Below are 288,358 nucleotides of genomic sequence, written 5' to 3'. Positions count from 1 at the left end.
ACCCCCCCCACCTGCACACTTGCACACTTACTGTATAGACTCAGGTAAGCTTGCCAGCTGAGCACTACAGAAGAGAAATCACAGTAAGTGAGATCTTTGTAAAAGCTTCATAAAGTGCTTAATCAAGTGGAGATATTTGGGCCTTTCATTTCAATGTGCCTTATAAAGAAACAAAATGAGCAGTTTTGTCATAGAGAAAATTCACCACAGCTCCAAGCACAAAATGGAATCTAAAGCAGAAACAATCATGTAGGACTTAAATTGGAAGTCAGTAGAGTAGTCAGCTGATGTGAATTAAAAAAATTTAAATCAGAACTTGATTCTAAGTGCACAGCCTCTCTACTTCCATTTTTATCCTTGATGAGCCTGAAACAGACCTTTCAGTTGACTATGACAACTATTACAGCTCCTCTGTTAGAGGCTACAGTGTAAGCTATTTAGAACATCGGGTATGGGAGTGTTGAGGGAGAAACAATTCTATTGTTTGGAGGTTGAAGTGCTACTTGTTTATAACTTGGTAGAAACTAGTTATTCCTGGTTGCACATGGTATATTATGGAAAACCATGAATCTGCAGATAAGAGAAGCACATAGAGTGGAACTTCATTCATATATTGATTTATCTCTTAACACACAGGAGTGACCAAGCACCCAGAACTGTATGCTTGGTATTCAAACGCACTACCTCTTACAGTCCTATCATGTAATATACAGTATTTATTGAGCACTGTATTGCTCTGCACTGCTGATATCCCATTTCACTGCGCTTAGAGTGTTTTGTACCTGTGTTAACACTCCATTTATTGTATTTCTTCTTTGCTAAATGTGCAATGTAATTTCCTATTACAAAATTACTTACTGGAGATTACTTGGCTTTGTTATTTACCACATTTCTAGGATTTACCTATGATTGTCATCATTTTAAAGAAGCTTTCTTCAGTCGAGCAAAAATAATCTTGATAATAGTAACTTCTCAAATGCCTGCACATGCACATATGTTCACCCATGACAGCTACAGAATATGATTGTCTGGCATCTCTCACTTATGAACTCTTTGTCAGTGAAAAAAGCAGGATTGACAAGAAGAGCCAAGGAACAGGAATTTGCACTCAGTTTGAGACCTGTGTTTTTTTTTACTGTTACACATCTGAACAGAGAGAACTATGATTCATGAATTTTCAAAGCCAAATAATGGCATGAAAATAAACATCCATTCAAGTTTTCTTGGATTTTTGTGGAGAGAATAGGTTGTTTCCAGCTGAGTTTCAGTCATCACCTCTCAGGCATATTCCCAGCCCTGAGCAACTAAAAAAACAATTCTAATAGTGGAGTCCACTCTGCCAAAAACCTAACGTCTTGCTTCTGGAGAATTCAACATTACTGGGTACCCTGTGGGGTACATGCTCATCTTACAATCCTGGAAGCTCTCTAACATCATGATAATTTATAAAATCAAAGCATAATATCCACAATACTAAAGCATAAAGTATTATGTAGACAATGAGTAATGATAATTCTTTAACAGGCTAAATGAGAGCTGGAAAGTTATTTGGAATTTGTGCAGTTTTCAAAATAAACTGCTTTCCAAAAGAAAACATTAATTTTTACTTCACTCCAAGATTGCAGTGAAAATGGTGATGAAGTTAAACACTTCTCAGTTCTTTTCATCATCTAGGCTTAAATGTTGACCTGATACTATATACTGTAAAGATGCTTTTTTTTACTTACACTTATTGTTTAAAAGTGGAGTTTAGTCTTATGTGTACAAATGTTGCATAATCCTGTAAGCTGCAATTAAAGCCACTAAAGTATTAAAAGCCAGTAAAAGAATAAAGTGCATTCATATGCATGTAGCATTTCTCATCCTGAAAGATCCCAAAATGCTTTACCCACCTCTGAAGTATAGTACTCCCCTGGGCAAATAATGACAGCCATTATGTGCCAGAAGCCCTACTGTACAGTATATCAGATGGAGAAGTGTGTAATTGCTTAATCAATTGAGTTATCTTCCAATTTTAGGTAGGCCAAAGTATGCAAGGCCAGTGTGAAATTTAACCACACCCCTGCTTATACTTATATATATGACTTGCTTAATGACCAAATAGTTAGGACTTCTGTTTAACATTGGATCCAAAGCACTTACAATCACCATAGTGGATACCATCCCAGTACTGATTAGGCCCAGGATTGTTTAGCCCCTGATTAAATCATGTTAGAGGAATTAACATGTCTGTGTAGAGTGGTGAGTTTAAGACACACTATTTCTGACAGGAAAAAAAAGAACATCTGATTCCTTATGACATATTTTTGTAGACTAGAGGCATTTAAACAGCTATAAATTTAAGTAAAGGACTTATATCTTAAACCTTTTCTGATAAAAATGTGTTTATGGTAATATCAGTAATGGAATGAGTAGGAGATATACTCACTATTCAGTGTGTTTGAGAGAAAAAAAATCCATTCTGTGAATTCAATGTCTGAAAGCAATTTCTTCCTCACACACACTTCAGACTCAGAGCCTTTTTTTGCTGTCCCAGCCCAGACCAGCAGATGCTACGTGTTCCAGTAACAGCTGTAGTGTATGATAAAGCCATCACTAGAAATGGAAAGTACTGTATGTCATATGTGGTCTCTTGCTTTTATTCTGCCAGACACAGATCCGTTAAATGATCAGGAACTGCAGCTGTATATAATGAGATGAATAGGACAAGAGTCTGAATGTGATTGGAGTTACGACTTTGTCTAAGCAAGTAGAGAGCTGCAAATCTCTAAGGAGCTGTGAATTTGTAAAACACGTGCCGATAACCACAATCAACATTTTAAGCAGTTTGTGCCACCTGCTGCTTCACACGTGATACATACAAGTTTTCTTATTTTTCTTGTTTCAACTTATCTGACATTCTCATTGACAATTCTAGCACAGTGGTGACATTCAGGTTGAAAGGACTACTGCCTAACTGCCTAACAGGTAAAGAGGTACAAAGAATAAAAACCACAACAGTAAAAATAAATAATTAACAGGGTGTATTATCCTAAGCAGCTCAGAGAAAATAGGGTCTGAGATACGCATAAGCAACAGTTGCTGCAGTGTAACTTACATTGGGATCTCTGTTTTACTGTACCTCTCATATGAAGGAAGACTCTAAAGGAGGTTCAGTTCCTTGCTCAAGGTAACATAGTGAGTCTGTAAAGAACAGATTAGGATTTAACCCTCTGTGCCTTCTATACCCTGGTGATTTACTCTGTGTTTGTGGTTGGCTGGTGCCAGCTGGCAGGAGTGCAGGGTCACTGAGAGAGGTATGTGTGAGTGTGTGCTTGCACTGCAAATTGCTGCCAGCTATACCTGTGCCCCCGTCAAATGTGGAAGTCTTGAAGGCTGTCTCTGGGCTGTGGTGTTGGCTGGGAGAGAAAGTGCCTAGGTGGTAATATCCTTTCCATGGTGCGGTAATCCCCGTGCTGCAGTGGAGAGTGATCTGGGAAAGCTGCCACACTGAGCCGGATTAGATAGAGCTAACAGGATTGGCTTGAACATTATACTAATTGCAGTTACAAACTAGGGCAGCTGCATATTTCACGTACCACTGCTTTCCATGAAGTACATCTCTCTCCTTTTGTCCCTGGTTTGTGAGACAGGTTACTATAAAGAAATAACGCAAAAAAAAGACTCATATCTTATTCTGCCTAAAAAGAATCCTGCTGGCACATATTGCACCTAACACTAGGTTATTGCTACAATGGATAATATAATGACCAACAGCAAATTATGTACAGAATAGTCTAGGGTCAGTTGTCTTCCTATCCCCAGGTATCCCTGTTTTAAATTCCCCAAATGCAGCTCTCGTATAGGACATACTGTACATATTTTTCCATGCATTTTCCAGATTCAAAACTAAAAAAATTATTTTGTACTTAAAGACAGAGGTGTTTTTAACCGAAAAATGGTCATTATCTCTGGGAAGACAGTAATTGCAAGAACAAATAAGACCAAAAAAACATGAAAAAGTTACTTAAAAAAATAAGGTCTGCTGTATCATGCTTAACATTTTGAGACTGTTAATGTTTTTTCTCTATTTATTATTCTGCTGATAAAAGATTTTGAGCTTATTTTGAACAGAACAGAGACCTAATATACTGTAAGCATTCAAAAAGCTAAAAAGGACTGACAAAGTATAAAGCAAGAGAATACGTCAGGTTCAACAATGAAACATGATCCAGAGGACACAAATGGAATTTAGGAGGAAACATATCTGGGACTGAAATTTGGTGTCATGTCTTTAAATAAAGCATCATGAGGTAATTTGAAGTTTTAATACTAAGACACATTGTTAAAACCAACTCCCAAAGCAGCCTAAAGAAATGACTGAATGAAATTGTCAGACCAATAAGCAACTAGCAGCAAGTCAAGTAAGATAGGGCGAATAGTCTCCTCTTATTTATAACATTTTTTGTATTCTTATGTTGTTATGCCAATTTATGAGCAAGACGAAAGTGCACAGCATAACCTGACACACGTTGCTATTGGTCTATTCTCAAAATAATAGAAACAGGCAGGCACAGCACCTGTTTTTGCTTCTCTAATTTGCTTACCATGAATGGCTGAGATAAAGCAGGTGTGGAGATGCTGGGGGAACCTGCTCCTCAGCAACGAGTTGTGTTAGAGGCTTAATGAGCCTTTGCCTTGGTGACGCAAGACACCCCACTACCCACCACAGTCAGCAACAATAACCATTGATTTCCTTATCCACATTCCACTTTTGCAACAAATGGTTGCCAGCCAGTGGATTTTAATTCAATTAATTACTGCTCATGTAAAGGGAAAACTGAGAGAGAGATAGAGACCGAGTAGGAGCTGAAGGCTGTTGGTTGGAGATTGGGAGAGGACAGAATGTGAGACTTCGGTTGCATAAAACATCTTAAGTATTCTAAAGCTTATGTATGCACAACTTTTCTATTAACCGCTGTATTGATTTCATTGCATGCAACTGCTCAGTTCAATACCATTAAAGTCAAAGAATACTTGTGAGAACTAAGGGAATTTAAATCTGGGCATTTTTATGTAACTGGAAGCTGATGTTTAAACCAGAGTGTAGTAGTTCTGAGGTTGAGAAATTTGGAGGAAGTGTAAAGAATATAAAGAAGCCAATAGATCAGATTGACCAAGTAGTTAGATTGGATAGTTCAGGAGATAGTATATACTTATTAATAGAACTGAAAGACTGTGAGGAATTGTTGTGCGGAGCGTCTCAAATCTACAATTTTGGATACCCCAATGTTCCTGGCTTTTCATCCAGCAAGCATCGTACAAAGTACTTTAAAATTAAAATTCCATGAAAAGCACACTGATGGTCTGACCATATTTCTAAAACAATGAGGGCATTGTGGTGTTTGCAATGAAATGTAAAGGAATATGAATTTTACCTGTGCTAGCCATGACAGTAGAGGGATGGTCTAAGCCACATCACTCAGAGGTAGCTAATTAAGGTCACAGCTGTTTTTTTCATGGTCAAAAGGATAGGGGAGAAAGCTCTCCTTAGAAAAACCAACATGTGAAGCCTACACACATACAATATGAATCTCTCTGGTTGTGCTTGTGCTGTCTGGCAACTGGGATATCCTTGGTCTCACTCAGCTCATTTGTTCGAGACCATTAGGTTAATAATGAGCGCTGACCTGGGGAAGACAGAGGATAATGGACCATGACGAAGCAATTACCTCTCTTTGCAACAACAACCCTTCATCTCTGTCATGCTAATCACCTGTGCTTGCCTAATTGGAACTGTCTACCAGTACGAACAGTAGCAAAGGACTTGTGCACTTGAATAGCTCTTCACATGGGACCTATATTTTGTATGACCAAGATCTCCCCTGAAATTTTATTATGGGTTGGAATCCAGGCTGGGCCACTCATCAGCCAGATGTATACTATGAGGATACTGGATTGAGACTGGATAATGAGCACTTGATAGAGACACTTCTAAATACATCACTTGAAGGAGAACTGTAGTTAAAATTGACAAATGTGGAGCTGGACCCTAGTCAAAGTTCTGTATTCAATTAATTTTGTTCTCTTACACCCAAATGTCACAATCTGCGATAGAGAAAACACTCAAAGATGTTCTGTCCAGTCAGACCAGGTTAAATAGGATAGCTTGGACAAGAGTATTTCCTCTTAAGCTTAAAATAATTCAGGTTTAAGCAACTAAAATATTTTCTCTCAACATTGTAGAGGGTGTTTGGAAAGAGGATTTTTGTATTTTTAAATAAATTCGTTAATTTAAATAAATAAATTGCAATATTCAAAATTGCAGTTGAGAACAGAGCAAACTAGAATATACAAACAACTGAGGAAACCGTGACACATGTGATGTTTTATACTGTATATGTCTGAATATTTTAGATACGTATAACACATCTGAGGTTATAAGTTACAGCACTGAATAGTCCTGAATAATTATTCTATCAGAAATTGGGTTTGAAAGCTGGAAATGTAATAAGAAACCTAAAGTAAACAGCCAAATACAAGAATAACAATACCCATCTCAAATTTGACTCAACTGGAACAGGTCTGTGGCAGCACTGCACTTCAAGCCTGCCTAGGATTTAATATGAACTTACGGGCACAGTTTGAGCCTTTGCTTCCATCACCTAGCTAGATTGGATTGGATGTGATCAGTTTGATTTCAAACTTGATCTGCAGCTGCATGCGCTCTCCTGCTGTGTCCATCATCCTGCTGGAAAAAATGACAGGCATTCTATTGATTTCTTCTTCTCAAATTCACTTAAAAGTGGGTCAAAACTTTACTTTATGGAAAGTCTTTTTATATTTATAGATGGTATAACATTAGACTCTTGAGGTCTTAAAATGTAGACTCATTCTGACAACAAATAGATTACTATAAAAACAGCATGTCTCTGATTGATTGAACAATGTGAATCTTCTGCAAGGGTTACAGTGTACAGCATTTAAGGTGATAATTTCTAGCATGCCTTTTTCCAGGGCTAATATGCTCCATTATCTGGGAAGTAAAAAGAAAAAAACTGATTCTTTACCTCCTCTATGATTGCCTCTTGCGAAGAGAAAACTACTCAGTGATGACAAATGTCCAGAAAGCATGGCACTTTAGAAGGTGACCTTTGGTGCCAGCCTTTAATGGATAAGAGCCCAATATAGAGCTGCCAGGTATTAAGCAGTTTTAATCTCAGTTAATCTCTTCAGAATTTGGGCCAAACTACTCCTTTCCATAAGTTTAGACTTAGCAATTTATTAAACTTGAACATTGTTTTTTATCCACCCTTTTGAAAAATGTCAATTGATTCATTTTACAAGATTTTTACATCCTCAGACAGTGTGCATGTACTAAAGATTCAATGCAGCTTTGTTTAAATATATAACATCTCCAGTACTTGAACCCTTATTCGAGCCAGTGCGTTTATACTGCAACATACAGATTGACTTCTTTTTTTTTCCAACTGGAAAAACTAGGTTCCATTGTTTAAGGATTTTGTACAGTAGGAAGCCAGTCCACACTTCAGTAAGCATGCACAACTATAATAATCTTTTAATTAAGCTGTGTTATTGTGTCTGAAGGACCATGTCAGGGTTAGTGAGGTAGAAACACATAAAAAAGTATATAATAGCCATGTAAGGGGGAAAAATCCCATTGTTATATTCAGTGAAGGCAATGGAAATGGTGAAATAAATAAAAGAAACAGGAGAATGGCACAGAGAGGCTATTGATCCTGTGCTGGCTCAGGGCATTCTCGTTGCATTTGCTCCATGGGCAGCTACTTGCCAAGTGGGTGGACTGCAGTCACTATGGGAGATTTACAGCTCTCCACACTCTCCAGGAGTGTGGCTATTCCCTCACGCTCTGCAATCTGATTAGATGTTGTTAGCCATTATATATATAAATCATAAACCCAGGGTTAGCGATATGCTTTATGCTTTGTTATTAAGTTTAGCACCCATGGAAAGCAGCCCTGGGGGCTGAGAGCGAGAGGCACTCATATTCTAGACGAGGCAGGGGTGTGAGGTAGAGGTACTGTCTGAATTGGATATGACAGCTCCAAAGATACAGCAAGAAATCTCACAGATTTTTCAAAAGGGTCAAAAATGGAGTCTCTCTGCCAGCCTGTGGCAAGACAGGTGCATTGTATGGGGGAGGTTTCAGCCCAAAGGCCAACGTTAAAGGCAGATTATACTCCTGAGCTGTGGTATTTGATTTGGAGTCTGATTTCACAATGGAGACCTTTTGAAGTGTTCCACATTGTAGATACTACAATTTGCTCTTCTTTGGCACCTGCTGTGCTGCTCTGCAGTACTGGAATTTCATTCCATCACATACAGTATATGTTGTATTGTATTTGTGTACAGTATTTCTACATTGTTTACAGTTCTATATAAACACCAGTCCTGCAAAATACCTGTTGAATGCTCTAACTTTCTTGCATATAAATGATTTAAAATCATTATTATAATGCATTGTATTTTACTGTACCTTATCTTATCTTACCGTTGAAAACAGAAATATCAGTTAGAATCACACATAACACTTACAACAGATTAGAGGCATTAAATACCATGGAAGAACAAGTGAGACATGGATGCTATGTCTTATCTTCTCTCAAGTTCACTTTGTGCAGTTTATAAGATACATGAAAACCTTCTACAGACTGCCAGATTAGGCTTTCTGAATTTCTTGATTGGTTTGGGATTGGCAACACTTCAAACTGTTGTTTTACAGTTTAGTTGATTTTTCTGCAGGTTGCCAAATACTGTACATGAGTGTTCTGCAAATTAGGAAATACAATGACCAATGTTATGAATCGTTCTCCAAAGGTTCTGGTATGGTTAATGCATCTAGTTTGTGATACTTCATTTAATTGTTAGTGAACCTCACCTCTCTGCCTCCTTCATCATGTTTGTTTGAACTCACTTACTCCTACGTTCCCCACACTCCCCTACTGCCATTGATGAACAAAAAAGTATACCTTTTTGTATCCATTATTAATTGTTTAAAATACAAACACATATACAGTACTGTATGTAGGTATGCATACATACTGTATACTGTACATAAGCTTACATAAATACAGCTTGCTTAGTTTTTTTAAATTATAATTTTAACTTTATGTCACATGGCATAGAGTACATAGGAACATAAAGAACACATGGGTTCTTTCACCCATGGGTTTCACACATGGGTTATTTTTCAAGTTGACATGGGTTTCCACCAGGTGCTCAGGTTTCCTCTAACAGTCCAAATTCATACTAGGTTAATTGGATTCTGAGAAAATTGGCACTGGTGTGAATGTATACTTGTTCGAGTGTGCCCAATGATGGACTGGAATCCCATTCAAGGTGTATTGTGCCTTGCACCTATTTCTTGCTACCATCTGCCCTACTCTAAAGAACAGTGTCAGGGATCAAGAGTTCTGTTGATTCTGCTAATTGAATTCTAAATTCTGCTTGCTTTAATATCTCATCCAAAGAACAGCACCTTCTGTAATGCAGTGTTCCCAGTCAAAAGCATAGACATTGGTTTTGAAGTCCTTGTCCAGCCGTTCAATACAATATTATATTTAGGAAGAGTGTCAGCTACTAATTCAACAAAACCACAGAGCAGAAAATACATTTTTTGGAGGTTTCCCATCCCAGTACAGATGCTTATTAATCCTTATATTAATGTCATGTTGAAAAGTGGCTATAAAGGATAGTGAATGTTATATCACATTATACAGTCTTTATAACGGCGTAATGTAAATTACACATCACCAAATTCAACTGAATCATTAGTTAAAAACAAAAACAAACCAATTTCTTAAATACTAATTTTCACATGCAGATATAACAAAACTTCTGGTCTGTAGCTCTGTAGATAAACTTCTATTTTATAATTTTTATAGGATTCTTTACTTTTGAAATTTTGAAATCTTTGTGTGAAATCCATTGTTTATTATTCACAAATAATGTTTTTTTTTCTTTTTGCTATTTCTGTTGAGACTAGAAATTAACTCAGGATGAACAGATTTTTGTTTTTAGGTGAATCCACTGCATTTCCATATTTCCATGAAGATTCAAATACTATGGAACAAACCTATTAATAATAGTTGGGATCACTGACACTGTCATCATAAGAATGGACCTATTCTGCTGTTATTAATATGCTATCTATGGGTAGAATTTAAGCCAAATGAAAACATTTTCTACTTTGATAGGAAACTGGGAAACAACCTCTTTTGCTGCAGATGCTCCTGTTCAGAAGTGATAAGAGAGCATCTGGAAATTAGTGCCTAGCTTAAGTCCTTGTCAAAACAATCCACATATTCAAGATTTAGAGAACATGTTAAAAATGGACTTTTGAGCCTAATACTGTAGTCTTGCATAGCACCCATATTTCTCTTTTCTGCTGGAAGATGTAAACTGAATTCACGCTGTTTTAAAACTTGGCAGCTCTTATTATAATGGCTTAAACAATAATTGGAAACATGCTGTCTTTGTCTGCTTCATTTTCTACAAATAATCTCATACAAACATACTGAATGTTTTTTTTTACCTACTATATTCATGACTGGTACAGACTAGATAAAGCCAATAACCAGATATAACTGTATTTTTTTAAAAAAAATACAAGTCTATACTTAACCAATGAATCAAAATTGTTTGATCATTTTGTTTCCCTTTTTTGGGAGATCAAAGTTTTGAGAGTGGTGGGAAACACTTTAAGTCTGTTTTGTTTGGGGGAGAAGCAGCTTACACAGACCAGATTTTATAGCCTTGTTTTGGATAATGAATTTGATATAACAGTGATATTAATTTCTTTCTCTTATAGCACTATACGTTTCTAAACGTTTACTCCTGGTGATGGTTGCGGTGGTAACAGAATGAGCAGAGCTGACCTGAATACCCTGTCCCCAGCAATAGCTCCTGGGTGAATCCCAGGTAGTCACAGGCCAGTTGAGAGATTTAATCCTCCAGCATGCCCTGGGTCTGCCTCAGGGTCTCTTCCCAGTGGGCTGTGCCCAGTACACCTCCAGCGGGAAGTGCCAAAGGCGGCATCCTCACCAGATGCCCGAACCATTTCATCTTGATCCAGAGGATCAATGTCTCTTCTCCAAGGTCAATTTTGGATTGCCAAGCAGCCTTACAAACAAACCTAATTTCCACCACTTGTACCCACAATTTCATTTTTTTGGGTCACTAGCCAAGGTCACCTATCCTATGGTCATGTTTAACGTCAAAGGATACCAATTTAATTTAATGTCTCACTCAAAAGAAAGAATCTGCTGCAATGCAGTATCTCCTGACAGTACACTGGAGAACCGACCAGTATGGAATTTCTACTCCTCAAGTAAAAGAGATTGTGCTATCTATTTATTCAACACCACCACCTCATGCACTAAAGTAGAATGATTTTTCTGTGCTGTCTTTGATCAAGATACAAATCAGATTTGGAATTTGAACAGATCAGGTTTCATAGTGGTAGATGCTGGCCTCAAATCTCTGTTTTTTCAATTTTTGTGGCTGTCACTTCTTCCATGAAGCAAGTGTAATGTAATTCCATCTTGATGCTGGAATGAATAATTGACTAAATCATGATGAGATATGTGAGATTCTTTTGCATGCAAGTGTTTTCAAGTTGACATTCATTGATGGATGAGACTGATGGAATCTTCACCCCCCTTTTAAAGGATAGCATTTAAGAGCACGATCTGGAAAGATTATAAGAACAGATTTTTTATGCCACAACATTTTCTATTCACTCTCTTTTGAAAGTGTGGCACAGTACCTGCACCACAGTATTATATACTGTAACCTCCCTTAAATTAATCCAGAAGAAAATGCAAGCTCAAATTATAGTTACTTCCAATAGTACTTGCTATAAATTGAGGAATGTTCATTTCTATAAAGAAACACATTACCAATAAAGTTGACCTGATTTTAATATGTCTGAAAGACTTTTGTCTGTAACATGATGGTAGTAGCCCGCAGAAACATTCACAAACTATTCATGTAAAAATAAATAAAAAAAAACAATTATGCCATACCATTTAAAGTGAAGTACTCCAGAGAACTGGCTGCTTTTCTTTTTCTTTTGTATTAGAAGCGCTCTTAAAGGAAGCGATAAAACAATCTATAGCATATGAATCATAAATAAAAAAAATCTTCCATTCATTATTTTTCTATTCTATTGCTGCAAAGTTCATTTTTTCCAGTGATCTTTTAGTAGATGGTCTTTATCGATTACAAAATGCATTTGGCTGCTTTCCTCTTTCCTCAGTATTTTAGCTGCCTCTTCTGCAGTATTTAATGTAGCACTGTTTTCATGTTTTTTTTTTCTTTGTTCAATGTTGTATGAACCTACAGTCCTGTATAAATCATTATCAACATTCTCCCCTAGGGCTTGTAGGAGAACACAAATGTAGGTTTTTAAGATTTTAAAAATATATAGGAATAAGAGAGAAGATAGGTCAATGATTTGTTTCAGGACGGAAGTTTGGCAGTGTGCTTTTAATAAAAATTTAATGATTGCCGAAGGTTAAGTTAACCATAGCAGTATTTCACAAAATGAGTGATTTTTGATTTATTCTTTTAAGCAAAGCCCCTACTCTTTGTCCAGCTCCCAATTCCCATCAATATTTCAGTTCTGCACTCTGACCAAACAGCAATGACTTTAGGTAAAAAAGTGGCTTCCCAGATGCCACTATAGTAGAATGCTGAATCCAATGATTTAATGCACTATGTCCTAATGTAGTTCACTTGGGAGTTACTCTGTTGTGAACTTTTGTTCTAAATTGCCCTTACTCCCCCTTCTGTGACCTGTAACTTTAAGTCTTATTGCTACTCCTTAAAAATTTGTCTTTACTTGGTTTATTTCCTTATTTATTTTAACCAATTCTTTGGTTAATATATTGACTATTGGTTAAAATGCAATAAAATAAATAATCAATGATATCAGTGAGTGTCACGTAATGGAAGCCCGTAGGCTAATATTACTGTCACCAGTGAACTGTTTGAAACCTGTACCTGGACGATAGATTTAATACCTGGGTAAGAACTTTAAACAATTCGATGCTCAAAAAGAAAAATTTATACTGTGAAGAAATGTTAATATTCAAAATGTGAGGACTGTGATGACAATGCTTTCATCACTTTTATCCCCCAGACACTGGGTGACATTATCTGGATGTTTCCCGGCTGACAGCAATGTCAGCCTACAGGCTTGCTTGAAGGGATACATATAGTTTGGTCTGGCATGTTTGTTTCCTGGTGCTGAGATGGTTGTTTCTGGATTTATTATTTTAAATATAACACCACATGATCGGCTTGTCTTTCTGGATCTTTGTAAAAATGAGCTTAAATAACAGTTTTCTAGGCTAATCTACCTTAACACATTGCAGAAGCTGTTAACAGCCCCTCACTGTTGATCACTTTTCTCACATTTCAGGTCAGGTTCATTATAATGACTTGATGTGTAGATTTCTGACTAAGCACCAGGTGAGTTGGTCATTTTAAATTATGTAGATTTACACCAGATCTAACTTAAAGTTTTAAAAAAGTAAAACACTTTCTACTCAGTAGTGAATCTTTCTTTGATTTCTTCATGATTTTAATATTTTTTTACCAGGTTTCAGTTATGATCCTCTGGCCCATTAGACAGGGATTAAAGTAGTTTAAATACCAGATCTTGCCCTGCCCTTCACATGCTGAAATTGGCTTAATTTCTCTTAAGATTTGACTAGACGCAAGTCCAGAGAGCCGTTTTAAAAAATTATGTGCTGTGAGTCAACCTTTATGGATTTGACTAAAAATTTGATGCAGTGCATTAATGCAAATTAGCTTCTCGGGTTCAATCCTGAATGGTGCTCCCCTGGCCTTCTTTAACTGTAGTTGCCCTGACTACAATTTACCACATTCACTTTATTTTTTTATTCCAGAGAGCAAAAAGTCACCTTAAAAAATACATTCCTAACTGAAGCTGAACTGTCATTCTGCATGGAAACATACTGTACTAATCTCTCAATCCGATCTCCTCACTTACAATTTATTGTTTGTTCTTCGTCAGGTGAAAGCTTTCAAGCACTGCTATTGGGTAAGATGAGAAGCCTATCAATCAATAAATAAAATTATATAATAATGTATATATTATATATTAACCTAGTATTTTATACAGTTTATAAAGTATATAATATATATAAAGTAAAATAATTTAATATTACCTAAACCTTATCAGCCTCACACACATACACAATCATAAAGGGCCTTAAACATAATAATTAAAAAACTGTATTATATTGTGTATTGTAGTGTATCCTATTATAGATTTACCTCTCTGTGTAAGGAGTTTCAGTTTCTGCTGCCTATTTTCATAATATGTTGGAAATAATTGTGGTGAGCAAAACTACTGTAAAAACAGTATGTGAGAAGGTTATGCATGAGAGCATGTATCTGTTCACCCTCTGATGCTCTCCCACATGTACTGATGTTTCCTAATGTGGAGTTTGTGATGTTAATAAGAAGTGGATGGCCTGGCACTGTTAGCAAGCAGTGTTGGTATTACATTTGCATGGATGCTGGTGCAAACTATTGTATGGTACCTTTGTGTGTTTTTCACTTTCTGGGGTGTCCTCTCATATAGTATTTGCACACTCGTTCCCTGTGATGTATTATTTACTGTGAGATTTTGGAGCAGTAGAGGTAGAATGGCATATTTATTTTACTAGTGGAGTTGGCAGTTCTAGGGATTAGTTTCTCTTGTTCTGCTACTGGGCTCCCATCAAGACAAAAAGACAAGTTTGTAAGACCTGACATCTTCAATATGGGTGTGGCATAAAAAAGAAGAGGCTCTAGGCCTATTTCCTGTACCGATAGAAATGCCACGCTAATATATAAAAAAGCAGACCTGGTTGTAACTGTCACAGAAAATAACATCTGCAGGTGGAGTTCAGTCTTTCCCCTGAATGTCTCATTGTTCCTGACAGGTGTCTGAGTTTGTGTCTGTACTTATGAGATCTGACAGTCCAGCTATGTGCAATGGTGTAGAGACAGCAAACAGCAGGATGCCCCAGAATGCGACAGACAGTCAGGAGATTAACGCTTGCTGTGGAGACAAAACGTCCTAAGAGAGAAAGCAAGCAACTGGTCAGGTTTACTGTGAAGATAGGGCATTTAAGGGAAGAGTTAAAATTTCTGTCTCTCTCTATATCCTCCCAGTTGGACTGACATGTCACTTAGGTTCCCCACGATCACACCTTTCAGCAGAGATGTGCATTAGCTAGATGTCCATCTCCGGCAGCCCCCCAAATTGCTGCCTACTTAGCTGCGTGAGATTGTCAGACAGGCCTACTGTCAATGTTGCAGCTTCCATGCGTATTCTGGCAACATGCACCATCGGAGAGTTATTAAGATTGGTTTCAGTGAGCTGCTCAGCTTGGGCTTCCATCTGTGTTTTTATTTTCCCTGAGAGGGTGGCAGTCTGTGGGGATAATAAAGAAAAATATTCTAAATTCTATACTTTTTTCTCTTTATTTTTAGTCCAGCAATGATGAATGTTGTAGTAAAGGATGACAGTCGTTTGTCTTTATTTTTTAATTCATACCTTGGGAAAGATCTAGTGAGTGGTAATAGGATCCATCCTATATTTAATGAAGTGCATTGTTTTTTTTAATACCGTCTTCAACCATATCACACAGATGTGCAAAGGCCGGACATTGGTATCGCCCAGTTATATCCATTGTTGAAATGTCAAGAATTTAAAGAGTAAGCAATGGATTTGCTAAAAATAACACACTTCTTCATGCATTGCCACAGATGTTTAAAGGCCACATAGGGACTACTTTGGAAATAAGATACAGTAACCTTATTCTTTAGAATTGTCTGTTTCAAAATACCTCCATAAAGACACACTGCCTATGTACTTTATAGATCAACCTCCTCATCCAAACATGTGGTTTATTTCAAATGTACTGACACAGAATAACACTGACTGACCCATGCTCAGCTGGGAGCCAGGCATATTCACATTAAAAATTCCTTGTGGAAACATTTGGAACAGCATGGTCTGTCAGGGCTTTTTTAGTGCTTGTAGGGAAAACACAAAAGTTGAGTAAAATTCTTTTCCTCTCTGATACCTTTAAACATCCAATGGGAAACAATTGTGATAGGTCAAAAATCTGCCCTTTGCACACTAATCCAACAATATGCACCGATTTCCTTTACGGTAAACATCACTGTAAAAGGTCATTGTGCATACATATATTTCCTGCAAAGTTTCTATATTTTATTTCTGTCTAAGTTTGCAATCATGACACTTTCAAATTGGTCTGTACATGCTCCTCTCCAAGCTGACACAGGTTGAAATACCGGTAGTATGAAAAGAAAATAGATTTTTACAGAAATTTCAAGTGCATACATTTTCGTCAATTTTACTGTGTTAAAAATTAGTTTAGTTGCAAGAGAATATTTCGTAAGGTTGCACATTTACTGTACTGTTTTTAATTTCAAAGTAAATGTATACATCTGTACAGTATGTTCCATCAGATAGATGTTGAGTTTCAAGTCACCACCCACATAGTCATACTGTATACTGTATCAAATCAGCCATGCTCCTTCCTTTACAAATTGGGGATAAAGTGTGAAGTTCAATATGCACCATACAAGACAAACCCTACCTACTGTACAGTACTGTGTATCAGGTCATCCTTCTAATATTTAGGCAAGTAGAAAACTGGAATGCTAGTGAGATCCCAATAGAAACTTTAATTTGCAAAACTGTGTTTGAGAAGAGTGTCAGTCAGGTGTTCTTACATCAACAATATCTTTTAAGTCTAAAACCAGCATATGAAGGTGTCAGCATCTTCTTATCAAGCACAGTTGTGGCAATATGATGTTATGGGGATGCTTCTCATCAGCAAGGACCGGGAAATTTATGATGACTGGAAAAAATGGCAGTTACTAAACACAGTCAAATCCTAAAGGAAAATGTACTTGTGTAACCTGAAAATTAATTACATTTCATCACATTTGGCACAAGACCAAACCCATACAGAAGTGGTCTGACAAGAAGGGAGGGAATGTTGCTGATATTCCAAGTCATTCCAATGCCCTTGACATGACATGTCAAACTCCTGACCTGAAATCAACAGAGAATTTATGGCAAGGCTTGGTGATTGCAGTGCATCAAATATGCCCAACAAATGTGTTAGAACTGGGGCAATGTTGTTGGGAAGAATGGACAGTATTACAAAATTCCACTGTGTAAAGCTGGTAGAGACATATCCAAACATACTGACAGCAGTAATTTTTGACAAAGGCTGAATATACTTTTCTACCCTCATGCAATACTCTTGCTACTAACTCACTCTTAGATCACCAAAAGTGAGTTAGAAGCAAGAGTACTCACTAGGCACAGGTGTATTCATACTAACTCTTTCCATGGTGCCTAGCTTTCTCTTTACTAATGCTCTTTCTACTAATATTCAGTTCTTAATTCTTCACCAATACTCTTCACTTTTCTCTTGATCTCAAACTTCTCCATACATATTCTCTTGTCTCTATCTCTCCTACTTGATGACAAACATACCATTGCAAGCCCTGATGTCCTTGACACAGCCTTTGCCATCTAGACTTCTACCCTCTTGTCTGTGGGATGAAGATAAGTTGCCACCTTGCCAAGCTATGCCCCAGTCTTCCAGCTGCAAACACCTCCTGCCAGCCCTTGTCCACTAAACCAACCCTGTTCCTCGGCAGCTCACTTCTTCCCCACTGGGCCTGGCAAACAAGCTCTCATGCCAAACCTGTGAACCAGTCAATCCTTTGCTGTATGATCCTGAAGCCTTTTAACAGCCCCATCTGGCTCTAGCAAAATCCTCTATCTACAAAACCTCTACTCTTTGCTATCCAGCTATGGCCTAGATGCAGACTGAATCCCTCAGAGGAGTAATTAAGTATATGGATTAATATACTTGCATATTAAAAGGAGTAATTAAGTAATTTTACATGGAGCCTAACCTGATTCTGATCCTTTATGCCATATTTAAATATGATTTACAATTACATAAATATTTATGGATAATATGAAATTCCTAATTTCATGGTCTCACTACATACAGGCACATACATAATGATTTAGTGATAACAGCCAGCAGCCATATCACTCTGCAACTCACAAGTGGCAACCCACTAAAGCTAAGCAGGTGTGAGCCTGGTCATTACCTGCATGGGAGACCTCCTGGGAAAAACTAAGGTTGCTGCTAGAAGAGGTGTTAGTGGGGCCAGCAGGGGGCTCTCACCCTGCGGTCCACGTGGATCCTAATGCCCCAGTATAGTGACGGGGACACTATACTGTAAACAGGCGCCGTCCTTCGGATGAGACGTAAAACCAAGGTCCTGACTCTCTGTGGTCATTAAAAATCTCAGGCGTTTCTTGAAAGGAGTAAGGGTGTAACCCCGGTGTCCTGGCCAAATTTCCCATTGGCCCTTACCAATCATGGCCTTCTAATAATCCCCATCTATGAATTGGCTTCTTTACTCTGCTCTCCTTCCCACTGATAGCTGATGTGTAGGGAGTGTTCTGGCGCACTATGCATTATCCAGGTAGTGCATATTGGTAGTGGTGGATGGGAGTCCTCATTACCTGTAAAGTGCTTTGAGTGGAGTGTCCAGAGAAGCACTATATACGTGTAAGCAATAATTATTATTATAATGACACATTTATTAAACTTAGATTTTTTTTCTGACCTTAAAAAGCTAATGACTTTCAATACCCATGATTCAATACCAAGGAACATGTAATGATTAATTCCAAGCCAAAAAGTAAAAAGATGGGCATAATATTTTTCTGTTGAGCCCTTTTCAGGTCCGAGTCACAAATCTCACAGTTCAGGTCTCTGTGAGATCGGCATACTCTCTAGCATGGTTAACCCTCTTCAAATATTCAGTTTGCTTCCGTATTCTGTCACCCTTGAGTCGCAAATGCTGGGCTCCTTCCCAAATACTCTTCTTCCATCTGGTTTGGTAAGTAGCTTTTATTTCCCAGGAGATTATATTAATGTTGCATTCCTTCATGTTTGAATTTGCCATATATTTGAAACTGTTCTTCTTTTCTTCCTTTGGTTTCCTCTTGTGGGAGAAGAGAACCAGGAGTCTGACATCTGAATGACATGACCAACCAAACAGAGCTTATGGTGGATCATCATTGCTTTAAAGCTTGTGGTACCTGTGTGGGAAAGACTAATGATATGATGATACTGGTCTGTCCATCCACTTGGTGTAACGAACAGTTCTTTCCGGATCCTATGCGGACGACACAATCCGAAGAAGTGGGGAAACACTAGGAAAAAGTCATGCAGGAAAACGGGGATGAAAACGGGGGGGCGTGTCCAAAGTGCGCTGGTGCACGGGGGAGGTGTGGCTGAGGCAAACAATCCAAAAATAATCCCTAGAGGGAATCCAAAAACACAAGAATAAGTCCATAGCCATGTGATCCATCCAAAGAAGGAATTAAAACATGAACCGGGTCGGAACCGGCGGACAGGGAACGTGAACAGAGGTTAAAACCTTAACGGGACCAGGCGCTTCCAGGTCCCGGACTCGCACGGTGCGGAAACCAGATGCAGAGCCAGAATGAACGTCAGCGCCTGGCTTTTAAGGTGAGCTGGGAACAGGGGTCAGGTGCACAGAATTAAGTCTGAAGTGAAAGGGCTGGAGCACCCTTAAGGAGGAGGGACTACAATCGTGACACTTGGTATGTAAATTCTTATTTGGGTATGTGACTCCAGGCCTTTTAACTGTTTCCTTTTTGTTGTTCATGTTTCAGCCATACACAGTAAAGTATGTACAGTATGCATACTACACCATCATTTTGGTTTCTGTTTTGATGTCACAGTCCTTAAATATACTATTCCAGGAGGTCAAAGGCTGCACTTGACGTCTACAAAGGTTTAAAATGTCTTTGTTAATATTCGCTTTCTGTGAAAGACAGATTTGGGAAAGGGCTCGGTATTCTTCAGGCATTTATTAGGTATTGATGGTTATTTGGAGCTCGATGACTGAAAATTTTGGTCTTATGAATGTTATGTGTAAGTACAAGCTCTCCTCTATTAATGAGCTTTTTGTGTACTGAAACTTGAGCATTAATTATGTGACTAATTTTTATATATAGCTTATTTAACTTTTCGTTAAGTACACTATTTGTATAACAATTTATATAACCTTTCTTGCAAATGTGGGAATGTAGAATTTCTTACACATTTGCCATCCTGTTTTGAGCTGCATGATCCTCTTATCCCATGTTGTATTATATTTCTTTATTCCTGTTACAAGACACAACATTATACACAGTAAACAAAACAGTATGTATTGTTTGCCTGATAATAACAGCAACTGACTGACACATGGTATTGATGGATGTTGCGAAATTATGAAAACAGTTGACTATGTAAAAAATACCAACAAAAAAGGAGTTTATCGCAGTATAACTGAAACTAGAATTGCTTTTTATTATGTATAATATTTGCTTCCATGGTTGAAATCCTGAGCATTTTTTTATCCTAGTGAAAGGCTCAAATCAATTTCACTTTACAATTTGTAACACCAAGAGAACCGCAGATCTATGAAAGCAATGTGCACCATCACATGTAGAACTTAACCCCTATTTCACAAAACCTGGTTAGGGCATGGTGTCCTGTTACACATTGCAATCTTGTTTATTTTAAGACAAATAAACACCAAGGGTGTGAGACTCCATGCTCTTTCTCTGTACAGCGAGGGAGGAAAAAGGAGAAAAAAACATTCTATCATGACTCATTATTCAAGTACTGACCTTTGTTATGCTTGCATATTTCATTGCTGCTTAATTTTCCATCATGAATAACCCAAGTGGAAATCAGAGAAGAAACATATTAAGGATTTTTAATGAGTTACAATGGACCTATGTTGTATTTCATGGCCTTAATGTTCAACCCTGCACTGTAGTGACTCCAGTGTAACCCACTGTCAAGTCCATTAAGGCTTGTTATAGCCTGAGCAAAGGGAACCAACATATGGCCCTCTGTTATTGTTTTCATTGGAAGCACTAGTCCTGGATTCGTATTTCCTCAGGCAAAGCTAGACTTGATAGAATGAGGAACACAGTGTACTGTAGGTGGGATTGCATAATGTTCAGCTTGTGCTAGGCAGTGTTTAGTAGAATGCTTTCCAGTTTAGAAATAAAACCCTGTGAAAACAAAGATGCTAGGTATAGGAATGAAATAAATTTTGGCAGTATGCCATAAATGGGGTATAATCTGCTTGTTTCCTGTTGTATTCCAACCTAATACAATCTCTATTGAGGTTTTTGTTTCTGATTTGGATAAAATAGACAATATCTAACATTGTCATGAGGTTTCTATCACATGGCAGCTTGAAACATTCAAAGTTGTGCAGGTTACAAGTTTGTTAACTATAATGGAAGGGAAAAAAATATTAATATAGCAGTGCTGGGGACCCTGGCTCCTGTTCCAGACTTGGGTTGATATCTGCATGGAGACTGTATGTTCTTCCCATGTTCTTGTGGGTTTCCTCCTATGGTCCAAAGACAGACTGGAAGGTTAATTGGCTTTTGGGAAAGCTGGCCCTGGTGTGAGTGTGTACATGTTTGTGTCTGTGAGCTCCCTGGATGGACTTGTTGTCCCATCCAGGGAGTACAAGGGTGTACTTGCCTTGTGCCTGTTGCTTGCCAAGATAGGCTCTGGCTCCCCCTGCAGCCCTGTATTGGATAAAACCATTAGAAAATGACTAAGATGGATGGATGTCTGTTTATACAGTTGAACTGCAAATACTATACAGGTTAATACTGTATATATGAAACACCTAAGAGCTAGCATTTAATAACACCTGAAATGTCTCAGTGTTGTGCAAATGAAGACTTACTTTCATTGTTTGCCTTGTTATACACAACAAAGGGGAGGTAAGAAAAATACATTATTTTTAGAATATGGTCAGACCATAGGGACTAGAGTGAAAGAAGAAGATGTGTACAAAAAAGGAAACATCAAGTCTGAACAGATGAGAGGGTTAAGTCAACACTAAGATAAGATCATGTATTTTTCAGAGTCCTGAATTAAAAAAAAACGTCCAATACAGTATGTATGTGTGTGCGCATTGGTAACGAAGTACTTCTATTTTTATTTATAGCATTTGTTCTGCAAGGGGGATATCTGTCACTTGGCAATCCCATTATGATGCAAGATAAATTTGCAACTGTAGAAAGGCGAGCAATTTAATAAATCAGAGCTGGGCAGGACTGCTGAACAACCAAAACCCTAAAGTAGAGGCAGAAGGTAAGTGAGGTATCTTTTCTGTCTTTATGTTATCATTGTTAAAGAGCAAGAGGTGGTTTTCCAAGAAATATAGTGTTGAAGCTCCCTTAGTTGCCAGGGTGGATTGTGTAACATGCACCTATTGTTTTTGTTAACTCTGTTTTTCCAACACAGGTTTATGTCTGTTTCAGTGTTTTAAGTATAGATTTGTGTATGTGGTATACCTGTTTGTGATATTTAGCCTCATTCAGAAAAACAGTTAAAAGAATAACTACAAAAAGTAATTTATTATTATTTCCCATATACAGCACTGTACTTAGATCACCATTACAGACCAAAGAGTTCATTTCACTTGATCTATAGTTGGGATCAAATGGCATAGCAGATTACATGCCACATACCACATACTGACAAGAAAGACCTTGAGAAAAAAAAACATTTTAACAATAGAATATGGGCAGAGAGGGACTTCAATCTTTTACTGTGAAAATATTATATTAGCTGTATTATTTTTTCCCAGAGTTATTTTATAAAATATTGCTAGTCACCATCACTATATGCATTACTATATACAATGCCAGTTGCCACTATAAAACAAATAATGTAAATGCCTAACATATAACACACTGATGAAAAAAACCTCAAATATTACTACTTTCGCTGAATTGGTTTTGTTAGCCTAAATGGAGCTCAGTGACAAATAGTCACTTTTCAGTCCTTTTACTGACTTAATTATCAATAATCCTGGACTGCAGTATCTAATGTTAATTTAGGTAAGCAAGTCTAGCACTATTGCTAATGAGATCTGCAAAATTACCCCTTTAAGGTAGAACAAGATGGATTTATGGGGCTAATGAGCACTATACAACAAAACTTTCAGCTAACGACCTTAGTTCCTTATTATCACGAAATTTGTGTGCTACTTATTTGCCTTTTTGTGTTTCAGACCACCTAACCCTCCTCCATATATTTATATGACAGCCATGTGGTTTTTGTGTTATGAGAAAAGTAGCAGTAGCAGTAGAGTCCTGAACAAATTGAATGTACAGTACAGTACACTATAACATTTTCATAGTTTTCAGTCATTGAATACCAAGCACCAAAGTACAAAAAAGCAAATAAATAGCATAGTTTTTTAATATACATAAGGTATTGAAATGGTTTATATTTAAAACCTTATATTACAGTGCTCAGAAGCTCCTTAATAATGTTGCTAACATTAATTAATAAAAAGAGTGTAGGATAATCCAGTAAATGTTCCATTGATATGTGCTTGCAAACTCTACAGTTTTTGTATTTGTATAAGAAGCTCCTGTGATGTAGAGGATGACAAATTACTAAAAGAAAAATACAGACCAATCAATGAAAGCTGAAGGTGATCACCTTATTAAGGATCTGTGGGTGTGTATGTGAATATGCAAATCAAAGATTTCTGTATCCATTTTACCAATTAAAGGGATATACAATAAACACACACTCACAATAAAAATCAATAGTGGAGAGGTAACTTTAACAGGAAAATACATATTAAAGAGCCCATGAACATGCGGTATGCAGTAGAAATTGATCTTGAACTACATTGTAACTTCTTATCTGCACATTTGATACTGAATGGCTCTAGCTTTGATTATTGTTCTAGGCAACTTATTATAGCCTGACCTCTTTTTAAGTATTAAGTAATCAATTGGTGCAGAATCAATGCAGGAGTCACATTTTAAAGTGTCAGGGAAGACTGCTCTATCGATTCTTATTTTCTGGTGGATTCTGTGAGCCAAGAAGGAATTTGTCACAAACAATTAAGGGATCTAAACTAAAAATGCATTCCTGTCCTGTGCGATCCCAGTTTCAGGTACCTATACATCCATCCATTTTTTATCTGCTTCATCCACTTCAGAGTTGCGAGGAAGCCTATCCCTGCAAACAACAGGTGCAAGGTAGGGTACGCCAGAGACAAGGGTGCAAGGGACGCCAGTCAGAGCAGACACAAAAACAGACATAAACACAGTCACACCTAGGGCCAATTTTCCCAGAAGCAAATTAACCTACAGTACCATTTAGCCAATTAACCCTCCAGACCCCAGGCAATATCTGTTTGAAGTTTGTATGTTCTTCCCATGTTAATGTGGGATTTTGCTGGATGCTGTAAGACATACCATGATCATAGATCTGGGTGATCTAAGACGTACCAGGAGGTTAAATGGCTTGATTTCCCAAACTTTATTTCTATGGGAAAATGTGTTCAGTTTCCAAGTAATTGTGATCAAAATTGCAGAGGATACTGCAGTCCTTTGGGAAGAGATTCCCATCCCCGAATTAGACCAACAATCTCTCCATAATGGTAGCAGTTATCACTTATATCACCCTTTACTCTTCATGTATGATTGATCTGTTGCCTTAAATAGAAATAAACACACATGCTACATCTAATAGTCATGTTCAAATGGTTAACACTTTCCTGCTAAGGGATTAGCCTCAGATTCTGCGTGAGTCATGATTGCTCTTCATGGAGATCAGATATGGGAGAACTGGTCCAAACACATTCCCCACTTCACATAATCAGCGAGGGAGAAGTAAAAGTATTCTCAGAAAAAGAGAACAGGGTTCCATTTAGGCTTCTGTGTCCCGAGTACGAGCTAAACCCATGCTGGTGATTCAATATTTCCTACTAACATGTGAATAACAAATCATTCCCAATAAACCTTATAACATTGGAATATGTCACAAAATTGTGAATGTGTTTTTACACTGTATGTACTGTATATATTTTAAAAATCCAAATGTAGGGGATACAGGGAATTTCAACCTAAACAGAGGTGTCATGATTTTAATCCCTCCCCCTTAAGGGCGCTCCGGCTCTTTCCCATTTTAGTTGATTTTCTGCACCTGCTCCCTGTTGTAGCCCACCTTTAAAAGCCAGATGCTCACTCTTGCTCTGCATTGGAACACGGACGCCTGGAGGCCCGTCTACCACTGAGTCGCCCTACATCCGCAGCTCGAGGGCATAGGTCTCCTATCGGCGTCCTGAACCAGCCGAGTCCGGGACCTGGAGCACCTGGTCCCATTAATCATTTTTATTTCCCGTCCTTGCACCGGATCCCGTTCCGGCTTTTAACTGTGTTTTGTTTCATCTCCTCCTGCATTTCCTGGTTTTTGGACTTTAGGACTTCGCCCCGGTTTTTCCCCTGGATTCCCTTTGGACTGTTTGCCTGGACCACGCCCCACCGAGCACCTTAGTCACGCCCACCTGTTCGTCTACCAGCCCTGTTCCTCATCTCCTCCCCATGTCTGTTCACTCCCTTCTGGATTGTGCTGTTTGCATAGGGTCCTGAAAGACGCTTCGTAACAAGAGGTGGTACATTTTACAATTCAGAAGACATAAAAATGGTCAATTTGCCTCAAAATCTCAAGTGATCTCAAATTAAGAAAATAGATGAGGAAAGGGTATTTGATGTGTTTTGCTTGTTTGTATGGTCAGTTTCTGTTTGATCCCAGGATCTGAGGTTCTTAAAGAAGCCAAGTGAAATATTGTCAGTCCTACTTTCAACCCTGAAGACCATAAATTTCCACTTTTGTCCTTAATTACTTGTTTCATTGTTGAGCTTAAAGCAGTTATTTGGATTGACTTGTCACTGCCTGTCAGGATATTGAAAAATACCCCGTCTCATCAGTAAGCACTATGCTGCTGTAGCTCCCTGTCTTCTCACACTCAACGTTAAACATTCTGCACTGCCTACCTGACTCAAAGCTCTAACCACTAGACTTCAGTAAATGCCCTTTTCCCACTTGCTGGCACTACCCTGCTTCCCCAGCTCTACTATTAGGGCCCTACTACCTCATTCCTTTCTTCTGAATTACACCCTCCTGCAGTTTCTGCCAGTCAGCTCCAGCCCCTACATTTTTTTTCCTCAGGATGATTTATGGAGGGTGACAGAGTGCTGAGCCTTAAGTGATGGCCAGACTGGTTTGTACAGCACTAGCCACTCTCTAATGTAATTTTCATTGACCTGAAATCTGACCACAGACTTTTGCTGGGCTCAGTGTATCAAAGACATTGTACAGAATAATAGAGAAATACTGACCATGGACCCCTTTTGTACAAGGTTTCAAAAACATTATCCTACCCTTTTCTACACAAATATTTTAATTATCTCTACTACACCATAACCTAGCAGGTGGCTGTTAAAGATTTGATTTTTTATGGATAGGCAATAATTTGAAGGTTGATTGGATCAATACAGTAGGTCTCTTGGGTTTTGGGAAGACCCACTGACATTCAAATCTCTGGATCATTTGGAGCTAGAAACCTGGCTTTTGGTTTCTCCTCTTTGACATTTCTGAATTTAATCGATTAAATGACCTTTGACTTTTATTTTACCTTGACCCTGTCTCTATTCATTAAACTGTATGAAGTTGGTATGTTTAAATGACATTTAGGTACATTTATTTTACTGTTTAATAAGCATGTTACTTTTATCAATAATTATTATAAAAAAAACAACAAATTGTATTTTACACATGTATAAAAGCACAGAAATAGGTCTTTAAAGACATGCATCATCGTGTTAATACAGTATTTTGTCCTGTTTCAATGATGGCTGGCATTTCATTTGCATTTTCTTGCCAACTTAATGCCTGGCAGTGACCTGTTCATCTGTTAAAGTAAAGGTCAGTCCTTCTACCATCTGCCATTGTGTGGGTGTTCAGGTAATTATTTTAGACATTTAACTATAATTCATCGTGTGCTATTGTAAAATAATCCTAAATCTTAGCTCAGTTGTGTTCAAGTTTGTATTGTCTGGTCTTCTGATCTGAACTATCGTAATTTTAATGTATTGCCAGTATTGCTTTTGGAAAAAAAACATTTGAGTCATACAGCATACAGTACATCAGTACATTTTAAAACACTGACAAATAGGTTACTGGATTCCAAGATTTTTTGCCCTGTGTAATCCACCCTAGCTATAACTAGACACTCATTTAAATGGTCTGTTACAAAACCTCAAGTAGGTGAACCAACACACACAAAAAGTGAGACAAAAACATCCAAAACTGAAAAACACAAACCAAAAGCCTAATCCACTCTTTGAGCTTCCAACTGTTATGGTTCCACCATCTTGCCACCAGAGGGCACCCCAACCTCTAGTGCCTGCTCCAACTGCGCAGCACAGGCAGACAAGCAGACATCAGTAGCCAATCTCTGCTTGCCTAATGTCCCTAGCTCACCATGCCTCCCTTCCTCAAGCCTGCTTAAACCCTACTCATTGCTCAGTGCTCAGTATTGTTTACATGACATAAAGTGCTAGTTCTTGCCTCTTGTGAATTTTGGATTTCCTCAGTTTGGTGTTCTCAGACCATGGTCTTTTGTTTTTTTACCTGGTCTCTTTACATGGTTTTGGACTTTGGCCTGTTTCTTGACTTTGACTTTTGGATTGTGTTCCTGGTCATTGGTTCTAGATGTATCCTTCTGGTTCTGGATTTTCGCTTGCCTCTACACTCTGGCTTTGAATTTCTCTCATTCACTGTTTTGGATTTTTGTGACCTTGGAACCCGCATAGGTTCCATTCCCTGACTACTGAGCCTTGCACCAAACTTACACCACCTAGACATCTTCAGGTCCTCTTCTATTATTAGCCTGGCAGCTGAACTGCTTGTTCACTCCAACACAGCTTATTTCTTTGAAGCTCTAAATGCTTATACAGTTCTTATTCACTTGGTAGGTCACACACTTTTTTGCTCTCTGCCTCCAGTGCTATTGCATATTAGTATTCGGAAAACAGCAAAAATATTGACACATAAAGCCTCTGCTTCCTGGTTTTTAAACAGTTACTTTAGCAATTGTCTTGCACCAGCCGGTCAGGTGACTGAAGGCAGCACCTCATTCCCCAAAGCATTCTGGGAAATGTGGGCCAGACACACATCTTTGTCTTGTCTGAACCTTCTTCTCTCTCTTATTGGAAATTTGTACAAATGTGAAAACCAAACAATTTTTTAAACTTCATATCCACATACTTATTACTGGCCTTATTGTTAAAAGCCATCTAAGAGTCCAAGCAGCACAGCACCTCTCATAATCATTACAGAAAATAAAAAGAAACGATCAAAACTGAGACTAACTGTATTGGTCTAGATTTCCCTTCAATGTTCACATTTTCTCAGCAACAGTGAACATTCTTGCTTGACTTGTCACCATCTGTACCTGAAGGCCAGTCACAAGCTTAACTGCCAGCTTATGAAACACAAAGACAGTGAGAGCTGATATATGATTAAAGGGGCATGTACAGGAAGAGAATGTGTCAAGAATCCGAAACAAAAAATGCATACACACTAGCTGAGAAAGGACATGATTAAGGTATTTCTTTATGACTGATGCAGCTGTAAATCAGACATGCCAAACTTAGATGGGAGAAGGGTCTCCAAAATACAATTGTACCTGAGATGGTATCAATATTTGGCTACCTGAAAAAGCATATACCTTATACTGAATCCTGAAAAAATCCATTGGTGGCTGTGCTTTAATAGGTGGTTAAGGATCAAATTTTAAAGAACTTGAAATAGTGAATACTGCATATTTCATTGCACAAATAGATAGATACTTTATTGATCCAGTGAGGGAAATTGCAGTGCAACAGCAGCTTAACACAGACAACACAGCAACAGTGTAACGAATGATACAATAATAATAATACAGTACAATCAGTACAGTGAGAAGTGCACTAAGAAGAGTTACTCACAGTCCAGATAACACAAAGAACAAACCAGAACAGAACAGTACACAAAAAAGTTATTTTGCACAATATAAATATAAATATCAATGTATTGCACAGGTCCATGGCATATATTGCACAAAAATGGTTGTAAATGGGAAAAAGAAAAAGAACAGATGTATCAGTTTACTGTTCAGTCCAGAAACAGGTCACTGTCAATGTTGCCTCCGCCCAGACGCAAGGTAAATGAGTTGTACAGTCTTATGGCAGAAGGCAAGAATGACCTCCTTTAGTGCTCCCTGTCGCACTGTGGATGGATCAGTCTATTGCTGAACATGCTCTTCATTTCTACAAGCATGTCATAGAAGGTATGGGAGGCATTGTCCATGATGGCCTCTAGTTTGGACAAAATTCTTCTCTCAGCCACTACCTCCAGGGGCCCAGGCCAGACCCAATGACAGAGCTTACTCTTCTGATGAGCTTGTTCAGCCTGTTAGAATCATTTCTAAATTTCTAAATATTTAGATCAATTGAGGAAACTAAGATTTTAACATAGAATGAGATCCCAAAGAACCTGCAGTTATTAAAGACCCTGGGTGGATATTGTTATTGATCGTTTTAGTTTATTTGTTTACGATAACCTTTAAGATGTTTTTCTTACTGCTGAGATTTCAAGAAAAATCATGTAGGCTGTTTATCACAGCATTAAACGTCACTCTCTGATGCTGAGCTCTCGAAGTTTACACTGAGAGGGCTTATTTCTATTTAAAAATCCCTGAAGAGGAGGAGAAATATTTACTCCTGAAACCCCACAACCACCTCTCCCTATAGCAATTTATGAAGCCTCCAGGCTTGGTTTTTGAAAAGACTCCTCACTATAAATGCAGCTATGCTGTAATGTTAATACACAGCAGTGCAGTTGCCATAAATTTGTTGTGAAACCATGTCATGTTGTATATGAATCAAGAGGCTGAGGCTACAAAGCAGCATGTCGGCAATAGCGAGGCTTATACAGTAAATGTCATTGCCAGTTTCAACCAGAAATGCCTTGACTCAGTCGCTTTGTGAGAAGAAAGAGGGTTAGATTAGGAGACGTACTGTATGGAGTGAAGCCAAGACTAAGTAATTGCTGCAGGTGGGTGTCTTGTGGTCTGGTGTGCTAGCAACTCACTTGAGGTGTGACCTCTCATTCACATGACTTATTTTAGAATAAGAATGAATAAGCTTTGACATGTAAAATGACCTTGTGGCCCTCCTGTATTTCTTGTCTGCAAATTTATGAGAAAAACGTGACTAGTTTTGGCCATAGTTTAAAATACTGTCATTACCTTTGTTCCACAATATTGTGAGACATCAAAGTTCAGTATGAGGATAGCATGAAGAAAGAAAGTATTGCTACTTACACTGCTGCCTTCCCTTATTTGAACTGTTAATAGACTTGAATTTTAGATTATTTTTATATAATATACCATCAGGTGACTAAAGGGATCGAAACTAGAATCCAATTGCTTGGCCATTATAATTGTTTCAGGTTTTACAAGTTATAATGTATTTAACCAACTGCATTGACCAACCAGCAAAGCTATTCTAGAAAGACATGGTAATGCTATGTCAATCATTGCAAATAATAATTATTTGCATTTATATAGTGCATTGTACTGTATTCTTAAGGATCCCGGGATACTTTACATAAGGAGGAGACACAGACAGAAATCCCGCTTTAGAGTTAATTAGGTGGAGATGTGAGAAATTGCTTTACCGATTGAATTAAATAGTAGATTTAAGGAGGATTCCAAAGTGGAATTTAACAAGGAAACTAGAGTTAATACCCCAGGTTTTATAAAGAGTACAGCGGGGATCTTCTTACAACCACATTTCATGAGGAACTCTGTTGTTCGGTTTGTTGAAGTAAGGCATCTCCCACAGCACAGTATCCCTGGTCATCATGCTGGGGTATTTCTTTTGGAAACACTAGTCCAGAATGAAGAACACCACCTACTGTACCTGGAGCCTAGAGGGATGATCCTGTAGCCATTAGAACCTGGAGTGGCTCTAACTGCTGTGCAATAGAAGATCAATCTAAACTTATGCTGCTGCATTGTGACTCAGTTATATATTTCAGCTCCCATTAATCAATAGTGTATTCACAGAAAAGAAAATCAAAGAACTAAAAGCTTTTTGAAGTACACTTATATTATTTTAAAAAATAACATTTTTTTTTCAAAATTATGATGTTCTAGGAAAACATACATTTTCACAGAGGTGACAGTATTGTGATGGTTAATGGTGCAATTTCGCAGGGCTGGGTCCCTGGGTTTAATTCCTGGGGTGCTATCTAAGTGGACTTTGTACTGTACAGTATGTTCTCCCTGTGTTTGCATGGGTTTCTACCAAGAGCTCTGGTTTCCTCTCACAATTTAAAGACATAGTAGGTTAAATGGCTTCTGGCAAAATTGGCCCTGGTGTTTGCATTTGTGCCCTGTTTGCATTTTTTTCAGTGTGTGCCCTGTGATGGACTGGTGTCTCGTCCAAGGTGTATCCTTTGTTGTTCCTGTTGTTTGACAGGTACTGTAAGGTTCCTGCTTCCCCGTGACCCTATACCAGGTAAGCAACGTAGAAAATGGATGGATTGATAGAAATTTCCACAGCACATTTAAAAATTTCATGCTTAATTCTAAGTACTGCTTAAATGGAAAGATAGTAGAACCCATGTCATGGTCACAGTATTTTGGCATTTTATTTAAGCAACTGAGGTGACAAAACCCCTTCAGAGCTCTGGCTGAGTGTTTCTAAGCTCAGAACAGAGCAGACTCCTTTTGAGAATGTGAGATATGAAAAGAATTACTTAATGGAAGTATTTTATTATTTGACATCATGTTGGTATGCTTAGATTTTAGAGCTGATGGAGTTTTCCCCTGTTTATATCACCTTTGACAATTGATCAAGTTAATGTTCCCCAAAAAGGAAGAACCAAGAATAAGTTTTTTTGTAAACTACTGTGAAATCAACTACTTTCATTTCCAAATGCTATCAAATATATACATACTGTTACCACTCTGTGCAGATAATTTAATTATACATACATTAGATAATATCTCTCAATCCCTCCTTATCCTCTAACTATTTCAGTTAATTTTGGTGCATTGTCAGGTGATAAAATTAATTGGGCCAGGTCTGCATTACTGCTATTCATTTCTGCAGAGTACAAAACTGATCTATCTTCTACTAACTTGTGCTGCTGGTCTGATGTTGTGATTTACTCTTCTTTTCATGCCTGAATTGTAAACATTTTTAATAACTATTTTAAACAGGTACAGATGCAGCCATTCAAAATGGGTTGGGTATTTCGCGGTATACCCCGGTGGGTGTCGCATCAAAACGCAGTTTCACGCAGTATCACGCGGTGTATCACGTCATTTGACGTCATACCGGAAAGTATCCGTAATCACCTTGTAAAACCGCCAGGAGGAGCCAATAAAGCTTAACCTCTCATGTACAGCATTTGAGCTTTTAAATTTAAACTTTGTATTACAGCATGTTAATCATCAGTCATTAAGAAGTTGGTATATTTTATGAAAGCATTATTGCTCAGTTGGGCAAAAGTGTACAACCTACCTTTATCATAAATATTTTAATTATGCAGAAATATTTTATGCATCAAAGCCTTTACCGAAGATATTACTCATATTATTAATAATGAATGACCTTGGACAAGCTGTAAACTCAAAGTATTATGCTGGTCCACATTATTTGTAACCGTCATTTTAAATTAAAATACTTTAATTTTTCCTCGACAAAAAGTAACAACACAGCATTTCGTTGATCTAACTAACAAGGACGGACATTAGCTAGCCAATATGATAAAGGAATAAATTTATTTTTTTGTTTATTTCTTTAGCACATTTATTCGAACATTTTCATCGATTGTACAAGCACTGAAAAACTGTCCAATCCCTAGTTCGTCGGGCATTTTCTTTTAGTATATAACAGACATAAAAACTCCCTTGCTTTTAACAGAGCGTTTCATAATTTCTAACAATTAAAATTATTTAAACTGCGACACTTATCATTCAACTAGAGCTCAAAATATCACAAAGATCCTCAAGAGCACAACAAAGACTGTTTTAAAAGATACTTGTACCAGATACATGAGAATCCAAGCCTTTTTATCTACGTCTTTAAAATTTATCACACAGTAACAAGTCAAATTTCAGGGGCGTCCGTATACCAGAGATTATGGTACTACTTCAGAAGGGTGTCAGCCAGTCAGATTCCAGGAACGGAATTATCTGTTTTATAATCGAGAATATGTAAGCACGCATCTAAATAAATTAATCATGATATTAATTTAAGGATCTAAATTTCTAAATCTATGTATCTATATAGCTGGTAGTATAACTGTATTTCACTTTCTTTGTAAACACGTTTTGTTAACACCCGAATCGCAGGTGGATTCTGTTTTTTGGTCTGTTACGGTCTGTAGCTCAATCCTGCTTAATTAAAAATTTGACATGAGAAGAGTATTATTGGACAATGTTGTGAGGCTCTGGCGGAATTTATCTGTAAACTGAAGAGTTATAGAGGAGACAGGTTGTGTATCGCTTCTTTTGACACTTGTAAAAAAAAACATTCCAATGTTAATGCGACACAGAAGATAATGTGGTGTATTGGTCGTTAGTGAAAAGATTCAATCATTTAATCTCTTTACTGTGCACATTTTAATCCGTTTAGTATTGAATATTTATATGGAATTTTACCACTAAAGGGAAATTTTAGTAGCTAAGCATAAAACGCAGAGGAGCATAACGAAGGTCATAAAGGTCATAAACGATATTAATTTAGGAACATAAACTGTATGTTGCTGTTATTGGTATTTTAAAGAAAAAATACACACCAATACTCAATTTCTCCTAAAGTATATTGACATTTTTTATATTTCAAAATAACACATGTACGTATTGTACTTTATGTACAGTACACAGCGGTACCGCAGGTTGAACTGTAGGGTGCAAATCCACCCGAACCCAAAAGCCCAACATATTAATGTGCATTCGCCTGACGCTGCGCAGTTTTCATCACTCTCTGCGGGAGTGCTGGCTGTGACAAATTAAACCGGTTTCACAGGTATTTTCAACCCCCAGCCACTGTTGTTTCATCGGTTGTTATCCTGTAAAGCGCTTTGAGGAGCCACCTTTAAAGGCGCTATATAAAATAAAGTTTATTATTATTATTATTAATATTGATCATATTTTTCCTCCCAGAACTTGTAAATTGTTGTTGTTATCCTGTAAAGCGCTTTGAGAAGCATACTGTCCAGCTTGTCAGGTGCATTCTCTTGTAAAATAATAAGTAGAGCTTTGGGCTTATTAGTGCTCCACTTACAGCAACCCAATGTAAATACATTTTGTCTCCAAATCCACCATCACTTGTATGAATCATAGCCCTGCCAAATGATGCAAACTCCGCTGCAATGGTTGTGTGCATCAGTATGGCATCTCCATGTTCAAGTAAACACTGCTCTGTTTTTTTTAAAAAAAAGCCACCTTTAAAGGCGCTATATAAAATAAAGTTTATTATTATTAATAATATTGATGATATTCTTCCTCCCAGGACTTGTAAAATTGTTGTTGTTATTGTTGTTATCCTGCATACTGTCCAGCATATTGTATTTCATTGCACTTTGACAGATCATCTTATAATCACTTGTTGGTAGAATATCCCCCAAGAGGATATTCCCCCCAAGAGGATATAGAGGATATCCCCCAAGAGGTATCCAGGTAACAGCGAAACGGGCGTACAGTCTGGGGAGATCGCCCGTTTTCCATGTAAATAGTTCCCTGGTTCCGCACCCCTTGGTGTCTCTGTCTCTCTCTCTGTCTCTCTCGGGCCCGCGCTCTTGGCGGGCTTGTCTTGTGTTTCTCTCTCGTCTGTGTGCGGGAGTGCTGCTGGCGGGTGGTGACTTAGAAGAAATAAAGCGCAGTTTTTAACTCCACAGGTTTGAGTCTTTGTGTTCGTCCTCAACGAACCCAAATTCATTACAGTGAACGGCCGATGATGTTGGACTCAGAGAAGCGCCGGTTCCCCCAGCAGCCGAGTGACCCCCTAAAGCGCCTTTTGGGGGCGTGCAGCAGCCGCCAGGGGCCGGGACAACCCCTCAGCACCGCCAGTGGCCACAGCCCTTATCAGGGCTACCCCACGGTGACCTACTCAGCGGAAGGGGGCCCTTTCCCGCGTCGCCTCAGGCCATGTGGCAGGAAAGAGACGCCAGACCAGCGGGGTCCAGCCCGCCACCCCTGCTCCAGCCTGCGCTGGTGAGACCGAGCCGTTATAATGGGGAGATCCCATGGCAGATGTTTGAGGCCCAGTTCCAGATGGCGGCCTGGGCAAACAGCTGGTCTCAGGTGGAGATAGTGGGCTACCTCACCGCCATCCTGGAGGGGAAGCCCTGCCAGGCGTTGCTGGATGTACCCGGGGACCAGCGGTACAACTACGCAGCGTTGCCGTCAGCCTTCCGGAGGCGTTTTGGCAGGAGAGGGGAGGCGCCGGGACTGCTGCAGGCAAGGTTGGCCCAACGCTGCTGCCTAGCGGGAGAGCCACTGGGTCCAGTCGCCGCAGACGTGGCTTACTTAGCCCGCCAGGGTTACCCTACTCTCCCGGAGGAGGCCCACCGGGAGATAGCGCTCCAGGCGTTTCTCTGGGCCCTGGTGCCAACTGAGGTGCAGCGCCACGTGATGCTGGCCGCGCCGGTCCTCTTGGAGCAGGCCCTGGCTCTGGCTGAGCAGGCTGATGCTGTATTCGAGGAGACCGGTGGGCACCAACGGAGGGGTGCACGGGGAATCAGATGGGGAGGAGGAGACGGCCAGTGCGGCGATGCTGGGGGAGTGACGATGGCTGGTCATCTGCCACCGCTGTGGGGAGAGGGGGTACATCGCCCGGGAGTGCCAGGCGCTGGATCCCCGGGGACTCTGGAGGCCGTTGGGAAACAGGAGCGGGGCGGCCTAAAGGGGGGAAGGCCGCCCTTGAGCGACGCTACCCCCGCTCCGGAAAGCCAGAAAGAGTGCTTCACCCCGCCTGCTGTGGGAAGGGTTGGCAACAACCGGGGCTTATTTCTTCCCTGCCTCCGCGAGGAATGTATCCTGGGGTGAGTTTGTTCACAATGTACAGAGTGTTACACCAACGCATTAGCATGTTAAAGCGATTCCATTGAGGAGCCGGGCGCGATAATTGTTTTGTTCCTTGATATCTGATCTGCAAGGCCATTTGGCTGCAGCGAATGTGAATTCTGTCTGGCATTACCAGATTGTGAAAAAATAAAAGTATTTTAATCAAGATTCCCTTATAAAATTAACGTGAAACAAAACAAAAACTAAAAATAAGATACAATCTACAGACATTCACAACATAAACATATCTTAAAACATTTACATATATTGTTAAATTATTACTTTAAATATATACTTTAGGTTACTAAAACAGCCAGTTAATAAAATCGTTGCAATTTTGTTCTTGTTTGGAGGTGGGGATATTCTGACAACAATTGATTAAAAGACAATCTGTCAAAGTGCAATGAAATACAATAATTACGCTGGGTGAATATTCCGAGGTCAAATTCTTCCGCGACAGGGGTACCTTTAAAGCGCAGACGACGGCACCGAAAAATTTTGGCGCGCCCTCTCTTTAAAGCCCTGGCCAAATACGAAGACAGTACGTACAGTTATAATTCAAACTGAATTAAAAACTACTCCTATTTGGCATTTTAGTTACGCCCCCCCATCTCTGGGTGCCTGAGTTGTCGCCAGCTTTAACCAATCCGTGTCCGAGTCGCAGCAGGTAGAGACACGTTCGAAAAAAAGTTCATCTCAGCTACAATACATTATTTTTTATATTTTTGTGGTAAGAGGGAGAAAACATCAGTATTTACTGCTAGTAATTAGTGTACGATCTATAGTTGAAATCTGAGCCTAAATAAAAAGAAAAAGCATTTTCAGAGAGCAATTACGCTGTGTTTATGTAGAATAAGTGATTAGGTTTATGAGCAATCTAATTACTTATTCGTTTAAAACGTTATATAAAATAAAGTTTATTATTAATTTGCTGGACAGAGTGGTGAACATTATTATGCAGAAGACAAAGATAACGATTTACGTTAAAAGACATTTAATTAAACACGGGTTTGTGATTTAAATGGGAATGGGGGTGACGGGAACTCTTAATCTAAATAAAAATAAAATAAATAAAACAGGTTTCGATAGTTAATAACCACTTTTTATGCACGAAACACGGGTGATTTTTCTTCCTCCTGATCAGTGTAGAAATCTGTGTACGCTGTAAGGTTTTTACTTCTTAATTAAACTTTTAAAATACACGTTTCGAATAGAAAGAAATCCTCTTCCTGGTATGTAGAGCAGATCAGCACGTCTTTTTTCCCCAATCAGAGGGGTGTCAGATGGTGTCAGCCAATCACCATTCTGAAGCCCTACCGTAATCTCTGGTATAGGGAGACCCCAGAATTCTGTCCCATAGTTTAGATAGATAGATGATAGATACTTTTATTGATCCCGGGAGGGAAATAAAGTAAATCATTTTCATTTTAGGAAATTATTAAATGCTCGGTTAAAAGCAAAGGAGATTGTCTTTTATAGTGGACATAAAAACAAGAGTTTGCTGCGGGGTTATTGGAAACCCAAATTTAACAAAAAATCGCTGGCATTATATCCTAGAAGACACAGACCGGCGCCAGACCAGGAGAATGCCCGCAGCGTAAAAGAAAATGCCTGATGAACTCGGGATTGGACAGTTTCCAAGTACTTGTACAATCAATGGAAATGTTGAAATAAATGTGCAAAAGACATAAACAAAATAATAATTTATTTCTTTATTATATTGGCTAGCTCATGTCCTCTCTTTGCTAGTTAGTGGCTGTGTTTCTGCGTTGGGTAGCAACGGGTGACTATGTTCTCAGGCGGAAGATGTAAACAGCTTAATTTTCGTGTTAAATATTTTTTTTTTAAATTAAAATTCATTCTATACAGCAATCGCATATTTGGGTACCGTTTCATAAAACTTTCATGCTTAAAATGTTTAGGGAGAAATGGAAGACTGGTGTGTATTTTTTCTTTAAACTACCAAGACCAGCCATACACAGTACAGTTTACATACAGTAATGTTTATGTTCCTAAATTAATATCGTTTATGACCTTCAGATGCGTTATGCTCCTCTTCTTTTTATGCTCAGCTACTAAAATTTCCCTTTAGTGGTAACATTTCATATAAATATTCAATACTAAGCGGATTAAAATGTGCACAGTAAAGAGATTAAATGATTAAATCTTTTCACTACTGACCAATGCACCACGAGTGCCCCCCGTCTGTCATTTTGGCCAGCCAATCACTTACTGCGGTGCCCGCGGTGGCTTGTGGGTAGTTGCCCGTACCGTGGGTTTGTACCGTGCATTTTGAATGGCTGCATCTGTAGATACTGAATTGATCAGATGGACTAATTTCCTTTTTTCTTTTAAATATGATGCCTTGATAATAAAAATGAAAAATGTGCTTACTAGTTTTCATTTTTTTAGGTCTTTAATTCCCATTTTTCCCCTCTTGTCATTGGGATGAATTGCATTCTGGTGTTTCTAAATTCATATGAAAAGTTAAGAAGCAGCTTATTAAATTTGAATGGGCTGCAGTAAGTCTGGCTTTGCCAAATTTTCAATTTTATTTCTGGTTTTGTTAGTATCCACTGTATACACTCCTATCATTTGACATCCTGTTGAAGAAAGTCTGATCGTATCATATAGGCTTCAGGATCTGAATTATATATGGCTACCTGATATGTATTGCAGAATATATTGTGGCCCTATACCTACAATATTCATTCAAACTTTCATTCAGTAGAAAATCTCTGAAGACATGGCATGCACATTCTCTTAGTTGTCATCATCATACATTCTTTACATGCATTTTTTCTTTCTCTTTTTCACATTGAAGTGACAATGAAATTCATATTCTTATGGAATATGTGTTTAATGAGGATGGCCTTTGCGCAATCCATGACTTTCAATTGCTATTGCAGCTTCCATTTTCTTCTTTCACTTTTTGTAGGCATCTTATGAATACTATGTAATGATCCACTTTAAAGTATCTAATAAAGATGAATATTACGAAGAGTACTGTAGTTTTCTAGTTCTCTCTGTTCTTTGGATGATATGGGCACATTTTTACACATGCGTTGGGGGTGTCCAGAGGTTATGCTCTGGAAATATTCAGTAAATCTTCTTGTTTGTCAATTATTTTAAATAATGGTGGGTGAAGACAGAAGATACCTGTACCGTTCACATTGACCAAAATGGATCTGGCTGCATGGTGTGGCTGCCTGGTTTGACTGCAATTAAAATATTTTGGATGAAGCTTAGGGAGCCTCTTCATTCCCTCTTCTAGCATTACTGGATATCATTTATATGAAATGTATAATGACTGAAATCTATGATCCAGTGGACTAGCAGTGTAGGCTTGGAATGCTTCTACCGATGCAGTCAAAACCTCATATCAAGGGGATTCCATCATATCTGTTTGATTGTTTTGTGGGAGTCTTTAAGTAGACCTAACAACTTTTTACTTATTCATTTCTTCAAATCATGGCAATCAGTCTACATTTCTACTACTGATTACTCATCTCAGACAACTATCCCTTCTAACCCACTAAGCTTTGAAAAATCAATAAGTGAATGACTAGCCAATAGTTTCTAAGAGCCCCCTTCGAAATGTTAACTGAGCTGACTTTAGCCATTCCAACCATTCTTTTGATTGGCGCAGAATTCCTTGAGGAATCCTAATTGTCATGTTTAATTCCTTAAACACTGTATCTCTAACATTCCAAGCCCAACTTTAAGCCTGCTCAACAAATTCTCAATTAAAGATTCTACTTCAGTGCTATAGAGTTCCCATTTCTTGATCAATCTTTATTCTTGTGAGCAGCAAGTCATGAACTTTTCTCTCTCTTTACAATTCAGAAATTGTACCAAAGCTTCCTTTGGACTTTGATGTGTTCAGTCTGATTTCCATACCCTCATTCATATTCTCTCTATAGTTTTCATAATTTCACAGTTTTGCACTGGTGTTGTAGAATCTCTCTTGATTTTTTTTGGGGGGGGTGCAGGCAGCCTTAGTCTTGTGGATAGGTTGCCATTTTGCTCAGCCAGGTGAGTTACCCCGGTAAAGCTAACAGTATGAATCATGCTTCTTCTCCTTAATTAGAGTTCAGCTTAACTACAGAAATGGAGCTTTAAACAAATATTTATGAGAAGGTCAAACTCTAAGCTTGTACGCTTCCATATACCACATACTGCATATAAATTTCATTGTTCTTACTTACTCATGTTTCATTTTCATATACTTCCCTCTGCTTCATCTTTGACCTTGCTGCAGACCCCAGGATCATTCTTCATTACAGGGAGGGAAGGGGGTGTCTGAAAGCCCTGTAATTATGGATAGGATGTACTGTAGTTCAGATGGTGAGTTAGCTGAAGAAAGCTCAGTGTATAAGTCATGCCTGTTCTTCGCCTTAATTTATGTTTGATAAAACTACTGAAGTGTAAATATGTAAACAGAAGTCCATCTGACTAGGATAGTCACCAGGTTAGGAATAAAGCAAAATCTAGTCTTTAATAATCAGGAACTGCAAATACAGTAGTTAGGTTTTTAAAATGATTTCTGTTTCTATTTCTGTTTAAAATTATTTCCAAAGTAGTTGGATGTCAAAATTGACTTTCCTGGAAGTCACATATTTGAACTTTGTTCAGTTGCAGTTCATAGATAAGACATTCTTTTAATATGTTTTTTGTTCAGATTTGAAATAAAGCTCATAGAAGTGACATGAACTGATGGGAATGTGTTTCAAGGACTATGTTTTCTTCTTCTAAAAATTGAAGCATCCTACTAATCAATTTAAAACTTACGCACAGACTTGCACAAAGTATACTGATTGATCTAGAATAAGAATGATAATGATTCTGTCTTACAGCATGTGATTTTTCTTTGCATCCATTTTTATGCTGTAATAAAGCATAATCTATTATACAGTATATGACCGATATGCTCTCACTGTATATTATCATAACTGGAGAGAAAGTGTCAACGAGCCATCAATATCAGATGTACCGATACATTTTTTTGATTAGCAAAATCAGCTTAATCTGTTACTTTAGGAGGTAGTGCTAATATATTTTAGAAATTTGCTTGCTAGGGATGATTGTGTCGTTGAAACTGAAAACTCAAATTTCCTGAATAAACCACTAATTAATAACAATATATTTGTTTAGTCTAGATCAGATCACTATGATATACCACTTGCTGGTACCTATAGATGCTGTATACCATAAAAACATGACAGTGTGGTCAGACTTACTGTATAACACAGCTCAAAAACTTTGCTCATTGGGTTCAGGTTAGTAGTGTTTCCATAGGGAGGCTCCACACATTGGGCAACAAGAATTTTTACAGTTATGTATGAGATTCCTTATCTCATTTAATTTATTTTAAAAACTTGTATTTGCCAATCTTCAATATACTGTAACTGTACATGGAATTTTTACATTTATTTTCTCATGTAATTCTATTTTGTTATTTGTTCTTTTAACTGTAAAGTGCTATGCGATGTCCTGACTTAAAAAGCATACATTAAATTACTTTGAATGCTTCTAAATCTACTAAATGGTTGAAATCTTCTGAAAAAGTTTAGTGAAGAATTATTCAGGAAAATACAATTAAAAATATACTCCTTCCTTCTTGGAAGGAGATAAACTAGACAAGTAGGTAGCTGCTTCAGCATGTGTAGGCTGCAAAGGAACAAGTTAGGTTTTACTTCATGCTAAAAGGAAAAGAAAAGACACACAATGCTTTGGCTGTGGGGCATGTGGAGGCTCCACACCTGAAGAAAGCTCCACAGCCTAAATGTGTCTCTTTTCTTTTCCTTTCAGTATGGAGTAAACCCTAACCTCTTCCTAATAATAAAGGACACTCTAATGTTTTCATCCTATATTTTCACACAGCTATCTCCTTTCTTTCTCAGATACTATGTTGGTTCTGTCTCTACGCACTGTGAATGATATTGAAGGTTTTATGACAATATAAAATTATATTGTCATATAAGAATATATATTATATATATAAGTATTTTGTAACACCCCATAACTCTAGGAAGTTGCAACAATAAACTCAGGTTGCCTGAATGCTGTAGTGTCAACTGTCACAGCCTATCAGCCTCTTTGCATGATCAAGAAGGGAGAATGAATCCTTTTCTCTTCATTTACAATCATTTCTATATCTGATTAAAGACGTAGGTGTTAGATAAGTCTAAAGGTAAGATTTACAATTACGTGAGATTTCCATATTGAAATATTCAGGAAGTAGGTACAGTAGATCCTCATCTGAGGGATGGAAGGAAAACACATTACTTCTGGCATGATTAACATGGCGAGAAAAACGCTCCCTTTATCACACTCTTAGGGATGTGCATGTATTAGTATTTTTATTTTTATACCAAACCAATTGACTTGTAGCTTTCAGCTACCTAGAGTTTCTTATACAATTTTGTACAGTATGTGGATTTCATATATATATATTTATTTTGTGCTGTGTCAACAGTTTTCTGTAAGAAAATAAGGATAAGGATGCAGTATGGATTTTGACAAACCACACTTAAAATCTATTTTATTTTCTTAATTTGTTACTTGATAAAAATATTTGGTGTCCTTTGGATGATTGTAGGACCTCAGGCCTGGTTTTGTGATAGTTACTTGTACATTAAATAAAAGCATATCGTGGACACTATACCAGTCCATCGCAGGGCACACACAGACACAAACACACACACACACACCAGGAACAATTTGACCAGAAGCCAATTAACTTAACAGTACAGTATGTCTTTAGACTGGGGGACAAAACTGAAACACCTTTTCAGAAACCCATTTGAACACTAGAAGAACCTACAAACCCCATGAAGGTACTGTAACACCCCAGGAATTGAACTCAGATCTCCAGTGGTGAGTGGCAGCAATGCTAACCATTGTTCCATCGTGCTGCCATCCATGCATGTAGTATTAATATTACTTATCTAAACAAACAGAAGGAATGACCATCACACCTGTCAAATTGCTTGAATGATTTCGGTCAGGAGTGCAAAGCTTTAGTCCTGGAGAGTGGAATGCCAATGTTAGAGATGCTGTCCTATGGTATTATGAATGGGACTGATTCATTGATCTCTGAGCCACACATTATCCCATCTCATCCTACAGATGTTCTACAGGGCTCAAGTCTAGTGTGGAGGGCATTCATGGCATAACACACACTACACACTATACTTGATAACTGTCACAATCTAATTTTTGGAATAAAACTGTTATTAGATAAGCATTCTGAATAACATGCATTGTACTTCTTGAATGGTTTCAAATCATGATGAACATGAGGCCACAGGAACAGCTGCCTACAGTCAGATTGACATCAATCACTTTAAATTAAATTCTTTAGTGAATACGCTCCTAGCATACTTGGACCTCCACATCGATTTTTGTTTAGCTGCAATGTCTTGCCAGGTAAATAACTGTTATCTGTAAACAGCCCAGACAGTTCTCTGACTTAGTCCAGCATACTGTGTAATGGTATGAAGACATCTTCATATGTAGTGCATATTGGTTCCTTTCTGTGCTCTTCTTTGTTGAATTGCACCAGGGTTCACATTCAATGGATTAATTTACTTAATCATCTGGGTCCAATCAACTCTCTTACTAATGAGGATGATTTAGTGCTTACACAACAGAATCATATGAGCATATTACAGACAGTCACGAATGACCAATTAATAAAAATGAAACATTAATCAATTTCCAAAATCCATATACCTAATTTTTGTATAATCCTTCTTTCATAAATGAAAGAATAAGTTTGATAAGTGATAAGTTTATTTTGGAGTTCAGTACATATGATATATTTTGACAATAGATCATTAGAAACCAGTAGATACATAAAATGTTTATGTATGTTTTTCACAATATCGAAACTAATAATTATTTTTTAAATAAAAGAAATAGCTTTGAATAACACTGCAACATTGCAACATTTATCAGGCCCATATTTTCTTAAACATACCATTGTCTGCTTTTGCATCTCTTTAATGTGAAAAAAACTGAAGAGAAGAAATTGAAGACAGTAGGTCGGCATTATGCCCAGATACAGTGTGAAAACTGATACACGCAGAAAAGAAAATATAACTTTATTTATTTTAAATTTATTACTATTCTTGACAGATGTTTTTTGATGGAAAAGGGTACAGACAGAATCTGAATCAAAATGCTGAATCACATGAAATAATGTTACTAACATAATACCATATTTTATATTACAATTATTGTAATATATTACATTGTAATGGGTACTTTTCAGCATATGGACTACATTTCAGAATGGCATTAGTACTGCTTTCAAACAGCAGGATGGAAACAGGTTGTTAGCATGATTAGTGAAGGTTTGTTTCTTCAATGACATGAATCATTTCCTCCTTTGTTGTGAGCTCAGGCAGATTTCAGAAACAGCGGTTTATCGTGTCTCAGCAAATGGAGTTGCTGACCTTTCTGTCTCAAGGTTGCTCACCTGTGCTAAGGAAGGATTTGTTTGTGTGGAGATGTAGGGCCCGCATGGCATTTGTATTTATCCCACCAGCTTTAAGAATCTAAGGCAGATATTTGGAAAAAAAACTACTGGCTGTGTCTTCAAAGGCTTCTGCCTTTCTCAAGGTCTCTCCCTGTCTCTCTTGTTAAAAACACAGAGATGCTAAAAGGTTTGATCTCTAATATCAACTCCTCTGCTTACATCAATTGTCTTAGTCTTAGTCTTATTCTTAGTATCTTGAAGCTGGTAGCAGGACATACAGTTGCTCAATGAGAAAATCCTCTCAAGTCAAAGAATTCCTCTAGTACTCCTTGGTGATCCTTATCAGCACAGGTTATATTCAAAATGATGAGAGGAGACCTCACAAGTAAACATATGTGGTATGGTTGTGGATCACTAGGACCTTAACTTTTTATGCTGTGGTAAATAAGACATCAGTGGTTTTTAAAACGTTTTTAGTAGTACAGTGACTCTTACTGTAAAGCCCCCTGGTTCTTATAATTGCACAGTGGTGGATAACAGGCGGTCTAACTAAAGTTTGTTTTACCTGCTTTGGGCCATGCTCCTTACTCCGACTGAGATTCTGTGACCATCCATGCTCAAATGATCCCATTCTTGTTGAATGACCTCTAATTGGTCAGAATTCCCTTTACCTGCTGTGCAGCACTGAACCCCGAGATTGTGCTGGACACATGTGAACTCACAGTGATATTATACTATTGTTTTTCCAGATGGTGTCAAGTTTCCTGTATAGTTCAGTGTAGATCATAGTGTGCCAAATTGTAAGTGGTTAAAAAATGGGCATGATAGATGAGTACATGAACAGGTCCTTGTTGAGCTCCTCAATTCAACAATGAAGTAAGTGTGAAACGATGTATAGTGGGCAACTTATAACAGGGGCCTCCTGTATAATTTTGATATAAAGATTTCCTAAATGATGTACATCCACAGCAGAGAACCATATACTGTATGCCTTTCATTGACACATATACTTCTGGAATTTTCCATGCTCTGAGTTCTACTGTGCCTACAGAACGTTCAGAGAAAACAGTACAACCTTTGCATAACTGCCTAGTCTCTCTCAAGAGTCAATGCCATACAGCCATAAGTGAGGACACTGGCCTGATCAAGCCAACCGAACATAGCCCTAGTTAGTTTGAGTTGATTTCAAGGTGCTGCTTGGATAAATTTGTTTACAGTTGGCTAATGACTTGGCCCAAACTATGTATTTTTGTGCGAAAGAACAGGTTAATATGGACGATTTCAGGCTTCCTCAAGCAGACAGTGTAAAACTTGTAATGTCAGCATCTGAAATTTAAATAATAGACATGGAAAGCAACTATTTTCTTACTCAACTTCTCAGAGTGTCTACTGTATATTCTTAGAAGGAATGCCTGTGGTGATCTATATTGATTTTTAAGCAAATTACAGTAAGGAAAACTGAAGTGAGAGATCCATTAAAAGTGTGGCACCAACAGTCCCACTACACAGAAGATCAGAATGAGAAATAAGAAATTACTTTACCCAGTGAATTCAGGGGAAATAGAGGGAGGCCAGATTGTTTAAATTTAATGAGGTCAGAGTACAATTTAGTTTGGATTTTAGACAGGAAGGATGGCACTTTGTACAGCAGAGAACACGTGTCAAAATACTGAGGTGTTGGTTTGGCAAACCATAAGCCCTTTGGTTGAGACTTTGCTGATTTGGGCCAAGCACCTTACTTTGACTAAGATTCTGTAACAATCAGTGCTGAGATAATCAGATTTTTGTTGAATGACCTCTAATTGGTCAGAATTTATTTTAGCCTGCTGTACAGCACTGAACCCTGAGATTTGCTGGATGCATGTGAGTTCACAGTGGTCCCCCAACACCAGTTACTGTACTGTACAATTTACTTAGAGAAGGTAAATCTAAATCTGGACAACTATAGCTCATATAGTTTAATACATCATTTAAAAAGAATACAAGGAGAAAGAAAACACTGTGAAAATGATGACAAAATAACAGGATCCAGTAGAAGAAAAGGACTATACTGAATTGCAAACCCAGGTAACAAAAACAATATTAGAAAGGGCAAGAACGAGATAGAAAATAAAAGTGCAACTGAAACTGAAATTATGTATTTTCAGTATAACAGCTGTAGGAAAGAATAAGGTAAAATGTGTTGAGGTGATAATAGATGATGAATGAGAAATGACTCATGTATTAAATTAATTTTTCACTCAGGTGTTTACTAAACAAGAAACAAACAATGTGCCCCATGCTGAGGAAAGACAATGTTCTGAATAATAATGGCATAGAACAGGCAGTGGTGTTATATATACTGTACCATAAATACTTAAGGTCTCCAGGGTCAGATGGTACAGTACTCTACTAAATACATTTAAATAAGCAAGGAGTGTTATTCATAGACTATAAACAAAACTTTTCCAGCAATGTCTCAAGGTAAGGATAATTCCCATTCACTGGAAAATTACTAAAGTAGTGCATCCATAAAAAAATCCAAAGTTATTACAAACCAGTAAATCTTACATCTATTACATGTAAAGTTACAGAAACAATGATTAGCACTAAGCTAGAGGATCGTCTGTATGACATCAGGATTCTAGCAGATAGTCAACAACAATTGATGAAATTGCCTAACTATCTGGTGAGAATTCTTTGATGCAACAGCTATAATGGATACACTGCATATGATATGGTACTGTACATTTAAATTGTTAGGCGTTTTTGGTTCATCATGAAATAATAATTCTTACATTATAACGATTAAACGTCAATGTATTTATTCGGATAAAGGACTGCTTAAAGGATAAAAAGGAATACAGATAAGGAATTAATGCTCTGTTTGAGGTGATGTCATTAGTGGAGTACCATAGGTATCTATATTAGGACCTCTGCTGTCCATTATTTATGTTCCTAGTTACAGTAGCTCGTGAATTTCCTAGGCGATATCAATACATGAGGGATTACCAAACTGTAGAAATTCAGAAAAGATTTAAATAGAATTCAAGACTTGACAAACACCTTGCAAATGACAGTTAATGTAGCCAAGTGCAGAATGATACATGAAGACAAAAACAAACTATAAATTTAAGTTAGGAAACACTGAGCTAGCTTCAAGAAGTTACTTTTGAATAGATTTAGGTTTTTATTTTGACACATCATTTACATTTTCTAGGCAATGTGCAGAAGCAATAAGAAATGCAAATAGAATGTTAGGATATCTTCCATAGTGTTTATTTTCCTGTAAATGAAAGAGGAAGAGAAGGTGACAGAGGTGAGAGGTGGGGTTGAGAATGGAAGGGGGCAGGGGGAATGTTGTGTGTGCAAATATCAGTGTCGTGAGGGATTCTTTAATTAAGATTAAAAGGATGTGAAAATACGGGAAATATGATCAATGGGGCCCCTTCAGGTTGCTTCCCCGACAGTACGGCTGATTAGATCGCTGGTGATAAATTTGAGGCCTAGAAAAAAAACGGGATTTCTGTGAGTCATAAATTGCTCTCTGTCAGGGAAATGTAAATCAATTTGACGGCAGCAGATTGATGGAGCTTTTTCTGCCTGAGCGCGCCTTGATTTGATCCTGGTAATACCCCCCCCCCACCCTTCTGTGACAGGTACAGGAAAAAGGGAGAGAGAGATAGACAGAGGGAGAGAGGTTGAGCAGAGATGAAAGAATATGGAGTGATAGGAAATGGGGAAAGAGAGGGATAGGGTGTTAAAGAAGAATTAAGGAGAATAAAAAAAGGAGGGCCCAGAAAAAGAAACATGTGATTCTGAAGTCTCTTATAAGCCTAAGAGAGAAAAAGAAAGACAAGCAATGTAAATGTGTTTTAAATTTAGAATCACTGAATTATAGTTTTGCAAAAAATAATTGCATTTTTCTACAATGTGGTACACTTTCCTATATGTTAGCAACACAAAATTACTTAAATAAATTCAACTGTAGAAAAACTTTCCATCTCCCATGGTTCTTAAAGGAATGGTGCATGTATTGAATTTGTTTTTCCATGCTGAGACAGTGGCTGGGTATTATTTTATTTCTATAATTTAATGTTAGCTAAAGCTTATGCAACTGTACGCCTTATTACAATGCTTTAATGGCCCCTAAAAATAAATAGAAGCACAAGAAAGAAGGGAAACAAGCGAGTGAGAAATGGCAATTCCGCAGCTGCCTGACAGATCTGCTTTCTCTATCAATAAATTCTCACGTCTCTCCGCATCACAAAGTCATTCCTGTATGCTTGTAAATTACAGATGGGGAGTCGACCAGCAGACATCCTATTGCAGTTCCATAGTCTGCTATCAACTGTAAGCTATTGTTCTGAATTAAGAGGCTGATCTCAATTTGAGCCTGTCTACAGGTGCTAGAACTGTGATGTGTCTTAAACACATTCTAAATTCCTGGGCTGACAAAAGGTCCTGAAATTAATTATAAAGTCGGGTGAAGAATTGCTGAGTATAGAGGAAGATAGAGAACATTTATTTTTAAAGACACAGAATAGTGGGTGCAGGGAATGCTACCAAGTCAAAATGTAGCTTAAAATGAATCATTTTCAAAAACAACAACAGTCAAAGAACTAACTCAAAACTTGTTTGATCCACAGATCTTCCATCATTTGTTTTCATATTTAGGTATTTGTACGTGTGTCTCTGTCTAGACCTCGTTGTGACATGTGTTGTAGAGTTGGCTTCTATTATGAAACATTACTCACTCCACAGGACTACTGCACATTGCTGTCCGAAATTTGTGCATAATTTTTCAACCTTTTTAACTATGAGTCCAGCACGATAGCTTGGAGAGAATCTTTTTGGAAATTTTGGAAATATACTTAAACAACAATCTACTGTGAAAAAGATCTTGAAATGTTAAATGGAATCTGACAATGAATAATGAAGTAGAGTAATAGTATTGTTCTATTTTTGGGAAGGTTTGTCATAAATGATTTAAACAGAATGGACTGAGATTCTAAAAATATCCTTTATATTGCATGGTAGATCACCATGTGTTGCTATAGCTAGTTACTCAACATGCTTGAAGTTTCATTTTAATTTTTACATTTTGATAATTGTAAATTGATAGTTCCATATATAGTACATGCTTTTGACAACACCAGCTTGCATTTGTGCTGGTCTCTTGTGCCTTAAAGGCTACTGTCCATCAGTCTGAAGTCATTTTCAAAAGCTAGAGAAATGCCATTCTTCAAACCTCAATGCAACAAAACCTGCCACAGTTGCCTGTCACATCAGATAGACAGCAGCTTCCAGAACCACATACAGTACACCGAATGTGAGCAGATGTCAGAATTTTGAATTGGGTGCAAAGATATATATATATACAACACTACTACATCTTTTTGCATGTGCAACCTATGTGTTTGCATGAATTTAAACATGAACATGTGTGTATAGGATTTAGAAGCTTAAGGGAACATCCTGCACTGACAGAGACCTAATACAAGTATTCAAAATCCTCAAAGGCATTGAGTGGATCTCTTCAGCATGAAGTGAGACATGAACAAGACAAGAGGACACAAGTGGAAACTAAGTAGAAGTGCATGTAAGGCTCTTCTTTACTCAAAAGCTTAGCCATGTTATTGAAGCCTGACATCTTCGGTTATGAAGAAATGGCAAAAAGAGAATCTAGGATTAATTAACTATCAACTACCAAATGTCCAAGATGGGCTGAACTGCCCTAATAGTTAACTACTGTAACTTGTGTTCTTAAGATGTAATTATAATATAAATGTTCTCTAAGTTACTTGTAAGGCAGTTGCTGTAATAGTGGGAAAGCAGATGTTCTCATGCTGTAAGAAAACACTCTTAGAAAGGCAATAGCTATAATTTATCTTGTGTCTACGTGTCTATTCTGCAGGCTCTGATCTGTTGAGGGCCATGGTTCAAAACAAGTACAGCTTGATACATGAAAGTCTGGGGATTGGACACTGTGCTGCTGGAGCAGGAAATACAAACCCATTAGATGCTTAAGTCTACAGGCATAAGATATACATAATTAGTAATCTTTTTAATCCCCATAGAATGAGCATACTTATTAAGTGGCATTTTTCAGCTTGACATTATTTAATGTAATTTCAAGGTCATTTACAGGCCTAAAACATCAGAGAAGAATTCAAATGCTGTGCTGAACCTATTCCAGTACAATTATTTGGTCCAGGCAGCTTTGTAATGAAGTAAAAAAAAGTGTAAAAAAAAGTAAAGTCTATTCCAGAGCAGCTCATAAATCCAAAGCTTCCAAAGTGACTTCTCTCCTGGACAGGATACCAGCCCATCTCAAGGATTACCCCCAGTAATACCAGTACCCATTATAAAGCTGGGTGTACCTCACTCAAGGAGACAACAACAGGTCTGCAGCAGGTACAGTACTTGAACCCACAGCCCACCAGTTATAAGACCAGGGACTTATTCACTACACTGTGCTGCCCCCTCTATAATCATGTAATTTACATTTTTCTGTCATTATGAAACAAAGTAATTAAATGGAATAAATCCAAATCATATGTAGGATTTACATTCAAGACTGAAAATAAGAGACTTTCACAGCAGGACTGTCATGGCTTTCTGGAACAGAGTACACAGCCTGTAGCTGAGTAGTACACTCTGAGATTCTTCGAGCAGTTACTATTTGAGAAACTGGACAACTATTAGTAACCAGACAAGCAAGACAGGCATCCTCAACTTTTGTTTTTATGCTCCGAAGACCTTTTTGTTTCCATAACTAGTATGGCATTACTAAAAATCTAAATTACAATGAAATTGATTATTCAATGTCTTTATTTATTGGTAAATTTGTATCTTTTCACAGGTCTTACACACCATTCAGAAAATGTTTAACACATTTTACCTTGGCAAAACACTTTTAAAAGTCTCCGTTTATCTTTTGTGTGTTCATGACTACCCCTGACACAGTCCTTAGAGGTCCAGAGTGCAGGGACCAGTTTTAAAAGAGTGCATAAGTCATTAGTATGGCTCTCTACGTGGCTTTCTTCTCAGCAAAGTTATTGAAACTCCAGTGCTTGGCACCCTGTGGGAGCTGGTGGGTTGACAAATTTATACCACCACTCTAACAAGGCAAAGAAAAAAGAAAAAGAAAAAAATAACATACTGTGTATTTCTAAATCTCCAGCTCCCACTCTTTCTCTCTCCCACGCACTGCATGAGGCCTGCTGTCTTTCCATTTAATAAGGAGCCAGGATTTAAAATGCGGAGACTGCCAGTGAGCAGTGTGCATGCTGAATTTATGCCGCACTCTCGTTAATGACATGGCTGTTCATTTCTTACGCTTCTGTGAGCTGCGTGTTTCCCATGTTGTATCCTTCTCACTCTTACTCACTTGCTCCTGCACTGCTTTTATTTAGCACTTTAAGAATGGGAAATGTCTTTGTTAATTGGAGGTGGAGTGTATACAGTACCTCTAAGCACATATACATTATTATTAATTGCATATGAGTTTTGAGTAATTGTTTAAACATACTGTATGGTCCTTTCTATTACTCTGAATTTAAAATAGAAATTCCAAGTCTTTGCTGGACAAAGTGTAAGCATTTCTCCTCTATTGCATTACATAAGGCAAACCAAAAAAACAATCCAGCTCAGCTGGAACAAAAACAAGCAGACACTGGGGCCTTGAAGGCCTTCATTAGGAAGCCCTGTACTAGATCATACTCAGTACTTATGAAAATATACAGGCTTTTCAAGAATTGTGTAGATACCAGGTTTAAAAGCCATTGTGATTTGTTTAAGGGGGGGGGGGAGTACTGCTGGCTGTTTAGTATTGAATAAGGCCTTTACCATACTAAATCCATTTTCTACCTTCATATGTATTTTTACTGCTGGCTGATATCATTCTATGACTGTATGTGGTCTTTTCATCTTGAACCATTCTCTTTCCCTCTTGTTACAGCACACAACATGAGGTCCACACATCAAATATTTCTCCCATATCTGCTAAATAATTAGCGTGTTGCAGCATTCCCTATTATACATTAACATCTAACCGAGGTTTCAGCTTCTGGCTTGGGAAAATTAAAGGGCATTGAAAGAGAACAGGAACGTAATTCATATTTCTAGTTAGACAGTGAAAAAGGTAAGGATGAAAAATGATCTGTGAGCTAAATTTCTTGAGAAACACATCATTTTTAATTCTTTACTTAATAAGATAAGATAATTAGGAACAACCTTAGATATGCCTTAACTCCTTGAGACCCATTTACTGCATATAAAAGATTTTTTAAGAGTACAGTTTAGCTTAAGGGTGTAACAACACCATCTCACTTTGGACCTATGGTCCAGGGCCCAAACTTTCACCACTATTCCAAGCATTTTGGATCAATGGTATTTTACAGGCACATCCATAAACTGACACTGAAAATAAAATGTTATACAAGTTTTTCATCCCAAAGAAATAAAGCAACTTATTGTAGTGACAAGTTATTCAATTTTCTACTATCATGTGTATTATATGTGATGCAAAAAGCAGAACAGAACACTAATTAACTACAAAAATAATAACTATTCTACAAACACACATAATAGGTCTTTACCTCATCGATTTGCCTTCCCCATTTCTTGTATCCTGACACTCCTTTGATGGTTAATTGGCTTCTTTCCAAATTATGCTTAACTTTTCAAAAAACAAAACCCCAATAAAATCAAGAACAAGAGAACATACTGTATAAAATACATATCCTTAGTCTGTTTATCCTTCAACAATTGACAGCATCAGGAGGCTCGCTAGCTCCTCCAGCACCTTTGTTTAGTATTCATTAACACCCACTTTCAAACTAATTGTGCCTAAGACTTGAAGTAATCATACTCTATTGATGTTGTAAAAATGCAATTTGTCAAATCAACCAATGCCAATGTTTCTTGTAAAACAGCCGGTTGAAATAACAGTCACAGTCCTTCCATCCAAACTTTGTTGAACTGCTTTATTCAATACAGGGTCGCAGGGGAGCCAGAAACTATCCTTTAAGGCAATGGGCTCAAGGCAGAATACACCCAGCAGGGGGACATCATTCCATCACAGGGCACAAGCATAAACACACTCTTACACCATGGCCAGCTTCACCCAAAAGTCAAATAAACTACTAGTGTGTTTTTGGACTGTGGGAGGAAACCCACACAAACATAGGGAGAACATAAAAAACTACACTTAGATAGCACCACAGAAATTGAACCCAATGCTAACCATTGAACCACATTTTTGCTCTAATCTCATTTCCTTCCTCACAAAAAGATCCCAACTGTTGATTGCAAATATAATCACAATTTATGTTCTACAATTTAAGATTACATTAGCCATAATGGCCGTTATAAGGTACTGCTATTGCAGTCCACTAACACTGGAACCAATATAGATCATGGATGGGTGGTCAATTCATCAAGGTCAGTAGAGTCCACTGGTTTACTATCAGTCTCAGATCTTTATTACTCAATTTCACTAATTGTCTAGATTATTACCTCTTTTATCAGTCACTAATAGATACATCCTTGTGAAACCTGCAGCAATCTGGTGGTTGCAGACATTCTCATACCTGATTTGGATATTAAAAGGGAAACTAAAACTTTCAGTGCTATATTTTTTCAGTTGTGTTAAATAAGTAATATCATAAATGGGTAGTGGAAGGTCCTGGAGAATTACAGTACTCAGTGTTCTAGAGGTTCAAACCTACAGCACACACAGAGCTTAATTTTTCCAAATCAGGAAATAACTGGTCAATTATTAAGTGAAATTAAATAAGTAAAATACAGTTCATATTACCCTATTTCTGCCATTGTACCAATGCACATAGCCATTTCAGATTAAGAAATTAAATTTAGGTGTTTAATTGGAAATTTTTATTTCATAGTGAGACCCGAACTTTGAAGCGCAATGTTTCATATTAGAGGCCCGTTTAAGAAATCAAATCAGATTAGAAATCTCAACAGAAAACCCTGAAGGAGCTAGAAATGTGAACTATATAGCATCAGCCAGATGGCCACACTCATTCTTCAAGGAGATTCAATCTTTCTGAGAATAATACATCTTGGTATGTGATATCTGAATACTTTGACACAGATTAGGAATATATACAAAGAAGCTATTAACAATTACATCCTAAAGTGGAATTAGTTTCTAAAATGGAAATATAAAATATGGCACCCAGAGTGCCTTGAAAGTTTTAACAGACCACAGTAAATATTCAATGATTATTAGAATCCAAAATATCTCTCTCAGATGTATAACAAGTCTATTCTGCTGATCTTATAAAAAAAATACAAACGTAACTCTGATTTGATTCAATTCAAAATGGATTATATCCTATAGAACTATATTTTAAAAATGTCATTGTTGTTTTTATTATACGCACTGTTAAGCATGTTACATTTTTAACTCAAAAAAGGGAAAACTTGGGGAAATAAATTGGGTTCAATGGTTTTAATATTAATGACAAAAAGAAAACCTTATGATTATGCCAATAAACATACCAAATCTGGGTAATGCTGGGAGGCTAAAACAGACCATCATAACCTAGATGGTAGAGCTTTGCCTACACAGAGTCCTTGTCAGTTCTTTATGTCCTTTATGGTGTCTTCCATGAAACTTTCCAGGAATTTCAGGAAAGTGTCTCTTTATTTACCATTATGAATGATTTTGTACCTACAATGTCATTTGCACAAATGGTTGTAAAGGAGACTGACATGGTGGTGCAATTTGTCTGGAGTAGAGTTTGTATGTTCTCCCCATGTTTGCATTAGATTCCTTCAGAGGATATGGTTACCTCCCACAACTGAAAGACAGGTAGGTTAATTGGCTTCTAGGAAATATAGACATTGTCTGAGTGTGTGTGTCTGTGTGTTCCCTGCAATAGACTGTCATCCCATCCATGATGTAACCTGCCTTGTATCCATTGCTTGTCGGGATAGGCTCCCGCTTCCATTTGGCCCTGAACTGGATACAGCAGTTAGAAATCGGATGGATGGATGGCTTGTAAAGGAATATACATGTTATGCTGTGTTATGTTTATAAAGGTCATTCAAATCAAATTAACCATTACCCAAATCTACATTAAATGTTATCAAATGCTTTATACCAGGAGAATGAACTAACTTCACAAACTTTATTAAAGATCATTAAAATGTATACTGAATTACAAGTTGAATCAGTAATCCTCAATTGTGGCAAAGAAATATTTGGAGGCACTTGAGACATGTGCTGTAACAGTGCCCTAAAATCTTCAATGGTGTTAACTTTAGCAGTAAATTCTCACATTCATCAGTCAAAAAAAGGGAAGAAATGAAAACAAAAGCAAGGAGATAAATATAGTGTCTCCACATCTGAAACAAAAAAAAATGGAATTTTGACCAAAAAATTCATAGGAGAGGAAACTCAGAGGAGCGAATCTCAGATTCTTTACAATTTCTACACTGACAGGTTTTCATTACTTCCTTCACCAAATGATCACATGTAGTCCAAATTGTGTTATGCAGAAGCGGAGTTGGCAGTGTTGAATACTATTTTTATTTTACTTCACTTTACTGGCTTGAAAATTGTATTTTATTTCATTTGAACTTTTATAAAATTTTATTTTATTTAACTTTATTTATTATCTTATACTGAACATTTGTGTATAAAGCAAAACTGTTTGGTTTACAGTAAAATTACATTGTTCTTTTTCACACTTCAGTTGGAGAGCTCAAATCATTTGCCAGTGGTTGCATGGTACTCAGTTCATTTGGACTGAATTACTGAACTGATAGATTTGTACTTCTTAATGAGAATGTGTAACTTTACCAACCTATTCTAAGCCTGTTTTATTACTTCATCTTTCATTTTTAATGTTATGCTCATCTTTTGTCATGACAGGAATTTACCTCAGTGTGATTGGCAAAGATCATGTACTGTAATTCTATCACAGTTTTCTTCTGGGGTTTACTGTCATGTTTTTCTTGTTAATCAGTCAGTCTCTATTTGACTGCTCATCATTATTGCATTCAGATGAACTCTCCTGTTATTTAAAATTTGAGACAGCCAACAGTTAATTCATGTAGAACAACAACAGTGCTAAAATGAGTTATCATGAGTTAAATATTATAAATCAGTACTTTAATGAAGTTGTTTTCAGAGGACATAATTCCAAGGGGGTATACAGTACAGTATATAATTTGGACTGCCGAATCCTTGAAGATCCATAGATGTGGGGTGTCCTTGTACTCTTTGTTGGAGTAGGAGCTACCTTCATCTCTTATTGTGTTTTATATTCTTTATTTTCTCTGTTTCATTGTGTTTATACAGTAGCTATGTGTTACGATCCCTGCCTCCCGGCAACGGAAGAGGCAGAAGTAGGCGTAGCCTTACTCCTTCAGTTTACCTATCAGTTTTCCTATTCACCACCACACCCCCGTCTCATCCTACTTAAACACCTGTCTTTCCCTACCTCCTTGCTCAGTATTGGTTTTCCTTTCGAGCTTCCTGGTTGCGCTACTCCTACTTCTACCTTGTGTCCTTCTTGGTCTTCGGTTTACGGTTTTTTCCCCTTTTGACTACGGTTTTTCGGATCACGGCTTGGCTTTGTTACTCACGCTCTGTTTTGGATCTCTGGCTTCCCCTGGACTATCGGATTGCTCTACTGTCTACGGTTTCGGATCACGCTTTGGCTTCGGTAACCCGTTCCCTTTTGGATCTCTGGTTTCCCCTGGACTCTCGGCTCGTTCCCCTTGTACTAGGCTTTCCTTGGCTACAACAGCATGACCCTAACATTTCTTGGTCCCATAAAGAAATTTTAGCTTGGGGACCCAGATGTATTAGAAATTGCTGTCATCTACCCGTAAGAATTGCACTCACGGCGACGTCCCCTTCTGGTGTTCCTACCATACCCCCTCAATATTCTGATCTACAGGAAGCATTTAATGAGCAGGAGGCCTTGGCCCTCCCACCTCATCGACCATGTGATTGTGCCATTGACCTTTTGCCAGGTACTATCCCTCCTAAAGGTCGTATTTTTCCGCTCTCCAATTCTGAATCTGAGGCCCTGAAAGTTTACATACAAGATTCTCTGAAGGCTGGACTTATACGTCCATCCACTTCACCTGCATGTGCCAGTTTTTTTTTTGTGGAAAAGAAGGATGGTGGGCTCCGTCCCTGCATCGACTATCGTGGCCTTAACGAGATCACAATCAAGAATCGGTACCCTTTGCCTCTAATTCCAGCAGCACTTGAGTCTGTGCATGGGGCCAAGATTTTCACCAAACTGGATTTACGAGGGGCCTATAATCTAATCCGCATTCGGGAAGGGGATGAGTGGAAGACGGCATTCATGACAACCCATGGACATTACGAATATTTGGTCATGCCTTTTGGTTTGGTTAATGCCCCAGCAGTGTTTCAGTCTTTTATTAATGACATTTTTCGTGATCTCCTACCAAGATTTGTCTTGGTTTATTTAGATGACATTCTAATTTTTTCTAATTCCTTCCAGGATCATGTTCTCCATGTCAGAGAAGTACTCTCCCGGCTCGTTAAGAATAAACTTTATGTCAAACTGGAGAAGTGCACCTTCCATGCTTCGAAGATTCATTTTTTATATTACGTCATCTCTCCAGAGGGGGTGGAAATGGATTCGAGTAAAGTCTCTGCGATTACTGATTGGCCCACACCCAAGAATCTCAAACACATACAATGATTTCTCGGCTTTGCTAACTTTTACAGGAAGTTTATTCGAAACTTCAGCTCGGTGGTCACTCCAATAACCTCTTTAACTCGAAAAGGACCAAGACAAGGTAAATAGACCCCTCAAGCAGAAGAAGCATTTCAGCGCCTGAAACACCTATTCACAACAGCCCCCATCCTAAAACACCCTGATCCTACTTTGCCTTTTGTGGTCGAAGTGGATGCTTCTGGCCATGGTGTGGGTGCTGTTCTCTCTCAACGTCATGGAGAAAAACAGATTCTTCACCCCTGTGCCTTCTTCTCTAAGAAATTATCCCCTGCACAGATGAACTATGACATTGGTAACCGTGAGCTCTTGGCCATTAAGCTGGCATTGGAGGAATGGAGGCACTGGCTAGAGGGTGCTCATCACCCATTTTTGATTTACACCGATCACAAAAACCTGGAGTATCTGCAATCGGCCAAACGTCTTTGTCCTCGCCAGGCTAGGTGGTCCCTTTTTTTTACCAGGTTTAATTTCCTTATCACCTACACTCCAGGTTCTAAGAACATCAAAGCAGACGCTCTCTCACGGATCCACGACCCTCCTGAGGCCGAATTGATTCCTGAACCCATCATCCCTTCTGGTAAGTTCCTGGCAGCTGTAAGATGGGACATTGAGGTAATTGTTTGACGAGCCTTGGTAGGACAGACGGTACCTCCTCAGTGCCCTCAGGACAAATTATTTGTCTCTAATCCAGTCAGATCTGCAGTTTTACAATGGGGACATGACTCCCGTTTCGCTGGACACCCTGGATTCCAGCGTACCTTGGATTTCATCTCCAGAGACTTCTGGTGGCCAACTATGGCCAAGGATGTCAAGGAGTATGTTCAGGCCTGCTCTATCTGTTCTCAAATGAAGTCTTCCCGGATGAGGGCGGCAGGCCTTCTTCAACCCTTACCCATCCCTGACTGTCCCTGGACCCACCTCTCAGTTGATTTTATTACTGACCTTCCACCTAGCCATGGACACACGACTATTATGGTAGTGGTAGACCGCTTCTCCAAATCTGCTCATTTTATTCCCCTGCCATCTTTACCTACAGCTCGAGAACTAGCAGAATTGTTCGTACTGCATATCTTCCGACTGCATGGCATCCCTAAAGATATTGTTTCAGATAGGGGCCCTCAGTTTGTCTCCCGATTTTGGAAGGCCTTCTGTAAGTCGCTGGGCGCTTCAGTTTCACTTACTTCAGCTTATCACCCTCAGGCCAACGGTCAGACGGAACGCATGAATCAGGAACTGCTGACCTACTTACGGACCTATATCTCCTCTACCCATGATAATTGGGTGTCCTTGCTTCCATGGGCAGAGTATGCACACAATTCATTGTATACCACATCTACTGGCATGTCTCCCTTTAAGTGTGCCTTAGGTTATCAGCCTCCTCTTATCCCAGACTCCCATCCCGACACGGAGGTCCCATCGGTTCAGGACTACATCACAAACCTGCAGACCTTCTGGAGGAAGGCCAAAGCCACCCTTCTTCACACCGCGGCTCAGCAGAAGAAGGTGACTGATCGGCGCCGTCGAATCCCACCCAGATTTTGACGTGGTCAGTTTGTTTGGTTGTCTACCTGTAACCTTCCTCTAAAGCAACCTTCTGGCAAGCTTGCTCCCAGGTACATTGGTCCTTTTCGTGTCCTCACCCAGATTACCCCAGTAACTTACCGGCTGGCCTTGTCTCCTACCCTTCGGATCCACCCTACTTTCCATGTTTCCCTCCTTAAGCCCTTTCGCAGATCCACCCTGTCTAAACCGCAACAAAAACCCCCACCGCCTCGAGTAATTGATGGACTCCCTGGTTACACTGTCAATAAAATCCTGGATTCCCGATGGTCTCGTGGATCCCTGCAATATCTAGTCGATTGGGAAGGCTACGGTCCGGAGGAGCGTTCGTGGGTTCCGGAGAAGGATATTCTGGATCCCAACCTCATCCAAGACTTCCACCTCAACTTCCCGGATCGTCCCGCTAGGGCGTCAGGAGCCGCCCGTAGAGGGGGGGGTAATGTTACGATCCCTGCCTCCTGGCAATGGAAGAGGCAGAAGTAGGCGTAGCCTTACTCCTTCAGTTTACCTATCAGTTTTCCTATTCACCACCACACCCACGTCTCATCCTACTTAAACACCTGTCTTTCCCTACCTCCTTGCTCTGTATTGGTTTTCCTTTCGAGCTTCCTGGTTGCGCTACTCCTACTTCTACCTTGTGTCCTTCTTGGTCTTCGGTTTACGGTTTTTTCCCCTTTTGACTACGGTTTTTCGGATCACGGCTTGGCTTCGTTACTCACGCTCTGTTTTGGATCTCTGGCTTCCCCTGGACAATCGGATTGCTCTACTGTCTACGGTTTCGGATCACGCTTTGGCTTCGGTAACTCGTTCCCTTTTGGATCTCTGGTTTCCCCTGGACTCTCGGCTCGTTCCTTCGACTACGGCTTTCTTTGGATCACGGCTAGGCTTTGTCAGCTCCTGCAAGTGGGTTCATTCACTGGTTTCGGTTTCACTTACTGAATCCGTAACACTATGGACCACTGATAATTTTAGTTTAACTAATATATCTTGAAAACCTGCTTAAACTACTAGTATTATCACAATATTAAAGTCTTGTGTCACAACAGCATCAACAGAGCTCATTTACAAAAATCACTATAGTTTTTAAGAATGAGGGCTGCCTACTAACAAATTAGTAATGCAGAGCTGCTTTTGATTGTCAATAAATTACATCTGAAAACAACAGAAATTGTATTTTTTCTGTTTACTAGACTTTAGGGGTAAAATAGGTACATTCAAAACTGTAAAGAGTGTGCCATTTATTATACACTTGATTGCAAAATAAATTGAGTTTTGATCTTTCTACTTTATTTGTCTGTAAGCAGACTTTGTCACAATTCAGCCCTGCACTTTACAAAACAGTTTTTTTCTGCAAAAGACTATTGATTTTACAAGGTAGTTGGTTCTGGGTTCAGAAAATTAAAACTTCTATGAAGACCATCCAAAAAAATGTAAAAAATTATAAATTATGTTTGAAACCATAAATTTGGATAGCGCATAATTCAAACATTGTTCAGGCAGTGGTCTGCTGTCCCTAGTGGTTTGTTGAAATATATATATTTTGGCAAGACAATAGTTCTGTAAAACTCAAGGGACAACTCAACATATGGCTCTTCCAATCCACCCTACTGCAGTAGCAGCAGTTTTTTTTAACCAGTTCCTTGATTGTTACATTGATCTTGATAATTAACAGATAATGGAGGATTTTTTGTATCAAGTTGAATAGCCCAGAAATATAGACGGAGAGACATAACGAGAAAGCACTAGCTATGGATTATGGAAATGTGAATATTACTTAGCTCTCACCATTTCATAGTGCTGATAAGCAGAGCCTTCTAAATACTTAGACATTTAATTCTACTTTGCATATATAAAGTGAAATCACTGATAGCAGGGCAGTGATAGCAGTGAAATTGGTATATACTGTATGTGCCTTAAATAACACCTCTACAAACATTTTTTTTCATTATTTTATAAATTAGATCCTCTCCTTCACTGAAGCAACTACCCCCTCCACTCCCCAAACATGTCCAATTAATGCATTGGTTTGTAATAGGTAAACTCCAAGCTGACATGGAAGGTCACCAACATATTAAACACTAATAGCATATTCTTAGTCATCACCCACTCCTGCTTCTCTCAACTTTTAAATTAGCCAGCATAGCCTGCATGGAACAAGAAATTGTTCTGTACTCAAAACTTATTTCTACCATAATAATTTATAAAAAAATATAAAACAGTAAAAGGAAATTGGTTTCCCAAACCCAAATAAATATTTTAAAAGATTCAAACAGGTTTAGTTTGGAACAATACAACTTGCAGTGAAAAGAATAAAATATTCTTATTTGGAAACAGTTGAGTTACTTGGAGTTGGTTTCCAACCACTCCTGTTCCAGATGCTCCTCAGAACAAATACAGTAGTTGCATCAGACGGAGTTTGGGGCTCTGTCATTGAGTTTTGATCACTGAGCCCTTCAAGTTTGGAATCTAAGTTTTTTCTCTGCACCTGGCTTTGCTTGTCCTCTGACTCCTGCTTTGTCCATGACTGCGTGCCTGGATAAGCCCATGGGCTTCATTTGGTGTGTGTCACTGGCTTAAACTTGGACTGTTACTTGATCTCAACTATCGGATTTGCCCTTGGCGTTATTGCTACTGTGTCTCCTTTTGGTTTTGATCCTTGTCTGTACAATCACGGACTTGGACTGTGTTTGTCTGTACCACAATCTGGCTCCCTGGACAGTTACAGCGTATATTCCCCTGCTTGCGTGGATACGTGCTTCACAAATGTACAAGCACCTTGCTCCACAGCTCTAGAATATGTTTCCACAGTCTCAGTAATAAGCAGCACTAGGCAATTTCCTGTGAGCTCCACACTAACATAACATAACATAACATATAACACTTACCAGAGGAAAGGGGGGAGAAAAGTTAGGAACCAGGATGATTGGTGTCCTTAATGATACTTCCAGCCTTCATGAGGCAGCGAGTAGTAAAAATGTCTGAAATAGAGGGGAGCTGTACTCCAATCGTGGACTGGGCTGACCTGATCACCCCCTGTAATGCCTTCCGGTAGGACAACGAGCTGCTGCCAAACCACACTGTAATGCCACATGTGAGCACACTCTCAATAGCACACCTGTAAAATGTGGTAAGGACAGTTGAAGACAGTCCACATTTTTTCAGTTTTTTGAGAAAGTAAAGGCGCTGTTGTGCCTTCTTTGTAGCTCCAGTTACATGCTGGGATCATGTTAAATCATTAGCAATGAAGGTACCCAGGAACTTGAAGCTGCTACAATCTCAACAGAAACCCAATTGATGTGAATAGGGGTGTGGTTCCCACCCTGTTTTCTAAAATCAATAACCAGCTCTTTGGTTTTGCTGACATTGAGGGAGAGATTATTGTCAAGGCACCACTCTACCAGGTTGCTGACCTCATCCCTGTAGGCTGTCTCATCATTTGTAGTGATTTGGCCAATGATGGTAGTGTCATCAGCGTATTTGTAGATGGAATAAGAGCTGTGTCTGGCCACACAATCGTGGGTAAAAAAGGAGAACAGCAGTGGGCTAAGAACACAGCTCTGACGGGCACCTGTATTGATGGTCAGCGTGGAAGAAAGTTGGAATTCTCCCATTTACACAGCTAGAATTCTCCCAGAATTCCAATTATAAAAACTTTCCAAACCAGGAAAATTAAGCTTTTGAATATGCATTATAAACAGTTGTCGAGCAAGACCTAAATTATCCACCTTTTGAAAGGAAAATAAAACCAAGAGTCTTTTGGAGTTTAAAAGCTTCAATTCTATCATCCACCAATTCCTCCTTCTCCCCACCTCATCCTGTACAAGAAACAATGATCACTAAGACCCATTCCCTAAGCCAGATCTGTAGCTTACCTTTCCTCCATAATGCCATCCCCAATTCTCAGTAGGTACTAGGATTCAACCAAACCTGGAACAGGACCAGCAGTAGGTAATGAGTGCTTACCTCTTATTCTTAAGCACACATTCCAGAGGTGGCTGGAGGTTAGGGCTTCATCGCTAATTGGATGAAATAAGAACATAAAAATATTAACATTGACTAGAGTAAAGACATTGAAGTCAGCCTTGCACTGGTATTACTTTTGTTGCCTAGGTTCTTATAATCATCTGCCTACTGCCTTTCTTAATGAACTGTGCATAACTTTGAAGAAGATTTGATTAAGAGAGATGTTTCATATATTTAATCATCACTTTTGGTAGAAGTGAATGACTTATCCAGCAACTAATATATTTTATTATGGATTAAATGTACAGTAGCTGAATTAATTTATTACTAGCAAAAAATCAACAATTTGTAAAAATCCCTTTTTACACTGCTTATATCACAAGCTTATATCAATTTGTGTTGTATATTTATACGTATAGTATAAGACAACACACACGGTATTGTGGGTCAACATGGCATTGCCATTTTTCTTTCTTTATTTTACATCATCATGACTACATCACTTCCTTAAGATACCATACACTAGGATGTAGCTAGTAAGTGCTTGAACAATACAAACATAATGATCTGCACTCATTATTATTACTATTAGTATTATAAAGATACAGTAACATGGCTGCATACTGAGGGGTATTATTACTATAAAATAGTAGTGATCAGATCAAATATCAAGCAGCTATCAGGTCCTGAGTCCAGTTTGCTATGTAAGCAAAATATAAAACATTAACAATAATTACACCCCCTATAACTTGGGAAAACAGAGAATTACTTTGCATGTGTATGCTTGGTTTCTCTGGCACAGCTTGGTAACAGTACTAACCAGGCAACAAACTTAATAAGACAGGACAAACAAATATGTATACATAAATACATAACACACAATGTTAATGACTTCTCTATATACAGTTATTTATAATTATGTGAGATACCAGAAGCAGACACAGAAAATACAGAATTTTATCTAAAACTTGAACACAGAAAAACACCTTTAAAGGGCAGTGAGGGAGCCTGTGTAATATCAAACCAGTATAATACCAGAGTAATTCACTTAGATGCTAAAAAAATGTCCTTATTCCAAAATAGTGGATCCCTAATCAATGAAGGATGCCTTTTATCCGGTGGATTCCAAAATTAGGAAACCACTATTTCTAACATTATGATACAACAATCTCCTTTTATTAAAATACAGGATATGATATTATTGTAGGGCTCAGAATACCTGAACAGAGTCTAGTGTCTTATTCTTCTGAAGGAGGCATGGCCCAGTTACTTCTCCTATAGCCCACTTTCCTCTTCGCTTACTTCCTTCTCTAGGTCTCATTCTCTCCTCTGATCTCACTTTTTGTGTATTATGTGTAATGTGTATCCTGACTTGAGGCCCAGTCTAGCTATAGTATATTCCATCCATGATGACTGGCTTAATACCCTTAATGAAATATTTGGTAACTATTAAATATTGATGCCCATTGTTAAATATTCTAAGAGGCTGACTTAAACAAAGTAACATTTAATACACCTACTTGGCCATGCTTGCTGCCTGGAGGACATAACACAGCTGCATAAACATTTATGGGCATTGTATCCTCCTTTTACAAAAAGGTTTTATTTTCTTGGAAACTTCAAACATTTGGATATTCCCTCAGATGGGCAACAATATCTTTCTCATTACAAATGTCAAAAGAAAAGGAAAAAAAATCACCCAGCTGAGAAATTTCTGCACCATTGTGTTTTTCAATCATCTCAAAGGTTAAATGGAATTTTTTGCCTTTAAACACAAATATTTATATTCACATACTGACCAACATCAATGCTTTTGAAAGGAATCCTTTCACATCGGCAAAAATCTTTTGTGTTGACTGTGCTATCCATGACTTCAAAATGAAGCAAATGAAGCAAAGGAAGTTTTAGAAATATTATGAAGATGAAATAAGTATGTTATTTAATGTACTGTAGTTAACTATACAGTCTCATAGACTTTTAAGATCTAAGAGCTGATGATCTAAAAACAAGTATTTCAATTTATACTACCATACTTTATTCCACATTAACATCACATGTATAACAATATAACATGTATAGTTATGTCTATATATATCAGGTCATTTCTAAAGCAGCACACTGGTGAGGGATGATCATGCATATGCATATTCGTATGTTTTTATTACTTTTTAAGAAATGGCAGCAGAATGATTACTTTAGCTTTTAATGTGAATATGCAGTGTACTGTACATATTTACAGTAATTCATACTTGTTTTGCCACTGTAGGCAGACTGAAGTACATGTACCAGAAGTACAAATAACTTTTCTTTGATGCAATGTTTCCCTGCAATATCCCATATCTTAGCTTTTGAAAGGATATTGTATAATTTTTGGCCACTTTTTTTACTTCCCTAAATGAAGGTGTAGCTATCGGCCTGGCCAAGGCCCATGACACAGTGCTGGCTTGACTGTGATTTTACTTTATGTGAAAAAAATGTTACTTTGTGTAGAAGACCATAAAGTAACAGTTAATTTCTTTAGAAATGACTACTAATGCCTAATAATTGCCCAGTGATCACTTTCCAATCTCCTATAAAGGATTTAAAGTTCTTCCAATAATATATCATTACTGTAATAGTGAGGGGTTTGCGTGTACTGCCTGAGCACTGGCAGAGCGCTTCTCTTCCTTAGCCTGGTAGCGAGCGGTGTGCCGTATCGTAAGGCGAGTCTTCTCCGCTATATACAACGAGAATTCTTTCCACTAAAGGGGAAAAATAATAGTTCAGTAACCGTTTCCCTACAACACTGGTTCGGAGCTTGAACCTTGTCCGTGCTCTCGTGGGGATCTTAAATAGTAAACCTGATGAGCCTCAGGTGCTGTAGCTGCGCATTCCCACGTGCCGCAGAGTAGGGAGTGCAGTGAGAGGTGTTCTCCACTGTCACAATACTCTAAACCTAATTGCACATGTGATATTTGAAAGGGTAAAATAATAAAGAAGATCTGAAGATCTTGCTTGAAGATCTGAAGTTTTTCAAATCTGTAGGAATTGAGAGACATATTTTCTTTCTTCAAGGAGATTAAGTATGTCAGTAAGATTGTGTAGTACCTACACTAGGTTGGGGGTTCAAATCCCTCAAAAGACTCTCTCTCCTAGCGTTAATCCCGCATCAGCAGGGTCCGCTTGTCGGCACACCAGTCTCCATTTGGTGGTTTGAACCAAATCTTTGAGCTGATGTTGCCATTAACTGCGACCAAGAAATACTCCAACCGGCGCATCGCTCCGCCTGCCATTGGAATGGGAGGGGGAGGAGAACAAAGTAATGTAGCCAATTCATAGAGGGGGATTATTAGGAGGTATGGGAAATTTGGCCAGGATGCCGGGGTTACACCCCTACTCTTTTCGAGAAACACCCTGGGGTTTTTAATGACCACAGAGAGTCAGGACCTCGGTTTTACATCTCATCCGAAGGATGGCGCTTATTTACAGTATAGTGTCCCCATCACTATACTGGGCCATTAGGACCCACCTGGACCGCAGGGTGAGTGACCCCTGCTGGCCTCATTAACACCTCTTCCAGCAGCAACCTTAGTTTTTCCCAGGAGGTCTCACATCCAGGTACTGACCAGGCTCACACCTGCTGAGCTTCAGTGGGTTGCCAGTTGTGAGTTGCAGGGTGATATAGCTGCTGGCTCAAATCCCTCAAAAGACTATTTATAGTTAATCTACAGTTGCATGTCACATTTTGTTTTGCAGACGTTTAGAACTACAGTAAACAACTATTAATGACAAAAGTTATATATTGTGACTGTACTTTAATTTTCTTGAATTTAATTGTGAAAACAACTGGAGGGACACCTCAATCTTTGTCAAAACACTTTTAAAACAAGTCTAGAAGCAAACTAAATTTGTAAAAATAATAACATTAAATTGATTAAAATATGACATGATTTAAAGCAGCAATTTATTAATGCTAGGGTTGGAACAATATTGATTTCTGTAACTAAAGCCATTTTTTGCCATTTGTTTCAATGTCCATTATAAGATATTGCAACATTTCTATACATTGAGCATGGTACACAGGTAAATTTGTTTTACTGATTAAAACGCCATGAACTGATCAGCAGGGGGCCTACTACAGTATGACAGTTACACACCATAATTACAGTATAAGCCAGCATTGGAAGGACTACAAGCAAATCTAAACAAATGTACTTTTTTGCAACAGTATGTTAATGCTTTTCTGGTGGATTCTGTTCAAGACATTTAATAGACCATGGACTATGAAATATGTCCAGGATCACTCCTGGGTTCTTATCACATTGGTGTCAGATCTCAGCGGCTAAAACAGTCCCAATGTGCAAATCGTGATCTGGAGAAGGCCCCTTTCCAAGATCTTGTCTAGGATGCCCAAAAAAGCTTGGGCCGGCCCTGCTTGTGCCACGTACTTGCTGGTATAGGATCTAGCTCCCCTGTGACCCTGAATTATACAAAAAGCAAGTTAAAAATAGCAATGCATGGTAAGTACGGATTTCCACCATATTTTTCACATTTTTAAATAGTGAGACTCATTTTATCCAAGGGACATTTATTTAGAATAGCACACAAATTATTTAAAAATCTTTTCTTGGTCTCCCAACAAGAGAACCCCAGGTTTTGGCAAACATGAAAGGATGAATGTTTGCCCATTATGCCTTCCGGCATGTAGGGTCAGCAACATCCTGTTGCTGTTACATGAACATTGTTTTATTACGGGACAGGCTTGTTAGCCTAGTGTCGAATCGGCAACATGGAGGACCTGGCACCCAACATGGGACACAAACCCACTACCCTGAGATCTCATGCTCTACCAACAGAGCTAGTTGGGGCCCTTCGGCAAACATAATCAACCCATAATATGTAGATATGTAGATATGTTCTAATCATTTGTTTATACAAATATGTTAATTCTTGTATTAAATCTTCAGGTTGATCCAGTTGTTGAAATTAGTCAAAATCTAATTAAGGCATGAAGAGAGAATTAACAATCTGGAGTTCAGTTCATGTTCTTCAAGGAATTGTGAGGTGTAGACCAATAGAATTACATAAATTAAAACATTAAAAACAGTGTAATTCATGCACTGTTTGCTCCATGTATTTATACTTTATTAAACATTTTGTTTTTGTAAAACTTTAACCATCACTGTAGCAAAGTGAGACCTAAACATTATTATTGACATAATAAATATGTTGTGGGGAGGTGTTTATCACAAAATACGAAGAAGTGGGTAATATTTAATATTTAAAAGTAATACCATATGTGTATGTTCATATTACATTTACAAAAGATAAATAATAACCTTCAGTTGTCAGCTAATGTGTTTCTTATCTACTGTGATTAGTTTAGCAGTGGAAAAATAAACAGGGTACAGTAGTTTACAATACAAGTAACTATTACACACTTACAGACACACAAAATACAAAACCTAATACTATTTACAATTGTGTTCAATAAGAGTGAGCTCTAAGCATCCAGCACCGAACTTCCCTAGCTTCAACCACTAAATCCTTATCTTTGATCAGGCTAATGCACTCTGAAGCAGACATAAATCTTCACGTCATTTAGCATCAGGGTAAATAGGACTGCTTTCGTAAACTAAATAATCTTCCACAGATGAGCCAGAACTCTAATCCCCTGCTTACAAGGAGACAAACTGCCTGGTTGATTTACAAAAATAAATAGCTTCACAAATATGAAAGTAAAGATCCTTTCCTTCAATTTAGTAGAACAATGTTCAATGCTATGTACTGTACCTCTCAGGTTCCAGTTCCAGTTCCAAAAAGGAATCCTGTTGTATGGTTGGCTTTAACTTGCTCATTCTCACCACATTTTCTCTTCTCTCAGTATCACTGGTCACCATATAGGGGTTTTCTGGTCTGTAAGGAAGAATGTAGTCTACTGTATCTATTGGTAAACCAACTCTACTTTTAGGAGCAATCTGGGTTTCTTTGGATGTCTCCTATCCCATGTCCAGTCTGAGACATGACAGGATCAAGCTTTAATGTGGTAACACTGTTCCCAATAAGTTGCCTTAATTATTGAAGAATTTTAAAATTCACAGACTACTAATAATAATAATTGCAGAGTTCAACCCTGGCCAAGTCAATGTATCCTTCTTTTCTTATAGTAAATGTCGCCTCTGACTTTTCAGAGAGGTCAAACATCATGAATAAGAACGTTTTTTTTTAGTAGCGCACATGTGGTTTCTATATTTGTTCAATAATAATCATGACCTTATATGCACCCTTTCAGTAGTTATAACAGATTTGTATTTGACCTTTAAGAGGTCAAAGGCCACAAATAAGGGCATTTTTTTAATGGAGCATTATGTGTGGGCTAATTTTTCATTTCATAAAACGGACAGGTCAAAGGTCTTATATGGCTGCCAATAAATCATAATTTATTTTATCTTTATAATACAAATATAATAATTTAATATTTACAAATTGTAACACACAACTTCTAGAAAATCTAGAAAAATTGATAATTTTGGAAAGGGTGTATATAATTTCTATAGACACTATAACTACTCTAACCAATTCATGCATAGCTTTCTGCAGCTCAGAAGCACCCAAGTGATATCATATGGTGAATGTTCCTATTTCCAGTGAGGATAATGTTTTCAAGTCTTTTATGGGTCCGTAGTTACTACTTTTGTGCCTCCTTTCCCTATTTCTGTATTTTCTGCAAATTTAATTTGATTGCTTACTATACCAGAACCTAAAAGGTTGATGTACAGTAGAGTATGAAAAACATGGGACTAAAACTGGTCCCTGTAGTACAGCATTGCTAACATTATCTCAATTGGAGGTTATGGCATTTGAGATGACTCATGTTTCCTATTCAATAACCAGTTTTCTGTCTTTTGTATAGATTGTATTGTTTTCCTATAGTTTTTAGTCTGATAATTAATGGAACCTTATCAATGCATGTCTATTATAGTATCAATGCTTCAGATTCTAGTAAGACTGTAAACGAAAACCTTCCTCTTTCCTTATGTTCTTAACATGCTCTTTTTTTGTAAATATTTCTCTAATTTACCTCTAAGTATAATTTCCATAACTTTACAAATAACAGGAACATTTGATACATCATTGTATGGTTCTGTTTTTCCCCATTTTAGGAACTATTTTTACTTTTGCATTACTTCAGTCTGTGGGTCTAGATCCCATCTTTATTGACATCTGAAATATCCTCATTAAAGGTCCATGAATAACATCCCTTGTTTCCTTAAGTACAACAAGGAAAATACTGCCAGGCCTCACTGTAATTATTTATTAGTTTTAAACCATCCCTGTGCCTGTAATACCTCAGTGACAGTTATATTAAAATTTCTCAAATCTAAAGCTTTGCCCTGACTTTGAGCTTGATAACTGAGTGCTAAGACCTTTGCCCTTGACTTTGTGCTTTGTCCAGAGATTAAAGTCTGTGGCTATCTCTTCTGTTCTATTTACTATGGCATTATGACAATTTTGGAATTGCAGGGATATTCTGTTTATGTCATAATTTTCCCCTTTTCTCTGAATTACGGTTTTCTTCTGGAAGCGTTTATTACTGTCAAATGTAAACAAAACCAGTCTATAAAGTAAGAGAGACCAACAGGGATCACTCCAAAACTACTTGTGTGACAGTGCCACTGGTTTGTTTTGTTCTAAATCAGTTGCAAATTGAAATATACCTATGCAATGCGAAGGACTAGAACTGCTCAACACAACATCAGATAGGTTTTCAAGGACAAATCAAGCAACTCCATAAGGCTCTCGATAGAGAGAGAGGGCCCTCAGTGGTCAGCATTACCTGAAAATGTCAGCATATTATGTTTGATAAGATCTCAGAGAGATATGCTTTTATTCTGTCACTTTTTGCAAGTGCTATGAAGATATTTTTGTACTTTTTATCCAACCAATAAGTCATTGCCAATTGTTTCTTCTTGTCAAGAGTAAAATAAATTATGTAGGAAATAGTGTCAGAATGGTGCTGATTGGAGGAGTGTCACATCGCTCACTGATACCACCTGCAAGTACAGTTTGCAAGGGCAGCTTGGAAGTCACAGCCATTTGCAAGAAAACAAAGAGAGCTCTGGCAATTATTGTCAGTATTTGGGAAATCTCATTCACATTTGGACAGCTTGAACAGGGACATGACTCAGGTTTGTATTCTCTGTGTCTGGATTAGAGAGATCTAAAACTCAGAGCAAGTTTTTAACATTACTTGTTGAGCCACCCATCATATGCCTAGTTTTAAATTAATGTCTCAAAAGCAAAAAATTGCATATTTAAGGGTGAGTAAATGGCTTTATACAGAGCCAACATCTCGTGTGGTTTAATAATTCCTTATTTTTAAATATTCTAGTGCCAAAGTTATTTTTTTATAAATGATAGTAATAATAGAGTGAAATAAATGATGAAGTACATGTTTGACACAAAAAACCACAAGACCATCTTGTCATCTGACCCTGTATGAGGTATTGTATTGTGTGGCTGTGTTGGTTTCTATGAGTTATTGTAATGTGCTCCTTTTAGAGTTTTGGAAATTTTGGGAATTTAAGTATAGCATCTCAGAACTGTTTATTTTTCTTTGCTTTATTTGTTATTTCTTTCTATTTATTGAGGGTAAATGTTTTTTTTTTGGTTTGAACAGAATTAACCTAATTACAGGAAATTAACCTTGTATTAATTTTATCTACGGTGAGCTGGAAAGGAATGTTTAATGTTACAATACTAGCAATTCAGGTAATTAGCATTATAACGGTTATTTAACTGCATGATTACACCCAATAATTAGACATGGATCCCACAATTACACAAATGGAGAGGTACAGTTTATTTCCTTGTGTAATCACAATACTTTCATACCACATACACCAGCACCCTCAATTTATAATATTATATTACTGCCAAACGTGTTCACCCTGTTTTATCAAGTAATGGTTATTAAGGGCCCACCATGTATTCCACCCCTTTTAATAAATGAAAAACTACATGCCCAAACTGAGAAGCAATGATAAATAAAAATAAATAAAAAAAGATTTAACAAGTACAAGATCAGTAGGTGAAAAAATACAATTATAGAAAATTACAAAAGTTAATATGGTAGAAATTATTCCCAAGTGTTCCTGATGTTGTTTTTTCTTATAATGACATTATTGGTAAGGTGGATCTTGGCAGACTTATTTTAGTAATTTGAATGTGTTGTGCTAGTGCTGCCTTTTGCTGCATTTCATCCGCAATGGATAGCCATCCTAATTTCATTAACTACCATCTGCATTTTTTAATGGCTACACTAATGAAGTCTAACAATGGAGTTGGGAGCTTTATACTGTATTCAATATATCTTTACAATACACAAACACGTTTCAAGACTCCAGGCCACAACTTTATCTAGATTTTCTAACTTTTTAAATTCAGAAAATTTAGATATGTATCTAAACCTAAAATATTTAGTTACTTGGGTAATTAGTAAGTTAATGAATTTAATTTTAGTGGACACTCATCAAAACAGCACCACTGAGCCCTGTTATGGAAACATCAGACTTAATTCTGACTATCAAACACAATATGATATAAAACCAAGTTACCAAGGGCTTTCAAGATTGAAGCTTCCTCTTTGTAATCAGCTGTGTCTGTGTTTCCTCTTTCCCTGTTGACCCTGTTAAGTACATTCTAATAAAAAAGGTAGGACCAAGCATTTAACAAAATAGATTCTATGAGGGTCTAAAACAGACAGACATTCTAAGTGTTTTGATTACTGGACAGAGAAAGGTTAACTTTCAATCCATCCATTTGCTAACAGCTTCTTCTAATTCAGGTTGCAGGGGAGCTGGAGACTTATCTTTGCCTTGGCACAAGATCTGGAAATGAATGCAGGGCCACAGTGCTGTGAGGCAGCAATGCTAACCATTGTCCCACCATGTCACCTGGTTGAACTTTCCATTTGTTCAAATACTTTCTGCAGGTAGGGAATTGACAGATGTGCAACAAAGGAACATGACCTTGTTAAGCCCTCAATGACTCAGGTTTGACCTCTCAGTTCTAAACTCACAAGCACATCCTACAGTATAAAAACTTTACCTATATATTTCCCCAGAAGTTTTACTCTTGTTCCACCTTCTTCTCATCCTTTCTCAGCACATCAGCAGTGGTGAGACACAGGCCTGATTAAATGGAATTTGAAATAATCTCATCCTTTAAACCCATTTTAACATGCTAGACATGACATAGAAGTATTAGTCAGTGTCATTGTGAAGAGGGTCTTTTGACAGACAATCATTATTGACACCTTCGAAGGCTGTTCTTTATTACTGTGACTAAACCAGAAGTCCTAAAAAATATAGGACTGAAGAAAATAGTATAAAATGTGTTTGTTTACTTGGTGATTGTGTGCAAGGAATCATATTTACAAAAAATAGAAAAGACAAAACATTTAAAAAAGATTAACTGATGTTTTTCCTGGGAATTTCCTACTGCCAGTTTTAAAAAGGCTGTCCAACTATTAATCTGTGCACCAATACATACTGTAGTCATGGACACTAACTACTAAGACTAGTACTGTTACTCCATAAATGCTAGGGTACTCCAGGCACTCCAGGCACTGTTGAACCATGAGTGTTGTTAGCAGAGGAGTGCCATCCCAGCTTTTACTGATAGAGAGGCAAGCATCTATTGCCAGCAGCCATATCACTCTGCAACTCACAACTAGCAACCCACTGAAGCTAAGCAGGTGTGAGCCTGGTCAGTACCTGGATGAGAGACCTCCTGGGAAACAACTAAGGTTACTGCTAGAAGAGCAACCCCCAGCAGGGGGCGCTTACCCTGTGGTCCATGTGGGTCCTAATACCCCAGTATAGTGATAGAAACACCATACTGTAAACAGGCGCTGTCCTTCAGATGAGATGTAAAACAGAGGTCCTGACTCTCTGTGGTCATTAAAAATCCCAGGGTGTTTCTTGAATTTCTCAAATTTCCCCCTGCCCTTTACCGATCATGGCCTCCTAATAATCCCCATCTATGAATTGGCTTCATTACTCTGCTCTCCTCCTCACTAATAGCTGATGTGTGGTGAGCGTTCTGGCACACTATGCCATCCAGGTGGATGCTGCACATTAGTGGTGGTGGAGGGGAGTCCCCATTACCTGTAAAGTGCTTTGAGTGGAGTGTCCAGAAAAGCGTTATATAAGTGTAAGGAATTATTATTATTATCCATTTAAACCACAGGTCAATTTAGGGTTTGTAACCTGACACATCATGGTGCAACACATAACAGAGAAGTACAAAACTGTGCACTTCTGTACACATCCGTACAACCAATACACAATTGAAATTAACAATTTATATTTACAAGAACAAGCAAAATATTAATTAAGTTGTCATTTGTTTATATAATTCCCCAGAATTACACTGAAGAAACATGAAAGAAACATTAATGAGAAGCTATCTGACAGGCATGTAAACCTGCTGTACATCACAATTTCTTATGTAATAGGTGGCATTTATTTGTGAGCTGCTGCAAATGTTTTACTTCTTGGTAGTTTATAAATGATAAGGTAACACATAGAAAATCAGCAACAAAGTCTATGAAGACACTGTCTAGTTCTATGGATTTGATAGTGAGAAGATGCTTTTCCCCCTATCACTGACAAAGGCAAATTAAAAAAACAAAATCATTTTAATGATATCCAGCAAGTTAAATAGGTTAAAAGGGGAGAAACATCAGAACGCATTTTGAAATAAACTGTTATTTCACCTTATAAGCCATCACTGACACAAATAATTTGCTTTCACTATGCTGTCATGTTTTTATCTCTTGAATAATCTTTATTGAGCTTTCACTGTGCTACACTCCACTAATAATGCTATGATTTACAACAGTAAGCTTTTATAAGGACTTTTGATCTGCTTCTTTTATGACATGGTTAAGTGGCACTTTTTATTAATGTTTACTGGTAAATACTTTCTAATTAAATAATATAAAAGTGAACTGTCTGATGTGCTCTACCTTGTTCATATTTTTTTCTGGCCACAATTTTCCATCAAATAGCGTGTTTCTTTATATGTTTTCCAACCTTAGGCTGTTAGAAAAATAAAAAAATGGGTTAGAAATGTTTATCACTTTTATCATTAAAAAAGGAGTCAAACCTGTTTTACAAATATACTTCATTTCAAATTTATCTGAAGGCATAGGTCTTTAAGCTGTTTTATGAAAGTATGCAGAACATTAGATTAGCTCTTGGATTTATTTAATTTTATTAGCAGGTTTAACTGGCTAAAAAGTGCTGTGATTTCAAAAGCTTTACAGTCATTTTACAACAATGTATTTTGTTTTTTATTTTACATTTCAGTACACTCTACAGCAGTCCAGAAATTCATATGCTCCTATTCAATTCTGATTAACTCCAAGAACAATCTTCTTAATTAGTGACCTTAAAGTTTATTAAATAACTAAGGAGTGTGCGCTCAGATGTGGAACAGGACAATGTGTCTGAATGTTATTTAAGTACACTATTGACTGCTGTGCAAATGCCTTTTCAAAATTACAGTATCTTTTAAATTCAGTGCTTGGATTTAACCTGGCCTTGAATTAAATCTGAACCTCGGACTCCAAATTCAAGTCGCTGGGACACAGGAAAATTTTCAGTTGATTGTTGTAAATTGAATATTCAGAATAGGATTTGCAGGTTTGTAATTGATGTCTGCTAAATGTATGTGGACACCCTTGTTTCCTGCTTTTCCTTCTCTACTAGCATTTCATCTGATTTTAATTTAAAGTTAATTAAATTAATAGTTTGCTTAATAATTTTAAATTAAACAAACCTTTTGTAAGTACAATATTGCAAATCTTCTAGAATAATTTATAGTGTACAGTACATTACTCATAAGATGTAATTAAGCAGATTAATTGTCCAATTAAATGTATAATTAAATAATTGGGTGTATTGAAGCACCAACTCTGGGAGGGCTCATTCCTTGGTGCTTAATATTAATTTTGGGTTGTGTTGCTGTGAATGCACATTGACATTATATACTATGCATGAATGTGCAGTTACCACATGTTGTCTTCAATTGTATTTTAAATAATTCCTATTTTGTTTTTCCTTATTCAATAACAGTTACATTCTGCATCTTACATATCATATTTATGACATGTAAGATGATGCAGTACACTCTCTTGTTCAGTGTTCTTGCAACCATGATCTGTGAAAGCCCCATTCCCTCAGTTTCTACAGGTGTCTTCTATTGGTGTCTATAGACCACATTCATCTTGACTAATTACGACAATAATGAGATTTCAGTTGTATTGAAAACCATTTACAAGGGTTAAAGACCCTAGCAGGGCTTTATTGACGGCAGGATCTTATACTGTATATGAGCCAATGTTGGACATGGGATATTTCATGCTTTTGTTCCCTAATTTTGATTAAATATGCTTTGTGAGACAACTGGAAGCTGCTACTCCTAAAGCCAGTAAACAGACTACTGCACTCTCCCTCCCTTGACTTTAGCCAACATTCATTAACCTACAGTACAGTTAAAGCAGTACAGTGTACAACATCATAGTGCAGGTGCTGCACAAATTAGTTACTTCTGATAAATTAGTTATAAATTAACACAGGCATGGGCTTCTAGATCATTTTGAGCCTCTTTTACAGAGATCCTTGTAAATAATCTTTCCTTAGATGTGTCTAAAAACCACAAGTATGTTGGTATTCAGTGCCATTTTTATAGATACATGCATTAGAAAGCATTAGCATCTTATTAGCATAGCTACATGGATCTAATTTAAATTTGTGTAACTTAGGTGTAAGTCTAATGTGAAGAGGTACCGCATCAGACAGTTCACTGAACATATGAGCATCTAGGTGCAATGATGCTATACATAGGCTCCAATGTTTATAAAGACTGGGAAGAGATGAAGCAAATCTGGGATATGCAGTGAGAGATGAGGTGAGGGAGGGTGCAGAACAAATTGGAGGTACAGTAAATATTGAAGCATACTGAAATGTCTTTTACAGCTGAATCTGGACAGGTTCATTTAAAACACACAGACGCGGAGCTGTTGATGGATGAATTGGTTCCCACTGTCACACTAGTAGGATGCCTATTCTCAACCTATAGGGAGGTTTCTTTTCTGTAACAGTCCAAGTATGGTTTGTCCAGCAAGCTCTAGGTTTCAGTGTCCTTTAGGCTCTCAACATTTCTCATTCCTTTTTTATTCTTTGAAAATGACACCTTTTAGTGTGTACAAAGAGGTTCTCGGCTCATTACACCCGTTTTTCATTTGTGCAAACTAGCATGCAAGTTTTACATGCCAAAAAGAAGTGATCTGAGAATACCATTTGAATATCTTTAATCTTCTTACTTTTTTCTTTTCATATCATTTGCATACATTGTCAGACATTTAGTAAATTCTGTACAGGACATATTAATGTATAAATGTTCAAATTTTAGAAGTGTTTGCACACAGGCTAAAAGTTAAACATGTACTGTATACGTTATACAAATTCTAAGTCTTTCCCTAGTTGAAGACATCAAAAATTGTAATTTCTGGACATATCGTAAAATGATATTTTATTTGCCTTTTAAAACATTTGCTCTGGTTAATTAGACTTACATTTACTTCAACAAATGTGTCAGAGCACACACACTGAACTACACTAGGCCATTCTTATTTGACATTTTTTGTGCCAATCTTAATAGACAAATGCTACTGATGGAGCTAGCACCTTCAGATGTGTTCTGATTGAGGGCATGTAGGCTGTCTCTGTGTTTGCAAGAGGACTACATTTTTGCCTTCCAGAGACACGTTTAAAAATAACCTGGACCAGTACAGAGTTGACATTCTGGCTTTTCACTCAGGCAATGTAGAGTAATGAGAGTGCCTGAATGCTGCATGGAACTCAGTCCCCTGGGAAATTAGCAACAGTAGCAGGCGGTTCCCCTCATCTCTGTCTGAAACTGAAAGCTACTCTGAGGTGTTGGGCTGCAAAGTAAATGCCATTGGGTCTGAGCGACTCTGAAGTTATGGAGATGAAAAAAGAGAAAAAACATTTTAAAAAAGGAACAGTGTGGATGGCAGTGATTTCACTTACTGTACAGAAGTACTGTACAGAAGTATAATGATTGTAAATTACTAAGTGATTTATAAATGTCCTATTATTTTCAGACAGGTTTGAAGAAAGGTCATATTCATCAAAGAAATGTCTTTGTGAGAGGACCTTTGAATGTGTAAGTCCATCTATGATTTTGCAGTTTTGATTTTTGAGAAATCAAGATGTACAGCCATACTTGGTTTTGCTATCACTAAAATACTTTTTTTTTCAGGAATAAATTAAATTTATAATTATTCTGGAAAAACACTTTTGTGGAAGAGGTTTGTAAGAGGGTAGTAGGTTCAGACAAATGGGCACTCTTATCTGAACTACATCCCCCTAAAAGCTGTGGGGAATGACCTGCAATCCTCAGCCACTTGAACAATTGTTGTAAGACAAGTGACAATTTAAAAATGAGGAAAGGGGGATTACAGAGTTGATCTTTTTTCTACAGTCTAGGGACAGAAAAACGGTTCTCTGTTATGCAATCTGCACCAGAGAGAAGGACAGAAGGACAGATCTGACCAACTGAGAAACAACAAAATTGGTGAGTTTGAAAGTTGCAGAGGAAGAAACTTTATTTTGCAGCCTGTAAGCTGCTTAGGTGCCTGGCTACAGCTAGAGGGAATGAAGAAATCTAGTGAGAAGTTCAAAGAGTAGCTTATTTTGTTTGGTTTTGTGGTGTTTAAATATTTGTGGTGTTTATTTTCCCTCGCACTGTAATTAGAGAAACACTTTTTCTATACCTTACAGTACAGAGCTTTCTATCAACATTCCTGTTTTACGACACCCTGCTCCCATGTACTGTATACAGCCAAAACATTTTTGAACTCTTGACTTGTATACTCCAACCAATAACTTAGTTGAGCCCTAAAGTGAGGTATGGTAATAATTTATTGATCAGTACTTATTAAAGTTCTTTTTTAGGTTCCAAAAAACTCACACTTCAACTTACTTGACAATGCTATTAGGTTTAAATTGAAATCCCTAATAGTGTCAGAGCTGGAACAATTAAAAAAAGACTAATTAGCACATCATGAATTGAATTAAGTCATTGAGAATTCAATGATGATGCAAGGCTCTTCAGGACATGACATGTGAAGCTGTACAATAGAAAACAGAAAACATGTACGCCAATTGGTGTTGTGAAGGGACTATTAATTTGATATGGAGTTAGAATTTTTTGGCTGTGCAGTCCTGGTACCAGCTGAAGAGAGGGTAAGGCTACATTAAAGGGACTTCCTAATATTGCTGATTTCAAATTCATTTTGAACCACCAGATATCAGTTAAAAAGGAGGGATCATGGAAAAATACATTAATTACAGGAAGTGATTCCTTGTGTTTAATTATTACATTTTCTATGTATTTTTTTTTCATAGCGCTCAAGATAATGGGAGAAATAATTTCTGGCAATCTGAGTAATATTAACATATTTTACAGCATAAAAAGTTATCTAGCCATTTACCGTAGCTTCTAACCCTTTTACCCAATACAGGGTTGCATGGGAGCCAGAACATATCCTGGCAAGCTACGGGTGCAAGGCAAATACACCCTGGATGGGATACCTGTCCATCGCAGGGCACACATAGACATAAACACATGCACAATCACACCAGGGCCAGTTTTCCGTCTATCCAACCATTCACCAAAATGAAGTGTGGCTACAGCTTGGTAGTGGAGTGGTGAAGGAAAGGACCAGAACTCTGATACAGACCTACTGCAGATGAAAAGCAGCCAGGGAAAGGAAGGAGGCTGTACGTCTCCTGAAAGAAAGATGGAGGTGTATACTGTAGCTCAGTGAACAGGGGAGGAGCCTTCAATTCAGCCTGAGCAAGGGGGCAGAAGGAGAAGCTTTGCAAGCTGTACACTGAGAAAACCAAGTCTTTCTTGTCCAAAGCACAGAAGGAACATTATGAGAATAATGAAACCTGTTCACCTTATTTCTTTAATCAAGTCTAGGATCCCGTAAAAAAGGACGGTGATCCACAGCCTGTGAGGGAGGGGTGGAAGAGGTGGTGCTTGACAAGAGCAACAAAATAGAGGCAGCAGGGATGCTGGAGGAGGTGAGGGAGGACTTGGTAGAACCGGTGACAGAGGAGGAGTTTAGGGCAGCACTTTTGTCGATGGAGAATGGCAAGGTGCAGGGACCAGACAGACTTCCCAAGGAATTATACAGCTGCTTCTTGGACATCCTGGAGACAGACCTGGTGGAGGTGGCACAAAAAATCTTCTGGCAGGGAAAACACAGACACACAACGAGGGAAAGTGTCATCTTCCCGCTTGTCAAGGTGGGGGGGGGGGGGGGGGTGTGGCCAACCTTAAAATCTGGAGGCCTATAACATGCTCTGCATTGATGTCAAGATGTTGTCCAAGCTGCAGGCCAGCAGACTGAAGACTGCCCTGCCCCACATAATCAACAGTGACCAGACATGTGGGGTGGAGGGGCAATCTGTCCGTTGGAAACTCCAGCTTCCGCCAGATACCATCACCTGGACCAAGGACTGAAATGTGCCCATGATGATAGTTTCTTCTGGACCAGGAGAATGCCTTCAACAGAGTTAATCACAGCTATTTGTTTATACTGCCGGAATGCTTCAGATTCAGAGAAAGCTTCAGCTTCTGGATAAAGATACTGTAATCTGAAGTGGGCAGCAGGGTGAACGTTAACGGACACCTAGGGGATTTCATCCCCCAGGGTAAGACAAGGGTATATTCTTTCAAGGGTATATTCTTATTCTATGTTCACTTTATAGAACCATTGGCAGTGGTGGTGAGACAGGACCTGGTCATTAATGGCCTGGCGATACCGGGAGGCACGGGAGAAGTCGTGCTTCAAGATCTTCCAGTACACAAATGATATGACGCTGTTCCTGAACTCGGACAGGGAGTTGCAGAAAGTGCTGCAGGTTATGGAGCAGGACTCCAAGGTACTAAACAGTACTAAACTGTCGAAACAGCAAGGTCAAGTTCATCGTACCCTGGAGGGATAGGAACACAACGCCAGAAGGTCTCGAGCTCTGCACAGACCTCCTTAAGTTACTAGGGGTTTCGTTCCAGAGCCAGGACAGCGAGGCCATAATCTGGACAGAGAGGACTGCCAAGGTGAACGCGAAGCTGGGTCTGTGGAAAACACCATCGCTGACACCCACGAGGAAAGTGATGGTGTTGAAAGCGGACATCCTTCCGGGTTTAGTTTACCTGGCCTTGGTGTACCAGGTGCCAGCCAGATTCAGATAAGCACTGCAAGGAAAGGTCTTCATGTTTGTCTGGGGGGGAGGGCAGGTGCGTATACATTACAATACCTGGGAAGGACACAGACAATGGAAATGGACAACAAGCTGAAGGATTTTAACTTGATGGCCGTGCACCAGAAGCTGGCAAACAGAGATTTACTTTACAGGCACTCACTCACCAGGAACCCACTCAGCCCTTGGGACATGTGTTTTGTCAAAAAGATGCAGAAGAACGTGTTCCGGTACTATCCCTTTGCCAAAGTTGTGTGGGGCTAAGTTAGCAGTTCAGTCTGCTGGGGCTGGCACTGACCACAGTGGAGGATCCTTGAGACCCTCACAGAAAGAATGAAGCATGATGCAGCCAGGTGGGGTTTCTCTACAGCAAAAGAGTGCTGGAAAGGACTGTGGGCCTTATACAAGGGCTGAAGAGGAAATACTAAAACCTGTTCCTTTGAGCTCCTGCAGAAAAACTGGACTATTGCAGTTTCTGAGCCAGGACAGGTTATAGCGACAGCAATCGATACAACCCTGGAGGCTCGGAGGGACTTTATTATTCAAATCCAGCCTTAAAAAAATGTTGCTGAAAAGATGGATTGATAATGGACAATTACCACTTTGAGACCATTTAAATTTTGAATTGTGATAATTGTATTGCTTTATTAGAATTCCATTCTTTGGAAGAGTTGCTGGAATAAAGTTTATTTTCATAATAAAGTATATCTTTGGACTAGGGGAGGAAACAGGAGCATCTGGAGAAGACTCACGCGGACACAGGAAGAACATACAGTACAATATACAATTATATTTAATATTAAAAAGTAAAATTGCATCAAGCTGTTTTTATAAAGAAAAAGCCAATTTTAATATTGTTGTTTTTATTAGCTCTTAATTAATAATTTGAAACCTTAAGGTAGATTTTTTGTGGATGTTGCAATGCTGCTGTATGATTGTAATCTTTGTCCTAAAATAAATGCATGCTGTAGGCCTATTCATTCAATGATGGCATATGCTGTTGTTTCGGCGAGCTTACAATTGATATTGTCACAATAAATAATCAGTAAAGAATGTGGTCTTTAGAAACCCTGAAACATTTATCATTCAGATCTTTAGGGACCTTTTTTTGCATTATCAATGATTGATACTGAAAACAATGCGGAGACAGAAAATAGAGGAAAATGCATGAAATCTAGTATTGCAATTAGCAAATAACAGGTTTTTCCTGTGTTAAGTGATAGCTCACAGATGGTTTAAAACATGTTTGAGGAGGAAAATATTGAAATCTCTTTTAAGTAACATTAGCCTCCCCTCAAGAGCCACCTGTGATTGGCACTTCTGTTTCATTCATTCAAACCATCTTTTTAATTGACACTGGTGCTTAACATCACCACAATAACTAAAGATGAAAAAAAGTATATCTTGACAATCGAATGGAGAGGATCTTCCAAGGTTTCCTACCTAGGCTTGCCAGCTGGCCCCAGATCAAGCGAGTACTTTGAGACAGGGTGGATTTTTCACATTTCTTTTAAACAGGAAGAAATTGACACTTGAGCTGAGCATTAATTGTCTGAAAATTGAATGTTGTGCAATTCTCATGAGGCAGCATTAAAAAACAATAGTGTTACACAAAACAAAAAACAATAATGAAAATTATCTGCTTGTATGGTTTTGCGTTATTCCTTTTATTACATGAGTATTTTGCAGAGGCCAAATTATAAATTTGCTTTACCCCTCTGCCAAGTAATACAGCAGTAATAATTCAGATCAGTAATAATTCAGATCATCTGAAAAGTGAAAATTACAGTTGGCAAAAAAAGAAACAACCCCACAAATTATTTAATACTGTTCAGTTTTCAGCATATACAGTATAGTTTCAATTTGGAGGAGACATGCAAAGCTCATGTTGTCTCAAATTGTCCAATTGACCTGGGGCTCATCCCCACCCCTAAGCTTATACTATGAGTTTTAGACTAGGAAGCTTGATTGGTCTAGTAAAGACAGAAACTTCATTTCCGCTAAGTAATTGAAACCCCTTGGGTAGAACGAAAGACAGAAGACCCTCTGACTCATGTAAGTTAGAACAAGCAGTTTTGCGCTAACTGGTGCAATTTGTCTGATTCAGCAGTTAAACTTAAATGCCAGATGTTTGTTCATGTACATTAGTGACAATCCTTTTGTGAAGATGCTTATTAAAATTGAACAAAATTGCTTGGGATTCTTATTACTGATGGTCGAATGTGAATATGAATATTATTGTCATTATTATTTTTATTAAAACGTTAACTGACTTGCAAATTGATTGAATAATTTGTCTAACCTTTACATCACTGATTTAAACCAGCAAGCTTACATTCTGATTAATGATTTAAAAAAGAAAACTGCAAGCCCCAGATAATTTGAACACATGCCAATCACAGTGAATCTAAGCAGCTTTTATTCATTTGGAGGGCTAAATAACTTGCAATCAACACCATTAAAAGCCTCCTGGAAACCACAATAAGGCTAATCTCTAAATTGTCTCTGGTAGCAATGACTTGTACTAATATAAGAAAAACAATAAAATGGAGAATACAGTACATGTAACTTTGAAGAGCAGAAAATAGCCCAATAAATTCTATAAAAATAAAATTTCATCTGTGGAAATCTAAACATTTTATACCCCTTATGAAAAAACAGAACTACAATACTATTCTTATTTTACTTGTTCTCAGTAATCAAATAATCTCAGTGTCTGAAAGTTCTGAAGTTATGAAAAACATGTTTGAAGCTGACATAATTTTTTTTTCTGTGTTTAGAAACAATGAAGATATGACCTTAGAAAGTAAGGACATATGCATCAATATTTTATTTTCAGTAACTGCTTTGTTCTATGACAGATGCAGTCAGCTGAAGCCTAGCCCTGCAAGCATAGGGTTTGAGGTAGGATTACACCCTGGACAGGGTACCACTGTCATCAGTGTCAGAGCACATACTGTATAAGGGGGAGAGAGCAATTTTCAGACTTTCATTAACCTGGAAAGGGTGTTGTTTGTGTGAAGAAATCAGAGCACCTGTAGAAACCCAGACAAATACATGGAGACCATAAAAAATCCAAACAGAAGGAGTCCTATTCCAGATCAGAACCCAGATCTCCGAATTTCCTATTAGAAGCAGTAATCACCACTCCACTGTACTGCCCAGTAATAAAATCAGTTTTCCTTGAAGAACACATTGTTTGAACAGGTTAGTATAGCATTATTAAGAAAATTTAATTCTGATGAAGTTCAATGAGTCATACACTACCACAAATACCCATTTTCGACTGTAATGAGGTAAATATACACAAATATGACTGTTTTTTCATTTATTTTTATTTTTCGTCATCAAAATTTTACAAAACATTTCTGACAATAATATACTTAAAGAAGAGCCATGTTTTGCCTGAAATCAGGATGTCATGAAACGACTTGGGCCGTTTACAAAACCATGAGTAACGGCTAGTCCTGGATTATTTACATGCAACCAAAGGAAAAGTATTTTGCGATAAACTAAACTCAATGTTGAAGTGATCAGGAAACCTGGAAAACAGGGCTGTCAAAATCAGTTCCTGAAAAGACTGCATAGCTTCCCAGTTTTAATTCCATCTAAGCCTCAAATTAATACTTTTCTGTTAATTTTACATCAACTGGATAGATGTGAAACTTCTGCCCACTACTGAACTAGCTTTTCAGCTACCATATCTTGGATCATGTGTGTCTTTCCAGACCTAAAACCTAAAGCTAAAACATCTTGAAAAGAAAAACATCCAGTTCATGAGATAATTAGATTACAGTACTTCCTTAACTTTTGAAAAAAAAAAGGTTCCATGTACTATGAATCCAGGATATTTTTGACAACCCTGTTATTATATGAATCATGTAATAAACAAATGTAAAATATTTGAGTTTTTATATATTTGTTTAACCTCTTTACCTACTTGATTCAGCCTCTTGGCTTACAAGACAAGGAGGGAATGAGGCAAATGGAAACATTGGTTTGTGGTTGGTTAAAGAGTACAGAATGGGGAGGGCAATGTGCATGTGCTGGAGTGAATATAAAGGTATGACAATTTGCATAATGGGAGATGTTGAGGAACATGGAATTCTGTCCATCTAATAATGAACCTGATTGACCAGCTTCAAAGTTCAAGGACTGAGAATAATATACAATTATTGATTAATAGACATTTTCTTGGATACGTTTCTTTATGGAAGGAGAAATCTCCCCCCCCTCCCATTTGTAAAAAAAAATCCACTAGTGTATACTATTAAGTCTCAAATTCCACAGCATTGAAATCAGCAGTCTCATGAGACATCCAGCCTTCCATCGACTCTCAGTTCTATAAATGGGCACTTTAGTGAAATAAACCATGTTGGCACAATTTTTCACTGCTTTTGTTGGATAAAGTGATTGTGACAAATACGTTTGTAACTGATAAATCAGGGAGTTGTATTCCTTAATGGTTTTTTTATGTATTCTTAAGAACATTCATGGATGTTTATGCTCTGTTGTTCTTCAAATCTTACAAGATCTAATGGTTGCATTTAAGTTAAGACGTTAACAGTTTTCAGTTTTGTAAATTTCAAATTAGTGAAGATTTTTTTTCATTTTCTTTTGAGTCTCACCTTTTCATAACATATATGTGCCCATATATGTGAAAGTGTCTTCTTTCTACTGTAGATTAATAGAGTGTCTTGTTGGGACTTATTCCCTGTGCCAAGAGTGGCCTGCTGCAGCAGAAATCATGTGAAAAGGCTCCCCAGCCAGTTGAAGGGACATTACAGCAGGGGAGAGATGGCTATCAAACTGCACAGGTATCTCAGCCTTCAAGGAATATTTGCTTCTGTAGAAAAAAAAACAATAAAGAATGCTGCTCGTTTTACAGTATTTTTTAGAAAGGACCACAGGGAGAGTTATAAGCTATTGACCTCTATTGGTTTTTGTGGATAAACAATGAAATATCTTGAGGGTGTAGGAATTGTACTTTTTGGTGGTACAGAGATAACATGTAAAAACCTAGAAATACATACAGTATCTTACAGTGAAAAAAGCCTATAACATGTAAATAATGTTTTTGGAACATATTTCCCACATTTAAATAAACCACAGGATGAAGAAGGCTGCTTACTTCGAAGAGGTTGCAAAACATTATCCTTCCCTTCCATTGCTGAATTTCCTTATAGCCTTCATAGCCTTCCTTACGTATTTATTGGATGATTCACTAGGTCAATATTACCATTAAGGCTCAGGCTGTCACAGAGCACTAGAATTGGCTGGAATTACTCCATTTTGAATAATGAAGGCATACAGCAGGGCCTCCCAGCCCTGGGACCCCATTGTCTTCTGGTTTTCATTATAATTGAGCTTTAAAGTACAGTCCTGAACTTCACTATTTCTTCATTAATATTTTAACAGTTTGCAGCCCTTTTGCAGATATTAAGTTACACATAAAATCTCAGAGGTACATTGAAAATCCCCAACTGTCTGCGACCTGCAATCTACTGGAGAGCTCTAATTAAAATCATTATTAGTTCAATTAAGGGTGCAATTAAGTAACTGAGGGCACAGTGGGGAATGAATACCTGAAGGCTCAGGGGTCTCAAGGACTGGGAAACCGTCATGTATTGTAAAGTGTATGAGACTGTTTTGAGAATAACTGCACAGGACACACATCCATGTGTTTTACTAACACAATCTAAATGGAAATTGTGATCTGTTTCTGTTGGCGTTACTGTCTTGCAAGGCAGATATAATAACACCACTTTTTTTAAACTCCCCCATCCAAAGGTACTGCAAATGGACTGAAAATAAGGACTTTGAACTGATGTCTGCGACCTTGACATGACATTTATGTACATACTCTTTACAGGGAATGCTTGCAATATTCAGTTTTAGACCTTGTTATGCAGGGTTGCAATTCACTGTGGTATTATGTGTGGTGAGATCTAATTAGGTCATTGGGAAATAGAGTAAAATGATTAGTGGAACTAAAACATTAGAATCTGGATACAATATGAGGGTGTATTCATGTGCCTAGCGCATCCGACTATACAGTATACTGGTTCATTAAACTGGAAATATTCATATTTTGTGTAGGGTAAACTGTAGTTTTACATTTTCTGAAACATTAAAAGCTGTGCAATATTAAAAAGTCTAATTCTCATTCTGCAATAGCACCTGATTTAAGTAGTTAGATGTCATTCTATTAATATTGCCATAGACCAAAGCTTAATCCTAGAGTTGATAATGATAACTGAACTGAGAGTACAGGACTTTCTCTGTGTATGATACTGGTCCACTCATTTAAACCCTTTGCAATAACAGATGGTATTCTTTTATATAGAAGTATTAAAAAGTGAGATAAAACATTTGTCTCAAAGAAAAAACAATGACCACAGTATGGACGTAAATCTATAACCATCAGGCTTCAGATCCAGAGAGCCCTAATCAATATACTTTACCACTGTGCCTTTGCAGCTTAGCCTCAGCAAGCCCAGACCAAGATTTTACTTTCATTCGTGCTTCATAAAACTCTTCATCTATTTAATCATCAATCACTTCTTGAAACAATTTATTTCTCTTTAACAGCTGGATATTTCAGACTCTACAAACTTTATCATTTAAAATCTAAGAATAATTCAGAGATAAATAGAATTAAAACAGATGAGTTAAAGAGAGTGTTGGTTCAATTAAAGATTTAATTTAAGCGATTAAGAGTTTGGTAGGAATAAAGAGACAAATGACAATGTCTCCCCAGCATTGTACTGGAAAACATTAGTAAGTAACATAAAAGGGAAATCATATTGTTCTATGCTCTAAAAATGCTGTTATATGCCACATGGATATTAGGATACCTACTGTACTGTATATGGAGTAATGTACAGCCTTTGAACAGTGTAGTCACCACTCAGTTCAAAACAGGTCAGTATTAAACAAATCTAAGAGTGGAGGTAGTGGTACACCTGGGTGCATACACTAAACCTTTCTTTGAGCAGGAAAACTGCTACATGCTGTAAAGAAAAGTGGATGACCAGTGAGCTTGTCCAATGGTGAATTGGTTCAAGACAAGACAGCAACTCTCCCCCCTGATGACAAAAGCAATGTCACAGTGAGCAAGTGCTTTTTTTTACAGGCCAGATTTGCAGTGCTTTCAGATATACAGTAACTGTATGCTGTTTTTTAAGTAGACCTTGACTTATTTTAACTGAAATAGTTAGAGGCAACAGAGGACTTGATGAATGCTAAATATGTCAGTTTAAACAAATAGGTCCTCTTAATATGCACTGAGAGTGCAAGTTAGTGCATAGACATCAACAATAGACATATTCTGTCTGATCTGCTGTGAGACTTGGATAATAATATTACTATTAATTATAAAAACTTCTACTCTCCGTAGAAACCTCACTACTTTCCTTTTCTCAGATACAGTAGCCAAATCAGAGTAAGAACATTTATACTTAATGCAGCATAGTATGTCTTTTTAGACTGCGTTGTGAAATGCTGTACCGTATACACATTTCTTGCACTAAGAAAATGCACATTCAAAGGACAAAACTCCCATCCTGCTTAATAAGATTGGATGGTTTTACCTTCTGAGCTTCACATCTCAGTCCCCAGGTCCCTAGCCATATCTATAGCTCTCTCTCTTGTGTGTCTGTGTTTTCAATTTTTATGAATGAGACAGAGATGTAAAAAGGCATTCCTTGGTATACTCCAAGCTTAAACACTCTCCTTTTCAACTCCCACCTCCCACCCCCCATCTGCCCTGAAGGCAATCTGCAAGTTCCTAGCAGGGACATAGACCTGAACCAAAGAAATAAAATAAAGTACATCTGTGTACACTGGCTCAGACTGATGGCTCCAAGTCGGAGCATTATCTGATTCACTCTTATTCATTTTTTGTTTTAAGGGTGTGTTGAGCACTTTCATACCCCTGCTCATGAGAAAATGTTTAAAGGAAATTAAAATGTACAGTTCTGTGGTGGTTGAGGCATGCTTTCACACTTCAGATACAAGTCTCACTGGAAAATAACTTGTACAGAGCGATGTCCTTCAAGACGAAAAGAAGCTTGTTATCCTTACCATGTAGTATAGAATGATAAGGGATTTTGGCAAAGGGGGTAAAGGTTTACCTCCAGCATATAGCAATGGGCTGCTCTTTACAGTAGCTGGATGAGACTACCTGCTTGTGCTCTATAGTGGCAGGAAGATGTGTGTGGAGCCATAGCATTTGATGCGCTCTTGTTTATTCTGTGGAATTGTAAACTTTGTTCTTCTTCCAGGCTAAAGATGGACACTTTGAAAACCTATGTAGTTATTTACTTCCAAAAAAGAGCATAATGATAAAAGAATTAAAAGATTAAAAATGTCCTAGTAGTCCAAATGCCCTGCAGGCTTCAGACACTTGTGCATACAAAAGAGATATACTGTATATGATTTAATGTACAAAATAAAATATGCAGTATTGGTTCAGCAAGGACGCTATGTCCTTTGCATTATCATCCTTACATTACATTTCAGTCACACATAAGGTAATGTGGGATCAAATCAGTATCAGTTTTGGGTGCTCTATATAGTGATCCAAGTTATATACTGTAGTAGCCTTCAAAGCCAACAGCCATCTTACTTTTCCTTGGGTATCACATGGTTATTATAGTTTGTGACACTATTTTTTCCTTGCTTAGCACATTGACCATAATGTATATTACAAAAACCACCCCAGTATTGCCCAAAACCTCTGATTCTAGGGCTGTCATCTGGCTCCATAGTCTCTATGATACTTTAAGATATGAAACATTATTAACCAAATCTTTGCAGCTGTTTTGCATATACTTTGAAAACAAATTTATAAAATGCATTAATAACTTATGTCAATCTGATTTTGTAATTTGGTGCTTCTGCTTTTCAATGATCAAATCCAACATGGGAAGGGATCAGTATGATGGCAATAGAACAGTATGATGTGTGAGTTTGGAGCTGTTATATAAAAAGAAACTTTAAAAATGGAAGTATAGAGTACTTTTCTTAAATTGTATTTTTAAGCTATCTACGGGTAATTGAAGTTTCAGCTCTTGCAGCAATTTCATAATTTTATTTCAGATGTGTGCAAACCTCAAAACATTTCCTGTCATAAAATCTTTCACGATCATAGAGCCAGATAACAACCTCATCTGACACGAGGGTTATCACCATTTTGTAAGTAATAGAAATCAAACCAATCCCTCTAATCAGGCTAAACCTGTTCTCTTGTGAAATGGTAGGTACCTCCTTGATTTTTTCTGTTTACCCAGTTTGTCAAATCAGTATCTCCCCAGGCTTCTTTAATCAGTGCCTACAGTGATGTGTAATGTAATTCACAGAACAGCTACTGAGTTGTCAAGAGGCTGTTACTGTTGCTGTGTTGTATAACAGAAAGTGCCTATACAGATACAGTATAACTCTACAAAAAGTAACATACTTCCGATACTGTAGCTCGTTCCGTACTGTTAAGTTTTTTGAGTAAATGGTAAAAGTTTGTCTCAGTCTGCATTAAAGATGTCTTTTTTAGTTTTGGGTGTTGCGTCAGACACCCCTGATGTGTCCTTTTATCTCTTCTACAAAAAAAATAAATACAAGAAATGCATTGGCTTTACTCTTCCCCTTGACATCATCAGTTGTTATTGCTGGTTTACAAGTTGAGGGATATGGTTCATACTAATAAACTAAAGAACTTTAAATCATTTTTTTTTAAATGAGTCAATGGCAGCTGTGTCAAAAAATTAATTCAGAGGATGGGGAAATGAATTTAAGAGACCGCGGGCCTTCAAATAAAGATGGTATGTTATAATCTATGGAAAGCATACTTCATAACAATGTAGAGCAGCTGTACCAACACACGGGCAAACATAATTCCAAAGCTTATAATTAATAAAAACATACTGTAGAAAAAAGACTCTGTAGTTTGGGTGTTTTCTGTACTTTTTAAACCTGAAATTGTCAGTGATTCTTTTTATGATCTTCCAGTGTGGAATTGCCATGTGTTGATCAATCTGCCTCTCAACAATTGCTACAACAATTTCACAGAAGAGGTGAGGATTGAGAATGTTCTTCTCATATACACCAGATGTTGAGCTACTCCACATTTGACATTTGGAATGGTCAATGGCAACCCATAGGTTCCAATCTCACATAGCAAACCAAGGATACCCTGATGACAGAATGACAGCTCACTCCGTCCTGATGACATTTGGAGAATTTTGGTTGCAGTCAGACTCAACCCAATCTCAACCTGCACTTCCTGTCTGAGACCATTGGGTTACCCACAATTTTCTGAATAAAGCTAAATAGATCAGATTGTTCCACTACAGGGCAAGAATTAAAATGTTAAGGTGTGAAAAATAAAACTTTCTCTGTCCTTACACTGCTGAGGGAAGGGACTTTGGTTGCACATTCTAGTCCCACGATACTTTTGTGAGCCTTTGGAATCCATCACAGAACAAGACAAAAAAACTAAACATACAGTGTTACCTATTGCAACATGACAAATCTCAGAATTTTAACGACAATTGCCAGTGGGCTATGCTGATTGACAAAATACAGAAGTATCCAAGTACCTTTATCCTTGGAAAAAATCATAACAGGGAATCAGGAACTCACTGCCAATGTCAAAGGGATTTCACCCCCATCTCATAATATGTGCTGGTCTGTTTTTACCTCCACATTTTTAAAATTCCCTGAAATGATTCATAAAGCAGGAAGTAGAGAAAAAATAGTTTTTGAAAAAAATGCCATTTATCAATAACCGTGAACACTTCTCTGACAAGCAATTTAGTTTCTGTCATTTTCTGAAAAAGGATACATGGAGACCTAGATTACAGAGAATGTTCTAGTGCTCATTCCAAAGGGACTGACAGGTATAAGATGCTCTCTTAATATTTCTATTTTTTTCCTCAGTGCAAGGTCTCCTGGCATGATAATTAAAAGTGCTAGAAAAAAAATCAAAGGGAATTAATTAAACCTTAGAGGAAAAATGGATCTGCTTTCTTTTTCAGAGGCTGTTCCTTCACTCTCTCCTGATCAGAATGTGTTCTATAACAGGCTTCATCTAACAATCGCATTCTTGTCTTTACTCTTCATGCTCCATTTAACACAAGCATTTACTGAAAGTTTCTCCAGTGCTGTTTACAGCGACATTATAAGTGTCCTCTCCAGTCATGCAAACTAACAAACAGACAGAGAAATTGGTGCCATGGCACTAGTTGATTGACAAATTATGATTCAGAATCCGGCATGCCTGGGATGGGGAGTGTGAAGGCATTGCTTACTAAAAATGTTTAAAACACAAAATGAAGCTGATGGTACAAGGTCACTCACAAGTTATTAAATAAGAATCTAAAATATGCATTAAACAATATTTAATTAAATCGTAAGTAGTTTCATTTGGTGGGTAAATGAAAAACATTTAACTAGGCATGTATTAATAAAATATATTTTCTAACCACAATTCATGACTATGGGAAATGGGTTTTCTTTATCACTCTAGAATACGTACCTGTATGTGATTGTATAAGATGACCTTTGAGTTTCAGATTGTGTTCTTTCAATGAATCTCTAAAATTGATCCATTCTCAGTGTTATTTGGCATGTTAAGAGTTTTTTAGTTCCAGCTTCTTTTGTAGAAACTTCCTGTAGGAACCATACAAAATATTTTTTCTAGAAAGCTTGTAGGAGCTCCTTAAATATGAAATGTTAACAAAGCCAGGCTATACCATGCCAATAAGAAACAGTTGGGGCTACTTGTAAAGTATCTGACAGTGTGGGTTACTCCAAGTTTAAATGGACACTTCTCACACAAGCCAAGCTGGTTCAAGAATTCATGCTATAATCAAGAGAGAAAAGTGAACATGCCAGGAAATGTAAAAAGAAGCAGATTCATTTACCTTTAAAGCAAAGGCCAATACGTCAATTCACCATTCCATCTATAGCCTGTCACCTACCTCTTTGCTTGCTTGTCTTCCACTGGCTCACATGGTGTAAAATAAGGCTCCTCTTCTTGGTCACCAAGATGTGTTTTCGAAGAAGTAAAGACATCCTTTTTTATTCTATTTACATGAAAAACAAGTCCGGTTTGATTTGTTCATCTGTTTTCTTTAGAGTTTTCTCAAAGTCCCCTGAAGCTTACACTGCCAAACATGAAGTGCACCCAATGAAGTTCCACAAAGCTGGAGGTCTCACACAAACAGCAATCTGTTGTTTTGTCCCATCCCACCCCTCCCCTCAACCACCAGGTCCTCTTCAGTTCTGGGACCCTTTTCATCCACCTGGGATTTGTATTGGCATTGCAGGCTGGCTATTGTGTGTCAAGTCAAAGTAGCAAAAGGGATTGAAAGACAGAAAGGAATCCACACAGATGAAAACATTGAAGAAAAGTCCAGGAAAAATATTGTTTGACATCCACTTTCAGATAATTTTCTTTATACATATATACACATATATATGTATAACTATAAATATAGACACAATCTTATCTTCAAAGGTTGCTTTGGTCTCCAAAACATTCTGGATTGTCACTCCAATCCCTTGCAGTTGGAGGTCGGTGCACAGATGATGGCAGATTGTCGTGACAATCTAAAGTGTTCCAGAAGAAAAATCTCCTAGCAATCTTTTAAGAACTGAAACTGAATGGGGACCAATGACACCTGATGGCATTTTATTAGTATATTATTAGATTAGTATGAGTGAGCCATGTTGGATAGGTTTGTTGTCTAAGGCCTTTTAAAAGCTTATAGTAAATAACACAGAGTAACATAAAATAATGATTTAATTTTTTCTTGAATCCTGAAGTGAAAAAAAATACATATACTGTACAAACCACTCCAGATCTCACTTGTTTTTTTTTTCTGTAAAAATGGAATTTTAAAAAACATTTTATTCTAAATGAAATGTTTTTTGAATCTGGGCACATCTATATAGGTTGCTCCACACTCAAATAATAATAATTATTGGCCTTACATTTTAATTGACACAATTAAAAGACAAATCCATATTTTTAACATAAATTCTAAACAGCTGCACCCCAATTAACCTCTTTCAATCCAAACGGCTCAATTCCCGTAATCAAATAATCACTAATTTGTTTCATTCCCTTAGAATAAGTGATTGACAGCCTTATTAAAACTAACAACATGAAACCTTTGAGGACTAACAAACTTTTTTTGTTGTTCTGCAGTTCAGCTTCTTTTTCCCCATGTTTTCTTCCTCTTTTTCAAGCGTATTTATTATATACATCTCTCACACTTCCACTATAGAAAAGGGCTTACTCTTCAAATTTTAAAAAGGCCTTTAGTAAAGACATTGATCATCGAGCAATAAAGATGGCTCCTATATGACTAATAATATTTTAAAATATTACTTTTTTGACATAGCTTTGCAATGATTTTGTCACATTGTATTAATTAACACAACTAATTACAAAATGACATATTTTTTAGAACAGGAAAATGGGTACTATCCATGTTGCAGTACAGTATGCCTTTTTGGAAACAGAGTACTTTTCCACTTCCTGCTTTCCTTTAATAAACTTTTTATTATACATATATGATCCTACTCTCTTTTATTACAGAATGCTTTGTACTGTGTGGTGGTGTGTGTTGCATGTACCCTTTGTAGAACTGCAGAACACATTCAGTTTACTCAAAGGAAGCCTGTTGCCAGTTCTTACAAAAAGACAACACCTTCAATACATTTGCCACCTGTCTGTGATCCTCCAAATAATAAAGCCAGTCAGGTTCAAATCAAGCAGGTAAACAGTAACATCTGGAAAGGTAGGAAGGTGTGATGTCCTTTATATATCCTTTCCACTGTGTGGTAGTTTCACTGTGGAGATGTCCGGGGCTCTGTGAGGGAGGTGGCAGCCCGAGAAGGGATAGTGAGAGTCTGTATTGTGCCATGCTCCCGACCCCCAAGTTCCTCCAGGCTTTGGGGGGCTCCCTCAAATCCCACATTGAGGTGCAGAGGCTGATGAGCCTGACAGTAGTCCACAATTGGCTGTTCGTACCTGTAGAAGGTCAGCGCACTCACCTGGTGAGGGATCTGTAGAACAGAAAGAGAAAGAGAGAGCAGGTGACAGAGACAGAGATGGAGGGAGAGAAAAAGAGCAAAGGTGAGTGGGATCAACCTCATCAGGTCAGTATTCAATATTTCTTGAGCTTTTTGTTATCCAGGCTAATGGATGTTTTCAGTGTAAAAAGTCTTACACTGAACTAAGAGTGTAAGAATATAAGCTGTGGAGTATATCAAACCAGACTCCTGTAAAGAAAATATTGGCACATGAATGGCTTTAGATGGCACAGTGGCATGGCAGTTAGTGCTGCCATTGCATAACCCTTTTCACATTGGACTGTTTTCTTTGTGGAGTTTGCATAATCTCCCCTGGCTCTTCGATTTCCTCTCATCCACCAAAGGGGTGTTGGGTAGGTTAAGTGACACCTCTACATTGTGAGTGCTTGCCCGTATGTATTTTACTGTATGTGAGTGTCAAGGATTTAGTCTTGTCTAGAGCTCTGTGCTTCTGGAATATATTCCAAGTTGTCACGACCTTTACCGGGAATAAGTTGGTTTCTGATAATGGATGAATGGAATAATTCATGAATGTTCCCATCTCCCATTTCATATCACTGGAGTGATACAGGATTCAGCTTTCTATCTCACATTAATTTGATATATTTCACAGTGAGTGCTTAAATCTGTGCTTTACTATCCAATATTATTTTCATATTCCTCTGGAGATCTGTGCTTTTTCAATAGCAGCTATTCCTTCTTTTAGCCCCCACCCCCCAAAAAAAAATGGACTAATGACTGGTCATACTGTACATAGACCAATAAGAGAGAGTCTAGATGAGTTGTTTTTTCCGTACAAATCTATAAAACAAATTAAATAATCCATTTCATCACTTGTTTTCTTGTTATTTTTGTTGGTGTGCAACAATGCATGATAACACACACCACCATTTTTTATTTTTTATTATTTTCAGAGACGATTACAAGAAGAAAAGTAAAAACGACTAAGTACTTATAATACACTATAGAAGTCATTTTTCCTTTTCCTTTTTTTAATTTTAGACTGTATTGTACAGTTTAAAGTTCAAGGTTTGGATCTAGCCTGAAATGTGTCCTTTACTGTGTTACATTGTATTCTAAACTGCATTTTCACATGTTTTGGAACCCAGATTAGTTGGTATTATTATTTATGACACCCTGGTGTTATATAGGAATAACCATAAACACAATAATAAAGCATGACTTTTATTTCTCAGATAAAATTGGGAAAAATAATAAAAGCATAAGGTGGCAGTTCTAACTTTGGAAAGTAGTTTACTTCACTCTTACGTAACAATTTAAATTAGTAATTGAAAATTTTAATTGATCTATTCTTTACAGTCTGTAATATATAAAGGCGGTGTTTCAGTATAACTGAAATATTAAACATAACATAAATATTTGAATTTTAATAGCTTAACTGCTACACATTTAAAAAATTCACATTTGCAGTTCCACTGTATTACTTTGGCGAAACTGACACAAAATAAATATAAACCATTTTAAGCAGACAGCACTGTTTCTAACAATGTTCATGTGAAGTAGGAAGAAAATACAAATGTTGGATAGCACTGCAAAATGGAAAAAAAACATGGGAGTACTGTAGTACAATTGAAAAATTGGTATCTAGAATACAAAACAGAGGATCCACAGCAGCAGTATGCCTGAATGGTTCAGAGATGTAGGCCCTCGTTTAGTAATATACTCCTTATTTCTTACTGCAGTAATGTGAAATTCTTCAGTTCAATGAGGATTTAGTTGCTTTGTCCTAAGAGTGTACTACTTCATCTGAAAAATGGTTATTCCTTTGCAATGTCCAGTTTGTCCAACTGATAAATACAGTACATACTGTACTGTATATGGCCCAATTTTCCCAACAGCCAATTTCTCCATCACAATCATTTAAAGCAGAGTGGGCAGTTTGCCCACAGGGAAAATAAGGACTTTAGTGTAGGTCATGTTTTACTTTTGCTTCATCAAGAAATCTATACAAGGAAGAGACAAGAGTACTTTTTCTTAACACTTTCTATTAAGCCTTTTTGTGTCTTTGCAATGTCAGCCAAGTTGCTTAAAAGATGAGGAAGTCACTGTATAGAAACTAGTGTGCAAACATGGCAATCTGCACTAATATTAATTGTGGGCTCTGGACTGAAAAGACAGAAACATATCTCTTTTCATAAACTCGCCAAGATTAATATTAATCTGAGAAAATATAAATAGAATTTGTGTCAAGAAAGTGGTATAAACAGTATCCATCTACTATATCTAGTCATGGGCTGAGAAAACCAAGGTTAAAATATTTGCTGACTTAAACAGTATATAAATAAATGACTTTCTATCAGTTTTCTGGAATGATATTAAAAACATTCATGGAGAGGTAGGGCCTCTAAGTTTTTATTAATACATTCTAACAACTGATTAGCATGTTTTTCATGTTTTTTGTTGGTCACATGCCTCCATTTCTATTATTTTCAAATTATTTCTTCTGAATTTGAGTACTTACATGGAGACTACACTTCTGAAATAAAAATTAGAACTTAGTTTGATTGTAATGGAAATCTTTTAGTTTGGTATCATAAAAGTTGTCTTCGGCTATGCATTCATACTGTTCATACTGACATTTGTTGTATGAAAATTTGTTTCCAGCAATTAACCCTTATCCTTAGTGTAGCAGGGTCTGTTCAGAGTATAGTAAAAAGTGACAGACTCAAGAAATACTGTAGTAAAGGTAGAAATGTAAAACCTAGCTAAACGTGCATAGTGTCAGGAGTCAGTGCACGATAGTTGCTATTATCATTTGCCTACTGTAACACATTAATACAAAACAGTTAAATAGAGAAGCACTGCAGTACATCTCCCTACTAAAGGAAGTAAAGTACAAAACTTAAAAAGCAATAAACTTTTTAAACTACGTTTGAGATACATACTGTATATGAGTTCTGGTTGTGTTTGTTTTTTTCTCTAGTTGCAGACTTTATTAAAAAGTGATCACCACCTGTTTTTTCTATGTTTTATGATAAGGAATCAACAGCTCCTGTAGTGCTGATGTAAATGTGCTTGCTTTTATTCACTCAGCTTCTTAAACATTAAGAGTTTGAAGGAAGTAGTTCAGATGTTAACACATACAGTAACATTCTGTCAGGTCAGGCAGATAGGGTAAAATGGATCCTGTGCAGGACTCAGGAAAGAGAAACACCAAGCCGAATCACTAAGCAAAAACGAATACCAGTAAGCAAGCGAGTAGGTCTGTACACGGGAGAGACAACGAGTGAGGGACAACCCAAATCACTAGGCGAATAACGAAACCAGGAAGCAAGGGAGTAGGTCAAGTCATGGGAGAGACAATGAGAGGGCAACAATCCAAATCGTAAGGCTAGGTCGAAAACGGAGAGCAGGCTAGAAGATCAATTACTGAGAGAAGACTAGAAGGGTATAATGCGCACTTGGGAGCTCTAAGAGTATCCGCAATAGTGAGCGGGGAAGTGAGGAAAGAAGAGAACAAAAATAGGGACGGGAGTGAACAGTGATTGGCGTATTACTTGCGGCGTGAGCGTTTGTTAAAGAGTGTGCACATGGGAATGCAAGAAGGGACAGAGACGCGAGTGGAATGCGTAACACATTCTGTATAAAACACCCCAAAGAACAGTGAATCTGTGCTTGAAAGATATCAGGGGTTAAGTAACCCCTTCTCTTTAGTGGCCACTGTCTGGTTAATTGTTTGGCAGCTGGATGGGTTCTTTCATCCTATTTTCAGTTCACAAGTCCAGAAAAAATAAATCACTTTAATTAAAGTAAATTCTCACATTGAGGGAACCAGATGCTTCAAAAAGTAATATATTGGGCCCAAATTAACACAAATGCATACAAATAATCATAAAAAGAGTTTTAGTGTTATCAGACACATGAAAATTAGCAACTTGTAAGACATTGATTACAAATAAATGAAGACATACAGTGCAAAGTTGCATGCACTGCTTCTGAAGGAATGCTCTTGCCCCTTCTGCTGCAGAATAATCAGTTTGTATTGTAAAGAGTTTAAGTATTTTCTTATCATTTTATATATTATCACGTTTAAACACTGTTTTAATGGTAATATGTTAGCTTCTGGTGGTTTGTCTTTAAATTTTCAGATTTGGCTATCCTACTATGCTTCATAGTGACATAACGTGCCACAAACTGCTTTGAGATGCTGCTCAAAATGTTCTGTGTGCCTCTCTCGCCTGTTGTGTTTGATTTGTGAGAAAACAAAATACAAAAAGTACATAACATGGAAGAGCCAAAACAATCTGTTAGATTTGTTTTTATTTATTCACTTCATTCATTTTCTGTCAAGTGTCACACTAATCGACCACAGTGGCAGAACATTCTCATGACGTAGATATGAACACTGAGGGTTTTCAAAACATTGTATTCATCACAGTGTGAAATGAACAACTGGGTGAGGAATAAGGATTTTTGTTTAACATGGCTGAACAGGGAAAACAACTGTAGGTGCCCTGTAGAAATAACAACCTAGAAATACAACACATAGCGGGTTTTAGAAAGCAGTGAGCATTGAAGCAGCAGGCTGAGAGCTCTGCTCCTTTAAGCAGGCAAAAGAGAGCTGAGAACAATATGTGAAGGTTCAGGGAGTGCAGTGACAGCACAGCGACTGCCACACAGAAACCTGATGCAGTGGCATTTGCTCATTCCCTCTAATAAACTGATTTTCATGCAACGCGGGCAGCCTAAATGAACGTGTAGAATACTATTGCTTTTTTTTTTAATAGAGTCCTGACTCCATTAAGCGGAAACAGCTTATTACATTAGAGGCACTTTGTGGATTCTGTGGGACTTCCTTTCCTTGCTCTGGTGCTTCGAATTAATTAAGTGATATTAACTTCTGACCATTCCAGCAGATCCGACTCAGCATCTGATCATAAATCTCGCTTCTTTCAATCGCTTCTCCTCGACACACTATCCACCACCTGGCTCAGAACAGTAGCTGCAGAGTTCTCTCTTTCAGAAGACATGGGGCACCCCGGCCTTGAAAGATTATCATTACTACTCTACATTAGGAAAGTAGTTGCTATAACTTTTTAAGTAACTACATACTATTAAGGTTCTACATTACACCTCATACGGTATGTAACGTAATGTAATAATAATTTATGTAATTTAAATAAAAGAGTGAACTATTGTAAGTAGAATAACCCTGGATGATGTTTTTGTATCATGAATTTTAATTGGAATGAGGTAACATTACTATATTTATGCAATCATATGCCACAATAACACAAAATAATCCACAAACTGTATTTTTTTTTTGTTTTGTTCTGCTACGGTTTGAAATTTTCATCTATTCTATCTAATTTGCTTTCTAATAACCTGGGTAAAAACATGGTAATAAATAATGTGGAAATAAAATCAAATCCGTTACAGTTACATACTTTGTATATTTAATAATTGATATTTAATCACTGTCAAGGTCTCTGCAACTTAAGGTTATGACTGAATGTATCTGAGAACTTTGTATTTTCTAGTCAGTCTGTGTACATTGATTATAGAAATCCACTTTATGCTGAACTATTGAAACTTACTCTTTCAAAATTATTGTTGGTTATAAATCCTGATGTCTGCATATTGATTCTAGAGCATATACTTCTGAGATTGGAGAGGTAGCACTGTATTCTGATATAAAAAAATAATTGATTTTCTTTAACATCCTAATTTTCTGAAGCAGCAGACATCTATTAACCCATTTTTCTGCTGAACGGCAGTGCAAATGATCAAACACACTTTCAGACAAGCAAAGCAAAAGAAGAAATGCACTTTAAAAGTGAAAAAATTAAAGAAGGGGAAAGGATTTTCATATCAAGGCTCCATACATTTCGTGTTCTTGTTTACTGTAACTTCTTATCTGCTTTTTGTGATTTGAAGGAAACTTGTAATCGATGAGAAAGCAAACTAGCAGAGGAGTCTGTAGCAAAGAAAACTTTTGATTTCTGCCCTCTAGTAGCAAAGCACCTTGATGTAAAGTGAGAGTGGGCAAGTATGTACTGTAAGATGAGAGAAAGCCCAATTATGCTTTAGAAAAAATTCCAGTTGAGTCTGTCTTGGAAGATAGGTTCCAAGAGTTGGTTGGAGAGATTTGTAAATCCTTGAGTACTGTGATTCCAAACTCCTAAATAAAGTGCATGAAGAAAATGGAACATGTATACAAAAAAGGGAATAAAAGTGATAATATTTAGAGTCCTTAATTAAGCAAAACCCTGATGTATTTAAAATCTCTCCATGTTGCACATAATTTTAGCATGATTTTATTCCATATTTTTAAAGGATTGGTTGTTGCTCTGTTTACTCACACATTTGCTTACATACTGTATGATTCTCTAAATGATTATTTCACGTGTAGTGGCAAGGCTTATTAAAAATACAGGAATTAAGTTTGCTGCTCCCTTGCCAGTCCTTCTGTCTCTCATCTCAGTGGTGCTGGATACCGAGAGGCCATTCCATTTGGTTCACATTTAAGGTGTTTTTCAATCTGATAGAGTTTCCTAATAAGGAACAGCTCCCAAAGCTGAGACTCACCAGCCACCCTAATAAATGGTCATCTCTGGCACCTTACTCTCTGGGAGATTCCAAGGGAAAAACTCATTTAAAGTTGTTTACCTCTGAGGTCAAAGTGCATTGTTACTCATCTTCCACCTCGATCAGCCAATCAGGAAGTGGTAGGACAGGATAACCCCACGTGGGTCTCGAATGCCCACAGAACATTCAACCAATGAACGACCATAGTTCCTGCAGATAAAACAGGCAGCGCAGGGCCCAGAGACAGGCTCCTCCAAGGCTCCACCAAGGCTCCTCCAGGACATTCTCAGACTCATCTCGGACAATCACATAACGTCCAGTGGGTCCGAGTGCCAGGACTTTCCTTTGTTCTAAGAGTCGAGAATGGAGGTCACCGCGCGTAACCAAAGGATCCGCCCAAGATTAGCCCAGCAGCAAGACTCATGAACCCACCGCGAACGCTCACCTGATCAACGAGTGAACTATGGTCAGAACTGTGGACAGCTGTCCCAGTAAATGCACAAAACCCCTACACACGTTACCAGCAAATTAGTACCTGGCCTTGGTCCCCATTGGTAAAGTGTGAGAGTGCAAATCTCATGTATAGTATGTACCTTTGTCATAGCCTCTCCTTATCAGGTTTTGAAAATATATTTGTTAACATGAAATGATTCTTGACTTGGTAACCACTATTGTGTAAACAATTACTGTACATTTGGAAATGTACTGAAATACTTAAATATACTCATGCACATAGTAGGGTTACTAACAACAACCCTAGGGACGTTAGTTAGAAAACCATTGAACAATCCAACCTGAATCAACATCTGAGAATTACACACAAAACATAATGACAAACTGTGCAAGATATCAATACCTGAAAAATTAAAAAAGTGCAAACTGTATACATTATTCCTTTAAAGTCAGGTTTTTGTTAGGAAAGGGAAGTACATTAGGTACAGTAGCATGGAAATGAGTTCAAGCTTTCTCTGTCCAATAAATATGCCCCTGTGCAGATGTTACTGTACCACTGGAGAAGGAAGAGCACAGTTTAAGTCAGCATTTGAAATCCTCTGCAATTTCCTAACTGTTCCATACCCAATTAAGTTAATCTGTGTGATTGAATTCTGGCTCTGCTCAGAGTATTTGCTATTCTAACTACAACCTTCATTAAAATATATATTCTAATACTTCTCAAAACCAATTGTGAGGAAATGCATTCAAAAATGAATTAAATTAGTACTATGCCAATCTGGTTTAGTATTGTGCATTAGGCCCACCACTGAAGCCATGTGCTCCCATGTGCATATGTGAACAACATTGATCGACTGAATTCCCCATTTCACTTTATTGTGTAGTCTTTCAAGATTTTTTTCCCTTTTTTAAAAATAAAACAATAGTGCTCTAATAACAGCAAAAAGCAGAGAATGAAAAAAGAAGTATACAACTGTATGTGAAATGTTCTACCATATGGAATTTTGCACTGACAAACAAAACCTATTTATCTGCATCTGCAGAGCCCCAGCTGTCACAAGCAAGACTGCACGTCACAATAAATGTTTCCCACGTTAAATGACGTGCTTTCCCTCAAGACTTATACAGAATTCTAAAATATGCAGGTTTATATCACTGTAGCAGTGCAACTCTCAGCCATCTGTGAAGGTTTGTGCTACAGGTTAGAAAAAAAAGGGCAGGTATTTGCATTACACAGCAAAAGTTAGATCTGTTGCAGTTGTGTTTGATCATTGAGCTTCTCACAAAGACTCACAGGTATAAAAGTCTAGTGAGCTAGTTGTGAAGTAGTTTAGAGTTATGATTAGACCAGGGAAAAATCAATATATTTCTAAGTAGGGTTTAAGAGAGATACACACTGGTTGTCCCGTAAATTTAAAAGAGTAAACCATGGTTTGCTTTCTTTTAAGGTTAAGTGTTGAATGGTAAAGTGCAGCTCAGCTCTTCTATTATTTAAAAGTATTTTTACAGGGGAATAAGATGGGGGCACAGGCAGGGTGGTAAGGTTTACAATACATCCTTCTAACCATCTTACCAGGTTAGGGAGGTTCTGGCCCAATCTCTCAATCCTCAATTCACAGATAAAGGCAGAGAACAGATCTTAAATGTTATTGTTACACAATTAAATCTTTTCCACTTTAAAAACTCACTAGGAGTATCTGGGATTTACACATCTCTGTACACAACACCAGCTCTTACTCTCCCAGTAACCCTAACCCTTCCCCTAACACACCAATACAATAGGTGTGTCCTGTGTTCAAACTGATGGGGTGTGCCACTGGAACATTAAAAGATTTTAAAATGATGATCTGCATTTGTGAAGCAGTTATGTTATGTTCCATACAGCAATGGAATGAGATTAAAGACAGCATGGACAAAGACAGAGAATTCCCCCCCAAAATTAAAATATTCAGATAAAAATAATAAAAGTTGCAAATACTACAGTATACCTGAAGTGCAACAATTATTGGAATGGGACTCAAATGAAAACTAATGAACAAGTTATGAGGGAGTAATGAATGCTTTTCTTCCATAATTAACAATATAACACCATTTTTAGACAATGCTTTTTCCCTCGATTAATTTCATTGAAATGAACAACAAAATATTTGCTATGTAAAACTATATTCTTTTTCTGAACTTTAATCTTAAACTCACCTTCCTGCACAGAGTCTGGAAATAGGATTAGATATTTCAAAGTGATGAATATTTTAAAAAAATAAAAGCGTTTTTGGCTCACCAAAGCAGTAGGCATTCATGTTTAATCAGGAATATTGGGATAAAGCTGGCTATTATACAGCTCTGGCTTTTAAGACATGATTCATAGTGTGGAACAGCCTGGGCACTGTCCAGGGGGATACATTATGTGCTGCAGACTGCAAACACAATTTAACTCCCTCTCCAAGCTTTCTCCTGGGCAGTGACTGGCATTAGTATGTTCAACTCAAATTAACATAAACTGTACGAGTATACAAAAGAAATAAAAAGGTTTTGAGGAATTTAATCAAATATTTTTTTCATGTACTGTATATTGTTATAATCCAGTTACCCAGGTGTGGGCCATAAAATCTATAAAAGTGGCAATTCACATAGTTTTGCATTCAAGACCTTATTTAAAAATCCTGGGACAATGGATATTCTTTGAAGTGTTTGCCTTGCAGCAGGTGAACTAACAGGCAGATAAATAAACATAGAAAGGGGTTTTTCTGGTAAATTAGTCTGGTTAACTAACTCTGTGGTAAAGCATTAAAGTCTCCAATAGTCATAAAAAGAAAGACCAACAGAGAAGGAAGAAGGAAAAGAGAGAATCAGAAGGAGGTGAAGACAACAGAGAAGACATGACCCAGAGAGAAAAATAAACACTATCATCCTCCTGTTCACTTAATCTTATGACATGCAGAAGGGCCTTGTTCTGATTGGACCTGGAAACCAGATTCTGTTTAAGTCAGGGGTGGGCAAACTTTTTAGGGCCAAGGGCCACATAAAATTTTGAAAAGCCTATGCCGTATATAAGTTTAAAATCCCACATAGGCTTATGAGCTCAAGGTTAACGATAATCTGAGAGAAAAAAACTCACCAAAAAGGCTACTTGAGTAATGAGAGCCATGCAGCTGATCACCTCTTTTTGTGAGAGCATCAAAGTTCGTTGACAGCTGTGTTGTGGCGATACACAGCTCAAGTGGTGGTCACTCAGCTGTGATCTGTGACGTGACTTGTTGATGTTTATTAAGTTGAATGTTTGTTCACACATGTACTGTAAGTAGATCCGAATAACACCAGTCTCTTTTGTGCTGCTTGTCAAATATGGGGAAACACGGCCTTTTTCAGTGTTGCGTAGAATTCATCCAGCTTTACATTATGAAACTCTTCCTTCAGAGTTGCGTCACACTGTAGATCGATCAGTTCCAGATGCAATTCTTGTGCTGCCATCTCGTAGTCGAAAGTCAGAGGACATGACACCAGAGTAAGAGACCTCTCAAATTTATCAAAGTCAGTGATTTGATGGGAAAATTCTCCATGCAAGTCTTTGAGGGACTTGTTGTACCCCTTTCACTTGTCCTGTATTCTCTTCGTTAGTCCAGCATTTTTCCCAGTTAGATTCAGAGATACATCTGTTGTAACATTTACTAATTTGCTCCACGGTAGCTTCATTCGGTCAATACAACCAGACACCTTGACAGACCAGTCCGAGCCCTTTGTTGTTCCTTTATTAGATTCCACTGATAAAAGTTCTTCCATAATTTTGAAACTGTCATTAATTCCCCTGACAAAAATTAGAAGCTGTGCAGGGTTCTTTATATCAGTACTTTCATCCAATGCAATTGAATAAAACTTGAAGTTCTCCATTTTCTTGTTCAACTCACAAGCCAAGTCTTCACCGATTACCCCGACCCAATGGGTAACTGTTCTGCGTGATAAACCTATTTTCTCAAATTTGTGGACAAAGAATATCAGCAGTTTGTATCATATACTCCTTCAAAAACTCCCCTTCAGAGAATGGCTTGCTTTGTTTAACAATTTATATGCAAGCAGGTAGCTTGCCTTTGTGCTGGCTTCTAGGATAGCAGAAGGGCGGAAAAATAAAAAAAACTATCGGCTAGTTTGGAAGCCCTTGCTAACTCTGCATACAGATGACGTTGGAACATTTCTGCGGTGAAATATCTGTTGCACAACCTGTATGTATCCCCTTGTACATCACATTACATTAGTCATTAAGGTGCTTAGTGAACACGAAAGACCACATCACACCTCAGTTCATGGGAACTTGAATGCAAGTTTGTGACAACATGGTGACACACAGTACTTTCCCTTTGAACTGCATTTCTCTATTTCGTAACAACATAAAACAAAATCACAGACAATGTGAAAAAAGTACAGATTAAAAAAAATCATGATAAGCTTTCTGTATAAGGTTGACACACTGTCAAAATAAAAACAGTACAAAGATACTATTGGTTGCAGCTTTCTTGAGCATTAAGACAATATTGGCAGTGCTGGCACATTGATCTGATCAGCCTTGAGGTAGACTTATGGAATGTTTTGCCATTCTTCCAGCTGCTCCTAGCAGCAGTTGGACAGTGAAGGTTGGCTAGTTGTAGTTGTCTCTTGTTCATGGCATTCACAGATTCTACTGGAGACAGACTGGGGAAAAATGCATGCCACTGTATTTGTATAGTGTGTTATTGCATTCTTCTAATGGAAAATCTACACTTTCAGACTGGCATGCAGGAAAAGAGATGGTTGACTCAAATAATTCATCACTGTGTCATTGATCAGCACAGTTCCCCTCAATCTGCACACAAGACATTCTTATGAAGAAACAGATTTCTCCTCACATCATCACACTTTTGTCCTAAATAATGCAAAAGCTCACCACATTGCTCCACACACATAGTCTTCCATCAGGTCTGCCAAGAACAAAATGATATTCCATAGTGAATGAAAATTTCCACCACTCTGTCTACTGACAGCACAGATGTTCTCTGGTCCAAAGAAAACTGTGATTTGGTCTCCCAGCTGTCAACACTTTATCCCTGAACTGTTTCTTACTATGGAGATAAATGATGATAGTGAACTATAGCAATTCTGATTATTCCTGTCTTATTTCTTCTTAAATTTCTTGTGCTGTAGCTATTGAAGTCTGAAAATAATTACACTGCTGGACAAAATGAATGACACAATCCTGGGCCAGTATGGTGACTTTCTCTTTTACAGAATTTGTCCTGTCCCTCACAAAGCTAATTTCCTGGTTCCTCTGATCTAGGCCGTTGACTTCTGAAGCAGAGCTTTTCAATCTAAAGCCTGTAGGGAATGGTCATATCTTTCTATGTTCTTGAATGAATTAAAATCATTCTGTGTTGAACATGAATGTATACTCATTCTGAATGAATGTTTTTTTTTTTAATACAAACTCTAAGTACCTTGAATTTTTATGAAATTATGTCAGTTTTTTTATTATCCCAAAGGACAGTACTACTTAATGAAACCTCTCTGTTCTATTTACAATGTAAAGCATGTGAATTATTAATGTAAAATTCAGACTTATGTTTTCATTGTTCATCTGAATATTTGTGCTTAGCAAAATGGAAATGATAAGGTTTCTTTAGGAATGTTTTTTTTGTCACAGTCAGTGATGGCTAAATCTATTGATCGCTTTGCTTTGTGCAATTATTACTGTGTTCATAAGGAAAACTTGTGATCAAATACTCTGCAGATAAGCTGTAGATAAAATCAGCCCTCTGGGGAGAGGGAGTATTTTTTGTTGGAAACGTTTAAAAAAGAATGATGGGAAATATTTGAAATCATAACTTACCAGGAGTTAAAATCAATAAAAAACCCTTTAATCCACAAGTTGTATCAGGGAGCTTGAAGGCAGGGATGAACAATCTTGATTTTGTGAACATGGATTAAACCCTAAAAACTTTTTTCCAATAATGTAAAAGCACCTGTCATGAAAATAAATAATTAAGCCTATTAAAATAAAAGCATGACCCTAAACGTATTATTTTAACAAGAATCACCACAAATGAGTGATAAGGCATGAAACAAGATAGTAAGGAAAGAATCAATGGATAACTGTGGTCAAAACAAGGTTAAGTATGAAAACCCGAGTTTTCAGTCTAAAGCAACGATATTCAGTTTTAGAAAAGCTAGATATGAAGACATCAGTAGAGAATGGATCGTCTTTTTTCAAAAAGAAAAAGAAATATGTCCAAATAGTTGACACATGCAAAACGAAATCTAGGTAACAGTGGTACAAATGGTTTAACAATTTAGAAAAACATCAATGTAAAGAAGACAATCTAGGGTGTATTTAAAAGAATACATTCAATTGCAAGGTCAATTCAAAGAGCTATTGTGAAAACTATTAGATAATATTGCTATAGAGGTCAAAACCAACACAAACAGTTCTTGATCACAATAGCAAAAGAACAGTGAAGGACAGTGAAATAAAAACCTTAAGAGATAATGGAAAAACTGTTGATTGACAAGAAAATGGTAGATATTTTAATTTTTAAGTTTTAGTGGTACTACATTTTTCCAATTGTTTTCAAAGAAATAAAGGGTTATTCATGAACCATCAAGTCAACTCTCTCTCAAACCTCGTAAAATGGCAGGAGTCAAATCTCATATGGATAAGCTGCCCATGAGAATGAGTCAAATGATCTTTCTCATTTTTAGTCCTCTACATCTTTCCAGACATCTTACCCCAGTGCAGAGGTAGAGCATTGGTTACCCCTTTATTTAAAATTCTTTTTTAAATAATTATAACAGCATGGAAATGAACCCTAGCTACCACTATTTTTAACATGGCGAGGGAACAATTACATGCACAATGAATGGATGACAAACAGTATTCTAGTCCATTTACCGAAAACTGCCTATTCCTGGCATGGACTGCAGCACCCAGGAGCCTATCCCAGGACCTAAAGATCCCCTATCTGTAAAATTCCATTAGAATTCACATTACCTATGCTAAAAGTGTAGATCTTTAGAAATATTGTCTAAATTTAAATCCAATTTTCGTTGTATTGGCTTTTATGTAACTAGAATATACCTTAACTTCATTGAGCTGTTTTTAATTTAGTATAGTACAGAACTTGATGCAATTGGCATTAAGGGGGATTCATAAAAAATCAATTAGTTTTGTAATTAAGATGGCTTACAAGCCAGCTCCAAAATTTTATTGCAACACTTCTTAAAGAACAGCATTTCTTTGCTAAGTTCAATCTCTTGCCTGTCAAAGTATATTAATGAAAGTTTTCCAGAAATGATGTCAAGTCCATCTGGTTGATAAATAGCAGTTGTTACTAGTCCCTATTTACATACTGCAAACATTCTGTGCACGTAACTAATAAAGCTCCCCTGGAGGGCATGTTCTTGGTTTCCTGTTTAAGGTTGTATTGCTGCAGTCCTTCCCATTTGGTGCATGAAATATAAATATACAGTATCTCAGTTAATGCTGCTTTTTTTTCCGGAACACTGTCTAATGTGGACTGATTTCGGCATGAATCTTTGTAAAATGGTCAGTCCAAGCTTTGTGATTAGGAAAAGATGAAAAAAACCACTGAAGAAATACTAACTGTAGAATTAATGTATGCTGCTCATCAGTAGTCTTCATCCTTATTCCTGGAATGTCTTACCGTTTTAGGTTTTAGAGGTGTTTTCTCTTGGTAACTCAAGATCATGTTTAGATTCAAAGTAAATCAACAACTCACTCAATTATGTTGTGGCAAGCTTGGCTGAAATGGAAATTCTAAGATTCTGGGGCTCTCCAGGACCAGAATAATATACACTTGATGTAAAGAAACCCTTACTAATGTACAAATTAGCAATTCTTATTTTTTCAGTTGCATTTTACATCTTCCTAATGAGGTATGCACAACCGACGTGCTTTGTGTAAAGTGTATATTTAAGTCATTATTTGCTATCTTGTGATCTCAAAAGAGAAGGCTGTATCATTTCTTCAGGGAAACGAAAGCAGCTTTGCCCTGGGTTATGGAGAATTTCTGTTCTTTAAAAAATGACAACAGAACCAAAGCATTTAGCACTGAATTTCTGATTTCAGTTGGAATAAGAACACTTTTTTATGTTGTTAGCAAAACAAAATAAAACATTGCACATTCCCATTACTTTCCTCTGTCTCCTTTCCTCTCCCTCCTCCCCATCCCTCGCTCTTACAGTATATGCAAGCACACGGGCAATCAGTGCTTGTGCAATTGCACTCTTGCAATTAATTCTATTTTCTAAGCTATTGGGTTTGGATTGCTTATCAAAGCATTCACTCAAATCATTTCCCCCTGCGCCACTTTACATTAAGGCCGGCTTCGGTGAAATTATTTTTCTGAGAGTCATTACAAGACGGGCAGACTCTCTGTGCCAGGATCACTCAGACAACAGCTTGATACTGACACTGTGGGAATTGTGAGGCGATTGGCATGTCAGGGATGTCTCAAGCACCAAGTCTACTAAGTTTTCAGAGAGATGGGTTATTAATTATATGATCTATACATTTTCAACATTGAAGTTAGTGTTGATTATTTGCAGTCAAGCCTGGCATAGCAAATTTATTGTTACTAAGTGTGCATTAACAATAATGATGGCAGATCTATCCCTTAGAAATGTTCCAGCACCTTTACGAACACTTGAAAGTTTCCATATTAAAACTGCAGAGCATTTTTGCAATTTCTTAAGATGCACCTTACTACTGTATATCACACAATTAATTTGCTGTGCTTCCTATAGTTTGTGTTATTCTTTGTCATACTTTTTAAGATATAATAATAATTTAGTTTATGAGAAAAAAATCACAGTCACAGGGATGACCTAGTAAAAAGCCTCACATCAGTTTTCCGCAGGAAGCACAAGCAGTGAAAGAAGTAAAAATCACAATCAATAAAAGTGAATTTCCTTACAGGACATGGCACTGTTGACAGATGAAAGTGTGAGGGAGAAAAAGATCATTTTTCATGATTGCATCAGAATAAACTAAAATACCAGAACCAGAAAATTGATTCAACATGCACCTAATATTGGTTACTGCGTCTCAGAGGTTCAGCATCGTAAAGTGACGACATTGTAGTCAGGATGGTACAGAGACCTGCATTAATTGACATACTGTAGGAATGTTCTCTCCTATTTAAAGATTGGTAAATTGACTTCAACTAAGCATTCATCTACTGTAGGTGCAGGGAAGAGAAATTTGATCAAGAATCCTAATGATAAATGCAATAGTGGACGCCAATGATATATTATATCATCCAGCCAACATACAATATCTTTACCATGATTTCATTGATTTTTAATGAATTTGTGCTTTTGCCATATCTACTCTTAGATTTATGTTTATAGTTTAGAAACTGTGGCTTACATTGAACAGCCATAAGTGTCACCTACCATTTTTATCCTTAGCAACTAGAATTTCATTATGGCAAAGAAAACTTCTGATTTCCAACTTGAGAATATTAACTTGCAAGCAATATATTTGAATTATGGAATATATTCGTATATGAGGATATGGAAAAGTTGAGTTACAAACAATTTCACAGGACACTCTTGACTAGGGAAAAGGAAGGGTTACTGCTATCCAAAGCTGCATTCCCCTGTGGATAGGCAGAATCACAGCCTGACAGTCAACTTGATTGACAATCCTCAGTCCTGACAGATGTATAAAAAATGACATTCAGCAAATGCTGACTAGCAAGACTGAAGCCCCAATAAATCTGCGAAGCGTCTCTTTAGCAGTGTAATTAAAATCGCCTAAGTCTTCAAATCCCCAATAAATATTTCATTAAGCGAGTTTGGGTGGCGAATGGAGAGGTTGTTATTGTTATGGTGCAACAATAATTCAAAGGATCCTATGAGAGATTACAGAAAACGAAGTAGGAAAAGGGAAACAAAGTTCAAAGAAGTCGAGACAAAGTACAGTATTTATACTAGCTGTCAAGTGCTTTTTCACATTTACCTTTCAAATCAGATCATGAATTTTATCATAACATATGTGAGTGATGGGAAAAATACTGTGAGAATATGAACAACCCTCGTTGTGAACAACTTTCATTTTAACAGTATGAGATACAAACACAATCAAATAGATGATACATTTTTTTAAATGTCTGTAGCTAAAATTCCATCTCATTCATTTGGTAGGATCATCGTCACCTGAGGTTGTGTGGAGAGTAATGATATGTGGAATTGAACTGCATGTTCCACCGGTTCCATCATTTTTCCATAGTATTGAGATCTGGGGATTGTTACGGTTAGGGAAGGTGATATGAGTTTGTCCTGTACACCTCGGTCATTGCTTTACCATTAACATAAAATTCATCTGGCTGGGGAGTCCTAAGTTCTCACTTTAACATGCTTGGCTAAGGTCAGCAACAGGCAACTTGACAGAGTGTTTGAGATCATCTATGCTTTCAGACGAATAGTGCTGCTTGGATGACACAAGGGCAGCTGGTTTATCACTGAATATTCTCCGAGCCACTGGCCATCACTCATCAACTCACACTTACTAAACAAATCTATAAAATGTCTTTACTTAGTGTGTACATTGTGTTTTACTTCACAGTTGTCCATAGGCAGCAACAACTTGTTTATATGAGCAAAACCTGTATATTTACTAAAATGTCTCCTCATTTTGGAACAGATGTTTTTCACTTAAGCGACTACTGAGGCCACCTTTCCTAGAGAATGAACCCTGTAAATCCTGAAAGCAAGCTGAATAGTTGAATAACTGCTCTGTGTAATATCCCTAACTCTAACCCTGTGCTACGTATGACAGCACTGTTATTTCTCAGAGAAGGGGGATCAAATTCATGGGGCTACCTTCAAGTCACTGACAGTTGTATTACTGTAAATGTCACAGCTGTGTGAATTGAGAACTACCTCTATTTATTTTGTAAAACAACCCAACATTATTTTTCAATTGAACTAAATTAACTTAAGGTAGTCACCTGGGCAAAAATGTTTTTGGATCCTTACCTCTTATGTGTAGATTTATGAATATATGTTTCCATGCAAAAAAATATGAATGATGCACACATGTTGTATTTTGTATATCCTTCAGAAACAACTTTACATTAATATGTGTTCTTTGGGGCTTCTGAAAGAACCCTGCAGAATATTATTTGGGAAGTTTTGTATCCAGCATGTTTTAAAAAAAATCTTTTACATTTATGTAGAGGGAAATACTGTATGCTCAGAATTAGGGTGCAAGTGGTTGAACATCACAAAGATATGAGCTATAAAAGTTGTTAGTTTAAAAAAAATAGCTGGGAAAATGCTATATTATAAAAAACAATATTAAGTGCTGTGCCTAGGGCTTAATAGAACATTTATGCATCTGGTCTGTGATATACAATACACAAATGTAAACTGATTGAACACACCATGAGGTGACTTCTGTTTGTGTACACGTCTCTAAGAAAGGGACTTAAAATCTAATCTGTCACAGTGTTCCGTTTAGTAATGGAGGAAATGGAGTATGTATTACTTATTGCTGTTTCTGTTTAATGTCTACGGAAGGGGATATTAGGAGGGGGAACACTAAATGAGTAATAAGTAAGTAATAAAATCCAGCCTAATGTAGCTATTCCTGATAAATATTTTCTTTATATTTTGTTGGAACATTAGGCAGTTCGGAAGAATGCAGGTTCTTTTCTAATTTTTGTTGTTCCATTTAAAATACAGCAAAATGACTGGGCCATCTATCTTACCCATTACATCATAGATTGTTAGCAGTGTCACCATTTTATGTGGGATGTAGACAATAATAACCTTTTTTTTTAATTGTTCAGGAGATCAGTGGGAAACACTTGTGGGCAGGACAAGCCTAAGAGTGAATAAATGATGAAAATGGAAAAATCCACAATGCACAAAAAACCCTGTGAAACAATCAATAAAACAATGAACTTGCAATCCTGGGCCACGTCAAGATCATTTTCTCAAACCATCTGAGAAGCAGTTAGGAATGTATCCTCAATCCTCCAACTTTGATTCACTGAGGACTGTTGTTTCAGAAGATTATATAAAGGTTTGGTTTAGAAGTGTTACAGAAAAGCAGCCTATAGACTTTGCACAATACAGCAATATTGGTCTTTTGTATTTGTCAAAATATTTATTGAATAAGACCAGCCATCAGACAAAACTGAGGAATATATTAATTTGGTTTCTGTTTTTCCATACTGGAACAGTCAATCAGAACACAAGAGATGGTGATATAATTTGTTAAAAACAATGTTTTTCTTTTTTACCATCACCCTGTTTAATAAGTATTGTACTTTGCTGTGTTTTTCTTTTAATCAACTTTGCAATATTGCATGCCCCTTTCTACTGCCCCCATTCTGATAGCACCTCCATCATAGCCAGTCTCGTTCTTTAGACATAATTCAGTAATATAAATAATGCAACCTCATTTGCTCATGTGAGGCACTTACTGTTATAATGACAGTTTGATTGTTTCATTGTAACCCAAGTCAAACTTATAATATGTGGTAAGGTCAGTCACAAAATGTGCTGTATCTCAGCTGGGCTTTCAGGATGAAATTCTGAATCGTTGTCTTTATCTAACTGGCTTCCTCCTTGACACACATGCCAAACGTTAAGAAATCTTGAAAAAAACACCTCACATTCTATGTATAGAGAGACACATTATGAATACACTATAATGCATTTTTATATCAAACATGTACTGTGGTTCAAACAACATTGAATTAACCTTCTAAAAATAGCTGGTTAATAGTTCACTGAACTGAGTAATGATTGATTCAGCAATTAAGAACCAGCTTTCAAAGTCCTTATCTGGAATGCATGAGAAAAAAATGAATGCCATGTTGCACTACAGGCTGCATCACATTCAAACCACAAAAGATCTGTGTGTTGCCTTGCAAATGTTTTGACTTTGATGGGGGTGGTGGGCATATAAACCTTGGGTCTAATATCACAGTGTTTGAACTAGCTGCTTTTATGTTTACTATGAAAAGGAAATGAAAAAAATATTTTTCTTTTGGATGCACTCAACAAGGTATTTTCTATTCTGAAATCAACTAATTCATGCACTGTATGGCAAGAGCAAACTCCCTTTGAACAAGGAAAGACTCACTTATTCCAGCACAGAAGAAGTGTCCTTGCTACTATGAAAATCAATAAAGGTTTATATCTTTTCTTTTTGAATTGAGCAATTCAGAAGGTTAACATTAATTAGATCAAATTATGCATACAATTTAATGCACACAACCACACAAACACACTCACATACATACAGTAGGTACAGACAGGCAGCACCATGTGGCCAATTTACATGGACCTCTTTTTGTATACCAAAGAGGACAGTGGGGGACAGAATCCAACTACGTATTAATTTCAACCATTTTTTGTCTTACCAACTGCAGGCTTTTGTATTTAAACCACTGCCACTGTCTGACTGTTATCATGAAATCTTTTCACCTCATTTTGCAAATATTTAATAGATAATTGTGAAAGAAACATATTTTAAATACTGTATAAGTGTTTTTCTGCTTCAGTGGTACAACATATTTCAATAACTTGAAAATCCTAAATTGGATAAAAATAAATTTGAAGAATCAATAGTCTACCATCATTCAGGAATCTTCACTACTATCTAAACTTAGTACAGTATTGCGAGCCCACAAAGCCATTTTATTTCAGAATCAAAGCTTATTAAAACTATTTAGCTAACTAAGGTTATGGATCAGTATAATAATTTTGCAGAGGGAAAATGCCGCCAAAACATTTTTAGAATATCTCCTACCTTTTCTGTACCTAATCTCCTATCTCCTACCTTTTCTGTAGCATAATAGGTAAAGAACAGATTTAATTAATGTACTGTCATGTGGACAACCATCTTTGGTTGATATATTGCACAAGTCCTAGTGTTACGAAGCGTTCTTTCAGGACCCTATGCAGAGGACACAATCCGGAAGGGAGTGAACACACACAGGAAGGAGATGAGGAACTGGGCTGGTAGAGGAACTGGGGGGGGGTGGGGGGGGGGCATGACGAAGGTGCTCTGGGGGGTGTGGTCCAGGCGAACAGTCCAAAAGGGAGTCCAAAGGGAAGTCCAGTGCAGGCAGAGCCGGATGATAAACCCAAGACGAACAAAACAAAGTTAAAAGCCGGAGCAGAATTCGGTGAGGGGTTGTAGACAGACATGACAAAGTTAAAAATCGGAGCGGGATCTGGTGAAGGGTCTGGGGGAAAAGGGGGGAACGGAACCAGGCGCTCCAGGTCCCGGACTCAGCTGGTTCAGGAAACCAATGCAGAGCCTGAAACAGAGTGAGCATCTGGCTTTTGTAGGGAGGCAGGAACGGGGAGCAGGTGCACAAAATCAACTAAAAAGTGAACGAGCTGGAGCGCCCTTAAGGGGGAGGGACTACAATCGTGACACCTAGCAAATACCCTTTAGCTCCTGAAGGGCACTCTTTTTCAAGCTGTTCCTCAAGAAGGTATTTTCTATACAGTACTAAATGCATGCTTACTGTACATTACCATAGGTAGAATTTACAGCACTCCAGTTAGTTAGATGGAGTTTATATAACGAATGTTCAGGAGGGATGACAACAACCACGCTCAATCGTTCCCAGCCGTCGGTAATTAGCAATCACTCCCTTCATCCTTCCTCCACCAAACACTATAAATACCAACGTGATATCTCTCTCCCTCGCGTGCAACTTTTGCATCCCACCTCCACCCCCACTCCACCTCTGCAGCAACCCCTTGGTTAAATGGCATGGGGGTTCTGGTCTCCTCGTCCTATGGCCAGGAGGTCGGCCCTCAGTCAAGCGGGTTAAGCCATATATCAGCTCCATAATAGTTCATTACGCTTTGATCTTGGGCGTTGTCATTCCTAGTGAATTGAGACCGGAGTGCTAAGTCCAGTTAGCACTCCAGTCTCAAACAGTCCTTTCCACAGTAACCAGTTTTCAGTCCATTTCTATACATTAATTTGAGTTCTTCCGGCTTTCAATTTAAGCATTAATATTTTATTGGATGCTCATTTTGGATTGGATCAAATAATTTAATAAGTAATCAATTAGGTTTGTTAACCATTGAAGCAGTTAACCATTGTCTATTTTTATGTCAGAGTTTGCTATCTCACATAATTTAATTGCCAAATAAAATAATCTTCTGTTTTGGCACTAATTAATGCCTCTATGTGCTTTTACATGGAATAAAGTTTTATGATAATACATTTATAATAAAGATGTTCAATGCAGTTTTCAACCTTAAATTACATCTTGGTATTGGTTTCTCCATGTCTCCATAATGAATTCCTTTCTTGGATTTTGCCATTCCCCACAGACTTTTGGGATAGATGCATTCAAATGCTTTGAAATTCATATGGAACTTTTACAGCCTGAAAGGTTGTTAGTAATTGAACATTTTGCCAAATTATCAATCTTATCTTTCTGCTTTCATTTTGCATCTATTATCTGTTTGTTTGAAACCTGAAATTTCTGTATTCACTGCAATGCCATCCAGTGTCACAATCGCAAACCCCTCCTCTTAAGGGTGCTTCAGTGAGGGCTCACACCCAAAGAAGGCTCCTCACCCAAAATGTTGTGTTTCCTTTCTTCTCTTTTCAACATGGAGTAAACCTTTTACTTGTTCCTTTGCTGTTTAAGGAGAGCATATGCGTTATGAGAGGTAGATATAAGGAAAACAGACTTATGGCTGCAGCTTGAGAAACCTCAATAAGAGGAGAGAAAAGAGAGTGTCAATCTTGGAGGAGACTGAGGAGGAATAAATGTGTGTGTTGTTTGAAACCCCAGAAGGGACTGGAAAGAGCAGCAATTCTGCAGGGAGTTGTATAGAGATGAAAGGAAGATTTAAAGGGGAGGCAGTCCGTTATGGTGTGTGAGAACAGGGCTGTCCAGGGAATCTGTTGAGTGAGAGTTAATGTAAGTAATGTGAGGTAATGTGAGTAATGTGTGTTAAAGAATGAGTCAGAGAGTGAAGTGAGGTAGAGAGACCCTTCCCCTGGCAATACAGAGTGTCAGCGGTGCAGGGGAGCAGAGTCTATCTAGCAGTGGATTTCTATAAAGCTCCGTTGTGAGTGAGGAGCAAGAGTTAGCAGTGGTGGCTGCACATAAGGGAAAGGTGCACAAACAGCTGCTGATGTGCAGCCTGGGATGAGAAAGTGAGGTGCCAGAGAGGCTGTGTGGATTTTAAAGTGAGTGTGTGAGTCTAAGACTGAGAGGGAGGTGCTAGAGCCTTAGTGTTGAGAATGAGAGAAGTCTGAGTGCTGTTGTTATTGGGAACAGCAGCTGGCGGCAGACCCAGAAGTCTGAGAGCTGGCTGGTCGTTAGCAGACTAGTGGCTGTTGTGAGGAGCTGAAAGCTCTGATCAAAGTGGAAGCAGGAGGCTCCATATGTGAAGTTTAGGAGCAGGGAGGTTACTAGAGAGAGAGTGTCTTTAGGATGTGGGGAAGGCTTTGAAGGGTAGCAATAAAATAAAGAAAAAGAGAAAAAGTTCCTAAACAGTCTGTGGTGAGAGGTGTGTCCGGAGAGGTGGACACACCTGTTTAGTGCCCACAGTGATTGCCACTACCCCTGTAATGCGTCAAATCATGCATCCTCTTAAAGGACGTCTGGTCTGACAATGAAGGATTAAAAATCCGATTTACACCTGGATTGTGCTTAGATATGGTAGGCAGTATTTTGCAATTATAATAATGGAATTAATTAAAATTTGCTGTTCAGTAGAAAGACTCATAAAATCACAGAAGACATAGACTACCCGTTCTCTTGTTTATTACAATCATAAACTCCTTACAGGCAATTATCCTTTATCTTTTTCACATGAGAATTCACATTCCTGCAAATATTTTAAATAAGAATGGCCTTCACTTGTTTGTGGACCTGCAGTTGCAATATGAGCTTCTAGGCTCTTCTTTCTTTCTATACTTATATCTCTGATCTGCAATGTGTGCCAAATGCATCCCCTGGGGAGTGAGGTTGTTATACATCCAAAGTACAATCTGTTTGCTATCAGGAGTAAAATAAAGTGATTGGCTTACTCTATTTGTTTCATTCTATTAAAGGCATGTGCTGCTTCTGATGCAGTCAAAGCCTTGCTCTGAAGTTCCATTGTTGCCGTTTCACTCTATTTTAGTGGTTCTTGCTCTAGGTTGATGCTTGAAGGCAAGTGTAACTGAAATGGGTGGGTGAGGAGCATACCTCCTGGTTTATATTTTTGTATTGCATTTTATGTAGTTTACTGCAGCTTGGGAGACAGTTTTGATCTTAATTGTGCACATTTCTGCTTACCTATGTGTATAAGTCTCACACTCAGGACTTCCTCTTGCATACCTCTCTCGTCCCCTACCCGCCACCCCGTCTATACCCTTGCGGGAACTACCTAGCCCAATGCTCACAATACTGAGGGGAGTTTTGAACAGCCTATCTTCATGGATATAATAATTTCACGAGGAACAACAACATCCAAGAATCAGATGCATTGCTCATTTTTGAGTATTTAAGTTTTGGCTTAACCCGCTGGATTAAGAGGTAGACTTTTGGCAATAGAATGACAGGGCTCAACTCCCATTTAGAGAGAGGAATTAACTAAGCAGGAGCTTCCAAGGTGGAAATAGGGTAGAGGCAGGATGAATGTGAAAAATGTGAGAACAAGTGTGTGAAAGAGTTATATATAGCGAAAGTCGGCAATGACTGTGATTTAAACCAGCTGGGTGAGGCTGACTTGCCCGTCGTTATCCCTCCCGAGCTTCATTTAAGAATGTCCATATAAATGCATTGCCTTCTGGACTTCTCTTTGTGCATTTCTCTTGCACCCCTCCCACCACACCATCTGCAGCCTTGCAGAAGCTACAATACCTAGCTCATTTTACACGAAAGCGAGGGGGAGTTTGGTCAGCCTTGTCCTTATGATCAGGCTACCATTCTCTTGGCCAGGAGAGTTTAATTTAATACATTTGGCCCTCTATAGCAATTATTAGGATCTAACTGAACTGGAACACCGACACTTGTGTATGAGAAATCAAGACTATTGGATCACTCAGTGATTGCATATGATTTCTGTGTACTGTACAGTATATGTAAACTCTACCAATTTTTTGAGTATTTTCATCCATGGAAATTTTCTGAGTATCTTCTTAAAACTGCTTATATCTGTATCAGTGCCAGCTAATTTTGTCCTGAATCTGTACTGTAATTTGCATTTGTCGTAAACTTGTGTTTAAAACTTGTGTAACTGCCGTTACACTGTTTTAATCTGATTTTACACTGCTTGACATTGATAAACCTTTGCAAACCTTTTTGAAATTGTGCATGCTATGAAAAGGCACATTATACATTAAAGGCTGGCTGAATGAATGCCATGCTAATGATGTTCTTTTAAAAAAAAACATATTTTGAAATTGTATGGCAGATCCCTGATTGCTTCCTGTTACAACCGAACTATTTGTATAAACAAAAAGGTATTTGGTATAACAGCAGAGTGAAGAGTGGTTAAAAGAAAGAAATTCTGTTGATAGAATGTTATTTTCCAAAATTATGATAAAATATGCATTTTTTTCTGCAAGTCTTATTTTTTGACAATCATCCCTGCATTATTTTGTCTAATCAGCAAGGGAAGCCAGTATAACTCAATCTCCTTCCAAGAGATTTGCATGATTATCAAATTTTCCAACACAAGAAAGAAAGGCAAAAACAAAAGAAAACACAAAGAAACTTACATCACTGATGATAAATTAGAAAGAAACAGGAATTGTGTTAACCAATAATGTACAATACATGATAGTCTAATGGAAAACTGTTGTAATTGTGGCAGTGTTGTGGAGCAGTCTTTGTTCCAGGGAGCCTAATATTTATTTTAATCCACTGCTGCTTTCCACATAAATGGGCTGAGAAGAATGAAAAGCAAATGTTGCATTTTTATGATACAGTATCTATAGGCAAGAAAAAAAACAAACAAAAAGAGGCAGCTTCATTGTCTGAGATTACCACTTGCCGTAATTAATCTTTTCTGTCCAAAATGTTTATTTTATTTTGCAATCTTTTGCACATGCTTGTACTTTTTATTTACCATGTTTATCTCTGTTTTTCAATTGTTACCTCCAGCCAGTGTTATGCTACCTGCCTCTTTTCTCTAATTGCCTTGCTGCCTGGAATGTTTCTTCTGGTGTGGATTAAAAAGTGTCTTTCAAACTCAATTGTGGAGTGGTGGTGAGAATTACAACCACTGTTTTGGCAAGCAATTAAAATAGGCTTCATGGAGAAGGGAGATTTAGTGGTTAAGATTTTATTTTTAACTGGAGATTCCCTGTTTGTGTTCTACTTGTATCACAAACTGTATTTCTGGTAGTTATGTGGCATATACAGTATATGTCTTTGATATTAGAGTTGGCATGTAGCTGTGAAAAAATGAGAGAAGACATGTGAACGCCTAGATAACAAAGCTTTTCCAAATGTGACTAGCCTGTGTGTCAATATTAGCAAGATGACTTGCTTTCTGTCAACTATGGGAGTGCTTTTGCCATGACATGCCATTCCAATATGATTGAAAATGCAAGTATTATCCACCAAGAAAATATTAAATTATATTAATATATACTCTTGACATAATACTGTATATAACCTTGAGCATACAAGTTATAGAATCCACAAGGATACTGTACAATTTCATAATAAAAGTTGGAACACTTAACTCAATGTTATTAAAATAATGTTCTAATACTGAGTCAAAAAGAAAATAATTTTGATTCATTCAAAAGACAACAAAGAGCCCGAAGAGTCAAATGAAACTACAGAAAATACTGATTGATACTAAAGAAGTATTTATTTTTGTGTTCTGGTAGAAACCATCAAATTAAATAATTGTACATTTTACATTCTGCAGAAGAAGAGCCAACATCCTTTTGTCTGTGTCACTGTCTGAGATGTGTCTCCTGCCTTGGAGATGTTAATGACATAACACTGACTAATCCTGACTGGGAACCAAAGGGCTAAGGGCAGACTGTGACATGCTGCGTCATGTGTCACATACCTTTTGAGAGCTGGGATGTGGTATTGCAGAAACAGCAGGATCTCACAGTTATGCAATCGCATGCAGTTAGGGTGTTTCTACCAACTGGCACAGACCCCTACAAGCCTGTGATGCTAGTATTATCAAGTGTTAACAGGAAGTACAAGCTCCAGTGCCAATTACACATACTGTACGTACATTGACTTTATATGCTGTATAAATATACAGTGATTTCGTCATTGTGCCTCATCTTTGTGGACACATGAATCCGTTACTCAATCTATCAATACAACAATTTTATTTTTATTTTTGTAGCATTTTAATTAATTATTAAGACCTGCTGCTCAAACTACTGTATGAGTGTTTGAAAATATGTTAACTAAAATTTATTTGAACACAGCTTTCTTTCCAGTACTTATTTTCCATCCCATGGGTCTCTGTCTGTGGTGTTAGAGAACCCTAATCCTGCAGATTACCACTTTCAGGGGTGTCAAAACATATGTGGTAACGCTATAGAGGGTGTCTGTCATGAGCACAGGATATGGCCTATAAGAAGAAGGAGTAAGCTTTCTATCCTTTTGATATGGACTAATGTCTGTGGGATTATTTTGAGACCCAGAAATCCCTCTTAATAAGAGTAGAAAATACTGGGGCAACTAATTTTAAGTCATTTGCATACCCTAGAAGACAAGACAAAAGAGCAAGGCTGAGGTGACTAGTATGGCCAAGGTGTCACAGTGGCTCCAGATCACCTTAATCTTGATTTATTAAACTGGGTTCTCATAGTTATTTGAGAGTTTGAATAAAATAAAAGTCCTTGCACTTTAGTTCTTCAGGACCAGGAATGAGGGACTTCTGGTGTATCCTGTACTCTAAACAATACCTGTCTTTGTTTGCAATCAAATACCTTGCTTGACTCATTGCGGCTCAATCAGTGAGCAGCCTCTTAAATATCCGACTTGCCCTCCTCTTTTTTTCTCTTTCTGCTGTATCATAGAGTACCACTTTAGAGAAGAGCAGTACATTTCTGTCACAGGCCAATGCTTTGAAGGAGACAGAAAGAAGAGCTAGATAGGCTTGGGAAAATGCCGCCTAAGTGCACATCAATGTATTGCAGACAGGCCATTTCATTTCCTAATGTATTTCATGGGTTTATGAGGCCCTGATGTCCGCTGAGAAAGCATATCAAGTTAATGTAGCAACACGGCTACTTGGTGTTATAAATGCAGTACTGTGGAGACATATAATCTTTCCTGAACAACAGCAGAAACCTTATCCTAGGGAAAAGAAAAATTAAAATGCAAGCCAAATAGCAATGCAAATGGTCCTATACTTGCAAACAAGTTTAAAAAAAATGAAAGGCAACAAGTAAACAGAGAATCCCAACCAGTGAAAAAAAAAATACAAAGGGTGACATGCTGAGCAATTAAAAAAAAAAGAAACAGACCTGCAAAGCTAGTTAAAATCTTGATAAAATTAAAGTTAACCCACAAAGTTAAAGTCTAGAAAGTAGAAAAATATTTAATCAATGAAAACTAAGAACAAGGGAGGGATGAAGGAGTGCAGCAAGATGTTTAAAGCATGATCCTCCAGGTTCTGTCATTCATCCCTGACATTGAGGTAGTCATTCCAGAGACAAAAATAATTGCTACATACTGTAGCTTTAATTACCCCCCTAATTAAAAACTTTGGGATCCCCAAATTTGAGCATCACCCTCACACATTTCACTTTTCATCCCTGTCATCCAATCTGAATAGAAATTGCATATATGTATTAATCATACTGAGAATGGCTATATTCCTTATACAGCAGAAGAAAAAGGAATGCAGAAAGAGCAACCTTTTGCAGCACAGAGAAATCCAACACACACCATGAAACTAGCTCCTTGAAACAATGGAATTTCATTAAAACAATACTGGTTCCACTGAATTTGTGCAATATAATAGAACACAAGGGCATAGATTTAGTTTGGTCATATTGGTTATATTTAGTTTGGATATGCCAGTAGCCATATCACTCTGCAACTCACAACTGGCAACCCACTAAAGTTAAACAGGTGTGAGCCTGGTCAGTACCTGGATGGGAGACCTCCTGGGAAAAACTAAGGTTGCTGCTGAGAGAGGTGTTAGTGGGGCCAGCAGGGGGTGCTCACCCTGCGGTCCATGTGGGTCCTAATGCCCCAGTATAGTGACGAGGACACTATACTGTAAACAGGCGCCGTCCTTCAGATGAGACGTAAAACCGAGGTCTCTGACTCTCTGTGGTCATTAAAAATCCCAGGGTGTTTCTCGAAAAGAGTAGGGGTGTAACCCCGGTGTCCTGGCCAAATTTCCCATTGGCCCTTACCAATCATGGCCTCCTCATAATCTCCATCTATGAATCGGCTTCATTACTCTGATCTCCTCCCCACCGATAGCTGGTGTGTGGTGAGCATTCTGGTGCAGGTGGATGCTACACATTGGTGGTGGTGGTGGAGGGGAGTCCCCATTACCTGTAAAGCGCTTTGAGTGGAGTGTCCAGAAAAGCACTATATAAGTGTAAGCAATTATTAATTATTATATATATACTGTTTTACTACCAAACATGAACCCTCAGAACAATTTTGAAAGACCCCTCAAGTCATTTAAAAAAATCTGTGCTAGTCTTGAAAGATGGTTATGATGCTTCCAATTCTATTATTACACAAAATGGATTAACTGCATGTTGAAGCCTCTAATTATATTAAATACATTTATAGAAAAGAGTTATTTCTTGTCTCCTTTCAGATTGTCTTTTCATGTATCACATTTGGGGATTCAGATCTCTTTTTCCGACTACTATTCTGGATTGAAAACAAAATTTCTGTTAGAAAGATATCTCTCTTTTGCTCTTCTAAGTATCTTTATTAAACCTGATTTGGAAACATATTGCAGAACACATTTGCAATAACTTGTTTTGCAGTAATTAACTAGAGGAGGATATACTAAATTGATCAAACCAGATTGGATTTTATTCATTTGTGTTTGAAATTGATTTTTAAGACAATGAATATGATGCAGTCTGTAAATCATTGCTAAAGTTTTTGTGCCATTTCATTAGGTTCTGCTTGTGCAGTATAATTTCAGTAACTCTTGGATAGCTAATTTCTCATAACAAATAGTGTTTTAAAATGCACACAGTAGAGTTACTCTCACTTTTATAATGATAATATGGATTTATAAGATTTTTCACAAGTATATTTTAAAGGAGAATGAAACAAAAATATTATTAATATACAGTGTTTTATTATCATACATCTTGCAGTTGCTATAGTTACTCACTGATGAAGAAACATACTGATAGCATCTAATTTGTTTTTAAGTCTGCCTGTCATATTAACACCATATGCTACTAAATCAAAAAAGTACCCATAATGACCGATGGTTTTCCATCCCTGGCCAACACTTTTTTTTAGACATGCTTGAAACCGTCTCATAGCAACATACCTGAGGCCAGACTGCAAGAACTAGAAAAAGTCATTATTTAGAAAGAGAAGGATGGGTGATAGCATTAAAGTAGTACTGATGTGAGAGTCACCTGCATCATTGACCTTGGCTACTGCCTTTACCCAGGAAATCCTAGGGAGCTCTCCAAAGTGGTCTTTAATCTACTCAAATCCCTCAAAAGACTATGGCTAACTCTATTTGAGAAAATCCAAAAGATGGAAAATTATTTTTGAATGTATGAAACCAATTGGAACACATTTTTATTGTATAATTTCCATTATGAAATCGTGAAACAGTTCATGATTTATATTGTGAGAAAAAGCTAATCAACAAAAGGCAACACAAAAATATATAATATGGTCAATTAAGATATTATTACTGATGCTGATTGAAGTTGGCAGTTTAATTTAGGACTGCCAGGATAACCCAGGAATTGCATAATAAAATGGTCTTCAACTTGTTACAGTACCAGCATCCCGCCACCTGAGGGCACCCAAACAGAGAGTATGTACCTCATCCGCCCTGGGAGGCATAGGTTAATCAGACCTCGTTAACCCATCATCACGCCTCCCCTCCAGCCTACTTAAACCCAGCTCTCTGGTCCCACAGTGTTCAGTATTGGTTTATACCTTGAGAGCTACACTTCTGGTCCTCTGTGATATCTTCCCTGGACCCCTTCTTGGCTTTATGGAATTCTGGCTTGCTTTTTGGCCTTGGTTTTTGGAATCTGTCATGGATACCTTTTGCTGAGTTTTCTTTGTGGCTTCTTGATCTTTTGCTGGTTTTTTTACTTTTTTAGCGGAGTTAGTTTGGGCACGGTGATGTCATCACCCTCCCTGCGCATAGCAGGGACCTCAGACGCCTGGGTTGAGGAAGGTCTCCTTTTGGTTCTGTTGCGTTACGCCAGAGACCTGGGCATGAGCCTGCGCGGAACAGCAATGATCACAGCTTCGACTTTGGATTTCCCTGTTTATTCTGTATTTTTGTGATATCTTATCTGCATTGGGTCCATCCCTTGCAAATACAGTAGCTGCCCAGCAGTGTAACACAACTAGCCTCTGTTTGCGGATGTGGGACATCATAGTGTAAAATGAAATGATATGCAAGACTGCAGTTGCTATGGAAGTCTGAGATGTAAGATGGGAAAGCTACCTGACTTCTGGATCAAAGTCCATACTGTATCTGCAGGTGTCATTTCATTGAAACAAACCATGGTGAAGACATAGTAATGTCATTTGTATTTTAAGGCTGTTAATTAGGCTTTTGTGTGAATGCTAAAGAAAGCTGGAGAAGCTAGAGACAAAATCCTTGAACAAACAATAGCCCTTGACATCATATCTAGCATAACTTATATTAGAATGAGTGACAGAGAGGGCCTGTATCACCACTTGCAAATGTCATATTTTTGCCAAAATTTGGTCAGGCATTTGGGAAAATTCAGGGTCCTATCCCTCTCCCACTCTCTCTCCCTCTCAATCTCTTTTAAAAACCAATCTGAATCCCTTTAATCTTTCATTAAAACAACAACAACACAAACACTGTTAATTAGTTAGATAATGAGCTGTTAAAGTTATTCTGATAATTACAAGGCATTTGAGGATTGTGATGACTCCCCCCTCAAGCTGTGAAGTCGGCAGGCACTTACTTCCCCCACTGCAGCTTGTGAACTTCACAGGAGTGTGAATTTGTTTTTTCAGGATCCATCAAGGACCTCTTTAAAACTCTTCAAAGCACATAAACACTTTCAGTTTGCTTACTAGAGTGAAAACCTTCAACCTAATATTTGTTAGTGTTAAAAGAAGTTAGTTAAGGCTTAGGTTTCAAAACTTGAATTAGAGAGTTTAATAGAGTTCATATTAGAAATAGGGTTAAGATGAGGGTGCATAAGAGTAGGGTTAAAGGGATAGTGTTATAATTTTGGGTAGTTTAAAGTCTGGGATAGAGTAGAAGGTAGGATTAAAGTGTGGGATAGGGTGAGAAGGTTAATGTAAATAGGTTAAGATTACAGGAATAATGTTTGGGATAGGGCAAGACGTGTAGTATCAGATAGTTACACTATGCTATAAAGTTAAAGTAGAGTAAAGGTTAACTTTTGTAAGGTTAAGGTTAAAGAAATAACAGAATTACAGAACAAGGATTAAAACGTTAGGAACAAAGTTAGTGTGGGGAGGGTTAAAGTTTACGGACAATAAGGGTTAATGTTAGGGATATACAGTACCTGTAGTTACAAACTGAGCTAGGGTAAAGGTCACATAAATAAAGTTAGAGGGATACAAATAAAGCCTAGTATTTAAGTTAAAATTAGAGTAGTGGGTTATTGGAAGAAATTTGGGCTGAAGGATGCAAGGTTATAAGGTTCAGGGCTAGCCTAACAATCTTCCTCTAATCATTTATAGTGTCATATCTTCTGAAACTCTTCACAAACTACCATGCAGTCTATTATTACACCACATCAACACAGATTTGTTGTAACATAGGTATTTTGTGTGACAGAATTATCAGAGAAGCAACTACAACAAAATTATTACCTACATCACTTAGCTTATGTGATGTGATTTTAGAAAGCATATAACAGGATGAAGTTCTGAAAAGAAACAAACTTTGTATGCCTCTTGTGTTCAATAAATGCTGTGTAAACTTCTATCCTCCACTTGATATCTTGCTTTTCTGTAATCATCTCCGCTCTTGGTTAGTATGAAGTATCAATTGACTACAGGTATAAAGCAGCTCAATTCACCTAAACAATCGGTTGCAGCAGCGTTTATTTCTGTTTCTTTCCTGAACTGCCTCTCCAAAGAGGCAACTCCTGAGAAAAAAAAAGTCTAATAACACAGGATCAGTCGTCGCTTGGTTTCCTTTCATGGTCCTTTTGTCCACTCAAGGACTGACCTGCTTCAAGAGAGACTCTTATAACAAAAAAATGCTAGACCCCAGGGTACATTTCATCTTATAAAAATGGCATTCTTTGAACCAAGACGAAGGCAAAAATTGAACCTGCACATTCCAATAATCTCTGTCACATTCAATCACAGTGGAGTGACACGATACACTACAAACCAACTTGGAAAACTGAAAAAAGGGTTCAGTTATAGTTTTTGTGTATAAAATTGTATGGCCTAAATGCATATTTGGGACATAGTTTGAAGACTAAACATACTTCCCATATCTCTAGTATGACAAGAACATACACTAACAAGATTAGAAAGGTTACAAACAAGAGCAGGACATTCAGACCATCTTGCTTGTTTGGCCACTACCATTGTAATTATCTAATTAATAGTTTTACTTTTTAAGTAGAACTTAAACAAACCTACAGAATTTTTCTCATTAACAATGGAAGTGAGTGAGTTCCAAACTTCTGCATTTCTCTGGGTGGAAATGTTCCCTGTTTGCTGTTCCATAAGTTTCATCAAAATGTCTTGTGTTTAGGGGAGTCTGTGAATGATCTTGTTAATTTTGAAGAAATTCTATTAATTCTAATCCCTAGCTCAGTCTATACAGTAGTTCCTTCCTGCTTTAAGAAAACCACCATTGTCCCTGTTCCTAAAAAATCCAGAGTCAGCTGCCTAAATGACTACCGCCCTGTTGCACTCACATCAGTTATCATGTGCTTCGAGCTGTTGGTGAAAGCATACAGTACATCACCTCCTCACTGCCTGACACCCTAAACCCACTGCAATTTGCATACCGCCAGAACAGGTCAACAGAAGATGCTATTGCCACTGCCCTCCATACTGCCCTCTCACACCTGGATAAGAAAGGGACATATGTGAGAATGCTGTTTGTTGATTACAGCTCAGCATTCAATACCATAGTGCCCTCAAAGCTCGTCATCAAGCTCCAGGACCTGGGACTGAACACCTCCCTCTGTAATTGGATCCTGGACTTCTTGACGGAACGTCCGCAGGTGGTGAAGGTGGGCACCAACATACAGTATCCTCTACCCTGACTCTAAATACTGGAGCCCCCCAAGGCTGCGTGCTTAGTCCTCACCTCTACTCCTTATTTACCCATGACTGTGTCACCAGGCATAACTCAAACTCCATCATCAAGTTTGAGGACGATACAACAGTCATTGGCCTGATCACAGATGGTGAGGAGTCTGCATACAGGGAGGAGGTTGAAACCCTGGCAGTATGGTGCCAGGAGAACAACCTCTCTCTGAACATCAGTAAGACTAAGGAGATGATTGTGGACTATAGGAAACATCAGGGTGGAGACCACACACCTATTCACATCAATGGGACTGCAGTGGAGAGGGTCAGCAGCTTTAAGTTCCTGGGAGTTAACATGTCAGAGGATTTAACCTGGACCCACCACACCAACACCGTGGTCAAGACAGCACGGCAGCGCCTGTTCTTTCTCCGCAGGCTAAAGAAGTTCGGCATGCCATCACATATCCAGGCTAACTTCTACAGGTGCACTATTGAGAGCATCCTGACTGGTTGCATCACTGCCTGGTATGGGAGCTGCTCCGCACAGGATCGCAAAGTATTGCAGAGGGTGGTGAAGTCAGCGCAGCTTATCACCAGCTGTGAGCTACCAAGCATCCAGGAGATCTACTCAGCTAGATGTCTGAAGAAGGCCAGGTCCATTCTCAAGGACCCCAGTCATCCCAGTCACAAACTATTTACTGTCCTCCTACTGTCCGGTAAATGGTACCAAAGCATTCGGTCCAAGTCCAACAGACTACGGAACAGCTTCTACCTCCAGGCAATAAGACTGCTAAATAGCCAACCTGTAGCTCCTTAGCAAATCACCTGTAATGGCTACATGGACACACAATTCTCACTATATTCAGCATAACTGCACTACATGTATATATTGCATACACCATGGTCACATAACAGCTCTACTCACATTGAGGTTTTATTCAATTTCAAAAATGTAACCTCAATTTTGTGATTTTTGTGATTTTGTGAATTTTTGTGATTTTTGTGATTCTTGTAATTTTTGTGAGCTTGCAGAAAAAGACATTTCATTGCCAGCAACTACTGCTGCACACCATATTGTTGTGCATTTGATAAATAAATTTTGATTTGATTTGATTTGATTAAATAGAATTAGTTTTACACCATGTCTCTGTCAACACCTATATTCACACTCATTCTGACTGGAACAGCCTTTAATTAAATCTTCCTAAAAGGTTAGCATGCAGATGCAGGATGCACTGTCCTGCAAATTTCAAGGAAAGCGGGGACAGATAATGGAGTCGTTGCCTCCACTGCAGGTCTGCCTTGCAGTGTCTTGACATTAGTGCTGAGTGTTCAAAATCAGTTAAATTACAGTGTGATACTTGGGTGATTGGTATGTAATTGAATGGTTGTTCAGGAAATTTTTGTGCCGCTTCCATCATTGTTTTAATTTCATTGTAATACAGGGGCTGACCTCTGCTACTGTGATCTAATCATGTTTAAATCAGGCAATGGCAGTGAATACAACCACAGTTTCCAGCTTTTTTAGTAGGATTATTAAACCATTCATCTCCCCACCCTCTTCCAGTTTTTCTTACAGCTCCAGTTGTTTTATCCCTTCATTCTCTGCCTCACTCTTTTTGTAGAAATTCCTTGTATCATGTTCTGCATGAAACAATATTATTGTTCCACAACAGTAATTATTTAAAATATTTTTTAGTTTTACTATTTATCTGATGTGACCACAGAACAATATTCTTAATATTGAAAAGGATTTCTAACACAATGCAACATAAACACATAGTGAAAGAATGTTTAAGAATTAAACTTCAAAATACCATACAGCTAATTGTTCTGTAAACATGCTTGCTAGTATAAACCTGTTTTTGTTTGCAAAATACATCAGACAACAGAAGTATATGATAAAAATGTGGTTATAATATGCAGCACATGATTTATGTAAATTTAATAAAGATTGTATTTTACAGATTGTATATAATTCCCAAGTGCCACTAATTTTGTCTAGAAGGTTTATTATTTGGCAGGATTTCTCTATAGATGTTAGCCAAAAAATCCTTGAAAATGGGCCAAGGAATACCTTCAACAAGATTTGTTGGTGAACCTGGGATCTAAATTTCAGCAATGTGACCCAGTCTCTTTGTTGTAAAATATCACTTTCAGAGCATTGATAAGATTTTCATTTTTTGTGTTCCCATGGTAATGATGACAGAACTAAGGTACTGTACGGCTAAACCTAAAGTAGTAGGTCTAAGCAGAATATAGAAAAGCAGAAGGCTAGTGTTCTATTAGAGTGTACGCTTTTCCTGTACTCTTAAATTGGGCTGAACTCCTAGGCATGCATACTGGCCCTCTCACCACATGGAAAATTGATGGAAGTGTCCTAAGATCTTGCAATGCACACAGTTCTCCAGGACAAAAAAAAACATCTATTTGTAAGGAAACCAATACCCACAGTATCAGTGATTTATTCCCTTTCCAACAGAGGTATAATAGGGGCACAACATTGTCAAGAAATAAACTAGATGCCTTTTTGTTGAACATGTTATTATTGCTTGTGGGGTCACTCCTGGCAGAAGAGCCCTGTTATGCACATTAGGCCAAATTTAAGTCCATTTAAATCCTACAATTAACCACAAATTCATGCTCAGCTTGTCATATAAACATTTACAACACATTCTACATTATTACATAAAAGATTATTTGTGTACATCTACTTCACCTGCTGCTTTGTGTTTGGCTTGGTATAAAGACACAAAATCATAAAAAAGGAATTATTCTGCTCTAAAGATCAAATGCATATCTCACAGTCTATTAACCTGTTGTAGCTGGCTCGCTCATTTTTTAATAGTCTTCGAACAGAGGGGAATCCTTTTCACAGCATATTTTTTTACACTCTGACTTGTTTAGTTTGCAACTTTGGTTTGTATAGAAAAACATCAGAATAAAATGTTTTAATTTCCTTCATGTCATTCTTTTTTAACACCACTGTGATTTTTTTGGGTCTAGGAAACAATATGAATACCCCACGTGTATGGCCTTTTATAAAAATAAAGAGCTTATAACATATCCATTAAAATATTATTAAAATATGGTTAATTTAGCTCATATATAACATAGCCATAGCCAGCACTTTTACTGTACCTTTGCTTCAGTTTTTATAATCTGGATTATTAATCCCTTTTCAGACAATCATGCAATAGGATGAAATGAAGAGTCATGTTGAAATAGCCTGTTGAAGTATTTTTACTTATTCAATCTAAAAATATAGCATTGCTTAATACACATGGAAAATAACAATATTACTCATGTTACTGGTAGATTCAATCTATTCATTGATCTTCCTTCACAAACTGTTCTGTAACTGTGTCATAAAGGTTTCCTTGACTTCTCAGTTTGTAAACTAACATTTTTTACTAATGTCAAAACCCAGAGGCCAGGCACACACAATTAGGAAGCAGGCAGTTTGAATTCATAGACATTAAGCTATTTTATGCATGTACTGTACTACCTTATACAGTATGCTGTTTTCATTCCACATTACTTAAGCTGTTTTAAGATGATGTCACAGAATGATAACAATAACAGTACTTGAAGTGCTAATTTGACAGGGGAATGTATTTTACGATGACAGCATTAACCAGATTACTGCCCTCAATGCAGCACACACCACACATGATAGACATTTGGAAAAATAATAGAAATAAATTCCGTGGGAGTAAATGAGTAAATCATCTGCATGCTGATATTACACGTCTGGACGTTCATGTACTGCATGACTTGAATGCCATGAGTATATGCCCTTTGATACTGTATATAATAATGCAGGCTGAAGAAGAACATGTGGTTGTGAATCTTTGTAATAGGATGGAACACAAAAAATAGGGGCAAAAATAGAAAGGAGTTAAAGAAAAAAAGATGGAGCTATTCTGTTGGCTTATTGCACGTGTGTTTAGTAAAGTCTATTAATATTGTTCGGTGAAATCTTAAAACATTCTAGTTCTCTCTTGTGGAGCTTTTGTTCCTTTTCCCCTCTGGAACAATTAACTGGTTTCCAGAAAATAAAGGAAAATATTGATTTCAATAACCTGATTAGTATCAACCCTCATATGATCCAGAGAGCAGAATCAGATACTTTCTCCAGTCCCAGTCTATAGGTCTTCCTCCAGGCAAATATACAACTTTTGACAAAAAATGATCTTAATGATCTTCTAGTTAGATATTTTCCTTTAGCCTTCCCATCTATTCACTTGTCCTTGGCTTAAGAACCTATCCTGACTGAACTCCCTGTTTATACACTGTCGAGGAAAGTCATGTGACTGTTTAGGGGTAACACTTTTGGGAGGTGTAGTGTTTCCAAAAGTAGCCATGTTACCTCTGACCTGAAGCAAATACAAGATTTGTGCAGAAATTAGTGACTTTTCATAGCCATCCTTCTTACCATTATATACTGTATATACTCTTATATATATAAAATATTATATATATTCTTAGCATTATAAATATACCATATATATTTACAGGTATACAAAGTTGCTATACAGCACATTTTATCTATCAGTCTTTACCATTTATTTAAGTTATTTACTATTCCTTATCAGAGTAAAAAACATTTTGCTGCCTGCTTCTTATTGTGCCCCTTTTCAAATGATTGTACATTGAACAATGGAAGGCATAATTGGAAATCTGTGTTACCTCATAAAAAACGTTTTAAATCTACCATCTTAATAATAATATGACTGGCACATCAGGTCTGCTTTTTATTTATTTAATGAAGAAAGTAAAAAAAAATACTGTCCAGATGTAACAATTGTGCAGTGACCCACATTAATAATACAGGCAGAAGCTTCTATTATTGATGTGGCTGAAAATGGGAGGAGACAGGAGATGAAGAAGCCACCTGAACACATTCGATGACATTACCACAGAAAGGGAGTGTATAATACAGGTTAGAGGTTAGCTCCAATCCAAACCAAGTCACCAAGTTCTTAATAGTATTACAATATTTATCACATTGATTTGTCTCCAAAAATGAAACCCAAGAGAATGGTGGAAATCCTGGCAGCATAGCTTATTGTGTTTTTGTAAAGCAATTTAAATGGTCTCATTAACAGTTCTTCTCATATCTACTGTGCATATTGTTAGAGATGTTACAAAAAAGCACTAGCCATTCAGTTTATCCTAGACCTACTATGTAAATCTCTCAGATCCAGAAGATTCCAGTGAATCAGCCTCCACAACCTGACTTGTTCTTTTTTTTTGTCGAAAATAGGGCCCTGATATAAGTCATAAAGTGGTTCTGGGAAAGGATGAAATGATAATTGCTTAATGTGACATTATATTTTTAATTAATTATTTTAATGAGTTATCCATAAGTAATCCATAAGTAAACTCATTCATAAGTAATTGTAATTGTAATTATAACATTTTACCCAAAATAATACAAATAGGACTGCTTTTTCACTGTCAGGAGTTCAAATAAAAACAAAATGGCCATCTAATATCATGTTCCAAGTTTTACAAGGGGAGTGAACATAGTAAGGCTTAAGTAGTTCAGGTGGATAGCTGCGTCAGCATGCATAGTCTGCAAAGGAACAAGTAATAGGTTTATTCCATGCTGAAAAGAGAAGAGAGAAAACACGACGTTTCAGCTGTGAAGCCTTCTTCAGGTGTAGTAAGACTTCAGTATAGTATGGCTTAGCAGGAAATAAAGTTGAAGTGAGTCACCAAATTAAAAACAACATGGCCTTAGAAAGTGCAAAAAGCTAACACTGAAGTGTTTGTCTCCATGTATTACTTGTCCTGAAATCAGTAACTTGTAGAGAAAAGAGTCCAGAAAATCAGCAAAAAAAAACCAACAAAATTGAAGAATCATAATTTGGGTGTACATTGATAACTTTCTCCACTGACTGAGAACTAATACTGAAGAAACTTTTCTATAAAGATCAAAAAAGGAAAGGTGTTACTAACTGCTGCTTCGGAAGTTTTATTTTGGAGGATTAGTACCAGACAGCTGTGTCCTTCTGACCTGGTTGTTTTCTCCAAGCTCCAATACAGAGCTCTGTATGTTGGCCAAAGAGGATTAATTCTTGTTTCTCCACTCTGCAGGCACCTACAGTAGGCTACAGATCACGCTACTATGAATTGCCTTCTCTCTGTTACTCATTTTTGTCTGTTTTTCTGTGTCTGTGCTTCCTCAAGACCATCTCAGTAGTGATTTAAATTGTCCTCAATCTCCATAACCTCCCTGGCACACAGAGACAGGATTAAAGGGTTTTTGTAGCAGCAGGTTCAGTTCTGAACCTGCAGTCCAATTTCACAGAGAGGTAAATGTAAAGCATATTATTGCAGAACAGATGTCTCCACCATTTTCTAGACACAGACACAACACCCTAGCTTCCTTTGCAATTAGTAAAAAACATATTTATTAAAATATAAGAGAAGAGAAACCTTCCTGGAAAAAAAGATCTCATTCTGAGGGGGAGCTTCTGCATGGGACCTCATGTTTTGTTCGCAGTTTTGGTCTGTAAAAGAATTTATTGGGCGTAAAATATCTCAGTACTTAAACCTTTCATATGGAAAAAAATATGTCTATTCTTAATGGTTCTGAAAAAATGGGTCAGATATAAAACAAACAAACATAACATAAACAGAGAAAACATGAAAACAGAAGTAAGGTTGCAAATGAGAGGGGGCCTTTTGACCCATCTTGCTTGTTTTTTTATATAATTGAGAGAATCTAAAAACGTTATAAAGCCACTTCCTGAAAGAGATTATACCTCAACCATCATCACTGATCTTTGTTTCAAAAAGTATTAATGTTCTCATCCATAATTCCCTTTCAATATTGTAAATTTACATTATGTCCTTGTTTCTCTGCTGTGTCTGAATTAGTCTCCTGGGTTGACCCTGTTCCTTAGGGAGTGATTTTATATTCCCGGATCAAATCTCCTCTTCATCTGCTTTATTCTAGTATGTAACAATTCCCCAAAACCAAATATCATTTGTGTTGCTTTTCCTTAATTTGTAAGGCTATAATGTCCTTTTGTATAATCGTGAGCAAAACGGAAACCAATATTCTAAATGAGATCTTTACTAAATCGTTGCAAAGCCTCAACATGACTTCCCTGAGTTTAAATTCCACAGTTTTTGCTAGATATTCAACCATTCTGTTCACTTTTTAATGTTTTCCTGCCCTATCTTGGTGAGAACATAGAGGAATCTAAATAAATGCCTAAATTGTTAATCAGATTGGAAAGAGGCATGGCCCCAAAACAGATGTCTGCAGTCCACATTACTATTTGTTACCATGTTTTTTATCCATATGCATGTATTGTCTTGAATTCCTACAGCTCTGATGATGTTTGCATAAGGAATCGTATCAAAAGCTTTCTGGAAATTCAAATAGATAATCATATAGCCATATGCTTTAGAAACAGTATATCCCCTGTTCTCATTGCTTGCTCAAAGTATTTTAATAGGTTTAACAAAATGTTTTTTAAATACATTATTGTAGTCTTTTAAATTGTTCTTATTCTGTAAACATTCTACTAGTTCAGCTTTCACTATTGCTTCCAATATTTTTTCTAACAATAGAATTAAGACTGGCTATTTTCCAGACTCTGTTTTGTTACTTATTTCTGTGAATTGGTGTAACATTTCTAATTCTTCAATATGTGTAAGCATAGGTCCCATCCTTAGAAGAAGTACAGTGGTTTGCAAAATTATTAAACCCTTTTCAATGAAGTCCTCTCTCTTTGAATTAGAAATGTGTACACAATTTTTAAAGATTTTTTAAATTAAAACTTGAATCCTTAATCTGACCACCTTTATGGATGAAAGATGTTGAAAGCCAGCAAACTTTAATTCATTCACTTAAAAGATTTGATTACCTCATTTGAAGGTCAAAATGACTGGATACCATTAGGCGGTGTCCATATGTTTGTAAGGCATTATGAATTCACATTAAGTTATGAAAATAAGAGTTACATCCTAACAATTTAACCAAAAATATCTTCCTACAGTATGTTTCTCAGACAGACGAAGTGTCCTTCAGATCAGATATAGCTTCTAACTGCCCTGACCCATGGGACAAAACACTACACTGTATAATACAGTGTATGCTGTATTGTACCCTGAAATAGCTGATGATACCTGTATTTTTTTTTAAAATGCTTAATGAGGTGTAAGCCAAAGCCATGCACTGTTTCTGTAATAGTCTTCCTGAATCTTTTAGTCAGTTTGTAATGGGTCCTTCCATTAGCATGCTGCCAAGTGAAGTCGTCTTGGTATTCCCCGATACCTCGACTACTTTGCAAAATTTACATTCTTATCTTAGTCCTCTTTATGAAGACCCTGCAGCTACCATTGTAAGAAAGATCAATAAAATGGCATTGTTTAGGGCTGCAACATACTGTACCTGTGTTGCAATTTAATATATAAAAGATCCTTTATAATTGTTCAGCAGGGTAATATTTGACTAACACTACATAATTACATACTGTACTGTAGAGTACTTTTTTTCTGAAATTGAGATTCTAACACCAAGGTTTTTCATCATAACCCAGGTCTCTCAATTGAACCAGTTGTTGGTATAAATAGTCATCATTAAGGGAATCTTTAGGCACTGATTGTAGACACCTTGACAACCTACAGAACTGAAGATTTTTTCAGGCCGGAGCTCAAAACCACAAGTCAGTTTAAGACCACAAGAATTGATTACAAATTCTTATTGAGTATATACTGTATGGTATACAGTACTATACTCATATACAGTAGGTATAGAAAGTCACCACCCCCTTTCATAATTTGTACCTTTTGTTGTATGACACTCTGAAAATAAAAACAAATTAAATTAGGCTTGTTCCATTTTTATTTACACACAGTAACCCACATTAGACAAGTGAAAATAAAATTTGAAAACATTACATTAAAATATTACAACAGTAAAATACCTTATTTGGATAAGTGAACACCCCCTTACAATTGCATTTGTAAACTTGCTCAGGTATAACCAATCACCTTACAGATCACACAACAAACTAATTGGCTCCCACCTGTGATCACTTTTTGATTTTGATTAGTTTAGAATAAAAGCAGCTGTTTCTAGAGGATTCCACTGCTTGGAAGTGCATTTCAAAGCAAAGAATCCACTATGGGTGGAAATGTGCTTTCAAAAGAACTTTGAAATAAAGTTGTGGACAGGTACAAGTCAGGAGATGGGTACTTTATATACACATTTCAAAGGCTTTAAGTATCCCATAGAGCACAGTCAAAACCATCATTAAGAAGTGGAAAGCGTATGGCACCACCCAGATCCTGCCTAGATCAGGTCGTCCCTCCAAACTGGATGACCGAGCAAGAAGGAGACTGATCAGAGAGGCTACCAAGAGGCTGATGGCAACTTTGAACAAGCTACAGGCCTTTATGGCAAAGATTGGTCATTGTGTGCATGTGACAACAATATCACAAGTGCTCCACAAATCTGGCCGGTATGGGAGGGTGGCAAGAAAAAAAACACTCTGTAAAAAAAAGCCACATCAAGGCTTGTTTGTTTTGCTAAAAAGCCCCTTAAAGATTCTGTAGCCATGTGGCATAAGGTGCTGTGGTCAGATGATACCAAAATCATTTTGTTTTGGTTGGAATGCAAAACGGTACATCTGGTGAAAACCCAATACATCTTACCATCCAAAGAACACCCTTCCTACAGTAAGGCAGCATCCTGTTGTGGGGGTGTTTCTCTTCAGCGGGGACTGGGGCACTTGTCAGGATAGAAGGGAAGATGGATGGTGCAAATTACAGACAAATTCTTGAAGAAAATCTGTAGCCCTCAGCCAGGAAGTTGAAAATGGGAAGATGGTACACCTTCCAACATGACAATGACCCAAAGCACACCGCCAAAGCAATGGTACAGGACAGGAAGGTGAATGTCCTTGAGTGGCCTAGTCAGATCCCTGCCCTAAATCCCATCGAAAATCTTTGAAATTACTTGAAGAGGGCAGTCCATCAACAGTCACCACCCAGTTTCACTGAGCTTGAACAATTCTGTAAGCAGGAATGGGCAAATATTCCTCCCTCTAGGTGTGCAAAGGTGGTAGAGTTGTATCCAAACAGACTGAAGTCTGTAATTCAAGCAAATGGTGCTTCCACCAAGTATTAACTCAGGGGGGTGTTCTTTTATCCAACCCAGTTATTCTACTTTTTGCTTTCTTGCTTTCTTTTTTCACTTGGATGTTGCAAGGTACAATTTGTAAATAAAACTGGAAAACATCTAATTTTATTTGTCTTTTTTTTGGGCTTTAGGGCAACAAAAGGTGAACAGTTTGTAAGGAGGTGGTGACTTTCTATACCCACTGTATATTGAGTACAAGGTTTTATTGGATAAGATTTCTTATGAATTTATACCACATACACCCACTACTCCCCATGCACAATTTAATACATGAAGTGATCCTTTTGCTCTGCAGAACCAATATTCCTTTTATTCTTTAAATATTTTTGCTTATTTAAAATCCTCCCCCATATACTTTTTCCCCAGATGAAGATTTCATACTGTATAAGACTGTGCATAATACACCAGTACATTTTCTCTCTGATCTTCTTTTAAAAAATAATAACACCTACAAAAGCTATCATAAAACCTAGAAGCCACACTCATCTCCATATCAAGGCATAGCATGTAGCAGAACTTTTTACATTTCAAAGTGCAAATAAAAAGTGAAGAACACTCACTGTGACAGTTTCAAACCTGACAGCTGTTTAAAGCTGACAAAAGATTATTATTTTTTACGTCTGTATGTTTAATTTAGGTCTTTGAAATTTGAAATGAGTTTTGACTGACATCACCTGTAGGTTGAAAACAAATCTGCTAATGTTAAATTAAAAGAAATCTATTTAAATCTCATCACATCTTTCTCATGTCAAAATCATTTTCAACTGTGCAAAGAGAATTGTCAATATACTGCACACCTAAAATCTAAAGTTTAAAATATATTTAAAGTCTCAACAGTCGTTAAACAGAAAGTGATTAAAAAAGCAAATGACTTTTTGTTGTAATTAGAAATTCTGGATATGAAAAACAAAGATCCCTGAATGTGCTGCACCTACCAGAGGGTCAAGGTACTGTATCCATGTATTCAAGGAATGCTAAATATAAAAAATATAATATCAGAAAATTCACAGTTCTTCCTTAAGTAAATCAGACAGATATTTTTTTTTCTTTGATATCCTTTCACAATCTCAGTGGAAAGCTCTGAGCATAGCCAAAGAAAATGGCAGGATATGTCAGCCTTGAGTCTCTCAATTGCTGTGGTGGAAATTCACTCAAATTAGTGCATACTTGCTAGGGGAAGTCATTCACTGACAAAATGAGAACAGGGAGATGGGAGCCTATGGCCTGATTTGGCAGTTAACATTCACTAATGAGAAAGAACAAATATATACAGAACTCAATAAAGTAAAATTAATCAGTCTGATTAAGTGAAAAACACACTCACTTCTAAGTATTAACCTACCATAAATGACCATAAAATAAACTAAGGATTTAAATTATCCTACTGTTGACTTTCCAAAACATGGATTCACTTAATCTTAATGGAAAAGCTTTATGTATGTACTGTATAATCAGGTCATGATTCCTTCATGGCCTCACCTGTAAAGGTGCAGGTTGAGTTCAATAGCCCAGATGTTGCTGGGTTGAGCAAATTATGACTGGTATTCTTCAAGGGGAAGAGCACAACAGAGATTATGTGATCTAGCACTGGTCAGGATTCTATTGGCTTGTCATGCAGGGCATCTGCACGTTTGCAGTGACACAACTGAGAGATGTGTTGCTCACTCACAGTGTGGAAGCATTGTTTAAACTGGATATATTCCCTACATATTGTACTGTATATTAGTTCAACTCAATTCAAGACCTTTGGTTCTTGAAAAAATAACAGTGCAGAGAAACAAGATTCAAACAGGAACTGGGACTAACCAATGAGTGGCTTCCTAGTCTAATTTGTCAGTAAAATACAGTATTTATATCAGTTTTAGAAAAAAAGCTACTCTTGTCGAGTTGAGTATTAGAGTTAATTACTTCTGGTGTCAATAAGACAAAATAAACTAATAAATGTATTTGATTAAAATAGGTTCAAGATTTCCTGGTCAGTCAGGTGAATCCACCCTATTCCATCGATGATTTCAACGATCAGTATGGAGCGGAGAATTTCTGAGACCAATATGCCCTGCAAGGTAGGTCACTTTTCAGGCCAATATGCCCTGCAAGCAGAGACTTTAATCCATACTGTTTGTCTTAAGGACTGATCTAAAAGCTAGGCACTGATTGCCTGGAGTTGGACTAAAGCATTGCAAAGCTAAGATAGGCTTTGAATCTTTTTTTTTAAATAGTAAACGAATAATAAACGTAACTCAACATTGCAAACAAATCATTAAAAAATTAATTTGATGATATTGTAACATCTGCCATTGTGGCAACATGTCCATACTAAGCTCTTTGCTGCCATAGGAAGGTAGGTCAGTCCCTTTTCATGCCATAACGGCCCATGGGGAATGGGGGGCAAGGGCCACTAGTTTTCCTTGACCATCCAACACTGGAGGTGGAGGTGATGTGGTCAGCATCATGCTCCGGCCGGCCTATTACCCCAGGAAGGATTAACCCCTGGTACTCCTTTGGAAAGTAGGCTGAGTGGACCTGGGAGCCAGCTGGAAGGAATTAGAGTAAGCTATATCACATGCTCTTACCTGGGATTGAACCCAGGACCTTCCAATCAGGGGCTAGACACCCTTGCCATCTGAGCTACCACAGCTCCCCTTGCTGCTATCGTGATACAAAATCAGGCACTCAATGTTAATAAAGATCTCATACAGTATAAAATCCAGCCTAAACTCCCAGTGACACTCCCACCAGTAGATAAGAACTTTTAAGTGTGAAGGCAATAAACACATGGTCTGATCATCTGTCAAAAGGAAAAAAAAAACATTTGATGATTTCATGTTAATAGTAAAATATAGATGTGAAGTGGACTGTGAAAACACAAAGTGATATAATTACAAGGACGTTAGAACTGTGTTGTGATGGACATTGTTAGTATGATGGTAGTAAGTGGAGCGTGACATTAGCAGAGATGATGTTAACCAGGTTTGATTGTGTTTGTTTATTTTTAGAATGAAGAAAGAGTGAGGCAGTGGGGCATTCTGGGTAGATCTTAGCACAGAGAGGTAATCTATCCAGCTGGTCAGAAATCACGGAATGGACAGGAATTGTCTTAGTTAAACAACTGAACTGTGGAGACCAGATTTTTAAACCAGACAGCAAAGGGTTTGGGGTTACCCTTGCTAGCATTTTGGAAGCATGTTGGGATTGTTCTCTAGATGTGAAGAGATGGGTTCACATATGGACAAATGAATCTAAAACAGTGTGAATTTTGGAGCTGAAAAGGTTAATTGTTGTTAACGGATTTACCTTTGCATCTGAGATGAGGAACTTTGATTTTAGACACATACTGTTCATGCATAAAAGGTTAGATCTTCATTAACATGATAAAAAATGAGAAATGATTAGTTTAATCAATTGTTTACTAATCCCCTCTGCTCTGCTACTTCAACATTATTTTTTTGTTTCCATATTTCACCTATTTATTTTATCTACAGTATTTTAAATGAGAAAATGATAATTTGTTAAACATATTAAAAAGAAATATGAGAAATAAAACAGTTGGCTATGTGTTGGTTGCATCATTAACCTTGACAGGCAGAACAGGTCTGGAAAATGGGTTAAGACCATGCACTACAGCTGAGGTATGGCAGGTATGGAGGTTTTGGTTATAGAATTAGGTAAAACAAGATGATAATGTAAGGAATAAAAATAGCAATAACTAGACACGATAATCTAGAAAGATTCCATTAATTCCTCAGAGTAATAAAATATTTTATTTTAATCCAAAGCTTTTGTAATTAATATTATTTACTACACAAAAACCTAAATTTTCATGTCTACCAAATTAAAGAGGAAATTTCTGCTTAGAGGAACTTTCAATTGTTATTTTTTCATTACACTGTATTGACAAATGAGTCAGATCAATGAATATTGATCATTCACTTATTAGGTAGTATGAACTGAACAGGTTCTGGGCTAAATAAAATCCAGTGAAACAAATGAGTAACATATTTACATATGCGGGAGTTCACATGGTTTTTCTTCAAAGTACATAACTGAGCAAACAACTATGAAGTTTTGACAACATGGCATTATCTAAATATCTTCTTGCACTGTATCAGGTTTTTATACTCTGTTTATATGATTTTTTTTCTTTCTATTCTCTTATGTACTTTTCACATTTATTTTTAAGATACTGTTACACAGTATGACATTTACTGTAGCTTTTTTGGGTGCATGAGGTGTGCTGAGATGAGTAAACATTGTAATTTAAGGATTAGACTTCTGCTTTGTTCTCACACATTAAAAATGCACAATATCTGTTGTATACAGATATACAGTATTACACTGTAACTAGAGAGAAACCTGTGACATGGGATAGAAAAGGATTATGACAGTACTGGTTAACAAAGTCATCAGTATTATATCCTGTTGACCCACAAGCTTTTCTATGAGTAAACTTCATGGCCTTCATGGAACCATGTCTTGTTCCCCAAAATGTGCATTTGTAATATGATTTTTAAAACATTTTTTTACTACCACTTTTTATACCTTTTCTTTACATAGCCCTAACAGAACAGAATAAAAGAAGAAAAAAGACTGTTGTCTTTGTATGATATTTGATCATGTACTGTAGTTATTGACTTCATTTATATACGGTACCTAAGTGTAACATTAGGAGTGAATTGAAGGTCTCTGGAGATATTAGCTGGAGTGGCATGATAAAAATATTTATTTTATGCAACATGAGCATTTAGTTTATGTTCTTTATTTCATCTTGTCACTCTCTTATTTGCACACCCTGGAACTACGTGGGTGTAGATCCACCAACAGCTGTAACAATCTGTGAAACATCTGCTGGTTCTACAGAACCTTAAACATTAGAGAAGGTTTTTCTACAGCCCCTTAGTAACTTCATTCTATTAAATTTGTGCCTTCTGTCTTCTTCCTTGGAGAAGTGCAAATTTATGCTCTTGAAAAAGTAGGTATATCTTTTTTTACACCTGGTACATAATTGGAACCTCTCTATAAAAAGCAGAATAAAAACTATAACAAAATTAAATATAAATATATATCTTAAATAAAAATACTTTTGTAAAGATATGAAATATGCAATACTCTTTTCTTATCCTTTAAGACGTTAGCATACCATACAGACAAAGCAGACACTGCAACTAACAATGAACAGTTTATTCCCTTAATGCATTCTGGTTTAGTTTAGCTACTTCTCTGGGTAAAATATGAAACTCATATGTTTTTCTTTCTAAAGGTAATTTCTGCATTTTTAAATTTGAAATAGCTGATGTTTGACTAATAAAGCAGTACGTTTTCTAATACTTTTACCATGAAAAAATGCCTACTGCCTGTGACCTTTCTGTCTGTGTTGCATTAAATTAAAACCACTGAACTACTGAAGTTTGAAATTTGAGACACTTTTGCATAAAGTATATGAAAAATTTAGGATTGAATTCAGGGATGAATGGGTGGTTTGGCAATTATTAAGTTAATTATAATTCTGAAATAGTAATTGCTAAAGAAAACAACGTTCTGTTGACTATTATAGTCATTGAATATGCTATTCTAACACTGTACTGAATAACCCCTTTTTCCTATATAAGCATGTCTGTATACTAATTAGAACCTAGCTAAGAGGTCTTAGAAAATTTTGTTGGAGAACATAGGGCATAATGCCAAAATGAGCATGAGGTCCTGATCCATAGTGCACTTCAAGCCAATTTCCAAACCTTGCCATATATGAAACTGGGTATCTTTGTTTTATTCCACTTCTATAGTTTTAGAGCATGGCAATATAGCTAATGGTTTAGGTTGCTGCCCTGTCCATTAGGCTTTGTTCTTCCTTTGTGTATGGTACGCTGGAGATGTATTCATTTCTCTTGTAAATCCATTAGGCCCCATAGTCCTGCACCAGCGATGGTATGTGTAACTGTTCCTGGTAAACACAATTTTTCCAGATGCGCTCAATGGCAAAACATCAGGAGAAGCTCTCCAGACTCATCTGCATTCAGTTTGGAGTTCAGATTGGCCTTTCTCCTTTTAATATAACAACAGTTCAAACCAGCAGCTGAAGCTGTACATGCTACCTCCTTTTGTCTCCTGTTCATACAACATATATCAAAAGAATGACTGATATCTAAAGAAGGATATCCACTGTTATAGGATGGAGCTATTAATGTGATTGTAAGAGTAGTGAAGTGGTCTTGATGTAAAGGGGAGCCAATAACTTGACTATTCACTGGGAGAAAATCAGACCTTTAGTAAAATTAGTACCTTTTCATCATTTTCATTTGTTGATGTTCCTTCTTGATCCAAAGGTTCACTACAAGATAGTTTGGGCTGCACTAAATATTCTGTTTCTCGGCAGTTCTTATGAGCTCTACATTACAGAGCTCTGTTCATCCAATATACTTCTGCTGGATCACCTCTCAATTTTAGACTGTCTGTGATACGGGACCTCTAAGCACAGCAACTACTCTTCCTTAAATACTGTAAATACAACACAGGGATCATTGCTAATGTGCTGTGCATGCTGCCTGTGAAGATTACAGTGCTGACTACAATAGACACAAAAGAGGAGTAGCAGACAAATTTATATAAGATGGGTTTTGCATTTCAATGTTTCATGCTCAAACATTCAACAACACATTTTCTCAGAAATTGTGTCTTGTATCTGGCTAAATCTAGCTGAGTCTACTAGGCTGGACAAAAACTGTTTTGATCATGTTACTATACATAGCTACAGTACCTTTTTTAAAACCGAATATGTGTTTAAATCATATGAAAATATAGGAAAATGAGAGAATTTTATCCTTAAAATATTTTGTCAGTATGGTTACACATGGACAATATACTGTACAGCCAGAGACAATGCCATTCCCTTGATAGCAGTGAACTCCACTATACCAAAAGACTGTCTCTTTTGCTGTGACAGATTCTAGACTGTCTAGAGTTTAAGGGGATGATGTCACTTCTGTAACATGTTCATTGCTCTGATCCTGTTATGTACCGTGATAAGCACAGGCTAGAAGAGATCATACGTAATGACTATAAAACCCTACATACTGTACAACAACAGGTTCTAATGAACCTGAGTGGAAATAAAAAACAGAGAAAGCCTAATAGCATATGATATTGGTATTTGAAAATACTAATTAAAATTTATTTTTTATGTTACCTTTTTAGCATGTTATCACCAGTGATGACTTCCAGCTGATAAATTTGAAAGTGGTTCACTGTTTTAGAAATGGGCATATTAAAATTGAGCCCCCACACTTTGTGATTTATAAATTAAGCACTGAATTCCACTATTAATCCAAGTTAATCTGGGATGGCCTTGGCATTACTTTCCTGAGAGCAAGCCATAAATGACCATCTTCTTCAATCATTTTCCAGGCTTCTGCGATGTGTCCCAGAATTATTATCATTCTCTTTTTGTTCAACTTGAAGAACCGCTTTTGGTAATCCACTTTCATATGACAGTGTAGATTAATGCAGAGAATCGCTATAATATTTCTAATCTCAAACATTGAAGTCAGAACATCTTGTTACTTTTCTTCCTCTGCCAGATTTACACGTTTCCCCTTCTTCAGTTGTTTTATTAGTTAATGATTATTTTAATTATGGCAAGTCATAAAGGAGCATGTTGTTGATCAAAATCTACAACAGTGGATGTGAAGGTTTTGTATCTAGCTCCTCCTGCATTACACCATATGATCCTGGAGATTCTCCTGTACTTGCTTGTGCAACAATTCCCGTGTTTTTATTATTTGAGATCTTATAAAACAAACACAGGAGAAGGCATTTTAACAATCCTCTACATGCTGATGATCTGTTGCTGCTGAAGAAGTATTTTAAAGGTAACCCTTTCTGTTCATCAACCAGTAACAAACATATCTTTAAACTGAAAAAAGGGCACTGCAATATCAATCTATTGCAGTACACCATACATAATGGACATGCCCATATTTTTAGATGTAGCTAGAAAGAAGTTGATATACTTGTGATTTACTGTAAATGTGATGAAAAACCTTTAAAAAAACTTTATTTTGTAAAAAGCATCAGGTACAGAGACAATGAATTATTGTTTGGTACAATGATCACTGGTACTTTATTTTCAGATCGTAGTTACTACACCCACTGTTCAGTGTCTACCTCACCTCAATTGACCAATCATCAGAACATCCCTGCTCATAAGAGAACAAACAAACAAATTGCCAAGTTGTAAGTCTATGAACTATGAGTTCACAAAGGAAACCATTCCTATGGTAATAGTCTGATGACTCTTGTGTATTTACTCCTTCCATAGTCTGCTGATTACATTTCTTAACCTTTTCTCTGCTGCTAACAGATACTGTCATGGCTCCCACTAACTCTGATACCAAGATGCAGATTGGTCGTGAAGCCACATATTGTTTATATGGCCAATGTAAAGGTCACCCCAGTATGGAAGAGAGGAAAATGTCTTCCCCTGGGGTGTCATGCTAGGCAGGAATCATTTTTCCAGCCTATAGGGTTGTCATTGAGTGTTGTGTAAGATATCAACAAAACAGTAATTAGGACAACTCTATCTTTAAAACAAATGTCTGCTGATGAAATGGATAAGATTTTCTAACTACAAATTTCCTTGGCAATTTACTTAATTAATCTGCTTTCTGTCACATCTCTGTTAAGTAGTTTTTTCATGAGAGTGGACTACTTTCTTTTATCTACCTCTTTACTCTTTTGTGGATATAGAGGTAACCAAATTAGCTATATAACAAAAATGTATTGAAATAATTTAACAACTTCAATGAAATCTGCCTTTTCCATGATGGGCAGCTTTCCAGAATCTTTGGGAATTTCAAAGGTAAAGGTTTATTCCATGCTGAAAGGAAAAGAGACACAACATTGGAGCTGTGGAGCCTTCTTCAGGTGTGTACTTGAAATACTTGAACACTGATCTTTATGTTCATGTAAAAAAAGATAATTTTTTAAATATTTTTAAAAGTCTTCAAATACTTCAAAATGCGTTACATTCAAAAGTCTCTTTTAAACCCTCAATCACTTGGAACTTCACATCACAATAGTTTCAATAACCACTTATGCAATTCAAGGTCACAGTGGCCTGGAGCCTATCCTGTGAAGCACTGGGTGCAAGGCAGGATACTCCCTGGACAGGACACCAGTCCATCACAGGGCACACATAGACACAAGCACACACATACTAGCTACACTGAGTTAGATCAAAAGCTCATTTGATAACAATTTTATTACCATTATTGACATCAGACTAAATGATAAAAAAGTAATAAAATATAACTCTGCATACTCTACAGACAAATTTGAATAAGAAAGCAAATGAGGTTCACATTGAAGTGAACTGCGCTGCCTTAAGATCTCCTGCCATCTGAGAACACTAGGCAATGGTTTAGAATAACATTTGATTATTTTGTCTGATTATTAGGTTTAGGGAATGGATACTGCAACAAGTTATTCCAACAAGTCTATCATGTAAAAATACTACTTTGATAATATCAGCAGAAAAAATACACATTCAATTGGGTTAAACAAAAACCACCTTCAAATGTGTTAGGATTTTATTTCCTCTCCTGCCAGGAGAAAAAAAGATTTCTTAATTTGAATATTAACCAGCACAAATTATTTGGTTTTAAATTACCTCTGTCAGGGTCATTCTGAAACCTTAGAAAACTAAATAATGAAAAAACTAAATAATCTCTTCATGCAGCTCCACTGTGGGTGGTGCTGCTATCAGAAAAAGAGTAAATCCACACTGTACCCAGTCTAATGACTGTGTCTATAACTGTCCTGAGAGTTAATTAGTGATGAAGCAAAGTCCTGATGATATGGAAATAGAAAATTCATGAAGAGAGAACAAAACTTGTCAGGTCTGAATTTCAATCACTTGTGCTTGTTTCATAAAAAGAGCATTTAATTAACAAAAAATGAAAACATTGTTTCCTTCTAATGAAATTATAAACTTACACTGTATTTGTACAACTGAGCTGCTTATACTCCATTCTAAATGATTAAGATGCATTATTGGTACTTATTTTGGCAGAGAACATTTCCTCTGGGAAACACCAAGCCACTTCAGGCTCAAAGTGGGCTGTGATTACTTTTTGGCAACATGGGTCCAGACTATATTTTTATCTGATAAATACTTCAGGCATTTGTTAGGTGCCTATCATTAAAATTGAACTAATGAAAACTATTTTATTTATCTTCCTGTTGATAGGCAAATGTCAAGCATTCTAGCATAAAGTACATTCACAACCAAACAGGTGGCAATTTACAAAAACGTAATATACTCAGGTTGTTAAGATAGATCACAATAAAAGCTAAGGTTAAACAACTAGCTATACATTCTGTGCATGACGCTTTGTGTTGCATGAGAATCTTTAAGTTATTTACAAAACTGGAAATTGCACGATGGATTTGGAAATGAATTAATAAATTAACTATTTAAAGGGAAAATGTGACAACAGAGAAATTATGCTTACTGCTGAAATAAACCTAAGATGACTTGCAAGATCCTGATTAACCTGTGTTTAAGAAAAAGACAGAAAAAACAAACATGAAAACTAGATAAATGAAGTTATAAAATTGTGATAGGATGCAGGATTTTGCAGTACAGGACCCCTGGAATGTCATCTGCTGAGTGAAGATGTTCAAGTAACGTCTTAGCCTAGACTTAGAATATACAACTGCGTCTGGGAAGCACGCATTCTGGAGATAGCATACAGTGACAGTTGACTGTTCTTCTGGTAAAGAGCTTTTTCTTTCTTGTGCTAATTGAAATAAAAAGATACAGCATGTTCACTTTATTATCCTTTCAGTTTTTCACACCACAATTTCTAATACACATTTTTCAAGGGAAGCTACTGTAGCAAATCACATGATTAATAAAAGCAGACGAAGGCTAATAAAAACAAGCACATATTGGATATTTTGTAGTAGCCATCAACCACTACTGTATGTTTTCCCCCAACTGACTGAAAGAGAGGTTGACATACAGTAGATAGGGTGTGTGCAAGGAGTCATTACTACTGTATCTGCAGAGACTACTGTATGTAGGGTGGTACTGTATGTGTATCATGCAAAGCAAGAAAGAGAGAGAGAAAAGGAAGAGATTGACTCTTAAATGGAAGCAGCAGGAAAACAGAAAATTACAAGTTGCTGCTTAAACCAAGATTGACGAGCATGTATGTGTATTTGAGAAGCAAAGAAGGATGCTTCCTCATTGAAAATAGCTCATTAACCTCTACGGTATAATCTTAGCACTACTCATTCTGTTATTACAATATACAGTACTTACTGTAGCTTTCAGTTGCCAACAATTGTTTAAATGTATTTCCACTGTTATGAATTTGTCCAAAACTGTAAAACAAGTTATGTATACCTATATATACTGTACACACAAACACATATTGTGGTTCACTTAACAACCACCCATCTTTCTTATCGTCAAAGTGCAGGGACAAAATCTTGAAAAGCGACAAGCCAGTGAAATTAAGGCATGCTGTCAGATTTACTGTGCACTTTCCAGCTTCTGAATTATTCAAAATGCTCTTTCATCATCTCCTGTTTAAGACCATCTTTTTCAAAGGATGGGGGCTTGTTCTGACAGAGCACACCTTGTGGTGAACCTGATAGGTTTTGTTCTTCATGACACAAAAATGCAGAGCATTACTCACATACCCAGGTTCACACATAAAAATAGATATCATACAGAAATGATACAAGACTACAGTATGTTTAAGAAAAAACAAAAAGATTACTTTTATAAGCTTATTTTGCTCCAGTGGAAAATACTGCCTGCCTCTTTTTCTGACTAAAGAAAAATAAAATCCAACTGGTTTTCTAAAACTAGGTTTCATTTGTGCTAGATTGGTACCTCTAAACCTGTATAACTTTTCAGGAAATTGTGAGCAAATCTCACTCTGAAGCAATAATCTTTGAAAACAAACCCTATAATTTCTCACTGACATTTGAAATCTAGATGGTGCTGAAAGTGATTCATTTATTTGGAAAGGCTTTTAGAAAATTGGTGTTCATGCACTCCAATGCACAGGCTTATGATCATTGGAGACCATCTGCAGACTTAAGGTATTGTGCCCATCACTTGGGAAGTACCTTCTTACTTGGAAAGTCCGAAAGTTTATTTTACAATTTTCATAATAGTAAAATGCAAAGATGTTCACAAGATTATACTTTGAAACATCCTTCACACATCTTTTTCTTTTATCTTCTTTCATGTGGAAGTAAGAAAAAGCATGTCTTGATCACCTTTTTCATTTTTGGCCTATACAGTATGTTGAAAAGGCTGCAGTTAATTGAGTTGTTTAGGAAAAAGACATGCATTCAACTATTATCAGGGACTATAGTTAAAGGGCTGTGGGTTAAAACGAGCTTTAGGACAACACTGAGCATCAACTAAGACTTATATCAATAGAAAGCATGAAAAAAAGCACAACTAAGTCATGTAATGCCAAATAAAATTGTCTTCCAACTTATAATCTTTGCTTTTATTTTTAATACTATTAAAGAAAAAGAAAAATAATCAAATACAGTACATGCAAGAAACACTTGGTACGGACATGTTCAATTGACACACTGTCAGGGTTTTCAAAGGAAATGAGCAGCGACATTGAATCGTTTTCAATTAATTATTCCACAGCGAAACACTCATTGTGCTAGCCACGCACTTTTCAGGTTTAAATGGCAGTTGACATAGAACTGAAGGAGGGAAGTTGGGGGGAGCAGACCTACATGAAAGGAAGAAGCAAGAGGTAATGCAGAATTAATTGGCAGGGGACTGTGATCAAATTGACAGCTTCCTCAAGACACCGATTAGCTCAGTGCCATCATAACAGTACAGACAGTGTACTCTGGAGACAAAAGGCAACTGATTCATCAAAGTCCCCATCCAAAGTGAAATAGTGTTTTGTCAGGAAAAAAAGAACTATGGTATTGACTTTGCAAAAAAAGCAACTCAAATTGAATGTTGAAGTCAGAAGTGTTCAGTCTTTACAATTTCTTAACACGTAATACAAGAATAATTGATTTCTCTTTTCCTGAAAATGGTATAGATTAGATATTGTTAGGACACAATTGTCTGCGAAACTGGTCCACTAAGTCGCTGAAGTGCTTCAAGTTAGCTGTGCTTAACTATGACATTGGTAATTGTTTAAAAATGGAAAAGCATGTTGTTATTGGGAAGACAGAAATAAAGTTAAAGAAACTTAGAAAAAAAATCTGAATTTTTTTTGATTAATTGATCATTCAATTGTTATGTAAAACAGTTTATTTGAAAATGCCTGCTAGTGTGAAGAAGTACTACAGGTCAGTGATTGACTGCTCCTATTGTGAGAAAAACTTTAACAGATTGGCTGTGTTTAGGCCATATTCCAAGGCTTCACAAATGAAGTTCTGTCATTGTATTGCTAGACACATTTTTGTTTCACCTGCTAAAGATGGATTCTCAGATTTATAATGTAAGACAACCTTCCCATTTTTAAGCTCAGGAGAGAGCGGTAATGGATCAGCATCTTGACAGGCTAAGCGAATGGTTCCCAATGGACTGCCATTTATCTTCAGGTCCGTTTGCCCTCCCCCAGCACCCCACCCTCCTTTGCTTACCTGGCAACTCAGAATCCCACAAAAAGGTGACTCTTTTTAGAAGCCACAGGTTCCAGTAAAGAACAGAAGCAAACACAATCATACATTTTGTTACCAGGGAGGTGGTTACATAATTAGGCTTTTCCTAGTGATTTTGTTGTTAGTAACTCATTGGACAGTCTCCAAACATATTTACTAAGATCATTTTCCAAACTATGAATTGTCATTATGTACTGTACCAATCTAGTTTAAATATATTCACAGTATTTTTCATGTTTTTATCAAATATACTTTTAAAAAATATATAAAAATACTGTATACAGTATGTTAATAGATAAACAAAATTTCTTGTTGAGCAGACACTGTACTTTTATTGTCTGAGTGGCACCTTGATCTTTATTTTTCTGCATCCTGATAATTGTGGAACTCTATTCCCTAGCAACAACAGCCCAGAATGCAAACAAACGTCTTAAAGTCTATGGTTGCAGCTTAGGGAGCATCTTCTTATGTCTCAAAAAAATTAAAAATCAATTAAACCAAGAAATTAAATTACAGATGTAATTAAAAATTAAATTACAAATGATTCAGCTACAGCAGAAACGTAAGGAAAGCCTGGGATTAGACACAGGTAATATTGTGCATTTGGAATAATGACATGTTAAAAAGTGTCTATCCTTATTTGATATACAGTAGAGTAAAATATTTAAATATGAAATGAAATATTCATCTTGGTCAACTCATCAGATTACATAACTTGCATTGTTAATAAAGCTCCTGTGATGTCTGGCTACCCTCGTTATATGAAAAACAGAAGAATGGTCAGGAAAGGGAGAAGGTCTCTAGGTCGACAATGTTGTATTGGTTATTAGGTCCTTATTGATTCAAGGGCCTTCTTAAGTAGTCATTTGTACTATAATGCAATAGTTGTGTTCCTGGAAAGCTCGTTATGGAAAATTGCATTATAGAAACCATTGGTTCAATGGGAATTAAGAGGTTAGGGGGAAGAGAATTCAGATTCACAATAAAGTTGGCATTTTTTCTGTTGTAATTGGTCATATTATTACAGTACACTAACTAACTTACTACATTAGTTTGAATTATTATTTCTGCATATGTGCTTCTAATATGTGTTGTGATCACTTTAAACAGAAAACAGTGAAAACAACAGATAAAATAAGGTATTATATGCATCTGTATTTACAGTACATCACTAAGTGACGAGAAATTCTATAGAGGAGGATAACGAGACAACATTTTTTGTACAAAACTTTTTTTAACTATACACTATACACTACTAAGCCCAGTAGCACAAATGCTATCTCGTTATGTTCTTTCATTTCTCTCATAAACATCAAGCTTTTGTTCCAGAGTAATATATTTCCAATTCTTTTCACTAGCTAGCAGCCATATTACCCTGCAACTCACAACTTACAACCCACTGAAAGTAAGCAGGTGTGAGGCGCTCACCCTGTAGTCTGTGTGGGTCCACAGTATAGTGACGGGGACACTATACTGTAAAAAGACACTGTCTTTCGGATGAGATGTAAAACCAAGGACCTAACTGTGGTCAATAAAAATCCCAAGGCATTATTCGAAAAGTGTAGGGGCGTTACCCCAAATGTCCTGGCCAAATTTTCCATTTGTCTTTACCACCCATGGCTTCCTAAAAATCCCAACCTACTGTATGAATTGGCTTCAGCACAATTTTTGTGTCATAGCAGAAATTACATACAATTTAAAGTAGGATCCCAGCCAAAACAATTTACCACAAATGCGACAGTAATTTGTTCCACAAACACACACACACACATTGCTCTCTCTGTGGGTGGAAAAGCTACAGTTTTAATTGCTACACACTGTTATACACATCAGCTCCAAATACAGGAGAAAAAAACAACAATTAAAAAAGTAGGAGGTATGTTCCAAAATATGGACACTGTTTCATGCTATGCTATTCTTGGTTCCCTTCTGGAAAGCGTTTTGAAAAATTCCAAAATATTGGTACATTTTCAGTGCATCTTCTAATTAATTTCAGTGCAAGTTTGTAAACTCAGGGTAGTCTTGGACATGTTAATTAAACATGAGGTGAGAGTGAGGGCATTGTGCATTTGAATGTCTACTTGATCTGCCAAAGCAAGGATTGTATTATAAAAAGTGTTCTTATTTCATATGACCGAGTGCAATAAGGATTGGTACCCCATACGTCACATGAGGGACCTTTCCAGGTCATCCTGCCAATTTGTTAAAGTGCAATAATTTACAAAACTACTTTTTAACAAATAATATTTTACACTAAATTCATTATTAACCATATGTGACAGATAATTCCGTGTATTTGCAACTTAGCAATAGTGGCTTCTGGGTCATCTGGGTCACCAGTACTTAGTGGAATGAGTATACTGCATGTGTGGTCTATACCCTATTCACATTGGTGCTAAAACTAAAAAAAAAAAAACATTATGTATTTTGCAAAAGCTGAAATGGCCTTGTGCATGTGTCAGTCATCCAGCACTGAACTGCACGCAGTTTGTAGTGTGAGAAATAATTGAACTCTCACTTTTCTGTATTTGGTTTTGACATCTTTTAACCTATTTAATTCAACAATGCATATGCTTTGCCTAGCTACATACTGTATCAATAAACCACAAATATCCAAAGCTGTTGGGAGAGTCCTGCCAATCATGCTTGACTTCACCTAGAAAATCAAAATGGCCAAAATAACAAAACACAAAAGGTCCCCTGTGAATCACTGGTAATATATGTTAATAAGTGACTCACAAACTATGACTACAAGATAATTATATGCAAATTAGACAGCCTTACACTGAAAGTGATTTGTCCCATGCATTACAGGTTACCAGCAGTTTTATGTAATAAATCATATAAAAATGGTAATCACTTAAAAAGAGGGGTGAAGGGACTGATGAATGACAATCTTTCGAAATAACGGAAGGGGTGGTGCATGAATGTACAGTAGGCAGGAGTGACCCTCTTTGATTCACGACTTAACACGTTACTCCAGAATAAGCTGCTCTACAACTTTAAAGTATATCATATCTATCTACTGTATAGTATCTATCTAGATCACAAGACCAGACTTTTGTCTCACCAGTCTGCCTTACTGGGCACTGTACACCTTCTAGGGACTGGCAGATACCTGAGAGATGGCAGATTAAATCCTAGCAGCGAAGAAACCACACATCAGGCATAAGTACAGTGATCACTAAGGCCAATGTTTATTGGTCACTGGAGTTGCTGCAGAACTACAGGGAGGAATGTAACAGGGCTCATTATATTAGAACCAGTTCTGGTCACGTCCAGAGCTTAAAGGGAATTGCAAGCCTTCTGGACCAGAACAATGGGCTGAGGGGCTGAGAAATCCCATAGAGATATTGAATCAAATCCTGGTTGCTATGAACCACATTTCCAGAACGTCTGATCGGAAGATATACAGTACAGGGCTTTTTTCCCTAAATTAAGCCATATTTTAATCTTTGAACCCCGTTTCGTTGATATACAAGATGCATTTTAAGTGCAACATAATCTATTGAGATTTGTACTGTAAGGAATGCCGAAAACAAAAAGTGCTTTTTTACACCAAATAATAAACCTTAAACATATAAATACATAATTAATCAATATATTTTGAGTCATTGCAACTTTGCCGATTACATTCAGTGTTATTACTGCCACCACCACTGTAACTGCTAGTAATAAAAAGTTATAAAATGGAAGTAGAAAACATGAGGAACAGAAGAAGAATGGGAGAAGGACAAATCAAAGAGATGTTAATAAATATTGGAATGATTAAATAGCATGGTTTTTATAGTCATAAAACATGGCAAATATCTAACAGAATGTTAAGAAATGTGGTAAAACACTAAAATATCACTGAACATTTTACTGTAAGAGAGCAAAAGAGAATGTTCAATCTACCACTAAAAAAGAATAAATCAAGGTGAGGAGAATAAATATCTAGGCAAAAAAGTTTTGGAAATTACTTTTGTCACTCTGGCAAGTATACTTCAGATTCACAATTTTCCTGATGTAATACAGTATGTACATCCAAACATTTTACTTATTTTTTATGACCTTCTTAAAAAAACATGTAATATTTATGTACTATGGCTGCTCTCCACACTTGTGTTCACCTCTTCAGTGAGATATTTTATTCTTGTCTTTTATATCTTGTTCTATTTTATTCTTTTAACTCCTGTAACCAAACCACAAATACATGACCTAGATAACATGAAATCAAACATTAAAGCAGTCATGCACCATTGCGATATGTAAGGTTTAAATAAAAATATTTTACATAGTAATTAATGCAACGTCTTCTGTTTTTTAACATGCCATTGTTCTGTATATACAGTATGTTTAACATACAGTAACATTCTATTATTTAAATATACAATTGAAAGACAATAATTAAGAGAAAGAGAGTGATTTTGAAAGTTATTATAAACTTGCAGGAGTAGCTTTTTTACAAATTGCACCATGAAGCACCACTCTCTAGAAGCACTTAAATTGAGTTTTGTTTTTCACTATATTCTGAACTAAGTAGTGAGTTTTGAAATTTTGGAGCAGTAATAAAGCATGTGGTTGATAGCTATGAGAAAATAAAACAGATATTATCACATACTCTTCTTGAATGACTACCAAATAACAGAGGCAAGTTTCAAATTGAGGACATTGCATTGATGTTCTTTGGCATTGTTTGTTTACCAGATAATGACAATTAGCTAACACTTCGAGAATTATCCAAGCTGTTTTGTGCTTTCATAAACGGTTAATGACATCCATCTCATTGCCAGAAAATTGCTTAATTCCTGGTTAGGGTTGCAGCAACCTGGATCTCTGAAGGCTGGACTACACCCTGGATTGGCCCCGGCTCCATTGCAAGGCAGATAAACACAATATAGAGAAACAAATTAACCTGTGTATTTGCTAGATGGGAGAAAATCAAACCATGGAGCAAAACTTCACATGTGGGACTGAATCCAGGACACAAGAGCTGCAAAGCTACAGTAACTACCACCTGTTAATGGCATGTTCTCTAAAATTATACGGCAGTTGCTATAATAATATAATATATAATAAAATAAAATTATATATAGTTTAAAGCAACTAGTGTATATTTAGTAAATATAGTTACTTTAAATAACAAGTGATGCTAAATTATTTTCATACAATGAATTCATAAATTAACAGCGATATTATATGGAAATACTGTACTGTGTATTAACTTACATACTGTACTGTACGTTTGAAAGGTGATGTCAGAGAAGTTTCAGAAGCTTGGCCCTCCAATGCTACATATACAGTAGGTTTTTCAGTGTAAAATACAGAACTCTTTTCTTGAAACTGAGGGAAATTGAATGATAAGAGTGTCATACCTCCATGTCACATTGTCTTCAAAAATCAGAAATCATTTTTCTGTCTTCTCTGTTCCTTGTAGAGTCCTGTGAAACATTCTGGTATTTGAGTTGAACAGATAAAAGTTCATGCTCAACTGTAGTATGGCTTCTTATTTTCTAACCAAGTAACATCCTGCGGCATTTTTCTCAGCACATTAGTCATTTTTTTTTGCTTTCTTGTCACTGTGAACTCATTTTTATTGCCGCAAAAGGTTAGTGTTGGGAAAAAAAAACTTGACTGCCTCAAATACATGAAACTAGACAAGTAAAAAGGAAAATCATATTGCTTTAGTCATTATTATTATATTATTTTCTACAGTAAATGAATTCTGAGCCTTGCATTTCCCTTTATATATATTTTTCCCTATATAGATCTGTTTAGTTAAAACACTTGCTGTTGATTATGGATTAAGCTACAGTACTTTCATTGGCTTTACAGGTTTTTTGTACCATTCCAGGTAAATATTGGTGCACTTGAATTACATTATTTGTGTTTTGGGTAGGACCATAAGACAAAATAAACATGAGAACTGCTGTCCACAAACCAGGTTCTTTGAGATCAGTTCTCAAATTTAAATTTCTAAACCTGGAAAAATTGTTCTTGCAATGGACTTTTAAGGTCACAATAAAGATAAAAATGTTTTACAGCTCCTTTAAATTTCTCTTCTGGAACTTTTAATGTGATTAAACCATATTGAGCCAAATTTACTTATTTATTAATGTTAGAATTAAGGAATTTTATATGTTATCTCAAGCTAAAATTATTTTAAATAAGTTAATATGGATAATGTAGAAAATATTTGGCTTGGTTTATGAATGTTACCACAAACCTGACAAGATTGGCATGTGCATTCATACTGATAGAATACTATAATAATACTAATACTAATCCTTGAGAATGAGGATCACCAGACAACTAATATGCTCAGTGTCCTAGATATCAATATTTTGGACTTTTCATCTGATGTCAATGCAGTCAATGGCAAATATTCCTTTCTTATAAAAGATATGAGCAGGTTAAGACCAGGAACATGCATTAGCAGAACTGAATTATGTATGCACTCTGGTTATCCCATAGCCATATGGTCATCCTTTTTGTTATGCCTTTAAATAAATTTGGTTCATAAACATGGTGATTGTTAACATATTTCCCCATCCTGCTGCCTGCTGCAAATGTCACTTGCCCTCAGCTTTTAGAGACACAAGTATAAAAATTAAATTGAAATAAATTCTACCTTAACAGTGTCTGAAATGAATCCTAAATAAGATTACGATTTGCAACTGCACACCAATGTTTCTGCTTTGAGATTTATGAGGTACACATTTATAGAGGTGTTTTGGTGCTGTCCTGTACACGCCATTAAAGAGAAGGCATCTGAATTTATAAAGGTGAGATGATATGTCAAGCCTTTATAAACTCATAAAACCCAAAGGCACTATCACCTATAAAAAATGTGTTTAAAACAGTGCCGAAGCCTATAAATGTAGTACAAATGCTCCCTGGAACACTGCCTAAATAAAAAATTGCTTATTGTAACATTTTTTATAGCTTAACCTTGGTGAAATTTCTTTAACACAGTTTGATTTACACTTCCATATATTTTTATCACATGTGGTAACAGTTAATCAGCACAAAAAGTATTGTTACAAAATTAGCTCCACCATCACTTACAACTATAATTTTATCCTTAATTAAGATTTTCTGGATCAGATACTCTCTGCAAAACTACTTGTCCATTACCTTCATCTGTACAAGAAACGATCATGGCTTGAATTCAATTCTCAGGAAGGCACAATGCTTTGCATGCTTTACTGTATTTTCTTTTATTTACTTAGAGATGGGTAGATAATAAGATCTTCATAAGGCACAGAATTACACTTTCCTGTATGAACATGTTACAAAGACACCTTGCCCATCATAAACCTGATTACAATGGGAGAGTAAGGTTTAGATTAAACTGCATTTTGAAAAGAAATGTCAAAGATAGAATGGCTGCATTTTTAGGATTTCATCCTTCAAACACCACAGGGAAAGTACTTCATAGGAGAGATCTGCAGTTTCATTTTAAAACTATGAAAAGACTTGAGCTATCATTTAGGTACTGACTTTTAGGAAAACAATATTTCATTATTCTTAAGTAGCAGATCAACATGACACACTAGCTTGGGGCATCTTCCCATAACACAATATTCAGACCCTGATTTGTCATCCAATGCCCAGTAGATATTAAAACGGGAAAAATTAGCCAGGATTCAAATGACTATTCTCACTTCCCCAGAGGGATCAGTCTTTATTATTATGCTGTGCTAATTTCTTCACTGCAAGTCATTCAGAGAGACAGGAAGGGGAGACAGTCTTTCAATCACTGCTGATAATTAGAGTTTCCGCATATATCAAAAATGGAACGTTAATTCTGTTATCAGTGATCCAGGGCAGCGATTAGTGAAGTTAGCGCGGGGGAGGAAGAGCTCTCTGGTCTGATTACACAGATGAAATTACACACTCCAACTCCTCCAGAATACCAAAGACTATCTAGAATTAGTGGCATCACAAACAAATACAGTAAGTAACCAAAAGAGTAGAGGTCAAATCTGACTTCCATGTAGATTAATTTTAGTTTATTGTTAATTTTTTGCTCCATAAATTGCTGAAACAAAAACAATGCTTTGTATTTAGTGATATAAATGAATTTAAAGTAATGAAATCTTAGAGAGGGACTACAAATTGAGCATACTGTTCTTCAAAAGCTGAGATTTCTCATGTGCTTCATATCAAACATTGATTTCATTAATTATGTTTTCCAACAGGAAATAAATGAAAACCTTGCTTAGAATTGTTTGAGAGTTTTATATTTGATTAACATATTCTCAAGAGGAGATATTTTGCTTGTTTTTCCACACATGTATTGTTATTTATGTTTTCTTTGAAGGATGGCACTGTGGATAGCTTTATTGTGCTGTAGCACTGGGTTCAGTTTTGGACTTGGGGTGCTATCTGTGTTGATTTTGTATGTTCTCACTATGTTTGCATGGGTTTGCATGGGTTTTCTCCTGGTGCTCCTATATCCTCCCACAATCCAAAAACATACTGATAGGTTAATTGGCTTCTGGGAAAATTGGCCTGAGTGTATGTGCGTGTTTGTGTCTGTGTGTGCCCTGCGATGGACTGGTATCTTCCCCAGGGTGTATCCTGCATTGCGTCCATTGCTCACTGGGATAGGCTGCCCCTACCCTGAATTGGATGAAGTGGTTAGAAAATGGATGGTTTGTTTCTTTTCAACAAAATAAAGTGACAAATACGGTTTGCTGGAAAGTTCCCAATATGCAATGTCTGTTATAAGCACATTGTTAAATAGAATAAGGATAGGAGTTTTGAAATATACATTTGCACAAAATAACTATTTTATGAGCTTTGAGCAAATGGGAATCTATTATGTAGAGTTCCATTTGGGTAAACCATTTATACAAATGGGACAATGTGAACTGCATCTTAGTTTTAAAAATAGAAATTGGATTTTAGGTTTTAGAAGCTGCATTAAGATGATGAAGCAGAAAGATATATTTAATAGAATCTTAACTTAATACATCAGTATTTGCCAATTCACTCAAAATAATGTCAAAATATCCAGCAGTTGGTGGTTCTGTAGCTTATGTGTAATATGAGGCTGTAAAATTCAGAGCATATCGAACTGCTATGCAATGTGAGGCTTGTCTGTTCTCCAAAGCTTGTTTCACTGTTGATGGAGCACATAAAGAAGAGTTAAGTGCCTTGTTACACCAGCTACACTCAATGTAAAACAGAAGTAAATACTTGCATATTCTTGTCCAATAGCATATTGGCTTTAAATAGAATCAGTCTCCAGGCATGTGTGTTCTAAGGTAAAACCAAACTGCAGCATAACAGCTACTGAAATTGAACCCATGATGTTCTAATGCAGTCACTGCTAGATACCTGTCTAAAAGAAGCAGAGCCAAATACGGTATGTGGTCATAAGTCAAAAAAAGAAACAAGCAAAGGCTTGACTCCCTGACAGCTTGATGCACTATGCTGACTGATGTAGCTCTTTTACAAATGTTGTCCCAGGTTATTCCCGTGCAGTCAAATGTTCCTGTGAAATTATTGTGTGAATGGATGTAAAATAGTTTGAACTATTTGTTTTAGTTGATTATAAAATTCAACAACTATTAAGGGACTTGACAAAGTGGCAAAAGATTTCAGAAGCCATTGTAAGTGAGGGAGGGTGACATGGTCAGGCAGTGGTTAGCATTGTTGTCTCACAGCACTGGGGCTCTGGGTTCAATTGTGGATCTGGGGTTCTATCTGCTTGTATGTTCTCCTGTTCATTCGAGCTTTCTCTGGGTGCTTTGGTTTCCTCCCACAGTCCAAAGACATACAGTATTAGTAGTTTTATTGGCTTCCAGGAAAATTGGTCCTGGTGTGAGTGTGTGCATGTCTTTGTGTGCCCTGTGATGGACTAGTGTCCGATCCAGTGTGTGTCCTGCCTTAAGCCTGTTGCTTGCTGGGATAGGCTCTGGCTCCCTCCATGACCCTGGATGGATGGATTGTAAATGAGGGACATATACTGTACTTAATTTTACTTATTTTCAATGCAATCTAATAATAACATGAATAATATTCTATAAACAATATGTTAATATACATTTTATGAGATTAGAAATAGTTACGAAATATTATTACATCTAACCCTAGAGTTATGGTCAGGATTAGTGGTTTGTTCCTAATATCCAATCAATCTACAGCAGAGGTAGAGTCAACCTTTATTCACAGAGTATTTTTTTTATAACACTAATAACATATTAAAAATCTCTTTTATAAAAAAAATATAAATACCATTTAGACCTACTTTCAAGTATTACTGACAGAATTAACTGGAACAGACTTCTTCAATTTGTTCAATTTGGAAAACAAATAATGCATGCACGATCTAAGGCTTTTCCTGCATTTTCTACTTGCTCAGGGACAGGTTGTGTCCTATAGCCCTCTAGTAGGTAATGATTTGAGTATTGTCACTAGATGTCACTGCCCAAGCAGTGAGTGAGATCCGGATTGAGCAGGTTTGATCAAGAAGAAACATGCAGCATTCCCAATCAGTCCTAGGTTTCCTGTAAGGCATGTGAGAGCTTGCACTGTGTAAGATAAGAAATGACACTGAGACAGAGTCATGTCATAATAGCGCAAGCACAAGCCCTCATTCTCCATAAGTGGTACAGAGATTGCGACAGGAAGCCGAGTTGAATCACAAGTGGCAATTCCATATTGAGAAAGTATAGAATAGAAAAATAATTCCAGCTTTCAAAAATAGTTTCAGATTTTATTCCCGAGGAATCTCTAATTTCTATAATTGCTTTATTATGTAGAACAGTTTAGCAGTAGCATGAAGGCCTGAAAAAGTTTACAGCTACTGTACTATAAATCAGATTAATCTCTCAGAACATCAATTTTAAGAAGAATAAAGGAGATGCTAAATACATTAAAACCCTCTTAATATACTGAGAGGCAATAAAAATGCATAGACATTCACTTTAAGGAAATCATGCAATAAAACAAAAACTGAGGTTACTTTTCTCACCAGTCTGTATTAAAATAAAAACTTAGGGATCATTTTAGTGCATGGAAAAAAATGTGCCTTATAATAATAATGCATTTATGTGCTCTACCGTTCATTAGTAAGATGCTCTGACCAATGATTATAGAGAATTTCCAGGCTTTGGGGATAGTGTGTGCTGGATGTCATAGCACTTGGTTGTACATCATCTCAACGTCTACCATAAACTATTTCTCAGCTTTAGAGTGTGTTATGACAATGACTATTATTATTACCGATTGTCCTCTTCCTAACACTGAAATGTGACTTCACACTAAAATAGATAAACAAACATTTGACTTTAACACTTTTGCAGACGTTTTCAGGTTGGCTAGAACTATGGCTAATTTTGTCAGCGGCACTTGAGACAGGTCTGTTATTGATAGAATAATCTGAAAACATGGTTTGTGCTTCTGTATGCCTTGTCCTAGCGAAATTCATTAGTATTTAATATTGACTAGCCTATCAGCACTGCACAGGAAATTGAAGCTGGTCATAAATGATGGGAAGACATGTCATTTTCTTTGATGAATCAAGGTTTAATCCAAGCTTTGGTGATGGCAGACTCCATGGACAATCAAAATCAGGGAGAGCACTTCTCAGGAAGAATTGCATTGTTGAATGAGATTAGTTCAGTTTTGTTGAATTCATGCTAAGCATGAATCCAAATGTATTGTTATACAGGTTAATCTGAATTCTGAGGCTAACTGGTACATGTCAAAATGTTGAGAGCATCTTGCAACCAGTGCTTTATTCACAGTACTGTACAGTATGTGTTATCTGGGCAACTCAGTTTCCAACATTACAATACCTCCTAATTACATTTCCTTGTGCACATGTTTTTTGCATCACTGGATTGCACTTTACAATTGCCCAGGATGATGAATATGAATGCCTGTTTAAGTTGGACCATTGGATTTGACAGTATCATTTTCAAACAGAAAGACTGCACATGTGAGATGACAAGGCTGATCAATTTCCTGCCAGGCTTCAGACATTTTTCAGGGCACAAGGTGGTTACACCCAGACATTGCTGCATATTTTCATGTTGAGCTGTTATATCACAGTTAATCTATAAACGTATGAAGCAGGTATAGCTGTTTTCTCTGCTCATTGCATAGCATTAATAAACTGAACATTAATAAAATGATCTAAGCAAGGCATTGGCCGCATGAACACTTCATGGTGCCATAATATTATTTTACTCAAGGCATTATATTTTTATTGCCTCTCATACCAATTCAAGGAACTGAGCTAAACTGCTGACATGAAGGAGAGAAACTGAACATTTAAGAGGTCAACCTGTTACCATAGACAATAGTATACACATAATACTCTTCAACATCCATATTGTTTTACTCATATGAAGTACCAAAGATGTTGAAGAGTTATTTAAAATCATTTCCATGTAATTTTTATCATGTTTTTAAGTGCAACAACAAAATATTTAATTTAAACAAAACACGTTAAGTAAGCCTTCCAACTGGACCAAAACATAGATTCTGAGACATTTATTTTAATTTACAGTTAGTAAAAAAGATAATATACTCTCATTTTAGTCAAAATACAGTATTCAGTTAGAACTGATATTACAGTAAGTGGGAGGGATATTATTTTTATGGCTAACCACTGTGATAGTATTTGGGGTTTGAGTCCATGCATTCCAACTAGATCCTGCCCAGGATTTTTCAGATTAATGACTGACATTAACAAGAGTGATAATATATGCCAGGTTGTATGTTCAGTTGAGTCAACAATTAGATGGATCAATGTATTTGATACCTAGAAATGAAGACCAGAAGACCTCATTGCCTTCAAGGAACTAAATCTGAGAACCTTGATGACAGAAAAAATAGATTGAGAAAAAATGAATTGTTTGAAAATCAATGAGCATTTGGAATCTCATTAACCATTTCCCTGATTCAGATCTACTAAAATGCTGCATGTGGTGCAGAACTGTATCATTTGGCAATAATGAGAGAAAGAATATCTCCGTTGATACATCTCTCACCCTTTAGCAGTGAGGAATTCTATATATCCAGAGTACTGCGAAAAAGTGAGTCACTGGGGATCAAATATTGATCGTACTGCATCAGCTACAGCCAGTCCAATTAATTACATTCCAGTTAGGTAATGCCAGTAGTATAGAAGGAAAACAGTTTTAGTTATTTCTGTATGCTAGCTAGTGAGAGGTTTAAGATACACAGTCCAAAAACGTTTATAGGCTTCTACTAACAACTTTGAGTTAGGAACACAAAACAAGAAGCTTTATTATCACAGCTAAGGATAAAAAGCATTCTTTACAAAAGTGACCTAACTGAACCATCAGTCATACTCTGAAGTGTGGCTGTGCCAAGTTGCAATACCATAGTCAACCTGTGCACTATAGGATATTGCATGAGAACTGGTTACGATGGCACTGGACTGAGAAGGTAGTGAATCAGAGTTGGAACAAAATTATGAAGGTTCAGTTGTATTAAACATTTATTATTGCATGTGGCTGTCAAAAAGTCTGGAAGTATCTACTGTATACAGAAGAGACTCTTCAACATATCTAAAAGACAATGATGGATACATACAAGTAGTTAACTGTTTAAATCATCTCCTTCAGATGACACTTCATATTCTAAAAATGAAATAATGGAACTGATTTGTGTGTAATCTCAATTTATTCTTAATTTAGTCAACAACTAAGTGAAGTCGATGTCTCTCCATAGTTGTGCCATTTAGGTTGACGTAGGTTATAGACATTTACATGTAAAATAAAGATTGATAACTAATTTAAGGTGAAATTTTAAAAGCAGCAAACTGTGGGCACACAATGTGAAGCAATTTTTAAAATAAAAAATTGGGCACAAAAATTCAGATAAAATTAAATACTGTGCTGAAATGATTTCCTTCACAGGAGCTATACCCCAGTGTGTTATCAAAATGAAGAATGAATTAAAAACAATCAATGTTATCTGTGCGGGAATAAAAACTTTCAGTGCATCTGTCTGAATGTCTGTCATTTTAATGCTTCCTGTCACTTTTCTGGGGTATGATCATCTGTTGCTTAAGCATGTTTCCCAACATCGTCAGCATAAATTGATTTCAAATATGCTATCTAAAATTGGGCATAAGGCACCACAGCCTCTCTGCTTCTCGGCTCAGCTGTTCTCTGCTGTCAGGCATGGAGAGAGCTACATTGATGTGTCTTGGGAATTGTAGGGATTGCAGACAGTCTCCCAGCCCTTTAATATCACTGGGGAAAGAACAGGCAGCACTTCCTCAGGTATTCTGTACCTTCTTTCTGTAGGTCATGTTCAGAATGCACTGTTCTAGATAGTCATTATTAGGTTACTGAGGGCCGGTGGGTAAGTCTTGGCAGCAGTAGTTGGAGTTTTGGTTGCAGTAACATTATTTCAAATGGTGACAAAAGATGTAGCAGCATCATTTAAAACAGCAATGGTAATAGTACTAGCAGCAGCGGTGGTGTTAATAACAGTGCAAGTAGAAGTATTTGTACACCAGTAGCAGTAATGGTGGTACTGTAGGTGTGTAAGCAGTATCTGTGGTATCAAATTAGCAATAGAAGCAGTTGCAGTGTGAGCTGCAGTAGGTGTATTAATGATAATACCATTACTATCAGCATTGACAGTAACAGTAATAATAGTACTTTTAGCAGAAATGGTGATGTTAATATTAAACCACAAAAAGTACCACATACTGTATACTATTATCTATAGTATTAGTAGCAGCCTCTGTAGCAGCAGAAGCAGCAGTTTGTCATTCCTTCTAATCATCCATTTGTTATTTAAGTGTGTTTCCTCGTCAGGAATAAAATTGATATTTACCTTAACCTTGGCGTCTTCTTTGACAGCCTCCTACATAAATTCTGCATTGTAAATCATTTGTTATAGCAACTCCGAGAGCAATATCATTGCATGAGGATTGATGTGCAAGTGACACTAAACTGCACAGAGCTTAGTCTCATAAGCCCCAGAAACAAACATGGTTATCTGGAGTAATTAACATGAGCTCAACAAGCTTCACTCGTAAGTGCTGACAACTTTTTGACTGCATTAAATAGCTGTCAGTCTGCAAGGTCAAGGTTCAGTCCTTCATATTTCAAATTTCTGTCTTTCTATCAAACTCACATTGATGACACATTTACAATGTTTCAAAAGGCCTAAGTGATGGTTCCACACAATTGCCAACGGCATTTGTTGGTAAAGATGACTGTGTCATGTGTTAGAATAGATGAGTCATGCTTGTTTCAAGAACACTAAACACTGGCGAAGCCCCACTTTCCTGTATCCACATATCTTTCATACCAGATCGGAATTGGCCAATCGGAAAGCTGACGCTTCTTCTTCATTTGAATTCATGTCAACATCTTAATTGTGTGTGTATTGTTCTATGGTGTCTGTAATTGAAACTCTGAAAAATGGAACTTCTCTGATATCCCTGTGGTAGTTTCAGAAGTGTTGTTTTCTTGGCATCTCGTTGTAAATGTGGGAAGGTGTGTATTAGACGGCTTTCTTTGAGCACAGGCTGACCTCATCTCTAAGTCCCTTCTGTTGTGTTGCTGATTTAATCAGTAAACCAGTCAAAATGAGTAAGTTTTCCATCTCTCTATCCAACTATGAAAATGTCCTGAAATACTTCTATAGTGCAGCACCAAGTCATGGAAGAAAAACTGATTATAAAATGCAATTTAAAGAGGCCAATTTTTACAATTTTGACAATGTGACAGCAATATTCTTTTATGTCACGCATTGAGTAAAGAACAGAATGTATGCATTCAACTTTATAGGTCAACACATAAAATGGACATTAACGTTTTAAAATGACGACTTATCTGTGAAGTAATAAGAATGTCCAAGTGTTTTAATCAGATATATAAATCATCGTAAATCATTTATTATAGTACCTTCGAGAGTTATATCATTTCATGAGGATTGATGTGCTTCACGTATTAGTGTACGTCATACTCAAGAATGTATTATTAGTAGAAAATTATTTGGAAATGTTATCACTTCATTTTATATACACATTGTGAGAGCTCAGACAAGAACCATTACCAGAAGGCAATGGGGAATGACCAGCCATCCTGAATCACCTGACTAATTGGTGGAATACAATTGGTTGGGTGACATTTAAAACTTGGAAGCTGAGGTTTCCAAGGGGCCATTGAGCTATGTTGTACAATTGCACCGGAGTGGTAAGGAAGCAGAGAAGAAGTGACTGATCGATGAGCCCATGGACATAGAAAATATAAGATTTTGGTCTCAGAGAGAGACTTACTATATGTTTTGGAGCTGGCATGCAGCTTAGCTGCCTGAATGTGATGATCAATAGGGAAAAAAAAGAAGAAGTCTACTTAGAACTCAAAAGATGGGCTAGGCTTTTATTTTGTTGCTTGCTGAATATACAGTAGATACTGAATTCTTTTTTACAACCATGTTGAAGTGCAGCATTATCATGAGCAAAGGTCTCTAAGGCACACTACCAGAAACAGATCTATTACACCATATTTATTCACGTCTTGTCTTATATATATTAAATGTGCATAATTAATAAAAGACAGCATGAAATAAAATGGTGTTATTTTCAGATGCATTATTTGCATAATTGCTACATTTTGGCATGAATGGTTCAATAATCCTACATTTCTGATTCTTTGCACATTGTCTTACACAGGCAGATTAAATGGAATGAATCTCTTAAGATTTGATCAGAAGAAATTATTAAGGGATTTCATTCATCTGGAATTCCTGACTGGCATTGACAAAGACACCCCAATGGGCTGTTTCAAAATCAGAAATGAAAACAGGACCAGGAAACACAAATGAAGATTAGATTGAATTGGATTTAAAACTATTAGAAGGAAACACTTCTCTACACTGGTGGGTGTCTGCAACACACTGTCTTGGCATGTCGCTGAAGCCAACTTCCTGGGCTTATTCAAAAAACCAAACACTGTTATGAAGCTTATGTTTAGCTGAATTAATTTATTTTATTTGTAACTCATATTTTCATATTTGCTAATTGGATTAATAGCTTTGTATTTCAAACTAAAAAAATCCAGCTTCAGTCTAAGGCAGGCCACCATATATAATCATGAAGAGACTGTAATCTATGACCTACTGTACCCACTTAACTTAGGCATTAGTTACCAGCTCATAATTAGAATTATTATATTATTAATTTACACAGATTTGAAATTAATGTACTGTATAAGCAGTTGCCATGATATTAAACAGAAAAACTCTTCAGTGCCTTGATATTTTTAATTTGTGTGTAGACATTATCTATAGTATGACAGAGAAAGCCTGTTGAATTAATCTGCTACTGTATATATGGTAATACAGTATATAGGACTAGGATTTGTTATGTCTGTGGGGTGTTCTTTAGTTTGTGTTTGAAGAGAGGAGTTAGATTTTTTAAAAATACAGTTATAGTTAAAAGTTATAAAGTTATATAGTTATAAAGGTAAGAGTTAAAGAGAGAAAAAAAGAGTGAGAGTAGAAATCTCTATCTGTATTTGTTATTTGTATATTAAATATGTTTTGCCTGAGCCCAACATCTTAAGGGATTAGTGGCAATGAGAAGACATTGGTGTCAATCAGCATGAAAAGGTAAGGTGATTATCCCTTTGATTTTATGATGTTCATAACGGAATGTTGGCCTCCTTGTCCATCTGTAGTAATAATTAATAATAATTGCTTACACAGCCTTTTTCTGGACACTCCACTCAAAGCACTTTACAGGTAATGGGAACTCTACCACCAATGTGCAGTATCCACCTGGATGATGCGACAGCAGCCATAGTGTGTGCCAGAACACTCATCACAAATCAGCTATAAGTGGGGAGGAGAGCAGAGTGATGAAGCCAATTCACAGATGGGGATTATTAGGAGATTGGTAAAAGCCAATGGGAAATTTGGCCAGGATGCTGGGGTTACACCCTGACTCTTTTCGAGAAACACTTTGGAATTTTTTAATGACCACAGAGAGTCAGGACCTCAGATTTACATCTCATCCGAAGGACAGTGCCTTTTTACAGTGTCCCTGTCACTATACTGGTGCATGAGGACCCACACAGAACGCAGGGCGAGCACCCCCTGCTGGCCACTTTAACACCTCTTCCAGCAGCAACCTTAGGTTTTTCCAAGAGGCCTCCCATCTCACACCTGCTTAGCTTCAGTGGGTTGCCAGTTGTGAGTTGCATAGTGACATGGCTGCTGGCTAGTAAGAGGGAGAGTGGAGTTAACCCTGCTATCTGGAACAAGAGTGAATGCATACCAACATTCCACAAACATCATGAATTCTAGATCTACATCCATCCTTTTTCTAACTGCTTCTTCCAGTTCAGAGTTGTGGGGAAGCTGGATCCTATCGGGGCAAGCAAAAGGCCCAGGGGAGGGTACACCGTGGATGGGATGCCACTCCATTGCAGGGCAGACAGACACAAATACAGACAATTAACCTACTGGCATGTTTTGGACTGTGGGAGGAAAGCAGAGCACCCAGAGGTAACCTATGCAAACACGGGGAGAACATACAATCTCCATGCAGAAAACACCCCATTGAGCTCAGGGCCCCAGTACTATGAAGCAGCAATGCTAACCACTGTACCACCATGCTGCCCTAGTTCTACTTACTTTACATAAATATAAATATGTAAAAATGTTTTAAACATACAGTACAATTTTATTTTTTTCAATATGCAGTAGAGTAGAAGGATGCAGATAATGTTCCATGAGATCACCAAGGTAACCCATCTCTGCTTTTACAATCTGCCATTTTGTGTGAGTCATTGCCAAGTGCTGACTGTTTCACGTTTAATATTTTACACAGTATTGTGGACTTAAAAAAAGTATTGTCTTTCTGCTTCATTGGTAGTATTTGTATAATGCTCTAGATGCTTGTAAATCCTCAAATGGATCCTGCTGTTTTGCAAAGGAAATGTCATAATTCCCTGTTCTATTGTGTCTTGCCTGATTTGCACCTTGTTTCTTACACAGTGACATAGATGGGGAGTAAATCTTGCTCTGGGAAAGAAATTGGGAGTTCCATATCATAAGATTTTAAACCATTGTGTACAATTTCAGTTTAAAGCTGCATGTCACCGAGCTGTGACCACAAGAAAAGTATTGCCTTTGTAGAGCCCTCACTCTCCCACCTTTTAATGAAGCACAGCCCCTCATCTCCACAACGCAAATAAAGAAAGCCTTTATTTATTGTTCGCTGTCACCTAGGCTGATTTAAGCAGCCTGTTTCTGCGAAAGGACACGGATGAACTCCGTGAAAATGGACCGACATCCATATATTACATCAATGGCACAGACCCTTGGGCAGAAACATTAGTTAAATATACGAGACAGAAAGCCTTGACCAGGAGTAGTGATGAGCAGGCCGTCGTGGAAGGACAGAAATGTGGAGGGACTGACTTCAGGGCAGGGGGAAATGCTGAAATTAATGTTTCATGGAGAGCAAATCAGAAGCCCTTTGCAAACATCATAGAGATGCACTGCCACAACTCCCTTTCTCTCAAGGGAAGTGCCTTGTCCCTTCAGGAAAGCCTGAGTAGGACTTGGTACCTGTTAGCAAGGACAAGGCTTTCTGAAGGAAATGCAGAGCCCCCAGCATTACATAAACACTACTTTCCCAACAGAGTAACCCAAACATTGAAAGTGACAGTTTTAATGCAGAACTTGATATAGAACTTTTTTTAGTACTAAACTCGTCATGCCTTATTTTTTTATTTTTAGAAATGTGACTTCTTCATGCCAACTGCATCCCCTCATTTATAATATTAAATGCATTAACAAATACACAAACATTAGGACAAATTTCACTCAGCTATCTTTCTATTAATGGAATGAATATTAATTAGCTCTTTCTCCATTCACAATGCTATAGGAGAAAAAACCTGCTTCATGACTTTTCATTACAAGTTTTTCTGTACATTTTTAACTGCTGCTACTAACTCCCACCCTTGCCTGGAAGGTTCTTCATTCTAATTACATACAGTATATAATACAGGGGTGTAAATAGGGGTGGGGCCGAGCATTGGCTCTGTGGCTCAGGACCTGTGCCTGTGGCTGGAAGGTTGCTGGTTCAAATCCTGTGGCCGGCAGAGGAATCCTACTCTGTTGGGCCCCTGAGCAAGGCCTTTACCCCCAACTGCTCCAGGGGCATTGTACAATGGCTGACCCTGCGCTCTGACCCCTAACTTCTCTCCCCATCTGTGTGACTCATGGAGAGCAAGCTGGGTTATGTGAAAAGACAAATTCCTAATGCAAGAAATTGTATATGGCTAATAAAGTGATCTCTCTTAATCATCTATGGCACTAGTCAAAGTTATCTTCAGTATATCATGCTGATGAACATTAATAAGGGTTCAATGTGTGCTCACCTTGACTTTATACTATATGTTACAGGACTGTTTCCTGCAGTAATATAGCAGGACAAATAGATAATTAATATTCATGTTCATAATTGCTGCTCTTAGCTGTGACACTAATCTAGAATAGGGTTCTTTCTAATACTTATCTAGGTAGCTCATTTGGCACATTGAGAACGGTGTTTATATGTATTTAAAAACTATGTAATTGGACATTAAAATGCATTAGAGTTACTGTAAGGTTTATTACCTGTTTTGCAAATTGACTAGCTTGTAATAAAATATTTTAAAATACAGTAATAGAAAAAGAAGTACAATTTTAATGAAAGTCAGCATGCTTAGTATGTGTAAGCACTTCTTTCTCTCTCATCATAGCGTTAATCCCGCATCAGCAGGGTCCGCTTGTCGGCACGCCCATCTCCATTTGGTGGTTTGAACCAAATCTTTGAGCTGACGTTGCCATTGAATGCGACCGAGAATACTCTAACCGGCGCGTCGCTCTGTCAGAGTTGGGGAGGAGAACAAAGTAATGTAGCCAATTCATAGAGGGGGATTATTAGGAGGCATAGGAAATTTGGCCAGGACGCCGGGGTTACACCCTTACTCTTTTTGAGAAACACCCTGGGATTTTTAATGACCACAGAGAGTCAGGACCTTGGTTTTACGTCTCATCCAAAAGACAGCACTTGTTTACAGTATAGTGTCCCCATCACTATACTGGGGCATTAGGTCCCACCTGGACCACAGAGTGAGCACCTCCTGCTGGCCTCACTAACAGCTCTTCCAGCAGGGACCTTAGTTTTTCCCAGGAGGTCTCCCACCCAGGTACTGACCAGGCTCACACCTGCTTAGTTTCAGTAGGTTGCCAATTGTAAGTTGCAGGGTGACATGGCTGCTGGCTATGGGTAAGCACTTCTACTAGGAACTAAATGTTTTTGTGTATACTGTAAAAAAAATAAAATCAGCCATTTGTACCTCCTGTAATTTATCATGATTAAAAGGATTACACACTATCAATAGCCTCAATACCTCAAATATACTTACTGATAGCAAACTTAGGTGATTTTACTGCAGACACATATGCACATTAATTTATATCACATGACAATGAGACCTACCACCCTGAACTACCAAGTAATGTGTAATGTTTTGAACTATTTTGTTTTAATTTCCATTCATTATCTAATAACTGCAGGAAGGCTGGAATTACCTAATACAATTTTAATGACAAAGCTGAATTTTAAATTTTAAATGGAGACTGAGATAATTGTTTAATTAAACAATGCTTAAATCACAAGCATTTTCCTTCTGTGTCATTTCACTCTCTTTTTTTTCTCTGCAACATACCCTGTGAGATTCTACAGCATGGTTTCTTAATAGAATATTTGCCATGCCAAATGAATATATTTCCAAAGGGGATTCTGAAGGGTTGTGCAGTTTAGATAGCATGCTATTTTACTGGTTTCTTACTACCGGATGAGACTGTTACAGTGACATGATTGCCCAGGAATCTGAAGTGCATTTAAATTCATCCTTGCCAAGGACCAGTCACAGTGGGATTTTGCTTATTTCTATTTCTTGTAGTAGCTGTAGAGCTACATCTATGAAGGGGATTTGAATCCATGGTGTTATTGCACACAATATACCACTATCGATCTAAAAAGAAACACTAGACAAGCAGGAGATATCTCCCTTATATGATCCATCAAGTAATGTCCAATTTTATAATGTTATGCAGATTTATTTTTTTACAATGTAAAAAAAGTCACCAGCAAAGTTCATAAACCAGTTATAAAATGGTGATGCTCCTATCTCATTTCCATTACTGAGTTGATCAGAGACAGAAAAAAACTCTAATACTCCTCAAGAAACTGATAAAAAAACAGGGACACAGAGGACAAAATAAAGCTAGCCCTTTAAAATGATCTGTTCACCCATGAATAATAATGCTCTAACAAAATAATAGTATTTCCTCTGGTAAATAATGCCTACACAACCTTGCTTTAATTGTATAAGCAAAATGCAATTCTAGTGGCAAACACTCAACAATATGTTTAGACAGAGATGATTAGATTTTTGCTTAAATGCTATTTCATTCTGGCCACAGCTATTACAGTACTTTTAAAGAAAATTAAATTAAATAAAGTGGGTCATCATTGCAATTCAACACACAGGAGACAATACATGCATTCTTCCTCAGTTCTCAAAGTGCTGCCAATTTTTGCAAGTTTTTTTTCTTCTTGTTCATGGCACAATGACAATAGTGTCAATGTAGTCTTTCACATGCCCTTCACAAGAACATACCTAGATTATTTGATTTATACAATATTGACATAAATTAGTCCCCTGGTGAGAAATTCCACATTTAAAATAGCACAGTTGTCAATTGGTAAAAAAAAAGAAAAACAAAAAAAGACTTCAGGGTAATCTACATTAGTGTAATTTTTGACAAGTTTTTTTTAATGTGTGCCTGATGTTGGTGTGCCTCACTAATTACATTTCAATTGTAGTTAATGCTGCAGTCTACAGTGGCAACACTAGTGGCACTTTGGCAGCACAGCAATACATAAGGCTCTGCATCCTGTTTTGTTTTTCCATCCATGCATTTTCTGAACTTCTTTATTGACTACTGGGGTGCATGGTGGCACAGTGGTAAGCATCACTGCCTTGTAGCCCTGGAGCTCTTGGTTCAACTTCCTGGGTGTTAATCTGCATATTTGTTCTCCCCTTGTTTGGGCAAGTTTCTCCAGGGAGTTTCCTCCCACAGTTCAAAGACGCACAGGAAGGTTGTCTGTGTTTGTGTCTGTCTACCCTGCGATGGACTGGCATCCCATCCAGAGTGTACCCTGCCTTGTTGGGTCCATTGCTTGGTGGGATAGGCTTCAGCTCCTAAACAACCCTGAATTAGAAGACACTGTTTTTGCATGGGTTGCCTCTGGATGCTCTGGTTTCCTCTCACAGTCCAACGACATACAGGAAGGTTAATTGGCTTCTGTGAGATTGGACCTGGTGTGAGTGCGAGCATGTTTGTGTCTGTGTGTGCCCTGTGATGGACTGGCACCCTGTCCAGGATGTACTGTATCTCACCCAGTGCTTCCCAGGATAGGCCACCATGGCCTTGAATTGGATGCATTTTTTATTGAAAGTTACATGTACAGGTATGTGATGATGATTTACAGTGTAATACATTTAATCAACTAAATAACACAAATGGAATTAAATTATAATTTAATTAATTACAGAGAATAATACATTGCATAATAATTGAATATGCTGTTTTTCATCAGTATCTGTTCTATATTGTTGACAACAAAGGAATAAACAATGATGTTAAGGGGCTTGTGCTATACAGTATTTGCAGTAGGTAGCAAAGGAAAGGATATGCTTTGGTATTGTAGATTATCAAAGGCATAAAAAAATGAAATGAATGGACCACACACAAATCAGAAACACTGTAGCTTCGGTTAAACGTGTCATATTAAATATGATTTGCTAGTTACTATAAAACAAACACCCCCAAAAAAATCCAATAGTTTGATATTCCCACATTAATTGCTGTCCCTGCAGAAATTTATGTTCTCTGCATATCCATCTTCAACAGGACCTTGTAATGCTTAAGGTAAAGCTACCCAATAGGGATGTGTTTGTACTACTGTATACTTTCATGCTGTAATGTAGTTATATTATTTCTGTCTCTGGGCTGTTCGTTTTCAGGGTGTTGGTTTAATTTGCTTTTATCTTAATGCTGTTGATCATCATTAACGTTTCCTTAACACTATCAAAAATAAAGACAAATCCAAACTCTTATTCAGCTTAGTCAGTTTGCTTGGCACTGAAGGGGTTAGAAGTGAGTGGTGACTCACTGGCCGAGTGAGAATCAGAGAGAGATGTTATAACTCAGTTGGGCTCTCCTGGGGAAGTTTCTAAATTACACTCAAGCACCGACAGATTGTCAATTCTGAGGCCAAGTCCTGCTTTCTGGAACATGAGGCAGGTTTTCATTAGGTCTCTTGTCAGCACCTGCTTTTAAATCTCTGGGGATTTATCTATTTATTTACTCATTCCTTTTTATTTAACACAATCAGGTCACCAAATTGAATTTGATGACCCCCCCCCCCCAAAAAAAAAATCCCCCACTCCCTCCCATGTTTTCTTATATTCTACTGTGTGTCCTATGAATTGAATGTGCTGCCTCTGAACTTTATATTAGGGACCTTTTAAAAGGTCACAGTTGTAGTAACAATGACTTTAATGCAATCATGGGAATGAATCAATTACATGTGAAAGCCAAATAATCTAACTGGTAACAAATGTTTCATCATTTGTTAAGCTGTACTCTGGCGATGTTGATGATGAAGAAGACATGCACTGCTGCTTGTGCTGGCTGTAAATGTATTAGTTCTCTGACTATTTTAATATACTTTAATATACTTCTCCAAAGACAAATTTGGTTTTTAATGCTGCAAAACAATTATCACCCCATCAATATACTGTATACATGTACTTAGTTATTATTTTTAAATATTTCATATTCACTAACTCCAATGCAGGGTCAGAAAAAAAAAGAAACAAACGTTTGTATACCTCTAAAATATATAAAATAGTACAATATTAATATACTGTATACAATAGTACAAAGGAAAAAAAACATACAAATTCAATGTCTTTCAGGAACAAAGGAGTCACAAACTGTCTTATTCTGAACGAAACTGCAAAAGTTACAGTAATTTGAATATGATAGTTTTAATCACAAAATTAAGACTGCTTAACTGTGGGCTCTGTTGAACGTTTGAACGACACATAAGTTCATGAGGAATAATGAACACCCAATAATTAGGTACATCTAGGATGTTCATTTAGCTTTTAAAGTACAGTATGCATAGTGACATTTGGTTGAACTCATGTGGTTGAAGGACAGCTGACAGGCCACAGGATGAGAAAACTCAGAGCCCCATGTAGTGTGACGTATTAATGTGGGAGCACATGTAAAGGTGGTGATGGAGTGGAGAAGGACACATGAGATAAAAGAGGGGCTTGCATGCAGTATGTTATGAAAGGCTAATGATATAGTGAATGATTATGATTTTCAACAGCTAGGTGAAAGTATCTTGGTTGTTGTCATCCACATCAAATGTCAGTTAAGAACTTTGATTCAAAGAGGAATATTATATTAGTCATTTACTATGGCTTTACTACGCATCTGTGCAAACAGTAAAAAGATTCAGGTTTCTCTATCTGTTAATAGGTATTTCTTGAATGTAAAATACAACAAAAAAAATTGAATGTCTAAGATGATAGACTACCCAGAGGCTTGATTTAACCCTCCCCTCATTCTCCCCAAAGAACATTAACTCAATGCATTATTTAGTAATCACTGTGCTGCGAACATTGAGAAAGACAAGCTCAAAGCTTAAATGGCTGTGAAAGTAGGTCAGTCAGGTAAGACCATCAACAAATAAGTGGTCAGATCAGCTAAAATGTGTTTTCTTCTTTCTTTTAACTTTTCAGCATGGAACTAACCTTGGTTTATTCCTCTGCGGCTTGCACTGCTCCCTACCTCTACACATGTCATTTTTCTTCACAAAAGTCCTGGTTTCAAAAATGATTACAAATAAACAACAACAGTAAAACAACATGAAAATAATTTTAAAGCTAAGCAGAAGAAAAATAACATACAGTACTTGGTAAGTCCACAATTATGTTATTCCATTTCAATATATTAATTAGTAGTATTTTACTCCACTTTTTGGAAGTGCTGTATTGTCTTTCAACAGTTTTATCCAGAATATAGCATACCATGCTTCGCACTAAGGCTCGTGGCATTGATTGAGCAATTCATTTAAGTGACTGCTTGACTCAGGTTGCTACGAATGAATGTGGAAAAAAAACAGCTAAAAATGCTTAGAGCACTTTTAGCAAAAGCCTGGTTGCTGGCTAACCTTGTGAACCTTCTGAGTGGGTTTTGCCTAATGCAAAAAAATAGAAGGGAATAAAGTATTGAGCTTTAAAGCTTTAAAGCTTTGAAAACTTCACTGAACAATTGTCTCTCAGGTACTTCCTTGTATTGTATTCTGATGGGATAAATAGAGCCTGGAATTGTTGAAGCTTGATGGAAAGTGCAGGTTTGTCAAATCTCAGTAAAGAATAAAAGATTAATCATTTAAAGCAATTTTGTTACTGATAGAAAGGATCCGGGTAAAACTAAAAGACATTTTTTTTATTTTTAAAGGTGAAGCTCAACCAAGGACCTCCTGCATTTAAATAAGGCCAGTAACAAGGCAACTGACTGTATCCCCAGTGTCCTGCCTCAGGCAATTCATTTTAGGCAGACACAATATCACTCTGTCACTTTTCTATGAGAAGAATTAATCAGTCCACAGGGCACCATGCTGCAAAATCAGACATCTCTCCGTCAATCAGTGAGGACACAGCTGGGGCTTTGACTGACAGCTTGTGTATAGGGCCTTCCCATATTTCTCCACCTCACAAGTACCCTACACTGGCAACATCTCAACTCCACCCACCCTCTTTTACTCTCTTGCCATTTAGACCCCTCCTCTGTGGCACTAATTTGGCATATTTCAGGAGCCATCAATAACCTGAGAATATTACCCTCATAGCCTTGCCAATTGGTAGCAACACATATAGAGTTTCATTAAGTTTCATGGGTGGAGCACAGTGTCAGATGACAATAATACATACAATGTCCATCAAAATATTATAAAAAATGTTAAAAAACACAGCAGAGACAAAGGAACTATTTTCTATTTATCATCCAAAAAACTCCAGGTCATGTGACCCATATTGCTTATCCAGTTACTTATTGCTTACTGACACAGAGTTAATAAGATAATATAGTCTCCTCTCACCCCTACCACAAGAAAACATAATAGGGGTACTGAAAAGAATACCATACCAAAGGTAGCCTTACATTCTTATACATTTTGTTATGAGCCACAACAAAAGCCTTTTTCCCAGTCTTATAAATCATGTCATCATCAATCACTGGCACGTTTGCTCTATAGATCCCAAGCATTAATTGTTGTGAGAAAGCAATAGGATGTAGGTCAGTTTAATCCACCCATTTTAGTAATTAAAACATTCACCTAATGGAGAAGCTTAAGTTAGGTATTCTGTTCTTCAAACCCTTTAGGTTCAAAACCCCACAGTGAACCTCTCAAGAGTTTCATGGCCAGTAGTATGAAACGGAAATCTGTAGCATGCTTTACCTCTCGTTTTTGATATGTGGTCATAAACCGAATTCTGAAAATTTGGCCAAAAACCTACAGTAATGTAGATAATTGCTGCCTGAATGCTGAAGTTAGCATTGATGTAGTGGAATGAACCCCTGCCAGACATGGCTTTTATTGACAAACACATATGAATGACCCTAAATATTGTCATCTCTCTCCAAAATTATGTATAGTCAGTCATAGCTATGCATGTGTTCACATTACCAGAATTTACTGTATATGATAAAAAAATATATATTTTCTCTGCTATTACATTGAGTTTATTGTCAAGCATGCATTGAAATAGTCCCCATCAATGCAAAATCCAGTGCCTGGTCATAGGCTTTTACTGGATGCAAGTTATTACTGGCAGCTTGTTCAGTATTGCAGTGCACTTAAAGATAACTATACTGTACATCTCTTCTGCACATGGTATTTCTGCCCACAACCTTGAAAGATGATAATGTTTATCACTTCCTATTTGTATAAAGCCAATTATTTATTTCTGCATCATATAAGAGGTGAAGGAGTGGGCTGGCTGATGCAGGAAATCAAATTCTCATCATTAGTGCTCAAGACAAGTGTGCCACTACATCATAGTAGGGCTGAGATATCCTATGACATAGGTAATCTACTGTACATCTGTGCATCCTCAGTACCATCAGTAACTTTACCAAAGAATGTGCAAATAATTTAGGGTGAAAGAGATGTTTAGGCTATTTATCCTAGGTGGGCCAATGGATAAGGTAAAGATTTTTGTCCAGATTTTGATATTCACCCACTGTGTCATATGTTGATATTCACTCACTGTGTCACACAGTAGGTTATCCTTTGGATAAGCCATGTAATTTCAACTCTATTTTAGGCGTTGCAACAAATGCAGTTGATGCATACTGTAGTTCATCTGCTACTCACTAAGATGCTTTACCAAAATTACTTCTTTTGTTAGTGTATCTGCTTGCATCATGATTTTAATATCTGTATCATATCATGTTTCAGCTATTGCAGTTATTCCGAAATCAAACTTTTAAGTGTTTCAGTGACAACACAATATAGTGATAGTGAATTTATCACCCAAAGTAATGCTTCCTATGTTTCCAGATAGGATCTTAAGGACAAACTGTTTTATGAGTCAATTCTTACTTCATACTGATTAATAGGTTAGGTGACATGTTTTCATTGTAAATGACTGAGAAACTTGGTGACATTTAACTCACAAATGAGGCTAATCTGTGATTAATAAGCACAAGGATGAATATGCAAAAGTTAAGGATGAAGAGAACTTTGAAGTCTTTTGATGGATATTGTATATCCAAAATATTAAAGGAGACTGGGCAATATGCCTAATAACAAATCATGTCCTACTGAACCACCTAAATTATAAGGTTTCTCACTGCAAAGGTTAAAAAATGTTGAGGCTCAATTAACAAACATAGATATGAATACATGTATATGCATAATCAGGTGAATGATTCACTTTTGTTTCCTTTCTTAAGATCAAACTTTAGAGTAAAAACCAACCATGCAATTAAGAGAGTTTGAGTTTCTGGTAAAAAAAACCTCTTTGACGCAACACATCACAAGCTATGCCCAGGAAGCTTAGGGCAGATTGGTTGAGAAGCACATTCCTTATTGACAAATAAAACCTGCAAACACCCATGAGGCTGCAGAGGTCACTATGGCACTGGAAGCCAAGGGAGCACTAATTCCAGTTCCAGGTTTGACTAATTCCAATCCTTCCATTGGAGGCACTTCTGTGTTAATTGTGTGCAGTCACTTGGGGAATCCTATAGTCATCTAGTGACATGACTCAGGCTTTAATCCACAACTTCTTGAGCATAGAGCTCACCCTGAACTTGGTCAGGTACATTTACTAGTTGATCCCCTTGGAAGTACAGAAATATTGAAAAATTTGCTCAGATTAGTTAAGTAACTCAGAATTGGTTAAAAACCACTGTAGATACCTGTAGTTGCAAGTAGTTGTTTACTTGCTTGCCTGCAACTGGCAGCAGGAAAAAAGTGACTATAGTCTCCACAACTGAAATAAAACTGAAGAGAGAAATAATCCTTTATTCCACTGGCCAACAGAGAGCTATTCATGTGCAACGTGCACTGCGGATGCATCACTGCAAGCCTAAACCCTTGTTAAATTTGGATCTTCATAAATCTGGAATTAACATCTCTACAAAGTAGTCAGTAAGATGCTAGGAGTCTCCAGAACACCATGGAAATACCCAGTCACCATTCAACATGAACATGTGCATTCTCCAACCCTGTTGTTCCATTTCTGAAAAGGTCTGACTGCTACATGACTGATTAACATTGACTTTGACATCCAATTTATGGCTCTGTTCTAAGTTCCTGAATATAATGTACTGCAGGCTTCGCGGTATGCTAACACTGTACAGTTTTCTTCTGAGGCCTTCAGGAAAAAAATCTGAAGCATAAATTGGCTTAGCACAGGACCCCCTTCTGACTAAATCCATTTACAGAGGAAAGACAAGGCATTTTGAAAACAGAGTATACTGTAGTACGTGGGAGTTGGCAATAATGAATTCTGATCTCTGTGCAGAGCTACAGAAGCATGCCGCTTCCATATGCTGAAGAGCTCGACTCTCACAGAAGCTGGTACACAATAGATGTCTTGACTGCAGCACTCAGGGTTATACCCTGGCAGTCTTGCAATTCTTGCTTATTTCACTTCAGCTCGACAGCTAGATAATTATACAGTGCAGTAGCCTTGAGTCTTCTTTTTTTATAAAAAAACAAGGAAAAAACACGCCTACACATGGATTTTTATTTTTTGTCGCTTATGCTTTGAAAATCAAATTTAAAAAAAAAACGCTTTGCCAGACACACTTCTTTTAACTGAAGACATATCTAACTTAAAGAGTATCTTGGAAAGTGATAACATTCTGAAAGTTTTTAAGGTTCTGATTTGGTTTCTGTAAAAAAAGATTTCAAAGAATCTTCCAAAGATTTAGCATTTCATAGGAAGTGAATTATTTTATCACTAATTCATTATTAAACATCACAGCCATAAAGACAAAGTTTAAATAGTCATCACCAACAATTTATTTTAAGCTTTATTTTGACCAAAACTACTTAAAATAGCATTAAAAATCTGAGACAAGCATTGAAACTCAAACATGTTAATCGTTCAAAGAAAAAATGACACCTGTCAGGCAGAACAATACAGTAAACTACATTCACAATTCCTGCAACTAATATTATGGTATTTTATGTGTTAGGTAAGAGATATGCAAGTAGTTTTTTTTCCCTAATCTAAAAAACATACTCTGGCACTGGAGAGATTTGGGTTGCTAGAGTGGAATAGCATGTTGACTGTGGCTTCACAGCTCAGAATCATCTGATCAGATAAACATCCCTCTGTTGAGCTGAGAAACCAGATGTCTTACAATTTATGAGACTACAAATTTCCAGAACTGACCTGTGAAAGTCATGTGTTGAACACATCATATTTAAAAAAACAGATTGCAAAAGAGCATAAGAGCATTAAAGCAGAAAGGCAAAGAGAAGTAAAGGAGTATTTTAAGTAAAGGACATTTTTCTTATTTGTGCAGGTGTTTCTTTTTTAGAGTTTATGCTTGTATTTAGATGCATTCTTGAATATCCAAGGTTGCTTCTATTCAGCATCAGGCTAGCATGGTGAATTATTTCTTTCATGAAAGCGATCTTATTAACACTCTTATTTTTCCATAAAAATCTGTCTACTGATCAGTGTACTGGTCAATGTTAGTACTGTAAATAGGTGTTGAAGGTCGAGCTTATTTATAATACTTATATTCCTTAAAAGTCACATTAAAAGGGGATTTCTGGTGCAAAACAAAACTCAATTTCAAACATACAAAACATTAGTTCAGAACATACTGTACCAAATTATGTCAGCGTATGATAATTATAATCTTTAAAAGTTTCTACACCACCAAACTCAAATGTCAGCATTCTGTATAGCCTCCTAAACCACATTTGATGCCTTTTCTAAAGCACAAAAAAGAGAAATACAGGTGAGATGTCACTAAGTATGGTAGCTACTGTACAGTATATCCTAATGGTTTGGTTTATGCAGAGAATTGCTATAACACTTTACAACAATAACCTCTGCAGAGAGTAGCTTTTCAAAGTTAAAACCAACGAACATTCTTGTGATCGATTGGTGCCGATTGCCTGGACTGGCCATTATCAGCATCAATCATGATTCAGAAAGACAACAACTGTTAAGAGAATTACATGTTTGATGATATTACAGTACATATACAAAAACTCCCAGAAATAATATTTTAATGATGGTAAGATACTGTTTGCATTTTATTTTTTAATTTACCTCCAGTACCATTCATTTTAGTGACTGTTTAACAGGATTATTAATACAGTACAGTATGTGCTGAATGAGTGAGATCAAAAATATTTCTGCTTTATGTCTCCCATGCCCAGCTGCTACTAACATGTTTGACTTTTAATGCAGTAGCATCAGAAAAAAATGAACTGTGAAGAATATTATAGAAAAGGCAACTTTTTTTTGTAAATCAATACTTTCACTAAGATAAAATGTACAGTATGCACATGCAAAGCAAATACAGCAAAATTATCTTTTATGAAACTTTTGACAACATCCCATAGAATGCTGGTAACATCAATCAGCCTTGAATTTAGTTTGAAACAATCTGAAGCATCGCTTTTTGTTATAGCATGGTATTAAAATACAAACAGGGGCCACATGAATGCCTATCGGTAAAAATCTTCAGAATTTGGCATGGTGATCTGAAATCTACATGGGTAATTGCTCATAATTATCAGAAAAAAAGAGCTAGGGACGCAAAGATATAATCAGTTCTGGAGTACAATATATTTCTATCTTAAAAAAAGTATATTCTCTGGCTGAGGGGTTAAGTACACATCATATATCTACCACACCCATATCAGACACATCAATCTCAGCGTTGTAGATGCCAGAGATTGTGCATTTGTCTGTTTTGACTTGGATCTGACAACTATATGATTTGTGTCAGCATTTATATCCACATCCAGTATCATATTAAACTCAGCAGGTTTCTGCAGGGATTTGATCAAGAAATTAAAAAAAGATTGAACAGATTAGCAAAATTTTTTCACTAATTTAAAAACCCATTAAAGATGCCAAACAGATACAATTAACAATTTGTTAATTATCTCTGAAGTTATATCCCCCCACACAGTTAGGTTAATAAGTTAAAAATTATTATTTAACATAAAAATAACATAATAAGTTAAAAATTAATGATGCGTACAAGATATTACATACATTGAACATTCAACAACAAAACTGTGTAGGGACTTATCTAATGTTTGCAAAGTGAAATTACAGAAACTAGAAGATGCCAGCTTGTGTGAATAAGACATGGTGAATGTTTTCATGCAAAATAGTAGGTGCAAGGCACCTACAGTAACTCTTACACATGTACAGTACATAGGTCTGAGTTTATTTGAGATGTCTCTCTCTTTTTTGGTTTGGAAAAAATATGCAGGAATGGAAGAAAAGCACTAATGAAACAAATAAATACTACAACACTCTCTAAAGTCAGGAAATCATGGTACTGGACAGGAATTTATACTGGAACATATCCGTGGTGAAGAAAAAAAAATATACTAAAAATTATATTAATGACAGGCATACAAATCCTGCAGATGATTTAAAGAACCAGTCTCAAACTGATATAAAATGAAGCCAATTTACATCCAAACAGGAAATGGGTAACTTATTGAAATTAAAAGAAGAAATAAAATCATTTAAGGTGCAGTAAGAATGAAGGAGGAAAAATAAATCCAGTGAAGTGTGATTTGTAATCAGGCTTCATTTTTATTTTTTGTTTTTTGTTTTTTTCTTTTCCTGTGTGGGTGAATTGAAATTATGTTTATCACATCTCTGCCGTAACTATGATTAATGGAAAAATGGTACATGACAATCATCCTCTGACCTGTGATGTAAATGTGTACCAGCAGACTGAAGGACTTCCCTGACAATAAAACATGGCAGGAGCATGAAATATGACAAACGGGAGCTTTTAGCTTTACCCTGTTTTAGTGAAGAAAAACTGACCATGTCTAGGTGAATGAAGGAGATGGGTACTTTGGATTAGTGAGTGCTTGGATTGCAGTCTGTATTACAGGTCTCATCTGGAAATTTAATATATAAATATTATATTATTTATATATTAATATATTTATATATATATTATTTCTTATCGTCTTTCCAAGCATTTTCTATGAATGACTTCCAGCAATGTGAGAGATATCATTCTGGCATCAGTGGTCATTCTTAATCATTTTTACATGGTAGTTCAAATCCTTCAATGCCACTGTAGATATATGCTGTTTAACACTCCAAGAAACCTGTTCAGTTATTTAAATTGCTCCCACAGTTAAAGAGAAATCTGGTATGAAACAAAACTCAGTGCTCTCACTGTGGCATCCTGAACCACAAAAATATCTGATTCTGATGCAGTTTGGCACTTGTACTATTGTAACATCTGTGGAAGCACAAAAGCGATAAAATTGTATCTTAATACATATCAAAATGGAAATCCATCCATTCATCCATTTTCTAACTACTTTATCCAGAGCAGGAGTCTATCCAGGCAGGCAATGGGCACAAGGCAGAATCCACCCTGGACAGAATGCCAGGCCATCATTGGCAGAATGGAAATTGTGTTCATAATTTTAAGATTAGGTTTTGCATTAAAATAAAATATGCAGCTTGGTAGTGGTGAAATTAACACTAGGTATATATTTAGCTTTACATACAAATGACAAATGGAAAACTTAAAACTGTCATTTAATGGTGGCATTTTCAAACAGCTGTCTGAGTGGATAGAATTGACGTCTATGATTGAGCAATCTACTTATGCCCGGAATGACACTACCTGTGCCATAGAAGTGCAAACGCTGGCTAGGTCTTTGGGCCTAATTAACGAGGCATTGCATGAGAACACCACACTTCTTCACTATCTCAGGTCAGGGTCATGGAAAAGCTTTCCGTCTGTGTCAGCTCACTAACAACAGAACCGCATCATGCTAAAAAAGATGCTACTGTAACTACCATCTCCGGATAGTTGGCAAATTCCAGGACAAGATAAATGGTCCTGAGAACACATTTTGTCTCTGTAACATCTGACATGTCAAACAGCCTGATGGTGTGAAATAATCCTTCCCATTATGTGCAGAAGATAATACTGTACTTCATTGGAATCCCGGTCTCTTCTCCTGTTTCACATAATTGATTTGACAAAATCCACATATGATCATCTTCAAGCTTCTCCACTACACAGATTGACAGGTAATTGTACTTGGACTCCCAAACAATAGAAATTGATGGTCATTACTTTAGTATCTTTGTGGACTGTTCTCTGTCTATGGCATCTAAATACAACAGGTTTTCCTGTGGTCAGGGTGAGACTCTATAGAAAGGGACTGGACAATTTATTTATTTACTCCTGCATTATACAGTTTTATTCAAGGGTGAGAAACTCCTGTTTGGGCCCACATGAAAGTCCTGTTGCTGAGGCATACTTAGAACAATGCTGTTTGGCTGCCACAGAAGATGACTCTGTTTTAAAAAAGTTCTAATTCATTATGTCATATTCTAATGTTTGGTTGGAGATTAAGTTTGAATATGCAAAAGAGGGGTTAAGTTGAGTGAAGAACTTTGGTTCTGATTCTGATAGAAGTTTAAATTTCTCACATCCTTCTCTTTGAAAGCTGCCTTGCAGGTAACATTAGATATACTGTTAGAGGTAGTATTACAGTATGTGATACTTTCTTCATTTTTCATTTTAGTATGTTACGGATTGTGGAGGTCAGAGTTTAATTTATTATTCTGCAATGCATACCATTTAAAGTGTCCTAATCTTGTGCAGAGAACTAAAATGGATGTTGCCATGATACAAGACCTCACCCCTGACAACAAGGCATTCACAGATTTGCTAAGAAATATTATCCATGCTGTATTTAAGATTACAATACAGCATGCGTTAATTTCATTCTGCTTTAACTTTTCACATTCTGTTTTCTCTAAAACAACTGTTTTGCATTGCACTTTTTGCCCTGGTAACACTTGAATGTGGTTTGACTGTCTTAATGTCAATGACCAAATTGTTATTTGACCTGTATCTGTATCATCTGATACATTTTAATTATTGGTGTTTATATTAATGCTAGTTTTGATATTTATAAAAGAGTCACATTACAGATCACTGCATACTGTATATTGCTATGTGAAGATTTAGTTCTGACCTTGGGATACTTTTTACACCACATACAGAATATTTTACACTATATTCTGACTGACCTAAACTATCCCACAGGAATTCAGTTTTGCATTAAAATGCCTTTTCTCTAATTTTTAAAATGTAAATTCAATTCAAACTTGTACCATTCACAACAAAGTTGACTTTCACTTAATACCTGCTGATATTTTGATAAAAATAAAATGGCATTTCAACACTATATTACAACAGAATAAATATTTTGACTCTTATTTCAAATAAAACAACACATTAATTTATTCAAATTGTGGTTCAGGTAGTGAACCTTGCATTTACACTATTTACCATGTAATCTTAACAAATTCCTTTTGCATGAAATTAAAGAATCTAAAGTAAATTCCTTTTTCAAAACTAAGGAATCAAAATTGGTGTCCTTTGAGTACACATAAAAGCTTTTTCTCAAAAAAAGATGCATTGAATTAGTTATCACTAGGAATGAACTCAATCTTTTATTCAGATAGTAGGCAGAGTTTCATATGCATAATGATAGATCGAATTATTTTCAAATGAACAGAACCAGCCACCATCTGAATATAACACTGTACGACAATGAACGCTCTGCAATTACATTCCTTCTATGTAGACCAAAAGAGACTTGACCCAATTTTAATTAATTCTGAATTTGACTTTTTGAATTCAAAATTATATGGCTCTAACATTCCACGTGATACTATCAGATATAAAAGCTCTTCAAGGCTTTCAGCTGCTGTGTACTGTATCTCGGATAATGAATTAACTGCTCTGGGTGCCATGATTTCTCTGATGTAGTTATACGAATTACAGTACATCTCACTTTGAATTAAGGCAAGATCCCTGATTTCTCACCTTTTAAGATCTAGAAGGTACAGGTGGACATGGAGAGGGGCTGTTTTACTAGAAAGATAATACCTTAAACTAAATAATAGTTAACCTTAAACTTAAATAATAGTTAATACTTTCATTATTACAGAAAAAGAAAATGGTCCAGCTTGATGCAATAGCTGTCAGTCTCTGTCCCTAATAAACCTGGATGCATCTCTGGTTGGTGTTAGCACTTACAAACTCATTAAATGATGAAAAGTGTATATGTAAATGGTGCTCTCAAAGCACCAAGTGTTCTCCACAGTTCTCTGTCTCCAAGGGCACACATCAGGGTATCCTCTCTCATTGATGCTGTTAACCATTTCATGAGAGCCCCTTGCACAAGAACTGTGCCTTTTTTCATACTGATCAAATTTTCAGTAGTTCATTTCTAATTATGATGACGTACTGTAAGCCAACTAATATAAAACGATAGCATGTATATTATGTTAGTGTTGGTAAGAACTCCCTGTCTGAAGAAATGACAGCCCTGGCCGTAAAGTCAAAGATGTCATAATCCCCAAAACGTTTTGCAGGACCTGATACGAGAAAATGCACCAAAGTGTGAAGTAAATGAGAATCGTGTAAGATACAGGCACAAGTTTTGTTTGATCAAGTCAGTTCTAATATGCGATGTTTTGGAGGAACACTCACAGAGAATGAAATAAATGAGAAGCATGGGTGATGCAGGCAATAGTATGTAAGTCAGTGAACAGGCAATAGTACAGGCACCAAACACTTGGTCACTTGACAATGGAATTCTGGGGTGGGTAGAGGAAGATGCTGTGGTGAACAGGAAAAATGTATCCTGAGCTGAATTCTACTGACGCAGAAGTACTGTTGGAGGAGCACTGCATTTCACTTTATGCTAGATGATATCCTATTGTTTCTTAAGGATACTGCCTTCAAATATTAGGAATTATTTTTAAATAATTAAATAATCACAGAATGTTTTGGCTACTGTGTCCACATGCATAAAACTTAAATATTCACAATAAACATCTTATTATTCCATTATTCCAAAGACATCTGATGAAATTCACAATAGTAAGTTAATGTTTTGTGGTTTTAGAGATTATGAATTTGAATAACAACAAATATTATAGTTGATGTATTTAATCTTGATGTTATTGTTACCTTTGTAATCTATGAGTGAATGATCAGCCATTTGTGTCATGGATTGATGTACTGTATACTACTGTATATTTCATTTTCTTCTAAATTCTCTCTGTTCATTGTTGGTTTCATTTCACACCTCTCTTTACCTATCCTGACTTCACACTACAGTACCTGATTGGCCACACTGTGTGTCTCCTGCTCCCGCCTCCTGCCTCCCCTCTCTCCCAGCTTTTATTCTCCTATGCTACATTAACTTTGTTTACTGCCCTGTCTTTCTCACACCTGAAGAAGGCTCCACAGCCGAAACGTTGTTTTCTTTCTTCTCTTTTCAGCATGGAATAAACCTATTACTTGTTCCTTTACTATATTTCATGTTGGTTTGTTATGCATGTTCTGCTGTTGTATTAATAAATGGTATATCGAACACATTGAAACTTTAATTATTTCTAATTGTTCCAGTAAATTAAAGCAACAGGACAAATGTCAGTTTTGTTTTTGTGTAATCCCACAAAGGCTGCAAGACTGTACAGTTCTGAGAGATTTAGAAACAATATAAAAAAACTTCCCTTTTTTAAAAAGAGGGAGAAAGGAAGATTTACCAATGCCAAATGTAGCCAGGGATGATGTTCATAAGACAGATCAGCTGGGATAAAGAACTGCCATTGGTGAATCTACCATGTGACAATATATTTTTATTCTGCTCAGACTAACATCCGAAAGCCAAGATAAAAGGTTAACTTTATGCTTGTACAAGCAAAGATTTGAAGTCTATTTCAACTCTGAATCCATCGACAACACTTGTCAATAGTTTGCTGCTTTACATTTGCATTAAGCATAATAAAAATGTAATATGAAATACACAGAAATACAATACTTGCCATATTCTGAAACAATGAAGCTTCATAAAACATGCTAATACAGTATGTTTTGAGCATAAAGGAGCTTCTGTCAAAAAAGTCTGAATACAAACCAGAAAGAACTCATTACACATACATGCTTGGAACAATAAACTGAACAAATTGACTGGCTAATAAACTGAACATAAAGAGCTTCCATGCAAGGATATTGCCAAAATTGTTACAAAAATTAAATAAAGTTAATACATTAATGAACAATATTATATATAATGAATTATATCCATTGCATTGCAAAATTCTATTAAAAAATCCAAAGAAATTGCAAGTAATGCAGTTGTTTCAGCCCCCCTTTTTTAAACTGCATTTCCAATCTTTGGTGAAGCTGTGCTCAGTAATGCGAAAGTAAGAACAATATCTCACTCAGCATCATATCCCTAGTCCTGCCCTGTATAACATGGCCACCAGTTTTACAGAAATAGAGCTGGAATGACAGCGATCTGGAGCTGAAAACTAATTGGGAAAGACAGGGAGAACTCAATAATGTCAAACATGAGCAATGCTGGGAAAATCGATAGGCTCTCCTGATCTGCAATTGATGAAAAACTTCTCTCCCCTCGCTCTGGGATAATCTCACCCCCTGATTTATCTCTAGCAAGAATGTTTTACAGGAGATGCAATATTGATTTCACTCTCCCCACCTCACATCCCTTCTATTTTTTTTTCTTTTGGAAATATACATAACTGATCGTAATAACCATGGAAACTAGCTATCTGTTGGATAGCTGTAGAGCACAGTCACTCCTGAGAGACACTTTGCAAAACTGGATGAAACCACAACTGAGGCACTGTACGCCCCCTTACTCCATTCACTGATGACTCAGAATAAGTCTTACCAGGAGCCACTTAACAGTCACATAGGAGGCTTGGATCAAGTTACCACAGGTGGTGGTGCTTTTTTTTTATTTGAAAGGAAAGCTTTGCCAATTTTGTGGATAAATCTGCAGGCAAATTAACAACAACTGTGAGACTTCATGTGTATTATTTCCTTGGTGGTCATCTATCATAAATCCATGTTGTATTGTACATGGCTTGAGAAACACTTACATCAACAGATCCAGGCAAGCCTCACAATGAAACACATTGCATGAAATAAACAAAATACAAAAATAAATGCACAGTAAAACGTGTATTAGTGTGTTTTGACTTTGGTCCTCAAGGACCACAATACGACAGGTTTTATTAGTTTTGTAAACCATTGCCTGCAGTATAGTTAAAAAAGTATTAAAATGGTTCGATGAAGGGAATAAATAGTTGAAGTTAGAGTTCTGCTTATTAAAACATAAGAAAGAATATACATAAGAAGTTTTGTACATAACATTCTAAAAGAGGAGGTCATCTGGACAATCTTGCTTATTGTTGTTCAGATGTTTCATTATGGAGTTCAGAGATTGGGTTTCAATCACTTGGTGAAACCTAGGTTATTTGTAACTCTTTAGTAAGGCCACATTTCTTGTTATTCTACTGAGTCTGAATTGATCCCCTGGATTTACCTTATTGATCAATTCTCCTCTCAAAACACTTTGGTCTAGACTGAAGAGATTTAGCTACTTTAACCTGTCCATATATGACAATCACCTGAGACCAGGAATCATTATTGTTGCTCTTCTTTGAATGTTTTCAGTGGGGTAATCAAATGTTTACATTTCTCATCAAAAGTATTACAAGGCAAAAAAACAGTCAGCCTTGGGCGGTATTTGTCCAAACTATCCCCTTATCTTGTATTGTCACCTGAGGAAATCACAAAAGCAAAAGATCCAGGTGTTCAAACAATTGTAAAACATTTTAACTATAAACTAATAACAGTTAAATTAACATATCTGACTTCATGGAGGAAAAGACATAGTCAAACAAGGCCCTAAGACATTATACAGTATAAAGAGTACAAATAATTTTCAGGTAAATTCTGGGTAATCTGAGCACTAAAATGGCCAGGTCAGGTTTTTTATAGGGGACTGTTGTTTTATATTTGTAAAAATACAAAGACTTATTTGTAGAATCCACCAGACTTTAGGAAAATCTCTATTTATTTAACGATGCATTGTTTTGAATAACGAAATTGTGCCTCAGTTGCTGGGCAGAGATCTGTGTTCTCATGTCTCTGGAAGACAGGACTCTAATGCTGACAGTACTGTAAAAATATTGTACACAACCATGAAATGCTGTGCTTTTGTGTATTATTTTAAATAAATATTTATATTTTTAAGTTTGCCACTTGGTTATTAATTTGCACCAGGCTATAACAGAAAAACAAAGAAAATATGTCCTACAGTATATGATACTATTCTATTCATGATGTTCTCTGACAAACAGGGCGTGTATAAATATTAACATTATCTAACAATGCATTTATTTATGGCAGTTGTTGGAATTCACCTGTAACACAACTAAAACTGGTTGTTTGGCTTTCTTATTCAGTTCCGTCTCCTTCTTTATGAACTGGAATTACATTGGTAATTCATCAATCTGTGGGTACTGCTTGCATCCTAAATGAGTTTTGAAATATCTCATAGTCTTTCAATAATATCCCTTGTTTTCTTAAGTATGGTGATCTATTAGTTTTAAATCTAATATAGAACCTTAGATTCAGATATACATGTACAGTACCTGTATAGTCCTGTACTACAATGGCTTAATACTGTTGGAGGTCTTGCTTTGTTATCTATTATTATCATGTTTATATCTTCTATAGTTAATATGAGCACAAATGCCCATTTAGTGTGTTTATAGTTTTTTCACCCTCTATATTAGTCCATCCTTCCATTTTCTAATTGAGTCTTCTAACTCAGTGTCACAGGAGTCTATCCCAGCAAGTAACAGGTACAAGGCGGGGTGCACCCCAGACAGGATGCCCGTCCTTCACAGGGTAGACAGACACAGACCCAATCACAGCACCTGGAGGAAACTCACACAAACACAGGAAGAACATACAAACACCATGCTGACAGCACCCCAGATCTGGAATTGAACCCAGGACTCCAGCATTACCAGGCAGTAATTCTAACCACTGCATCACTGGGCACTCTTTTATGAGTCTTCCACCTATTTTCTAATAAACTGCTTCTGATATTACATTTCTTTTACTGTTGTAGCACTGCAAAAAGTATCCTTTTAGTAACCTAGCTTGACATGTCTTTCAGAAGTTTTAAAACACTTTTTCAGCTGCATCTGCATCAGACCGATTGGCAACAGAGTGAGAAATAATAAACAAAGATGAAGAGCATTAAAAATTTCATAGTGTTTATTTATTATATAGAACTGTGGCATTGTGATGCAGTTATTTTACTTTTTTATTAAAAATCAGATCAGTAAACTCACAGTGCATCAAGCCCACTTCCTGATCAACTATTAATACATTTCAGAACTACAGCTGTAACAATAATCTTCTGTAACTTAGCGAAGCAGGCATTTATACAAATATACATTTTTTAAAAAGCACTACATAGCAAGACAGAATATATTACTCTACATCTTGTTGGCATAATGGGTCTTCTTCTGAACTTAAAACAGTCACTGAAGGCTGGCTAAGTGCTAAGATTCTCCAATGAACTGAATGCAGACATTCATTCTTCTTTACAGAAGCCTAATGACTGAAAGAAAAACCCATGATCCTCATCCATATTCTAAAGGACATGATTTCAATTTATGACATCAATGACAAGAACAGGGACAGGACGTGATTCAATAAAGGCAGCTGGGTAGCCTTCAGTGTTTGCTTTTAACAGACTAGTGGGAGTTTGCTAATGCAAGCTTATAAATATCACATTATATGCAGTGTGCAGAAGTATAATACATAGAAGGACTCAGCCCCCCCCAGTCAACAAAAAAATACTGAATGGCATCAATCGTGTAGTTTTTTATATGGTCTCAAATGAACAACATGTGAGTAATGGAATGACTCCATGGCAGCATTACCTATTAACAAAATCAATATTTTATTTCAATCGGTATTTCAATATTCCTTCTACTTGCAACATTTTAAAAATACTGAGACTGCACCAGGAAAGTCCATTTTGTTTAGTCCACTCAATAGTTGCCTCTCTGATATGTTCCAGTCCACACCATATACAGTAAACATGGCCAGCTGTAATGTTTAAGATGATACTGTAGCTTTCTTCCAATTTATGAAAATTCCATTTCCACTCAATTTTTTTGCATGTCTTTTAGATCTGTCAACAACTTAACAACTACAATAAACATAATAAAAGGGTTCTCTTTAAATGACATTTGTTAAGTTTTTAAGAAAAGAAATATTGTAAAATTCCTTTACAGGAAAACAAAAACAATTATCTCATTATCATTTGGAACTGATTACTGAATTGAGAGGGCAGTTGAAAATATTTTGAAACAATTGTTAAAAAGTATTGTTCACACCGTTAAAATGGTTATTTTCTGTTGTGGGCAAACAGTGGCAAAAGGCACTCACCATTTATTAATCCTGTAACGCTCAATACCAAGTGTAGGGCAGAGAGTCACCAGAGCAACAGGGCTAATGAGGTGAAGTTCTTGTCTAGGTCTAAGGAGACCAATCCCTTGGAGGGACAATATGAAATAACCATCAAACCTATGCTGTGTGTCTTTGAGAGGAAACTAGAAAAAACATGCAAACACAAGGCAGATATAAAAAAAAACACACAGAGAGTTGTCAAAACAGAATCAAGCCCAAGCCTCACAGTGGAAATTCAGGTCCTAAATAATTTAGAGGGCAGGTTATCAATTTCCTCATATCAGATTTTTTTTTAGATTGTGTAGAGATTTAATTAAAATTGAAAATTGTTGAAATCTACTAATAATCTGTGTTAAAATAAAGCACAACAAGAAAAACAGTGCATATTGAATTCACTTTCTTGGACTTTGGCCTAAGAGCCAGCACGCTTTCTAAGCCTGTTTATTTAAATCATTGACAGCTTAACAGTGTAGAGAAAGAAAATAATTGTCCAACTAAACCTCATTTAGACAAAGACATACTAGATTTGTAGACATTGTCCCAGGTGTAGAGCTGTTAGAAATCACTTAAAGAGAAAAAACAAATCTGCTAGATTCCACACTCTGAACACCAGAGATGAGAACCCCTGCGCTAATGAGAAAAAACAACCTAGTTTTTGAGTGGGTGATTGTGGCACAGCAGTGACACTTCATCTGGCACATGAATGCTGGACAAATATGGATCCAGACAGGAGAAAAGCTTTTAGATCAAACAGCAATCGTCAAGTCTCTATGTTTTCAAAAGTAGTTAAAAAGTTAAAAAATCAGCAAACTGAAATGGAATAGAAAATGTGAAAATGTCAATAAATCTCTTTCTATATATGTAAATTCACAAGAGAAACAGTCAAATGCAAGTGACTTTGCATGTCCTTGCAATGCTACCTTAGTTCTTCTAACATTGACAGCTCCAAGCACCTTTCTGGTAAAGAAGACTCAAAAAGATGACACCAATGAGACAAGGGACTCTGTAACCAAGGCAACGCACAAAGACCTTTATATCAGGACAGAATCTCAAGATTAAGACACGAGACAGAGCCAGAAGCAGCCAAGGATCAAAATGAAAAGCTACACATGCAATCTGTGCTCAGACAGGTAGGACACTCACACATATCTCTCTTCACATAAACACAAGCTGCATTCAAATAGCATTTCCTGTGATCAAAAAATGAATTACAAGATAAAAATAAAAAGAGGCCCAAATAACGATACATCATCATTTACCAGATGCTTTTGCCCAAAGTACCTTATAAATGGTAGGGGATAACCACTTTATCTGTGAACAATTGCTACCCAGGAAGCACTTACAACAATAGAGATTGAAACTCTTGTAAACAGAAAAGAAGCAGCATTTTGAGGGACCTTCAAACAATTAGGAAACCTCAATTCCAAATCCCTTCAGTAAATAAATTAATAAAACATTATCATTAATAAAAAAATAATTTACTTTATGTAAATCTGTTTATTCTACATTTAAATGTTACCAGGAAAGGAAGATTTAGGTTCCCTAAAAGGTTCAATTCTGATTTCATAATAATGATGACAAAAGTATTCTGAAGGAATTAACTAAAGTGTTTCTGTAGTTATCACTGTATTTCCCATGACATTTAAAACAAAACATTTTTACCTGTTAGTTCATGTTGTTATTTGAATCTGTGTACTGAAAGACAGTTGTAACAACCTGTTTTCACAATTCTTAAACTAAATGATACTTTCAATATTGATCAAACTGTGGATATTGATTCTATGTAACAAATCATTTATGAATTAACACAATGAAGACACTCACTTTTTTATGGTGACATAGGGAATCAATGGCAGACACAAGACTTGAACCAGGAACCTTCAAAAATCATTACAAAAAGGAGAAGGCTCCATATCTGAAAAATTCTATTTTTTTATTTAAACTTTTCAGCACGGCATTAACATTTCATTGTTCCAATACATAACATACTGTAAATATCTGTACTGTATGTACTGTATACTGTACTGATGCACCATAATCCTGCAATGCAAAGCCATTTGCTTTGTATCAACTGGATATTGGAAAAAACACATAATATTGGTTACATTTTGAAATAGCAAGTTTTGCTAGTTTTGTTCCTTAGTAGTAGTATTGTTCTTTGGAATAACTGAGCTTAAGTCCAGAAACCAGTAAACTAATTCTATAACAGACAGGTCACATACTGGAAAGCAGAGAGTTATCATACCAGCTCAGAAATATCAAACACATCTTGTCCATCTACAGTATACAGTATACATGTTTTCACAAGGAGTTTCAAGGAGGAAACCACTTGCTCATCAACAGAATGATTGCATCTCACTATCTGCCTTAGAATGACCTGCATGCTTGGATGCCATTTAAGAAGCTGTTTAGCTGTTAAGGGTAATGTATCGGTGGCATCAAACAACACTTTTCCTGCACTTCAAATACATCCTAAAGCACAGCAAAGGCATCACAAAATGTCTATGTGTTGTTCAAACCCTAACCCTAGTTTGTGCACTTTTAGAACATACTGTACAGTACATCAAAAACCTCACCTTTAAAAACATGTGTTCAAAAAGGTTCAAAAAGAGATAAAATTGCCATCTTCTGTTGGTCACTGGTCATATATGTTGGTTGCAAACACACTAGTGAAGAACTTCATTCACTGATTAATTCCATTTTTTCCTTGACAAGCCTGACAGAACAATGGAGATGACATGTACTGTAGATCTTTATTCTGAAGTTGCATTGTTCAAGGCTGCTGGTTGGACAGTAGAAGTGTAATGATTAGAGCTTTTTAGAGCTTGTATGGTAAAAAGCCATGGTGACAAGGCCCAAGAAAGGTGCATGTGTGGTTAAAGATAGTGGTGGCTGGGCACTGGGAAGGTACACTGCCAGCTGCGAGTATACAGCAAGGACGCTAGAGTGAAGTAGCAGAGAGGTTGTGTGGTTTTGAAGTGAGTGTGTTGAATCTCAGCACAAGAGTAAGGTGCTGGAGAGTCTGAGTGTGGGAGTGAGATGCTGGAGACTCGGAATTGTGGTAGAGTGTGTAAGACTCAGCCACGTGGCATCAGGAAGTGACGTCAGCAGCTGGTGGTAGACCTAGTAGTCTGGTGGCTAACTGGACAGTGGAGTCCAGTAACCATCATAGAACAAGGGAGCAGGAGACTACTCCCAGCTGTTCAAATTGAGTCATCGAGGATCGAAGAGGCTGCATAATAGCGTGAAGGAACAAGGAGGCTCTATGAGAAATACATATGGAAGCAGGAGGCTCCAGGATTGAGCGGCAGCAGAAGACTTCACATGCAGTGTTTAGGTGCAGGGAGGCTCCTCGAGAGAGTGTCATCACAATGTCACAGAGGTGCAAAGAATAGCATAAAAGATAATATGCCATAATCCGTAATCCGTCATGCCGCAATCCATTGCCGTAACCTGTTGGCCCATTCGTAAAGTAAAGAAGGAGGTAGAACAGGTCCGGCCAAATGGGATCAACTGAGTCGAGGGACCAGAAAGGGACTAGCCAGAGTGCAAGGAGTGAAGGTGAAACTCGTTGAGCTCGGACAACCTGAGCTCGGCATTGTGAAGGACCTGACAAATGGTCTTGGAGAAGATCAGGGAGGACAGAGGTGTGGATGAGGTAGAGGCTCTGTGCCCAAGAGACCATAAATGGGGGTTCAGAGGTCTCATCATACAGTATGTGTACCAGGTATTATGGTTGCCCCTGTGAGGGGGCAGTGTACAGTACCACTCGCGGAGGAGTGTGTGTAAAGATAGAAGTGTGAAAAAGTTCCCCAAAAGGCTTTGAGGGACATGTCCAGAGCACCCTACATACCTTTTCATGCCCACAGTGGCAGCTTCTACCCACATGGTGTCACAATATGATTTAATCCATTAAACGTGAGTGTTGTATTTTGGTGTTCTGACTTCCTGACTAAATTCAATATTTCATATCATATAGAGCCAGTATGGCTTATGGAGTTATGCTTTCTTAGATTTTTCCCTTAAAGTTTTGGGAGGAGTTTCGAAGTTCCACTTTTCCACCCACTGTATAGTAGTACTGCTATTGCATAATGGCTGCTGCACATAACCCAGGTGGGTGCTGAATTTCAGTAGCAGATGAATTGGTTCCCCTCCTACATCTGAAGTACTTCAGGATCCATTGTTATGAAAAGTGTCATAGAACTGCAAGCAATTAAATAATTAAGTGAATGTTGGAAAGATGAGTTGAGAAAAATATTGATCATTACCTAATATTTATGGGCCAAAATCATTGACCATTTGCAGATAACACATAGAGAACTTTAGGGAAAGAAAATTGGGGGAAATATGTAGGCTTTGAATTTTATGCAGTTAAACACTGTATTTAATAATGGGGGTCAAATAATTGTAAGATGAATTAGATAATATACACAGCAGATGTATATACTGGTAAGTGTATTACTGTAAGTATTAGAAAAAATGTATTCATTCACTGTATTTTAAGTCATATTACATAGAACCATTTTCTTGCTTTCAACAGACACAAATAAATGCCAGGTATTCTTATTGTCAAACAAAAAATAAGATGCTTCAGTAAGAAATGTGCATGACATGCTGTACACTGTAAAACAAAGAACGATGCAAAGGCAAAACTTAAGATATGAAATATTTAACTGCTGATAAAAGTGTCTTCTTATAAATAATCTCGGAGATTTCAATGGACTTATTTTGCTTTGTTTTGATCCTTGTAAACTGCAAAAACAGCCTTTATTGTTTCAGCACAAGCAGTCCATTCTTCTGGGAATTTAGAAGAGGACATGAAGCGAATGTAAGTGCTTTGTTTAGTCAGAAGCTTGCAGCCACTTAAACCAAGTGAAGTGTTTACAGCGCAGAGACAATGTTATCTGTGTGCATAACATGGCCTCATTCATGCTCCCATTAAAAATAGGCCACGCAAGACCTCCCACAGAACATAACACCAAGCAAGAACTTGTAAAAAAGCACAAATCTGTTTATTATGGGAAAAGTTATACTGGTTATTCATATTTTAGTAATTCATTCAAAATTGAAACACTTATAATTTTAAAAGTAAATTATGACCAATTAAACTTCTGTGCTTTTGAAGCATAAAAGTAATTGAACTGTGTCTTTTTAACCACTTGAGCAAATTAGCCTGTTTCACTGGGAACATGTGAACTCCATGTGTGAACTCTGCAGTGATAAATGGTGTGTGTATTTCTAATTTACAACTTCTTATCTTTCAAATTCTCCTCTGAATTTTGGACTGGCACTTTATATACTTTAATATACACATTGAGAGTATTCACTTGGTTGGTATATAAAACACAGTTCACTCCATAAGTAAAAAACTGATATTATTTTATTTTACAGTCAAATAATTTGTATTTGTGATAATGAAATTAATATAAATGATAAAAAAATCATTTTTGGATCATTTGTTACAATCGTGATAATAATATAACAAAATCTAATTTAATTCAAGTAACTGCAATCACTGGGGCTCATTCACTTAAAGTGAATTCCAAATTGTAAAAGCAACTATTGTATTTGGTTACATATTTCTTTGAGATAATAACCACACAAAGTCTGCAACCCATAGAGTTCACCAAGCTCTTTGTGTATTTATTTGAGATGCATGCCTTTCTTGCTGCCTCTTTGAGTTCTTGTTTGTTCTTAAGATGCTCTGAATTTTACCTGTAAAATGCATTCTCAGATTTACACATTAAGATTAATGTGGAAAGTTTTGAAACTCTTTACTCTTCATGCATTGGCTATATGTTTTGTTTCTTCGGCACCCTGTATGGTGAAATTAGTATGGGCGCATTTTCTTCTACATGAACAGACAAAGTGTTTCTGTAAACTTCAGAACCCATTCTGCTGCTGCCATCAATAGTTTCATCATCAATAAAGTTAGACAGTTCCAGAGGCAGCCTTGGATGACATGACATCCATCATACTTCACAAATGAGCTGGTGTTCTTTGGAGAATCTGCAGTTGGAGTTTGGAGTTTGAAGCAGCCATTTTCCTAGTTCATCATTTTACTTACGAGCAAATTCTAATCTGGCATTTCTGTTCTGGGTGCTTATATCTAGTGGCATAGCCTTTGCAATTTTGCTGTCTCAGTATTCAGTGAACTGTAGAATTTTAAACTCTCACTCCTGCACTCTGGAGGATGGAGTTTGATTTTACTGACAGTTTTAGGGTTTTCCTTGATATTCCTGATTTCTTCTGACATCAATTGCAGATGTTTTTTCTTGGCCAGTCTTGTCTGATTGGTACTTAGACATACAGTATGGTTTCTGTCTTTGGTATATTACAAATTGTTGATTCCGATATGCTCAGTTTCTGTGCTATTGCTCTGACTGGGATTTTCTTTTCTTTCAGCACAGAGCCTTTCTATGACTTTAATTTTGATTTTTGGTGACATACTGTACGGTACTCCAAACAATGAAGCCAAATCAAGACAGGTGAATAGGATGTCTGCAGGTCTTTTATGAGCTTAGTCATTCAATAACAAGTACCTGAGATACAAAAGACTCTTGTTAACCAATTGTTTTTCTTCTTCATAATACGGAGGTTGAACAGTATAAATTTGTTTAATCTACTCAAAAGAAAGGAAAGGAATTGGCTATTAGAAATAAATAATTAGGCTTTGTTCTTCTTATTCTTTTTATATGAGAAATCATTATGAAAGTTCATTGTGAAAATCCAAGTTTAGACTTCACAGTCCCAATACATTTGGAGGGCACTGTAAATATTTTGCAGTCTTTTGTCTCCAGTAATCTCTGGATTACTTTCTTTCAATCAGAACTCACTAGAGTGTCTACAAAAAAAACTCTCTTCAGAAAACACAGCAGTCAAAATGTTTCCAATCTGCTTGTTACAGTAGTTTTCCACACAACCTATTCTGCTGAATACAGCACATCTAAAGAGCTTGTTATACCAAGCACTCATTCTAAGATTTATCATGCACTTTGCAACATATATTGATAAACAACATGCAGAGCCATTACTGTTTCCTTAGGAGTCTTTTAGAACAGGGTAATGAGGCTCAGTTAACTAGTAGGACTTGGATTGACTGAATTGGATCTTTTCTCTTTCCTTTATATTTCCACTACTGTTGTTTTACTATAGACAATTCCCAAAGAAATTAGTATGCTTCTTCCCAGCATTTCTTGCTCATTTTCAGATTTCAGTTATAGAGCAAATGTTGAAGCTGCTGCAGTGTGAATCACAAATTCTTAATCCAACGCACCACTTAGAAAAAGCACCACACCTATCCCCTTAGTCTACAGGGCTACAAGGAATGGAAAATGAGAGAAAGAGAAAAGATGAAGAGGAAGCAAACAGGGAAGAAAAAGGTTAAGACAGATGTTTTTCATAAGTTATGGAAGTTCTGATGGTAGTTAGTGGTTAGTGTACAGGTTGGTTCCAAAACCATAAGTTGGCTCAGGTGTAGAAATCAATATTCTCTTTGAGAAAAAAAGGCAACATGAAAATTAGCTTCCTTCCTATTTTCCAGCAAACTCAGCTCCATCACTCCTTTGGCATTCAGGGTAAAATCCTATTACAGTTCAACAGCCCAAGCTTCCCCAGAGGAGACAAGAGGCAAGTAGATCTTTCTCAGGGAGAGAGGAAAACTCTTTTCTCTCCACACAGGGGGTTATTAGTTATTCTAGCCAGAGGAAACACTATTAAGCCTTCTGTTTGGTGGTCCCACACAGCTCTGTGAGATGCAGTCCTACATAAAAGGCAGCTGATTGCAGCAAAAAAAAAACAGCTGGAGCAGCAATTAATTGTAAGAATGCCAAAGCCAGCACCTCCTATCTTATTGGTAAATGGGTTTTATTTACTCATTTTTGAAAGAACTGCTGTTATGGTATGTCCCGAAACCATTTTGGGAAACAATCAAAAAAAATCTGTCTCTTCAATACAAGCAGAAACGCTAGAAACATTTAAAAGAACACCTGCAGAATACCGCATACTATATTTTATACTGTGCTGTATGAACACTGAATGGCTAGAAAATCTTTGCCAAATAAATTGAAAGTCTCACTAACAATGATTGGCATAAGGCAGACTTCCATCAACTTCTCTTAATAACAATGCCTGAGATGTTCTCCCAAAACCATGGAACATTTGGTTCAATTCAAAACTCCTGTACATTCATTGCAACCAACACGCAAGGCCATCCTATATGAAGAATTGTCACCATTTCCCAATCTTTTATGCATTTTCTGATATTCGATATTCAAAATGAAAATAATCAAATTGTGTCCCTGAAATTAAGGGTGCACTGCTTAAAGTCAAGAGCTTTTTACCAGGAAGCAGCATCTTCTAGTTAATAGTCGATTTTTGTGTAGATGTCACAGGATACTCTATGACCTGTTAAAATTCTGGTCTCCAGTGAGAAAATATTATCCTTAACATAAACAGCATAAAAGTACAGAAGAAGACTGAAGATGGAACACCCGATAACTTCTGTGTTAAACCATTGTTTGCAGATGGCCAGACTTCTGGAATAACATTGAAGAAAAGTTTTGAAATTCCATAACCGTCAAAGAATTAAAGTTTATTTTTTTTATTTAAGAATAATCAATCAACCAGTCAAACAAATAACGTTTGTTTTGACAAAATCAAACAATGTAATACATTGGAATGTCTAGTATTTAACTTTCACTGCTTATTGATGATAGGGTCACTTCTGACTTTGAGACTGAAGCATTCTTGATATTGAAATAAGAGCCCAATGACTACAGTTGATAAACGAGATGAAGAGTATTTGATTCTGAATGAGTCCTTTCCCAGGCTCTGATTAGTGCCAGGTGTTCTTGCTGTCTGTTGTTTTCCAAGACAGAGTGATTCACAACTTCCTGAACCGATTGGTGAGCTGGGCACTTCCTTTCACCAACAGCCACAGTCCCCATAGGGCCTGTCTGTACCCTCAGTTATGAGCTGGGCCAGCCTGGCAGCACATTGAAGAGAAAGATGACCTTGATACACAAATCAGATCTCTTTCCAACGTCTAAAAACAATCTTGTCAAGGTAGTTTTCTTGCACCATTGGCAGTTCTGCTTCATTTAAGTTGTCGCTATCATTTGACATTTTTTTTCTGGAGAGGTCATTTTGAAGAAGAAAAGCTGAAAACAGATGGAAAGAAACCCACAAAAATACATTCAAAATAGTTAAATTGAAACTGGTCCTGCCTGAATTTTGAGATTTAAAAAAATAATTTTCAGTGTGTTGACATACAGTCTATTTAATTTGAGTTAACAGATTTTGCTAAGTGGTATTACTGTGTGTATTTCATGTTCTTATTCAGGTTTATTATTGCTGTGGTGGTTTGTTAGTGTGAGAGAAGTTTTACTTGACCTCTGACCTGGGGGAAAGTGTGGTAGTGAACAGTTGAGGGGAGAATGCACCCATGAGCTGCATCCGTTATTTTTTTCTTCTCGTCTTTTACTTTATTTTGTCCCCAATCAAGTTTGATGACTAGATAGTGAAAGCTACAGTATGTTTTCCTTCATACAAATGCCTACAATTCTAAACCAAACCCAGGATTTTACAGTTCTGTCACTTGGATAAGAGTATTCATCTCATTTCTAAAACTTACACAATTAATTAATCCATGAACAACACATCAAATCATGGAGGTGATAGACAAAACTTCAACAGTGCCTTAATCCATTTTATGAAAATTAATCTATTTTGTGACAATCTAAAGATGCCATAGAGCTAATTTAAAGAGTAAGGATGCTAAGCCCAGGTTTGTAGAATGGATTTACTCATTATCCACCTTATCTGCTAAATGGACTTCTAGTGCTACAGCAAATGCCTGCTGCTAAGAAACCTAGAAAATGTTGTTTTTCAGTGGGGTGTGAAGTGAATCATATCCTGCCTGTTGTAACGAAACAGTTCTTTCCAGACCCTATGCGGACGACACAATCTAGGGAAAAGTGAGGAAACACTGGTAAAAAGTTATGCAGGAGAGGGGAATGAGGACAGGGGGGCATGTCCATGGTGCGCTGGTGCACGGGGGAGGTGTGGCCGAGGCAAACAATCCAAAAGTAATCCAGACGGGGAATCCAAAAAACGGGCAAAGTCCAAAGCCAGGCGATCCATCAGGAACAGATGGGTTAAAACCAGGAACCGGGTCGGAACCGGCAGGGGGAACAGGAACAGAGACTTAAAAACATGATGGAGCCAGACGCATCAGGACCGGGGCTCTCATGATATGGGAATCAGATGCAGAGCCCGGAACTGACTGAGTGTCTGGCTTTTAAGGGGGACGGGAAGGAGGCTGGAACAAGGGGCAGGTGCACATAATTAGGTCTGAAGTGAAAGAGCCGGAGCGCCCTTAAGGAGGAGGTACTACAATCGTGACACCTGTAAAGTGTATTGAGATACTATGGGCTGGAGAGCATAGTATTAAACGGGAGGTATTATTATTGACTATTTGTCCAGAGAACTGAGGGCACTTGGTCAACTTCTGGTCAAAATGAGAACAAAGTTTCTTATGGACACAACAACAGAGAGGCTACTGTATGTCTGTCTACTGCAGGATCTTTGTTTATTTCAGAAGTGGTAAGGGCTGACAAACAAAGGCAGAAAAATCTACTGTTTGCCTCTTGCTGGGATATGTACGTTTATCACACTTCAACATATTGCCAAGGCTGGGGACAGAGTACTGCACCAGACAAGGCAAACACAGAGCAAGGTAGAATACAACACATGGAGGCTAATTAGAAAGGCCAGATTAATTAGTCTTTCTGTCTTCTTTTCTCTTGCACTCCCTCTATGCACTGTAGAATTCTCAAAAAAGCCTTTTGTTGGCCACAGTTTCAAGACCTGTATTCTCATACTTTATTCCCAATTTCCTATAAACATTATAGTGTTTCAGGAGAAATACATTGATACATTAGCCTAACATTTCCTTTGCACAATATTCCCATTGCTGAATGACTGTAATGCATTTTCTGTTGAACTGATTTGTTGCTGTTTACAATGGGTATAAGTGCAGTCCATTTCATTACCTTAGATCAGTGCTGAATTAATGTTACCAAAGACATATTCTTTTTAATGGCAGAAAGTGTTGCAGTTTAAATACATCCTGTGTTAACCTGCAGTTTACACCTGAACATTGATTACGTTCAAATAATCAGATTTTAAGGTAAATATACAATGATCTATTTATAAAGGATATTAAGCTATACATGTACTGTAATACTGATATTACAATTGCACAAAATACAAAAGCACAAACTTCATATTATCCTGTGTCCTCCTGACAATTTGCAAAGTCTGTATGTACTGTATGCATGACTGTGCATACGGATGTACATGAACTTCAAAAGTTTGGACAGACTTAGATTGAAAGCAAAAACATGATTAATTTCAAGCCGTGCTGTGAATCCGTACTCTGGCATTGGGCTATGGTTTATTAATCCCAGCATCTGCCAGTCTTGCCATTCTATTTTCTCTCTAGAGCATTAGCTGTTCCATTGTGGTGACAACAGAGTGTCGAAATGTGTGCGTCACTCCACAAAAGCTCGGGCATTTTCTCCAAATACTTTACTCTTCTTTGGACATTTATTTTGCTGCTTATTACTGGATAGGAAGAGACTTTCACCCTAATTAACAGCTTGTATGGCAATATCCCTTTTCCATCACAGCATAGGAGAAACAATTCTACCTCCTTTATTTGACTGCGGACATCTGTGAACAAACACAGTAAAGACATCATAACAGATTTCTTTGCTGTGAATCATACATTTCTACTAACTCAGCTTTGATGCAGTATAGTAAACATGTACAACCTTACAACTTTTTCAATACAAATAAAAATCAGATAACCACTTATCTAACTACTCTACCAATATGATAGTATCTGCTATGCTAACATCAATTCCCCATCTTCCAGCCATAGGAAATTGATATTCTTACCCACACCCCATAAAATACCACAATTTGATGGGTTGGTCCAGAACAAATGCCAGCTTCAATCTAGACACCCCTAATACCCTAAACATAGTGTTTGCATCCACCATAAAAAATTAGTAATTTTTATATATTAATAGCAAAATAAATCAATAATTAGAATAATTAAGTTGTTAACAGCTTGAATCTAGAACTGTAGCTGTGTGCCCCTAGAGAGAAACAGACAGACAAACAGCAACAGACAGAGAAGTAATACTGCGCTCCAATGGTAGGTTTTGCAAGTCTCATTGCTATTGCCCTTAGAAATAACAAGTGACAATACCATCAACAAAAAGCATTTTCAAAAAATAAATAAAAAGGTTATAGAATTATTGTGCTTTCTCTCAGTCTCAAAGGGGTTCTGTAGCAGTAACAAAGCATAAGAGAGTCCCCATGCTCATTCTCAGATCAATAAATTCAGTTTATGTGAAAATCAGCACAACCTGGCCATTTTTTTATTTGATATTTACTTTTTCCACCTAGAGCAAAGTGAAAGAAGATCTAAAATGAATAATATAACATCCCATGTTATTTGTTTTGTTTGTACTTTTAAAAGTATAGGGCTTGCTGACAGGCCTACAAAGAACTGTCTTGTTTTGGGGGCTTGTTTTGGGGGGAATATCAGAAAAAAGGAGATTCACACAAAACATGTATCCTAAACATTTTTAAACGATTCATTTTGCCAACAGGCATACAATGTTAAAATATGATGCTTTAATAAGTTGCCTTAATTAAAACGTGTATATTTAACATTTTCCCCATCAGCAAATTGATGAATAATCCCCATTTGTTTTCAAACAACAATAATAAATAACATACTAGTTTACTCCATACAAAGATTTTGCAAGCAGAAATAGGTAGTAACTTCAGGACAGGAGATGGCAGGTTGCAGACAGCATAGAGGAAGGAATTGGATTCATCAGAATTTTGTAGTAGCAGACATCCTGCATCCAGCTCCTTATATATTCCTAGTAATATTCAGCAGGATTGTTTAAGTGATCCCAGATGGATTACTGGGGGTGTTCTGTAAGACTCCTAAAGAAAAAGATCCATTAGCGTTTTGATGCAACTAATCCTGTAATGTTTGTGTGTATCCAGGTTTTTGTGGATCCAGGAATGCATGCTGGGTGTTTTGTAGAATTGTTTTATGTATGTGAGAGTGAAGGCTACCTTACTCAGAATTTAAGTCTGAGCCTTGCCCTAGCTTTTACATACCTATTTAGACAATATCTTCTTTTTTTTCAAGATGCATACTATAACATTCCTAACTTTTTAAAAAGCACACTGTGGAGCCCCTTCAGCTTTTTGAGGCACCTTGGGCACCACTAGAATATAACAGAGGATGAATATTTATCAGGGGCAGCAGCACCAAGCTGTAGAAAATAAAAGATACTTCTTTTTGATTGACTTGGAGTCTCAGAGCTATAATTCATTTGGAATAGATGCAGAAGTGTCCTTGTACTGCTTCTCTTCACAACTTTATTATAAGCCTCATAAATTACAGTGAACTCTGTTTAAAAATGATTTTAATCATCTTAACAGTAAGACATCATACCCACCTAAACCAATTTATTTAATCTATTAGAAATAGATCTAATATTGAATGGTGTTCCCCCTGAATCATACATCTATGCATCCAAGGTCATTTAACCTTATCATGCTAATGAGCCCATAAAATGAGATAAAAAAGCTGTTCATAGCAGGTGCATCACAAAACTGTCTCCTATAGCATCGTGATTGGAAAGTGCTAATATTGGATATTCCTCACATTTGTTGATTGATTGTTGGAAACTCATCAAATACCCGCCTCTACCAAATTTGGAGATTCACTTATCAAGATAACATCTACAAAGCTTACCATAACCATATGAAATGCCTTTCAGCTAATTCATATGATCAGTTCAATAGGTATGTTGTGTTATGAATGTACTATAATATAAAGGCACTGGTGCATGCTTTTAAACATTTCCTCTCCCTGAAGGAGTTTCAGCATCATGTGTTACTCACAAACCACTGGGAAGACAGAATTACTTGAAAGGCTTTCTCTAAGTGAGAATTAATTGGGATCTGGAAGATGTTTTTTTTCTTCTTCTAATGCAATTTGTAACTTATCTTTTAGCACTGTTATTGCAAAGAATTCAAAGACACGTATAAAATAAAATAACTATCGCTCTGTCTCCTGCATCTTAAAAATGATTTTTTTTTCTATTAGAGTCATTTAATAAAAAGGTGGATGACTTTGCATGACAATACAATACTCATGCAGTCCCATTTTCATAAAAAAATCTCAAAGGAAATGGAAATGTTTTAAACATTCATATCATGAGTTAAAACAGCTCTTTTGCTTCTGTTTTCCCATGTGATGGATTTAAATGAATGCGCCATTGCTGCCTATCTCTGAGAGCTGTTTATTTCTTTCACCAGCTTATCTCGTGTGAGTGAAGAGAGTTATTAAAGAGAGGTGTAGGGCTCATTAGGAGATGCCACTTTGGAATGTAAAAGCATTGTTTTAATTCACTCAACATGGTGCTTACTGAAATAATCCAAGTCATGAGTGCTGTGTGGATCTAGAACTGAAGTATTTTGGTGGGCAGAGCAGTTTGGCAATTGAGTTCTTTTTTGAATTTTGAATTATTTTGTTGTACTCACCTGATTTCAAATTGCCAATTGTGTATTGTTTTTCATGTCAGCTCATAGCTATGAACCCTGCAACCACAGACAGGGGAGAATGATTCCTTTGACCCAAAAGACACTTAAAAGATGCTTGTCTTTTAACATGTCACACACAACATAGCACTGTACCAGAGGTTCAGTGCCCATTCAAGGATCTTCCCTTACTAATATCACCACTAAACTGCAAGCACCAGGAAGGGTACAAGGACCTCTGTGTCTCACTGTGAGCTAAGAGAGCACTGTCTGAATCATCCTGCCCTGCTGCTTGGCAAATCCTGGTCAGTCACAGTATAATGACCCAGGTTCAAACATGTGCTTGGAAGAGCTCCTTCACTGGTTGAGCCATTTGGAAGGCCTGACAGAGTTCATACAAAGGGGAACAGTTGGCCTGGGTCTTATCTCTTTTTTGAGTCTAGGTCAGCATTGGTTTGTACAGAGAAGGATCTATAAGGTCTGCGTGTACATTCCAAGTGATGACTGGACAGTTAAACTGGAGGCTGTTTCTTTTTCCTTGGGCCAAAATAATCAGCAATACAACACATACATTAGGATCTCTTAAAGGATGACATCAGTGTACAACATGCACCAATAAATAACCTTAGCACCAAACCTAGTCATCCTGTGACACAGAACGGCTAAATATTAGTGGTCTCATATTACTACAGTATATCACACTAGACCATGCCCTCAAGAAAAGCTGGCAAAACAAAAGCCATTTTTAATCACATAATTTAACACACTGTATAAAATGCAAATAACAAAAATAAACATTTTATAATCACACTGTCATTGGTTGTAGTTATTTCATGGTATTCTAAGGAACTGATGTTACAGTCAGATCTGTGTTTTTAGTTTTTCATTTATGGCGATAAATAGTAATCGAAGGAGTGTACAAATTCGCAAGTTTGCCCAAATAATGCGACTCCTTCTTAGCCACAGAAGGTGCTGCATTAAAATCAAAAGCTGAAGAGTTTGTAGTATACAGTTTGGCTGCGCTAAATAAGCATGCTCAGTTACAATGGATCATCTAGTTTTCACATTGCTCCTTTACATCTCTATGAATTTCTTCTTCAATGTACTGCATGACATGAGGCCAAGAATTGATATGCTCCATTTTGTGCTGTCAAGGCACACCTTTAAATATGGAAGTACTTTGGCTATTTGGATGATTTATCTGGAATAAGATCCTACTCACACCAGAGAAACATCGGCCCTTTCTTCTCATACGTAGTTTGTCATTTAGTTCTGTTATATTGCAACTTGAACCTCTTCTTGTTCAAAGTGAAGATAAATTTTGGCCAATCTAATAAGGTTTTTATAACTGGAAGGTCTCACTAATAAAGAAATCTACTCAGAACAATATGCTTTAGGTTTTCTTTTGTAGTTATCTGTGTCTTTTAAAAATGATCCAGATTAAATTTATGCCTCGTTAACTAACTGGTCTACACATACCTAATTACTGAGAATCCTTCCATCCACATACAGTATGAATTACTACGATATCTTGTGATGGTTCAGATCAGATTAATCCATTTTTAATTGGGTTAAGGCTATAACTTATTCATTAACCAAGAATCTGTTCATTAAATGTGATTTTAAATACTTATAATTAAAAGGTTAATCTTTTAATTCATTGAAGTCAGTACAGTTAATAATCCAGAATACACTGGTTTATAGTATATAAGGATTGGGGCACGGTAATTTGTATGTGTGCATTCATTTACATACAGTATGTATTTTTGCATCAAAGCATGTATGGGTGTATATGTATGTGTGTGTATATGGGAATATGGATTAGGTTTCTTTCAAATACCAAAGACATAATGTTTACCAGTTACAGTAGAGTGAAGGATATTCTGCTAACAAAGAGCAGCGTATAACGTTTTATGGCAAAATACAGTATGGTATTAATAGATTTACAGGAGGAGAAGATTTGTTGGGATTATATGTTTGATATGCAGTAATTATAAATGCAATCCTCACTTCCTTTTTTAATGTTATGTGGATTTCTTTGTTTCTGTCGAATAAGCATAACATCAAAAAGACAAGATAATACAATTTGTAAAGGAAGGTGGCTGGATACAATAATATTAAAAATCCAGAGACATGAGGTGAAGCAAGACACTTGTTTCCAACTGATAAGTTTTGATTTTGCAGAGAGATTTTGTGTTCAGCATTCTACTCAGCTTCAGACACCTTATACAAGTGGTTTTATTTTAAATTGGATCAATTTAGAAGAAACAGCAGATGTCTTATAAGAGTCTGGATGCTGATGTTCTAGACCTCACCACAGGACCCAACATGTAAATAGAAATTGGGGTAAACTGTTACTGGTATAATTACAATAACTTCAGTATTTTTTGTAATTCTGTAATTTCAAATTCTGTAATTTGAAAACTAAAGCTAAAATGTGGAACCAAATAATATGGCATTAAAATCTGCCCATTCTGTCTCTTCGGTTCTCCTTTGTCCCAGGATCCTTCCTTTAATGTGTCAAAAGTTTAAATGCAAATATTTAAACCTGATCTCCTTAAATGTCAGAAACATTTAACATGGAAAACATCTAAGGAAAACCACATTGCTAGAATTGCTGTTATTGAGGTGATTCTGTCACCAATACTGCTCCATGGTGACAGCAAACACTGTGCTATATCTGTTACTGTCCTGACTACTTGGTTGTTAAAGATCCCATTGCTCTCTATGGGTGTTAACTTCAGTGTCCTGGATAAATTCTACTTGGAGTCTTTGCAATCTTATCTATCTTAAGTTCACCCTTAATTCATTCTGTTAATCTTTTTTTCACTTTTGCATTTAACCTGCTGTGTAGTTAAGTGTTTTCAGGCTTAATGGCTATATCCTGTAGGTTGCTGCACATCACAGACAAGTGAATGTTTTATAGACTGTTAGAATACTTACAATTACTTACTTATAATTACTTAAAATATACTTATCATAGGAATGGTATTTTTAAAGAGGTAGAAAGGAAAATAATCTTTTCATGTAGTCTTCCCCTGATTTCATACTTGGAATGCTGAAATAGACAAGTAAAAAAGCTGGCTTTTCTGGTTATTAAAATTAAATGAATTATAGACACTAATGTGATGTGTTGCGAGAAACCCAAATAATGCCTACAAACTGTTAGCACAGTTTAAGACAGAATAACCTAACCTTGTGAAAAAACCTTATAGCATTTTCATTTCAGCAAACTGCTGAAAAATTTAAATCAGTAAGGCAGCCAAATAGTATTACAAGTGAGCCTAAGTAATGACAGTCAGGTAATTAACTTCCTAAATTAGCTAGGAAACTAAAAAAAAAGACAAATGTCTTTGAAATAGCACCCCTGAGATTCCCCAAACCATACGGCACATTCACATGTGCAGCGCCACTCAGTGACACATTAGCTTTCCAATTTCCGCACTGAAACACAATGAATTAAAACCACCAACAACGAAACTATGCAGCAGATAATTTGAAAGTACTGCAATGAAGGTATATCTTTCATGTATCTGACTTTAAAAAAAACTTGTATTTACCTTTTATACTGATTGTTATTCCTAGTACAGTTTTTTAACTTGGATATGAATGACTAAATGATTATCAACTTAATATTCTAATGATTTGAGATTCTGCTCAATGTGTGACAGGTCTTTCATGGAAATGTTCAACTGTCATACTGTAGGTGCCTACTCCAAGGATTTTACTAAGGCTTTATTTAAGATAAAATCAGCAAATACTTACACTATAGAAAGATGACCACCATTCATAGTATTATGTAAAATCAATTTTAATAAGGCAATATGATATTGTGAATAAATACAGAGGTAATAGTCACGTATCAAGTTTAAAAGGTCAAAACAAAAAGTATAGTTAAAAAAAGTTGCATCAGAGCTGTCAATCTATCTATATATATACTGTATATAGCTCAGATCAAATGCTCAATTTTTAGCTTACATGCAAATATTATAAAATACAGTTGAACTTATGTACATCTTTATGTTTATAATTCAAAGATTCAGAGATTTAGAATCGACGGATCAATGCAGAGTTAAAACGTAATGAAGTACTGTATCTGCATTGTGTTAAAGTTTCTCAGAAATTAGATTGTGAATAAGGGAAAGCCTAAGAGAACCAATGTATCTTCAGTCTGGATTTCACGTAGAAGAGGGCAAGGGCCTCTCTAATAGTAATTACACCTCATACATAAACAAGAAGCGACCCACATGTTATGCTTCAATACCTTATGCAATCAGCCAGCATAGTGTCAATGCATAACAAGACTGTGATCTCATTGTTTTCCCCATCAGCATTAATTCAGAAGCAATTAATTAAAAATTACTTGCAACAGCAGGTCACAAGAATCACAGGGCACTGACATTTAGCACAATTGTCATTCACATCATTCATGGAGGGGTCAAATGGCTGCATTCTGAGATAGCAATTTTCAAGGGGATTCTTATTGAGTTACTTGTGATGACAACACTTTCTCTTTTCTTATCTCTTTTTTTCCTCCAGTCATGCTTAAGCCTTTTCCCTCTTGCTCTGAGTCACTTATGACCAGGTCATGGAGAAACACATGTCAGATAAAAACACGCTCTAGCTGCCTCTCATACTGCTTGTGATCTCTCTCATAAAGGCATCAATTTGCTATGATTAAATCTGAGTTCCTTTTGAAAAGGCTGGGTTATCAAAGGGCCAGCACACAGGGTGCCTAGAGGCTTCAGCCCTCTGCGGTGGCTGTGAGAAGTAACCCCCCAGTAAGCACCTGCCTAGCTAACAATGTTTAACCAGGAACTGTCTTTTGCAAAGCTAAAAAGTAGTGACACACCTGGATATACACTCAAACAAATACACACACATAGAAAACAAAAAATATAGAACAGTAACTTCTATAGGCAGCCTTGCAACCCCCTCTTCAAATAGCACAGCTACCTGATCTGTTATTCCTTGTTTACGCTGTATGGTTCACTTCATATCTTTGCCAATTACTTGGTTTAAACTCATCTCTGGCTGGAAGGTTTCGAGAAATGACTTATTACTAGTTGGATCCCAGTTCAATTCCCAGCCCTACCTCTAAATCATTATTTGCTACCAGAAACAAGTTATTTAAATCTCTTGGCTTATTCCACCAGATGTGATATAAAACAGTGGCCCTGATATACAGTACTGTACATAGGTGACTGGAACAGTAGCTGTTGACACATAGTTATTTTATTAAAGGTCCAGTTAAATAACTAACCTGATGCTTTGTTTATGATTTGCTTTATAACACCAACTAGGGCACACTGTTGGGAATACAGATAAGATATAGAGGGAAAAGGAAGAAAATAGAAAAAGAGAATGTAATAGCAACATTTCTGAGTAAAGGTTACTGTAGGTTCTTCATCACTCATGCTTCTTCATTTCTATACTTATCAGTGTAGAAAGACATACTGTATACAACTTCTGGGTCAGTACATGTCAATTCAATAAGCCAATATCACCATAAATAACAGACTTGGTTGAAAATGAGTATATTAGTAAAAGCAATGAAAACATTTAATTGGTTAAATCCTAATGAGCAACATAATAAACGTATATCCTACAGCTGGAAAAAGTCACAAAATTGTAGCTGGTGCTCTGACATTTCACTGAATTCACATTACATACAGTACTGTAGGTAAAATCTTGATGCTGATTAACATTTGTTATCATCAGAGATGAACAACAGGAGTTCTATTGTGAAGGTTACAAGGTACACATACACAAATCATCATCCAAGTGTGTACATGCGCAGTAAGCACTTTGCATTATGAGGTCTTGTGGGATTCTGTCTCATTATTCCCAAGGTGTTTTCACATGAGCATGCACTCACAGCAACTGAAGCAGTGAAGGGCAGCAAGTGAAGTCCCAGAGCTTGATCCATGTAGCATTTGCAGTCAAGGTGCCATCAATCACTACAGGTGGAGGTCTGCAGTGACTGTACACTCATGCCAAAACTATCACACTTGGATGATGATATGTTGATCTTAGAGGGTTCAAAGTTGCTTTCTCCCAGATTGTGGCCTCAAATTCACAGACAAATTAAAATTGCTGTTTGTGAACACTCTAGACATCAAGTGAGCTATACTGCACTGGTTTGGTCCAGCCTCCAATACACCAATAGTGCAAACGAGTTGTCCTCTAGTTAAGATGAGCAAGTTGATTCCTCTCTACATGTTTCTTAATTTACACAAGGCTTGATGTCCAACAGGTTAAATCACCTCATTGCCTGTGCCTCATCAACTCTTTCACTAATGAGGCGATTTAGTGCTTATTCAACAGTTAAAGTCATTTAAGTTGATCACAGTCATGAATAATCTACTAACCAAAATGTGCTAAAACATTTGAAAAAATGTATATATTATTTATCTAAGAACATACATGTACAAATAAAGTGATACATTTGTTTGGAAAAATTGCTCAGTATAGTTCTCGGGACAAATTTGTTTATACTGTACCTCGGAATAGGGTAGTGCCAGCCTTTTGAATTTTCTCAAAAACACAGTGATGTCAAAAGATAAGACCTTCTGAAATGAAAACACAACACAGCCACCAAAAATCACACTTAGATTTTTAGTTATTTAAACTTAACATAAAATAAATATAATACTGAAAAAAATATTTTTTATCATTAAAGACTCAGTGTGTCATCAAAAGATTTATTTTAACACTATGAGACAGATCATACAAAGGAGGTGGCATATTTTAGATAGTATAACATTGGACACACAGGTTAGTTACCACATTGATCTAATTTTGGAATAAATCTAATTTTGGAATGTATCTCTAGAGATTTTACTGAAGAGAGCTGTCTTTACAGACCTAATTGCAGTTTCTGGACAAAAGAAAAAAGAAAGCAATATGTTTATTAAAAATGAAATTGTAAGTATGCATTAGATTACTTCTTTGGGCATGTTTGATATATTCCTTCCCACACGTGAACACAAGAATGATAATGACTAAAAAAGGAAAAAATCATTAATAAAATAGACTTAAGTAAGACTGACACTGCATGATTAAAAAATTATGTTTTCTCATGATATACTGCCTTCCACTGCTAAAACTTAGAAAGAATAGGAAAACAATATAGGATTTGACCAAAAGGTATATGACATTCATCCACCTAAGCTGGACAGTATAATAGCTAAAGTTTGTTTTGATTCTTGCACTGTACCTTACCAGGGAAATTGACCACTTATTGTGATCTCTATACTATTTTGTGATTACTCCTGCTGCTATTGTTTTATGTGTTTTGGAATTAATGATTTAATTGCTCAGTGCAACACCTGCAGAACCGGGACTCTATAGAACCGAGCTGTCCCCCACTGATATACTGTATGGTGAATTCATACTACAGTTGACTGTAGACAGATAACAGATAAAGCATTATCACAACTGTATACTGTACCTATTCCCATAAGAAATATCTGTAGGAAAATGTACTGGTTGAACATCTGAGTGTATACACAACAGATTTTAGAAAGAAAATGTAATTCTCCTTAACAAGTATTTGAAATAACTAAAAGAAACACAAAGCAAAAAAAGTTGTTTGAATCAATAATTTGAATGAAGATTATAAGCAGTAAAATCTACAGTAGTACTAACAATTGAATGTGCATTAAATCATAAAGTCACACAGCACAGGCAAACTATCAAACTACTTATTTACGTTTATCAAGAAATCACTTTCTTAATCCTATTCAGAATTGAATGTCTGAAAATGTAATTCTGTCTATAAGTACTCTTTTTTCCATTTCTCTTTTTTTTATATCTGGAATAAAGATGTAAAAAATGAAATTTTACACATAGATGAATGTTTGACCTACAGTATGTCACAGCATTACAGTGCTAAAATAAATCTCTTGATTTATTTGTGTGGTTTCTAGATTCAGTGAATACATTCTAGATGTGATTTTGGTGACTGTATGATACTTGTTTCAAATACTATTAGCTTCTGAAAGTGCTGTGTATTTTTTCATAACTAAAAAGGGGGCTGTATCATCCAAGCATTAATAATAATTTTCCAGCAATTATTAGGAGATGGCCATTTAAATTTCAGACTAGTCTCTATGGAAATTGCTTTAATTTTATTGATTTTCAAATTTGAGATACATGGTGACCTTTTCAAAATCTTTAAATGATTTGACAGAGAATAACCCAGCAGTTAGTAAATATCAGTACTACATCAACTTTTTCTAGTAAAAAGGAGATTCCAAGACAGCAAGTATTATGATTTTTCCAATACAGCTGCACCTGAACTTATTGCCACTTTTCTTGCTAGCTTGCAATATGGAACCAACTGTAGGATGAAGTGAATTGAAGGAAAAACTGATCTACAGTATTCCATATCTCACAGAAAAAAGGCAAGTAAGATGGAAAAGTAAGATGACAAGATATGAAAGACATGACATTTCCTAAAGGAACAGGTAAAGGTTCATTCTACTGTATGCTGGAAGGTAAAGAAAAGAGACACAACATAACATGTCAGAGCTGTGAAGATCAAAGATCTCTTCAAACCGTGAGTTCCCCATTTCACCTCTAACGGCCACAATCTTTCCAATCTCTCCATCTACATTCTCACAGAGGGGTTTCAGAACTCTTATTTCACAAAGACATTGAAAACTACAATTATCCTTAAACTTGGATCACACCTTCCCTCTTCTCTCAATAACAGACTCATCTCCTTCTAAATCCTCTCTATTCATTTGCATATTTTGGCTTTCCACACCTCTCCTCTTGTTCTACTTTATGGACACTTAATCTCTTTTGCTTTATGCCCATTTCTTCACTGCTTCCCACCCCTTATTAACTATTCTTTTTTTTTTGTTCTCTTATGCCTTTTTTATTTGCTACTTTCCCTATGTCCCTCACACCCGAAGAAGACACCACAGCTGATATGTTGTGTTTCTTTTCTTTAACTTTCAGCATGGAATGAACCTTTACCTGCAGTCTCTGCATTCAGACACAGCTACCTACTCAACATGACATTTTGTAACCAATAAGACCCAGTATCAGCAAGGTTACAGAAAGCAAGATAGTGTTACCCAATGTAGCAAAGAACAGTAGACAATTTTCTGTAAAATATACTGTAGAAATAGAACTTATGAAAGTCAAGTTGCTACAGTCAGGCTAGACATATGATTACTCTCCAATAAAAATCTGGCTTGGCATGAATGAAGCCACTGATTCTGACTGGCAGCAGAGTTAAAACCCCAAAAACATTCTTAAAGAGGCCATTATGGCTGAGATTTCCCTAAGGGGAAACATGATATTCTTTTGCCTCCATGATCTTGGCATGTTGGTTTCTCATGCTGACCTACAGACCCTGCAAGCACACTATAATGATTCACCCTCAGCAATCGTATACGGTATGGATGAGTTGTGATCTTGCTAACACTCTGCCAAACGGCCCCCTTAGCGAATAAGTTCTGTAGTCATTTCATGGAAGAAGAACAAAACTGATTGTTTCCAGGTACTGAAAAACCTGTCTCAAAAATCTAGCACCCTCATCAAGAAATGATCAGCCATTGCCCCAGGAGAAGTCATCTGCTCAGAGAGAGCAGTAAATCAGGCAGGATAGAGGGGATAAGACACATGTCTTCTTAGGAAGAATCAGATAGAGGCCAGGCTTTACTGTGACATATGAAGCATTTCTTAAGGCCCTAGGATGCTAAAGGCCCTAGGATGTTAATACCAGGCTGTAAAACGTAACAGCAATAGTTAGAACTTGAATTCTCTACAATATTCAACAAAACTGTTTATTGTATTTAAGCCATCAGTTCTGAAACTAACATCTGTAACAATTTGTTTTTTATATACTGTATGATAAAAAAGTGTTCAGATCATTGAGATCATACTGTATATGACCTGCTCTGCCAAATCCAGACTCTTCAAATTTGATTGTCAAAATGTGACAAATTTGTTTACTGTATGCACATACTGTACCCTAGTTTCTAAGGTTACCTATGGAATTCTGAAAAAGAAAAATACATTTTCTACGATTTAGTATATTTAGATATATTCTGACAGTGAGATTAATTCATACTGTTATTATAACTTATTTTGTGAAGTTTTGGGAAACCACACAATTTTACTTCAGTTTTCAGAAACGGTTGGCACTAATAATTAGAGAGAAGGTTCTCATAAAACAAAGAAAATCATATAACAAAATAAGGATTCGAAAGAAGAGTAAAAATGAACGGATACTGGATGTTACTAAGAGTATTATATTATGCCTTTACATTGGCAAATGTACACTGTCAAGAAGAGAAGCAAAATAGGTAGACTTCAGATGAGTACTGTAGATTCCATATGTGCTATAATTTAGAATACAGATTTAACTCTACCTAAGAAACCCTCTCGGAAAACATTAAATTAAATTAAGATAGCATGACTTATTGGCCCCAGTTAATCCACACTCATATCATACTACATCTACTGTATATACACTGTATTGCCCCTACAAAAATCAATAGAAACTAAAATACATATTGGTTTCTTCATAATTGTACAAAGTCCAGGAACCTCAAAAACACAGTTGAATTGCCCTGCCATTTTGAAACACTTGCATGGCCGTAGCATAAATCACAACCTTCTGTGTGAGCATCTGTGTGAGGCTCTGCATGATGCCTAAGACCATGCTATCCCAGTTACCCGCTGTGTTAACATCTGTTCCATTTTTGTGTTTACTGTTGCATTTCATTCCCATTATATCTGTGCCAAGACTGCTCATTATAATATGGCAGAGCCCTGTAATAATTAGAGAGCTGAACATGCAGTTGTATAATTAACGTAGCTGAACAGAAAACTGAATAAGTTTACACAATGATACCTCAGTGAGGCGATCCAGAAGAATGATTTATTTTATGCTGGCAATTAATTTTCTTTGCAGAAAGAACATAGAACAATAGACTACTACATATGAAAACTGACAGAGCTGTAGGGTAGACAATGGAAACCTGAAAATATCCAATGATATATGCACATTTTAACAAATTTTATCAAGTTAAATAAATGCAGTAGGCAACTTTCGAATCTATTACAGGACATCTTATTGAAAAAAAAATGCTACCGGCTGTATTCACATAACTTCTTCTCTCCGTAACCTGCTGTGACTCATATACTTTTAGCTCTGCATAAATTAATATATATTTACATTACATTACATCCCCTAAAACTGTTCAGATCACACAGTTTCTGATGGCTGTGAATAATGACGCAAAACAATTTGAATATGTGTCCTTGAATACATTATGATTCATTGATTCCTTAAACTTGAAGAAAGGCAGAAAGGAACCAAGAGAATGGAATCCTGCTGCAAGGGAAATCTCTAGATATGATACAGTGCAGATTAGTACAGTATGTAAAATCTGAGTCCAAGTATCTTTAGTTTGAAGATGTTGAAATAAATAGATTATACAAAAAGATAATCTATGTTATATAACATATTTTCTCCAAACTGAAAATAAAATAATTCAGCTGAGCTAAAAAAAAACATTAAAGTAAATAAAACTTTCACTGCACAGTAATTTGAGGTAATTCAGACTTCTGTATGATATTTACAATAGAAGTTATGTTAATAATTAGAAATACATACTAAAAAAGTCATTAAAAATATAAAACAGACATTAGTTTATTTATCTATCTATCTGTATTCAAACACTTAGTAAGACTAAGTTTGGATTCAGGGCTGTTTAACAGTCCCTAGAAAGAACAGTAGTTGAGTCATTACAGTAAGCATCTCAATTACAGTGCATTGGAAGCCTTATTTTCTATCATCAAACAAATGACCGAGACAATTCCACCTTTCAAAAGCACTGAAAAATTTACCTCTCATTCCCCGCAGTGGAAATGGTTTTTAGGAGGATGGCGGATCATACCTCACATTCTCTGGAGCCTGAGATGGTGTAGGTGCAGGGTCCTGTCCCGTTAACCAGCACATCCATGGTCTCAGAGTTTGTGGGTTTGTAGTCCACATAATACTCCTGCAGGGGGGAGCTGAGTGTACGCTCGGCCTCCCGTGCCTTTTTCCTGCGTTTGCGGACCATAGAGTGCTGCTGCAGCTGCTTCATGCTGCTTGGGTACCGCTTCCATGAGACATAGATCACCAGGAGGATCATGGCCACTGAGAGAAAAAGTGCCACGCTGCCTGCAATGATCTTGTGGAAGGAGACGTGCTCGAACTCTGGCTCCGGGGATGAGGTGGAAGCACCTGAGGGTGAGGGACTTGGAAGGACTCCTTGGGACTCCTCCTTTCCTAGCTTGGGCGCAGTAGGCCTTGGGGGTAGCCTGGGTTTTGGTGGAGTCTGGGCAGGAGGGAGAGGCTTTTCAGTAGAAGGTGCAGGTGTCTCTTTACAAATGCTGTAAGCCTCCACAGCATCCATCACTTTTTCCCCTTGCACCTCCTTGGGACCAGCACAAATCATGGTGGTCTCCTTGTTCCCCTTGAAGTTTTTGAGCCAGGATACCAGGGGGCAGATGCTAGGGCTGCAGTCCCACACATTGCCAGCAAGGCTAATGGTAGTCAGGGAGATCCAAGCAGCAACTGCCTCCTGAGAGACATTGCTGAGCTTGTTAGAGTCCAAGTTAAGGGTCTGAAGGTTAGGCAAGCACTGATAGATGCTGGCCTCCGCCACTTGAATATCATTTCCTGAAAGGTCCAGCTTCTGCAAGGAGGTCCAAGTCCAGGATAGACCCTGACTGATGGAACGGATGCGGTTCCACTGCAAATAGAGTGCACGCAGGTTGAAAAGGCGTGGGAAGTGGGAAAAGTTGATCTTAGAGAACTGGTTGTGCTCCAGATGTAGTTCTGTTAGCTTGAGCAGCCCTGCAAAGGCATTGCGTGTCAGGCTACGTAGGCGGTTGTAGCCGAGATCCAAGAATTCCAAGTTGCGGCAGTCCTGGAACACTCGGACAGGCACGCTCTTTAGGGAGTTGGAGCGCAGGTGCAGGCTGAGCAGCTTGCGCAGCCCCTGGAACTGCCCAGGCTGCAGGGCTTGTAGCTTGTTGTAGGACAAGTCTAGGTTACGCAGGTTGGGGACAGAATGGAAAGTGGTGTTGTGGAGCTCTGTGATCTTATTGGAACTCAGGATGAGCTCCTTCAGTCGGCGGATGCCTTGGAAAGCATTGCTGTCTACACTGTTGATGTAATTATGGTCAAGGTAAAGCCAAATGAGTTGATTGAGGCCAGAAAACTGGCCGGCTCGCAAGCTTAGCAAGCTGTTATAACGGAGGGAGAGGCCTTGGCAGCCTGCCGAAACATTGTTTGGTACGTCACGGAAGGCATTGGACTCACAGTATACAATCTTCCCATCACAGCGGCAGCTCCTAGGGCATGGTCTTTCCCCCAGACAGAGAGACACGAGGAGCCAAGCCTGAAGGAGTAGAGACACAGCCAACCATCCACCTCTCATGAAGAACCCTGTGAAGACAAATTCAGAAAATTTTCTCTCATTAAGGTGGTTATGGACTTGTAATTCACATTTATAGGTTAAACAGCTATCTAAGCCATAGCCAAAGCCTAACAGGGTAATATAGTAAACATCCTTCCATTGTTTGGAGACCCACAACCCTACAGGTGTTAGAGCAATCTGAAATAATTCAGTGATAAAGACTTTAAAACAGTGATGTTTAAGAACGGCTACTTCAATAATGTGCAAAAGCTCAGGCAGAATGAAAACTAGAAGTAGCTCTCCAGGACCGGAAAGGAATATTACTAGGCTTAACACTGAAAGGACAGGCTTCTCCATCTGTAGTGCTAACTAGTTGTTTTATTTTACCCACATGACCAAAGGGATAAAAAATAAAAATGCAAGCCAGCTCACTTAGATTAAAATGCAAGAGGTGATGTTTATGTACATAAACCTGGAGGCGTCCAATTTAGATTTTGCACTTCACTCTGAACTAGAATAAAGCACTTAAGGACACTGAATGATTCATTGCTAGATTTTTTAGCCTTACATTTAGAGTAAAATATATTTTTCCTATAAACTTCATTTCAGGTTTAATTTATTGGTTACAATGTCGAAAATAAAATCTAAAAATGGTTTGGTTTGTTATTTTAACCCTACCACAACCCAATTCAATTTTGTGCTATAATGACTTTGTGATAAGCCCCTTTAAATGAAGGTTGTGTCTAATATTATAGCAAACCACTTCAGGAATCATGAACCGTTTTAGTAGAGCAGACTGACTTTAACAGTGCCTCAAATATAACAGATATATGAGGATCTACTGAAAACATTATGATTAGAATCTAAAAAATAGACAAAACTGTGACCAAAAAGAGTCAAAAAAAGAGTCAAAAAAGAGACAAGACAATCAAACTGGAAAAGTAGAATATTAATTTCTAAGCAAAGTGTATACTCCATGTGTTACATGGTACAACAGCAATATATGTCAACTTGAGACACCTGCAGAGCTCTCTTCAGCATAATGGACACCACAGGGTAATGGATAATGGGTTGTTCAGTATGGTTAATGGTTTGGTTCACACATTTTATATTTTGCATTCTGTAACTACTGTATATGTTACAATTTAAATTTCATATTTTAAAGTCTACATTTTGGCTTTCTACTATATCATTACTGACCATGTGAAGAACTCTGTGAACCCATTTCGTTTGCAAGTTAGAAAGAGAGAAACCTTTGCGCTGCAATCAAAATGTTATCAATATTGCCAGTCATAAACTGTGAAGTGTAGACTAGAAAACCCACTGGAGAGTAACCTCCATATGCAAATTCACACTTATGCAGCTTGCCCAAAGACAAAACAGCAAAGCAAGAAATAGTCTTAAACAGATATAAAACATAATGGGACAATATTCATAAAGCTTGTTTAATAACGCTAGTTTAATAACACTAGATACTAACAGTTTTAATGAAAGTAAACAATTTTTCACTATGAAGAATTTGGCTGCTTCTATAATGGCTGCTGCTACTATTATTTTATCAATCTAATTGACATCTGCAATGCCTTTAATATCTATGTTTTTCAATTTTAAGTATTAAAATCAATCTGGTGTGAAATTAATGAGTTTTTTAGTACCCATTGATCATAATTTTAAAATTATAAACACTTAACCAAAGAAAGTTCAGAATTCACATATTTCTCATTCTCACAGGTTATTAGCACAGCTTCGTTTGATTAATTCTCTGATCAATTTCAGTATAAACGAATACAACTGTACAATAACAAATTTGTGTTAAATCAAAATACCCAAGTATTGTTACAGCAAATTGTGACTATTGAAGAATCTAGATACAAAGGATAACACCTGACTTGTGTCAGCATTTTCAGTTCTCAGGAGCTTCAAAGCAAGAGGATATTTGCTGAGATGTAGGAATCCGAGATTCAGTGATCAAAGCAATCGTAAAGTTTACCTTGATTTACCTTAGTTAAGTAAGTTTTGGATAAATGATTAGATGTCAATCATCACTTCAGAAAAAAAGCATAAAACAGGCATGTTGGGAAGAAAAAGACAAGAAGACACAGCAGGGATGACTAGAGACAGAAAGGCAGAAGGCAAGAGCTCCTAATCCTGATGATCCAGAAAGCCCAGACTGTAGTTAGGTATTTGAACCTTGTTAAGACAGCTTGCTATTTTGTTGTTGTAGGGAACTGCTTTCCTGTGTAAAGAATCCCCCAGTTAAAAACATCATCTCCTCGTTAGTGGGAGATACGCATTAATATTCTGTTTGGTTTACAAGGAAGCTTTATTTCTTATTTTGGCCTGTACAGACATCATATAAGTGTTGAATACTTGGTAGGAATCTGTAGTTTTTCAGGGTCGTTAGGACCTAGGCCTCTGAAATGCCTTGCTGGTAAATGTGTACATAATGTAACTTGTGTGTTGTATTTTTTATTTTGTGTGTTGTTTTGTATATCATTATTAATAAATATTTGTTTAACCCAGTGTGCATGAATTATTACTATTTTCATCAAAGCTGTGCCAGAGACCAAAGAACTCAGGTGCCTCCAATTATACCAACATCTTGGGTAAATACTTAGCACAATCTCCAAGTTGGGGGTTATGGTTATTTTAATGATTGATTTATCCACTTGGTCATTTTCTGATATTCACCATTTTCGTAACCACCTACCTATTTGTAACAATATATTTATATTTCTCTTCTACAATATGTCTGTTCCAGCATGTAGGCTCCAGATCTATTCAACTACAATATGCTAATTCTAAATGAGATGAAAGTTTTGATTGTGTAAGGTCAGAGGAGACACTTAAAATAATGAATATCCTGGCTAAATTGAGTCTTACTCAATCCAAGCAGATACTAATCAGAAAGAATGACAAGCACTATCACTGCTCATATGAGCCTGTGCGCACACAGAACAAAATCCAATGAAGCCTCCTTATGTGGAGAAAATAATTGCATTAATGTTCCAAATTTTGTAAAGAACTTGCTTTCCATTAATTGTTTTGATACTGGAGTTAGCTTCACTATTTAATTTCATGTGCAATATTTGTTAGGCAATTTTTATTTTTAAGATCAGTTTCAATACCTTATCCATAGCTAAGAATTCCACTAAGAGTGTTTCAGCAGAGCTTAGGCAACATATGCTAAATAACATGTTATTTTATGTACACTATGCATATGCTTATCCATATGGGTTGTTTTGGGACTTTTTTAGGAATATCTTTTTAACTCCAACTGATTCCAGATGGAGAAATCCATGAGGTTTTGCTGACAAAATGGGAAACAAACTGCCATCCATCTCTCAAAGGAGTTTAACAAAAAGTTAAGAATTCCAAATCTTTTGGAAATATCCGTATGGTAAAATTGACAAGATACAAGCTGTTTTGGCAATGGTTCAGCAGCTTCTATGTACTGAGAATGCTAAATATTATCAGCTACTGTATTGTTACACAACCCCCACCTAAAATATCCCATCATTAAATGTATAGAAACATTTTAATATTTTTTTCTCACATCAGCCAAATACCTTGAGATTTTTTTATATATGAAGCATGTTTTCTTTTGTCAATATAGGAAATTGAAAATGAAATTGATATATTCCATTCTGGTTATCTGTATTGGTCATTAAACAGCATATATAGAGACATTTATCTTACTTTATATAAACTCATAAGATACTGTATATGCCTCTCTTTTCAGACATGCCAAGATGTTTAAAAGCAACTACAAATGCTACTATGGTAAAAATGTATGATGTATGTATTTGATATGTATGTATTTGAATTTAATCCGCTTAAACCTGTGAAGAAAAATGCTTATCTGAAGTCAAACATTTTAAAATCAGCTGCAAAAAAGAAACAAAAGCCTACACTATTCAACACTATTCAGTGGTAACACCTATACAGTACCTATTCAGTTTTTCAGTTCCCTGCAGGTTTCCCTTGTACCCTCATGTTTTTTTTTAGGTAATGGTTATGGAGGAAATGTTTTGGGACAATTTTTGGGAATGCAGACAAATTTCAGAGGAGAAAGCTGCCACCCTTTGCTTCCAAAAAAACATCCCCACTGAAACTCAACACGTGGCCCTTCCAATTCATTACATTTCAGCTCTATATTAAATACAGCCTTCAGCTTAATTGCTATATTTATCTGGCTACAGAAATAGCAATTGAACTGCTTGATTGTACCTAAACTCTGCAGTGCCATATTTGGAATTGTTTCTAGTTAAATATTACTAAGCAAATTGAGTAATACTGTACATGGATAGTTCTGTTCAACTAACATCTTTGCTATGACATTGCAGAGTGTTGTCAAAATCTAACACTAAAGGCAAAAACATGTTAAAAGTGATTGACCAATACAGCAATACTACAGTATATTTGCTTACTATCGGTGGGATGACTTTTCAACAAAATGTTTTTGGCATATTTTTAAAGAGGGTTCAGGTAAGCAAAGATATGGTCAGACATAAATCTGAGAGAAATAACCACAATCTCTGACTTATTCAGCCATGGTAAAACATATTAAGTGTAAGCACAAATGCATCAAACAGCAGCGAAATTTGTGAAGAATACTGCAAAATAAGTACATAAATTAAAATGGACTTTTAATTGCTTAATAAGGTCCTCCTCCTTCTCCTCAAAACTTTTTTTATAATGCTGTTTCACGATCTTGGCCTTTATTGTACTTTAAGTGATAGAAACAGTACACTTTGTGCATTAGGCCATTACAAAAAACAAAATGAGGACCTTAATGTGCAGAACACCACTTAAAGAAGATGTGTAATTTTGAGTGGGATGCAGCCATGGGAAGCTGTCTGTGTTCACAGTGGGGGAATCAGAGAGAAGGTCTGAGACTATACATCAGTACAAGGGGCTGTGACAGTGTCCATAACAACACTGTGGCTAGAGCGCTGCGTAGGAGGCAGATTCCATATCTATGTGGCTGATAAAGTAGAGAAACACTCTGTATGTATGGACATCAGGGTTTGATTATGAGCTACAGTCACCAGAGGGGGGAGAGATTTTTCTTGGCCTCAGTAGCTCTGTGAGACAAATTACCTACAAATTAAAAACAATATCCCGCACAGAACTGGGAGATAAACTCTGTAGGATTATGGAGTCCTGTCAAAACAAGCAGTTAAAATCCTCTAGGACTCATTTCATAGGAAAACTTAAATGATTCCTGAAGAATCCTACTGTATACCTTACATGTTTTGTAGCCTGTAGATTAGCAATAATTTAACTCCTCATATAGTAAATTGTTCTACAACAGTCTCCCACTCAGCAATAATATTCAATATGCCCCCTGAGAAGTGTAAAGCACTAAATTGCAGCTGAAGTCTTTGAAGACCCTTTATCATCTGATTTACCTTCCATCTCTCACTCAATTAAGCAATTGAATTGTAGCTGATTGTTAAAACTTTGTTTTTTTTCAGTTAAAAAAACTTGGATGATTTTATTAAGTACTATGATCCCAGAAAACAACTGCTGTGTGTAAGATATATGGAATGTAAGGATTGTAATTAGAGAACATACAGTAACTGCTTTTTTGGTGCGAGGGTTTGAAAGTGTCATTTCCACCTGTTTAAACATCCTTAATTGGAAGCACCAATTAGGAGAAATCTTTTGAGTTATAGAAAGTATAAGTATAAGTATAGAAAGCAATGATATAGAAATGATATAGAAAGCACTTACTTAGCAAATTGAGTACTACATGGATAGTTCTGTTCAACAAACATCTTTGCTATGACATTGCAGAGTGTTCTCAAAGTCTAACACTAAGGGCAGAAAAATTTTAAAAATGATTAATCAAAGTATCCTGTGCTACTTGCAACACATATACTGCATACTTAAACATAACAGAAATAAAAATAAATCATTCTGCCACAGTAAAAATAAAATAAAACTGGGATAAAAGACAAAATAGTAAGACAAGCAAAAGTTAAAACTATAATGCATTAGCAGAGAAAGCAGGGAAAAAAAGATGTTCATTCAGTGGTAAACATGAAGGTATAGAATCATTGATTGCAGTAAAGAAAGAATATCATTGAGGAGGGTTTCCGGTAAAAGTCGACAACAGTGTAAAGGTGATGATAGATGCTTTCTAAACGGAGGTGTCTTGAGTAGATTTCAAAAGATGGTCAGGAACTGAGAAGTTCTGATTTAAATGGATAATTTATTCCACCTAAGTGGGGTGAGGTACCTGAATAAAATGGTGCTGGGGGTTTGAGAATGAAGAAAACAGTCACAGGAGGCAGAGGAAGAGTGGAGGGGTCAGGAGGGGATACTGGGAGAGATGAGGTACTGGAGAGAGACCGGGGTAGAGTGATAAAGACATTGGTAGGCAAGAAGTGTTTGAAATTGATGGGTGTGGCCATTGAGAGACAATACAGGGACCGGATTAAAGTTGTGACATTAGTAAAATGAGATGGAGAGAAGAGAAGGCAGAGTTCTGTGCTAGAAAGGGCAAGTAGCGCTGGCTGACTAGTCCATGAAGGAAACACCTGGATTTTCATTGTGTATGAAAATCATACAGGAATTGTGTATACAAGATAACATGGAAGGGGAAGATGCTGTTCATTATTTTAATTTTAGTTTTCATGAAGAAGTGGCAGAAATGGGCCGGAGTAGAAATGTGATGGGAATAGAAAGGTTCAAGAATAATACCAAGGTTCTTGGCAGAAGTGAATGGAAGATGCTACTGTAGGTGAACATAAGGGAAAAAGGGGGAGGGAAGAAAAGAAGGTCATCCTCAAGAGGTTACATTTGAAACAAAGGAAATGCATCCAAATAAAGATGACAGAGAGACTGACATTAAAATGCGAGGAGGCAATGATATTAGAGGGAGAAAAAGAGAAGAAGATCTGACCATTATCTGCATAGAAATTACATGGAAAGCTGTGGGAGGAAAGCAGAGGTTGTAAACAATGGGTTGTAATGTTTCATAGCCGTTCAGGGACGCCAAATATGTAACCATAGTGGCTCTCTGAAGGCACCAGTTCTGTAGGGTTTGGGCATTTACTGAGACAATTATTAATTGTAGCAGTAAATCACAAAGTTGATTCTTTTGATGGCTTTAGAATCCAACCATGCGACATAACTCAAACAACGCACACACACAGGTACTAATACACGAGGATACATTTATTAATACATAGAATATGCATATAAACCTAACAGATCTTATCGAGAGGGTTATCAGAATACAAAAGGTATATATTCAATCAGTTACGAAGTGTTACACACATCAAGAGGACATACGTTCAGTATATCATTCATTAAGACCGTTTCGTAAATGAACTTGGTTATAACTTCTACATTAGATACTCAAAACAAGTACATAACTCTTAGGAATTAAATTGATATCAACTGGTTGGGATAACAATTGAATTCTCGAGCTGTAATGCATTGAAGTTGAATACTCATCCAATTTCTGGGGATTCAGATCTCCTGCAGGCACAAACAATCAGCTGCAGGCTTGTTGCTGTCCAATCCGCGCTCTCTGGCTCCGTGCCAGGCTGTGCTGTGCGGCTTGCGACGGTGCGCTGCTGATGCTCACTGACCGGCTAGTTAGTGTTGGCTTTAACTAGCAAAGTTTGTGCACAGGAGAAAAGATGACTGTGGATCCCAGCAAGTCAGGAAGAGGACCGGTTCGTTCCTGATGAAGAGCTAGTTCTGAATAGTGATTCAGCTGTCCACAGTTCTGACCTGTCCACGAGGCCTGCTGCTGGTTACTCTCTGGCAACCTCCACTCTAGACTCTTAGAACAAAGGAAAGTTCTGGCACTCGGACACACTGGCCGTTCCGTGGTTGTCCGGGCTGAGTCTCGGGATGGTCAGGAGGCGCGCTGCGAGAATGTCCTGCCCTTGGGAGCCTTCTGCTCCTGGGCCGTCCTGCCCTGGAATTCTCCTTTGAATTCCCTTTGGAACAGTCCACAGAATCCTCTCCAGAATCTTACTGAATCTCCCGAATCTTGTTGAATCTCCAGGCCTGTGTTGCCTGTTTTTACCTGGAGGAACTTCAGCTTGTTGATTGGCTGAAAGTTCCATGGGCATCAGAGTCCCACGTGGGTTACTCAGCCCTACCAGTCCCTGATTGGTTGATCAAGGTGAGATATGAGTCACTTAGTCCTGACACTTAGTAATGCAGTCCAGATGTCCATCCGGCACTCCCTAGACTGATAGGCGCCAGTGGATGACCATTGATCATGATAGCCAGACTTAGCTAAGTGCATCCCCCTTTGGGAGCTGTCCTAGGAAACCTTAAATCACCCTGCACTAATGGTCTCTCTGTGGCTGCACCACAGAGATGAACAGAGAAATGGGGCCTCATTTGGGAAGCTCAGAAACACTTAATTCTGCCTTATTATTAAGCCTCGCCGCTACAGGGTGTAAAGAGAGAAATGCAAGGGACCCAACAAAGACCCCTGGAGGACACCAGAGAGCACCTTAAGTTAAAGGAGAATCAGTTGTATGTTATGCTAGTGACTACCAGGCAAGCAACTGCTGACAGAAGAATATCATAAAGCAAAATCGAAAGCAGCAAAGAGTACGAGGAGGTTTAAGACTTAGAGAATCTTATAGAAGCAGCACAAATAGCAGTCAAGTCTGTCAAGTCATGGAGTATTGAGGTGATTCAAGCAGCAAGTTTTGAGAGAGGTACTGTAAGTGGAGAGTTGGCAGTGAACTGCCTGTTCACTGATTTTATAAACAAAGGGGAGACGAGAGACAAGGAGATGGTTCAACAGATAGAGACATCAAAATGGCCGGTCATGCACAGAAAACTAATTGAGAATATGCAACAAATTTATTTTTTAATCTTTTGAAGATGATAATGTGGATAGAAACTGTAATTATCAGCCTACAGATTCTGAACACAGGTCTGCCAGAAGTGAGGAAAAGGCTGAACACACTGTCACCAAGCATGAACTACAAACAACTGTATCATGGTCAAAGTGATAGGATTTTTTATTTTTCTCATTTGCATTATTTTTTTAAAGACTATACTGTAAAGCGCTTTGTGATGGGTGCACAAAAAAGAGACTTTTAGAATTTAATTTTTTATGGCTATCACTGCCGGTGTTGTTATTGTTGTTTGAATGTTGCATAACTTACTGCAATTCTAAAATGACCATCTATCTCTTCATACCTTCTTTTTTCAGTTTTTAATTTATTAATAGTATTAATTTGGCTGATGTTTCTATCCCCAGCAAGTGATATTTGTGCCTATTTATACAGGTGGGTATTTTACTGAAGCAATTTGAGTGAAGTACCTGCTTCAAGGCTACAATAGCTGTCTTCTATCCATGATTTGAACTCACAACCTTCCTATTATGAGTCCAAAGTCCTAATCACTACTCCAAACTGCTATCTGCCATTGATTTTTTATTGTTGCTGATGTTGTTTTATTTTATTTTTATACTTGTTATTGTTATTATCATTACAAGAGCAATATAAAAATCTTCTTTTACATAAAACCAATAACAAAAGCATGACCTTAACCTACTCTGGTCCATTACAAATAAAAAGTACTGCATATACTGTGTATACTGTATACATAATAGTATACAGAATCTCAATAGGATTTTGTTCTTTTTCTGTGAGAAAACATGCAAGATATTTTTTTCCAAGTGAGAGCACAGCAAACGTTCCTCGTTTATGAAGAATGTAGTTTTTGCCACTTGGTCTTATACTAAAAATTATATAGAACAGGGGTTCCCAACACTGTTCCTGGGGACTCACACACTTGCTTCTTTTCATTGCAACCGAGCTCTTTACTTAATTGAATTCTTACTGTAATTGAACTAAGTTCTTGCTTCATTGGAAGCTTTCCATCTGCCTTTTTTTTTACCCAAAAGTCAGAAAAGTTACTCATTTAAACAACAGGTGGAAGGTAATCTCCAACAACAAAAAAAATATTTTTCTGCTTTAATAATGAATTAATTTTGCATTTTATAAATGAAGCCCAAACTACTACTATCATTATCTCACTCAAAGGTTTGTTTATGTAATGGAGAAATCAGGTGAAAAACAAACCATACTGTATGGGTTCCCAGAAAAAGGGTTTAGAACCTATGATATAGAAGACAACCAAACTATAGTGTTTTTGTTACACTTAACTGCCTTTGAAGACACCGACAAATCTGCCTTTGAGAAACACCAGACTGGGAAGTTATATAAAGGACCATTTTCAATACAGGGATAGAAATAAGAATCCTACTTTTCCAACCCCCTGAAAATTTGCCAAAACCACCAAAAACAGATGCTGGATATACAGTACAGTACCATGCCTTACATTTGTATACACAGATCTGTGAGGATACATATAGATATTGAAAACAAAATTGCTGCATCTGAAGTGGAAGTCAAACTCTGTTGCAACAGGTGCTATATTTGCATTCCCTCTAAGCGGCTCAAGGCACCAGTGCATGTCTAATGATAATGAAGACATAGAATTGTTTTCTTCATGAGCAAACCAGATTGAGAAACTTAAACCTTTTGTGGTTCCTGTAGATTAAAAAGTATTGTTCTGCAAGATCCATCACCAGCCATAAAATGCAGCACTGTAATAGATTAACGCAGTTTGTGCTGCAATTATTCTAAAATAATTAATTCAACAGTTATTTTAATGAAATAATCATTCAGTAATGGCAAACAGTACATACAATTCATTTTTGAACTGGTTTTATTTCATATTCATTACATTTAAAACATACTACAAATTATTCTGTAATTGGGAATTGATTGGGGACAGACTCACTCCCTTCTCTTTCAGTCTTTTCTTTATTTTACAAGAATAAATCTGTAGTTATAAGAACAATTTCATGACCTGACTGACAGGTCTTATTTGCACCGCCTAAATGATTTGAAATATTTGAGTTTAAATTTCCATGATGCAGTACACGATTGTCCCGATTATAGTAGCATGGGAGCTTGTCTTGATTACTAATGGGACATCTCCTAGTCAATTCCTAATAGTCCTGAGAGATAGAGGGCAATACCTGCCACTAGTGCACTAGATTGGATGACATCAGTTTTGAGACAGGAACTGTCCTGTGGGACTGCTGATACACAGCAATGAAAATTTCACCTGATGGAAAAAATACAAACAAATCAACACTGACAATTTTTTTACTGTTGATAGTACTATTTGTTCTTGAGATCTAATTTTCCCTGATGGGAACAGTTAAATCTGAGTAGATCCAGAACAATTCTCAGCATCACCTATCATCATACCTCAGAAAACAGAAATGACTCCAACTTCTGCTCCCCAGACAGGCTTTCATCTACAACACAGTTATCTGTTTTGACACTCTCCTGCTATATTACATGGGAGAGCTCTTAGACGTTTAATCATGGGCAAACAATCTGTCTAACATTTCCTGGTGCTCAGTTCAGTACAGTACTCAGACTGGTCATACTGTATGAATTTCAAATTGTATTTATATTAAATAAAAATATATAACTCTCAGAGATCATATTCATTCGTCTACCACTATGAACACATATTGCATGACGCAGAGAGCAATTTGTAGGAATCTTGTTTTTTTAAGTAGTATTTTAGATACTGTATAACCTGCTTTCTAAAGCCCCCAACAAACTGCCATAAACCTTTTTCCACCGTCTTTTAAGCTGTTTCTGTCTCTAGTAATTGTGTTCCGTACAACTGCTTGTTACTTTTCAGAAAGAAACTAAAACCCAACCAAGATTGAACTGAGTAGGCAAACATTAGATTCATCCTGGTTCAATTTTGCACAGGCTGAAGACCAAATTTATATTCACTGATTAATCTCCCAGCCAAACCCTGTATAGCGTGCATACTGTAGTAATACACACATGCACTGACTGAACTAGCGAATTTGCGTGGTCATTGCTCGTTTGGTAATTTTATTATGTACTGTTGTGTAACATGGAGAACTGTCTTCTGCGTCTGGCTCTATCTGAGGTACTCCGTTCACCAAAAAAAAAATATTTATTATGTATTGGAAAGGGCAAGATTATTTCTTCATTGAAGTGCAGGCAAAGGTAAACTTACTGTGAGTATTCCACGTTGCGGCAAACGGCACGCCACAAAGACAGAACGTGTATCTTTTCTTCTGAAAATAAAACACATACTGTATACCCTGCCCTCAGTGGGATAAAAAACTAATTATGATTTGATTCATGAAGAGAACACCCGAAGCAAATTAATTGACTCGGCTGAGACGCACAAGACATGCGGTCGCGGCCAAGTGACTTTCCTGCTAAACTATTCTGATTTAAGGTCTGGTTCTACTGCTTATTCATGAATAGTCAAGTAACTGCTTTCTGTGCAAACTATCGTTGTACAGTAGTTTGAAAAACAATATCTAAAACACTGATGTCCGATACCAAGTACAGCAAGACTTGTTTTTTATTAGTGCCATAATTTTAGGGTAAAGACCTGATTACATCAAAAGCTGCACACCAAGCACTGTACAGCACAGCGAATAAACCACATTCGTTTTGATTTAATCCCCTCTTGGGGGCAGTCAGCTCCGTTATAGGAGGGGCACCACCAATGGTTAAAGGATAATTACATGATTAAGTGGCTGAGGGCCCGCTGAGGATTTTATTGGGCCACTTTGCTAATTAAACTCGCAGCCGGAGCAAAACCCAAAGCAGGGACAACCGTGTTGGTCCAGTAGCGCTCTCCTTCAAAGTCTGCAGGTGTAGTCATACTAAATCGTCATTATTATTATTATTATTATTATTATTATTATTATTATTATTACGATGATGATGATGATCAGTTTGATTAAGTACAGTAGACGATTGCACTGCGGACAAAGAAATTACCTGCTTTGCGTACTGTATTACTTTTGCCTCTTTTCTCGGGGTTAAATAACAAACCTTGAGGGCAACTAGGATTCTTTCGACTAATAATGAAACATTTAATTTTGTTTAATAGAAAGCGCCAGCTCCCCTCCTCCTCTGTGACGGTCATTAATAGAAGACTCCAGATGTTTCCAGCAGGTATTTTGCAAAGTATTCTGTGCCAGAGAGGCACTACCGCTTGGTATTTTTTTTAACTGTTTCTTTTTTTAAGCGGAAGCAACGGAAAACACGACTGAACGCCTCCGCACCTTGTTCGGTTATTAATTTGTATTTGCGAAAACAAGAACAGCTTTTAAAAATAATTTCGCAGAGGCACTGATGGACTATACTGTATATTGGTACACTTTATGTAATTAAATCAGTTGCCGTCTATATCACAATGCAAGTTCACAGTTTTATCCCAAATAATCCCATGTAAAGCACAGATGTTGTCTAATTTACAGTATCATTGATTCGGGGATCAGATAGCAGAGATGCGCATACGCAAGTATCTAATACTGTACAGTAGTTTACGCAAAGGAAATGAATGTCAGAACTATGTATTATAAGAGAGGAATCACGGTCTCTAGTTTTTAGGCTATTATAGAAACTGTTCTTTGTGTAATGGTGCATGTTATTCACATTGTAAATTTAACGCATAAGGGACTCGAGTTGAACGTCCCAGGCTTCAAGCGAATTTAGAAATGTGCATATAACTTTTATTGTAAAACGTAGCTTTCATAAATAATTCCATGTGCTGTTATACAGGCTTGATTTACATAATACCATAGCAACAGAAAAAAAGCTACGTTTTCATCTGACGACGAAATTCTTTAAAAATGATGTTAAGTTTTTGAACTAAATACGACTGTCCAACTGCCACAGTTCAATATAAATCATTTCGAACTGTAAAGACTGCAGTTCGACAAGGAAGACTATTCACAACCGATTTTGTGTATCTGCTCTGTATCATTTATCAGTGGAAAATTACCAAGTGTAGGTTCAGTTTAATCTCTGGTTCACTTTGGGCCTCCGCACGACAGGCTACAGACGCATTTCATTAGATAAATCATTAAATCAACATGTAGGCTTTCGTCAGATTTCTTTCTTTTCCGATTAAAACAATATCGATTTTGTTATAGAATTTCAGTCATTGGAGCGATATAACAAGCAGGTGTTACGATTCATCTTTGTTTTGAAGACTGTCAAAATGCTCATCTGTGTATAACCTAAACAGTGGATGCAGACAAATACAAATGGCCAGAAGGAAATACAGGGCAAAAAACCCCGACTTAATTGTTCCCATAACCTTGCACTAATCTAACACATCGGAGAAGAGTGAAACCAGACATTAGGAACTGTAGAGTAGATGATCTACAGTCACTAAATATCCGATTATTTAAAAATTAACAAGCACACAAATAAATTCATTGATATACGAGTTTGACCAGACGGCTTCAGATCTTCTATTGCAAAGTTATTATTAAATCCCAGCACATACTGCATATACGTCGCACCACAATACTGAGGTGCCCTTAACCTGTGTTGCTCAACCTTCTCCACAACAATTACAATGCCGCACAGAGCATCAATTAATCCCGCACTCAACGTTACCTTCACTTTCTTTGAAGGGAGAAGAGACGGAAGCAACAGTGTTGCACATAATGAAAGTGTACTCTAGACCGACGATAGAAGAAGCACAGAAACGTTAAATCTAGGGCCCGAAAGTTGCAGAGAAAACTGCATCCAACCCCGTCTTTTACTTTTGTCCTGCATCACCACCGGAACTTAAATCAACCCCAATAATAGTAATTGATGTTATGCTTGTGAGCTCCCAGTAACATTTGTATTAGTCTTACAGATTTATCATTCACCTTAACAAACCGCATAACCTGTGGATACCACAGTTTTCCGCAGGGTAAAGTTCCGGCGTTAGCCCTTATTAATAGTTCAGTTAACTGATACTACTTTGTCCTAATTTATCTGCCAACCAAGGACCGAAGTTTTTAACATGTCTGAATCGTCAATAAATCCAGTATTGGTACTGTAGTTGAATAATAACACCGTGATGTGTTTTAACATACTGTATGACTAACAAGGAGGCGCACTTAAGATACATCGATTTACAAATAAGACACTAAAGCATGGTGTAATTTTGGATCAGAACGGTTTGCGTCAATGAATTTTCTGCTTTGTGGGGAATGTGTTTAATGCGAGCTTTCGTCTCCTTTTTTTGTATGTGCCAGAAACCAATGCACGAGTAAGTCACCGCGTTAGTGTTTATTATAAGCGTACAAGTAAAATAATTTTTCTCGGGTTGTAAGTGGCAGTAAAATGGAAAAACGGTAATCCCAAAATATTCTGCAGCGCTACAGACACGAGAGACATGCACCTGCTGTACTTTCAACGAAAAAGCGTTCACGTACAGTACCATTCAGTAATAAGAAATTATTTAGCTATAATGTTTACTGCTATCACCACAACTGTCAGTTCCACTACCAGTACTTAATGTTACTGCAATCGCTACAGTTGCTACGACTAGAAATAAGTATGGAGAATTACCTTTGTTTAATACCTATTAAGCAAGATAATGTGAATATTCACCTGCCATAGCCTAGCATCAGCTCCCTTTGCATTTCTGTAGGTGAACGCTTGATACTGTATATTTTTAAGCTCCAAAACAAACATACGCACACAAAAACGTTGATTTACAAACATTGGTATATCTTTATAAAGCGCAAATTAATGCCATGAAAATACCACAGTTACTTTACAGCTTTAGTACCATTTTGTGATTATTTAAATATGCTTTATTTTCTTACCCATGACTGGCAATCTGATATCAGGCTCCTTTCCCCGGGTCTAAAGCCTTCTAGCGCCCGACTCCAGAGTCCGCATGACACGCACTCTTCTCACAAGGCACCGCTCCGTTGAGGGTCCGGTTCTAAACCCGATCCGACCCGACAGAGCAGATAAGCGCCCGCTGCCGCCTCCACGCACACACAGGGTGCACCTGCCCGCTGTTGCGTTCCTGAGGTACGGCAAGTGTGTGCAGCCTCGCACCCAGATTTCAATCCCACGATCTCCCTCCAGCCATGCAGCATCTCTCAGACCTCCACCGCAAACAGAAGAGCATCTAGTTTTCCCCTAAATTCGGGACGCGGAAAGAATAATAATAATAACAACAACAATAACAATAATAATAATAATAATAATATTGTAAATAATAATGAGAAGGAACCAGAAAACGAATGAAAGGAAATCAAATCCGAAATAAAGTTTAGGGAATCCAGATACTACTTCTTAATTTCTTTCCTTCCGTTCCATCCATCCCTAATGCCACGATGTGTACAGATCACTTTCCTGGTGAGGGTTTAGGTATGCAAGAATAAAGTCGTCCACAAATCACAAGTTCCGAACCGAATGCTGTCAGGGACTCCGTTAAGGCTGCCACTGGCTGAAGTCCGTATTCCACTGCCACCGGCCTGAGAACGAATTATGTGCGCGACTCGTTCGGTCTAACGCTGTTTGCAGGCAAACAGCCCTGGTTGAATAAATGCGCCTTCTTCTCCTTTTCTTTCTCCTCCTCGTTCGGTTCCAAATAGGACAGAGGTATAACAGGCGCTTGTGTAGAAGCAATGTTAAAGGCTGTCTGTCTCGGCTCAACTCCGCTGCGCAGAATGACTGTGAATGCCCTCTTCTGGCGAAAAGAGTCGCGTAATCCTTCCATCCTTCCTTCTCTTTTTCTCACACTCTGAAACAAATGCAAAATTGTACACGCAACTTCCCAGGTGGATTAAGCAGAGTTAAAAAAAGAAAGGAAACGAAAAAACAACACAAAACGATATATTATACTAATATTATGCATATGCAGCATTTTATCTGTCATTCTTGAAGGACTGGACAGAATGCCTTGGGATAAATGATAGAATGATAGTTGCTGATTATTATAAAACTAAATATAATAAGTATAAAATAATGCAATGGTGAAGGCGCAATTATTCAATTAGGGAAGTGTGTTGTACAGTATCACCGTTATCCTTCTTTAGTTTAACACTGGATTTGAATAATTTGGACAATCTCCCGCTTAGTTAAAAAAAAAACTAAAGAGATCTGTGGAATTCTTGTAAAAATAATTCTGAATGTTTTTTAACGTAAAATATTCATTCAAAATTTGAACAACGGCTGAAGGACACAAGTGAAAATAAAAGGCACGTGCTTCTGGGACACTTACCACAAAGCGTCGTGCACACAAATCATACCACCCCGCCATTCTGTAGAAGGCGACTTTACCTTGTATAAGTTACAATGAATTTATCAAGGTAGGCTCAAGTGCCCCCTCTCGTTAATAACCTTTTACTTTTAGCTACTGTACAACGCTTTGAGAAACTACTCTTTTTGAGACTTCCACCCATTTAGTGGTCTGCTTTTCTAAGGCAGTCGAGTCGTTTGGATTGATTCAGCTAAAATCAAAACGAAGAGAAAAAATGAAATATAACAAAATTAAAAGCTCTTTTTTATTATTTGGCAATAATGAGATTTTAAATGTCCTCCTAGAAACAATCGGATGATTTAGGATTATATTTAGTCTTTAATGGGTGGAATTCTAAAGGTCAAGATTTAATAGGTAGAAGTTTCAGCATCTGAGACTTCCTCCTTGACTCGTAGCTCTAATATTTTAAAAATATTTTTAAAGGGAATTAACATCCTGCAAACTTTTTGACAGTGTTAATGTAATTACATTAGGGGTCTTGTTGTGTTTCTCTAATTTCTCCATGTTCCTGAAACATACAGATATGTACTGTATCATTACTACATCATAATCTTCCCAGATTGCACATGATTTCTCTTATTTCAGGTACAGTATGAATTTTAGCACTTTTAGCACATACAGCTACTCTTTCTGAGGAACCATTACTCCACCTAAACATATAAAGTTGTATGGGGACTTGTAGATTTGATTCAAACTATAAAGTATTTATGGTAATTGTGATATAATCTGTTAGTTTTGTAAACAAAATAAAAAATACACAAAGGACTTAAACAACAGGAAAGTAATGCAACTGTACAATATATGCACTTTTTCCAAACAATTTTCAGATCATTTTCCAATAAAACATTTTGGGAAAATAAAATGAGCTACATTTATCTTTTCAATTTGTACCTTTCTTTCTCTGATTTTCCGATGAGATAAAACAGACATGAGAAAGTGTGTGCATTATTTTCAAGATAATGATACACTAATGCTAACAAAAAGAATGTATTGTAAATAAACAACAGCAGAAAGCCTAAACTCTTAGTAAAATGCAAATTCTGCTTTCATGATCAGATCTTCAGAATTGTTAATATACAGATCTATAAAATGGTTGTTTGAGTATATTAATGTAAACAAACACTATGGGGAACAATATTAGAAACTTAATATTTCACTGGAATGCATCAGAATTATGGTACAGTGCCTGGTCATTCAAATATTTTATAAATTAATGAAGGTCCTGCATGCTGACCTCTTAATGGTATTCACAGCCACGGTCACATTTCATTTTTCATGTGACTATCTCTCAACCGTCTATCATTCAGCTAATTACAGATAATGGATGCTTTAGTGTACATGCTAACTGTATATGTAATAAACCATTGTTGGCTGGAGACAGCAAAAATAGCAAATATTAAACAACCATGTATGAGAGACAGACATTTAGACACACATGAAAGGTAGATGAATGGACAGACAAACATACTGTAGATGGATGGAGGTGTGGATTGATATCCAAAGACAATTAATCATCCTTAACTAATTTTTTAAAAAATAATTATTTACACTTATATAGCACTTTTCTGGATACTACACTCAAAGCGCTTTACAGGTAATGGGGACTCTCCTCCACCATCACCAATGTACAGCACCCTCCTGGATGAAGCGATGGCTGCCATAGTGCACACAGTATGCTCACCACAGACGAGCTATCAGTGGGGAGGAGAGCAGAGTGATGAGGCCAATTCATAGATAGAGATTATTAGGAGGCCATGATTGGTTAAGGGCAATGGGAAATTTTACCAGGATGCCAGGGTAACACCCCTACTCTTTCCGAGAAATGCCCCTAGGATCTTTAATGACCACTGAGAGTCTTGGTTTTACATTACATCCAAAGGAAGGCACCTTTTAACAGTATAATGTCTCCATCACTATACTAGGGTATTAGGAGCCACACAGACTGCAGAGCGAGCACCCCCTACTGACCCTACTAACAGCTCTTCCAGCAGCAACCTTAGCTTTCCCAGTTCTCCCATCCAGGTACTGACCAGGATCACACCTGTGTAGCTCCAGTGGTTTGCTAGTTGTGTGTTGCAGGGTGATATGGCTGCTGGCTGGACTTTTACGTAGAGCAAGCTTTTTCAATTGTGCGCTAACAGATCTTTTAGATTTTTTATCTCCTTTATCCCAGTATTTTTTGCTTTCCTTATCAGAAGAATAAAAAATGATGTCAGCACTTTGAAAGGAAACATAAAACAACAAGGACATGCATTAAATTCCTTCTCATCATCTGGCTGCAGCGTAAATTTTAATAGAGGTTAGAGTATGGTGCTGTGTCAGCGTGCAGGCTGTAATGGAACAAGCAGAGGTTAATTCCACTCTGAAAAGTAAGAGAAAGAGTAAAACATAATATTTTGTTTGTGGGGCCTTCTTAAGTAGAAATGAGAAACAAAACTGAAGGATTCATACCTTAAATGTTGTGTTTTTGCTTTTTACTTTTCACTGTGGAATTAATGTATTTGTGAATATCAATAGCTTCCTGGTAAAAATAATTACTTGTGGACATAAAACAGGAATTTACTGTAAATTAATTTCCATTCATAATGTTTCCAGTACAAGGTTGCAGGGGAGCCAGAGCCTGTCCTGGCAAGGACAATACCTGCAACAGGTGCATGACAAGATACTCCTTGGACAGGATGCCAGTCCATCAAAAGGCATACACAGACACACACACAAACACTCCCACACCAGGGCCAATTAACCTACTGCTATGTTTTTGGACCGTGGGAGGAAACCTGGTGCACCTGGAGGAAATCCATACAAATACAAGGAGAACATACAAACTCCACATTGATTAGCGCTGTGAGGTAGCAATGCTAACCACTATGCCACTGTGTCACCCTTGTGATTATGAGTTTTAGTATAAATGTAGCTTTTTGTGAAAGCATTTTTCTGTGCTAACATATTCTAGAAGTGAAATTTCACTTCTCTGAAAAGGTTGATTGCTGTGGCATCTCCTTGCTGTTTTTGATCAGAAGGATCCAAATTTATCCTGATGCTTTGGGCTGCACCATAATGTGCACCAGATTGCTATTGATCGGTACTAACCTCTCTTATACTAAAACAAGTCAGCAGTAATCCCCATCCTGCCCAACAACACAACATAAAGTAATACCACAGGTGATCTGCAATAAGACAGAGAGATGATAACTTGAGATTGGAATTTGCCTGGTTGTATTATGCAGAGATTGACACCAGTATGCCACCAGTATGCCCTGTTGAGGCCAGAAAAAACCTTTGTTGACAAGCAGTAAAGTTGTACAGCGACAGCTGAAAGAGATGCTGTTCAGTTTGGTGATTGATTTGCTCTCACATTGCTGCAATGTACATTTATTTAGTTTATGTTCTGATTAGATGTACTGTATGTGTTTAGGGATGAAACTAAATTCCTTTTTAACTTGTAAGTGCCATACCATCCTCTTTATCTCGCTTTGTCTCTATATTCCTATTCAAGGAAACAAAGCAGACAAGCTAGAAAGCAATTTAATCCTTTTCAGGCTTCTCATATTCCAGGTATTTGCATAAATTCCGACAGCAGGTGCTATATATATGTCATGTCTGTTTTTTTTATTTGAGTAAATCTTCAGAAACAGACATGAGACATTAATGTGATGCTATAGTGTTTTCCTGCCTCACCAATAGAATTCAACTTATGGCCTGCAGCTTGTTACATTTGAAATGAATCAAATGGCTGTAAAAATGGTGTTTTCCAGCTATGGTTTTGTAAATATGTTATTTCTGTCATACATAATGGGTAAACTGAAATGTTCTATTATGTCAGTTCAGAACATGTAATTCCAATGCAACTTTATTTCTTAAGAACACATATTGTAAACACAGGAATTATGGAAAATTGGATGTTGTAGAACAATTTGTAGAAAAGAAGGCATCGGAAAGGCATTGAATTAATTAAGTAGACCTTATCCCTATTGCAATTTCTTGTGAATGGATATAGTTGAGTTAACTTAGGTACATTTAAGAATATTGAAACATATCTGGATATGTGAAAGTAGCGCACACACCTACAGAGTTCAAAGTCTACATGATCTTTGTCCATTGGGCAATCTTTCAATGATATTTAACCACTACCAAAAGAAAGAGAAGTTGGTGTATCTCAAAAGGAAAAGAAAAGGAAAATTCAATTTTCCGCACCCTTAAGGTATCCAACACTTCATTGTAATGTTTAACCTTGGATGCCAACATTGAGCTTCTGTATTAATGGAATACAGTGAAGAATTCCATCCATTATAAATAAGCTGCTTATGCTGATGAGGGCCCAAGCAAGTTGGCATCTATTCCACAAGTATAGTGTTCAAAGCAGAACACAACTGTTCTCACCTTGGACAGAATGCCAGTCCATTGCAGGGTCATGAAGAAAGGACAATTTAGAAGACTCAGTCAAACCTGAGTCCATAGAAGGATGGAGGGTGCTTAAGCATCTGGAAAAAGCCTACAGAAAAATACAGAAAGAACATACAAATCTCACACACAAAAGTCCAAGGTTGGAATTAGTCCCATCACACTAGAGCTGTGAGTCAGTATAGCTAATCAGCAAACCATTATGCTGCCCACAGTTTGCAAGTCAGAAGTATAGCCGTGTTGTGTCAGATTCAAACCTGTTCAACATCCTAGCTCTAGAATGAAAGAGAAAACCTCTTCTAGAAGCTCTTCTTTACGAAATGTCAGAAATAGAGTAGATGGCCTACTGTAGCTTGAAATTAGAAGGGAAGTTTTGATGGCTGTGTCCAGCATCAAGATGCACATTTTTGCTCACTAATCCTAATTGTTCCAGCTGTTGCTGATACAAAAAGCTCACCTTAACAAGGCTCTGCAGCCAAAACACTGTGTTTCTTTTCTTCTCTTTTCAGCATGGAATAAACCTTTACTTGTTCCAAAAATAATCTTGCCCTTGGGGCAGTATATCTTGGGGCAAATAATATAAAACAGCATCCTCAGCTGCTCTCTGACACTTGAAAGCTTGAGTCCTGATTTATTCACACAAAAACTCTCAATTCTCTACTCATCTCTACATCACTTCATTCTCAGCTCCCTCACATTTTGAAATAATCCATTTTCATCTCTCTCTCCATGCAGAAGTCCCCAGTACCCAGCTTAAACATTAAACCTATCAATTTTCTTCTGTCAGTTTACATTGTCATGTAAACAATCAGGAAGTTCAAGAGGAGGAAAACCTGAGCAGACCAACATCATTTAATACTTAATGACCTAAAAATACCTTTCACAGATGGCTGTATAGTAAATGTGAAGCTTGGCAGTTATACTCTCTCATCCAATCTCTTCCCTGGGATACAATCATTGAAAGAGGCTGCAATACTTACACTACGTGCATCCAGTAAAGTTTTATGAGGGAGGAGCCTGCACATTATGAGAACCATTCTATATTCTTTCTTGGTTAATTCAGGTAACAGGTACTTTAATGGATCAAATTCAAAGAGCTCAGACCAGCATGCTGACAAGAATAAAAAAAAATAATACCATGAACAGCAGTTATGAAAGCACATTAGGAAGAGAGGGAACTAAACTGTACTGGAGAACTAAGTTCTGAGTGATTTTTATTAACAATGCACTTTTGGGCACCTTTATATTATAGTATGTGCTTTATCTATGATGTATTTGATCCTGGAGCTCCTTAGGATCTTTTGGTTTTCTTTCCTGAATTATTTAGTGCACCCATTGCCTAAAATTTGTGCTAATTTTTGTGGCTTAAATGACTGTCCAGAAACATGAGTAAGAAATGCTATTATTTCTATCTTACAGCTTTTTTATATTTATATTCTTACTATATATACTATATATAATGTACTTTATGTTCTATTTTATTAAAATTAAATAAAAAGCTTTATTATTTATGAATGCTATATTAACTAATGATGTGGTTGACTGATAATTGGAGCAGTATATTTTTCACACACTTTTTCACATCCTCCTGGTTTAATATGGTGTCTTACCTGTTCTTATCAGTGGTGCTGCATTAAGGTACAATACTACCTCATAGCCTATAACAAACATCTTATTTCTGAATATTATTCAGTTTTGCTGCCTGATTGATGAATATTACTGCTATCTTGCCTCCTGGAAACAAGAATTGAAAAAGACATCAGAATGTAAGAGTTTCATCTCATACAGTATATCTAAGTTTTTTGTGCTTATAGGAGAACAGCCTTTCCTTTCTTAACATTTTCAATTCTTTATTCCTCCAGCTCAACTGTTGCTGCCCTCAGTTACACCTTGGCTTGCTCCACATGAAGGTTTCCAACTAGGTTGTCCTCATGAACAATCCACCATCCCTTAGCTAACTGGTAGCAGTCCAAGATTGTCTCTTACTAAACCTACACATAATCATCACATTTTGGGGTTTTCAATTCTCCTGAAATGATACATTATTCATATAACTTGCCACGTACAAGTGTCTTTCATTTTTCACTTTAAAAGGATCGAGCCACAATATTGACATTGATGAAAATCCACAGTAGGTCTCTTCAAGATTCTCCTCGACAGTAAATCTCTGAGGTTAGTTGGGATAAAGGTCGGTCTGACAGTACAGATGTTAACCAGCCTGATAAAGCTACACACAGATGGTCACAGCTGGGATTAATGCAATTTTAATGGAGATGACAGAACAGCAAAAATTTTTGTGAGACAGACTAAAAAAAGAACTGCTGTCAGTGCAACTTAAAATGACCTGAAGCCATCTTTTACATTAGCTGTTCTGACGGATTCATTGAGGAACAGTGTACAGTGATAGACATAAAGTACATCTTTCCTTGAATCTGTTTTTGTAGAACTTCTAAGTGACTCAACAGTGCTTCCTAGAATATCTTGTGATTGACATGGACTGGGCATACATACTGTAAGTTGCAAGCTCTCTCTTGAACTGCAAAGTAGGGAGGAAAGAACAAAATGAAGTTAAAATGAAAAACAAGCAACAATGTTCCTCAACAATGAGGTAACAACCTTTGAAGATCTTCTAATATCCCTCTGGTGGTATTTTCAAATGATCTAAAATTATATTTTTAATTGTAAACTTTGTTCAATTTACAATTCCACTTAAGAAAAAAAAGAAGAATGCATTCTTTTCAGAGAACCAGAGAATTATTCCTACCTCTAGTTTCAAATTTGTGTTACCCCCCTTTGAAAAGATGTTTTTAAGATTGTGATTAAAATTGGTGTTTTATTACATTAAATACACTGAGAGAATACTGTATATTGGACAGTACTGTAGTGCAAAATGTTTTTACTTTAGTCCACATGGTAATGTTAAGTTTGTACCCATCTTGTAATTGTGCTATTATATTTCATAGCCTTTAATCCTAACAAGGTTTGGCCTAGGGTTTTAGTAATACACACCTCTTCATACCTTACAACTGTGCCTCAGTAGTTGAATGGCTGGGCAAACAACAGTCCCAGTCTTTTGCACGTGCTAGCTCCAATGGTGGAGCCACAGACAGTGCAGTCATTGCAACCCCACTAGGGCCCTGCTACGCAGGGTCATTGTAGATTACCAAAGTCCCTCATATCATACTACTTACCGTGTGCAACAGAACATTAATTTGGTGATCTCAAAAGAAAAATCAGAAGTTTGAGGTGGCTGATAAACCAACTAAAATGGGGCATTTTTCTAGGTTGCAATGGATGAAGAGGCTGAGCATGAAGCCTAAGTAAACTCTAGCTCATTGCTTGTTAGCAACACACTGCACAGCACTCCTGTGGAAGCCATGAAGGAAAAGTTTTAACATGGATAGAGCACTGTTGAGGAATTCACCACACCAGTGATCTTCAGCAAATCCATGGGCAGGGACTTGGATTCAGGTGATGTTTATGCAAACAATGGAAGCCATTTTACAGAAAATATAACACATGGACAAATAAAGTAGTATATATTTTTAAAGGCCACTACAAAGGAATTATAGCTATATATTATACTGAGTGTAAGATTTGGGGGATGAATTTCAAATAACAGAGTAGGCTACTTTATTAATATGAGGGTGTTAATGTGTGATATCAGGGGAGGGAGATGAAGGGGCCCATGAAATATTTTCACTGGGCTCTCGATCACCAACTTCCTCCACTGGTTGGCTTTGGGGCTTCATATGGTAGTCTTGAAGGACAAAGTTTTTATGAAAGAATTGACTATCATAAAAGAAAAACCCAATTCCTGGGTTTCAGTTCAATGAAAGCAATTCAGTTTCATATTTGTAATTATTATTGTTTTTATCTTGCAATCTTTTATTAGGTTTGCCCACTGATCTATCTGTAAGGAAAATCAGCTTCACACAGGACTTCAGATAGGAAGCAGAGATTTATTTTTAATTCATTTTTATTTTTATTCATTTTTTGTTTTGAAATATTTAAATGTTGTAAAATTACCAGCTAACACTTTATAAATAATGCACTTTAGTGCCAACATTGAGAATTCTTCCTGGCTCTACTCACACATTTAATTTTGACACCTACTGTAAATACAGTACCTTGGTCAGCTGTGACCAACACTAAATAAATAGTCATAAACATTTTCTTGTTATTCTTTAATGACTTGTTAGTTGTTTTTCAAAAGTTATTTGAAGGCTGTAGACACCTTTCATTGTTGAATATCTTTTCATGCCTTCTGAAAGGTGGAAGACAGTCTTCTAAAATATACAGTAGCAATTTTTTATTGATTGCTTTTCAAGAAATAATATGCCATATAAAGACATAATACCACCTGTACAGCACTTAAACTGACTATCATAGTCTCCACCATGCATCATGGAGGGAGGAGGAATAGTCACAAGGAACATCTACAGATGCAGCCATTCAAAGTGCGCGGCACAGACACCGCGGTACAGATACCGCAGGTATGATGACACGGGATACCGCGGTGCGTGATTGGTTGACCGACAGGGGCACTCGTGGTCCGTTGGTCTGTCGTAGAAAGACTTACTGTAAACGTCTTTACTGTGCCCGTTGTAGATATTGAATTTTACCACTGAAGGGAAATCTTAGTAGCTGAGCATAAAAAGAATAGGAGCATACTGTAACGCGTGTGAAGGCCATAAACGATATTAATTTTGGAACGTAAACATACAGTATATAGCTGGTCTTGGTACTTTAAAGAAAAAAATACACACCGGTATTCCATTTCTCCCTAAACATTGTAAGCTTCGAAGTCTTTAACTAACGTGATACCGGAGTCAACAAGCATACTTTTAGAATTTGATTAAAAGGGAATATAATATGGAATCGCGTATCTAAAGAATTTAATAACGGTATGATTATATCCGTGTACTGCGGCAGGGCTGTGTAGGGCTGTTTCGGCTACCTGATCATGCGAGCTCTCTTGTAGCCTACTGGTCTAGGTGCGTGACTACCAACTGGCAGGTTGTGTGTTCGAATCCAGCTGGTGCTGAACTCTTATTTTAACAAACATTTCTTTGAAAAAATAGGTAAGCGATATTATGGATATTATGTGTGTGTGTGCAACAGTAAATTTTTATAGAGAAATGGAGGCTGGACAGTATGCGTTACAATATAAACATTTATATTGATTTAAATCGTGTTCTGATTTAAATCGCAAACGCGTGTTTAATTATGTGTTTTTAATCATAATCAGGCTAATGCATTTCTACATTTTCTGTATGAACCAGCTTAGAGGTTCATACAGAAAGACAGCTTGTGTTTAAATTGAGTGTAAGGTAATTTATGCTTCTAAAGTCATGGTCAGTATTATTGTACTGTGCTGTACTGTGTCACATTATTTTATAGCGTTTTTATTGCGTTATTAAATCCGGTGGCGCTGTGTTAGTTTCCTGACTCACATTATTTAAACTACCACATTGATCATTCATCTCTAAATAAACTTTATTTTATATAGCGTTTTAAGCGATTAGGTAATTAGATTGCTCATAAACCTAATCGCTTTTTCTACATAAACACAGCGTGATTGCTCTCTGAAAATGCTTTTCCTTTATTTTTAAAGTAGGCTCAGATTTCAACTATAGATCGTATTATTATAAACTTTCTTGGAAAAATGTATTTTATGTAAACCATGTTTGCTATTAATTCATTTAGGGCTAAAATACGTTCATTGTCTTCCAATCGAGTCGAGTTGACATTGGAAGCCTGCCACACCCGGACTGTTAAACCAACGCATTAGCACGTCAAAGCCCATTGAGCCAGTATTGGCTTTAGTATCCCCCCCTTCTCCCCTCAATTCAATTCAATTCAAGGTGTTTTATTTGCATGACAGATGGGTACAAGCAGTGTTGGGTATGTATATTGTAACGCTTACGGCAGACAGGCACTGTGTAAGAGCCGGCGCACCAGAGCAGCGCACCGAGGGAGCGTCTGCATTTCTAACTTAGTTTTTAAAATTAGTCAGGCAATATGAAGCATCTCCTTTTACTTAGTGCCTGAGCATAAAAAGAATAGGAGCATACTGCAACGCGTGTGAAGGCCATAAACGATATTAATTTTGGAACATAAACATACAGTATATGGCTGGTCTTGGTACTTTAAAGAAAAAAATACACACCAGTATTCCATTTCTCCCTAAACATTTTAAGCATCGAAGTCTTTAACTAACACGATACCGGAGTCAACAAGCATACTTTTAGAATTTGATTAAAAGGGAATATAATATGGAATCGCGTATCTCAAGAAATTAATAACGATATAATTATATTCATGTTGCAAAAGAACTGCAACGGACATAAAAACTCCCTTGCTTTTAACAGAGCGTTCCATAATTTCTAACTACGAAAATGCCAGGTGAAAGGATTTGTAAACATATTTTGTTAAAGCAAGTCAGTTTTTTCCACAACACATAAAAGACATTTTTCCAAGAAAGTTTAGCCTTTGTCACTAATGAAACCACTAAATAAAGACATAAATATAGAAATCTTAAGATTTGTTCTATTTAATGTTGGTAGCAGGATGAACTGTCAGAGTGTATATTTTGTCGCAGAGTTGCTGCAAGATGTTAACAGTGAAAAAGGTATTTAGAAATGAGTTATTTCAAGATGAAAATTTTCAGAATAATTGCAAATCTAGCAGGATAGAGAAAGCACAGAAAACTGGCAGTTAGATTGATCAGATTAGTATGAAAAGTCATTTAGCAAAGGGAATTAGAAGAGTGACAAACTAGTATACTTTAGATCTTTTTTTCTGAACCAGGGACAATCTGATCATGTTTCCCTATAACAATAATAAAAAACTTTATTTGATATATCACCATTAAAGGTGGCATCTCAAAGCAATACAGTAGATGTAAAAACAGATAAAAGGACCACAGATTACAAAGTAAATGCATATAAGAAAGACAAGCAGTTAGAGGTGCTACCAAAATTAGAAAATGAAGCAGATACAGACACTAAGTCTTCTGAAAAGAAAGGTTCTGAGGTTAGATTTAAACTGGCCTTGGTGTGTGTGTGTTTGTGTCTGTCTGTCCTGTGATGGACTGGCGCTATGTCCAGGGTGTATTCTGCCTTGTGTCCGTCGCTTACTGGGATAGGCTCCAAATCCTCTGTACTGGATAAAGAGATTAGAAATGGATGGAAGTAAAGGCACTGTGTGGATGGAACTATACACAGTGTTAGAAACCCACTATGAAATGGCAGCATCTCACTGAGAATAAAACATTTTATACTGCTGGCTTAAGGAAACAGCCTTTCCACCTCTCTTGCACATCAGTATCCATACCTAGTTATTTAAACAAATTGCCTCTAATTATAAACATCTTAATATGCTGGCTCTGTGGATCCGCATCAGCTATGTTTGCCCATTCCTTCAATTCATGTGCATCCAACACACAGTTCAACGCTAGCAACTACACAAAATCTAAAATATGAGCTCTACTTGCCACTTACAGTACCAACAGTACCAGCTAACTTTAGTAGTGACATTTTCATGGATCTTTTTAACAATAAAATTTACAACATCAGACTTCAGACACAATTAAACAGGCCTCAAAAAAGTCTGGTACAAACATTTTCAGCATGGAATAAACCGTTACTTTAATGGTATAAACCTTAAATGGATTCATATTCTCAATAAGATTTGGTGCTCAGTAACATGACTTAGAAAATGACAGAAGACATACGTATCACGCTTATCCTTCTATTTTTCATAATCGTAAACTCCTTAAGGCAGTTACATTTTCTCTGTTCTGACCTGGAGTTACAGAGAAATTTAAATTCTAATAAGAGATTTGTAATGAGCAAAGTCATACCAATCACTCATACAGTACCAGGATTTGCAATTACAATACAAATACTTTCTTTCTGTATGTGTTTATTTTGCAGTTTGAGTCTATGGCATTCCTTTGGGGGTCTATACTCCAAGGCATGACTTTTTTATGTATAAACATCAGTATTTACTGCTATTAATTACTGTACGATTTATAGTTGAAATCTGAGCCTAGATATAAAGTTAGATATAAAGTTAAAATCTCGACAAAGCAATGTAGGAAATACAGAGAAAATAAATCCTTTCTGACATCTAAAATCAGTTTCGATCAAGGTCTCTAAAACGAACAAGAAAAAGAAGATTTTCGGAGGGCAATTACGCTGTGTTTATATAGAATAAGTGATTTATGAGCAATCTAATTTCTTGTTCGTTTAAAACAGTGAAATGTCAGCTGTAAAAGATCGCACCAGAAACAGCACTCTCTCTGCCTGTCATAGACGTTCAGGAAAGGCTGAATGAAGTCATGTCAAGTACAATAATTCGGAGATCAATAATAACAGTTGTAGGACAGTATATAAGGAGGATAAGGATTTTGAAGTTGACTCGAAATCTGATAGGTAACCAGTGCAAGGACTTGAAAACAGGTGTAATGCATCCCTGATAGGATTCTTGCTGTCATATTCTGAACATATTGAAGATTGCTCAGTGTGGATTTAATTTCCTCAGTGAACAGGATGTGCATTTATTAATTCTAGAAAAAAACTAGATTTCTCTAGTTCTTAGTTTCTCTAGTTCCCTTTAAAATAAACTATTATTCCACAATGCAGAGTATTACATGGCCAGTATTTACACATGATATTTGTGATTTAAAGAAATTAACACAAGCAGCTTTTGGAGATTTAAGTGTTGGCTGAGTTATTGCAGGATAAAAGACTAGAGATGTTGGCAAGAAGAAGATAGTTTGGGGAAAGCTGAGGAATACACTTATAACAAGAACACTTCCTAATGGGGTTAGGCATACTTTTGATGAAGATGATGAAGTTAACAGACTATATGTTTACATAGATACTGAAATAAGGATTGTATTTTAGATTATGTGTAGTTGCTGGCATTGAACTGTGTGTTGGATGCACATGAATTGAAGGAATGGGCAAACATAGCTGATGCGGATCCACAGAGCCAGCATATTAAGATGTTTATAATTAGAGGCAAGTTGTTTAAATAACTAGGTATGGATACTGATGTGCAAGAGAGGTGGAAAGGCTGTTTCCTTAAGCTAGCAGTATAAAATATTTTATTCTCAGTGAGATGCTGCCATTTCATAGTGGGTTTCTAACACTGTGTATAGTTCCATCCACACAGTGCCTTTACTTCCATTTCTAATCTCTTTATCCAGTACAGAGGATTTGGAGCCTATCCCAGTAAGCAACGGACACAAGGCAGAATACACCCTGGACATAGCGCCAGTCCATCACAGGACAGACAGACACAAACACACACACACCAGGGCCAGTTTTCCCATACACCAATTAACTTACCAGTATGTTTTGGAGTGCGAGAGGGAGTCATATCACACATATGGAGAAAAACCATGTAACCCAGAGAGAACATGTAAACCCCACACACACAGGATGGCAGGAATTGAACCTAGGACCCCAGTGCTGCAAGATAGCAATGCTAACCACTTTGCCACCATTATAAATGGATGGATATCTTAGTTATCTTTCTAGTTCACAGGTTTGCATGCATAATTTAATTTTGAAAGCCACTGAGACATCAGGTACTACTGTTGTATTTATGAAAAAGAAACAAAACAAAAAACATACTAACAACTGTGCCATCCTACTCCTTAGCTAATACATTTTATTATTCATAAACAGTTAACATTGTTAGCAAAATATTTTGAATTATATTTAACCCTATTTTTTCTTTAGTTTTGTATTTAACTTATTATATGATAGTCAGACTTAATGTATATTTGAACAATGAAAATATAGTTTTACAAGATTTTACATTAAGCACTTAAAATTAATATGGTTAATAATAGTAAACTGTAACATGCTGTAACAAGATCGGTTAAACTGCGCAGAAAATGCTTTCAGAGAAAATGTTTCAGGTGTGAAGAACATAGATCTCCAATGCAATTTCAACCAAACCTGTTCCCACACACCCTGCCCCCACCATTAGAATATACACAAAGCACTCAAATCTTTCGAGCTAATGATCAGGTGACCTGAGAGAGAGCGAGAGAAACACCAAGGGGTGCGGAACCAGGGAACTATTTACATGGAAAACGGGCGATCTCCCCAGACTGTCCGCCCGTTTCACTGTTACCTGGATACCTCTTTATTTAGAACTCACAAACACTGATTTTTAGTTTAGAAGGATTCAAGTAGGGTTTTAGATGAAAGGCAGCGACCTTAATCAAGCCCAAATCACAATTGAACCCATTCAGAGCCTACATTACATTTTAGCGTTTCATTCTGAGCAGAAGGCCCTCACACCTGAAGAAGGGGGAGGTGTTTTTCGCTGGAAATCTCGCCTGCTTCTACTTTACAACCGGAGTGCTGGCTGTGACGAATTAAACCGGTTTTACAAGTTTCAATCACAGACCATGTGACATGGGAGTCAGGAAACTCCACCGGATTTGATAACGCTATAAAAACGCTATAAAATAATGTGACTTGGCACAGAACAAGTTTACAGCACAGTACAATAATAAATGCTGACCATGACTTTAGAAGCATAAATTGCCTTACACTCAATTTAAACACAAGCTGTCTTTAGCCCTCTAAGCTGGTTCATACAGAAATGTAGAGATCCAGGCTCAGAACACACAGCTTCATTAGCGAATACATATGCAGGACAACTAGAGAAGACGTTTTACAGAGGATGGATTTTTAGAAACATCCCATCAGTGACATCACTGAAGTCAACTCCTAGGTACTGTAACTGTCGTGTGGATAGTTTCACAAGAATCAGACAAAGGTTTAAGCATCGCTTGTTCTAGATAAAACTGCATAAAAAAACAACAACCCATAATGTACTTCTTTGCGGCTCTGTTTGCCCAAATCATATATTCACAACGTGAAATCTAGAAATTAATATTACGTAACCAAAATCCGCAATATGAAAACAGAACCTGTGTAATTGTTGATAGATGATGTACTCGTAACATTTTTTCAAGACGAACTACAACATTTAAAAAATGACTTGTATGTACTTGATATCTCTAATCAATCCACGGGTCCCAGCACGAAACGAAACTAAAACGCATACCGTTTCGCGCTTCTTATTAGTTGCTCAAAAGTAATTTGACCTTATGAAATGCATAATATAAACCTAGAAACATATACGTGAGCAGTACTTAAGCACTGTAGTATCGGTGTTAAGACATACCTCTCAAATACTGTAAATCAAGTTAAAAATATCTCAAGACAGATTCTGGTCATAATGAAACCATGTTTCGTGTATGTTTTCTTTAAAGTACCGAGACCAGCCATATACTGTATGTTTATGTTCCAAAATTAATATCGTTTATGGCCTTCACACGCGTTGCAGTATGCTCCTATTCTTTTTATGCTCAGCTACTAAGATTTCCCTTCAGTGGTAAAATTAGATATGAATAGTCAATACTTAAACGGGCACAGTTAAGACATTAAATATACATATACATACTGTATACAGTACAGTTTGCATACGGTAATATGTTTATGTTCCTAAATCAATCTCTTTTATGAGCATGTGAAAGGCATGGTGAATCACTGTACTTTGCATGATTGGAAACAAATGTGTGATTGCGAAATGCTGTGGTGTTACTTTTACAAAGATGGTCAATGAAAAAAAGAATGTTGACCAGGGCAATACTTTGAGTTTACACTTACAGCTTGTCCAAGGTCATTCATTATTAATACTATTAGTAATATCTTCGTTAAAGACTTTGATGGCCACAGCTCAAACATGAGAGGTTGAGCTTTATTAGCTCCACCTTGCGGAAATTCCGGATACTATTATTTTGCTTGTCGTATTATAGGAGAATTTACGGTAACTCGCGGTATTTACCGGTAGCTTGCGGTAGACTGCGTACAGCGTACCGCAAAATAATGCGGTATCGCCCGCGCATTTTGAATGGCTGCATCTGTATTTTAATTCTGCTCTTTCTCCAATTATCTAAAGTATTCTTCCTTTCTTGGTAGGGAGAAAAATGCTATTTGGGATTTTACTGACCATGAAACACATTTAAACAATCACAAAGCTTCTTCAGAAGTTCAATGGAAAACATACTGATACAGATAAAATATAGGTATTTGCCAAATGAGTTCCACCTTAAGTATCGGTCAGTTTGAGTGTGAGAGTATATCAGTTTTTTGGAGTGGATCTATGTGAGGAGATTGGAAATTAACTTTGTTTATAGATCCAAAGGCAATGCTGTTTATCAGCACTGCTCTCATTAGATACCTTACTGTCAAATTATTTCTGGAAGAGTGTACATTCTATTTTTTTAAGAAAAGCACAGGCAGCTTGCAACAAGCAGAAAGATGTTTCTTTGAGGCTGCTGTCAAATTAAAAGCAGAGAGTTGCAAGCAGATGAAGTATACTCTTTCCTGATTGCCATTCCTCTGGCTCTCTCTGAGTGTGTCTCTCCATTCTAAGACTGTGGTGTGATGTCAAATTCACATGCAATTGAAGTATGAGTATGCTAATCAAATTTGGAAGTGGGATGGGACAGGCACCGCTTCTTTTCTGTATCTGTGAGAATCACACATTGAGTTTTGCATTGATATTCATATCAAAGTGTGTCACTGGATAACCAAAGTAAATATAGATAAGATTTCCTCTGTAGCATTCTTACATACCACCACCTGTAAAAAATGTTCAAGTTGTGTTGTGTGTTGGATACCGTCTTCATTTTTAATTTAAAACCTAAAAATGTCATAGTTCAGTACCACTAATTTTAAACTTAAGAATAACAATCACACATTAAAATGTTAAACCTTGAAAGACCTGTAGAGACCTACACTACCAATCTTTAGGTTATTGTAAATATTGGTAGAAGAAGCAGCATATGAGAAGAGGTAATATTGAACTACATGGGCAAGTCACTAGACCTTTGGTTGTCTAATATATATTCCCATAAATGTGACATGGAGAAATCTGTACCTTGATAAAAGTAAGTAGTGCATGAATAACATTTATTTTTTTTATAATTTATAATAATCAGAACATCATCATGACAATTGTACAGCTCCTACAACAAATGCACACATACTTGCATAATCAATGATGAATGACCTGTTTTGTAGTCAATATACTGTATTTCAATTCCAGTCAAACAAAACAATTCTTCTTGACACAGATTGCTCCTTTTTCTGAACATTCTGAATGACACTTTGGAGGCTGTAACCCATTTTATATTCCACGTGGAATGGAAATACAGACGGAATCTCTATAAAATATATTAAATCAATTCTATGACATAAGTTATATACCGTACACACTGTGCATATAACATTGAAGGATTTACGTTACATTTTTATATCAGAAACTTTCAGGCTTTGATATTGTATGTTCTGCAGATGTTACACAGGATACAAACCATAAATTTTTCATATCAAGGCCAATGTACTGCTGTTCAGGGTTAATATTTACGAGATGCTGCTCTAGAAAAAAAACAAAAAAAAAATCACTTATTCCATATATCAACTGTAAGGCTAGAGGGATCTTTGTACTAGAAGTGCCTGTGAATGTACGACTCCAGTTGGTGTGGGCTCAAATCCCATTTGGGGCACTGCTGTGTAATTCTTGCATTTCAGAGTGCCCCAGTAAATTGCTCTGTTGTACAAATAGATACAAATATAAGTCATTTTGAATAAAAGCACCAGCCAGATAAATTAATAATTAATCAAATGACATAATACATACTGTAGTAGTAGTCAACTCCAACCTAAATAATGACCCAATACCCAATATTTAAATTAAGCTTTGGAATTAATCAGTCATGTTTAAAATAATGTCGTTAGACAGCATTCTGGCTACTCTCAGTCTTAAGCTTTTTGTCTATTAAATTCATAAATACAACAAGCAACTTGATGAGACAAATCAGTGAAAAGCGCATTCCTTCAAACATTATCAGCTACTTTCTTGAATTATCCTTTACTTTTACTGTCTCACTTACCCCTAAATTATGTTCACTGACCTTTTAACCCTGGTAGTTTTTGCTAATAAAAGTGCAATTCAAAAGCAATGCAGGCAAATACAACAGCAGAACAATTTATAATGGTCATTACTATAAGCAGCCATACAACACCCCACATTACAATGTAGGAAGTCAATAGCAGGTACTCGCATAACATTTTGTACTGTATTTGGAAATATGTGATTTTCACAAAGTAAAACTTGGCCATTGATGTTTTATAATTTTAAATATAAAGCTACAAGTATAAAGCAACAAGATGTTTCAAGAGAGATATTTCCCCAGTTCCTTCAGATCTGACTAACAAACCTGAAAGAGAGCACCGTATACCCTCTATCTTTCTCCTAATAAAATCTTTTGGATAGCAATATATTAGTCAGTTATTTTATTCAGTTTTCACTATGAAATGTCAGTGAAAGTGGTTTCTTTAATTTGATTTTGCTGTAATGGAAGTGGAAATTCTTATCACATCTCCTCAATTATTGACTAGAGTTTTCTAGATTAATTTAAATTGCATTAATTGTTTAGGGCACATTCATATTTTATATAGGGTAGTTCATGATTATGAATGATTTGTGAAAGATGGTCAAAGTGGTTGATTGTGGAAGACCCAATTAGCTACACTTAAGAAAAGCACTGTCTAGTAACAGCTCATTCTTTACAGTTGGCATTTATTGTGTTTGGTTTACTAGACTCCACAAGCATTGATAGCAATGAGATTGGAGCCTGATTATTTCAGTCCCACCATACATCCTCATCCATTCAGACTGCCACTGGATCTCCTGGGTTCTTTGATATACTCATATTTTTATATCCAGATGTAATGAAAACGTGAAAGTTTTAAAATTGTTGGCGCTTAAAAAAGGTCACAGCATGTACATGCACAGTATTTTATGGTTTTACAAATTTTCACAAAATTTTGACTGGTACTTTTTAATGTACTAAGGCAATGATTCTAGAACATTTGGATTTTGGGATGATGAACTGCATCCATCATTTCTTTTAGTCACTACTCCAAACCTGTAATGATGACACGTAAATGACTTAGAAAGCACAGCTAACAAAAAGCTTATGGTAATTAGGGATGTGAAGCTTATGTCAGAAGGGTAGTACAGAGGCCTTCAGTGTTCTAATTAATCAGCCACAGGCAGTATATTATATAGACTTATTACACTGTAATCTCCCGCTGCCAGCCCCTCCACCCTATCCCTTCTGGGCACATATATCTTTGTTTGAACTGAATTGGAGCCAGCAGTTCCTAAAGCTCTAAAGGAAGGAGTATTTGTTATTGTTTATCCATAATTCTATTTCCCCTGTGACCACGCACTGGCAAACTGCCAGGATCTGATCCAAAATAAGACAAGAAAAGAGAAGCAAATAAAACAAGAAAAAAATGGACAGATATGTAGGAAGAACCAGTACATTAAGAAAAGTATTACTGATAATTAGGAGGAGAAGATGAAGTGTGGGAATAATATATCTTTGATCATTGTTGAAGCAATTGACTAATTCTGACTTGATGTTGGGTTTTATTTCCATTTTCTACACTGTTTTTAGTGTGTGCGTGTACTATATATTTGTTATATAGTCGGTCTACACTAAAAACATCACTTTTAAAAGACGTGTGGACATGAGTGTCTGTTTAACATTAACAGAACTGTCTACAGTTTACTCTTTGTATTCCCATTTGAATTATTTCACTTCTAATAAACATTCTTTGCCTTTTAACTTTTAGAAAACAAAAATTGCTTTGACACCAAAGAATACACAGTGTATATCTTCTAGAATACTAATAGATAAAAGCTTATAAAAACATGTATACTTTCCTTCATTAGAACCACTTCAGGATTCTTAGCTTTCAACAGCATTACAGTAGAGTCTAACATATAACTACAAAATGGCATGCCCTTGGAAATCACAGCTTAATGAATATTCTTCATATGCCATACATGAGGTCATAAAAGAAAAATGCCAAGGCATAATTTTAGAATCCAGTGCCTCCAGTGCCTTCAACACTATCCAGCCCTTATTGCTAGGAAGGAAGCTGGAGGAGATGCAACTGGGTGCCACCATGATCTCATGGATCACGACTATCTGACAGGCAGACCACAGTTTGTGAGACTGCAGAACTGTGTGTCTGAACAGGTACTGAGTAATACAGGGGCTCCTCAGGGGACAGTTCTTTCTCCATTCCTCTTCACTCTCAATACTCCAGACTTTAAGTACAGCTCAAAGTCGTGCCACCTGCAGAAGTTCTCAGACGACTCTACAATTGTGGGATGTATTGAGGGTGGGCAGGAGGAAGAGTACAGAGGACTGATATACAGCTTTGTGCAGTGTTGTGGGGAGAACCACCTGCAAATTAACGAACGGCAAAGACAGAGGAGTTGGTAATAGACTTCAGGAGGAAGAGGGTCCTCCTGTCTGCATCCATGGGAGTGGTGTTAAGATAGTTGACTCATACAAGTACCTGAACTCACATTGATGATAGATTGGAATGGACTAAGAACACTGAGGCCATCTACATGAAGGGCCAGAGCCGACTCATCAAATGAGCAAGTTCTGTCATTGGGTCTGATCTGGACCCCTTGGTGGTAGTGGCTGAGAGGAGAATGGTGTCCAAATTAATGGCCATCATGGACAATGTCTCCTTTCCCCTCTATGACATGTTTGTCAGAATGAAGAACACATTCAGCAATAGGCTGATACAATCACGATGTGACAGGGAGTGCAACAGAAGGTAATTCTTGCCTTCTGTAATAAGATTTTACAACTCATCCACTGTGTGTCTGGGCAGGGGCAATATTGACCTGTTTTTGGATTAAACATGAATTCTCTGTTTACAGCTGTTTTTTCTGTTTACAATTGATACTGTATATGCCTGTGGATTTGTGCAATATATTTATACTGTGCAATACATCTTCTTGTGTACTGTACATTCTGGTTTGTTTTGTATGTTCTTTACTGTGTGCAATTCCGTATACTCCATTTGTTACTGCACTTCTCACTGACTGTACTTACTGTATTGTATTGTTGTATTATTGTATCATTTCGTTACACTGTGCTGTGTTGACTGTACCTGGCTGCTGTTGCCCTGCAAATTCCCTCATGGGATTAATAAAGTATCTATCTACAATGCCATGAAAAAGTATTTGCTGATTTCCTCTATTATTGCATATTTGTCACACTAGATGTTTTCAGATCCTTAGACAAAATCTAATATTAGATAAAGGGAATCTGAGTGAACAAATAACACTTTTTTTATGATTATTTCATTTACTTAAACAAAGTTATCCAACACCCATATCCCCTTTGTGAAAAAGTAATAGCTGGTTGCACCACCTTTAGCTGCAATGACTGCAACCAAATGCTTCCTATAATTCCATATCAGTTTCTCACATCGCTGTAGAGGAATTCTAGCCCACTTTTCCTCGCAGAACTATCCTTAAAATTTTTCTGATACAGAGTGGAATTCATGGTTCCTTCAATTATGGCAAGTTGTCCAGGTCCTGAGGCAGCAAAGCATCCCCACACCATTACACTACCACCACCATGTTTGACTGTTGGTATGATGTTCTTACTGCGGAATGCTGTGTTTGCTTTACACCAGACATAATGGGACCAATGTCGTCCAAAGAGTTCCACTTTTGACTCATCTGTCCATAGAACATTCTCCCAAAAGTCTTGGGGATCATTCAGGTGCTTCTTGGCAAATGTGAAATGAGCATTTATGTTCTTCTTCATTAGCAGTGGTTCCGCCTTGATACTCTCCCATGAAGCCCCTTTTTGCCCAGTCTCTTTCTGATTGTGGAGTCATGAACACTAACCTTTTTTTAGAATCCTTTGTAACTTCCTGGATGATTTTATCCTGCGCCCTGAGAAATTTTGACAGGTCGTCCACCCCAGGGAAGATTCACCACTGTTCCAAGTGTCCTCTATTTAGAGATTATGGCTCTCACTGTGGTTCAGTGGAGTCCCAGAGTCTTAGAAATGGTTTTGTAATCCTTTCCGGACTGATAGATATCAAAAACAATTTTCTGATCTCTTCAGGAATTTCCTTTGATGGTGGCATAATGTGCCTGTTGAATCTTTATTCTGGCGACTTCAATCTGATGGTAAGGGTCAAAATAAATGAGGTTTATATTGAGCAAGGCTGGCTGTAATCAAGCCTGGCTGTGTTCAGTCAGCTGACTCTAAATGTTCCCTTTAACTGGGTTAAAACTACTTTTTCACACAGTGCCAGTTGGTGTTGGATAACTTTGTTCATTAAATAAATGAAATAAGTAAAAACACAATCATGTTATTTGTTCACTCAGGTTCCCTTTATCTAATGTTAGATTTAGGTTGAAAACCTAAAAACATTCAGTGTAAAAAATCTGCAATAATAGAGGAGATCAGGAATATACTTTTTCACAGCACTGTATCTATCTCTCTAGAAACCAAGGAGAACTAAATTAAATGCTTTGAGAGAGGAAAAAAAAACATTGCTGTTTGGAAGGAAGCAAATGCTTGTGATGTTTCTTATATCTAAATGTTTTACTATAAAGACATGGTATAATGACAAGTTCTTATGAGGTTACCTGAAAAGCATGCTGGACAGAACCTCTTGACAGAAGCAGTCAATTTTTACTTTTCAAATCACTTTTGTTTGGAATGAATACCATTCTCAAGCACTTACTAAAACACTCCTCTGAACTACAATAAGACACAGTAAAACAAGAATTTCATTTTTAATTCAAATCCAGAGTGAGTAACTTATTACAGTATATGCATTACTACAGCATGAGGGATAACAAGGGTAAATTAATAAAATGACAATAAAGTTAGCAAAACCTGAAAGTGTAATGCAAGTGCTGAACAGAACAGTAGCAATTCAGTGGGTACTATAAGACACTAAAAACAGCCTGATATTCAATGTGAATAAATAAAATATGCAACTCATATTACCACTTGAAGAGTCGAGAGCATTAAAGCAATACAGTGTAAGAGTGATTGAAAAATGTAATTTACAGCTGTGAGAGCACAGGTGCTGTCTAAACAGATGTGTCTTCAGAAAGTCATACAAGAAAGTAGCAAAATGTAAATCTGGTCATCGTTGTTGGCATTTCATGCCCCCCTCAACCCCCCCTCCCAAAATTAAAAGGATCAAAACTTGGTGTTGCTTGAAAACAGAATAATGACCAACATGAAGTGAGTTTTACAAAATAGGTCCAAATGGACCATCTGCACAGCCCCATCATGTGTTAATAAGCAGCCTTAACATAGAACAGGCAACACTATCTGAAGCAGTGGTGAAGCTTGGCCTTCTGCATAAGACAGAGCTTGATGCCAACACTCATGCTCTATGCTAATATTTACACCAGAAGTGTACATCTCCTGTCAGAAGACTCGCGATTGCCCTCTGTTTGTGGTGGAACACTACTTAATTCTCCTTACCTATTAAACCTTAAAATCTCAAATCAATTACACTAGTTAAGTGGTACACAACTCTTCTTGATATGGTCCTTGAAAGCCACAGACCAGCAGGATTTTAAAGTATATTTTAACCATGGATAGTTGACACCATGCAAAAAATCTTAAGTCTTCTTAAATAGAAGTCCTTCCATCCATCTGTCTCATTTGGGCCTATTTCTTTATTGCCCCAATAGCCAATACTAATTGTACTGAAATGTTTTTTCCCGGTTTAAGCATTACTGACTGTAGGGATAACAGAGAAATAGAACCAAATGAAGGAGAATGAAATCTCCATGGAAACTTTATATGGAAAGAAGCAACTTAGAAATAGCCATTCAAATGGAGCCTGCATGTCTTTCAGAGGTGGGGTGAAACTCAAACCTCATGCCACAATGCAGAACATGCTTACTCCACATAGATAGACATCGCAAGTTGGAATAGAGCCCAAGACCCCACAGTTGTGAAGCAGCAGTGCTGCCCATGTGACATCCGTAATAATGTTACAGTTCATTGCTGAAAATCACAATGATTAAGATCTCACTCTGTATAAAAATACATTATATTGACATACTGTATATAGTCAGTAAATTAAAAAAAAAATCATATCACATTAACAAAAACTGCACATCAATTATCCAAGCATTTTCAGGTAACATAGGAGACCACTACTGATTATTTCTCTTGATTATTGTTTTTTCTTCATTTAAAATGAGATTTTCTACCAACAAAGATATCCAGGCTTCCCCTAATAGCCCAGACCTTTGAGAGTGAGCCGAAGACATTTCCACAGAGACTGTTCAAACCATCCAATCTTGCCGGCAACAAAAGCTCTTTTTGAAACCTCATGGCTTGATTAACAAAAGGTTTCTTTTTTTTTGACAGCATCATTTGATTTTTCATTATGACCATGACGGGAGATCAATTCTTGGATTTCTCCTCCTTATTTCTTTCAAATTTAGAAATAAAAGCCTCACAATGTTGCCTTGAGGTTGAAAAAAAAACTGAAATAATACAAACAGCAGACTGACAGGATTACTACAGGGTAATCAACACGAGTTGCGACAGGGTTAATGGCTGGGGGTGGGGAAGTGGGTGAGTGTGTAGGGGGGACTTATTAGAATTCTGCTCCGTGCTCAGTTTTCCTTGGGACCATTTGTTTTAGCTGGAATTTTTTTTATTCCGCCCACAGTCACCATTCTCTCTTTCTCTCTTGTCTCTCCGAAATCTGAACTAAATGAGATGCTTGTGTGTGATTTGGCTCATTCGATTGGCTTTCATGGCTAACGTTTTGCTGAAGAGGCTCGGCTGTGTCGACAAGCCATTAGGATTCACAGAGGGAGAGGAAAGAAAGAGGAAGGTGTTCTGTCAGTCACAGTGTTTAAAGTGAAAAGCTGGAGGACGGCACAGTCACTGGGGTCAGTGGGGCTGTCTTTCTGCCTTTCAGTACTTTGTCATTTTGGACTTCACTCCTCAAACTCAAATAATTGACAAAAAAAGAAAATGACATTAATGAAAAAAACAAAACACAGCCAAGCATTTAATCTATTTTGTCAAAATAGTACATAAAAACCACGAAACAATAATTATCTTTTTCTCATTTGTATAAAGCTATAATAGCATTTGCCTCATGGAAGAATGGTACAATGGGCAACTCCAGAAATTACAAATGTGGCTACAGTATATAGTGTCGTAAGTTTACTGCATAAGGTAAGTCAGAATACTCTAGGCCAGTGTTCCTCATTGCTATCCTACAATTGTAGAATAATCATAAAATATGTGAAAAATTATATATATATATTAAGCAACATATTATCACTGCATTTTTGACATTTGGATTTTACCTAAAACAATTATGTCTAACTGATACTACCGTGTATCTAAAATGTCCACCTTCTGTTATACAACAGAGATTAGATTTGTCAAAGGAATGTGAACAATCATTTTTGTATTTTTCAATCGTAGAATTGAACAGGAAGTTATTTGTTCTCTTAAAAGCCCTGGGGTAGGTTTGTGGGGAAGGTAATTTCTGTTTTCTTTCAATTTTGACATTGCACACCTGTTCATATCAAGCTGAATTATTGGATTTCCTCCACACTTTCCTCTAATTACACCCTGGTGCTTCATCAATGCTGATTGATTCAGCTTTGCTCCATAGAGCTCAAATGACCCCTTTAATCATTTCATATCCTTCTAGCTGGATACTTTGACTAGGCCTTAGCAAAAATGAACATTTTTTTCAGTAACTGTGATGAACTGTAATTGGCTTAAAAACTTAAGGTAATATTGCTAAACAGTGTCAAAATAGAGAGCAAAGTAAGGTCTTTAGGACATCAATGAACTGGTTTCCCTTTGTGCCAAACATTTACTAGTGAATTGTTTCATGCAAGGATGCCTGTGTACGTATTTCACGTGGTAAAAACTGAGTCACCCAGCATTGCATATAATTGGCTTACTGAGTAATAAATGACATTGCATACCACAACAATCATAATTACAAATACATCTATCTCAAATTTAGATTTAAATCTTTGGGAAAACTATATCACCTAATACAAGTTCATTTCTAATTACTTTTACGATTTATATACGTGTAATACACATTCATATTCTTTGAAAATGAAATGCAAATAATACAGCTACAGTATGTACTATAGTACATAAACTGTATATCAAAGCTCAAGATTCTGCTGTTATAGGGAAGTAACCTTACTTGCAAAAGTGTAAAACAGAGTAAGTCATTTATGATTTATAAGAACTAAAACTGAGGGAGAAGAAAAGAGATGTGGCATTTCCACTGACAGTAAACAATAAAAAAAGCCAGTGTTAACATTTAATTCTTAATGATTCTTAATGATCTGAATGCTAGATTGACTATGAAGAACATTATTCACAATAATTGAAGACTATTTAAAGAGAATACAAAAAAACTTCATTGTAAAATAAGTGCAGGAAATACAAGGCAGAGAAGCAAAAAGTCACTGCACTGTTTGACATAGTTTTGAAATAAGTTTATTATGACATATATTCAGACATCAGAGATTCCTCAGAGTCCTAGTCCTAGTCCTAGTCATTTCAGATAGAGACCCTTCATTGCCACACAACAGGTGGCCTGCTTTTTAAAATCTGAAGACAAAACCAACATATGTCTGCTCTACTTTTGTTTGGAAAACCTGAACTTCCATGCTGTAGTTCAGACAATCCCCAAATGATGTAATGTGATTACAATGTCTTTGACTTTAATTCACTTGGACAAAAGGGTAACACTTGACAATATACTGTAAATGAGAGGTATGACCCTGAAAAAAAATGGACAAAGCCATTTAGGACCTACGCACATAAACCTCCTTGAAAGCAGGGTTTCTGCACCCTACTTGCTGTAATCTTTAATAAAGCTGTCTCTTTAAGCAGTGGGGAATTGGGAATACCGGGGCTGAGGCCAGGGCTGGTGTACTGTATAAACCTTTCCACCCTGACTTAGTCTGTAGATTGCTTTTGCCTCACCAGATTCCCCTGTAAGCCTGTTTCCTAAATGTGAGAGCAACACCGGACTTCTCTTTTCTAATCTTACCCTTAAAGTAAAACAAACTTCTTTTAATCATTAACTGTACAGGAGATCCAACCTGTTTCTCCCTGCAAGCATATAGGAAATTCTAAACTTCCTTTAACTACTGTAGTCTAACCATAACTTTTAAACTTCATGGCTTTTCAATTAGACTCAGACCTGTGTGTTGAGCCTTTGTATAGAGAGAATTACTGAACATAGCCTTAGCAGATCTTACTATTGCTGTCTCCTATGGATGCCTATACTTTTTCCTCCCTTTGATTGGTCTCTAAGCAGCACACACATAGTGCAAACCATCACTGAGGGCTTCACGACTGCTCTATTATAAGCCCCAAGAAACAAAAAAGTACGCAATTCACCGGAATCGGCTTAGCTAGGGATGGCGACCACCCGTCTATACAAAGTCACTTGCTTCCCTTAGCTACATAGATTTAAACTATATAGATTTAAGAAATAACTTTAAAGCAACAATTAAATACCACAGAATCTGTGGTATATTGGGTGATATCTACAGAATAATAATTCATATGACAGTGGGTATACTTAGATTTGCTTATGAGCTGCTTGATGAGAGGGGACCACCTGTCTATATGATTCAGGTGTCTGGCACCCTTGATTAGTCCACTAAGCTAATGGTTCCCAACCTTTTTTGTCTTATGTACCCCCACAGCCCTTTCAATATGGTTCAAATACCCCCTCATCCACACCAAACCAGTGTGATCCTACATTTGTTCATTTAAACTGATATTAAACTGGATATTATTATAATGATTCACTTTCAACCAAAAGACCAATTATTGATACTTTGGGTGAAAAGACTCACAAAGTAGATTCATCTCCCTTTAATGAGACACCTGAGCTTGTTTGTCTTTCAAAAGGTTTGACAGTTCTGGGGACAGTGTGGTCATGGCTGTAATCAGGCTATTCTCCACATTGAGTCTGTTCCACTGCTTGGTTTTGATTTGGGTCAAAGCTGAGAAAGCCACCTCACACAAGTAGGTAGATCCAAAGGGTAAATGTTCATTAAGTGCATATTGTCAGACTCTCCACTCGCCGCCACCTTCCATTGCACTCTGTTCACCGCAATTAACCTATTATCCAACTTTCCCTTTTTTTCTCTGCTTAAACCTTTCTACTGCACCTCTCCATGCTCACTATTGAGACCTTCTCACCTGAGCTAAACCTTTCTCGCCGCTTGATTGTCTCGCCACTTTGGATTACGGATTTTGCCTTCCCACCGACTACGGACCTGCCTTATGGATCGGATGTGGTTATCAGACTCGACTCTTTGGTTGAAGGTTCTCTGCCCTCATTCTGACCACGGAACTGCCTAATGATTTGGACTTTGGTTATGGGACACTCTCTCTCTCTCGACCCTTTATTCCAATCCGGCATAGGGTCTAAATTTGCCACCTACTGGTCCTTGACACATATTACCCCAGCTCAGGGTATTCCTTTTACACATCACACCAGAACTGTGTCAGTGTCTTGTCTGCATGTTTCATCTTCAGCCCACAGTCTGAGGACACATCCATCAGATGTTCCTGCAGTCTGGCAGGAAGGTTGCTGCTGCTCTCAGTCACACTGAAAAGGTTCCTGACCCACTCCAGTGTAGCAGACGTGGTTTCAATATCAATGAAGTATCACACACTGTTGAGTTTGGACACATGTTCTTTCCCAATTTTCCCTACAGCAGCTCTGTCTGTATCAGTGGTGGTAAGATGGGCATCGAGCATTGGGAAACAACTCACATCTCCGTCCTCACATTTCCTCTTCCACATTTTGACCTTCCTTATGAATCCTTTCAACTTGTCATACATGTTCAGGATGTGTGTGTCTTTACCTTGTAGTGATAAGTTGAGTTTATTCAGTTTGGTGAACACATCAGCAAGATATGCCAGATGCGCAACCCACCCTGGGTCCTCAGACAGTGTTGCAAGGGGGTGCAGGTGCTCCTTCACATAAGCACATACCTCGGTGTGAAGTTTAGTCTCACTAGTGTTTTGCCACGGGATAGCCACTGGACAACAGTATGAAGCAGTAGCTGCTCGTGCTCTGATTTAATGTCTTGACAAAGACTTTGAAACAATATGTGACTCAAAGGCCTGGACTGGTTGGGAATCACTGCACTAGGCCATATATACACAGTATATAACAAGCTGCAATATAATATTTAGATGGTATTGCAAGGAGTCAAAGTAAAAAAAATAAAGATTTATATGATAGTGATCATGGTCATAAGATGCCTGAACAAGATTTCCCGCTGTTTTTTGTGTCGCGTATAGATGACTTGAATAAATGGGTCTAAAAATTGCTGGGTAGCAGTTCATAGCAATAGCTGAAATTATTTGAGCACTGCTTTTAGAGGAATATTCTTAGATTCATTTTTAAGTTACATGAATAGAGGGGTGACCACCTGGAAAATCAGATGCTTGGCCTCTGTACTGCTCTAGTACAGTAGCTGCAGCCTTGTAATGAGAGGCAAAGATTTACAGTGCTAGTAACAATATGTCATGTAAAAGGTAATACAGTGAGCATGTTTTGCACACCTAAGCTAAATTATAATTGAAGTGAGAATGATAGAGTACTTCAGTATAAGGAGGTGAGTTTAATAAAAATATGCTTTTAGTCCCTGGTCTCTTTTCCTGTTTCTCAAATGCAACATTATGTGTTTGAAGTCCAGTATCAGAGAGGTTTTAATCAGAGAGTCTGGAGTTCTGTGCCCTTCAACTGACAAAGCAGCTCCTGACTGAAGGATGGAGAAACACTCAGCAAGAAACCAGAAATCTAGGAAAGTGAGAACCTGGATCTCAATGAATCTTAAAATGATGCATCTATGTTCAGTTATTTAGAGGGGATACTGAAACAATTCCCTTTGCTTCACATGGGGGGATGCCATTGAGTACAATTACTTTTCCCATTAGCCCTTTTGAAAAGAAAAAGTGGTAATGTCTTCCAAATGTGGTTATTTTTTGATTGAGTAGAACAGGAAAATATATTCAAACAGAATAATGAGACTGGACACAGGGGTAAAACAAAAGTCAAGCAATACAGGAAACCAGCAAGAAAAGGGGTTGGAGTATTTCATCGACAGAGGGTGTGTGCTATCTAGACTTAAGTGTGGTAGTGCAAAGTGAGAGTTTTTAATACAAGGGGAAAAGTAAGAGTTAGAAAACTTGGAAAAGTAAAAATCTCAAACAACAGAGATAGTAGAGAGTGAACACTTTTATTCATATTACCTGGAATGTGAGCAGCCCATCACTGAATATAAACTGGTTGCAGATCCTTAACCAAATAAGCTGTCTCCGTAATTTGTTGACATAAAAGAAGGGGAACAATTTTTATTAGTTACAAGGACCTACTTTACATTATGAGCACAGAGGAGAACTGATCTGAGAACAGAATGACAGAAAATTTAGGTTGCCCAGTGAGTAGCAAAAACTTCTTTTCCTGGAAGAAACAATTGGATCCTACATGTTTTTTGTAACTACAAATAACTAGAGAACTGGTAAAAGAAGAAAGCAACCCCACATTTGTGCATTTGGGAATAATTGCCAAAAGAATAACCTGCAGTCAAAACAAATCAGACATGGCAAAATAATCAACAAAGTAGGCAAGATGGAGAAAATGAAAGATAAAACCACAACCCATAGGAAGCATAGTGCAAGCAAGGCAGTGAAGCACATACTGTACAGTAAAACTGTCGCCTCTTTATAAAGCAAACAAGAGAAAGTCTCCCTTTCAAATAAACTTTGAAGTCAATATGAAGTGTAGATCCAAAAAAAGTTTGAAGTAGAGATAATATAAAAAAATGTGGGGGTTGTAGTGGATGATAGATAGCTGCACCCAGTCAGAAAAGCATGTCAACAAACACAATGTTTGAATGGTATGGGCAGTTTAAGCAGAATCCAGAAGAGTTCCCTGGCAAGGAGAAATATTACAGAGCTAACCCCACAACCAACAATTAGATGCAAGTGGCAACAGCCATTATCTCATGATATGAAGCTGAAATTATCTTCCTAGCAAAAAAAATGTTTAATATTGTTTCTATACAGATTTGCAAGCAGAAAAACAACAAATTACAATTTGCTAAGTCTGACAGTCAAACAAATGTAAATGTTAATTAAATAAATGTTTAAAGTTAAACAGTGATATCAGACTAATGCAGTAGTCCCTGAATAATTTAAAGTAATTGAACATGCATTAATGCAGCTATACTGCCAGTGCTGGGAGCTGTGAGTCAAAGATGGGAGTTAATCTGGACTAGCAGCTACTCAATGAAAGCCTATTTTTAAACAATGCTGTCTATGTGTTGTGGACTCCTCATGTAGTATGGGATTCCTCAGTGGGATATTCCAAAATATTAAGCTAGCTGCTTTGTGGGCTCAATAATTTTGGAACTTTATTAGCCACATTTCTTTTTTTATTACGTTTTTTTATTTTCATTTTCCCATCAAGTTGGATTTTCATTGGCTTTATAAATACCTTTGCATTTTGCTTATGACGGCTACTAAAGCTTCAGCTACAGGAGTTTCTCACATACTGCAGAGTCTCTTAAGCTCAATTTTTACAGGAATTCTAGGCAGCAGAGTGGACATTGTAGTCAATCTGTTAAAAAACAGAGGGCAAGAAAAAAATGAATGAAGATGTTGCTAATTATTGCCAAATTGAATGAGTAAGGTTTGGTCTTGGATAGTGTCAGTATACTGTAACACTGCACGGATCATTACTGGTAGTCATTGCGCTCATTTGTCTTGTATGGCTTATAGGGGAACATAGATTTCACTAAATTTCACTAAATCTTCTGCGCTCTCCCTGCTGACCGAAACGTAAAATGGTTTTGAAGAAAAATCTTAATCCACATGTCGGATGTGGCTTCCTTTAACACATGGAGTAGCCACATTGCATTGACGTTGAACTGAATTCTGAGAAAAGAGTTATACCAGTAACCAACAGGAAAAAGACAGGAGTTAAGCATAAACAACAAATGTATATTCATACTGCCTCCCATTTAAAGCACTGATAACAAGGAAAAAAGTCACTCGCACCTATATTTACAGTAGGCTAAGTAAAGGAACTGTAAAGGTATTGTCTACAAGACTTCTTCCTCTATGTTCCATTTCCATTCCTCTATGTTCCAAACGTGTTAGTCACAGTCTTCTAAAAATGCAATTCATAGGGAATGTCTCACTTTCTGAGTGTATACAATTTAATTTAACGTTAAAACAGGACATTCTTTCTATTTAATGAATGATCCTGGACAGCCTGTACGTCAAAGGGGATGAGCATTTTTAAATATTTCTTCTTTAAAGATGCTATTAAAGCTAAAAGCATTTTTAGAGCAAAAAACTGTCTTCAGCAGTCAAAGGTATTACTAGCTAAATCCTTAAGCTGGCTATCAGCAAATGCTTAGAGGTCCATAGAAGGTGACTCCCACTGGCACTAATTACTGAGCAAATGGCAGCAGCTAAACATTGGTGCTGTCTTGCTGCGCTGTACTGTAAATTAACATCTGTGCCAAATACTAGAGAGACTGGCAAGCCTCACTCTGCCATCATACTAATTGAACGTTAATAAAAGCGAGTCGTTAGCGCTCCAACACCTTATCCCCAGTATTCAATAATCCTCTCTCCTCTTTGGTTTTGTTGCTTAAATATGTTTTCATTTTTTCCTCAATCCCACTGGTCCACTTACTGTAGTTCTGCGTTCAAGGTTGAATTATATTGCCCATTCCAGTGCTGTCCGATACAAAATGTTATTTTATGCATTATTTTAGTCACATACTGTATACAGATTTTAGTAGTAAATACAGTAGATACACAAACTATAATGTAGATAATTCAATGTCTAATACTAAGTATTAATACTAAGTAGATAATGTATGGGTTTATACTGTATATAAATAGTCTACAGTGCTAAATATGGTAGCTGTTGCTGACTTTACTCAGGTATTGTAGCCCACAGACATTTGGCACAGTAATACAGGAATATATAAAACATGTTACCTTTGCTTACTGCCCTGTCTTTCTCACACCTGAAGAAGGCTCCACGGCCGAAAAGTTGTGTTTTCTTTCTTCTCTTTTCAGCATGGAATAAACCTATTACTTGTTCCAATATATTAAACATTACAAATACCTGTAAGTTAAATGCAGTTATCCACACATATCCAGTTCATGTTCATGTATTGAATAACCCCAATCTAATGCTCTCCAAATCTATGTTGTCAAAGGGTCTCAGACTAGGACTTTTCCCCATCATTCTGATCTACTTATATGGTCATTTAAACGGTTGAAATGTTTGTCAAGTTGCATTTCAACACAAATTTCTTTGTAAAACAGGTTTAAGAATAAAATCTCTCGATGCAGCGAATTCCTCTTGCTCTGGCTGACTCCTTAAGTTTAGGTTCCAGTCCATATTAATGCACGAATCAGGCATATATCTCACATGGTTTATTTTGCCATTCAGTGCCTATGTTAAAGACAATATTTAGTACATCTTGCCAATAATGCATTACTGTATAAACACAGAATGTGGTTGCAGTTTTCTGTTGTCTTCCAAATGAAGAGCTGTCAGGAAGAACTTCATTCTTAGAATATGGTTAGTGGGTGGGTCAAGGTTTTGATTGATCTTGATTATAATAAACTAAGCAATATTGTCTTACTGGCAATATTGATACTGCTATTGGACTAGGGCAACAACAACTGTTAGTCCCCAGTGCTGAACATAAGGTGGATGCTTCTGACCAAGCCAACATGTGAATGTATTTGCAGACATTGCTGCTTTAATATGACAGTTTCTAATATTTCTTTTTAACCAACAGATTAAACAAAAATAACATCTAAATAACAACTGGGTCAGCCTTATTTATTATTATCTATTCAGACTGTCAAATTTAGGACCAGTCTGGTGCTTAAGTTAGTCAAATACACGTTATTGTAATTTGACAATAGAACAGTCAACACTGCATTCAATTTAATATTAGTTATCATCTAAAGAATGAATATCCTTCATTGCATTTATATCTATTTTATAGGTTTTATACTAGATAGTAATAGGCGTAAATATAATATGACATTATTGTTTTGCTTTATTCAATTAACTAACTAAATCAATAGCAAACAGTAGGATTAACATAATAATCAGAAGGAATTATTATTGTTATTATTAGCCTTTTTAATAATGAATGCTTGCTGTTATACTGCATATATTAACATAATCCTGATTGCTAAGGCTTTTCAGCAAACAATCCTACCAGCACCTGAAGCAATGAAAACAATAATTGAGAACCAATACTAAAATGCCACAGAAATATATATTTGCAATTTCCAGGTCACAGAGTGGTTATTCCAACTCAGTCTATCTTTGTATTAATCACATTTGGATTGAAACTGGTGTTGCAGCCAAATTGCTGATGTACTGTAGTCACTATACTATTGTTTGCATCTCTATGAAACAACCTGTAAATTATATATATATAAATTAAATGCTTTGCAGTTAATGTTAATGCTAATGTTAATGTTGCTAGTCTAGTTGCTAGAGACTGAAAGAAACCTGCTCATGATAATGCTGTGAGTTACATCAATCAACAAAAGATATGCTGAACAAAATGGCACTGAATACAGAATATACTGTACCATTGCATCTGATTTTCACTAGGACTTTTAATTTAAACCTTAATATACCTAATAAACAGAGTGAATGCTGACAATTTTCATCATTCCCTGCTCTCATAAATACTGCTATGGAAATACCAATTTCTTAAGTAGTTTAAAATTTGATCATGTTTATGAAGAAATCATTTTGAAAAGTTCTAACTAACACATTATTAGTGCAGCTAAGAGTTCACTTAAAATCAGATGAATAAGTGAAATGTTCGATTGATAAAAACTAGGAAACTGTTTTGAGGACCAGGGTTAGAAAGCATGTCATAATGGTAAGGTTATCTATAACTCCAACACTCTCTGTCTTTATAAAGGTATTTCATGTGTTCAGATACTATGCACGTGGGTTTTAGAGAGTTTGTCTTCGGACAAGAGGAGGACTTACAACATAGATCATTCTGAGCTGGCTTGATGCATACTGATGAGAATGAACATCTCTACAGCAGCTATTTGTGGGACTTTTCCATCATTGTTGACAACATGGTCATGTATTACTAATAGCAATCTTGAGATGGCAACGTTTTCTTTTTCATGTGTTTTATGTTGTACTTTTGTTTACATGTGTGCTGTTTGTTTCCCAAAGATCATAATGAAATAAAAAAGACAAGGAAAATAACTAAGTAAATAAGGGACTGAAAGGGCAACGTTCAATAATTCAACCTGAACCTCTTTATGATTCGCTTTGATGTTTAGCTTCGTTTAGCCCCCGTCACCCTCCGAAATAGCCGAGGCCTCTAAGATTTATGATTTTGCTCACAACCCCGGCAGGCAGGCTTGAATAATTCACAATGCACTGAACAGCACGTGCCCTGAATGTCTTATACAGAGAAAGTGACACACAGAGAAAGAGGGAATGAGAGACAGAGAGAGAGAGATAGCAAAAGTGAGTGAGAGAATGTGAAAGAGAGACTCTTGGCAAGATTCACAGAAATCTTCATATCCACTGGAGCCAAGGTCTCCTCTAGGGGCATAGCTAAAGAAAGACAATGTCTCTGGTTGAAGCCTCACATGCTTTTGCTGAGTAATCAATCTGCAGTTCTGGAGACACCAATGCTGGGATTTACCAGGAAAGCCCGTTAGTCTAAGATGTAAATATTAAAGTATTTTGTTTATATCGCATTTGTTTCCATTTAGATTATGTTCATCATCATGATATGGTAGGAAAAAAAATGCAAATCATATCAAAGTGTGCCTCAAGTGGCAGCTCTTCAGGTGAAGCATAGGATATAAAATGCATTCTCAATATAATGCCCTATAACACATTTTATCCAGTAAATTAACAATTAAAATACTGGATCCTGCTGAAGATTTGTTAATTACTAGATTAGGTTTCCTGCTTTACATTAATTTCCAATCATTGTTTTACGTGGGAGTTGCTGATTACAGTTAACTGACTTCTGACAATCAGAAACCTTACTCATCACAAGGAAGGCTGTCATTGTTTTCATTAAGTGTGACCAATAACTGTTCAGACTGTCTGCAGATGCTGTTCTTTCACTCACATTGTTACTGAAACAATGCACACATTCAAAATGAAGGGAAAAGGCACAGAATATAACCCTGCAACCCTACATTATTTTAATTAACTTTATTGTTAATGTTTTAAGGAGAAAATAATTAACTTTTGCAGTTTTGTAGTTGTGTATGGCTGTATCTTTTTTCCAAGTCATTTCCAAATACAAATACAGTACTCTTGTTTCTTGACATCCTTAACTATCACCACTTGAAAAGATTGTCCAGAATGTGCTATTATATGTAATATACTGTATACTGTACATTATGTTGTGGGCAAACGTTGTAGTGGGCATTAATATGTCTTTAATGCATTGTTCCTTGAGATAGTCCTGAACTTATGTCATGTGTTTTAATAGAAATGAATTGTGCTCAGTGTTTGGTATTTAATTTGGTATTTCATTTGAGATAAAATTACCAGAGGTAAAAGTTGATGTGATTTTAATTAATACTAGAACAGACAAAGATACCATGCCTTGCTTCAGTATTAAAAGATCATTTGGTTGCTGTTGGTATAAATGAGAGTGACCTGCCTGTGCAAGAAGGTGATCTGTTTCAACACGCAGTAGACTAGTTCATAAAAAAGTTTTGTGACAGGTTATGTCCTGGAATTTAGACCATTTTGTAGGTGGCACTGGGTCCAGGACCATCTCATCCACCTGATCCTTCTGTCTAAACTTTTTCAGACGGCAGTGGCTACAACATGAAAAATAAATCAAGAATAGATAACCTGTGTGGCCACTCAAGGATAATATCACACAGATGAGATCACTGTCTTCAACATCAGAGTTGCTAGCAGAAATAGAGGTGGTATGTTTTCACTAATGTATGCAGTTTTTTTAAGAATCGCAAATTATTTTTTTATTATACCCAATTGAATTGGAATAGCCATGTCAGCGCCAGCTGTTCTAGATGCATGGTGGCAGTAGTGAAATAAAACAAACTAGGCTGATCTCTAGGGTATGGTGACAAAAAAATAAGATGAGCCTTTAATTACAGTGCAAAAATGACTGAAACAAGAAATCCAAATATTTACAAAAGATTATAACAGAACACAGCTGTGAGGTGAAGGGAGGTATGGTGTGGGGAAGGGAAAAGTCGATAGAAATACAGTACACTTTTTCAAACTTTAAAAAAACGACTATATGGCCATGACACAAACATGCTGTAGCTCACTGTATACAGTACAACTATCTTTCTTGCTCTCTTAACTCCAACTCCACAAGTCGGAACACACAAGTGTACACTCTTTAGATTTTTAAGCTCCATCCCCTTCAATTAAAATAAGACCAATGATACCGGGGCAAGACAATACAATGACCTTCAGTATGGTGAAAGAATTGTAACATGTTTGCAGAGGTGAGTCAAACAGAATATTGAGACACCATAGGACCCTAACATGGACAACACAAATTACTGACCAAGAAGAGACAACAAACAGCTACACATACTCAGTGCCGTGCTAAGTCAGAGAGAGAGAGAAAACTGAATTCCTAAGGCGAATGTAATCCAAGTGGCCGGGCTACAGTGAGGATGGAGATCAGGAGCAAAGGGTCAGAAATCCAGAGGGTCACAAGAAAAACGAGAGGTCGGACTAAGTCACGAACTGGATGTGTAGCTCTGTCTGAGGAAACCTCAATAGTGAACAAGGACAAATTGCAAGTCGGAGTTTAAATAGACAAAGTGAGTGAAGTTAATTAGTGAGTGATCGGGTGCTCATGGGAATGCGACGGTGTCTGCATGCCTGCATGCGGTTTGTGACAGCAGTCAAGCATTTTGTTATGTGATCCTGAGATAAATACAAAAACGTGTAACATAATCAAAATGTATTTTTAGACAATCATTTGAGATGCATTGTCAAACTTTTGCTGCAGTCACTGAGTTGTTGCTGGTGTTCTTACTTTATTTTCCCTTAGGCATGTAAAATGTACACTCAATTGGATTTAAACCTGGATTAAAAAGACCCTATGTATAGCAGCAAAATGGGGGTTAGCCCGGGCTCAGGAGGTCAGGCGATGTCGGGTAGAAACCTATGCTCTCAGTCCGCGGAAGAGACGACCTGGAGCTAGGCAGGTCTCAAGACATCTGAACTCTCAATGTTCAGCAAGGAGCAGAGCAGAAACAAGAAGTAAATAGGCTACACAACAAGACACACTGGAAAGACATGAATAATCACAGGAAACTAGGAACAGGACAGACGTAGAGTGCCCTCTAGGTGTACAGGGAGTGACAAGCATGACCTCTCATGTTTCATCATGCTTCATGATTGAGGTGATTCTCTTTGGAACATGGTTTTCCACAGTTTAAGCTTTCTTTTATTTTGGTAAAGGTTTACTCTATATTGGTTTTGTACCTTCAAGCAAATACTGTAGAATCATTAAAATCTCAGAGTCTGGGTGTTGGTGAAAGAAGAGCTGTTTATTCGTATGCATACGGAAGATCAGCTTGTAAAAGCTAGTCTCTCTGAAAGATGCTGCTCAGTGCTTTTTATACACAGTAACAGACAAACTTCCTACCTTTAACATAGATTACCTAATCCCTAAAATGAACCATTAGTTCTTAGTCAATCTTGGATAACGGAAAACAACTCCTTATTGAGACTTTCGTTATTGCTTACGTTTGCAAAACAAGACATTCTACTTCCCTTTTTACTATATTTAAAACATGAGCTGTACTTTTTCACTGACCTACCTGTATAGATGACCCCTCGTATGTTCCCACTTGCCAATGTTATAAGCAATTAGGAAACTAAAAGATAAGCAGTTTGTTAGTTTTTATAAAATTTATAACATTCCTAATGTTATATACTTATACTAATACTAATCTAGTTTTTTCCTGTTCCTGAACATCTGGTGGTGTAGCTTTTGTATGTCTACTGTTTCATCTTTTAAAATCATTTACTGCAAATTGTGGATTCTTATACCTTCACCCCTGCACTCTGACAACTGAAACAGTAATTTCAGGATTTTCCTTGACAGTTCTGATAATTTTCTGTCATCAACTGCAGATGGTTTTTTTTGGCTGACCCAGTGTTGGCTGAACAATAATTAAAACTATGGTTTTGTCTTGAACATATTCTTAATTGTTAATTTGTGTAAGCCTAGCTACTTATTCAGCTTCAATTTTATTTTAGCTGCAAAATTGTTTTTTTAACAAAAAGTTCATTGGTCCCTGGCCAACAAGCTACTTGTCTGTCATCTGTCCTAATACTTTATTTTATATAGTTAAATGTTATAAATTTGTTTGACTGACAAAAGAGAGTAGAACTGAGCTGTCCATATTAAAAATAAGTTGAATTATTACTTTTATCAAACATAGATAACTTTGCAATTGTACTTAGAAGTCATGTTTGTATTTAAGGAGAAAATGTAATTATTAGAGTTTATAGTGACAATATAGTGAAAATACCCCTTTAGATATCACTGCCCCAATGCTTTGGAGAACACTGAGTAATATGAGATAATTAGATATTCTCTAATTGAACTCTGTACTGTTTATAAAGATAACATAAGACCTTGCATTGGTTCAAGAAACTGATACAAAAAGTGTGCATGTGACTTTTGACATGGTTACAGTCCTTTAGTCAAGCATCATGTGACATTAGAGCAAGGCCAGTTCAATACCTCTAACAGAAGGCAGAAGCCTCTATATATCTATAGAGAATTTGTAGGCACAAGGCAGATGGCAAACAGTTGGAGCTGAGTAAATATGTGGAAGAGATGGTACACAGGCGGCTGGGGTTTTGCAACAGCGCCATATTGTGTTAAATTTTGTCTCAGTACACAGGAGACCAACTTTGTAATGAGGCCCATTACAAAAAACAAAAGAACCGCAGTGTGCATTGGTATCGCTATCACAGGCATTGTTCTTAACCCAGTAAATATTACATGACAACATTATGGGAATTGCAACAAACATAAATTAGAAAAGCTAAGTAGAGCAAGAAAATTAGGTTTCAGCATATGTGTGTAAGAGCAATATGTGTACATTTTTGCAATACAGAAGTGTATTAAACATTCCAGGAATCATTTTTAGTTCTGTTTCTGTCTATACTGTATATTAACATATAGATAGAAACAACATTGTACAGTATCTATGAAAGTATTTGATTTGGTAGTTGCAAAGACTAGATCACACACAGTGCAAAATAACAAATATTGTACGCCTGTATTATTTTACACTCTTCTGTATTTGCAGAAATCAGGTTATTTTATACATGGGAACACATTTTTTGCACGTTTAAATAGACTGTAGGAGACTAGGAGAGTATTTTTGTGGGCACAGCTATCAGATTACCAGTTAAATACCAATTTGCTGCAGCCAGAGGGTAAGGTAATTAATTGCTCTGAAATTTAATCAATTCATTCATTAAGATTCATGCTATTGTAGCAGGGCTCCTTCACTGTGTGAACCTGTCACAGTGACATAACGCACTAGGACACCAAGGACTTTTGAGTCTTCCCCTGATGGAAGGCTGCCCTTTTAATGTAGTGGAATTCACTACAGTTGGAGCTGCGTGGCTTAGGGTTGTTGGTCACCTGAGAGATTGTGAATCTATCCTGGTTGGAAATGAGCTGTGCATGCTGCACTTGTTTGTAGGGAAATATGACATTGATACTTAAAATAGATTACATGGTGTTTATTTTACACATTCCTTTTTGGATGTTTTTTTTTGTACTTTGTACATTACTTTTTTAAAAGAGACCTGCACATTTGATTAAAATTTAGCACCAAGGACAAGGACGAAGCCAATCATAATATTTCTGTAATGTTTTTAAGACTGAATCAAATTTTATCTCTGGTTTTTCTGCAAAATGTGTTTCCATGAATGAAATGGAATGAAACATTTTTAACAACTTCCTCAGTGTTACACCATTGTCAAGGCAAATCTCCTATAGCTTTTAGCATTAACACCAACACATTTTCACTTCGTACCTTTGGTAATGGGAAGTGCTTGTACATATTTTTTTGTCTGAGTGCCACTTTCCTATTAAACCCCAGGCCCCAGTGCTGTGCTGCCTCAGCTTGCCTGTTTTACAGGGGGAAATCTCTCTACCAAACTTCCTGAAATGTGCAACCGAGCAGATCTGACATGCTATTCATCCACCTACCCACTCCCTTCTCCCTGTTTTCCCCTGGGAACTGCAGACATGGCTGTAATCCATTTACGCCTAACCAGCAAAATCACAACATTCACTTTGGGTTCTTACATCAGTCACATGGTAAAAGTACTTCCAAACATGAGTTGGGGCTAAACATGTTACTCAACTGCTGCTCATGCTTATTAAAAAAAAAAAATTGTACCGCAGTCCTGAAAATGTATTTATCTTCCAGTAGCAATTTTCTTATTGTAATTTTCTATATGAAGTTTCTTAACAAAGCTTTTGTTAATACGGAGTATAGAATGGGAGCATTTCCTCACAATCTCCTAACTTTCCAGATTTTTAGACCCAATCACTACATCTTTCTTTTCTTCTTACCTTCATATTCCTCCTCTCTCCCTCATTCCTCCACACATCTAAAGAATATTTCATAGTCTGTGGAATCTCCTATCCTTTACGTTTTCAGCATGGGATTAATCTCTGTTTTTTTTAGTTTTGTGTTTCTGTCTGTTTTCTCTATTTTGGAGTCAGCAGGAATTCAGGTAAACCTATGGTTAAAAATGAACTTGTTAGGGTTCCTTGTTACTTGTTACAGAACCTCCACATTCCACAACCTTCAGATAAGATATAAAATGTGACCCTGTAGCAGATACTAATGCATAGTTCATCTATTTGCCTTTGTAAGGTTTTTTTGGTCTATAAGCTTCTTCCATATAACAACACTAAATATGGAAATGTTGACACTACTAACAAATATAACAGTAAAGTTGTCCAAGGGATGTTTTTATCTTTGATTCATGTCCAAAACCAGCAATGGTTACACTCAGACAAAATGGTTTTAACCACACGTTTTGACAATAAAGAGCACAACAGCAAAATAAACATGAATCCAGAATACTTCAAAATATTGAGCAATTTACCATTACATTATGAATTGATTTGAAGGACATTGAAGTTAGTGGTCAACTTTAATTCAAGGTGATAGTTTTGACAATACTGCCAGCAATAAATTATGAAATGAGCACTGCTGTTTTTGCTTGAGGTATAATAAAAAATTAAAAGATGAGTACAGCATATAAAAAAAATCTTAGCAGACTAATGTTTACAGTAAGGCAGGCAAGCTCCCACTGAAGTAAGGAAGACATGGCCATCTTTCAGCACCAGCAGGAGGAGTTCACTGATCGCAAGATAAGTGGGTGCTGCAGTCCTTTGACTGCTCAGCAAATGTCAAGACATTAATTTTCCTATTTGACAAGTCACCACTTGTCATCATTACAACATAACAAATAGATCTCAAGCAACTTATGGCAGACAAGGAAATCAATTGACTATTTCTCATAACCAAAATGCAAAAGTGAAATGGAAATGCCATTTAAAGCCACAAAGCTCTTTGGTTATTAGTTGTCATGACACCTATACATCAGATGCAACTATCAGGGGTGTGTTACCACTAATTGACATCATTGCTTAGTAAGCTATTGATTTTGTTTTTATTTTTACACATCTCTTAAAAGCACTTTTTCCATTTTTAACACAATCTATCCTGCAGCCCTAAACTTCTTCAGCTTTTCCCTCTGATTTCTGCTCAAGGCGTGTTCATACAGGAACAGTAAATGCTGACTGTACTGTAATTACTGTATGTCCAATGCATGGCTCTTCTTTGGAAATTGAAAATATTTTTTCTCTATTTTTTCCATACTTCAACATTGTAAGCTAATGGTGGCTTGAGTGGCTTTGTTAAGTGTATAGATAGCCATCTCCCTCAGGGTGTAAACCTGTTTATGTTTGTGACAGAAGGGGCTGCCTTCTAGCCAAACTCTGTCTCACTTTCAGCTCTAGGGCCAACTTCCTTCTGTTTACAGAGTATGATAAACTTACATACCCTGTGTCTTAATATATTTTATGAGCTTCCTTTATCAGGTTTTAGTTTTTTGGGGTTCATTCTAAAACTAATAACATTTAACCCTAAATACATAATCTAAATCTAAAGCAATATTACCTTTGGTTTAAGACCTATGCCTGTCTACAGCCCTACCTGCAGTATATTCAGTCCCTTACTATAGCCCAAACCCTCTTTATTACCCCAATCCTAAACAGCATTTGGTATGAGCATAAATTTGGATTCATATTCAGAAAACTGGAAAAAATTCAAAGCAAATGAATCAGTGACCTAAGCTATATAATAAGGTTCAAATGTAATGATACAGGTTGTGTGTGCATTTGGTGAGTGGAGGAGTATCAGTGGATGAAAATGCCAAGAATGCACAAACCCATTATTAGGAACAAATTGATATAGATTACTTCATTTGCTGCATCTTAGGGGAAGGATTTCCATCACAGCTTTGTGATAATGCAAATTCAATTCATTGACTGCAACCTTTTAAAAGGAAAGTAAAAAAAAAACAAATACATTAACACCAACGGCGACTGCAATAGGACAATCATCATTCCCTGTTCTTTTTTAAGGGCATACAATTAATTTTTTTTTGTTAAATTGATTTGTTCAAACTTGAGATGATCATTGTGAGATGCCCAACTGGAAATTGCAACCTCAGGCTGGTTTAAATATTCACCAGCATGGGCTATGTTTCAGAACAATTTAAGATGGCCTGACCATCGTACCAGCTAGTGGATCATCTTCTATCAGGACCCCATTAGCCTTCAGTTATTATGATTACATAAATTTACTGAATTTCAGGAATGCAAACTATATTTTTTTACTTGAATATGTGCACCATGTGCTACTTGGAGTAACCAGACAACAGACTCAATACAAAATTACAGTTTTGGAAAAAAATATTACATTGATGCCCCTCATGAACAGCAAATAATCAATGCCTAGCTTTAAAAAATAAAGCCTCCACATCATATAACCATTATCCAAGTAGATATTTTAGATTCTTAGTTAAGTGTTTTCCATGTCTTCTTTTTATATTACTAACTACAATCTCTTTCAGTTTGGTCTGTTAGTCCAAGCATTTATTTTGCTTTAGAAAGTAAACAAATGATCTTAACTTTGCAGATCTGATGTGCAAAATACAAAAAAGGTTTTAAATGCTTTGATTCTAACATGGGTCTAATCAAGTCTATAATTAGTTCAAACCAAGAGTGTGTTTGGGAGCTTCAGCCTGTTGGTTTCCTAAGTTTCTTTAATTCATGGACTACAGTGGAAGCCTGGGGAAAAAGAATAAATTGTATCCACCCTTTTCCAGAGATCTTAATCTTAAATAAACAATTAATAAAATCTGGAAAACCTAAGGAACTTGATCCTTGCTGGGGCTCACTGATATATAATAGTATGAGACATACAATCCGATGTGAGTGGAGAAATTAATCTTTTGTTGTAAAAGGAGAAAATTATATTATACAAAGATTGTAGCAGTTTATCCTTGTATCTTCAGGGAGTGCAATTTAATAATTACATTTGTTCTTTAATCAAATATATATATTTTTTCCTTTTTTAAAAATGTAGAAAAAAATTTATGGCCATCATAATTATTTTAAGCTTTAAAAAAACATTCCGTTAGCAAT

General features: G+C 37.0%; 1 protein-coding gene across 2 annotated transcripts; it reads right to left on the bottom strand.

Annotated features, from left to right (window-relative positions):
* Positions 1–95,504: 95,504 nt before the first annotated feature.
* LOC148839347 (leucine-rich repeat transmembrane neuronal protein 4-like) lies at positions 95,505–225,991 on the bottom strand. 2 transcript variants are annotated; one of them, XM_088933772.1, is made up of 2 exons: positions 224,456–225,991; positions 95,505–96,335 (listed from the first exon to the last, which is right to left on the bottom strand). In XM_088933772.1, the coding sequence occupies exons 1-2, from the start codon at positions 225,986–225,988 to the stop codon at positions 96,117–96,119; spliced, it is 1,752 nt and encodes a 583-aa protein (XP_088789898.1). In that variant the 5' UTR covers positions 225,989–225,991; the 3' UTR covers positions 95,505–96,116. The 2 variants fall into 2 exon arrangements, with proteins under 2 accessions (XP_088789898.1, XP_088789889.1); XM_088933763.1 differs by having other exon boundaries at positions 224,406–225,990.
* Positions 225,992–288,358: the final 62,367 nt, after the last annotated feature.

The sequence above is a fragment of the Atractosteus spatula genome, chromosome 2 (assembly GCF_055471065.1).
Source record: "Atractosteus spatula isolate fAtrSpa1 chromosome 2, fAtrSpa1.hap1, whole genome shotgun sequence".
NCBI classification, from domain to species: Eukaryota; Metazoa; Chordata; class Actinopteri; order Semionotiformes; family Lepisosteidae; genus Atractosteus; species Atractosteus spatula.
This window is presented reverse-complemented; position numbering and strand designations above follow the sequence as displayed.

Coding starts and splice junctions, on each gene's coding strand:
- LOC148839347 (XM_088933772.1), bottom strand. CDS start 225,988: ATGAGAGGTGGATGGTTGGCTGTGTCTCTACTCCTTCAGGCTTGGCTC. Junction 96,336..224,455: donor CAGGCTCCAGAGAATGTGAG/GTATGATCCGCC, acceptor TCTGTTCTACAG/ATCCCTCACCAGGTGAGTGC.